This window comes from Nipponia nippon, unplaced genomic scaffold (genome assembly GCF_047370975.1).
Source record: "Nipponia nippon isolate SJK-2023a ecotype South Korea unplaced genomic scaffold, ASM4737097v1 scaffold_9, whole genome shotgun sequence".
Classification (NCBI taxonomy): domain Eukaryota; kingdom Metazoa; phylum Chordata; class Aves; order Pelecaniformes; family Threskiornithidae; genus Nipponia; species Nipponia nippon.
In genome coordinates, this window is record NW_028262413.1 from 3,818,768 (window position 1) to 4,054,788 (window position 236,021).

Genomic DNA, 236,021 nt, shown 5'->3' on the forward strand with positions numbered 1-236,021 from the left:
ATCCTAGTGGCATATGATAGCAAGCATAGATTGCTCCCAAAAATTGCAGAAAATTGTTGAGCCTTGAGTTACTTCCTTCCAGTACAGTAGGAAAGACAGCTGTATTTGTCAGACGTTGAGAAATCAATACATATCAAAGTTCAAAAAGTTCTAAAGTAAAATGAGTTCCTGAGTAGAGTTTGGGCATACTTCCCTTATGTGTGTGTTTTCCTCAATTCTGAAAAAAAAAAAAAAAAAGATGGATTTCAGCACACTTCTTGTTACCACTAATATTTTTTTAGTGATTTTTATGTATAACAAAATGAGATTTAAAAAAAACCAAAACCACCAAACATTTTGTCATCTCTAAACCTAATATAAACAGGCTGGATTAGTTGCTCACGCTTGTGCATCCCCTTATAAATATCTGTTACATCATTTCACTGGGGTCTCTCTTTCTTTTTTTTGAGACTTAATAGCCAGAGGAAATGAAAGCAGGGAGTGGAAGCCATAAAGCAAAGAACTGATTTAAATGCAGCTGTCCTCCAAAGCCTTTTGATTTGTGTCAGGAAGGGAGCAATGCCATATGCAGTAGAGAGGGGCTGGGTTCCTCTCTTTGGTCAGCACTGTGGCCTTTTTCACAGCCTTACTGGAGGCAGCACTGTGGAATTGCCCATCGCTGGTGACTCGGTGGGCTAAGCTACGGAGTGCTCACCTTGCTGCTTTTTCACTGCTGCTGTGCTGTAAGTAGATGATTAATACCCTGAAGATCAAAATCGTTTTTCCAGCTAGCCCTAAAAATAGTAACATACAGTTAAAAACTTAATGGTTTTCGAAGTGAAACGTAAAAATGTCAAGGTAATTCTTACACTAAATTGGTTTTTTTTATTCTTGTGGTTTCCTAAGTCATCCTTTATTAGAGTGATGATACTTTAAATGTATTCATTAATTATTACAACATGAAAGATTATAACCTTTAATTTGAGGAGTTCTTACCTACCGGCAAAGAAACTAAGTGGTAGTCTAATACTCTCTATCGTTGAGTTGTGTTACACTAAAATCAGGATGCCAGTGGGCTAAGCAAAGATGAAATATTATATGGAGCCCTCCTGCAGCCTCGGCTGTTGCTTTGTTTTTCTTGTTTTCTTAGGTGAGCTCAAGTAGCCATTAAAAGTCTTGTTTGCTCCCAAGCTGTTTCTCTTCAGAGATTCAGCAGCCGATGCAGAGGGCAGAATTAGTCTGTTTGAAAAGTCTACAGCTTGTATCTCTGAACTGCAGAAGACATCCTGAAGGAATGTTCTGCTCTCGTTCTGTCCATAGCACTCATGTTTAAAGCTTTGTAGAATTAGTGTAGAATAAGTAATCGATGCTTCTGATTTATGAAGCCACAGGGCATCTCAGAACTGCATGAAGTAGTCTTAACTTGATTGCTAGATCGTATCCTAGGGTGCCGATTGTTTTGGATCTGAGTCTCACTTAAGGCAAAACAGAGGTGTTTACTGTCTTCCCAATTTCCAAACTGTGCCCTGTCAAACCGTGCGTTTGCATGTACTGAAATGAATCTTCTGTACAAGAGCAAAATGCGTAAGCAAACTTAGGAAGGTGTTTTTTCGTGGCTGCTATTGGAACAGTAACAAGTCTGGATTAACACACGCCATAGTCCCAAACAGGGACAGGAAAAGGACTGGAAAATCCTGATCGAGTACAGAATTTAATTTTTTCTATCTATTTCTCCACTGTGTTTCTGCGAAGGTTTCTGTAACCTGTCAGACATATGTTATCTCCCTGAAGATACCACAATGGGAAAACTCCAGTCTCCTTAATTAAAACAAAAGTGCAGCAAATTCTTGATATTTTACTGCTTTATGAATGAATTGCCATAAAACGAAACAAATTTTTTAAAGCAAAGGTTGCATAGGCTATTTTTTTTAATTAGGAAAATAGTAGGTAAAATGCTTATATAATCTTTTGTGCTCAGAAAGAACACAAACTGACTTGAAATGCATTAACTTGTGAATTTTGATCTTTTGGTTTCTTAGGTAAAAAGGAAATGGTTTTCAACAAGTACCAAATCAACATCGTGAGACACACAACCTCGGAAAAATAGGATGTGTATTTTGCAACAAGATCATTTGCTTGAAGTAAAATCTCTTACCTAGGACTGGCGGTGAGGTGGGGGGTGGTTCATTTTCTGTATTGTGTGTTCTGAAGGTAAGATTAATTTATACATGGAAGGAAAGCCCATGAATCCTATACGTAGGACTGTAGCAGCCTTTAGGCGCCAGGAAAATGATGCAAAATAGCTGCAGCCTTTCTGATGAAAGCCTTCTCCTGGGTTTTTTTAGAAGGAATAATAGCTGTTTGGAGACAAATACTATTAACCAGTCTTGCTGCTGTCTGTTCTGTTTCTGGTTTTATCCTAAAGGCTTTGCATATTTGCATTTGTGCCAAAGCAGAGGCCAGCAAACTGAAGAAAGGGGGAGAAACTCAGATTACTTCTGTGGTGAAGAGTAATGTTAATGTTTTGTCAGCTGATTCATCTAAGGTTTCTCGCAACATGGTTCTTTAAACTTCAGTTGAACTTACTTAGTTCATGATGTTGAAAAAGCAATGGAACCACAAGGGATGAAGAAAGGGGCTGCTTTTCTCGTCCACAGTCTGAAGGCAAAGAAAGCAGTAAAAGTGTGTGAGAGTCGTGGCGGAATTTTCTGTACCACTGCGTGTGGTGTGCTTGTCTGGGCTAACTGAAACCGATGTACTGTGTAGGTTTGGGATTCACATATTATTGTCTTTGTATGATCCTGGGGTGAAAACAACTCAAGTTTCACCGTGGCAATTAAATACAATTGCTACTGTAACAGTGCCAACATTAGTAATGCTAGGCTATTCTGAACTCTTGGTGGGAGGTCGTGGATTTAACAGTATTTCTTAAATAATCAATTTGTCTGCTCGTAAAGAAAAGCTTCTAATAAGGGTTGTAGCAAGTCTTTTTGGAAATGTGTCTTTACAGAGTCATGTTCCTACTTCAGCAGTTCCCTTGTCATGAATTAAATGCTTCACTGGATTCAGGTCCTTATCTACCCACCCTTTTTCTAATTTTTGGCATAGTTTGTGGCCATAGATTTTGGTTTAATAAGGTATATCATACAGAGTATGAAGAGATCTGTTTACACAAAATCATGGTCACTTGTATTGATGCTTATTGTATTCAATCTAGTTAAAGATGATCTCATTATGATAAATTAGAGGCATAAAGGTAAGACTATATCTTACATCTTAAGACAAATATCTTGGGCTGTTTATGCAGAATTTGGGAGAGCTAAGAATCAATAAAAGGGTGGGAGACTCTGTGTTTTCATAAATCTTCCCCAGTTTTGTCTGGCTTTCCTAAAAGCTGTAAACCAGTTCTCATTTCAGATCAACCAGACATGGGATACTGGTCCTTTTCTATCCCATAGTGTAGTGAGACAGTCTCAAAAAATACATTAAGCAGACAATGCTCAATCCTGGACCAAAGCTATCTTTTTTGGTATGTAGAAATGTCCAGGTTTAAAATCTGTTAAAATACAACCCAAGTTAGTTTTATGTCTTTGGAAAGTGAATGTTTCCAAATATTCTGGGAATTTGAGGACTTGCCTTGGAAATTCCTGAGATGTTACTATCTGAAGCACAGAATGAGTGTTCAAAATAGTTTTATGGCTTTTGGAGAGTTGTGGATTGGACTCTTGATAATTAAGATATTTGGTTTCGAAGACCAAGTAATGATTCAGACAATTCTGTGCACTACAGCTATTTTTATTGTGGTAATTTTGGCACGTAACAGTTTACTCTGAGTCCTGTGCTGGAATTTGGGAAGATGGGATAAATTATTGACGGAGACAGAAGCAAGTTCTATTGCCATCACAAAAGGGTATCATAAGGCCTTTTAAAGTGTGCTGTTACATATTCCACTGTAGTTTGCACAGATCTGATATTACCAATGTTATTTTTAAATAAAACACAATTTCAGCACAAGAACATCTGGTGTATGAGCATAGCTTCCTGTCAGCATATTGAAACTTAATTGTTTTTTATTCAATGTCACATCTGCTATGAAAGCACAGGGAATACGCTATTTCAGCTTGTTTGGTCCATCGGAGTACCATCCTTTTCTGCGCCTGTTCATCATACTCTAGTCTTCTTCCAAGGACCCTGAAATGAAACGGGTATGTGCTAGAGTCCATGGGTTGCACTTTTTCATCTACCTCATTTTTACGAGGCAACAGTGACACTGTTTTAGTGAGCTATCATTCTTTTAGATTGATCTGCTTTAATTCTAAATGTAATTGTAGCAGTGTCTGCTATCATATGCCAGATGACCACTTCAGCTGTACTCGGCTTTTTAAGAGGCTCTGGGCGGAGGGGCAGGTATTGGAATCAATGATCTTCAGTCTATTTGCCTTTCCTTTAATTTTCAGAAATAAAGCTCCTGTGAGTCTATAAATACTTGAAACCAAAATGATGTATGATGTTGACTTCTTATGAATATGGATGTTGCTAGAACCTCTCCTTCAGCTCCAGCTGCTAAGCGAGTCAGATTCTTCTCCTTTGTATATTAACATTTGACCTTGCAAAAGTGCTGTTACAAAAGAACATCCAGGATTCATTTCCTGGGACAATAGCAAGTTACTAAGCTTTAGCGGTGAAGGCATTTGGCTGCTCAACAAATTGAACTCAGTGTGCCCTAACTCAGATATGTTTGTATTTTTCAATTATCTTCTCAACTACTTATAATAAGGTGTCAATGTTTTTAATTGCCTGTCATCTCCCAAGAATCTCTCCCATAAACTTATGCCTCTCAGATGTCTGAGGGGAAGTGTTCCTGATAAACTTACTCTTAGGCTGGCCTAGACTTTGCATTTGCTAATGAGCAGGAACATCTGGTTGTTACTGTCAAAACCAGTGCTGAACATTACAAAAATGTCAAGACTCTATGATTTTGTTGTGATCTTCAGCAGGAAAAAAGGTCTTGGACATTTTTAAAACTTCTTTAGAGGTTTAAAAAGCCCTCTGGCGAAGAGCCAACTTCAGCTTCTAATTTTTTTTTGTCATTGCAAAAATTAATTTTTCCTTTATCCGGTGCTTTGTCTGTTTTCTAATGGTGTTCTCAGGAAAATTATTGGATGGAAGTATTCTTTATCTTCCTTGGGATTTAATCTGAACTTGTGTGATTTGATATTATTTTTATTAAAAACAACAAAATTCTGGAATAAAAAGGGCTGTTTGCATGTGTTGTGGACATATCTAGGCTGTCACACATCTCCTTTTCCACCCAAATACTTCATTTTTGTTTATCTTTGAATCCTTGGATGAGGCAGTGAGACTACATCAAAGGACACAATGCAGGTGTTTTACAGGTATTGGTGAGGAGATGAAATATTTGGTTGAATTTAAAGGGACAGGAGGTGATTCCTTAAGGAGAAATATTTATATAATGAACTTGCAAACTTCAGTGTTAAAGGAGGATTTTTTGAGGTGCCATGTACTCCCTGCTCAGTACGAGTTTAAAAATGCTAACACAAGGTCTGCTTTTCAACTCCTACGGTCGGATTTGGTGCTGAAGTTGGGAGATACCTCTGCTTGATCCTTCTCAGCTCACAAGATGAAGATCATCTTGGTGCTATTTCTGTTTTTCATTTGCATATGGGTTTTTACTAGACTCCAGCCCCACTAAGTGTCTGTTGTCATACTGCCAGCAAGGTCTACTGCTTTTCAAGAAGAATCTTACCATACTTGATTGTTTCTCCTAACGCTGTGAAGGTTAACTTTTGGGCTTGTGTTGACAGTATCCTCTGGTCTGACAGTTAGTACCTTGCATTTCTGAAACAGAAGAAAAAAACCTACCTTGTCCAGACAAACCAGGAGTTTTCAGTGTACTGCTTTTCTAAAATTGCTACTGTTTCAAATTTGGGAAAGAAAAATATTTTTGTAGAAGAAAGACTTATTCAAGGGTTGGTTTTCATTAAGTGTCAGCAGAGCAAAACAGTGCTTGGCTAAACAGGGATAATGGAAAGAAACATAAATGTTTCATATGATATGTACAGTCAGAACCTGCAGTCTTGTAAGATTAATACAGTATCTAGCTACATGGCAAAAACTTGAGGCTTCACCTACCCATGAATTCTAGCAGTAGTGCTCTTTGATGGGAATAGGCAAGCAATACCAAAACTACATCCTATCCACCATTTCATCATTACCGCTGCTTTACTTACACAAAAGTTCGGTATAAAAAGGGGCCTCTCCCATTAAAAGGCCTCCCTAATAATTTGTGAATATGTGTGCTGAAGCTACGATATGCAATGGGCTTCTAATTCACAACAACAACAAAAAAATCAAGTAGAGAGGCTTGTATCTTATTTGCAGTGTATCTTCTTGGCAGTAAAAAAAAAAAAAAGCTTCTCCCTTTCTGAAGCATATGTAACTCATAAAATCTGAAAATTGCTTTGAAGCATTGGCCTTGTACAGGCTATACTGTGTAATTGGCTTTTTCAAGAAACCTCTGCATCATATGCTTTAAGGTATGTACTAAGTGATTTAATAGGATATGTCATTTTTAATTACTGTGGAAGAGCATTCATAAGTCTAAAAATGCAAGTCATGTCCTCTTGGCATTACCGCTTCTAAAAGCATTTTTATGTAACCTGCAGGAACTAGCACAGTATTTTTCTATCCTCTAAGTACATGATAGTTTTACATTTTTGTGATCTGCAGGATGAGTTCAGTACACGATTCAAGGTAAATTAGTCTTAACTGAGCTCTCAGAAAAACTGCTGCCAGTTTCTGAGCTTAAATGGTCTAAAATTAGCTCATCCTGCTCTACAATACATCACTGTCTTAGGAGCGTTCTAGTTCTCTCCACCCTCTTAATATCATCTAATGCAGTATAATCTCTACTGACAGGAGGGGAAAAAGCCATGTCATTGTAATCGCCCCATCCATACCACAGCTGCGTCCGAGTCCAGTGGCCAACTGTAGCAAATAATTGGGGTTTGGGTTTTTTTTCCTGATCTTGAGTTCTCAGCAAATTATTAGAATTTAAAAATGACACAAGAGCTTCTTTACAGGAGAAGGTGATTTGCTTTGAAAAAGAGTCATGTGCAATTTAACCTGCAGTCTATTGTAATTGATGTTAGCTACCTTTGACAGTTGTTTCATGATTTTCTTTGCTGTGCCTGTGCTCCAGCCCTATGTGGTGGAAGAATGCTGACGCCTGACAAAGGAGACTCTGCTGTGCTGCTGTTCTCGTTGCAGCACCCAAGCGTTTGAACGGATTTATCCAGTTCTGGGTTGGTCAGTAATCCAGTCCGCACAATGCAGGTGGAAAATCCAGCAGAGTATTAGTGCTAGGAGCTGACAACAGGTTTGTGGATTTCATGGGAACTGCAAAACACTGAAAGATCTTGTTCCAGAAAGGAGCCTAACACAGGTGTGGTTGGGTAAAGCTCTGAAGTTTTGGATGAGTAGGAGATTTGTCAAAGAAATTAAATGCCTGGGAAAGGTCCCAACCAACAAAGCAAGCTCGTAGCGCTTATAGGAAAAGGCATGGCTTCCAACAAAGTTGGAACTGGCCATCTTCGACTAGATTTGATCTTTCATCATCCACAACACTTCTATCAATGTTTGAAAGTTTCCAATACTTTACTTAAAAATGTATAAAGTATATGCTGCCACCCATTTAAGTGTGTCAGCTGGGGCAAGCTTTTAGCATGAAGTGGAACTGTACGACTTCACTTGAAGATAACAAGGCCCATTCTTCACTAGAGGACTAGTTGAATGGAAGCTTGCTAGCATAGGTTTAGGTAATCCTTTTCCTTTAATGAAACTTCAGCATTACATTATAATTTTCCCTTGCTATTTTTTTTCCTTTATTCATCGCTAAGATTAAAGCATTCCCTCTGCACCCAGACCAGATTTGACAGCTCTGTCTGTGCCCTTGCTCCAGCCTACCATCAACCTTCTGTACAATTACCCCAGTGGAACAATTTGCTTTGGATACTGTGGGACATCAGACCCTATACAGCAAGGTAGCGGTTTTACTTTTGCCCTTTCACGCTGCACCTTGTTCAAAATACTGCTTGTTCCAACTTCTGCCCTTAGTTGCTGTGGTGTCCTGTGCAGCTGTCTCTTTTTCTTACTTTCTTGACAGAGGAAAAACTAGAAATATTGATTTCTAGCTGAAACTAGATTAGATGATGGTGTGGGTGTGTGCATATATGAATGTAGATAATAAGATATATCTATATTGGTGTCTTACAGTTTTCAGTGACTTCTGGTGGCAATGTCAATATTGGTCCTCTTCCTTCTATAGAAAAAAAAACAAACAAACAAACAAAAAACAAACAGAAAGAGACTTCTGAAGTTCATTTAGTGCATCATCTTCATTTAAAGCAGGCACAACTATCCTGAAAACCATCTTGCTTGATCTGTTGTTGGCCTTGAAAAGCCCCTGCTTCTGTTACTGATTTTATTTATGATGTATTGAGAGAAAGAGGTTAGAAAAATTTTCTAAGGAAAAAGAAGTGAGAAGTTTGAAGACATCCAAGAAGCACGTGGCAGAACAGGAGAAAGGATTGAAATTTCCAGGCTACTTGGTGATAACCTGTAAAGCACAGACTAAACATGCAAGAACCACTTAGTCTTACCTGGGACAGGTAAGTGTAAATATAAAGACAGAGTGCTTGAATAGGAAAGGAAGAGTTGCTGGTTCTACGCTGCTGCTGCTGCTGCTTGCTCGCTCGCTCTGTTACCTGAACCTGTTTATGGCAAATGAAGTGTTGTTGAGAGTCTCAAATTGACTGAATACTTCAGCATCCCTTTTTTATGAACCTCACATTACAGAAGTTATTCTGTAAAAGCTGTGACTTGACTATAAAGGAAGCCGTGCTGCTGTAGCCTCGCGTTTCTCTTCCTAATACTATTGAAAATACCCTGGCTCTTACGCGTTAATATAAGCTTTCACCTTGCTAATACTCCTTATTCTGCTGGACTAAATAAGAAGCTACAAATACTAAATTGTAACTTTGCTGAAGATGAGGCAAACTGAAAAGAAGAAAGTTTTGATAAAAGAATAGGAGTCAGAAAATTCATTTCCATTTTAATGGGATTTTAGTTGTGTTCCGAATATGCTTCAAGTTTAAATCCAATGCTTAGGAAGCTCATATTACAAATATAGTTGTATTTTCAATGGAAGCATATGTGTTTTGTCTCCTGAAGTACCCCGTCTGTCAGGTAGCACCCTGATAGCTGATTTGTGTATGCCAAGAGGACTGAGTGTGTAATTGTTTATTTACATAGATTGCTGTGAGATTTAAAGTGTCACTAAAAGTTCAGAGTCCCTCTGTATTGTAAAGAGTGTTTGTTTGAGGTTATGTGAAGATGCATTAAATGAAGAAAACCAAAACATCTGTGGGAATACTGCTAATCACAGAGAGCTGTATTTGCATGAACTGCAGTCACAGGCATCCAGTAGACTTACCTGGTGCAAATACTCAGGCAAACACCTATTAGTTTTATTTTCATTTTATTTCAACACTAAATTTATAATTTCTCCCACAATCAAGTCATAAGGAAGAAAACCAGATAGCTTGAGCTTCCCTTAAAAAAAAAAAAAAAAAAAAAAGCAATATTTATTTCTCTCCAGACCCTTTAAAATATTGTATCTCCTAAGTAACAAAGAAAATACTATTTTGGATAATGACTGAATTTTAAAACAGGTAGCATTTCCAGATAGACTATGTTTTACTGTCTAATAAAATATTTCCAATCTTGCTAAACTGTGGTTCCTGTATAATATAATAGTGACTCTTAGATACTTTAATTTGCTTTGCAGTGGAGTCAATTACCAAGGGCTATTCTAATGTGTTTCTAGGGAGTCACCAAGTGATACACAGCAACAATTCCATTATCTCATTTGTATCTCAGAGAGGAAAAATACAGAAAAGGACCACGTTTAAGATACAAAAGGTAGAACAAATTGTTACAGCACTCACAGTACGGACTACAGTTTCTGCTCTCTCTTTCTGTCGTAAGAAGTTCTCATCTCCCTTTTCAACAGAAAAGCTTACTACAGTACTGCTCTAATTCTGGCCAGGGAAGCATTACTTCCACTGGTGTGCTCAATGAGTTGCAAAATTTCAGTTAAAGCATCAGCACAACAGTTAATAGATGTCATTCATCCATAACGCCAAGGCTTACTTTGGATTAGCACTCCATCGATGTTTGTCTCTGGTGACTGGGTGCCTTGGACAGCTAGCGTGCAAACCTTTTGAAACACACAGGAAGACTGGGGATGGTGCAGTGACCTGCTCTTGTGCCTGCAACTATGCATGGTGCCTCCCCTTTGTTTACGGTATCAAACCTATAGATCAAGATCTGAAGCACTGAGCAATAGGCTGTCTTTCAAAGTTGAGTTTTCATTTCAAAAAGCTGTTATTCTGATCTTTTGGCAGGGCACGTTCAGGAGTGCCATGGAGCAGGTGGAGAAGAAGCTAATGTGTTATGGAGTATCTGGCGTATCCAACTGCATCTTTCATTCCTAAGGAACCAAAGGCACTCCACAGGTGGACAAACTTCTTTTAATTAACCATCGGAGGTAAAGAAACCTCCATCTCCTTCCCAGAGGCTAAGTTGCCAAAGCAAACCAGAGCAGGTTGGTCTGCTCTCTCTGGTTCTGATAGTTCTGTTCTCGTGGTTCTGATATGGATCTGTGGGTGGTAGAATCGGAGTCAAATCCCTTTTCCACTGATTCAGAGCAGAGATTGGAACCAGAAACTTGCAGAAAAAACCCTCATCACTGCATTTTACAGTAACATAGACTGTGGATTTCTCTAAGTCTTTCCAGGTAGAATTATTTCTATTTTCTACTTTGTTGTAGAATATGTTGTCTGGGAGAGTAAGACGGTTTTTAGGCCAGACATTAGTTACTGGGAAGCCTGACTCCATTCGTCTCTTATCTAGCTTGGTAACTTTAGTCTTTTCACTTGTATTTAAAAAGCTGAAAAAAAGACAAAATGCAAGTGTCTTGTCTCAAGTCACATACAGTACTGAAGCCTGCTTAGGTGGCTGTCCCAAATCCTTGCTGAATATGGAGTTCTCGACTAAGATTTTAATGAAAGATAGGCAGGAAAAGGTGAGTCATGAAGAGCTTTGATGGCCTATGTGTCTTTAGTGAATTTTAGTATGCTACTATTCTTCTGTGGTCAGGAAATTAAAATCGAATGTGAACCTAGGGAAAGTTAAGGAGGAGAGACATAATGCAGCTGCTCAAACAGAAGAAATCCAAGGTGAATACTGGTAGCTTTGCCTGAGGAGTGAAGCAGCAGAAAGTAAGTGAAAGCTGGATTAGAGCAGGATTTTAGAGGTTGCTTTGCTGTTCTAACTTCTTCAGTAAATTAAGAACAAAGTATTATTAAACTGTGGCTCTGTTATGATGCACAATTAGTGAGATCTGTGTTTAGTTCTCAGTAACTACTATATCTGCTAGATTTATTAATAAAAGGTCAGCCATGCAGATTCAGCCACGGACTGTTAAATCTGGCCAGTATTGCTTACAGTGCATTGGGCAGCAGTGAAAATCCTGCTAGACAAATTTCATGCTGTACTCTTATCCCAGCAGTTCCCACTGCAATTCATACTCTGCCCTCAGTAATAACTCAGCAGCACCAGAAGTCTCAGAGGGTATGTAAAGGTGTATTAGAGGGCAACGGAGTTTAGCTCTGCCGCTGAAAACCACTTAAGAGTTGTATTGATGGGATGTGAGAAATTAGAAAATACAAACTGGATTCTGTAAGAGCTGTAATGCTGTTTATAAGAAAAGGTTATTAAATCATCTGTTTTCACTAAAATGAGTGTGTAGAAGTGGATTGCAAGTACAGGGCAGATCTGTTTCGTCATTTGTCATTTCTTTTTAGTAGTGCTTTATTTTAAAATGTACTGCACAGGCTTCTGCCTGTGAGTTTCTTCTTCAGACACACCATTGATTTAAATATTTTCTCCCAGAAAATGGTGAGAGAACTATCTATGTAGCAAAAGGAAAAAACCAGAATCATTCTTCCTTCTTATACACGTGTACTCATATACGCGTGCACTCACACACTCAGAGGTGTAATAATCCCTATTTAGTTGCCAGGGCTAGTGGGAGCCTAGTGGTGGCCCCAGGCAGAGATTAAGGGGCAAGTGCATTGAATGACTCATTGTGTTATCTAACACAGCTTTGTGGGGTCTCTGTGGAGCCCTAAATAATTGTTATGTGACCCCTCCCCCTGTTGGAGCCAGTATTAAATCCAGAATCGATAAAGGAAGTTGCACCATAGCAGTTAATTTTGCAGCGCTGGGTAGCTATTGAAAACCAACAGTTTGTTATGATTCAGCAGGTGAACAGGCATTCACGCATTGCGTGTTGTTCTCACATGCTTGGCTGTGTGCATAGCTGAAGTTCACATAAGTTTACTGTGTCTTCTTGATGAGATGAATGTTGGGAAGATTATTACTCTGCTGACTTATACATGGCTCTGGATGAATGGGTGTGACCCTGTTGGGATTCTAAAGGTACTGGGAGTCACGTTGTGCAATCTGTGTGATCATTGCATGTTAAAAACTTTTTATAATATTAAAACCAACAACTCTGAACAGGACTATCTCTCCAGGCATCAGGAAATGTTTGCTTTCTTGTACTGAGTACTCCTGAGCTTTACTGTAGTAGCAATCTGAGATGTGAAGATGAAGATATGATTTATAGTTGCAATTACAGACACTCCGTTTCCCTGAAAAGTTTAGGGAGAGAGAAAATCACAGCATCATAGGAAGAGCATGGGTATGTAGGAAATGAAATGCCTGCCCAAAAGTTATACTGAAGTTTATGGCAGAGCATAAAATTAAAACACTGAGGTGGAACTAAGGACATTTTAACTTAAGTGAGATGCAAATTTTTCAACTAAATTAGCAGTCAGTAAGAGATATGGACTTATCAAAACTTAAGTGGTTCCTAGGAGTATACCAGCTGTGTTGAAATTTGTCAGGAAAAATCCTCAAGTCCAAGATGGATTTTTTTTATTATTTTGTCCTCAGACAGAAACTGGCCCAGTGGTCAAGATTCCATCTAGGATGTGTGAAATGCAAGTTTACATTTTTGCTTTTCCTCATTCCTACTGGGTGCTTGAATCTGAGTTTCCCTCATCCCAAATAGTTGGGAATTTTGGCCTTTCACTGTTTCCAGGCACTGGCCCCATCAGCTTTGCTTTTTAAAGGGACATACAAATATCTTTGGAGTCATCGGGTTAATAGGGTAAAATCCTCTCTTTTTCACAGATCTCTTTTGTTAACAACTCACACTCCTTTAGACACATAAATGAGAGAGCAGCCCATGCTGCTTGTACTAGGAGAAAAATACCTGTGCTTTGATGGCTAAAAATCATCTGTAATTAAGGCTAAATTTAGTCATGGCCTTAGCCTATTAGACTTATTTGTTCTTGCGAGAAGATTGCCTGTTAGATTTTTCTTTCCTCTCTCTGGTGTGCTGATCATGGCAACGTCGTTATATATTGTTATTAATGGTAATAATACATAATGATGCTTCACTCAAGGCATGGGAAGACAGCAGTGTGAAACCAGAAAAACACATCAGGCCAAAAAGTGTTCCAGGCATTCACCCAGCCCTCTATTGGTGTTCTGTGCTTTCTTGTGCATTGTGTTGGTTTTGTTTACCTGCTTGGTTTGTTTTTTAAGCACTGAGTGTGCCAGGACTTGCAGTTTGTCTGCTGAGTCCATTCCTACCCCAATACAGTACCCAGTACACTGGGTGGTGATTTTTATGGGGAAAAATACCTAACGTAATGATAGATCACTGAGCTCTCTCCTTTTGTGATTTATCTCGTATCTCTGGAAATATACAGAGACTGTGGCATTCTCTAATGACTAAAACACGAGACTAGCTTTTCCCTGAGAAGGCATTCAACTATTTCACTCAAAACCAACAACAAAATATATGCTTAGATTACATGGTTTCTGCAAAATGCAAAGTCTTAAGTTGTTAGGCAACCTTGTCTTCTAAAACTGACTGATTACCTAAAGGTTTCTTCTGAAGGTTTTGCTGAACATTTCCAGTTTACCAAATGATCAGCAGCCATGCTGCAAGGGTTCTAGGTTCATGACTGCATGTTTGGATGAAGTAAGCAATGGATGTCCCTGCTTAATATTTTCTAGGCAGATTCGAGGTCACTCTAATTGGAACCATGTAGTCATGTGAAGGCAGCCTGGAGCCGAAGCTGATACCTGTACCCCCTCAGCCCACCTTCTTCATTTGGATACAACACCACACTGACCATAGCTATCTGGCTGCTTCAGCTTGTCCACAAAAGGGCTGGTGACATGCAACGCTGCAACATACCTGGTATGAAGAAGAAGGAATTACACCTCTTAGCTGTCTGAAAATATTCAGAAATACTTTAATTGCAGCAGGAGTAAATGTACATCCAGGATTCTGAGAATACCACTTTAATAATGTTCCCATCCTCACAAAGGGCTTGAAAAGCTAAAGTTTTTTGGGCAGCTGCCAAATGCAGGTAATGAATGGTTGTTTAGCACTTCGGAAATGCACAAAGCAAAGCAAATGCTAAACACCAGTTACATTCTGCTGTGCAAGTCACAAGACTGCCTAGAGAACTGCCGGTGATAAATGTCCACAATTACGGTATATAAATACCAACAGGAATTGTTTAGGGTGGAACAAGGCAGGGCCACCTAGGAGTAATTAAATGGACTTAAGGAGAGGAGAAAACTTCCTTGAGAGAGAACTTTGGAAACTGGCACATTTCACCAGAGAAATCCTGACCATATAGGAAGAAATGCTTTCGCATAAGCCTGTGACAGGTTAAATTTACAAGTTCTAGCATGGAAAGTATACCAAATCATTCATGGAGCCACTGCATCCAAGGGCCAAATTTAATGCTTCTAATTGGAAATGCAGGCCACTTTTCAGTGATGTTTTGGCTTTTCGTAGTACTTTGTCTGAGTAAGTCACTTGAGCATCTACAAGAAGTTTAGTGATGCATGAGATGGGGAAAGGTTCAATACGTATGAAAAGGCCCAACTGCGATTCCAAGCCGGATTTTCTCCATGCACAACAGCATCAAAAGTTTGTTAACAAGCAAGGACATTACACTAATTTCTTTCATTTGTCCTCCTTATTGCTTTATTAGCAATTCCAGGATAATCTGTTGTTTCAAACTGATTTTACCATCGTTTTGCTGGATTAGTGATAGAACCATTACAATAAATCAGCTAGGGACATTGAAACACTTGAGGTTTGATCTCCATTTGCAGCTGGTGAGTGGATGTACAGTGTATGTACAGAAGCAGTACAGGCTGTAGAAAAAAATAGAGCAACATCTGAACAGAAGGCATCCCTTATCTTCATGAGTTCCCTTAATTAGCTTGGCATAGAATTAAGTTGCCTTCCCTGCGGAAAAAAGTTTCTGCTCATTTATTCTTTGTTTTCTGAATACTACTGAAGCCATACCATTTATATAAATGTGGTCTTTTTTTCCCAAAGAGCCTTGAAGTGTTTAAGCTTAATGTAGGATGAGAGACAGGTCAATGAGTTAGGAGATTATTCCTGGGGGGAGGGAAGAACTTTTTTCATCTGTGACAACACAAATTCTGTGAAGTATTTTGTAAGAAAGCAGAAAAGCTAGAGAAGGAGGTAAGTGACGATGAAAAAGAGAAGTGAATGAAGGGATCGCCATGAGAGCAGAAGGGGAGAAGCAAGGTGATATGTAAGGCCGCAGAAACAAGGTGCAGGAGCGAAATTTGAAATGGTAGAAAATGGAAAGCTGGAGACACAAACATATCTGCTCCTTGGCAGGACAGTAAATTGGACACTGGCAAGCTGGTATAAAAGAGGGGCTAAATCATCGTATGCAGGATTACAGTGGAGAAGTGACCAAAGCACGGGCTGCTGCCGAGGGTGTGTAACCACAGGACCTGCAGAGGAAGAAGACGGAACTTGTGTTCAAATGGTCGTCTTCATGTTAGCAATTCAGTTACTTGTCTCTTATGAAGTCACTTTAGAGCCACCTGTAAGTCCTTTGAATGTGATTGACAATTACTGTGACTATTTGCTTTTCCTTCTTGTGGATTGTGAAACTTTAATCAAAATTACTCTCGATATAATAAGTTTGCAAAAGCTGAATTCTTAATGGTTTTTTTCCCAACACTTCTACAATCTGATCAATCTTTAATAATGAGAGCCAGCTGAAAAAAAATACATTTTTCTATTCAGACAATGCAATTCCATCAAAAATGAATCATCTTAAGTGAATACATTGATTTAGATTAAATTTGATGGGAAAATATCAAAATGAATAATTTTACCTTATTTCCTTCTGACAATGTTGAAATATTTTATATTGGCATTTTATTCCTTTCATTTCAACTTCTATGATATTTACATTATTTTGATATTCCTATACTATTGCGTATAAGAGTTTCAGTGATTCCAACTCAGTATGTTTTTTATTTGCACTGAAAATAAATGTCAAAACGTTGGAATTTCCCGTGGGATGAGAATTCCACTTTCTGTTTACAATACAATGTGAAAAGAAATACAGTGCTCCAGAGTAATTCTGACCTTAGTACTTCTCAGCTCTGGAATGCCAGTCAATCTAATATATGGATCAGAACTGTGTAATAAGACTTCTGAATGATTTACGCCAATCATCTTTTCATTGTTTCCTCACCAATATTGGCAGTGGTAATTCCTTGTACGCTAATGCATTTTTTTCCATCCATCTAGATACAACTTATATGACATAAACTACAAAGGAGTCTCCTTGGAGCATGGTTTCCAGTTTTAAGAATTGTTCAGATATTTCATCTTTTTTGCTGAATTAGGTCCAATGCTGGTCAATGTATGATTTGAATAATTTCTAGTATTACCACTGATATTTGCAACGTTGATGAGTTTCAATCCATGCGGAGATAATGGCAACTTGTGCGCTTGCTCATAAAATACGATCTGAAAGCAATCAATGAGATGGTGAGACTTTCTTTAAAACAGCAGAATGACAGTTAAAAATATTAGTAGGTTTTTTTTTTTTATTAAGCACATAACCAGTCTTCATGTAAAGAAAGATGGCTTCAGCTTGTATCGAGGAAGTAATTAACACCTTAGCTGAAAGCTGACCTATTCAGATGGTGTTCCTGGGGGTAAAGGAGACTGAGTACATTCTAAGTTTGTTCATCAGAAATATGCCCATATAAAAATGTATTCATTTGATACTTTCCTGAAATAATATCAAGGTGTACAAACTCTTTCATCAGCTTGCCTGTTGGAGAGAAACTTATGCAAACCCTATGCAGAACCCTCTCTGAAACTTTATATCAGAGGTAAACGTCTCGATTAAAATGTTTAAATTTGGCTGTCTTAATTCAGGTCAGATTACCCTATCTTAAAGATGTAGCTTTTGGTCTCTTAATAAGCTACCTTCTCTCAAAACGCTGACAAGGAGGTCAGATCATAGCCTCAAATTGTCTTACACATCGTTAGTCCTGCTGGGTTCTCCTATCTACCTGTTCTCAGGCTTATAGGATATACTGGGAAACTAACAGTGCAGTAAACGTAAGCAGGCTTATAGAAAGGAGAGATGATAACCCGAGTGTCCATAATATGCTGTACCATGCTATCTAAAGGTAAAGCAACACACAGGATAAATAATTTTGTTATCAACAGAATCAGCTGGTGATCTGAAAAACAGGGGGTTTATATTTAGTTTCTCAAATATGGATTTAAGATGCGTTTGCTGATGCCTGCTGAGGGGCATGTGCCTGGTGGAGGTTTCCAGAGCACCTTGTGCATCCTACTCCACCAGAAATACTTCATGAAACCTGTTTGCAGAAACGCTGAGGGGCAAATGCTGATTAAAGCCTCTGAAGTTTTGTCAGAAACAATGCAAAAAATCAGCATAAGTTTTTTTTTTGCTGTTTCTGTCATCTAATACAGAGTCAAACCTAAAAATGTTAAATTTATCTGGTTTTCTCTAATCAGAGTGGTCTCACCCTATTTCTCTCTGCAGGGTAGCTGGCCTGCCTTCCAAGAAAGAATAATTATTGCTCTGGAAAAAAAAAAAAAAAGTTTCTGGCCTCTTCTGGGCACAGATTTTGTGTTCTACTTTATTTCAAATATTACAGCCTGGAAAGTTATTCCACTGACCAGGGACACCAGAGGAATTCCTTTGCTTTGAACAACTCCATCATCCTCTTTCTCTGCTTCTTCCCTGCTGAGTGTCTGCTGGGATGAGCTGGTTCATGGTCGCGGCTGGGTAAGAGTGGGTCCGCTCTGCCTTAGAGGGAGGCCATTAGAGGATGGCTGGTTTGTGAAAACCTGCTCCTGAAAAATGTATTTACTAGATTAAAAACACGTTACCTTGGATTTTGTGCTGACAGACTGATCTCATAGTAAAAACACTGCAGGAAAGCGGGTTAGTAAATATTTTGTGTTGCCAGCTTTTAATATCATCCTTAGTATTTTTTTTTTATTTTTCTAAGCGGAATATGGTAATATATGTCGCTGTGTTTCAGATGTAATACTTGAAAATATTTTCAAGAAATAAAAAAAAAGGTGCATCTCTCAAAATAACCTGCCTCTAAATTCAGGTCATACACTTTGTTTCACATGGAGCAAAATTTTGCAGCTAAAACAAGCACGTTTACTTCTCTCAGGTTGTTTGCCAAACTAAACCATCCATTACATGGCATGTCACTTGTATAGACAATCTGTGTTTGAGCTGGGGTTTCTAGATACCCCTTTGGGTTCTGCAAACAGAGACTTAACTGATCGTTTCAATGTTGTTTTCTTTGTTTAAACCCCATCCTCTGCTGGCAAGCTTCCCTCCTAATTGCAGCAAAGCGGTGCTGCCGATGTCATTGTAATGTGGCTGATAGTGGCAGCATTTTAAATGGCAAGCTCCGCACAAGGCGCAGAAGAAAAGCCCCTGCCCTCTGGAACCCGCTGTATAAACAGATAAATGTATGTCGAGTCTATAACTAGTGAGCCAGATCTTGCAGAGTAGTCATCTGTGGCTTGTACAGAAAGGATCTGTCTTGTAGGGCTGATTGAATAAAAGGCAAGGGGCAGGGGATGCACCTAACGAAGGCAAAGCCAGAGGCATACGAGGTGGACTGACAAGCATAAAGATGTGACCAGACAAAATGGCAGGAATTCTGAGGCAGAGCACATGGATAAAAATAATAAAAGATACCTAGTATACAGGCAGGGCAGAGACATAAAGGTCTGGATTTGTTGCCAAAGATGGGAGGAGAGGAGAAAAATTTGGGTATGATTGCTGTTGGGCAGGGAGCGAGGGGGGGTTTAATTACGCTCTTTGCAAAGAATTGCAACTGTGGGATGGGGTTTGCCGGGGAAGTTGTCAAAAACTAACACAGCCAAAGGACAGACAAACATTTTAGCCATGAAATCTTGAAGGAAAATTAGGTACTTTTAAAAAATATTGTGGTGGAGAAAAAGCAGAAGGAAGTGTGTGTTAACAACAGTGCGGATGTGCCAGAAGAACAAATCAGAAGTCCTGAGACTGCACTGAGATCGTGAGCCTCAATGACAGGATAAATGCTTTATTTTTCTCATGCAAGCTGCCAGAAATAATAATTACACTTAATTTATGGTTTTCATTTGAAGATGCATTCAATAGTTCTCAAAAGACACTCCTATGTCCAAAAGCACATTCCAAAAGCTCCTATCCCCTCCAGTGGGAGTAATTGTCCTCTTTTGTAACTTATAAAAACATGTTTGGTCTCCTCTCGTATCTGCCTTTGGTACACAAGTTTAGTGAATGCAGACATTACCGTGCTGTTTGTTTTCTGGCGAGGTGAGTTATGATCACAACATAGGGGACGAGCATCTTACATTGATAAGATTTTTCTGCAAGTCACCATGAGGTAACGGGAAGTGTCTGTTTTAATGATCTTCACTGTTGAAATTTTTATTGTGTTCAGCTGGGTTTTTTATAGCGTTTGATTAAAGTGCACAGGAAAGATGAATTTAAAAGACTTCAGGTTTGTTAGATCTGCTACAGCTTGCCAGTCACTCTGCCAAAATTTTCCACTGTGTACTTCTTATAGTTCTGCGTGGTCTAAATTTAATTGACTGAAGATGAGAAGCATTATTACGGATCTGTCATTGCAGCCGCTCTTCATATGTTTCACTAGCTGGAACGAGCAGTCGCTGGGTTTGTTTCTGACCTAATTCACAATGATGTAAAACAGCAGTGATTTCACAGAAGAGGAAACAGATTTAGCTGGTGAGAAAGCAGAACTGTGCTCATTGCTGCTCCAGTGGCACCCATTTACAGGTGAGTGGAAGAGTAAAGTCCGTTGTTAAAACACTAAATTTCAAGTATGTAGGAACAGAGGTACATTACAAAAGCTGTTCAGCTGATATAACAACATAATTCGTCTTCTTATTTCACTGACTCTATTAAGACACTACTGAAAAAAAGAAAATAGGCTGGGCTTTACAGCCTAGCCTCCTTATAATACCTAATTGTCTCCCCAGAAGCAAAGGTCTAAAGATCAAAAATTGTATTTAACATACCAAGTTACAAGAACTGGTAATGTTAATTTGGTGAATTGAAATATTTTAACTCCAGTAGTCTCATTTTAGTAAATTCATGTAAGTTAATTTATATGTTGATGTCTGGATTTGTCTGTGCATTGATTTATCAAGTATGTCTTGTTTATTAAATTCCCCTTACTGATAACAGACAATTACTACTTCAGGTAATTGATTTAAAACATGGTGTAGACCATTGTCAGCTGATACTGGGCCAAGAGTTATAGTACAAATTAATACAGGCCAGAAGTTTGCGTGCTTTATTGTTGCTCCACCAAATCAATATCTGAAGTAAGACCATGGCATCCACTAGGACTGTAACAGGAATTCATTTGAAATACAAATGTACAATACATTGCTGGCAGGACTGGTTTTTTTTATGTATAGGGTTTGTCTTAATAGCTGACTTGGAGAGAACAGAAGGCACTACGATCTCAGCAGGAGCATGCAGAGAAACGCTGAGACTGTCATCCTGCCTCTGTTAAAATGGATTGTAATGTGATAGATTGGGTCCCTCTCTGGTCTGGGGCAATCTCAAAACTTCCTGAGAGTCTTCTTGCAAAATGCAAATACGAGATTGAAATGAGGAGTCTTGTGTGCATAGCCATTAGCAGTCTTTCTAGGCCTGTAAGATAGGATGTAAGAGAATCATAAAATCACAGAACGCTTTGGGATGGCAGGGACCTTTCAAGGCCATCCAGTCCATCCCCCCTGCAGTTGGCAGGGACATCTTCAACCAGATCAGGTTGCTCAGAGCCCCGTCCAGCCTGGCCTTGAATGTTTCCGGGATGGGGCATCTACCGCCTCTCTGGGCAACCCCTTCCAGTGTTTCGCCACCCTCATTGTGAAAAATTTCTTCCTTATATTTAGTCTGAATCTACCCTCTTTTAGTTTAAAACCATCACCTCTTGTCCTGTTGCTATTGGCCCTGCTAAAAAGTCTGTCCCCATCTTTCTTATCAGCCCCCTTTAAGCATTGAAAGGCCGCAATAAGGTCTTCCCGCAGCCTTCTCTTCTCCAGGCTGAACAACCCCAGCTCTTTCAGCCTTTCCTCATAGCAGAGGCGTTCCAGCCCTCCGATCGTTTCTGTGGCCTCCTGTGGCCCCGAGGGACTGAGACACCTTAAAACCAAGCCCTTGTCAGAGCAGAAATGTCCAGCTTCCTATCAACACCAACAGTTAAGTGACTTGGGAGCCTTTAAAACAATTGCTTGGCCTGGAGACAGGGGCTGTAAGCATCTTTGCTCTCCTAGTTAAAGAAAACTCCATGAAGTCACTGGAGAAGGACGAGAACAAGCATGGTACTTGTTAACAAGCAAGTGAATAATTCTCCTCTGCCCTCCATTGAAAGTGGTGGGTGGTGATTTACTGCTGCTGAGGAAGACAGACAGTCATGGTATGACATGGTATGTTGCTTTTCCAAATCAGATTTTCAATATTATTGTATCAATATTATTAAATGAATCACTAAAAGGAAAGGGTCAAATTAAGGTTTGGAGTTTTCTTCCTTAATATACTTAGTTTCTTCCCTAGTTACTTCAGTAGCTTTTACCTGACTGAGGTCAGCAAAACGTTTAGCTGTATTTATAGAGTTGTTTCATCCAAAATCAGGAAATGTCTCTAACTTTCTCTCAGAATTTGGGCTTATTTTGCGTAGTGTGTGCATCATATCTTCCTACTGCATTGCTTCTCCTACTTAGAGTATTTCCATTTGACAGAGAAGATCCACATTAGAATTTGCAAATTAGGATTTTCAAATTTTAGTCCAAATTCTGAAGACAAAGACTCAGACTTGCCTTCTAACAGAATTTGTGTCTTAGGCATCTGGCCTCAGTGCTTGCAGAAGGACAAACCAATTCTTAAACATTTCTTGCAATAAAGATTTGCTGTTCGCTTTAGCTTTTTTGGCCTTTAAAAATGTGTTTTCTACCGTATTTTGTAGTAATGATTTGTTGTTTTTTTCACAAGAGTGCTTGCAGAAGGCAAAGTTTAGCTAATAAACATGCAAATGTGTTCACAGGAAGGTTTGTGCCAGAAATTTTAATGGGTTGCTGTTCTGCTCCTGGCTGAGTAAATCATGGTGATTGCTCTAACTTTCTTCTTCTTTTCAAATTTGGTTAACCGATAACGGAGCAGAAAAGAACTGGGTGAGAGGAAGGTCGCCAGCCCAACATCTACGACTGGAAACATTAAAAGTTCCTCTGACTTTTCCCCAAACAGAAATCTACCTAACGTGACTTTTGTTGTCTAATTTTAAATAGCCAATTGGAAGAAATTTGATTCATGAGTAATTAATAGGCTTTTAAAAAAAAATGTTGCTGTGGTAAAACAATATTTGGGATGGATTTTGTGTGGGAAAATTTTTTTCAGTTCTTTTGATTGCAAGAAATTAGTGAGCAAATTGTGTAATAGTGATGCTTTACTGAAATGTGCTTCTCCATTTCAGGCTTAGTTATCTTATATACTTCTCACTGCTCTCCGTAGTACCCTTCAGTCTCTTTCTGTTCCTTTGTCTCTTTCTCTCCCTCCCCTTGGTCTTTGAAAGAAATAATACCTGTGCCACAGAAGACTTCAAGCATACAGCGCTCTCGCTTCTAGAGTTTGAGTAACAAGGGAAAAAAATTCAGAGACATAGTTGTTTTACCCTCCTCCACTTACCTTCCACTGGCAACGTTCATATTGATTTAGAAGACTGAAGATGTGGATGGTGTACACCAGTGCTGACCCCAGCGTCACCTAACCTGTGCTCAGTCACGAGCGCACCCGCCCCTCTGCATTACGTGAGGTGCAGCATACTTCATCTGCGTAGGTGTTGTGTTAGGAGCCTATATTTGGCTCATGTCCTGGTGCAAAACCATCCCTCATTTGTCCTGCTCCTCAGGACCAAGATTGAGAGCTCAAATTTAGTTCTTATGCCTCTGTTATGCCAGAGACAGAAATAAAGCATATTTCAGAGCTAGTTCAGCTAGTCAGCTGGGAGAATACCACAGGTTACATCAGCTCATATCGTATCCTCTACTACAAACACAGACTTTCCATCCCTCAAAATAAAATGAGTCTTAGAATCTGTATTGCCAAACATGAGATTATCCTGCAAAGAACTGGCATATTAGGTCTGTATTCCCTAAAGTATTAAAGAAACTTGGGTCAAATTCAACAGGACAAATCTAAATGCTGTTGGGAAGATCTAATTAGATTTTTATGCTTTTGTAAAGCATCCTTTATTTCTGAAAAGGCACATGGCTGCTATTACATCTCTCAGCAATAGTGTTTACGGCAAAAAATGTTCAATTTGTGTGTGATATGGAAACTTAACGCAGAAATCAAATTTTTTAAGAGCTATTTAGACTGCACAGCAGGCCAAGCAGAAAGACATCATTGCTGTGACTGACCTACAGAGTACTTTTTGGTAAAGAAAAATTGGTGTGCTGATGCTTATTCCGTCAAAAGAAAAAGAACAAACGGAAAATAAGGCTGAAAACCCTTTTAGTAAATACGCAGATAAATGCCTCCCAGGCCTGCCTCAAGCGTCCACTTTTGCTACCTTGTGATGTGGTGGGACCGTCTGTAGATCCAACTTGCTAAGAGATTTTCATTTAAGTATTGGTTGCTGTGGTAACAGCATGAAGAGCAGATCAAATGGATGCCAGGACCAGACGGGTTTCTCTAAGAACTCCGCATAGGTGAACGATTGGTGGTGACCCAATTCCAAAAGGTTATCAACACAGATTTGCACTGCAGCTGACTTAACGTTGCCTCCTCCAGGGGTCTGGACCTTGTTTCTGGTCCCCAGGGTTTCTCATGAATTAGCAGCCCTGGGGTTTCGTCAGAAGCTCATGGACTTCCCACAAAGGAAATGCTGGGGGATTAACAGAAGTGATACAGTTTCATACTCACATGTTTATGCTGCCTTCTCATTGTCAAGGGCTGGGCTGAGCTGAGCCTTGGGCTCTGTCAAAATGTTGAGTAATTATCACATGATAATCACACACTGCAGTTTCTCCCAGGCTTAATCTGATTTCTGGGCCGTAGTTGCTTACAACCCACTTAAATTCCACCCATGTGTAGTTTAACCAATATAACTGATAAGATTCAATTTTCTGTGGTCAGAGCTGTGTTACGTACAGGGTTCATCAGCAAATATTTGATCTTTACTGAGGTCTTTTTGGTTGGTTCTTTTGCATTTAAAACTGACTTACTCGGTTCTTAGAAATAGTTGAGTTAAAATCATAATAATGATCTGGTGCTTACTGCTTAGTAAAATCCTGAGTTTCCCTTACTGTTTTGGAAGGTTTGGGTTTCTGTTTGGTTTTTGTTTTCCTGAGAAATATGTGAAGGGAGTGTGTGTGTCGTGGTCTAGACACAATTACGTGGGCTGGGCCAGTCAGCGTTCCAACTTTATCTGGAAAGGGGATGGAAGGCAACTCCTTAAACATTGCTTATTTCCCTTCCTCTCCTACCTCCAAAATACGTTCCAACATGTTGATTTGTTTAATCTTGATCCAATCTTGAGTACGTTGAGGGCTTTTAGAGAAATAATGCTATGTCAAAGATTTTGGGGTATCTGGGGCTACCCTTAAAACAAAGCCCTGCCTGTTCTGCGTAGTCGATGCGTGTCCCTTGCCCCCTGGCCTGCCAGCAGCATGTTGGCAGCTTCACAGCCGTGCTGTAGATAAGGTGTGGATCTTGCCTTAGAGGGGTTAAAGTCTACTTTCTTAAAAATACATTTTATGTTTTATAAGAATACATCGGAATTCCATTCACAGAATTGAGGAAAGTTCTCTTTTTCTGCTTTAAATTGCTGCATACTTAATACTTTGGGGTACTGTGTTAGGCAATTTATGCCTAGCTCTGCCTGCACGGGTATGCCGCGTAGGTGTTAAGTTGTCCTCTGGTCTTCAAGCCTATTGCTTCACGGCCTCACCAGAAGGTGTTCAGCCCATGCAAACGGCAGGTGATTTTGGACTCCTAACATTTCTTTTGTCCCTAGTCAGCAAGTACAGTTCTAAAAATGTCTCTGTCAGGAGTCTGGGACTAAGCCTCCACATCAATTAGATTCTGTCAGCTTTGCCAAACACTTAAAGCAATTAGATCTGAGAACACGCTGGCTAAATTTACATGGAGCACATTCTTTCTTCCTGCCCTTTGCCTGCATATATTAGATTGTGTTGCAGCTGGAGATGTACTACTAGCATAGCGTAGGCATCAGAGAACACATTGTGCCTCCAGCAAGTGCTCCGGGCTGTTTGGGGAGGGCAGCCTCCCAGTTTATCTGGTCACGCTCAGCAGATTTGTCTGCCCATGTCGCTGAAATGAACCACAGTTTGCTGGTCCTCACAAGAGATGGGCTGCGCTCATCCACAAAGGGAAGTTTCAGAAGTGATTAATTTCTGCATTTTTAGCTTTGTGCTTTGAACATAAAGATGAAGAGAAAATGCTTGGCAATAGATAGAAAGCCAGAGAGGAGCAGACCAAAAGAAACGGCAGAGCTCTGAAAAATTCCTGGAAGCAAACCGGGGAGACTGGGGGACTTATGGGACAAGGTCAGTGAGTGAGCTGGTAGAACAGTCCATTTACAGACTTCTGGCTTTGGACCTGATGTCGTGTGAATGCAGCAAGTCTGGGAGATGTTCCTACGCAGGACTTAAAGCATTACAATGTCCGCACCTTATGATGGAAATGGCAATAGTTCAGCTGAAGTTTAGTATTTCCAGAGAGTCGGAACTCAGCCTGTGATATTTGAGTTTTAGGCAGGCTGTCGGCTTTGGGCTGGCTCAAGATGCCTCATATTAGTGTTTGTCAGTAGGCTCAGCTGTCTGTGCGTGTACAGCCACGGTGTTTAAGTCCCCATGGTAAAATGCTGCCTCATCTTCAACCGAGACTGGCTTTGCTTTTCTAAGGTTAATTTAGTTGTTGCTTGCTGAAGTTGTTCGCTGCCTCACAAATGGAATAAAATTACCAGGTGATGGATTCTTCCTGTGGCAACGTGGCAAAAAATTATTCCCCGGAGAGGAATCCACACGCAGCGTCTGCATCACTTAAAGCTCCTCTCATGACCTGTTTTGGGGAGCTGACGGGTCTTAGGTCTCCTGAGCCTCATCTAGTCTGGGATGAGTTGTATTCACAGAAAATTACTAAATCAGCATTAAGATTGTTTCATAGATCATCTTGATTCCTTGATCTTCTAGTGCAAGCCGTTCAATAAAGCTCTGGGCTATTTAGGAGAATTTGCTGGCTGAGAGCCTTCTTGATAACACTCCTGCGCTTGTTTCCTGACTGCTTTTGAAGGTATCTTAGAAGCTTTTAAAAATGATCTTTATACCTTGCTGTGCAGTTAAAGCTCTAAGTTTCTCACTAGCATGTACAGATGTTTCTTGGATATTGGCAACAGCTAGAAAATGGGAATGTGCAAAAAAGCTTCCCATTATAACCTAGCGGATCTTCCCTTTTCTTCAGCTGTTTTTTATCTGTTTCCATCGTCTGCAAAATATACTGCACCATGCTGTCAGTCAGCAGCACTCGAGCAAAATCTATCCATTGTAGAAGATCAGGATAATCTGAATTTCAACAAGATTCAGGTCTGCTTTTTGACTCACTTAATGCTGACCTTTTCACGATGTTATAGAGCGCCTGTGAATTGGAATAAATGCCCGAATAAATAAATACGCAGAGTTTATTTTATGTAAAAGGCAAAGAAGCAAGGCTCGTCATTTAGATCCAAATCTGAGTTGGAAAAAAAATCCTTCTAATATCGATTTAAATGTTTTCTTGGGTTTGTCTTTTATTTCAAAAATATCTTTCTTTTTACTTTCCACCATTCTCTGAAGCGGTTGCTGTCAGTACACAACAGCACTGGGCTATTTACTGCGGAGAACCCAGGACAAATGACACTCTCTCACTTCTTTCACTGAAAAAAGAAAAGAGCAGCATCATTTGGAGGAAAAATGAAGCAGGGAAGGGTAAAGCAGGAATGGGGTGGGGTTCTTAGTCTAGGATCTTGATTTGGAGCTCTGCAGGCCTATTTATATGTAGTGAGGGAGGCTTTACCCTTAAGAGTGTCCCCTTTTACTATGTTCATAAAATATTACTCTTATATCTTTACCACATTCATCCATCTTTGAAAACCCATCTTAAAATACCAAAAGGGAGAAAAAGCTGATGTTGCTGGGGTTACTGACATTGACTCCTACCTGGAAGGTTTCTCAGGAAGAGAAGGTAACATATGAACAGCCACAATAAGGCAGACTAGAGGTCCATATAGCCTCTTACGGAGTCCAGTATGGAGGAAATTAAAAGGACAGGCAAAGCACAGCATGACAGTCTTCCAATATATTTTCATAGCATCCAGTGCACTGCAGTATTGCTGTTACTTGAGCTTTAACCTAGGACCTTGGATAGGTTTTTCTGTCTTGAGTTTGCTTAATTGCTTTTTGAACCTGTAAAAAATTTAGTTGGACTTCTACTGTTGTGAAATACAAGGAATTAAATTCCGAATGAGCTGCTGCATTCAGAAACATAAGAATCAGTTCAGAATAAAGAAGAACTGTTTCCAGCAGCTAAGCCTGCCACCATGTGCTAAAGATACTTAAGAACAATCCTTTCCTGCAGATGTCTGGAGTTGCGTAGTAGGCAGTGGAAAGAAAGAAGAAAGGAACCTTGTGTGAAAACCAGAGCCAGGGCGCAAGTTTTGCAAGAACAGCTATTCTTCTGGCCAAAGAGTGGAAGATTTCACACCCTGCTTGAGTAAAGAGAGTTGCTTCCGAAGCAGAGATTGCCGCCCACTGAAGAAACGTGAACCTTTCATATTACACACACGCAAAAAAACACATCTATCAGTTAGACCGTGCTTAGATGACTTTTGAATAGGAATTTTCTTAATGTGATGCAGTTTGGGTTTCTGAAGAGAATTTCCTTACAAATACTAGACACAGTAGCACTGACTTATGTTGTCCCTGTTCTCCTTCCAGCTTGCTCGCTGGTACTCTGCCCCTGTACATCCCACTCACTAAGCACAGAAAACTAAATTGGAAAAGTAAATGATGCTTTCATTGTGGAAGTTCTCTGTTTGTTTCTGTATTTGCCATCGGTCTTGTTCTTTTTAAAAGAATCCATATTTGAAGTTTTTCATTGAAACTTAAATTTTGATGAAGAAAATGAAGAGACATTTTCATGGAAGAAAATGCCTTTTGATTGATGACAGTTATGAGGTTTCACTTACTCATCACAGATCCTTTATACGGCCTCTAATCTTTTTTCTAAGGAATATGGGAGAAAATTCTTACGTGTATTTTTATAGTACCCGATACTAATAACTAAGATCTAGAAAAATAAAAGATTCAGAATACTTTCTCAGAATAATGCTGTGGATGAAAGCAGTATGCAAGATGAAATACGCATGTCTCCTAGAAAGTAGATGTCTTGTAAGCTTGAGTTTTACTTTTGCATTTTTAGTGTGAAATATTTTTTTTGTCTATTGTGATACAGAAAGGCATAGCACAACATATTCCTTAGACTGTTTAGTACAGCTGCTGGTCTCTCTTGTGTACCATTTATGTCTCACCTAACCATCATATTTGAATTTCAGTCACTGGTGGAAAAATACTTTTTCCAGTGAGACTTTCACGGCCGTGAACCATTTTTTACTGTGTGCACCATACAGGTGAGGATGTGTGAGCTGGAATCTCGTGCTTCTGAGCGCAGGTGGGAGTGGGTTTCAAAGGCATTTAGGATTTTTTATAAACATCCTTCTTACAGGAATGTTGGGTTTTAAACATCTTGAAATCCTGTATTGCCACGACACAGCCTGATTAGCACTCCATCAGAAACCCTCATCATCATGTTCCTAGACTCGGCTCACAGCAGCGAAGAGTAAAATCGACTCAGGGATTACCTTTTCTTTATCCGAAGGAATGATTGTGACAGACAATTTGGATAAGCACCGGGGCCAAAGCTTGCAGGTGACAGGGATTTGGAAACTCCTAAGCTTGAAATCTCCCTGCGTTCTTCCTTTGTCAACGTATGTTTGGAGACGCGGCCTGAGGAACAGGTTTGTATGAAACCATTTTGCATCGCTGTACAAAGGGCAGCAGTGTGTCATGCGTGTCTTCCTCCAGCCCTGCACCCACTAGGTCAGAAAGCAGAAATGCTCATGAATCATGTTTGCTTTGGCAACCTCCTACTCGGGTTCCTGGGTCTCTTTTGACACACGGGTGGGACGGCTGGGATCTACCAGAGCTTCACCATGCTTTTCTCTGCTCCTGCTGACATCTACCGGTAGAACAATCTCAGCTTGTGCATTTGCAGAAGGTAGCTTAGATATACATCAAGTTTAATATATATACCTAAATGCAAGGTAGAATTTATGAGTGTAAACGTTTCTGTATTTGTCTGGGTTATTCTGTGAGCAAAGGGAGGTAGATTTGCAGCAGGAAGGCAGGGTTCTTGACAATATTGAAATGAGAGCAGAATAAATCACTGCAGTGAGTTTTATAGGCAGCACTTCAGCTGAGCTATGAATAAGTGGAATTATACTATCGTTGCCCTGAAGGCTTTTTTGTGGTTTTGTTTAGTTTGCTTGCTCTGCTTTCCTTACACAAAGGATCTTTTGGTAGGAAGTGTCGCACCATCAGAGGTTACTGGAAGCCAGATTCGCTATGGGAATCTGAGATGGTACTTTTTGTTTATAATCAATGCTTTCTGGCTTTAGCATGTCACAGGCTGCTGGTTTAGGAAACAAGGGTAAGGCATGCTTTTCTTTCTGCTAATGGCTTATGTGTGCTTTTTTTTTTTTTTTTTTGTTTCTGACACTGAAAATTAATCCCCTGACAGAGAGACCTTCAGAATATCCCAGGCAAAGAACGAGAAGTTGTAAGCAGAGAAAGAGCCAAAAAGGCCCTTTTGGCAGCCAAAGAATTCTATTTGGATAAGCCACAGACTTCATTGAAAAATAAAAATAGGTATTTAAGGATGATATCGCTGTCATTATTAGTGATAATATGTTTACTTTGGTCTATGAATTCAGAGGCAAAATGCACTGTAATGATAATGGTTTAGCTCTGGGGGCTTGAATTCTCTTCAGGTGCCTGCAGCTGCTTTGGCTTTACCCAAGGTTAAGTCCTCTGCTTGTCCATCTCTCATCTTTCCCGTGTAAATTTGCGCAAGATACCGTATGTCCCAGTTAGTGTTTGTGAGATTTTTGAGGAAGGGAAAACATTTTCCTGCTGATATTAAAGTACTTGATTGAAGACCCAGCACGAACATTACCCAAATTCTCTGCGCCTTGCTCCTGTAAGATATTCATTGCCAGAGGAGGAAAATCAGAGCTGTATTCAAAATGCTTTCTAACTGCGATACCCCCTCTGCTCAAGAGCTGAACTCAGGCTTGCTCAGTTCTTCTGAACACATGCATCAATATGCACACAATTAAGCACAAGAGACCTCTTGTGTGATAAGTCCTTATCGATCCTCTTCTGAAGCTCTGGAAAAAGAACAGAAAAGGCTTCTGAGATAGAAAGCTCTTCAGTGGGGAAAAAAATAAGGTATTCTCCATCATTGTAAGGACTTGTGTTGGCAGGATATCCCCAGTGGTTTGTGCTTTTAATAAGTTCCTACAAGAGTCCTAAAGATGGTGGCTGAGATAGAGTACTGCTAAGCACAGCAGAAGGGGAGATAAGAAAGTTAAGCTCTCTGTATTCAGAGGTAAATTTGAAATAGGCGAGCGCATTGACGGCCTGCTGAGAACCGGAGCGAAGACAGACCTCTGGATGTCGTAAGGCACATTTAGTGCCATGAGCAAGAAATGATCCTGTGGGGGAAAAACAGGATCATACAAGAATCAGAGAGTCCCAGAAGAAAAATTAAAATTGCAAGAAAAAGGTTGGGTTTGGTATATTTTCCTATATTTGTACGTTTGGCTTTGCAACAAGCAGACATAAAAACTCAACACGGATTTGGATCTTTGAGGACATGTGAGATGTAAAGACCTCTTAGATTCTGGTTGGTCTCATTTATAATAAGTAATTTAGGTTTGATTCTATAAAAATATACTTCAGAGCTATATTCCTAGCTATTAAGCAGGATGTTGCTATGCTTACAATGTCAGTTCATTATACAATATATGCTTAAACTTGTCTTTTAATTATAGCTTAGAAGATTATATCCAGGAAGTTGACTGAACCGGGAAGTACTGGTCCCAGAAGGACACAAATGCCAAAACAAGTAAGAGTTTCCTCAGTGATGCAGGTACTTACTGTCGTAAGTGTAGGTGTTTTTCCATGGAAATGTTCTCCGGTTGCCACCGTTGCTCCTGTGTAAGAGGCGAAAAAGCCCCTGATGCACTTAGACTACAGCTGGACAATGAAAGAATGATATCGCTAAAGAAAGCTCATGAATGATGATAAAATAGAGAAACTCACCTTAAACTGCTTCTTTACTAGGATGTGTCTCTTGGAATGAAGCCACATTGGAAAGGACAAGGACTTTGAAAGTTTTGATGTTATGCCTCTTAAAAAGAGTAGTGTTTGCATAGGAATTTTTTTGATATCTCAAAAGCAAGTCCTACAGGTTTCCTGAAATTGCTCCGTGCCGACAGAGTACAGAAAAGAGGGGACTCCTGAAAAATACTCGTGATAAGCAGAAGTTCCTGTGATCCAGATGGACTTTTCCACCCTTGGATAGGTATTTTCCACAATTGTTATCTACTTGGTATAACTTACAGGGAATGACACATTTGTCGCTGTGCTGAGACTCTGACGACCCGTAGCAGGATAAATTATGCTGGACTCTCACACAATTGTTTCCTTGAAATATGTTTATTTTTCTGTGCATGCAGGCTAGGATCACAGGCTGGTTAAAGACATCAAGACTGTCTTGTGAGCACATTTGGCTATTCCTGCAGGCAAGGTCAGCTACTTCTGTCAAATTTACGTATAAAGTAGTAGGCTTAAGGATTCATTTCCTCAGTGCAATTTGTAAGAAAATTAATGAATTCTCTCTTGATAGATATTTTAAAGGTGAACGAGAAAACTTTCCTAATTAACTGCACTACAATGCCTGTTTACACTGATTGTCCTCAAATGTAGGAAGGCTGTAAACCTGGGAACACGGGCACTGCCCGGTGTTGTGTGATGGCAAAGTCTGAATGTTTGCCTGTGTATTGGTCCTTGTCCTCTTTCCCTGCCACAAATATTTACCTTGCTCTTCCTTCCTTTCATTTCTACGGGTAATTCCTTGCCATCTCCTTCCACTATCTGATAGTTTCCCTGTCGTCCCCTTGCCCATAATGAATAATCCAACAGCAGTGTTGCGGTGATAGAGCTCTTTCCCAAAGTAGCTCAATCCTGCGAGGATCAGCTACCCCACAGCAAGAAAATTTCAGCTTCCTCTCCACTAACACTTGTGACACTGACTGACCACAGCGTCACGTTACGCTACCTAGGAAACCAGCTTATAAAATAGATAAAATTGAATAGGGCCACAGATTTGTTACATTTAGTGAAAACAAACATTGTCCTGCCATACAGACGTCCACGGTGGGTGCAGAGGATGCTGCTGTTAATATGTCTTTAGCCACTTTTTTCTTCACCAACCAAGGAAGATGAGTATTTTGTAAAGTCGTAGCAACCGACACGCCGGAGCGAAGGGTACCAATTTTCCTGGAAGAGCAAGGCCTTGGGAGATGATTTTCCTGCAGTGCTGCTCAGCAGCCGGGAGGTGGGGCACAGGCTTTGCTGGTTTGGGGCGGTACGCGGATGCTTGCACAGGCTGGTGCTGAACGCTGATCTGCAGGTTTATTAGGTTCAGTGGAGATAACGAAGCAGCAGATTGCAGGTTAAAGTCGCGAAAGTAAAGTACTAGAAAATTAGAGGAGTTTTTAAGATCATACTCAAAACTGAAGCTGGTAGGCCGGGTCTCTTGGCACTGCTGGCAAAGGCTTGCACGCCCAGGTGGCAGAGGTAAAAAATAGGGGAAAACAGAAGAGCAGGGAATTGAACTGAAGCACATGTCCTGTAGCTGTATCTGCCACTGTCTCTGCAACTGTTTGGGGCAGTGATTAACTGGGAACCCCAGGCCGTACAGATTTCAGCTTAAAATATATGTATTTTCTATGTTCACAGCAAGGACCAGGCAAAATCCAATAGAAAACCTGGGTTTGAATATAAGGCGAAACTTACTCACATTTAAGTAAATTAAGATCAAAACCATGGAAGTCCTCTAACAGAGTTACTACAAGTTTATTCTGCTGTAATTGTGAGCAGTCATCTCTAGTCCCTGGACAAGCTGTGAGAGACCCAGTCTGAGCTTTGTCGCATACAGGACGCAGAGCGGTACTTGGCAGCTTGCCGGAGGTTTTAGTTCTAGGCTGATAAACACATAATTGTGACACAATAAAACTTAGAACAATACTGCTTTGGTACCCACGAAGAATTTTTTCTTTCCCCGAGCTGGTGCCTGGGCTTTGCTGCAGTCAGTGCACATCTCTGTTCAGGAGCTCATAGAAAAAGGGGCATTCAGATGTTTGGAAAATTCCATAACTGCCTAGAAATATCTACTCTGAGACAGCATTGCTATTAATTTATCAAGTATGCCACTAGGTTAGTGTATTTATCCACTCCAAATGAACTGAAATTGCTTATTTTGTAGTTTATAAAATTGCATCCTCTGGATATACTCCCCAAAATACCCTGCAGGTAAAGGTCTGTGCTAACACACGTGGTTAGTAGTGTGTCCTAAATAATAATGGACTTGGGCTCTTCCCCAGAGAAAGTAACTGTAGAGTCTTTCACTAACTACACGATGGCACCAGCTCCTAAATATTTGTGTCCAACGTGTTACATGCTGCATCTGAGCTGTTCTCCGCTACTGGGATGAAAGTTAATAACGAGGTTGCTACAATAGCCAAGGACTTTATCAGTCAGAGGCATCATGGAAAGCCTTCCCCTCTGCCCTCATCCCCCACACCCGAGAATATATAGATATATTGCACAACTCATCTTAACAGCTGCTGATAATTTACACAACACTTTTGCCTGTCAGAATTAGGCCCTATTAAAAATTACTCATGCCCTAGAAACGGTCATCTTCTTCTCCCCCCCCCCCATTTTTCAGGTGAAGAAGAGAATTAACATCCCATTTTCAGTGATCAGTACCCTGACGCTAGTCCTGACATTGCTGCTGGTGCTATAAAAGCAGGTCAGTCTCCCTCAGGTTTGAGAGCCTAGGCTTTGGGAAGAGTAAGTAAAAGCACTCCTCCAAGTCAGGTAAGGTCCTTCCTTCTCAGCTCACTTTTAATTATAATTGCTACCATCTTCCTTTCTTTGTGAGGGCTGCAAATCCAGTTGGGGATCCGGCGAGCTGATCTCTGACAATATCAGATGTTCTCAGAACTCTTAATCGAAGGCAGCCCATGAAAGCACCCCGGGGAGCGCTTTATTCTCTGTGTTTAAAAGGACATGAAAGTACAATAGTTCTCTTTATACGGGTACAAAGCAGCCAATTGATCTTGTCAGTTTAATAAATAATACAATTGCTTCCATCAGACACTGTTAATAGACTCCTGTCTGGACTAATGTTGTACAGAATTGTACAAGTACAGAAATGTTATCTACCTCCGTCTGCCCTGGATTAACCACCTCCCCCTTTATCACCTAGAGGCAAAGCTTCCAGCAGTAGTCCCCGAAGGGCATCAGGTCCCCTGATCTTCATCTCTTTCTTCATTTTAATGCGTGTTCTGGGAAGAGACGAGCTAATTTCCTGATGCATCTGTTGTCTGGCTGGTTCCTAGCATTTGTACAGATTCAAAGAAGCTTGAGAATGTAAAACAGGCAGCAGGTTTGGGGGGGAGGTGTTTCTTTTTTAATCATTCACTGTCTATGTTGTCTCAAGATGCAAAATTTGGATCATGCTTTTCAAACATTGCGAAGGTGCGGGGAAGCTCGGATGCAGCTTCTTGCCCGGGACATTATGAATAAAAGGACCAGACATCAGCAAAATTGATACAAGGCTTTGGTTCAAAAAGCTCACAGCTCAGGGCTTTGGGATGTTTCTGGTTTGGTGCCAGCATAACCAGATCATGCCCTATCGCGGATTCCCCACTCAGCATTTTAAGCGGGCTCTGAGTTTTTGCATTATCAGCATTGCTCTTTGCGTGATCGTTAGCTAGGATACAGACACACCAGTGTTCATTGAGAAAGTGCTGGTAACATCAACCAAGGAGAATTAAAAAAATGTCATTGTCTTGGTTTTGGTTTGTTTTCCCACCTGTTTTCTTTTCTCTGCCATGACACGAAGTGGTTCTGGGTTTTGCAGCTGACGTATGTGATAAACAGGCAGGAAGAGGCTGTAGTTGTCATTGGGAACAGGTTTCCAGGGTTTTCAGACCAGAACGTTATGCTTTGAAGACAGTTACTTTTACAGCAGTTATGGATTTCACATTTTTACATCTTTCTGCCTATATATCTACCTAAATATATGGTTATATATGTATGGGGGTTTTATATATATAAAAACATTAAAATATAGGTATGTTTTTAACATGTGTGTGTGTATATATGTACACACATACATATAAATCCAGTCTTTTCTGCCAGAGTCCCCACAGGTGGTTTCCCCAGATGAGGAGAGCAAGGACATGCCTCTCTGAGTGTTGCTGAGCTCTCAACTCGGCCTGTCAAAGGAGATATTGTGGTGAGTAAAAAGCTGACTGATCTCCTTCCTTGTGTTTGCAAGAAAAATACCTCTGATCTTAATGCTGGAATCAGTTATTCAATTGTTAATAACATTTTGTGTATATCTGTAATAACCTGAGTGAATACTGCAATGAGTAAAAAGAGCTGTTGTTGACAAGTTATTTAGATTCCCTATACCTTGGTTTTCCCTGTCGTAAAAGGTAGGTAGTAACAGTGCCAGAACTTAAAGGGGCATTAGGAGGATAAACGCATGATTTACATTGAACTGCTCAGATATTTCAGGTACTGGGACAGTATATGAAGCCAAGAGATTTATACCTAAGCAGAGAGAGATGCTGGTTGAGCAATGAGGTCCTACAGCTTCAGGAGAAGTCATCAGACCTGGAATTCTTTTGGATTAGTGGGGAAAGCAATTTCTGGGAATCGAATGCTTCATCCAAAAAGCCTTTTTCCCTGGATCCCTGCGTGATCAAGTCTGTGCTTGCACAGATATTGCTTTTGAATTGTTGTTGCATTGCTTGCAGAGAAAACATTCGCACTACTGCCCTCCTACTTAAAGATGAACTGGGATGCTTTTTATTTTAAATTCAAAACCTAATTGAAATCCAGATTCCTTGGCTAGTTTTAGATATAACTTCAGAAAGAAAAATCAGTCCTTTAAATAATAAAACGCTTGTGTTGAAAATCAGTTTTCTTTACTCCCACATCCATTTTGAATTGAGGCTACTGTGTTTGAAGGGTAAGACCCAATAATGCTTCTAAAGTCACAGTCAGTATTTGAAAGGCAGCTCTGTGCTCTTCTTTGAGTGCTATTGATGCTTTCAGCTGTGGCATGAAAGACCTAGAACTCTGATCCCTGGTTTTGGCAAGTCAAGTCATTCAATTCAATTTCAGAACCGTGCAGCTGTGAAGCTTTACAGTTTTGATGTTTAAAAAGGTAGGGATTATTTCTGTTCTCTGTGATTTGTGAGCAACCGCTGCTTCTGTTAGCAAACGCAGGAAGAAACCTGTCTGTCTGATGTGCATGGACTGTTACTGATACCTGCACAAACACCTGAGTAGATATTACACATCTGGCTAGCATCTCTGAGATCAAAGCGCTCTCTGATGCTCTGTTGCCCTTTGAACAGCATTTAATTGGCCATGAGACCACGTTTTAGGAGCTGGGACTGAGCTTTGCCTCCTCGGGTCACTGGGTGAACCCAGTTTAGGTCCGTAGGAAAGCGGTCGGTGTTCTCAGCCTCCTTTCTAGTGGAGAGAGGACTGCGTCGTTATTCCTGTTGCTCTGGTTCTCTTACGTCCAGAGAGTCGTGGTGAAGGTGTGAGTTTGCAGTCCCTGCTCTTTCTTATGGGGGGTTTCTGCAGGTTGATTGAAGCATGTTAGGATGGACTGTTCGGTGGGGATACCCTGCGCGTCCTCTGCAGAGAAGATTTCAGGCAGGTCTGGCCAGCCTTGATCTTACACGGCTTGTGCCAAACTCTTCAAACACCTGATTCCCTGGGGAGCAGAGAATGGTTTACAAGTGATGGGTGCTAGCCTGGGCATGAAGCTGGGATTCAGGGCGAACGGACAAAGCTAGCCTTGGCTAGTTCCTCACCCACCTCCTCCTGTGGCGGGAGGGGGAAACTATCTAGCAGCCTTTTGCCATCCAACCTTCTGCTGGTCCTGCTGTGGAAGCCCCAGTTGCACTGATAACGAGGCAGGGACTAGTCACCGACACTGCTTCTGCTGGCACTGGTGCCAACTGGACCAGGGCTGGCTCCAGTCCAGACCCTAATAGCCTCCTGAGCTTAGTGCTGAGCCCAGGCTAAGAGATGAGCCCTGAGCTTGGTGTTCAGTGCCTCACTAATGCAGAGGACTCACCTCCCATCCAGCTTGGACGATGGGCACGGCTGGTGCGTGGCTGCCAGTCCACCCCAACAGCTAACTGCAATGCCCTTCATTTCCAGCACTGTAAAACCAGCCTGGTTGATGAGCTCGCGTTTGGGGACTTCTCCCTAGGGGATTTCGGTGCGCATTCCTTTATTTTCATTAGAAATGTAGACCATTTGGTTTAATTGTCTGCCAAAACATGTGGAGAATTGGAGAGCTAGTATGTGAACGCAGGCTCTGTTTTGCAGTCAAAGCAGGCTCTGCCGGACACTGTTCCCCCTCTACTAAGTAATACAGCATTACAAGCATGAATGTGTTGGGTTGCTGTGCAGGACACATCTTGCTGCAAAGACAGCAAAGCCAAACTGCTGTTCGCTGTACCAAGGGAGAAATACAGTGCCGACTTTGCTCGTGGGATAGGGTAGAGCATTGGCCCTGGTTGTTTCCACCCTCTAGCAGAGGAAAAGGATCTGGCATTGTAGAGAGGGGCATACCAGGTATTCTGTGCAGGAAAAACAGCGTATCTGCCTGCTAACCACACGTGATGGGCTGCCTGCTGCTAACCAAAGCACTGCGTTGTGCGTTGTTACTGAGTAGCTCTCTGTGATGCATGACAAGGATGCTGAGGGTATTTATCAACTATATGGTGCAAAAAGCTGCTTAGGTACTTCATAGATAGATCTGAGATCCAAGTCTCTTCCGTGATGATTTCACAGCCTGGAGAGATGTTGGCTGGATGTGTGGCAGGGAGGCAGGGGCCGTCAAAGCAACCTGCACTGGCAGTGGATGTCAGGACACCGACAGCACTTTGCATGGGACGGGCGTGGAGAAGAGGAGGAGGAGGGAGGTGGGACATGGGCAGATGTGCACAATGGAAGGGAGAAAGCAAAGTCATCCCGCAGGATGTCACTTCTGAGCAGAGGACTCTGCTAAGGCTCACTTTGGCGCTATGCCGCACACCCGCTGTTTGCAGCCAAGTCTAAAGGCACCGAGGCTATCAGTGCCTTGCAAGATTAAACTCTTTGATTCCAATCTCTTTAGCTAGAAAGCATGTTGTTTTATCTAATGCTTGTCTCTGTCTGTTTTAGGCTGTGGCACCTGCTGAGAGAAGGTATGCATAATGAAATGATTAAATCATGCGTTTTCAAATAATCAAAGTCATGCTGTTTCAGCTATGCAGAAATCCTATTCCTCTTATGAGACATCTAGCCAGATTCAGAATTTCTTTTGGATTTTGTATTTCTTAGAAGGACTCTGAATTAAAAAAGAGAATCTGGTTAAGGCCAGTTCTGCTCTCCTGTATGCCCAGGGCCAGATATGATCACATTCATATTCTTCTTGTGTCGCTGCAGACAGAAAATAACTTTGCAGTCTGATTTTATGCTCTAAAGAAAATCATTCACACTGTGACAGCACTTCAAAATATTTCAATCCTTATTCTGTATATGCTGCTGGCTATGACTGCAGTGCAGAAAAAAAATGTTTCACTGAATCAGTAGTTATGGGAAGGGGTAAAGTTTCCAAATCACTCCTTTCCATCTTGATTTTGTAAGTAATCCCTCGTCCCTGCTGTACCTCTGGTTTGAGATGTCTCCCCTCTAACACTGCACTGCTTCAAGCTTTGGCATCCCTGACACACTGAATTCCTCAACACTGCTTAAATATTGTGCGTGGTAAGGTCAAATGGTGCTCCGTAGGCTGCTACATAGAGAACCACCTCCTGACTGGGGGAAACCTCCCTAGGGAAATGGAAGCAGGTAGTGAAGTAAGTGAATCAGAAAGACCTTTATGGTCAGAGTCCAGAGACTCCTACCCATCCGCCAAGGTAAGGTCTCGTCTTAAAAGGATGCTGTCAAGGCTGATTGACCTAAAATGAAACCTTGTGCTCTTTTTTTGAGCAATGGGCATGTATATGTTCCCATGTTCTGCTGTTTGGGGTCACTTGTAGGAGCATGTGAGAAACCAGCTGAAAATAAACAAGAACTTTTTTATCAAGGAGGACTCTGACCACCCAAGGTCATGGAAGTGGCAGTGAACTGATGGAGGTTAGTACGCTTATTTTAATGAAGGGACTGTATTTACAGGGGAGGTGGCACAGCAAATACAAGGGAGCTGCACCATAAGACATTCTTATAGGTTAATTTTTGCAGATCATAATACAGCCTCAGGGAGAAGAGCAGCGAACAAGTCCCTCCCTCCCTCATAGTGTCACATTTAGGAAATTGAGTAACAACTGCAGTCTATCTAAGAAGGCAGAGAAATTTAACTGAATAGCAAAATATCAGATCTATATTTCAAACAGAGGAATTATCTTTTTGGGCCAAGCAGGAGAGTTTAATTTTGACAAAAGGAGTTATAAGAACTCATCTGCTTTACCATAATGGAAACTGTCACCACCAGTCTCATTTTTATTACAGAAGCGTTGCTCCACGAGTCTTCAGATCCGCATGTGCAGTTCTCCATCTCAAAACCGAAGCTTCTCAGACCAAATGACACTTGCAGTTTCAGAGAGCCACAGTTCTGTACTGCAGCGAAAGAGCTAGAGACCGTACGGCTGCACCGCTCGGATGCCACCCTTGCTCTGCAGATCAGGTGTTGAAGACAATGTGGCGATAAGACAGAAGGCGTTACTCCAGCAGAAAGCGTTAATCAGGGACGCTGAAAACGGTAAACCTGAGTAGCTATAAGCAGACAGCAGATGGAGATGGAAGAAAAGGAAATAATCAAATTCTGCATTAAGACAGAGACAGCTTAGATGACTGCTTTGATTTGCATTCATCTTATAAAATGAATTTGCCAGTTTTACTCTAGATATGGATTTCCTCAGATGACAAAGTTAAAAAAAAATAGGCAAGAAAAAACAAACAAACAAAAAAACCAGCTTAGCAGCCGTGCAGAACAAACCCAGCATTCAAAAAGCAGAGAGCAATTTCTTCTCTCCAGATGAACAAAGCTGGATGGTTATGCTGGTTGCCTTCAGCTTTAAAAGGATGCTGCAGAGCAGAGCTTGATGCTATTCGCTTTTGCTCTGCCTGGTGTGGCTCTTTGGGACAGGACATGATGCTGCCAGGGAAAACCTCACCTTGACAGAAGTCTTTGACAGCTATTCACAGACCTCTCATGTGGAGCTTAAACCTTTTCCCAACTAGGAGTTAATGTCACCAGTGCCCACATTTGACCTTTTCCTTGCAGAGTTCTGCCTCATTCGCTTGGCTGCTTTACCTCCTGCTTGAACCTAAAACTTTAATCAGCAGCCAAGAGGGAGAGAACTGTGTGGGGTTTAGAGTCTTCAGCGCAATCTATTTGAAAAATGTCTGTTACTAAAAGGTGTAAAGCCTTTAGCAGTCAAGAGTAGAACAACCTTGTGTAAATAACAAATTATACCAGTCCATATTGATTTTCCTTGTCTGAGCAATTCCCAGATCAAAGGTGCTCTTTCGACAAGTCAAAAGGTGATATTTCTAACTGCAGTCACTCCAAACTCTGAAGAGCTAAACCCCAAGTTTTTCTTTCTCTGCTCCATCATTGCTGTAAATAAAAGCATTACATTGAAGATACACCTTACCATTTTGTTGCTGAGCCATAAAACTTACTTTTTAAATAAGGAAAAAGCTTCCCAGCTCCATAAACGGGGCATGGCTACGAAGAGCAATTGCACATTAAAGACACAGTTGTGTGTAGCGTTTATCCCCCCAAGCATCCCAAGTGCTCTGATGTCTCGTGCCCCCTGCTCCCACTCTCTGACCTACAGACTCAACTTCCAGGGGACGGGAGTGCATGAAGTCTGTACTCTTCTCACCAAGTTCATTCTGCTTGAATCAGACAGTAGCAGACTTGTGCATACAACGTTGACAAGAAACACAGAGCACAACGGAGCAAGAGATGAAAACACCCAAGCCCTTGGGATCAGATGAGCCCACTGTCAAATTGGTACCTCCGTTCTTTACGTTGGGCGTTTAGATTTAATTCCCCCTCCTCCTCGTCGAGGTCAGCCGAGGAGATCCTGCTTCTGCCAAGCCATCGGTGCTGTTGCTCATTTGAGATCCGCTGGCAAAGCTGACAGCAGTGATGCCTCCAGCTCTGCACAGAGGTGCAGGTTGAGAGGAGACCTGGAGCGGGCCCCACAACAAACCTGCAGCAACATTGCCTCAAGTAACATTGCGCAGCCAAGATGATGGATTTTAGGAAGTGAATGAATTTAACATTTATTCATGAGTGCACTCTGGGAGGATTCTTAACGTCTTTTTCACTAACAACAACAACAAAATTGGCATTTCAAAATACAGAAAAGATATCAAATACCAAAGGGATATCCTATCGAGGGAGAGGAAATCAAGTTGATTTGACTCCAGAAATCAAAATTGAATACTTTGAATATTTCTCTCTGTACAACTGATATAATCTTTTTTTTATTTTTCAAAACAAAAGCTACACTTTGATTTTCTTTTCTTCTTTTTTTTAATTTTAAAATAATAATTCAATATCTTGGTCATGAAGGTGAAGTGAATGGTACTGACTTTCCTCCTTGGACTTTCCTGAGGGAAACAACTTATCAACAAAGAGGTGATGGCGACCAGACCTGGACTGACAAAACCCTAATAAGGTACAACAGGTTGCCTTAAACTATGTCAGAGCCCAGCGCGCTTTTTTATCTGACCTTAACCTCAAGTCCCTGTACCGAAGGGGTGGCACAGAGCTCTATGATTCCTGGGATGCCATCAACGGCAGGGTTATTGATCAACCTCAAATGTCCAGGCCCCAGAGTAGAATCATCCTGAAACCCTTCAATGGGAAGGAAATTAATTTTGAGCAATTCCTCTGTAAGAAGTACTGCTTAACAGCACTGTGTTCTTTTCTTGTGTGTGGCACAAGCCCTTCTGTGCCCCCAGGGTTCCTTCCAGTCTTCTCTTCCAGATCTCCCAGCCTTTCTGCACCTGCATCTCTCCTTTGAGCTCCTTCCTTCCCAGCAGGAACCGGGAAGCTTGCATCCATTTTTTCCTGATTCTTGTCAGTAGGAGAGATGTCCTAGTCACCAGGTTAGAGCTGAATACCAGACAGCCTACGTCGGCAGGAAACAGGGCGCTGCGCAGTTATTTCCCCTGTCTCCGTTAAGCGCGTTGTGCCCTTCGTATTCAAAGAGAGCACTTGATCTTTCTTAGTCAATTTATCGCTCTCATTCTTTTCTCTTATAGCCTCCCACAGCAAGGTCCCAAAAGTTATCTAATAAACATGGATGTTATGACATCCTCCCACAATAACTCTAAATATCATACAGGAAACATCACCTAATAAACGATATAATTACTGCAAAGATGAAAACCAGCACTCCTGAAAACACGCACTGAGTCGCTCTTCATCTTGTCATACAAATTATTTCCATTTTTTTCTTGGGTGCTTTGTTTTGGCTTGCTTTGTTTTTCAAGCTCTTCTTTTGCCTCATCGCTTGTGACCATGTGCAAGAAATGTATATCTCCAGGCACAGAAATAGAAAGCGCAGTCGTTGGGAGCTGCCGCGGGAACGCAGGTCCACCCAGTTAATTTTTTCCCATTGTACTGGGTGGAGTGGCTCCGCAGACACACTCGTATATACACCCTTTCTTTTTTGGTACTGTTAATTATTTTAAGCCACTCTTCAGGTTGGTAGCATGGCTTATTACTGTGGAAAATTGGCAGTTTCTCTCCTTCTGTGGTGACTAGTAAGTTATGAAAAGCTTTTTAGCTTGATTTATTCCGACTTCTGCCATGTCTTGCTGATTTATCTATTATGCTCTAAAATAAGGCCAATTAAACCCAGCAGTTAAACCAGACAGACAGAAGGGCATGCATTTCCCTACCCAAGAGGTATTTCTGAAACAAAAAGACACGCTTTAAGCCATAAACGGTATCTTTTTCTTTGAACTAAGGACAGCACCGTACAATTATCGTTGACTCTGTTGTCACAGGCACATCGCATTATCACTCCGCTTTGCTCTGTTATTACACTCAGTCAAAGCAGTGAAACACAAAGGAGAACGCTGCTCTGTCAAGTGCTCCAAGGATGGGATTGCTGAATGCTGTATTTTAATAATCTGCCTTGTTCGCATGAGCCGAGCCAGCCACCGCCAAAGTGGAGAGCAGTTGTTGGCCAACCAAAACACAGCTGTTGTAGCTCATTTTGAAGGCTACCAGCCTTTCTGCTGCCCCTTTTCAGAGATTAAGCTTAATCTTCTGTAGGCGAGGCTTATGTCACCTTATTCAAGAACAGTTTCACTGACAGCCTTGGAGTTTTTTTCCTCTTTGCCTCATCCTTTGTGGTTTTGGCAGGGAAACAGCTTTAACAGCAACGTACCCAGGCAAAGAGCAAAACTGTGTAAGACCTGTGTGGTTCTGCCACCCAGCCGGCAGCCAGGCCACAGCCGTGCAAGTGGCCAGGGAATTCACCAGCTTTTGGAGAAAAAGGCAAGCTGGTATTTTGATATGCTGTCAAAACCAGGTAAACCTGACTATCTTCTGTGATTTGAGCCAATGGGCACATGCACAAAACAGAAGCTGTGTTTTAATCTGGGTTTTATTTCCATTTTTTTCTTAGCTTTCTCTGAAATGCAATGAAATTAAAGTGGGGGAGAGGAGGCAGTTGTCTAATCCATATGGATCAAAATTTCATAAAATACTAAGTGAGTTGCAGCAAAACGAAGCAGCTGAGTCTCACCAGCCTGCCTGCCTCTTTCCCTGGCCTCATCTGCCTTGTGCGAAAGCCAAATCAGAGTTATATGTAACCCCGCTCCACTGCCAAGAAACTCATCGCCTTGGTTTATCCAGAAGGGCTTCTGTACCAAAGATAGCCTCTGGCGTGTGGGTTACGTTTCAGGTCTGCTTTTAGAAGAGAGCTGTTCCAAGAGGAGCTGAATGCTTGTCTTCAGGTCTGTGATTATTGTAAAAGCCTGGATTTGAGCTTTTTTTACTGCCTGCGTGCCACAGTGCTTTGCTAATGACCACTGGTTGCTGCCTCAGTTGAATAAGTTTCCCAGATTAACCAGGAAAAAGAGAAACCCTCCACCCTTGGTTCTTTTTCATTTTATAATTATCTGCTCTTTCTCTGGAGTTGCTCTTTTATCCGTATGTTTTGCTCTTGCCTGGATGTGCCCAGTGCCTTGCAATTAAAACGAAGCGGCTCTACATAGTTCACAATCTCCGATCACATGCTGCAAACCCTTGCTCGCTAGAGCAATCCCACCGGAGCGAATAAGGCTGTTTCACATCAGGTCTGCTCGCTGGGTGAAGCTTAGTATGTTCTGACCTTAAGTTACATGTTTTAAAACATCAGCAAAATGTTCTCTGACTCACTGTTAATAGTATAATTGCTAATGGGATGAATCTCTAAAAAATAGATCCAAAGATGTTTATATAGCAATCAGAAAACTTTCATTCCCAAAGGGAAGGAACAGTTGTACTTTCAACATCACTTGTGTTTTGGCCTGGAGGTGTCCTACGTGCTGTGCCAAAAAGTAATAATTAAAGGGACATGGTTGACATAAAACTAGATTTATTGAAATTCCTTACCTGTGCTACTTGGCAATGCAGTAGGGTGTTTAGAGTGAAGAGTTTTCTAAAATAAGTTTGTTTTGCACCACTTAGGCTCCTTGTTCTTTCTGCAGTGCTCAGTTTTAAGTATAAAATCTGTTTTTTTCTGGTTTCACTTCTAGTTTGTGTCTGATCACTCAATGTTTCTGTGCTGTATGTGTTCTGAATTTAAAAGACATCTGCTTCACTTCAGCTGTATCCCCCACTGTCAGTCTTTGCTTCCTCCTGTTATATGCATGCTAAAATATTGCTGGCATGAATATGCAAGGAATATGCATGAATATGCAAAGCCAGCACCACAGATAATTGCTGATCCTTTTAAAGTGTCCAGACCTCTCATGAGGTCTTTGATGCAGAGGCTGTTAAGCAAGACAGACTAAGATTTGACTGCTCTCTTTGCAAGCAACAAGAGCAAGCATCTGCAATTACTTTATGAAAATAACCACTGGTGAGAACTACAAATCAATACACGCAATGTGTTTGGTATATTTTATTTTAATGAAGCCCTGCTTCACACAGCACGTGGAATTTCTCAGCTGCCTTGTTAGATCCCTGGCATCAAGGCAGGGTGACAAAGGAGTGAGCCGCCCTCTCCGCAGCTGGCATCACGTGGCAGATGCTGCAAGTGACCTTGCAAATTTTGCTGATTTATTTTTTGGTTTTTCCCCCTTAATGCATGGTGTTGCACGTAATACACTGGATATCACAACTCACTTGGTAGCCAAGTGTTTGCAAGTAAAATTGCAAGAGATCTGCATTTAAATTAAAGGAAAAAAAGAAGTATAAAAATGCATAATGTTGAGTGCACCGGCAGGCATGACCTTCTTGCCAGTGTCAGACTGGGCCAGACAGGGGCCGAGCTGGGTGAGCACGCAGGTTGTGCCGAGCAGACATGCCCCGTCCAGATGTTGGCATCCTTCCATGCTGAGAGCGCCTGGGATGGAGAGGGGGGAGTTGACTCCCACCCTTGCGTTTGTGTGCGGAGGGCTCCAACCTGCAGCGCAGCCCAGCGGCTCCTGGCCTGGAGCCAGCTTGCATCTGGCCAGCTAAAAACTGAGCCGGAGGAATTTATATCCATCTGCACCCATGGCCCGTTACTGCTCAGGGTGCAGTTTGAGGTTAAAGCTAAAACAATCCTTTTTCTAGGAACAATGCCCTGGGCAAGGCCTGTCTGATCCAGAAGATTTGATGTTCTCAAGTAAAAAAACCAACCTTCTTCAAAGCCATGCCTTTCCCCCACTTAGAGGGGTTATAACAAAAGGGTCTTGTGATCTTGCAATAGCCTGCTCTGTCAGTGAACTCCTTGTAACAAGTCCAGAGAGGGCGGGAAACAGCCAAAAAGCAAAATGCCAGCAGAAAGCGTAAGGTCAGCTTGAGTAACGGATATACTTGCGAAAACGATGTCCTGCTCATAAGGATTGCTCAACCTGAAATGGAGGATCTGCACACCAAACTGGCCTCTGCCAGGGAGCCATCCCTTTCTCTGCCACGGCAGCAGGGAGGAGACGACCAAAACAAGGACAGTGCACACTTCCAAAGATTCAAAAGAGCATTGTGAAATAAATACTAGAAATATTTAGGTTGTGTAAATGTTCAGTTGGGTCAAGAGCCAATGGAAAGCGCTCTGCAAAAGCCAGGCCAGTCCACCCGACGTGGCTGGCAGTCAGCAAGCTTTGTAATCAGCAGATTAATGACCTCCAGAGAAACGTCCCCCCCCACTGACAATTTACTTCTGGCTGATTTCAGCCATACATCCTCCGATGCAGTTCCTCTCAGCTTGGTGGGATCGACCGGCCGGCGTGCGTTACGCAGGACATTTAGGGGAACTCGTTCCAGCCACAGCACTGACGAGCGGGCGGCTGGGAGAGGCACTGCTGGGGGGATAAACTCTCCTTCTCCCACGGGGTGGGTGCTTTGCCGTAGCTGTCTTACGCCTCTTTGGATGTTTGTTTGGGTTTTTTTTTAAATCCCTTTCAGCCTTGGTTTGTAATTCTTCTAACTAGTTTGCTGCTGTTTTGTTTTTTTCTTCCAGGACTCAGTAATTGCTTGGCTTCTTTCCAGTCGATGCTCCCCATGCACAAAGAGGGAAGTGTGCTCTTCTGTATCAGGGCTTTTATAGATATTCCTTCCCTTAAATGAAATGAAGAGAGGGTTTGTCTGCACTGTGTTTTGGAGAGGCGGCAGCGGGGAGCCTACAATGCCCATGAGGTTCAAGGGTGAATTTAGTCAAAACTACAGGCACGCGCAGGGGATGTTTTCAGGAGTATGTGGCACCTTTATGGAGCTGAGCAGACAGCTGCTGGGGCCTCGGTGTCCCTCCAGATGCACACAGGCGCTCGGCGGGAGAGGCTCCCGCTGTTCGTGGGCAGCTGGGGGGATCGGCGAGCACACTCTGCTCTTGGCTGCTCTTCAAAGAGCAGCATAACCTCGCCACAGATAGAGATTGACTTTGTACTAGAAATGGCATTATTCCCTATGTCAGTCAGCAACGTCCTGAGCAGGTTTGGATGTAAATACCCTAATATAATAGCCTGAGCTTGATCTGCACCGGACCTGGTCTCCTGCTGCAGTGGGTATCCTTGGGAAAGCATGGCTTTTGGGGTTAGATCATCCCCAGCGTGCAGAGAAAGCTTGGTGCAACTCTACAAAGTGCTCCTGCTGTCGTGGTGAAGGTGTGCTCCCCAGGAAGAGTGCCTCATTTTCCTGAAACTCAGCCAGTTCAGCAACATTTCTTTGCTAATGTCCAAATGCATATCCAAGCAGGCTGGCCTGTGTGCTACGATAGAGAACAAAACCACTGTGAGAGCTCGTTTGGACTGAATTGTACATGCAAGCAAGGGAGAACCTGCTAAAATGATAAAAACCCAGGCTATGTACCCATGCTGATGTTTTGCTGCACTGATAATATAATATTCCCTGGGACAAGCTGAAGCAGAGTGACAGGTTTACCCCTTACTGTGGAAGTGAACTTAAAGTGAACTTGCACTCTGAGATGTGTAAGTAAAAGAACTTGAACGGAACAAAAAAATTTGGATTAGTAGTTAAAGGTATCTTGCAGGAGATAAGTTGGCAGGGGTCTAGCTGATTTAACGTTAACACCCAGAAAGCATAAGAGGCTGTAAGTTAACCATGAGAGATCATTAACTTCCATCTCCTTTCACCTATGGAAAATTATTTTCCTCCCATTCTTCTGTTTTCTGGCCCCTTTGAATAATCGAACGTAACTCAGCTTTTCAATTCAGTGAAACCTTTTAATCCTGCCTGTGTATGAAACACTTCATACCATAGTGTGGCACTTCACAGTAAATTAAATTAACTCTTCTGTATACTCCTGAACTGTGAGAGACCCTCAATAAATAAAATAAATCTGCAAATAAAGAGAATTTAGTAGAAGGCTGAATGTTTTCCATTCACCTCAGAGACATGGAGATCAGCGTTACCCTCACATGCCTGTGTAGGTACCTGTGTAGGTTCAGCCAGATGCCTGACATCTCTGCAACTCTCTTTCTCTTCTTTTCCTTCAGAGCAAAACCTGCTGTCTTCTGAAAACATCCTGGAGACAGCGACGGCAGCTTGCCTGGCTGCTCCAGGCAGTCCCACGTCCCTTCCCATCCACGCACCGTGCTGCAGGAGGACTCCTCACCCTTTCCAGGCAATTTTGCAGGTCAGTAAAACAGCCAGAAAAACCCTCCAGGGCCATGATACTCACATGGGATGGGTGTTCAGTACAAGCCAAGAGCAGGCTGCTTTGGATGGCAGCGTGCGAGCTTGCAGCACAGGGGTCTCCCCGTGGGTTTCATTTTGGAGGGATCCTCTGTCACAACACGGAGTACTTTTTGGAGCGTGTGTTTGAAACCATTTGTCTTCCTGCAACATGTGGCTGCTGCTGCCCTAACGGGATGCAGGACGGGCGGGGATCACCTGCCAACACCAACACCCTCAAAAAAGTGCTATCTGCTCATCCTCAGAGACTGACCTTCAGCACTGAGCACGTGGCTCTGCTGCACCACTAGCCTTCCAGGGAGGTGGGAGAAGAAGACTGGTTTGATAATAAACCTGGATGGCCCACAGAGAAGGTTCTCTAGATGGGGATTAGGAGGGAGCACAGATTAACTTTTTGGAGGAAACTGCTAGGAATCAAGTAAACTCAATCCTCTGTTTTGCTCTGCCACTGACTCATTCCTCCACCACAGGCAAGTCACTTCACCTTGATACAAGGATTAGTGAGAACAAGCCTCCAGGAGAAAAGCCTGTCTTATGCCTTTCTAGTAATGGCTCTGTTTACCTTCTACTTTGGCCATGTTCAGTTGTTGTGGAGTTATGGCTTTCATGTTTGGAAGAGGATAGTGTGGATCAGAAGCCCATGTTACAAGAGCTAAATGTGCAACAGAGGGTTTAAAATGGTAGTGAATGTGTAATTGGTTAAAGAGTCAGTCAAATGGAAAGGAGCCTGTGGCTACTGGTAGGGCACAGAGCTCCATGTTCTCACCTCATCAGCACACAGAAGCGTTTATGGGGCTCCTACAAAACTTTCAAGAGTCATTGTATGCTTGGCTGTGTACTTTTTGCCATAGAGAGCCATAAATGTGTTGTGTTCCCCATGGCATTAACTTGTCTGGCAACATGGCCTCTTCTGAATCAATATTTTTATAGTGGCATCACTAAAACCCTTTTGGAGCTTGCCATGAAGCGTTGAGTACCCCCTTTCCAAAGCAGAAGGGGGGGGGGGGGGAAAGTGCTGACACCCCTGGGCCAGTGGGCTTTCCCCCTGCCTGTGCTGGCTTTGGGAAGGTCTGAATGTGCGAGCAGAGCTCTGCATTCACAGCTGCTTCCCTTTTGGTTTTACCCAGGACTCGTGCAATATGGGAAACAGAGCTTGTCAGTGAGCGTGGCTTTGGGGGCCCGCTGTTACTTTGATGAGATGCTTGGGGGGACTCTCTTCTGCACATCTTTTTGATGTGCTTGAATACAAGTCTGATCCCAAAGGGTATCGCCCTGCAAACATCCATCCCAGTGAGTCTTCAGGGTTCTTCGTGTTTGAAGTTACTTGGATAATTCACCTATCTTGCTTAGGTAATAGCTATAATATTCCCCTAGAATCTGTTGAAGAATTTAAATTCAAAACCCAGAACACTGTCATTATACTAATCTCTTTTTACGCAACTGCCAATCCAACCTGGAGGCTGGTGCACCTACTTTGCACTCCTCCTGCACACCACTGCTCTCCATCATCTCCTTCTCTAACCTCAGTCCCCTACACAACTCTGTCTAAGTTCTTATACAAACTATACCCATGCCTTCACCCTCCAGGTTCTAACGCAGAGAAGCCACAGCACCTGTCTACTGACCCAGCGGCGTCCCCTGATGTTTCCACTCCTGGCATCTGTGTTAGAATGGGTGATAAAAATGCTCCTCATTTCACCTCTGTTAGGCTTTTCAAAAAGGCTTGGAAAATAAGATGCTGTCTATCTGAGGAGGGTCTCAAAATTCATAGGCTGTTAACTGCGTGGATTGGAAACCACCTGGAGGGCTTTTTTTTTGATCTGTGAAAATTTAAATTCAGCAACCAGTGTTTCCTCTGCAAGAGAGGGTGAAATTACCACCTCTCGACTCCAAGGAAAAAGCTGCTTTCCCTGACTTCCTTGCAGTGCTTTAGGTGTTAGTGATTAACAGTATCAGCCTTCACTTCTGCCTTCGTCGTCCCAATACTAGATTTTGTGCATATGGTAAGTGAGGCAGGTACACCACCTATTGTTAAAATAGACCAGCACTTCCAGCAACAGTAATGCATTTCAGCCACTTATAGTTTTGCCAAATTGCAACTATTTGGGTTAAAACTTCCTAAACAGAGTGTGTCTCCTTCATGCTGATTAATTTGCTTTAAATTTCAGCAAAAATATTTCAGCTGTTCTTTGACCAAGATTAAGGAGATGTATTATTGAATGTTGTTCTTACTACTTACTGTGTTATGGTGGAGGTTTTTCTCCCTTTTGTAAAAGAAATTCTACCACCCACATGTGTTGGACTCGAAGCTTGTCATGTCTTGGATATGCTTTCTGGTGTCAGGCAGGGCTCTCCTGAGAGCCTGTAGGAAACAAATGGTAAAATCACAGCCCGTTTCATTGCCTCCTATTACAGTCCGTCTTCTGGATAACTTGCTTTCCCTGCTCCTGTCCTCTCTCCCACCATCCAAGCCGAGTAGCTCGCTGCTGTTCCCTCTCTCCCTCTCTTCACCAAACCCACATGGGGTCTCGTCTCCCCTGCCCCTCTGTGTGGCAGGGCTGAATCCTTGCAAATCTGTCCCTGGCCCCTGAACTGGGGGACCATGAGACGAGAGCATCTCACGTGGGCAGACGTACCTTTTTGCCCTCCCCGAAGGCAGCAAACGGGCTGATTTTAGTTGATTGGATGAGTCTGGACAATCACATTTTTAACATTTCCCAGTTGTTACAACCTCTCTGGAGTCAGCCACCAAAACTGGGAGATGACATTGCCTTTCCCACTTTCTCAGTATCTTCCCTGGCTGCCAGGTTCATTCTTGTCTCAGAGCACCGTTCAGGCACCTGCCTCTGCCCAGGTGTGTGTAGGGGTCCTGGGAACTGGGGTAATTCAGATGCTGGTTTGGTACCAAGTCCTGTACTGTCAGAAATGGCCCCTTCTGCACCTGGAGAGGGTTTGGACACTGATCTCGGGGGGAAAAGCTCGTGCTAAGTAGGTTTCTTCAGCTTGATGATTGGTTTTGCAGCCAATATTCTTGACGGTAGGTGGGTGGAAGGACTTTTTGGACAAGGAGAAAAACAGATCTTTGAAGCTAGTTAAGGAAAGATTTCCCCCACCACCACCACCCTCCCCCCATTTTGCACTTAATATGATTTAAAGTGGGCAAGAAAGGCTTGGTACAGGAGAGCAGAGGTATTCACATCTGTCACTGCAACTAAAGGGGGCTTTCTCCGTACGCAGCCCAGAAAGTCAAGTGCATTTGCTTTCGCTGCCGTTGGATCTTTCACCAAAGTACTGTTTTTAAAGCATTTGGTTCCCCAGCAGGATTTCCCGCTCTGGTTTCCATGAGATTAATTGTTTCAAAAGCTGGAGTGGATGGAAAGTTTTGTTGGCTAAATCCATATAGAAATAGCACTACTTCTCTGTGCAGGAAAAGCTGATACTTTTAGCACTGCCATGTGTTTCTGTACAGTCTAATATTTCACTCAGCTGTTACATATTCCTGCTTTATTCAGCCATTATTTAACACATTAAGGCAGCACATGAAGTGGTTTCATGTTGCTATTGATTGATACCTTTTCCTTTATAGTCTTCTCATAGTAATTTTTTAAGATTCACTGTCACATTCCCAAATGTCAACATGCAGTTGCAGATCAGACTTCTTTGAACCCAGGATAGGTGTTGGAGACGCTGCGTTCAAAACGAGGAGATTTTGCTTTGTGTCATTCATTGCCATTCCTAACCTTGGGCACAAAGGGTGGGATTTAAGATTAAGTTTCTCGCTGCTGTGCACTTGTCCTGACTGATTGCAGAATACATTTCAGAGACTTCAGCTGAGAATGGTTTTCTTTTCTTGGCTTCTGCACAGTCCAATTAAGATTTCGTTGGAAAATGTTAACTAGTAAAGTATATCCCTTCTTCAGCTAAAGCTGTAGCAACCACATAGCTATAAATTCCTGTGTAGTCCAACAGTGGCTCACGAGATCCATGGAGTCATGCCCACTTTGTCAAGCTTTGGAAATCTTGAGAGGAGGTCCTGGAAAGCCAGCATTAGCCTTGACTGCATGCTTGGCTGGTTTAACACCATGAATCTCTGTTGGGCTCTGCAGAAATAGTTTGGTTGGCTACAAACCAACTATCAGATGAAATATAGCTAAGAGAGCAGAATAGGAGAGGACAGTAAAGCCATATATACTGCACTGCAGTGTGGATGAGAATTAACTGTCAGAATAACACAGCTTTATTGCATTTTTTCCCCAATTCCTAATCTTTTCCTTGCACGGAGCCAGAGTTTATATTCCGGGCCAGCCATATTTCTAGATAATGTATAATCATGGTTCCCTCTCATTGATTATCTTACTGCTCAGTTACAGCTGCTTTGCTGGGCAGCACGAAGCTTTTCCACATGGCCCGTGGGCATCATTAAAACGCAACGTGACCTTGGTGCTTTCAGCCCAGAGGGATTTGATCCCCCTTCAGCGCAGGGCTGATGCACAGCAGCAGCCACTGGATCTCACCAGCTTCGTGGTGCAAAGGGGAGCTCTGAACGGGGGGCCTCAGCCTCCACACACCACGCGAGCTTGGATGAGGGCCATGTTGCAGTACCGGACTGATTTATATTTCATTCAGAGCATGTCCTTCTCTACCACCCCTCGAATTTGAACAGCACTTTTTTATTTCCTCACTAGTTATTAGGTATTCCCAGTCTTGCTTTGATAAAACCAGGAGGCCGGGGGTGGCTTTACTCCCCTGTCTCATGTTTGGGAGAACCCTCTGAAGGACTGCAGTACTGAATTGTTGGGCAGGGGCATTTCAGGGCATAAGGCACAGAGAGGCTGACTGAAGCACTTTGTTCAAGCTCCTCCACTCCGTTAGCTGCAGGATGCCAAATGGAAGTAAAACAGAGCAAGCTTCAGTGCAGTCCTCATTGCTTCAGGTTTTAAACACTGCAACATACGCCTGAGCTATCTTGTGCTGTGTTCGGCTGGTGTTTTCTGAACATGCCCCCACTGAAAGAGATGATAATCATGTTTTGTTTAAATTCATTTCTGAAGTTTGAAAACCAATTTCTTTTTATGACTGCCCAGTTCACTGAATTGAACCCCTGCACAGTAGCATATTCAGTTTCTGCTGTAACCTGCTACTGCTACTTTTAGCTGTAGCTTTAACCGCAGAAATAACAGCCAAAAATACCCCTACTATTTGCTCCATTTTTTTTCTAATTTTTTTTTCAATGACACTGGCTGCACTGTTAGTTGGAAAGAAGGTTTGGGGAAGGCATATGACTGTGCTTTCTTTCTCAGCCGAGAGAGGCATTTGAATTCTCTCTGGCTTTGCTGAAATCACAGTATTGCTGAGAACATCTGTAGAAAAGAATTAGCTTTTTCTCTCCCCCCTCACGGAAAGCAAACTTCAGAGAAGGTCAGGCTCATGGGTCTTTCTGTGGATTATTTTAGCTACACTGAAAAGGGTAGAGCCTGTCTTATTGCAACCCGCTGGAAATACAGCAACTGCTTAAAAAGTACAGGAGCTAGCTGCCATCAATATATAGATTTGGTAGCAGTCAGACTGTTCTTTAACATTTTCAGCAGTGCTAACGTTACAAGCCAAGAGCTCTGAGAGAAGTCTGGCCTGCCCGGAGCAGCGCAGAGCACCAGTAACAGCCAGCCAGACTGTCGGCGCTTAAACGGGAGGTCCCCTTGTAGGTCATACTGGCACCTCCTCCAGGGTCGCCTGTGGCAGGGTGGACAGGCATATTCTCACTGGGCTGCACTGACTCCATGATCTTAAAAGGTCTCTTCCAACCTAAATGATTCTCTGATTCTAAAAGCATTTGGAAACTAAGACTGGGGCTCACAGGCTTATGTTTCTGGGAGCACATGATGCAGAAACTCATGAATCATCATGCCATCGTTAATATCTGCAAGAAGAGGCTAAGGCATTACTTGCAAACCTTTGATCTAAGTTGTTTGGGCTGCAGTCTGCAGGGCTACTTGGGCTGTTTCTCCTGAGTTAATTGTGGTAGTAATAATTGCTCCAGCTGCAAATCCAATGTCCCGTCCCCTTCTGTCTACGATGGACTGTGCAAACACTGGACCAAAGTCCTTGTTTGAAAGATTTCTTTATACAAGAGAGGACCCAGCCGGCTGGGCTTTCTCTGCGGTGGCTCAGAGACTTGGAATGTGCTTTCTCCACTCCATACTAAGCTGATTTGGTAACTTTCCAAGACTAAACTTCTTGCAAAAGACACCTCTGGATAGAGTTTCTGGAGGAGGCAGACACCATACCTCCTAGATATGCCTCCTAGACGTTCTGGGTAGGTGGCTGTCTGATTTTAGTGGTGCTGGGTTTTACTAATGCAGACATAATTCAATTAGGGCACCCAGAGGATTGGAGAAAAGCCTTTATTATTTTTAGTCTAAATAAAAATAGTATCTCAGGCTTCCTAGAGCAGTGAAAACACAGAGAGTCATGGACGATTGCTGGACGAAGAATATTTATATGCTTTTTCAGCCAGGGTTTCCATGAAATAGAAGCTGTTTAGATTGGATTTGACCAGCCCTGTCATGTCTAGGCATATGCAATTAGTTCTCTATGCTTAAAATTGCAGTAACAAACCTGGGCTTGACTTTGTGGCAGTACATGCAGGGTACAGCATCACAAATGGCATTTAGATGATGATGATTATTTTAATTGTATCCCTTCAGTAAAAAAGAAACTCTGTTTTAGTTGTAAGGGAAAGTTTCAGCAGTACTAAAGGGATTTAGGAACCTAAAGACTCATCTAAACGTGATCAGCGAGGGCAGTACCTAAGTCACACGGGTTTCTTTGAAAACATTGCTCCATTCATTGCCTTCTTTGATTCTCCTCTTCCTCCAGGGCCAGGCTGCTTCGTTGTGGGGAGTCTCAGCAACGTCAGTATTTCTGGATGGTCTGGTTATGCTGTCAGGATTTGGGGTGCTGCAGGGAGAAGGGACAGACCTGCCCAAGCTTCCCTGATGCGAGAGGGACAAGAACATACGGGACCTCTGTCCTTGCCTGTAACACAAGGTTTTAAGGAAAAAGGGAACTTTCTCAGCATGCTCATTCTGTGGTTGAGGAGACTTTTATAGCACTGCTCTAACCACTGATGGCAATTCTTGTTGTTATTTACAGGCTGGGTTTTTTTCCCCTTCCCTTTGTATTTGGAGCCACTTTAGATGGATGTGTGCACAATAGCAGCAAAGTGAACGCTGCAGGGAAGAGAGCACTCTCCAGCACGCAATGCCCCACCAGGCTGAGGAGCTGCTTCATTTGGCCATGAGCACTTCTCACCACAGTACCCCACCTCACTCCGCTCTCAGGGACAAATTTGCCTTTGCTGAGACCTAGGGAGCTGGAGAATGAAACACCCCAGATCACAGCCTCGTGCTCATTGCTGCTATGCTAAGAAAGGGGACTTTCCAGGTGAGGTACTTCAACTAGGGTCTCTCTGTCGTGCTATATCTTGGCTGCTGGCCGGTTGGATATAGAAGATCACAAGACCAGATCATTTGGTCCTGGGGTTCTGGTCACGAACAAATCAACGCAAATAGATCAAAGTGCAGGAAACGGGACTTTTCACAGAAATTTCTGAGCAGTCTTTGCTACCTGCTCTGCTCCTAAGATACCAGGCTTGTCTGTGCTGTTGAGTCACACGCTTCCAAGCAAATAAAGCCCAGCTTAGAAGAATCTGTTTTATGCTTTTTGTGAAGGTATAAAAGCATGCTGTTAACAAATTTCTTTCTATCAAATGTACACATAGACTTCCTGGATGTGGTCCCTCGGCTGGGATAAAAATTAATACAGTCTCTGAGCAAATGCTTACAGCAGCCAAAGATCTGGCCTTTTCATTACAGGCTCCAAACTAACAATTCTGGGCTTGCAAATACATCAGCAAAGGCGCCGTGCCTGTGCGGGCAAACATTCCCTCCCTCTTAGTTATCACCAGCTTCAGCCAAATGGTTTAAAGAGCATAGTGCTCAAATTGCCCTGAAATATGGAGAGATCTCCTGATGGCATCTCCAAGGCCCTGTTTCCCCATTTTGGGAATCTTTTGAATGCAAACAGTGCCTGGGCTCCAAGGAGAGAATTTCTTGTTCTGACGTGCTGGAACCATGGTAGCAAGGTCAGCACATGGTGCAGGTCTTGTGCCCATCTCACCTGCTGCTGCTGGGGAGGTCCAATAGGACCTGAATGCAGATAGAGGCTTAACAGATCAAGGACTGCAAGCACTGGCCTCCCAAATACCCTAGCAAGGTCACGACAAATTACTGCGAGGTTTGGTGTTACCCAGTAATGCACACTCCCTGCTGTGTTCCCCCCAGTTATAGATGGTAGGAAACCAAGACGCAGGCTCATTTCTCCTGTTCTAGAAGAGCTTCAGGGAAGCAGGTAATAAAACTCAACTCACTGGGTCTTGATGCTTTGCGAAGTATTTGAGAGTTCGCCACTACACCAAATAAACCTCTTCCCTTCCTTAGCCTTTGCTGCCTCACCCAAGGGATTTCTGTCTGGGAAAAGGCTTTCCAGGGGACCAAGGCAGGAACCCCCACAGGAGAGCAGGGCTGTCACAAGCCTCTCCCATCCTCCACGCCAAATGCAAACTGTTCTCCTGATAGCATGCCTGCAAAATAGGTGTCTCTGCGTCCATGTGCATGAAAACAGCTCTTCTCACCACCCCACGGAGTACAGAGTGCGTACAGTGAGTGCTTGTTTCGTGAAGGGATTTCGAAACAAACTTTGGACAGAGGTGAGTCACTTCTCCTGGTGCACAGCTGCAAGGCATCGCGATGTTACACTGATGAGTGCAGCGAAAGGGAGCTCAGTGCTGTGCTCATGCAGCTTTTACTGTTTTTAGAAGATGGTCATCAGTGTAACAAAAGCTGGCAGCTCCTCCACTGCCTGTTACTTGGCTTCAGTACCGCGGGTATCTTGTTTGCAATGCTACGATACTCGAAACAAAGAGATTTGTGTGCATGCTCTGCTTTCCTAGAAGCTAACAGCAGCTCCCAGAGGCAGGCTGCCTGGCTGTTGTTTACATGGATGCTCTCCAGGGCCAGTGCCACCCAACTAGCCACTCAAAACACGCTGGCACGCATGTGGCATTCCTACTCACCAGTCTGAGCCCAGCCATTTCCACCAGGGGAAGCACCACATCCCCGGAGAAGATGTCCCAGTCCTGGCGTGGATCTGGCCGTCAGGAGAAGAGCCTGTTTTCTTTGGGGAAGACTGGCCGTGACTTGTTTTCAATCCCAAGCCCAGGCAGTAGGGCAGTGCTCGTAATCCCCCAGGGATTAATTAAATATTAATTAATTAAATATTGCTGTGCCACACTGTGAGGTGATGCAGCAAGTGAGGTGATGCAGCAAGATGTAGGCTGCAGTCAGGCTTTTCTGTCTGTTCAAAAAATTACAGGCTTGGGCCCTTGAGAGCCCATCCTGCCCTGAGGCATTCGGGTATATAACTATAAGAGTATTTGCATTTCTTTTTCCCCTGTTATTTGTTGGGATTTGCATCACAAGATAAGAATGAGACAGAGGATATTTTTACTAAATAATAGTGAATATTCATTGGCCACTAATCCTAAGAAACCTCTAAGAGAAGGTAATTTGGGTCCTATGAAAAGTCTGGCGATGTACCTGCTCTGAGTTAGATATCTGTGAGCCAGGTAAAACCCTATGGGCGCTGCCTCAGGAGTTTCTACCCTTCCCTTCAGAGCCCTCATGATGTTGCAGATACAGTTCTTCCTTGGGGGGGGCAACATCTTAAGGAATGAGAGGGAGAAATTCCCACCTCCAGAGGGAAACTTGAAACACGTTTTTCTTGCAAGACCTATTTGTGCTTGAAATGCTGACTCCTCTTTCCCAGCCACCATAACCCGACTCTAAAGAGCACCGAGTATACGAGTCCCTGCTCTGTGCAAAGCCTTGCTCACAGGAGATCTCTGTGACACCACAGAACAATTACTTCTCTCCATCTCCTCCCTCTGAATTGTGTTTCCTTGCAATGCAGGAGAAGCTCTGTATTGAGTCGTCAAGGCTGTGCACTGACATATGATGGGCAGGACCGTAGCGGTAGCTTGCTGCGGGGCTTTACAGCGTTCCTTTGAGCAGAAAGGTCATTAGCTGGCTCCCACCTCAGCCGTGCAGCCACATTACGGCATCCCCTTCTCTTTGTATAACCCTGCATGTAGCTGTTACAGGGACGGCAGGCAGAGCTGACCAGTTGTGGCCGGTGCTTTGGGCAGCAGGGAGAGAGGCTGCACACACATTTCTGTGAATGTGCAAGAAACAGCAGAGCACGAAGCAAACGCCGGCCGCAGGAGTCTCGTGCTCCTAGCGGGAGGCTTGACAGGTTTGCTGCTCTTGCTGTCAGAAGTAACTGCCGTTCCTAACGCTGCGCTAAGAGCAAGGGCAATTGGCTTTCCAGTGTGTCTGTAAATCACATCCCTTCCTCATGCGAGCCCCTAAATCAGACATCAGCAGAGAACAAGCTCCCAGCTGGCAACAGTATATAAACTAATGAAATATAAATGGCTGGTACAAAAGGCAAACATGGTCCCTAGTTGCCACCGCTGAATAAAATGGTTAATGGGAGTTTCCATCATACCAACATCATTTCCAGTAGATGCAAGCACTGCAGGCAGAGAGTAGTCCTCAAAGCCTGTAATTTGGTTTGCTCCCATCACCACTGGTGCTTTTAAAAGAAAACAGCTGCTGCTTTTTTTTTCCTTTTTTTTTTTTTTAATTGTGGCAGCAAGAAAGTTAAATGAATGATTTCTTGAAATCTATTTTGACAGAGGCCAGCATTTCATGGTGAGAAGCGAGAGCCCAGTTGTTAGTTTCTTGGTCTCTAGGGACATTTCCCAGGAGATAATCGCAAAAGGATCTCTGGGAAGTGATTAGTATTCTGTTTGGGAACAGAAAGGTTGGCAAGCTATGGAATTAGCCAGGTTACAATATTAGCTACTCAGGACCAGATGCTATTTGCACTATCCTAACCCTTAGTGCTTTTTTTCTGACAAGGCATATGAACCTGCTTACCTTTAGGTGACGTACGCTGTCACACCCACCAAATCAGTGGGATTCCCCAGGGTGTGGAGTGTCTTTGGGATCGGCTGCGTACTCCCTGCCCTGTCCCCCTGAGACCAAGGAGATTTCTCAAGGCATCAGTGCTATTTTGTATGGACAAGTGGCAAAATCTGGCCAGAGATGTAAAAGATCCACCAAGCGTCTTGTTTTATTATATGTACTTTTAATTCTCCCGTTACCTCTTCAGGGGTATTTAATGTAAATTCTACCTTTTATCCAACCTGTTTCTCTTATATACTGAGCCTGCAAACATTTACTCCAGCACTTAATGGTGAAAAGTCCACCCCAGCGTGATTCTCTGCTGCTTTGAACTACAGCTGTTGTAAATCCATGCAAAGTGGGCATAAACACTAGTGTTTTGATGAAATAATATTTGAAAACCCACATTCTGCCGGTGAAAAGGACTACAGGAGATGGTGGAAAATCCATGCGCCGCTTGAGAAAGCAAGTATTCCAGCTTGGTGATATTAGCAGAGTTGACCTTTCCTGGCTAATACAAAAATGTGACGGAACCAGGTGCCCTGCTTGGCTTTCAGGGCAAAATGTATTGGGTCCCAGTTATGACAAGGATGGCTCAGATAAGGTGGTAGGAAAACCTTTCGAGGGTTTGTAGAGCTGGAAGGGATTGCTTGGCAAGATCAAGGGCGTCCAGCTCTCGGAAACCTTCAGAACAAGCTGCACCTACATCTGCTCAAGTAGGGGATGAGCTGGGGCTTTGCAAGGTCCCTCCCAGCTGAGACATTACAGTGATGCCATCAAATTTCAAACAAAGCATTGAGTATCAGGACACACTGGGGCTCGCAGACATCCTGGAGGCAGGGTGATGTCTAACGCAGTGCTCAGAAAACAGAGAGGAGATTACCCACAGTCATTTCTGTAAGTAGCTCCCCAGATGTTGGCTTCTGAAGAAAGCCTGTGCTGCACCAGTGTAATTCCCTACATACCTGCCCAAGCCTTTGCTAGCTTGGTGAAAACTGGGGGCCCTGGCAGCAAACACAGCGTGCGGTGGTGCCTGGCCACCAGCAGATGGAGGTATCACCAGCATGTGGCACTCAGGCTCCAGAATTAAATAACTGGTGCAAAAGCAAAATACCCCCTAGAAAGGCTCCTTTTCACAGTAGCTGGAAAACCAGGACTTGGGGAGGAGTTCAACAGATTCCTCAGTTTCCAGTTGAAACTAGCTGATGTTTAATTTCCATTCAACATGGCCATCAGACCAAAGCTTGGGGTTAATCTCACTTGGTGGCACCAAGGTCCTGGGAAACGGCAAGGCGTTTGTGAGAAACATGCTGAGAAGACAGTAACGAGCACTGCTAATGAGCAGGGAGGGAATCATGCATGGACTGCGCCACAGGCACAGCATCTCTCTGCAGGCAAAAAGCACTCCCTCTTCACCTACAAGTCAGAGGCAGTTCCAGGCCTCAGCAGTAACAAATAATTTTCCTCCGCGCCGTGTTATTAGTACCTTTTGACCATTATTCTTGGTTATCAGTATTGCCTTTACTGTCATAAATGGCTCCAGGCGTGGTCTGAACCCCACAGTGTGAGGCACTGTGCAGACAGGGAGCAGGGTGGCCCTTCCACGGGGAGTTCACAGCCTGGCAGGGAAGGAGCCATTGCCAGTCGCTAGCAAATACTCATTTCTCAATTCTTCGAATTAACCTGGCGAAGCGGCAGATTAAGAGAGGCAGGCTCAGCGCTTGCCCACGGAAAACTGCCGCACTCATTCCATATGTGCTGCTGAGTAGTTGTATTTTCACCTGTGCTTCATGCCTCAGTTATCCTCCAGTCACCAGTGGGGCTTGGGGAGGGAGAGAGGAGGCTTCTCCAATGCAGACTGAATCCGATGATTCCCTTAGAAATAGGCTTGGGATAATAATTTGGGAGTCTGAGAGTTTGAGTTTAATGCTCAGCCCTTCTACACTTCTGGGGTGACCTCTCTTCTCAGGTAAGCACCAGCCACCTCTGGCTGCCTTACGGGCTGGGGTTGCTCTTTCTTTTCTGTATGGTGGGGCTGCAGGGGAAGGGGGACGGTACGGGACATCCCGGTGTGGGACCGGGAAGGTTTCTCAGACACACAGAAACAGGCAACAGCAAAGCCCTGACCTCCCAGCAGCTGGTGTCATTGCCACCCAACAGCTCTTGCCATAATGTACCTCTTCCCCCATGAAAATGCATTTGTCCTTCTAAAAAGGGTGTTCTAGCATTGGCGCCGATCATATTTGCATCTGAGTCCAAGTGGGTTTCCTATAAAATCTTCATGTTGTGCTTCCCCTTACCTCATCTAGCCCCGCAGATCTGAACAGCACATCCACCTGGGACTGCTGGGAGACCAGCCTTGCATAGCTGATGTGATCACAGATGGCCCCGGCCTTGCCCTCCGGGTATGAAAGGCAGACAGCAGTCAGCAGGACTCAACAGGTCAGTGTCTGAGTTTCAACTGGGATGTTTTATTGCATTTTCTTTTAAAGGAATGCCCAACTATGGGTGAAGGTTGGTCATTTGGCACTGTTTTTATTTCTTCTGCTGAACCCAGGGAAGTTGGGCTAAAGGGATGATTGTTTTCCTTAGCTCCTCCGAGAGCCTTGGTCCAGATTTTCCTGTGTTTCAGTACTGGGAGATGCAAATAGTGAAAAACTCACCTACTGTCTGAGTGCACCTTCCAGCTCCTGAAAAGCTGCTGGAAGGGGGCTCCCAGTGGACAGGCTGGGTATGCCTTCAGCCTCTGAACCTCACTCCGTTCCCTTGAGAGGTTCAAGGGCAGCAGCGCCAGACGTCCCTTTTGCTGTAGTGGGCACCGAGAGAACCGCCCTGCTCTCCTCTAATGCTGACAAAACCCCTGTGTCGTTATTCCCCTCTGAGGTTGTCGAAAGCCTCTTCAGAAACAAAAACAAAGGGAGGCCTCACTTTGTAGTGCATCCCCATTACAAGGGTAGTGCCTGTAAGCAGATATCAAAATGTGTTCACACACACCAGTCCCCTCTCCCCACCTGGACTCCACCAGTCCGTTTGTCCCTGGCGTCTCTCAGCCCATCTTTGCATCTAAAGGCAGATCCCACCTCTTCGCGCACTCGCCAAGGGGGCCGAAATTGCTGCACCGCTTGCAGCAAAGCGCAGCCTGCAGCTGCAGGGCCATTCCCAGCCAGCAGCCCTCATCTGGCCCCAGCACTGCCTGCTTCGCTCCCGGTGGCAGGGGTTACAGGTCACACTCCCTCCCTGCACACATCCGACAGGCGCAGGGCTCGGGAGCTGGGGTTATCTTCCCAGCCGGTTACTGCAGACACTGGTGTGTCCTTGCAGGGAGGTGTAATGATATTAGGGTCTCAGCTCTGGTCCTGTTTCTACTGCCCCTCTCTAGACCATCCAACGGGGACTTTAAAGAGCTGTGTGATTCCACGGTGACAGCTCAGCTTGGCCTGCAAGGCGCTGCTCGGGTTCTTGTTTCATTCCAGCTTCCTTCACTGCAATGAATTCCTTCTCCTCGTTTACTGTGCCCTAAATGGGGGCAAAATGAAGCCCCACATGTGCGCACACCCAGGCTTTCTTTGCCATTCTCAGTGGCTCCTCCTCGAGCTGTCCTCTTTTTCTTAAAGCCAAGTATTTTGGGGATGAAGAGAGAAGCAGTGATTGACTGTTGTCAGTGGGAATCCAGCTCTCAGCCTGACTTTCTAATTTGGCAAGTGGCCTTTGAGTAGATCTCGAGTGTTTTACAGAGGTGGGTCAACAGCATTACCGCTATTTCAAAACTGGGGCAACAGAAGCTCAGAGCTTGTTTTGCCTGCAGTTACAGAGCCCGGAGGTTAGAGGACATGGTAAAAGAGATTTGCGCTCTTGCTTTCCAATAATGTGCAGAGATTTGTAGAAAATTACGTCCTCCTTCTATATAATTTTATTGCTCCAGTTAAAATTAGTCAGAAGCGTTACTGCTTTCAGTTAAAGTCTGCAGGGCCACGGGGTTAGCCAAAAAAAAAAAAAAAAAAAAAAAAAGGAAGAGGAGGTGTATTTTAAGGCCACGAAACTTTGCGATGCTTAGGAAGTACTGAACGTGCTGAGAAGTCATCAGGAAACTCCCCAGCCCTGCCAGCACATCAGTAACTCTCTCTTCCCCTGCGAGGGCTTCCAAAGCCATCCCGGGAGCTCGGCCGGGAAGCGCGGACTCCCGAGCGCCGGCGGGGAGCGGGCACAGCGCCGGGCGAGCAGACCCCGCCGCGGCGTCCCGCTCCGGCTCGGCGGGGCTGGATGGGGCGAGCGGCGCGGCGGCCGCCGGGCTCCCAGCGCCGGCGCTGCGGGGCTCCCGGGGGGCCGGGTTCCCCTTCCCGCGGCTGAGCCGCTCCGCTCGCACTTCCTGCCGGCGGGCGGCGGGGCCAGGCGAGGCGGCCCCGGCCCCGGCCCCGGCCCCGGCCCCGGCCCCGGCCGCGGCGGCGGAGCGGAGCGGGGCGGAGCGGAGCGGAGCGGGGCCGGCGGGGGCTCGGCGGGCCCTGGCCGCGGGGCGCTGCGCTGCGCTGCGCCGCCGAGCCGCGGCGGAGGATGCGGCGGAGCCGGGCGCCGCGGTTGGCGCTGGCCGCCTGCCTGGGCTCGTTCCTGCTGGTCGTCTTCTACTTCCAGAGCAGCCTCAACCCAGGTGGGTCCGACCGCCGCGTCCCCGGCTCCGCGCCCCCTCGGCGGGACGCCCGGCCGGTCCGTGGGACGGATGGCGGGGGCAGGGTGCCGGGCACGGCGCTCAGCCCCTTGGCTGGCTCCTGAAATCCCTCGGGGGTCGGTGAGAGCCGCTCTGGTCCACGGCGGAGTTTAAGTTGGGGTCAGGCGGTGAACTCGCCTGGAGGTTGCACATTTCTCGGCCGGGACCATTGAACTTCGCTGTTGTGTTTGCGTGCGGTGTGGGACCGGCTGGCCATCGCCGCGCTGGCTTCTGCCGTGCCATCCGTGTCTCGTTTTTAAAGAGAGCTGCTTCTGGGTGACCGTCCCGTTCCTGTCCCTGCCTTCAGCGAAGGCAGGGCATGAGATTGTGGACAACTTCGTGCAGTGCCCCTGAGGCTGTGCCGGGGTCCGGACGGAGAGCGGGGCCGCTCTGCTCCACCAGCGCCTGTTTCGCACCCACGGTCACTACAGGTCCTGGGGAGTCTGGCTGAATTGCTCAAGGAACTTCTTTAGTGTGTGCTCTTAGGAATGTTTTCCACATTGGGAAACGATTCAGTAATACCAGAACTAAAATATAAACAGTTTTGCACTGGAGGGGTTATTTATTTCCCTGCCTGCTTTCTGCTCTTTTGGGGAAATTAGCTCCTCTTCCCTAAGAGACGTTGTTGGGTCATTCCTGTAGTTTTACCAATGTACTAATGTTTCCTGACTACAGCAGCAATCCATCAATGGGGCCTTTAAAGTTACATCTTAAAATTCGGCAGACTGATTTGACTGAAATGTTAGTGGAATTTTATCAGTGTGGACTAAATGAAATGCAATTTTCCTTTTATAGGGGCCGCTCCATCACTTTAATGTGTTTTTTCCTAAAAATAAAAAAAGGCTTAACTTGTTGGCTGAATAAGATTGAAGAGGAGTTAGGTTTCGGCAAGCATTTGTTATTTCTAGAGCAGCATGGGAAGTTTGTCAAATGAATTCTGTAATCCCAGAAGACCACAATCAGTATAGTATTCCTTAGTAACTTTTTTTTTAAAGAAACGATACATGCATCTTATTTTAGTATTGGGACTGTTCAGTAAAAAGTGCAGCGCTGAATTGGCTCCGATCTCCAGGGCTCCTAACAGGCAGGCGTTTGCATTTTACATTGGATTCGCCTTCTCCTGTTTGACTGGAAAATGTGGCTCTCTTCAGGACTCTGGTTTTCAAAAGGAGACTTCTGTGTGTCCGAGTCAGCAGAACTTTCTGTGCTTACTTGACTTTAATCCCTTGGGTGACCTCAACAGGGTTTCGCGCAGAGTTCCCGTCAGGTCAGAGCAAACCAGGTGACGGTAGCGGGGATGGCCTCTCACAAGGAGTCTGGGGGATTTCAGGGTCTGGAGCGCTCCCTCGAGAGGGCTGAGGCTCTGGGAAATGCAACACCCTTAACAGGCTGCAGATCTGCTGCCTTGATAGGGGCAAGAGTGATTTTTTGAAAGGTCCTGGAGATGGTGATGGGTCTGGGGTGGGGATCCTGACCTGGTGGGAACCAGTGGTGTTTCTCACTCAGTGGAAGCCCAGTTGCGAGGGTGGTGAAGACCCTCTGCAGATTTGCCCCTTAAGGGTCACCGAAGAGGTGAATTAAAGTGATATTCATCTTCTCTAAAATCTGGTTCTTTTCTAGCCACATAATTGTCTCCCTGGGTCCAGCCTTCATTTTTGTGCCATTTCTTTCCCTTATTACTTTTCAGTTTACAGTTTTTCCTTTCCTCTTCAGTTCTGTGAAAACTCACACTAGCGGAGGAAAGGTCATTACCGTATACAGAAAAGAAGCAAGCTAAAAATTGCTTCTTTTTTTTTTTTTTTTATCCCAAAGGAAAGCAAACAGAGGCCACTTACTTGAATGTTAGAAGTTACTAGTTACAATAACAGGTAAACAATTTGCAGACAAAAATGTCACCTTTAAAGTGATGGTTACCTTGAGGTTATTTGGAGTTCTAGTTGTCTGGTGTCATTTGGTTTCTATATAATAATGAAGAAAAATGCTAGAAAAAGCAGCAGTGCTGTGAGTTTCCCCTGGGAGCGGTCAGATCCTTTTCCCCATCGCTAGCAGGATTCAGCAGGTCGCCTCTCCTGGGCCACCCACGGTCCGTTACGTGTAATGTGCTGAATTGCTAACAGCGCACAGAGATCGAACCGTCCTGTGAGCAGGGCGAGGAATACAGCATGGGAAGAAAGATGATTTAACCAGAAGCCTTTAAGTTTGAGAGTGCTAAGGGCTCTCTCGTCTCGGGGAGCAGGAATTAACTCCTCCGTTTGCATTTCCCACTTTTAACTCCATCGGGCAGTTGTGCACCAGCGCGGTTTGCGCTGAACTCCGTGGCTGTGCTGAAATAAGGCTTTCTTGTTCTGCCCTAGGAACACCCACGCACCAGCGCGCGCTGAAATAACTCTGCTCCTCAGCGCCGCTGAGTTGGTTATTTTGGTGCTGGGCTGGATTTGCACTGAAGTCAGTGGCAGAATCCCCCGTTGTACCTTCTGGAGGCAGAAATGGGCTTGGGGGTGTTTGCCAGCCTCACTGGTGCTCAGCAGAGGTGAGCCACGTCTCCGTGCTCCCCAGGGAGAGCATCCACATGCGGGCTTGTGTGCTTGAGTGTGCGCTGACTTCGTATGCCCGGTTGTTATATGTTGGCTTTCCTCGCCTCTGGCTGTACCAGCGAGCGGTCACGGGGGGCTGCAGTCCTTGTTCTCCCCTGGCCGCGGGGTGCAGCTGCACCCATGGACTGTCCCCTGCTCACTTCAGGTCAGCGATGACCTGTCTGTCCTGTTGGCCTTCAGTTGTCTCTCTCCAGGCTCACAGGCACGTGGCCGGGGCAGAATATCTGCATCGCAGAAGGTACCGAGGTGGTGCCGAGCCAGCTGTCAGGTGGAGTTTACAAAGACTGCCATAGTGGGTGGGTGCGGGGTTTGGCTGGAGCAGTCATCTTTCAGCATCTCCAGGCCCTCCTGCATCTGGCCTGGTGACGTGGGCAGGTAAGCTCAGCTCCTGGGCAAACCTCACGTCATCTCAGCTTGGTGCCGGGAGTGACGTGGTCCATCAGGGGCACTTGGCTGTACCGTTGTCAACCCACAGCCATCCAGGAGATCCCTCCCAGCCTCAGCATGATTGTCATCCGTCTTCTGCATTGATCTTCCTCTGCTTTCTCCTCCAGGGATGGCGCGTCTTTAGTGGTGGCTATGCTGACTTCTGCACACCATACATTTTCTGCATAGAGAAGGTGGGAATAAGCAGTGGGGCTCTCGGGCCGTTGTTTCATCTAACTCCAGTTGTAGCATGTCTAGACTGGCACAGCAGTAAATGCTGGAGGCTGCTGAGCCTTCTCTACATCAAAGCTTTGGTCACTGCTGTTCTCAGGGGAACCGCACTGGTTTTAGCAACAGTGGGGGAGCTGGGGATGACCATGCTAGTGCAGATGTGGGGTAGAGGGAAGGGAGGACATCTGATGGAGGCAGAGGGAGGTCAGTGGCGGGCGGTAAGGCCCTGTGGTCATCTGCGCCTGCAGTTTCTGCAGACCTTAATTAAAAGTGTTGTGGGGCCACCCCAATGGTAGGTCTTTTGGGGAAACTGTGAGTAGGGAAAATGTCCTGACATCCAGAGAGCTGGCAGTTTTCAGGCTGCTAGTGAGGGGCCAAAGAGCTGTGTGCATGAACTTGCAGTCTCCTAAGCAGTTAATAAGCAGCTCCTCCATCCCGAAAGAACATATTTCCTAATAAGAGTCAACTGGGTGCCATACGAAGCATTTTACATAACCTTCCCCCTCTCGAGGCTTCTCTGACCAGTGTTATTTGAGAAAACATCCCCTTGTGATCTCAGAAGTGTTTGGAGGAAGAGGCACCTTTGGGAGCCTGAGGCAAGGAGGGAGGGTGAGATCGTTTAGTCTGATCCCGAGAGACCCTTGCATAAGAGCCGGGCTGTTCTGTTCTTGCCCCATCCTTTCTGCGTCCGGTCCAGTGACTTGTGCATGCTGGAGGTGACTGGGGGGGACAAAGGCAGACCTTGCACCACGGCAGCCAGCGGGACGGGGAGCGCTCCAATTCCTGTTGTTTCTAGTTAGTTCCAGCACTGAATCACCTTCTCCAATCGGAAAAAAGGAAGAAACCTCCATCTCAAAATGCTGCTTTATTTCTGCTCCGGTGCTGTCCAACTGCAGCATCCAGCTGTTGCTTCTTACGTCTTTTTAGCAGCACTTGCTTAACACTGATTTCTGCCCTCCCCATGGTCTTCCACAACCTGCTGTCAGCATGAGTTGTTGGATTTCCACGGGGCTTTGCGGGTTAGACATACTCAGCCTTCAATCTGACTCTGTCACAATGAGAGATACCAGAACCAGGATCGTAGTAGCACCAAGGCTGTGATACCCCTCCAGAAAGGTCTGCGAGCAGGGAAGCAGCAAGGTCCCTCTCTCCACCCTTATCTGCTCCTGCATCAACCTCTGGGCGCTGACAGAGCAAAACCTCCTCCAGCTACTCCTGGAGTGGAGGTACCACTTCACCAGCCCGAGAGAGGAGGACTGGGGTGTTAGAGGAGGATGAGCAGCAATGGCAGAAGCCACACGACCGGTGCGTAGTACATATCACAGGCAGACACTCTGCCTCATCATTCTGATATGGTTAGCAGCCCTCTGATGTGCCAAGGTGGATATGGAAAATACTCATTGCCACCACTCTCTGCCAGCTTTGGGATGGTTTCTGTTGCCCAGCCCAGCATCTCTCAGCGCTAGCAGGTCCTGGAGAAGCTCTGGCTAGTGATCTTTGCAAATCTGGCCTTTCAAGTTTTCTGAGCTGTGCATCCAAAATCAGTGGTTGCTCTGGTGAACTGTCAGTCAGCTCCGACCTTGTGCCTAAAGATTTGTCCCTTCAGGGGGGACAAATTATGATAGAGATTATAGAGTGATAGGGATTATAGAGATTATAAGTGATTTGACAGAGGTCCCACAGAGCACTAGTCCCTGAACCTACAAATGCACCTCGACCTCACCTGAATGGAGCGACTTACACACTTAGATATTAGCAGACCTTTATAAACCAGGGATATTTTTTTCAGAACAGGAAAGAGCCTATTTTAGACCTCAGTTCCTCCCCATTGTTTAAAGGTATTTTCAGGCTGAAATTCAGGCGCTGCCTGGGGACGTGAGCGTGGCTCGGCCAGCGAAGGCTTTCTGGGACTGGGTCACGTTTGCAGCTGGCTGACACACGTCCTCGGCCTCCCAGATAACGAGGGCGACGCTGCCTTTGCCCTGGCTAACGCTGCAAGCACGGGCAGCGATGTGAAATCTAAGACGCCCTCTGAGATGGTGTTGGTTTTTCCGTTTTGTTTTCATTTGTTTGCTTTTGTCGTGGGGCAGTTTTCCCCGGCTCAGATTCCCGGTCACGGCGCTGTGACGCCCAGGATGCAGCCGCTGCCCTTCAGGGAGCCAGTGCTCAAAGGACAGTGACGTTTGTCAGCAGAGGCATTGGGCAACACGGCCTGGAAAACCCTCGGATTTGCCATGTTTGAAGAAGACATGAAATGCTGTAGCCGTGACCTGTCGTGGTAGAAAAATCTGCCCGGTCCAATGCTGAGAGCAGGGCAGTAATGAAGCCCATCTGCTCCCGAGGGCCAGGCTTTTCATGAGGAATGCTTTCTCTAGTCCTTCTTGGCTTTCTACCGTTTCCTGAGAATCTCTGATACTTGCAAGAGGCTTGGGAGGGGGAAGGAGAGGGCTTAGCATACCGGGAGTTAACTCTGTCCCTGCAGGAGAGATTCACGTCTGGGTGGCTCTGCCAGGTGGATCCAGCCTTCGCCGGCCCCGCATCCCTCTGGCATCCCAGCCCGGCCATTTCTCTCCGGCAGAACGTTGCACCTGCGCTTTCTGCTTTGTCCCTACTCCCCAAACCCCAACGCTCCTATTTAGCCTGCAAAAAGGACTCCACAAAAAACATCTTCTGGGAGCAGAAGGACCTTTGCTTGTGTTGGTGCAGGAAGGACTTTCTGGTGATCGTCAGTCAGGTCTGAGGCTGGGAGACGAGCGCTCAGGCAGTGGCCAGGGCACTCCTGGGGGTGCTGGGATTTATTACGTGCTGGATTTTCTTTCTTGGTCCTTGCTTCCTGCAAGCATTGAATGGAGGGCATGACAAACCCTCCATCTTAATCCCAGTGCAAACACAGCTGTCTTTCCCAGGACTCGCTAGCAGAAGCCAAGAAACTACAAAGGCATTAGGTGCTTAACTCCCATTACTCCCCCTCGGAGCTGAGTACCCAAAGAAGAGCTTAACTCCCCAAATACCTCTGTGGGGCCAAGGGGGGATGTTTCACAGTGAGGCTTTGAGACACAGCTGGGCAAATGCCCAAAACTTTCCTTGTTAAAAGGCAGTTAAAGACTATTAGTGGTCTGAGAGGGAGGGTACATCTCACCGAATAGCTCCGGTGGCCTGGAAGGCCTGGCGTGAACATCGCCATGCCTAGGTCCTGCCTTCGCTGCACGGCTTGCACTGATGCTGAGAACTACCCGAAGAGCTGGGGGTATTTTTTTCCACTAGTAAAATCACCCATGAGTGGACGGAAGGCCTGGCATCAGTGGAGAGTTGAACCCTGTATTCCCAGCTTCTGCTGTCCAGTTCAGACCAGTCTGCTCTCTCCCGTACATGTATGGAGCTTGCACTGCTGTAAACCGGGACACCCCATCTCTTTCTCCTCTCTGGATCTGCAGCTTTGGGACAGGCCTATATTCAACTACAAACCCTCTGTGATTTCTCCACTGTTTTACATGGATCTTTTAATTTTTCCCTTCTACAAACCCAGCTGCCTCCTTGTCAGTAAGACCCTTCCAGCAGGGCTGGATGGTGGGAGGTATCGCTAAATGCCCCCTACGCACACTGCTGCTCTAGGCGGATGCCCCCTTCCCTGATGCTTATTTCTAGGTGCTGGGATCCTTGCTCTGTTGCTGGCTGTCGAGGTTTATTCTGACCAGCCCAGTTTTTGCTCTGCTGCAGGTTTGCACCCCGTGTAATTCCAGTAAATTATCCAGTAAAAGCAGTTATAGAGCTCTGATAAACAGAGATCAACCCCCAAAGTCTCCTCTGCAGCCTGGACTCACTCTATTCTCCATTTCCACTGGGGAGCCAAATTCTCAGTCCAAGTCAAAGCCCTACATGGGCAAAGGTGGGAAGAAAGAGTTGCTCTGTATCCCCGGGAGCTGGGTGGCCACTGCTCAGCTGAACTCCTCTTTCTGCATGTCCTTCACAGGAGATCACCCAATATGGGAGGTAGCACCAGGACATGTGGTTTGATTTTGTTTCTCTCATAGTTTTAATGAGTCGAGGAGCAAAGCCGACGCTTCGTTTATTGTGTTGGAAGGAGAGCGTGATGCTCTGAGGGAGCACGCAGCGTGCGCGAGAACAGGAAAGGGAAGGGGAGCCAAAGGCCACGGTGCGCGAAATGGCTCTGTGCAGCTCGGGTCCTGTGCAGAAGTGATGCCCAACGTTCCCCAGTGCCAACTGCACCGCCAGCCTGGTGCTGTCAGGGGACGCGGTGTGCTGGCTGGTCAGCAAACGGGGGCTGCAGCGGCGCCAGCCAGGCGCTGGGATGTCTGCAGGCTTTGCAGGAGGCAGCACGGTTGGTTTCAGCAGCCACCAGTGCCTGTTCCCCTCTGCATGGAGCCATGCAAGCCAAGGAGACCTCGTAGCCAGATGGACCTGCAGCAGCTAATATCCTCGACTGCCACCCCACCATTTAACAGCCCCCAAATTTCTGTTACCCTCTTGCTGTGCTGAATCTGACAGAGTACGGTATTGCCCTGAAGTGTGCTTTCCAGGGATGTCACTGGACCTACAGTCTGAGCCCTGCAGACAGGACAGCGATTGCAAAAAGCAAACACACTGTGTGCCCCGTGCACACACGCTCCCCTGCAGTCGGCAAACACATCTCAGCGTCCGCCCCAGGCATCGCTGTGACTCGCCCTCGGCAGCTGCCTAAAAACTGGCCTTTTAGTATGAAAAATTTGTGCTCGGCTGTGCGAGAGCTCTGCGTGGGATCTGGACCCCAGCCATGCCGTCAGAGATCCTTCTTGAAGCTGGTGCTGTCCTGCTGACCCACCCAGCCTGGCAGGACCCATGGATGTGGGGACAACTTTATGCTGGCTTGCTGGTGGACAGGTCAGCGTGAGGGAAGCTAAGCTCTCCCCCAACATTTCTTTTGAATGCTATTTAGCAGGTTTCATTTTTCCCAGGCCCTTTGTGGCCGCCCTTATTGGGGTAGCTGGGGTTAATATGCTTTCTGAAGATCCCTGCCTTGTAACCCTTTCCAGCTCCCACCTTTTGACAGCTCGGAGGCAAAGATCTGCAGAAGCCTGAATTTTGTTTCTAGATAGACCAGATCATCCTTGGAGAAGGAATTCAAAATCTGTTCCATTTCCACAAATGCATTCCCTTTAGCTTGCTGGGATGGCACTGAGCAGGTTTAGCTTTAGGGCATGGAGGTGTCCAGCCTTGAGCCAGCCAGTGGGGAACTCCTGCAGCCTGGCAGAGGAACAGGCTGGCTGGCCTGGCTGCTCCTGTTTTCCCCACAGTGCCCCTGAACTCTTAATACTTGGATGAGCTTTGATTAGATAAAACAGTTATAAATTTATGGGCAGGCAGACTGATGGGAATTTGGCTGGGAAGAGCTGGGAGTCGGTCTTTCTGGGAGAAGAAAGCAGCCTTTTGTCCCCGCTGGTTAGTACTGCACAGCTCTGTCGCCCTTGGGGTCGGCAGCTGCATCTGCAGCCGAGGTGGCTCATCACCATCTACCCATGCAGGAACACCTGGCCACAACCCACATCCTTTGGCAGCTCTATGCTGAGATGAAAATCACCATCTGGTATTAAAAATGGTCGAGGACCTGGTTTTGAGGGTGTGAGTGCATGTGGATGCAGTGTCTGCCTACTTTTGCTCTCCCAGTTGTGTACACCGCCCTGTGCAGTCTCCGGTCATTCCCTGCGCAGCGGCAAGAGCTCCCTGCACCTGCAGCTGTGCTCTTCGAGCACCAGCCGTTCCCAGCCCCGGGGACAGCCCAGCCTGGCTCCTTCAAGCCTGTTTGCTTCCCTCTATGTTAGCATGCTTTCCCTCCACCTTATCAGTGATCCTCCCTGATGCACTAGAGCAACGAAAGACAAAGGCATTCAGTGTTCCCGGCGGTGCTGCTCTGCCTGGTCGCCGTCACCGAACCCTCGTGGTGGTGTGTCACATTGCTAAGCTGTTTCTGCAGCTGGGAGATGCTGCAAACCGCACCGCCCCAGATCTGAGTCTGGTGGTGTGCTCGGATCAGTCTGTTACGTGGCTGTGTTAACAAACTGTGGCTGAGCACCGGTGCTGAGACCTGCTGGCCTGAAGAAGCACCCGATGCTGGTCAGACCCAGCTTTTTCATAATGGGACTTAATTTTCATAGGCTCCCCCAGAGCATTATCCAGCTGGACGTGAAGCTGCTTTTTACCCAGAAAGTCTCTTCTGAAGGTGTCACTGTCTCTGCCATCGTTCAAATGGCAGATCAGGTCCCTGTCCTCGGCAGGCGCTGCCAGCTCTGCCCATGGCGCGTGTGCATGGAGGAGATGTGCCGGTAAACATTTTGGACCTGCGCAGCAGTGCCCAGGGCATGTCGTGACCCATGTCCCTTCCCATCCCATGTCACCTCTGTGGTATGGAGGGTCGCTGAGGCCACGAGTCCTGGCCTCTTGTCACAACAGTGCTCACAGCTTGTTCTTCTCTTTGTAAGTGCCACTTGATTAATAGCCCTCCATCTCCTGGCTGCTCTCCCAGCCCTGCTGGGGAGGGAGCAGCGGCAGCAGGTTTGAGCCGTCCCTCGGAGCGGTCTCCCCAGGAACACTGCTCTCCCTGTGGATTTGCAGCCTCACCCCTAACCTGAAACCTGATCCAAGGCTGCTCTCTGGCCAGATGTCGCTCGCTGACCTTGCAGGAAGATGGGTAATGTTGACATGAGGTTCAAAGGTGATGTTTGTTCGGAGCCGCCGGGTGTGGGTGTCTGTGGGCCTGGCTCCCCTGTTCCACAGGGCTTTCTTCAAGGCAGGGACCTGGGAAATTAGCACAAACTAATTGGAGGTCAGAAACTCCTCCGCAATTCCCCATCCCCATTCTTACTGTGGTGCCCTGCAAGCGTGCGGCTCTGCCCCCTCCCCTGGCTGCGGGGAGCGTCTCTGCACACTCATGTGCATCTCTGCACGGTCGTGTGCGTCTCTGCACGGTCGTGTTTCTCCACGGCAGGAGAAGGCGGTGAGTTCAGTCCCGCACACATCTGCAGAGCCGGGCCGTTCCTTTTGGCAAGGGTGCAGGGGTAGCATATTCACAGCTGGGTCTTTTCCAAGCTTACTCCTGGCAGTATCGGAGAGATTGATTTCCCTTTAGCTTCATAGGGTCAGCAGACACAGGCACGCTGAGACTGAAACAAGGCTGACTTGACACTGGTGGAGTTTTGCTTCAGTTGCCCATGGACGGCTGCTGCTGGGTGGGTGTAGATGCAAGACTTGGGGTTCCCGTCTTCCTGAGGTCTCTGTTAGACCTTGTTTGTGTCCTGTAAAGAGGGAAGAGATGCCTTCAGAGCACCTGCTGCTAACAGCCATTCTCAGGGCTTGACCAGCAGCAGGGAGATAAATCCAACAACCACTCAGACAAGTTGCTACCCGTGATGCTGGATCTGTTGCGTCTCAGTGTTGCAATGACACTGGAGATGTATGTATCCTCTGTTAAATATGCTGGCTGGGGAGACGGGGCTCTTTGGTGGCCTCAGGCAATGCCCACTACTGAATGCAGCAGACGTAGGCACAAGGAGCTACGTGATGAGAAGTTATGGGCTGGAGATGGTTCTCCCTCGCCTCCAGCAGGCTGTAATTAGCTCCTGTCCTCCTCTGTGAGCTCATGCATCTCTTCAGCGCATTGTAAAGCCTCTTGCTCTGTATCTTGCGGCAGTGAGTCTCACAGGTTAACAACCTGCTGTCACGTAGAAAGGCAGGACACAGCCCCGCAGCTGCCCCCAAAAGCAGAGGGGCAAGAGCCGTGAAACGGAGCTGGGGAGTGGCTGTGTGCAAGGTGGTGCCTTGGGAAGGGTTTGCTGAGTCTGCATTTTTTCCCAGATCTGCTTGTTTGGGCTTTCATCAATTCCAGATGCATGGAGCTGACAAGATTGCTTGAAACGTATTCAGCAGACAAGTTGTTGAGCCATACGATGTTAGAGAGAGACTTCATTTTTTCTTGTATGTGTGTAGGTAGTCTATGTACAGAGGGCACAGACGGCATCTGCCTGAACCAGACCTGACTGCAGGCAGGTTTTGAGCAAGTCCAGCCTGATCCCCTGGCACGCCGGCCTGCCATGGCCTCAGCAGCTGAGCAGAAGGCAGCAGGCTGGTGCAGATGGGCTCTTGGCTTGGTAGATCCATGCAGCCGCCTGAGCCCAGGAGCTTTCTGCAGCTGGGGCTTGCCGGAGCCTGCCGCGGCGACGGGAGCTGCAGGGGTACGGGCACCACCGGAGCGGGCGGGTGTGCAGGGGAGAGGTGGGTCTCTGGTGTACCCTTGCCAGTTGAAAATCAGCCCCTGTGCATCCCGGCAGGGATCTGTGCCTTGGCACTGCCAGCACAAGCCCTTCTGCTGCAATTCCTGTCGAGCAGCAGACTGGAAAGGAGGAGTTTATTGACAAGGAATGGAAATGCTGGCAGTTCAGGCTTGCATTATATATGCAAGCAGCCAGCCGGGGCCAGGAGAGCAACAGGCATAATGGGGAAGAGAAATTGCTCTTGGAAAGCTTCTAGCTTGGCTTGTAGGAGGAATTAACCATTTGAAAACAGAAGGTTGTGTGGTGCTCATGCACAGATATTTTAATTGCTCACAGAGGCCATATTCCTGCTGGATACTGTTAATTTTCTGTTTCCTATAAAGATCTCAATCCCATTCCTTGTGACCGCAGAGAGCTAAGCACGTCGCCCCAGTGAAATACATCCCATCACCTCAAATGCCTGGGATGCTTCTATTAAACCTTCTTGACATCTGCCCCAGGCTGATAGCAGGTGACCAGAGCCTCCTGCCACCGAGGGCACACGTGGGTTTAGGAGGAACCGCTGAACGGGACAGAGCGGCCAGCCCAGCTGCCGTTGGCTCTGGTCCTGCTCTGATCCCCAGAGACGATGCTGTGACATTTGGCAGGTTGCTTGAAGCAGCTGGATTCTTTCTTTCCCTCTCTGCATGATTTATTGTGAGCTAATCCTATAGCTGTCACCCTTTTCCATCACTTGGTTAGAGTTTCCCTGGCTGATCCTTGCCTCAAGTTGACTAAATTGGAATAACAAAGCCTTCCTTGAAAAGCAGAGCCCGAGCTGTCCCCCTCTCTGGGGAGAAGGGAGGCACACAGCTGTGCCAGCCCCTGTGCCTGGGTATGGGTGGTGATACTGTGATGGTCCAGGAGGTGCCATCGGTGAGGAAACATTACCTTCAGAAACACAAAGGCAAAGTAAGCTGTGCGAGAAAGCAGGAGTCGAGAGGAAAGAGCTTTCATGAGGCCTTATAGAAATCAAGCAGCTTCTGTAATTAATTTTAGTATCTTCTTCCTAATGGCAGTGACAATGACTTCTTCCTAACGTCCCAGGATCTTGAGCATCAAGAGTAATGCTCAAGTGGTTTTAAAGCATGTCCAGCAGCCAGATCTCTGAATCGCAGTCGCTTCTGGAACCAGTGACTGCCAGGCCCTGCGCTGGCTTGGGTACGGCCAGCACTCCCTAAACAGGAGTCATCTGGCTGAAGCCTGGACAGGCCAGGGATTTCAGGTTTCAGGAGTCTTTTCCAGGCGGTTGTTAAAGGCTGAGCAGTCTCCTGTTGGGGGGGAAAGAAAAAAAAAGGGAAAAAAATAAAATTAGAAAGATAATTCTTCTCCTGCCCAGTGTGTGTGACATGCAGTAGAAATCTGCAGTAGTGCAGCATGTTCAGACCCAATCTCACGTCAGGAGTTTAATGTTCTTTTTGTAGCAGCTTAAAAAAAAAATACATACATCTGACGACACCCCCTCAAATCTCCTAGCTGCCTTTGTGGCTGCTGTCTGAGCAGTTGTGTACGGCATATGGAAGACGGAGTTGGCTGCAAATGCACTAATGCTAAATCGTCTCTCGGCTCCAGCGTTAACTGCAGAGTGCTGAGCTTGCACTGCGAATACGAAGCTCTGTGGGCTGGGTTTGTCATCCAGGCACGAGAAGCAAAGCGCACACACGAGGCTATTGTCTCTTTTGCCACGCAAGTGCTCCAGCAGCCTGCTGGGAAGCGCCCCTCCGAAGGGCGCTGGCGGGGGCTGCCCGCAGGGTCACGCCAGCCTCGCCGCGGCTGGGAGCGCTGGCACGCCTTGGCGGGTGAAAAGTCAGCTCCGGCTCCTGTTAAATCTGTAAAAGGATTAACAGAAATGGACAGTGGAGATTGCATTGTCAGCAGTGCTTGCCATGTTTCTTTGGAGCGCTTTCAGCACAGACCCCTCTTTTTTAGTGGTTTGGAGAAGAAAACCCAAATAGCTCTGAATATTGGAGCGCTGTCCCGCTCCCATCCCACGCCCCATGTGAATGGGGCACGCAGGCTGTGGTTGATCTCGCCCGGCATCTTGTCTCCAGCCACAGTCTGTGCCAAAGGGACAGCAGACCCCGAGGAGGGAGAATGAAGCAGCTGCCCATTGGAGAGGTATTTTCTGGATTTTCAGTGTAGGATGGGGATGGTGATGTGAAACAGGTCTTATTGTCACATTTCTATGCCAGCCCTGTGTGTCACCTGTCAGAAAGCCCTGTTCAGGTGTGATTCTTGGTGAGGATCTTGGTCGGGACATGTTTGAGCTAGAAGAGAAGATACTAAAAAGTCGGTGACAAGGGGGACCGTCAGCAGGAGACTGCAGTTGGGCAGGGGGTCGGGTCAGCCGCCAGGCTGCTGCCTCTGTCTCGCCAGCCCTTCAGGAGGCGTCTGCTGTTGTTCTTGGCACGGTGGCATTGCCTGCCCTACAAAGGTTGCCACAGCATTTGGGAGGCTGGGCTGAGGCATTTTCCTATGAAAGTCAATGTGTCTGTGTTGAGCTGGATCCAGATGGAGAAACCCGAAGTCTGGTGGCTGTTAGTGCTGGTGGCACTTTGCGCTGGAGGCCGAAAGAATGCCCCGGATCTGCTGTCTGCAATTTTATTGCATCCAGCATCAGTCATCAAGCATGGAAATGTTTATGGGTAGGTGACAGTCATGAACAAGGGGCATTGCAACCCCGCACCGAGGAAGCAGGGAGCATCGATCTGCCTTTCACCAGCAGGCTGGAAACCGCGAGTGCATTTAATACGCTTAGGGCTGTCCTTATGCCTGTCTGCCCTTATGTTTCTGAGTGAGGGCCCCGTGCTGGGAGTAATTTGCACTTTGTGGATGGTGTAATTGCCCCAATATCAGACAGACGGGTGATGCAGCTCTGCTGCCGATCCGTCCCCCGATGCCACACGCCAGAGGCACTCCCGTCCCGTGAGCCCCAGGCACGGGGTCCCAGCCAGCGGACGCTGGCGTGCAGACATCAGGGATGTCACGCACAGGTGGAGGCAGGTGTGCTTGGATTTTTGGTCCCGCTTCAGTTCCCTGAGGCCGTGCGTTTCCACCCCCAGACGTTCACCACAACCACTGCTGCTGGCAGGCTCGTCCGTTCCCTGTCTGGCTGGAACGAGAGCAGGACGTGTACTCAGCCCTCTGCATGGCTCTTCCCATCCATCACTTTCCATAGAGAACAGCTTAGGACCTTCGTCCACACCCTGAATTAACATTTCCTGAAGGCATCACACTCCCTTGTCCCTCTCTTGCCCATGGACCACTGCCTTCCAGCCAGCAGGGCAGATCCCAAGAAGAGTGAATGATTTTTCCTGGTAAAGGCGGTGCCATCTGTCGAATTATCCCGTTTAAAACAGTGACTCGTTGTCCCCTCTCAGAGTGTGTTTCTTGGCTAGAGGGAGACTGTTACTAGTGCCAGGGAGCCTGGCTGTCGTTACCATCCAGTTGTGCCACACAGCCCTGCGACTCTGGAGAAGCTGCAAGGTGGTGATTGCTGCAAAGAAGGGTATTATTTTTAGGGCGGACCCCTCCCTTCATCTCCTTCCCAGAGGAATTCATCTTGGGCATTGAGGAGAGCCCATGCGCACCTTGTAACAGTGCGTTCAGGGGATCCCCAATACCTTCAGAGCTCTCTGTGTGTAGGGACTCTGTGGTTTGAGGATGGAAATGCTGCAGAAGGGTTTGTCCCAGGGGAGCCTGTGCATTTGGTGGAAGGAGGCTGGAAAATGCTCCTTTCCCTCTTGTCTAGGAGGTTTGTACACCTGGGCCTCCTCAGAATGGGAATTGTCACCTCAGAGGTCACCGCCTGTGGTACCTCTTCTGAGGAACGTGGCTGGGAAAGAGGTACTGGGGGTGCCGCATCAGCAGAGATGTGGGCTGAAAACGGGTGCTGGGGATGGGGTGCCCCATCACCCTTCAAGAGCCATCCGTGGCTGCTTGGAGTCAGCCGTAAGTAGCTTCCCAGAGAGCCAAAAGAGTCATTTGGGGAAAAGGGGGGCATTCCCAGGGGAGGAGGGTCTGTGTGATAGGGGGTGGTAGGATGCCTCCATCAGCTTCATGGGGATGGGACATGTTTTAGCCAGGTATTGGAGAAGAGGAAGAGGGTGGACCATTGTGCAGCCTTCATCCCTCCTCTGCACCCCTCCCTCATCTTGCCCTGAAATCATGGTGGCTGTAACATCACTTCTAGGTGACCCTGGTGCCTGTGGTGCTGCAAAACCACCTTCTCCCATATGCAAATGTGTGCGGGTTCATCTGTCCAGGCTGATGGGAGAGAAGATTCGTCTTTCACTGCTGCAGGTCGTGGTGCCTGTTGTACATGGGCTGTTCTCTCTGTAAACCTCCTCATGGGCACGTCCTGTCTTGCCCTGCTCAGGTTTGCCTCCGAGCTGCTTTTATTTGTGGTTTTTCCCTTAGCTTTGTGGGTAACCTCCTCCCAACGCATCTCTGTTTAGCCTTCTCCAGTTCCTAAGTGCTGGGAGCTGAGGGGAGCGGGGTGGGTAAATTATTTGTTTTGGCTGTTTGAAAAGGCCTGGGAGGGATGGTAGAACACGTATAGCAGTGGGAAAAAAGCCTGAGCTAAGCTTTCATGCATCCCCATGCTGCTGGGACTTGGTTCTGTCTGAGCCAGCCAAGTTCAGGTCACTCGGTTGGTTTAACTTCTGCTGAATGAAACAGCTTTAAGTCAGGACCATGTGAACTGCCGACTGGAGCGTTCTCCCTTCCCGTGGGGAGCAGTCCCGGCAGGCTGGGCTGCTGGTACTGGGGTGTCTCTGGGCACGATCCCGTACTTGGCTGATTCAGCAGGACCTCTAAATAAGGGTGTGTTGCACCACATCATGAACCAGAACTTCAAATGATCTGTTGCTCAACCCCAAAGCGGACAGGTATGTGTTTTCCAGCCTACCACATTGTCAGGTGCTGTTGAGCCTTACACAAACTCATAGCAGCAGTCTTGTAACGGTAAGAGAAATTAAATACCCTTTGTTAAGCCCACTGATGGACAAGCAGATGAGCTTCAGACTCATGTGTGTGTTTTACTCCCCATCCCTGCGAGAACAGACATATTTGGGTTGTCCGTGCTCCTGGGGGGGTGTGACACCAGTGACAGCTGCCAGGCTGCTGCGATGCTCCTTGTGAGAGATGGCGCCTGGCTGGAGATGGGGCTTTGCTGTGGGGGATAACCGGGCTGACAACATCCAGGTGGTGGCTGTGCTTGAAATTAGAGTTGTGTGTCCCAAAACCAAGCTACCTAGAGGCAGTTTCTGAGCCTGAGAGTTAGGATGCAGTGCTGGTGAGAGAAGACACTTATCCAATGTTTTCAGAGGGATGGTTGAGCTTCCAGGTCCCATGCCAGTGCCTGAGGGTTGTGGCTCAGCTGGTGACATGGAGGGATGCCATTAAATCGCGTGGTGGTTTTGCAGGGGACAGGGACGTGCCTGCCTGCTGACCTGCTCAAGGAAGCAGGATCACAACGGTGACTCTAATCCTGCCCTTCTGATATGCTACATTAGCCTGGCTGGGTTATCTGGGAAGGACTTGCTCCAGGACCCTTGCAGGGGTACAACCAGCTACAGACCTTGGGCTCCCCTTGGCAGTCCTGTTCCTAATGCTCCCGTTGCCTGTCCCTCCAGGGAGAGGTGTACGGGATTGGGGCATTCGTTGGGTCCCGGTGCGGACATGTGGGCACCCTGTGCGGTTCTTCCAGCCTTCCCTCATGAGTCAGCTCAGTGGTATCCTGCCGCTGGGCTCTGCTATAATGTCTGAAAATGCTCTGGAGCAAGTGAGTGGAAGGTCCTGCTGCTCCCCAGGATGCTCCAGGTTGTTGCTCTGCTGCAGGCAACGGGAGAGGAGCTGGCAGGGGCAGGTCTGATGGAAAACGGAGGATTATTCCCTTTTCCTAACAAGCAAGCTGAGACAGACGTCTCCGACAGACTGTACAACGCCTCTGCCTCAGCAGAGAGAAATGCAGAGCCAGCCAGCCTTTACCGAGGCTTGGCCCGCAGAGCAGAGGGCAGGCTGTCAGGAATAGGCTGTGTTATGTATTACCGGCTTGTTCTTCAGCAGGGGGAATAGCAGAGGTGGATGGCGGTGGGTCTGCCTGTGACCACACTGCACGGGGCTGTGTTAGGTGGCAACTGGTTGCCCATGTCCACATAACCTCCTGCACAGGAGTCCCTCGCTGCTCACCTGCTGATGGGAATGAATGGTCACCTGTGTCCGTTCCTCTGCAAGAGGACATTGTCACAAGGCAGAACAGACAGAACAAGCCATAACTGGGGAGAAAAACACCATGCAAAGAGAAGCAAAGATGGGAAGGGCCACAGGGGCATTTCCCAAACTATGGAGGATGTGGGTCTGGAACAAGAGATGTACATTTGTATTGTAAATATTAGAGCTGCAGAGTTTTGCAAGTTGATGCCAGCTCCCCTCCATCATCGCTCCTCCTGCTCACCACTCACCGGCACAGCCCCAGGATAAACAAAAAAGGTCAAATACAGGGTTTGCTCCAAAGGGATCTGTTGTCCGCCATGTGGAAGCTGTGTGGGGTGGGCTCAGCTGGAGCTATCGCAGGTCGGAATCTGAGCTCTCCCCTTGGCTGTAATGGAGAACAGTGCTGTGCATGGGAGGGTCCTGGGAAAAGATCAGAAAACATCTCTTCTGGTTGTTCTCTATAGGGCTGGTTGCTTTTTGCCATTGCTTGTGCCCATCTGAATATTGCTGTTCACCTTGAAATGCTCCGTCTCCCCAAAATGCTTAGTCCCATATGTGCTCTGCCGCCAAGTGTACCTGCCCGAATGGGGCAGGGATGCTGCCCGCTCCCTCTGAGCGTGCCCGAGCGGCACAATCTCCTACCGCCCGAGTGTAAACAAAGCGCAGAGATACCCATCAGCTGTCTAGGGGACAAACCTCAGCTCTGGACATATAGGAGAAAACTTGGCCTGCTACCTGGTGAGAGAGCTCCTTCCAAATGTGCTCAGCCCCGGTGGCTCCCGCAGGCCCTCGGCGGAGGTCCGGAGGCTGCCAGGGAAGCCTGAAATGCCTCGGGCATCCCCGGTTCTCTCGCCGACCCCCTGCATGCCCAGAAAGGCAGTGGCTGGGGCTGCGCTGCAGAACAAGCACTTGCTTGAGATCTTTGTACACAGGCGGCGTGTTATTGTTTTACTTTTGGGGGCAGAACGACGCCTGTCATGTCCTGCAGATCCGGGGATCGATGTTCCTCGCTGTGACGGATGCTCTTGGCTCTCCCCCAGCGGGAGGTACAGCACCCGCGTTTGCACTGCCGCTCTCCTGTGCAGCCTCAGCCAGGTCTCTGGCATATGCCATCCACCCCAGACTGCCCACACTATGGCCTCAAGTCCTGTAACCCGCATCCAAAGTACTTGGGATGCTCCGTTTTCCCTTGTGAGCCGTGGGAATGTGCATTTTCGCAGTGGTGCCGCAAGGTGAGAGGCAGGGTCCCACCTAACCAGTTGGAGGTAGGTGCCGGTGTGACACAGCAGCGTGACAGGGGACAAGGGCTGCTGACTCTTTACTGTCTTTAAGTGTAAATGAAGCAGGAGCTGCGGGCGGAGCGTCCGTGCTAGCGGACCCATCTCGCTGCGCTCTCGCGTTGTGGTCGCCCCCTCATCATGCGGCCTGGCCGCAGCCGCATCGCCCGTTCCCTCCCCGCATCACCATTGCACGGGAGGGATCTTCAGCCTTGGCAGAGAAGATGCTCGAGCAGACTTGAGTTTTTCGGGGCAATTCATCGAGCCACTGAGCTGGTTCTGGGAGCCAACACCTGGATGAAGCCCAGCCGGTTACACCTCCTGCTTCTCGTTTCACTTGCAGCTCCCCAGCAGAAGTGGTTGTGTCTGAATTCACAAAGCTGAAAGATGCATTTAAGCAAATCAAGCTTGTCGCTCTGTTAGATTTCTTTTCCTTTCTTCTCTAGCGTTTTAATTCTGCCTCTGTTGTTGACATCCCCGGCTTTTCAGATGCAGTAAAAATGAGCAGTCACAAGAATCTAAGTAGATTAGATTTGCCTCTTTGCTGAAGCCAAAACTTTGCATTCCCAAATCAAAACCTTCCTGTAAGAATTAAAATAGGAATGGGTTTTGGTTTTAATTCCCAGAGGTGCTCCCTTAGCTCTGAAGATGCGTAAGGATGCGAATGCCAAAATTGCCACACTTTTTCACAGCTGGATGCAGCAAACGGTCACTAATTTGGTCCTCTTCTCCGTCAAACAGAGGTCACTACCTTCAGCAATGTTAAGTCGCTGGGTCTGGAGTTCGGTGGGGGATTTTGGTGTTTGGGATCTCACATCACCCTTGTTTTGAAAAGTATCTTTAAAAAAAAAAAAAAAAGACAACAAAGCAACAATCAACCCTTGTGCTTAGGTGGAAATAAAGCAAATGTGCTCTCCACCAGTACAAGCCCAAGCATAAAAACCAGAACTTCCTAGACTTAAACTGTGCTTCCTTGAGACCAGCGCTGCTCAGCCCGATAGCTCGGCTCCTTCCAGGCAGGGCAGCTCTTCATGCAGACCACGGGCCACTGCCCAGGGCTTCGACTGCTGCTTCCACGTCTGATTTCTTGGCCTCCGTGCCCTGGACCATCCTCACACAGTCAAAGTGTCCAGCCACCAACCAGGCACTGTGTCCCAGGCTTTGCTATCAAAGCGGGAGGGAAAACTGAGCTCAGGCTGCAGGAGTTGGCTGGATCTATCACTGCTGCTGTCAAGCTCTATTTTCTTTTTTTGTTTCTCTCTCGTTTTTTTTTTTCCCCCTCTTGGATGTTAAAATCGAAAATTGGACAGATTCAGCAGCCGGTGGCTGCAGCTAGGATTTGGCTTTGAATAACACAGTCTTGATATCCTTTCTTAAATTAGATGGCAAGATCCTTCTCTGCATCTCTTGGGTGCAGTTATTTTAATAGCGAGGAGCCTGTCTTCACGAAGCGGGGCTGTGTTTCTGCCGTCAGGGACGAGTGAGCCATCGCTGCTACGACTGAAGCACTCGCTCATTGCCCATGACAGATGCCGGGGAAGAGTGACAAACACCAAAGTCCGGAAAAGCTCATTGCTGTGCCCACAGAGAGATCCAGGTCCTCATTTCTGGCTCTTCTAGTGACTGACTTCAGCAAGTGCTGATCCCTTTACACTGTAGAGCTCTGGGTGTTTTTTCCCCTTTCAGTATAAAAAGTGGTATTATTCTTTTTTCCCACCGTAAACTCTTCTTTATCCTGTAAATACAGTTCAGCTGCGCAGCTGTGCACGTGCCACGTGTGCCAGGCAGTCAGTTCATGTCACCGATGCCAGTTCCTATGTTCAAATCCAGAATCCAGCACAAATGTGATAGATTCACACACTCCCCTCCGCCAAGTTGAGAGCTTTTTTTTTGGTCTGAGAGAGAGCATCTCTCAGCTGTCCCCAAGCAGGGCTGCCCTGAGAGCTGCCTCTGCCTACAGTACAAACCGGGACCTATCCCACTCACCCGCTGGGAGTCCCAGGCTGTCATTAACACTCAGACTGATCATTTTGGGTGGCCAGGCGCCACAATTATTCTTTCTCTTTTTTTAGGTCTTGCACAGACACAACAGGAAGCGAAGCTGGGGCTGTGCGACAGCAGCGGGGAGACAGCGGTGGGGTCCGGATTAGCTCCGGGGGGCCTCTGGGGTGCAAGCACGCACGTGCAAGCACGCGTGCTCTCTTCGGTTCCCTTAGCTGGAGACCACTGAATCTCCAGGTTGTAACCCTCTCCAGTGTTTCATATTGGAGACCATGAGTGGAGCTTTTGGCTCCTTGTGGCCCCAGGGTCCAGCCTGGAAAATGCCTGAAAGCTCCATCCTCCGACCCAAAAGGAGCTGGGATTCCTCCTGCTGCATCTCAGCCGGACTCCCACTGTTCTGGGGTTTCCACACCTCTTCCTATTTGGCACCTGAGCAAGTGGGCATGAAGATGTCCTGCATATGCAACACCCCCAGTCGCTCTCTGCTGGCCCGTTCCCAGGGGACGGTCACATCCCGGCTCGTACACACAGCCAACCCTTGCAGCCTCCCATGGGGCAGCAAGTCCTGGGAACACCCGGTCGCCTCGCAGCCCCTCTCAGCAGCTCTGGATCTGCCTTGGTCCCAGGAGAGCAGAGCTGTCAGTGCTGCAGGTGAGCATCGCCAATGCTATGGATAACAGTATTCATGCTTTTTTTGCTGCTGTGGCAAATACTTCACCTGATATGGTTCAGGACTTCATTTACCTTTTTTATGACTGTCACACTGGCAGCTGATAGCCCAGAACTAATGTATCTGGGACCTCCTGCCACTGCCAGCAGCGAAGTAGCAGAAACTGCTGAATTCCAACACCACAAAATGGAATTCTGTTGCATTTCCACTCCCCGGGTCCAGGACGACGCTTTAGTTTCCCTGTTTGGTGTTTCAGTCTCTCCCTGCCATGGCAGCCTTTCTCAACGCTTTGACCACCATCACTATCTTTCTATTTTTATGTCAATTCATTCCTGAAGTATTGATCCCAAAGCCAGTCTTAGTGATACTTTACTAGAAATCGTCCTTCTGCCCGGTATTTTCCATTTAAATGCCACCTGCTTTCCTGTTGCTTGTGCCGCTTTCAGTTCACCTTTTAAACTTCATCTTCTCTGTGTGAAGTACTTGTTTCCTGTGGTATGTCATATCTCATACGTTATGTATATCAGGGTGAAGATCTACCACATATATTTGATCTACAGAAACGGCTTATTTCATTGACGGCTCAGGTTGCAGGGGTATAAGCTGCGCTTAGTAAATGCCGTGTTGATTTTATTCCCCTGTCCAGTTGCACCCACATCTTTCAATTGTTTTCTTTCCTTCAGACTATTTTCTAAAGCCTTGGTAATGCTGATGTCAGCCTAGCAGGCTTGTTGCCGCCTGAATCCTGTCTCCTGGCCAAACTCTTCAATTCAGGCGCTGGATTTGCTGTTGTGGTTGCAGAGAACCTCCCTCCGTAATTAAGAGTCTCTGCAGCCAAACCAGCAAATTCTTTCACTGGTGCTTCCAGAAGTCTGGGATGGGCATGATCCACTCTTTCCCTCACCTCACACATGTCTGGCTGTCTTTGCAATCAGCTAGTGCACCTAAATATTCACAGCTTTAAAATCTATTCCCTTTTCCAAAGAGAGCTGGCAAGTCATTGAAACCCCGGCTCCTGCTGCGGTATTGATGTCACATCGCTGCAAGAAAACAGCTTTGGTTTTGATGGGACAGCACTAAAATCTGGGCTGTAGGGGGAAAGGAGGGAGGGAGCACGTTGCCTTTTTAAGCTCCGAAGGAAAGACTGAAAGCACTTGTAGCACAGGAGACTCCAAAACGTGCCCGAGCTCCCTTTCGGGCTCACCTCATTCAGTGATTTCTGCTCAACGTTACTGCCTTAGCATGGGGTTTTCAGTCTCTTGCTCTGCATCGCTCCTATTCCCTTGCTTCATCCTTTGAAGATGCAAAGGACAAATGTGATATCTCCTGCTGCCCGTCTCCATGAAAAACATTTTGGATTTGGATCACAGATGTACACTGTCTTGATACTTGTTATCCAAATGGTGATCCAGCAGTTGCCAAGAGTTGATCTTTTCTCCTCTTTAGAAACTCGATATACCTTAGCTAAGTGACATCCCTGCTTTCGGATGTAATTGTGGCGATGCTAAATTTCCAAGGATTACCACCGCATGTGGTGGAATCTGGGAACCTCAGTGAGAAGCTATAAGGTCAGGAGGAAAGCCAGGATGCAAAGATCTTGGCAGCTCCCCCATGATGGAAGATCCAGCTGTACTCAGAGCCATGGTGCGAAAATGCAGCACGAACCATTAATATACTCTGATGATACTCCCTCCTCAACACTCTCATATATTTCAGTATTCCTTGGCCTTCCCAAGCTTCTTGGAGTCCCAGGAGCATCCCAGGGATGGGTAAGCCAACGGTACGGGGATGGGGTGATTGACTTGCTCTCAGCATGAACGAGTGGAAGAAAGGGGATGTGTCAATGCTGTTGCCCATCTGCCCCCTTCCTCCCTCCTCCTCCTCTCAGTCCAGGCTGTATCCCAGATCTGATGAAAGAAACAGGCACAGATCAAGCACCGAGCCTTTCCCCGGCTCCCCCTCCATGTTTGGGTTCCTCTCCAGCTGTGCAGTTCAGCCAGCTGTGGAGCCCCTTGAGCTCAGCCTTCCTAAGGTGGGCCATTGCCTGCTTGGAGTAGGCGGTGAAGGCGAGAGTGGAATGGGGACAGCAGTTAGGGGACAGGATGGGGAGAGACCCCAGGATGGGAGCACGCTGTGGGATTGCGTGATGAGGTGGTTGGGATGGAGCAGCCAGGGAAGAGGGGGTTTGTGTTCAAATTAGGGCTGAGCTGCGTTCACGGAGTTGCACGATGAGGACCTGGGGTCGAGCTGGGAGAGGAGTGCAGCAGCAGGGCTGTTGCAGGTGCTGGGGCTGCGGGATGGTGAACAAGGGATGGCCACAGCTTGGGGTCACGGGGCAGAGCTGTGTTAGGTGGCAAAGCCTGGTCTTAGGGGGGCTGGACTCTGTTAAATCACCATCTACAGCCTCCCACTGCAGCCCTGGCTTCCCTACCACTGTGACAGCCAGTGTTGCTCTGCCGGGCAATCCCAGATGTTTTGGGGATGCTTTGGGGCACAGGCAGCCCAGACTCGTCTCCATTTGAGCGCGCACTGCTAGCCACAGGCATTTGCAGCCACTCTGACCCAGTCCTGCAGAGGATGGACACTTTGGTCCCACGGGGCACACGGATCGGCTGCTGCCCTCTGCATGCACCGGTGCCGGCACGGTGCTGTGTTGAGCCGCATGCGGTTGCAGCTGCTGCATCTCCCCCTCTGCAGCAGGGTTTAACACAGTCTTCAAAAGTCGTCCTCACGGCCCAGCCAGGAGCCCAGTTGCTTTTCTCCGTGGGCCGCCGCGTGTAGCGCGAGCAGACGGTTTCGGGGGGGGGGGGGGAGACTTCCTGCGGTTGGAGCCGGGTAAAAACCTGCCATGGGGCCAGACGCTTGCTCTGAAGGCTTTGGCGAGCGCCTTGGGCAGGGGATGGTGTCATCGCTTTGGAGAGCGAAAGCTGTCAAGATGCAGTGAGTGTGGAGCGCTGGCGTCTTCCCCCTGCCAGCTCAGCGCTCCCAGGCTCCTCCAGCCGCACGGGAGCAGCCTGGCAGCATTTTTTTCCTTATTTTTTTTTTTCTCTTCCCCTTTTTTTCTGGAACCCTGTACAGCATGAGCACAGCGGCGATCCCAGGGGGTTTGCTGCTATCCGGAGAAGATGCCTTGTTCTCTGCCAGATCTTGTGCTGGGGAAAGGCTGGAGGAAATCCAGTTTGCAACGTTTCTGCTGGGGCTGTTGGCAAGAGTCAGGCGAGGTGCAGCAGTCCCCGGCCAGGCTTGTTCCCCTGCCTCAGCAGCACCGAGAGGCGCAGACCAGAGCGGTCAGAGCACGAATCTGACCTGCCCAGCCTCTGCTCGCTTCCTGCTTTACTGCAGATTTGCTTTTTCTTCACCCTGAAGAGCCTCCTGCCGAGCCAGCCCGCTCCCAGGCCATGACCTGACCCTGCAGCCTTTCCGCGGGACGGTGGTTCCACGCACCCCTGCACAGCGCCGGCACAAGCAATTTGCATTTCTAGCAGCTTCAGGTCAGCCTGAAGCACCCGGGGTTTGCTTCTGTCCCTCGTAAGAAAGGTTCTGGTTGATACACGTGTTAATCTCAAAAACAAACACCTACACATTGCTTTTACTAAATATAGGGCAAGTGTCTGCTACGGTGCAGGGCACTTGCAGACAGCCCACAGCGGGGTCACGCTCTTAAATTGAACAGGAGTTTATCAGTCTCGGCCAGGGAAGGGACTCGAGTTTAGTGCTCTCTGCTTGCAGATTCGAGCTGCAGTGAGTCGAGTTTTCAAGGTCGATCTCATTCCCTGTCATTTGCAGAGGGCTGAGCCTGGAAATGTGAAACGGAGCTCCTCTGGGACGAGCATCTCAGCCCAGCGCTGTGCACGTTGGATCTTCCGCTTATCTCTCGTTAGCACAGATGCCGTTTCACCCTCCTGTGGGGTAACTGATACCGGGGATTGAGGAAGAAACTGTACCTTCTCGTTAGTCACATCTCGGTCAGTCCGGTGCTGCAGGAAGCGGCATTTCCCATGAACGCGCAAGCGTGCGTGCGCTGCTGCTGAACTCTTGTGAGGTCAGGCAGTCATTTCCCCCTAATTACAGCTCGAGGAATGAATCATGTTTCGCTTAGACCCTGGTGACTTTGTGCTTTGGAGTAGTTTTCATTTAAGCAAAATACAAGCATGTGAAAATGAAGATGGGGTTTGGATTTTTTCCTTCTGGTTATTTTGGTTAAAAAGATGCCACCTGGGGCTCGTATAACAAATTTGGCTTTGTTTGGTGATGGTCAGTGAACAAAAAGATCCAGAGCCCCAAATTGTCGTGCAAAAAGCCTCTGTGTTAGAAACCTTCATGTTGCCAGAAATGGTTCGTGAGAGATGCTTTTCCCTCCACCATGTCCGTCTGTCCGAGATTTTAGAAAGTCCCTGTAGGAGCAGGAACGTGGAGGACTGGGAGAACCTCCCAGGCCACGATCTCCCGAACAATGGGTCCTATCATCCCCTTCAGATAAGACATCATCTTCCATTTTAAAACTCACAGTGTGATTTCTTCTGTGGAAGCCAACTCCAGGGTTGCACAACCCCCATGGTTAGAAACCTTCTTCTCATATGAAAACTGTCGTAGCATCCTCTGCCAGCGGCGAGGGTCGGATCCAAGTAGCAGAGGGTGGGTGAGAGGTGGGACAGCTGCCTCCAGGTGTTACTGCAAGGGGGAGCTGGTGCCCCTGCCGTGGCTGGCTCCGTGCATTAGGTTTGGGATGTCCAGGCCACGTGGTCCTGCCCACGCTGTGCTGGGAACAGGTCCCTGGGGCTGAGGGATGGCAGCTGAAGCGGGTGCTTCGTAGCCTGGAAGGTGGTTGCATCTCTACATAATTTATGAGCATGAGAACTTGAGCATCTGTCACCAACTGGGTGTCTGGCACTGCATTCGTGGCTGCCCAGATCCAGCCTTGGGTTTGGTTCTGCTGCAAATAGACCTCCGAAATCAAACCAGCCGATCTGCAGGCAGGGAAGGAGCGAGGACTGCTTGGGTGGCTGTCTTCAGCTTCAAACACTCGAGGCGATGTTGCTGGTTTAGAAGGGAAGAAAAAAAAAATAAATAGCAAATAAGAACTTAAAACGACTTAGCAGTCAGACGAAGCACCTGACCAATTTGTCTGTTAATGACCGTGTCTCTGAGCCTGGAAATGCAAACTCTGGGCCCGTGGGGGCTCAGCACAGAGCTGCCGGTGTTGGATCTGCCCCTTATCTCTGCCCAGCACAGATGCCGTCTCGCCCTCACTGGGCCGTGGCGATGCTGCTTGGGGTCCTGCCGCCTCCTGGGTCGTTCCCTCGCCAGCGCAGCCTGCACACGGTGGCATTTCCCAAACGCACGTGGATCAAACTGTTCCCAATTGCTGTTGAAATTGTAACAAGCCGTTCTCTTTATTTATGGTCTTTTATTTGTTCAGAGGTTAAGTCTGGATCTTTTGAACGCTAACTGCAGGTTTTGTTAAAAAATAAGAGGGAGGGACAAGCGTTGCTTGAGCATCTTCTCCCAGAGCCAAACGAATTTGTCTTTTCTCGGGGGACGTTGCCTCATCCTAACTTGGGCATCTCCATAGAGGGTGAGGGAAGCAGCCCCTCCAACCCCTCTGATTTTTCTCGCTCCTTTTCCAGCTGCAGAAGACGGGGTTATGAGATCCACCTGGCAGGGGAAGGCCGGTCGCAGCCCACTCCAGGCCCTGTACAAGAGTGACCAGGTAAGGGGACAGGGAGAAGGAGATTGGGGGGTGAAGAGGGAGTGGGGCGATGAGGGTGGACCCCTTCTTCCACCCCTCTGGTGTGCAGGGCACTGCGCTGTCTCCAACCACCCCCAAGGTCCCCGCACCTGAAACTCTGGCTGTCTCCTAAAGAAAAGACCACACCACTTTGGGGAGTAATTGTTGATAAAAAAACTGCTTATGGCCCTTGCTGGTACTTGGGCAAATGGTTTCATTACCGGTGGGCTGAGCCATAGCTGGGCAAACACAGGAGATTTGACTACCTGAGGATTTCAAAGCCAACTCTGGGCCATCATAGCAGGGCAAGAGCATCATTGCTGCGCTTTCTGAGCTAATAATTGATAGATGCTTCTATGTTGGGTGCTATATATGTACACACACACATATGTATATGCATATATATATATATATATACACACACACACGTATATAAAGCTGGACCCAGACATGAGTGGTTTATAACCCTGGGACATCTCAGTTCTCTCCATCACCCTGCTGAGACGGGGGCAGGCAGGCACAGTCTGGGCAGGGAAGCGTCCCCCTCCCGGTGGCCTTAGTGGGTCCCTGTCTATGCAAGGGCCTGCTGCAGGACAAGCCATGGTCGCTGCTTGAGGCAGGGAGCACTCGCCCTCGCCAGCCCCTGGTGTGTGCAGCTCAACCGGCATCGGTGACCTGGCATCGGTCACCCTCATGCAGCCAGACTTGTCTTTGCAGAGGGATCCTCGCCCACAACTTCCCTGCAGGAAATCCTGCAGGAAAGCACCCTCCAGCTGGTGCAACGGGCCGGGCCGTGGCCACATGCCCCAGCCACCAAACGTACCCTGCGTCTCCCCATGTCCACAGGGCAGTCATCTTCTGCAGCCCCCAAGAAGCAGAGGGCAACGCTGCCTGCAGCTGGCTGCCATCCCCGCTGCCTCCCTGCTGCCCATCGGCACTGCCCGCTGCGGCCGGAGCCGGATCTCCTTTCCATACCTGATGCTTTTACATCTGTAAGCAGCCGAATTACATTTGCTCTGGGAAAAATGGCAGATGTGAACTTCCTTGGCCACGATGCCGGCAAACCCTAACGCTGCTGGAATGTCATGGTGTTATTTCCTTAAAAGTGATACTTAATTTCTCTGGCTTTTAAAGAGAAGGAAATGAAGGGAGCAATTTTGCTCTGGAATAACTGCAAGACATGCACTTATTCCAGTGGGCGGCTGCCGAAAAGTAGTCACATTTATTTGTTGCCATGCCTGCAGACAGTGTGTGTCTGTCTGTCTCTCTGATCCAAGTTTTGAATTATGCAAGTGCAGGGAAAAACACCTGAAAAAAAAAACCACATTATTAAAATGCCTCTTTTTTTTTTTTTTTTTTTAAACACTTGCAAAAAGGGTTTCCAATTTTAAAAGTTGATGAGGAGCCTCCAAACAAAAGAAATTTCTGCTGAAAGGTTTGACTGTGTCGCAAGGAGGTATACCGGGAGAATGCCTCTTCAGCTATGATTATCACCTCCCTAGGCGCTACATCCTCTCCATATCCAAGTAGCCAGCAATGTCAAAGTCATCTCTTGGTGGCAGGTAGAGCCTGTTGACCTGCATTTCCTCCATCTGAGCATTTTCCCTTATCATCTCCCTCTTGGAAGGAGCAGGGATGGGATGCTTTCTCCTGCCCCTGTCTCAGGTTACTGTCCACGCAGGTTCCTAAGGTGACCTGGAAAAGGTTATTTCTTTTGTGGAATTGAGATCCAAAAGTGTGGTGAGTGTGGTTCATCCCTTGCAGGAGGAGCTTTTTGCCCAGATATTAGTGCCCCTCTGAAGGTGATGGGTCTGCTGGATCATCCACGGGATGGACAGTTTGTCTAGGGATCCCAGCTCCTGGCAGGAGAAAGCCCCATCTCCACAACGCCGCCTCTCCCAGCCTCTGGTGCTTCCCAAAAACCCTTATGGACCCGCAGGGACAGGTGGGGGTGCACCCAAAGCTTGGCAAAGGGTGTCCTTTGGCGTGCATAAGTGATGACAGCTGTCAGCGGCAAGGATGTAGGGACCAAGGAGGTGGCCTGCCCTTGCCCTTCATCTTGAGGTTGCCACCTCTCTGCAGGCTGGCAGAGACGTTTGCTGTGGTGCCCTGTGACGCCGGCAGGACTGCCTTCGCAGTCCCAAAGTGGAAGCCACCGTCGTCTTGCGACATGGGCGTCGTTGCATTGCGTTACAGCAACAGCTCTGCGGGGTTGGAGCTGCCCTGGGTTAGCAAACAGGCCATGAAGCCGTTAGCCATTGTGGCCCAGACGAGGCTGTTGGAGGTTCCCAGCAATGATCTCGGGGCTGAACACGAAACCTCCCAACCCTCGTGAGCAAAACGGGGAGGGAGTGGGCAGGCGGAGGAGGGGACCTTCCCCTTCTGAGTTCTGGAAATGGTTTCCTTCCCCAGATGTTTTAATGACATTTTGGGATTTCCATGACAGTAAAGGTCACGTCCCCAAATCTGGAGGAGGGGGTTCAGCTGGGGCAGGGGTCGGGGGGCTCGAGGCTCCTGGGAAGCTAATGCAGCGGCTGCCAGGCCTTGACGCAAGGATCAAAAAGGATAAAGAAAACGGACCTCCCTGTGGACAGAGGAGACTGTGACCAGAGCTGAGGCATCAGATTGGCCTGTGTCGAAAAAGTCCCTCAGGAGAAGAAACCCAAAGCCCTTGGAACAGGCCACCCCACCACCTCCAGCGGCGCCTTGCTCCTCTCCATCATGCCCTGCCACCCCACCTCTCCTCTAGCTCCCCATCTGCTCCCCAGGGTTCGACCATCAGCGTTAAAGACCATTTTCCTTCACCCATCTCCCTTTGCCCTTCCTTGGCAGCACACCCGCGCCATTTCCATCATACGTGCCCACACTCGCGTGCCACGTTTCTGCCTCTTGGCTGTGGCGTTCGCAGCAAGCCCCTGGATGTTGGTGTCAGCGCGACGCAGCGATGCCCCATCGCAGCCAGGAGGTCTGCAGGGCCCTGCGCCAGCAAAGGGGCTGCGCTCTTTGCCCCTGGAGGGGTTGGGCCGTGTTTTCCCCCCCAGACTGATGTAAGGGAGAGCTTTAGCCTGGGGGGGGTGTGTGTGGGTGCCATAACAAATGTTCGGTTGTTAACCCTCTCTACACCGCCTGTTCTTCCCTCACCCCCTTTGATTTGACTTCTCATCTGGCTCCTCATTGCATTTTGTTCTGTGTTTTGCTCCCAGCAGGTCCAAGGATTAAATGCACCAAATCGTGTTCAAAGTGAACGCTGTCCCCCAAAATCCCACATGGATGACTGCCAAACCCAGGAAAGGGGAGGGAGTGGGGACAGTTGTGGGCCAAGTGTTGTGTGTAGGCCATGATCAGCTTGGGCAAGCTGGTGACCACCTCTTTCTTATTTTTTGTCCCCAGTTTGAGCAGTCGTCACTGCAGGTCATTCACCAGCAGAGACGGGAGCTGTTGAGCAACATCTGCAACCGTTACACCCGCAAGCGGCGTCTCCTGCGGCCGGATGACTTGCGGCACTTGGTGGTGGATGACACACACGGGCTGCTCTACTGCTATGTGCCCAAAGTGGCCTGCACTAACTGGAAGCGGGTGATGATGGTCCTGACAGGGCAAGGCAAGTACCGGGACCCACTGGAAATCCCCGCCAACGAGGCCCACGTCTCATCCAACCTGCGCACCCTCTCCGAGTACAGCATCCCCGAGATCAACCACCGCCTGCGCAGCTACCTCAAGTTCATCTTCGTGCGGGAGCCCTTTGAGCGCCTGGTCTCGGCGTACCGCAACAAGTTCACCCGCAGCTACAACACGGCCTTCCACAAGCGCTATGGGACCAAGATCATCCGGCGACACCGGCAGGAGCCCAGCGACAAGGCCCTGGAGCGCGGGGATGACGTGCGCTTTGAGGAGTTCGTCTACTACCTGCTGGATCCACGGACGCAGCGGGAGGAGCCCTTCAACGAGCACTGGGAGCGGGTGCACTCGCTCTGCCACCCCTGCATCGTCCACTACGATGTGGTGGGCAAGTACGAGACCTTGGCCGAAGATGCCAACTACATCCTGCAGCTGGTTGGGGCTGACACGAGCATCAAGTTCCCATCTTCATCCAAGACCACCAGGACGACAGACGACATGACGGCCCAGTTCTTCCAGGACATTAGCCCTTTCTACCAAAGGAGACTCTTTAATTTATATAAAATGGACTACTTGCTCTTCAATTACTCCATCCCCTCGTACCTCCGCATCCGATGAGGCAGGGGCTGGGGGGAGAGGTGAGGGAGAGCTGGGTAACTCTCATCTTGCCGCAATTCCTCTCCTCCCACCCTGTGCTCATCTCTCAGTTGACTTCTCCCCCGTGCCCTCTCTGTTACGGTCTACTGCACATCCTGATGCCTCGTTCATGCATGGTCTGGAGGGAGGATACCTCTCAAAACACTGGGGCTGGAGCTCTTCCTTCCCTTTCCCTCCCACCCTTCAACATCTACAGGGGACGGTGGTGGGCCTGGACGCTGCTGGGTAGGAGGGCTTGCCTTGGCTGGGGACTTCACTGAGAGACTCCTCTGTAGATCCAAGTCCTGGGAAGGCTCCTTTTTCGGGCAGGATCCCTTCAGGTCTTTCTCCTCCTTACTGGGCTGTTGGAGGCGGCCATGGCATCTCGGGGGGCAGAGTGGAGCGTGTCAGAGACCTGCATAGAACCAGAAATAAAGCAATAATTTAATGTAGGTTTTTCCTTTCATTAAAAATTGCTCCCACCTTTTCTTTTTGCCTTGTTCTCTGTCCTCCGCTGCCTCCCCCCGCCGTCCCGCATTGCTGGGGAAGGCCGTGGTGTGTTACGGTGACCACGTATTTCTCCCTGACAAAGCCTGGAGGGCTTTTTTCGTTCCTCTCCTTCCACGTGCTCTCGGTTGGGATGCAAAATACTCCAAAGGGAGACAGAGGAGCAGGTTTGCGGCAGGTACGGGCTGATAGAGACACAGCGCTTTCTCCTGAATAGCAGAGCGCTCCATGCCTGTGTGTGTGCGTGGCTCTGGATTTCTGGTCAAATCCAATAAATCCAGGCCTTATACCTGCTGTTTTTTAACAGCAGGTGATAACTGTTTTGCAAAGCCATATGTATAGCACAGGTGCAGGTGTCTGCTCCGATGAAATCACAGCGTCGGCGGTGTCCTGCCCATCGCCCCGCTGGGCTGGCAGGACCCAGCTGCCAGCGCCGGCTTCTCGTCCCCTGCCGCCACGTGCTGCTCCCGTGCGCAGCCGGTCCCTCCCGCATGGGGTGGCCGGCGTTGCGCTGGGGGCGGAGAAGGGTGCTGGGGCAGGTTTGAGTTATAAAGTGCTTCAGGGAGCACCGCGCTGGGGTGTGGGAGATCGCTGTGGTAGTGAAAAGGGGATGCTGGACTGAGAGGACCAGAGAAGAGGAGTGTGCGTGTGTCTGTGTGCACGCGCGCGTGTGTGTGTGTATGCATGTGTGTGTGTGTATGAGAGAAAATTGAGACTAAAAATGGGGACAGAGACACCTAGAGGAAAATTCCCCTTTGGCTGGCTGGCTTTGGACAATTCATTCCTTGAAGAAGAAATAAGGAGGAGGGGACGAAACACAAAAGAAAATTACAAACCCAGTCCAAGGATTTTAAATTAAAACCAGTCCAAGGAGCTGTATTTCTTTAAAACCGTATTTCACTCTTTCCCCTTTTCTGTTCAGCTTTGGCTTGGCGGCTGCCTTTGTAAATAAACACGCCGGTAATAGATGCTGTAGAGCGTGTCTGCTGGCTCGGCTGCGAACACTTGACTTATTAGTGCAATACAATGGGAGGTTTTATAAAACCCCAGTGCTCTCAGGCTCTTTTAAAAAATAATGTTTTCATCTAACAACTTTCGGCTGTTCTAGCTTAACCTTTTTCCCCTCTGCCTCTGATGGGCACCTATCTGCTGACACTCCCTCCTTGGTTGCTCTATTTGGAGATGGGGTTTAGCAAAGCAATGAAAAAGAAAAGGAAATAAAATCGCTGGTGATCCTGGCAGCCTGACTGATCCTCCCAATCTGGACTGGAGATCTCGCGGAAACGGCCTTTCTCGTGCTTCTTAGTATCTCCCCGTCCAGCTGAAACTCAAAGCACAAAACCAGATTATGTGATGCAACACATTTCATCTGCAGCACTCGGGCTTGGAGCGCATTCCTCCTGCTTTCTCAGGAGTCTCGAGTTCCCCGCTTAGCACTGCCTCTGCTCGGAAAAATCATTTTTCAAGTCACCACGGGCTCTCTTCGTTGCTTTTGGTCATGAATCATAATTTGGGGTCAGATTCAGAGTCACAAAGGGATGGATTTTTGGATTAATTTATTTTTTTTTCTTTTCCTAAATACTGTTCCCTGCAGGTAGCTCTTAAAAGCTGATGGCACAGTGGGTGGCAAGGACGGATACACAGCCCCTCTCCCCGTGGTGCTGTCTGTGGGTGCTTAGGCGATGGCTGCCTCGCTGGGAGCCCCTTTGGGCTCCCTTTGGTGTGAAAGCGAGGGAACAGCATGCTCCGGGCTTTGTCTTTCAGCCAGCTGGTTTCTAACCTTTCCTGCAACGGTGGCGATTTGGAGATGGTCCCGGTTGCGATGGCTGGTTGATCGGCAGCCTGTCCCCCGGCATCCCCATCAGATCCGACCCATTGCCCCAAACAACCGCAAAGCCCGCTGAGTATGGAGTGAACGCAGCCCTCCAGCCTCAGCCATGGTCTGCTAAGGGCAATATCCCGCTGAGATTTGGTCTGTAGCAAGGTGTCTTTTGGGTCACGTAGGACCTTTGGAAATCACAGAATCATGAAATCGTTTAGGTTGGAAAAGACCTTTAAGATCATCAAGTCCAACCGTTAACCCAGCACTGCTAAGGCCACCACTAACCCATGTCCCTAAGCACCACATCTACCCTTCTTTTAAATACCTCCAGGGATGGGGACTCAACCACTGCCCTGGGCAGCCTGTGCCAGGCCCTGACAGCCCTTTCGGGGAAGAAGTTTTTCCTAATATCCAAGCTAAACCTGCCCTGGCGCAGCTTGAGGCCATTCCCTCTCGTCCCATCGCTTGTTACTGGGGAGAAGAGACCGACCCCCCCCCTTGCTCCAGCCTCCTTTCAGGCAGTTGCAGAGAGCGATGAGGGCTCCCCTCAGCCTCCTCTTCTCCAGGCTGAGCCCCCCCAGCTCCCCCAGCCGCTCCTCCCCAGCCTTGTGCTCCAGCCCCTGCCCCAGCCTCGCTGCCCTGCTCTGGCCACGCTCCAGCCCCTCCATGGCCGCCTTGGGGTGAGGGGCCCAACGCTGGACATACACCAAAATACTCACTTCTGGGCTTTTTCTAAAAAAACCAACCAACAGCCACCATCCAACCCGTTTAGGTCATACCCTTGGCTTTCCCCCTGCCTAAATACCACTTTCCGAAGCAAAACCTGCCCATGCAAACAGAAAATGGCCACTTTGTATTTCTGAGGCAACCACCTTCAGCCCCGGGCTGGAGCTTTCCGGGCTTGGGGAGGCTTCGTCCGTGCCAAAGCCGAGCGGCGGCAGCCGGGACCGGGGCCGGGGCCGGGGGCGGCGGGGCCGGGGGCGGCGGGGCCGGGGCATGGGGCGGCGGGGCCGCCCCCGGCGCTGGGCAGCCCCGTCCCTCCCGGCAGGCACCGACATAGGCTGCAGCACTGGAGCTAAACGGAGTTAGGAGGACACCGTGTGACTGGTGATCCCTACTACAGGCGTTTTAATTTCCTAGGGCTCCTAGTTGGCTTTGTTTCTTTTTTTTTTCAGCTGTTTCCCTGCATCCCTTTTTCTTGCCAGAGAAGAAAATATCACGGTAATCTAGGCCACCTCTAAAATGTAATTAGGTTTGGTTTTCTCCTCTACTTGGGACTGGGAATGGGGTAGCACCTGATGTGCGACAAAGGCTTGAAAAGCAAGGAGATTCCCGGGGACTCCCCCCAGGAGGGAGCAGGGCATCGTCCCCTCGGCCCTGCCCGAGCACCGCGCTGTGAGCAGGGAGTGATTCCAGGAGGAAGATGATGGTCTGGTGATGAAGGGCATGCATGCACTGCCGGGATCCCAAACAGGACCAGAACAGAGCCCTACTTCTTAGTGGCAACGGGGCTTTGGTGCAGCTGCCCTGTGGGGCCACCTACCATGTACTGCGCTGCCAAGGTTTGATGACGAGCAGAGGTGAAGACTCCTCCTGGGCCAACGAGGTGAAGACAGGACCAACCATCCCACCAGGAATGAGCACAGCTCCTGTCACCTGGAGAAAGAGCAAAGGGATAGCCCCAAGGGCAGCAGGGGCATTTCTACCTGTGCATGGGCTTCTTTTGGTGCCCTTAAATACAAGTCTTACACTGCCAAAACCCACTCCAACCTGGTGTTTCTGCAGGGGAATAAACCTTCCCCACAGGTGCCCAGGGTAAGCGTGGCCATCACCCACCACGGCCCCGCACTGAGCTCCCGCACCCGGGGCGTGCTGGGAGCAGCTGGGCTGGGGGACAAGGAGGGGACGTCCCGTGGCCAAGCTGGAGGTGCTGGTGGCTGCCAAAGCAGCCAGGTGAGAGCACTGGGGTGTCCCCCCGCAGTAGGTGCACGACCCTGCCCTGAGTGGCACCCGAGCGAGTGTGGCTGCAGTCAGACGCCCACCCCATCACCAAGCAGCTCGTCCGCTGGGGTGCGTGGGGCCGGGCACCGTGCCGTGCTGGCCCGGCAGCGCCGTTTTCTGCCCGGGCTGGAGTCCTCGGTGCCACTTCAGCAGCGATGGGTTGGGGCAGGAGGACCAGGGTGGCCGAGGCAGAGCCACCGCAGCCAGCGCTGCCAAGGTCACCCCAGCTCGGCAACGGGAGCCCAAAGACAAACGGAAAAATCCAAGTCAGACGTGATGATTGCACGCGGCTCAGCCTCAGGCAAGGAACAACCTTGCAAACCCTCGTTAAACCCTCCCCTCCTCATCCCCCATCAAGTGCCTGTGAAAAATAAATAAAGAAACAAAACATGGCTGTTGCCACATGAAGTAGCGTTCAGACTTCCGAGTCGCAGAGCGTCCGTGTCACGCAGGCGACGCGGGGCGAGCACACGGCGGGCGCGCTCAGCGAGGGGCTCGGGGGCGAGCGCCCACCCTGCCAGGTTGGCCCTGGGGCTGGGTGTGAGGCTGGGGAGCTGCCGGGGAGCTGTCAGAGCACCAGGGATGCAAAACCCAGTAAGAACAGCCTCGCTTTGATATCTCCATGTGTGCACACATATACAACGTAAATAACGATGACATTATAATGTATAATAGAATTATTGCAAATAATTGAAATATTTATAGGTGATAATATATGCATTATATGTAATATGTATATAAAGTATGTATTACAAGAATAAACAGCTTTTAAGATTATAATTACATATTATATGTTGAGTGATTATATTTGTATATGATTGTAATACTGAATAGCCATTTGGTTTATGTACATCTACATCTGCGCGTGTGTACAACATCATACATACGCTATGAACACGCACATACCCCCAGCCTAACAGAGGGAGCACCTTCCCTTCCCGCCCCGGTGAGCTTCGCCACAGCCCAGCGAGGCTTAGCAGCTACCGGCGAGCCAGCCCCTTCCTCCGAGCGCCGCCGCCAGCTCCGCTTGCTCCAGCCTTCGGGCACGTTGCCTGCGCTGTGGGTATTTCATGCTGCGGAGCCGCTGGCCCCATCCCTGGTGGCCCACGTGAAGCTGTTGGGTTTCTCCTTCCAGTGGAACAAAACTGAGCTTCAGTGATAGGGAGGTTTCCTTCCAGAGCTCGCTGTGCACCACAGATTGGGTTGTTTACCAGCTGGAGGATTAAATAGACTTTCATTGAAGGTAAAAAAAATATGTAAGTGTTTTCAAGTATGTCTTGGAAGCAGTGTCTCGCTTGAAGGCGGCTTTTCAGACTTGCTTGTGTTTGCCGGCTGGCACTCCGCTTGTCCCTGGTAAGGATGCTGCATCTTACACAACGTAGGGTTTCTGGAAAAATACTGTATTAGGGTGGAGGCAGTGAATGGAAGCTGGGGGCGGGGGGGAAAATAAACGCTTTGATTATCCCTGAAAACAAACCCCTGCTCCCATCTCTCTCTCTCTCCAGCTGGTGACAGCCCCTTCTTTGCTTGCAAGGAGAAACCCTTCTGCGCCCAGGAGTGAGGAACCCCCTGACCGACCCTCCTCCCCGATGCGGCTGGGATCTCCCCGAGGTCCCGGCAGCCGCCCCGGCACCCCAACGCGCCAGCCTTGCGGTGGTGCAGGCGGGCACCCACCCCCTCCCAAACTCGTGCCCTTCCTCAGCCCCCATCCCACAACGCTGCCGGGAACCTGAGATTTAGTTTATTGGCGGACAACTCGTGGCTGATCTCAGGAGCGAGCCTAAACTGCACTGCTAATACAGCGTGAAGCAAAAACAAGGGAGATAAAAAAAAGAAATTTTACATTTTTTCACTGCCTCCTACTACAGCCCAGATCAGCTGGCTGATGGCTGCGCAGGGCTTGGAGGATTCAGCACAAAGCAATTTTTTTAATTTCTGCTTTATTCAAAACCAGCCAGCCTCATTCTTCTGCCAACACTCCACATTTGCCTTTATTCCCCCGAGAGATTAAAACAAGGTAAGCCTTCGACTGGCACCTCGTAGCATTTGATGGGTTTCTCAGCCCAGGGCAAGCGCTGAGCCCAAACGGGCAGGTCGGCAGCCAAGAAAGGAGCTTTCTTCTCCCACCTCTTCCTTTGTAAGGACGTTGCTTATTTGGGAGCTGTGAGGCCTAAATACAAATACAAGTCCCTGTCAGCTCAAAGGGAGGTGCTGGTGACCGTGGCGGGGTGGCTACAACCCAGCGCGAAGCTGGGCACAGGAATGACACAGACACAGCAGCAGAGGAGCCGGGCCCACCACGGGCAGTGACTTTCCTGCTGGGTTAGATTAAAGACAGAAATCACTATGAAATGGCCACACCCTGTCTGAGCTCTGCTACCACACAGGTTTGCTCTGAAACCATGTGGATTTTGTGAAGGACAAGGGAGGAAAGCAACCCCCTCCCCAAATCTCCTCCCCAGCAAGTAGCTCCAATACAACACCACAGGGAGCATAAAACCAGGCAGGGCCTGCTGCGCTGCACTGAAAGCTCTTAAAAGCTGAGGATCCTGCAGACATTTAAACACCAAATCTCTGCTTTTAAGGGGAGGGAAGGGGGACGATGGCTGGACAACCCCATGGCTTCGCTCGGGGCCACCGAGGCAGCCGGTGGCAGGGGGAGGGAGCAGCGCTGCCCGCCCAGCGCTGCCCGCTCACTGGAAGGGCTGGGGGTGCTCTCTTGGAGGAGCAGGTTCGGATGGAGATATGGGAATGCTGATCCGAGCCATGCTCCAGGGTTACACATAACCTTTGTTAGCAAAGGCCCTTTCTCATTTGCACGAGGACAGAAAGAAAAGGAGGAAAGAATAAACAGGCTGAACAGCCAAATAACTACCCTTTCGCTGCCCTTAAAAAAGGGGAAAAAAATCCCCTTTTATTGAAACCATTTCCTTTGGTTATATCATTTCTCTTGAGGCTGGAAGCAATTTTCAGTCTTAAGCACGTTCCCTGCACTAAGTGCGCGGGCACGAGGCTGCTGCTTGGCTGCCCACCGAGGGGTACCCACGTCTCGCCGTGCCCTTCGCACCGTCCCCCCGCCAGCTCACAGTCCCAACGCCTCCTGCAAGGGAGGAACCCCCAAGCCCAGCGTGGGCAAGGTGCAGCACAGGTCACCCCGACCCAGCTGGGTCCCACAAGTAGGACACAGATGGCATCCATTACGTGTTCCCATCCCTGTCCTCTGTTAACAGTGATGACCAGAACAAGCCGAGCTCTGCCCAGAAATCCCCCGATGAAGGATCGCACCAGTGCCAGGGCTTTGTTGCAATCGCTTGGCAGAGGAGCAGCCATGTGTTGGGCACTGGGAATTGATGCTGGAGGAGGGTGACTGGGGTCCCCCGTAGTCTGCACCAGCCACGGGCTCCAGTCTGGGGCTTCTGGGGGATTGGAGGGACCGGGGGGCAAATCTGTGCTGTTAAAAGAGAGTTTCACATGTCTGGGACCCTGCAGAGGGCTGGGGCGTCCTTAGCAGCTTGGCCTTAGGACCAGCCTTGCCTTAGGACCAGCCTTACCTGATTCACGCCAGCAGCAAAAGCATCAAGGTCCAGAGAGGACCTCTCCAAGGCAGTGGGGACATGCAGCAAGGAGGAGAAAAGACAGTGTTGAGGCAGAAGTTATTTGCCAGGGCCGCTCAAGCCAGTGCCAAATTAGAGCTAATAAAGGTTTACAAAATAAAACGCTAAGCTCAAGTTATTAAAATATATACATAGGCATCTCCTAATGCAGCCCCCTCAAACTGGGACCAGCAATCAGACGCTTGCTTTGCTTTCCCCGCAAGCCCCCTCCGCTGCTGCTGCTGCTGCAGTTATCACCCGCGGGTGCTCGGGGCCGACGGCGGCGCAGCCGAGCAGAGCTGACAGCACACAGGCTGCAGCCAGAGATAAAGCAGCGAGGCCCAAGACGGGGGGAGCGTGTGCCTCGAATGCTGACATCTCCCCCACCATGAAGCTGGTGTGTGCATAGTCTCCAGCTGAGCCAGCGTGGGGTAATTTCTCCTTCATAACAAAAAAAGGGAGAGGAGGCTTGAAAAGGGAAGAAGCGACAGCTTTTTTTTTTTCAGGGAGTGCTTTTCCCCATGCCTGGCAGCCCAGAGCTGAACAGCTTTTGCTGTTAGGGACCTTCAGCCACGTGTTGATCCTGTGCGGGGACCTCAGCTTCGCAGCAGCTGTGGGAGATGGGAGCAGCACCAGGAGCAAAGAAACACGCAAGGTCAGCAGGCACCCAACACAGCTCAAATGTGTGTGCTGAAGAGCCGGCAGGTCCGTGAACAAGGCATCTGTGTGCCAGCAGGCTGGGGGTCTTCACCTCCCCCTTTCCCTCCTCTAACACATACAAAGGCAGATTATTATTAAAGATGAGGCCTAGCGGCATTTTTCAAAGGTTTGATGAACATCCTCAACTCCTGACTCTTGGGCTTCTTGTTATCCGGAGGACCCTACCACTTCTTCCATTTCAGTGAGAAGTGGCTGCTTTCAGCCCCACAAGCCTCCCTGACGCGTTCCTGGTAGCCCAACATAGCCACCCTGGAGCGAGGACCTAAGGAATCATTTGCCAAATCCTCGTGCCAAACCCTCACCCAGCCCAACACGGTCCTTATGCACACAGGCAGATTCTAGACTCGTCGCAGAGCAATTCTTAATGAGTGGATGGTGACTGTGGGAGAGGGAATGGGCTTTAATTCTAAGCCAAAACATTGGGGCTGCAAAAGGCTGCTCTTGGTTAGGAAACACCGATTTTCCTGAAGCCCTACTAAAATTGTGTTGTCTGACCCTGAATGGATGAGAAAGAAGCGAGCAAGAAGTTCTACCCGACAAGTCTGAACTAGAAACAGGCAGAGCCATGGGCAAGAAAAAAACACCCCCAAATCCACAGCATTACCTTTTTTAACCACTTTATTTGTGTGTGTGTTTCTATAAACATTTTAACTACTGGACATTTCATAAACTGTAAAAACAAACCTTCCTACCCCCAAAATGCCATCAATCCAGCTTGTCAGTCAGACAACAGTGACGCTGCCAGGGCAGGTAGGTGGTATCCCTAGATAACCTCCCACTGGGCATGAGCCAGCGAGGAGCTCACTGCGTCAGATCCTGAGTGTCTGAGCGATGGAGAGGAGCTAAGTTTAAAGACGTGGTTGCTCTCCTCCTCCAGGGATGCGACGGGAGAGAAAAGGGGGGGCAAATAAAGAATTTCCCTTGATGGAAAGTCAGAGTCCGACGGAGAGGTTGCAACATCCACCTGCAGGATCGCAGGATCGGATGCAGTGACCTGGGCAGGCTTTGGAGCGGCCTGGCGGGCTGTGGAGGTGCTAGGGACCGAAACCTATCAAAATGCTCATTCATTACAAATGGCCCAAATGCTCCTTAACGCCTTGTTTGCCGGGGGTAGGTGTGAGCAGCGGGCACTGCTTAAAACCAGCTTGCTTACTTACGAGGGCGCAAGTCTGTGGGTGCTGATTCCTCGAGGCGGGCGGGCCCAGCTGTAAGGCACGATGGGGAGGAGAGATGGGGCGTCGGGGGCGGCAGGGGAGGCCCAATCCAGCCGGGTGACCCAGTGCTCATCGCCAAGTACCCCGTTGTCCCAGAGGAAAGCACCGTGTCGAACGAGTGATGCGGAGCAGCGCATGGTCTCTCAGTTCCCCAGGTTCATGTCTGCGCCGTGGACAAGCCAAACCAGGCGGAAACAGACGGCCAGGAATCCAGTGCCGAGGAGATCCCCCAGGGCAGTGAGGTAGGGGATGGAGAAATTATCCGGATCCAGTGCCTTCCTCCACATCAGGCGCACGATTAGGTCAGCCACGTAGAGCAGGATTCCCACCTGAGGAGAGGCAAGACAGGCCCTGCTGTGAGGCAGCAAGGAGGTAATGCACAGCCTCCCTCAGTTCACAGCCAGAATGATGTGGCCACAGCCAAGGTACCAGAGCTACCAGGGATCGCCGAGAGTTAACACCCTCCCCAGGGAACCACTGCTTCTCTGCAGGATGGAGCTGTGCTGGGATGGGCGTAACTGGCTCATGCCCTTAGGCACTGCATTGCCTGGCATTACCCATGGTGCCACAGCCCCGTGCTGCCAGCCACAGGCGTGGGGACCACGCTTGAACTGCTCCCCAGCATCGCGTGGCCCAAAACGGGAGCCTGGCCACACCAAAAGCATCTCCCAAAGCTATGGTTCCCACTTCCCACACCATGAATGGGAGTGCTCCCATTCACTCCACCAGGAACAGGGCTGCTGCCAATATGCAGGCAGCCCCAAAGGATAAGTTTGTAGCCAGATTTTTTCTCTTCATCCTTCTTTTTGCCATTAGAAATTCAGATCGCGTCTACTTTGTTTTTCCTAAAAGTCTCAGTGGACAACTGGAGTTTGAGGCAGTTTTTACTTCAAAGTTATCCCAAGCAGCACTGACATGTTAAAAAAAGAAAATAATTTCTTTTTTTTCATCTCAACAGTTTTAAAATCTTTGTTGTGATTTCTTTTAATTCCTATTTCATTCCCGATTCCGATAAACAGATGGAGGAGAAAAATACTTCGGTTAAAGATTAAAGACTGTCTAGTTAATTGAATTAAGAAGGGAGAGAGAGTTTGCACCCCACATCTGTGGTCCCTCCATGGGAGACCGCAGCACAACAGGAACCAAAGCCAGAGACGGCATTTCTAAAGCTGAAAACTGCGAGCTGGGTGGGGGCAGAGGGAGGAGGAGAGATGGGGGAAGCAAATTAAATAACAGAATTACAGAAACTAAAGCCGGATGGAAACTCAAGAGTTTTATATAGACTGTTCCTTTGCCTCAATACAGGACCAAATATGCCCACATCTTTCCTGATGGTCGTTTGTTTAACCTATGCTAAACAACCCTCAAAGATGGAGATGCCACAGTCTAAGCAGTCCCGTGGCTTTTTTTTTCTGCTCTTGTTTTTCCCAAGGTCTAACATAAATCTGCCTTTTTCCATTTGAAATCCATGATTTCATGTTTCATCCCTAGTGACCACAAAGAAAATGTTATTCTGTCCCTCCCTACAGAAACTTGGTAGTTTAAAGGCTGTTAACCAGATTTTTCTCAAGCCTCTCTTCTTTGCACTAGCTAACCCCAGTCCATTGAAGCGTTCCTCTGAGGTCGTGTTTTCTAGGCCTCTGATCCTTCTCTTTGGGCTTCCTCCAGCTGACCCAAACTTCCCCCTCTCTTTCTTTCTGTCTGTCTTTATAAAGTATAATGGAGGGGAAGAAAGAACCAGGCTGAGCGTATTCTCCTCCGCTGGCCTCCATGGGAATCTTTCAGGGTCAGTGGCGTTGCTGGGATTCTGCTCTTTACACTGCCATTTATTCTGCGTATTTTCACGCTCGGCTCTAGTTGAGGAGTTACCTCGATGCTTAAAGAGAAGAATAAATATTTTCCTTTACAACTATGGCTGTGCTGCTAGGCTTAGGGTTGTGCAAAGGTCGAGAAAAACTGATTGTTTACACACGCAAGGAATTCACCCACAGACACGAGGCTGCTTGTAAGGCAAAGCGAGAAGTCAGCTACCTCACCCTGCAAATTAATAAATCACTGATTTAAAAGGGCAAGTGAAGTCAGAGCCTCTGTGAATTTAAGCAACAGCCGCATGCACTTCTGAGTGAGACGACAAAGTTTACAGGGCAGGCAAAACAGCAAAAGGGATCAGGCAGAACACGTTGGATGAACTGCCCATTGCCTACCCAGGACTTTTACTTTTGAAGATGAACTTCTCAGGCCTGGGTTTTCCCTTTGCTTTTGACCCATATGGCCCTGCCCAGAGGGATCCCTAGGTCTTCACCATGATATGTGAAACTGGTTTCCAAAACGAGTGGGGAAACCTGCTGGCTGGGATTCACAGCCTCTCACTTGCCCCTTACTGGGATGACCAGTGGCAGTCTAGAAATACTTGGGGCTTAGAGGCTCAAGGAGTGAACATGGTAAAACAAGGTACCACCGACAGCAAGAGGTACCTCCTTGCTAAGTGTGTGTGTCTGCACATTTACTGCAGCTCAGCAGACAAGGATAACCTGTTCCTCATCTCATGTCTGATCCCTCACTCAGCCTTAAGGGCAGTCGTGCTCATGTGGGAAACCAGACCCTGGCAATTTGGGTGAAGTATTACTGGACCCACAGAAAATACATGACGCTTGGTAGGAAGCACACATGAAATGATTGGAAATGCGGGCCGCTGTTGGAAGTTTTACCGTGCCTCCTGTTTAGCCTGGAGACTACTTTGTTTTCATGGTATTTGAGAGGTTCCTTTTGGATGAGAGTTTGAGGTTTACCTGCAGCAAAGCAGCAGTCAGATAGAACATCACAAAGGTGAGGGACAGAGACGTGTGGCCTCCCTGCAGCAGGTGGATGGTGTAGAGGAACACGAGGTGCCCTGGGATAACCAGGAGGAACAGGACTCGGGCTGACTTGGAATTCACCTCTGCAGAGGACAGAGACAGAAACAGCGATGACAGTGGCTGCAGACGGTGGAGGGAGGCCAGGACGCAGCTGCGTATTTTAATGCATAGACTTGGGGCTGTCCCCCCCCACCGACCACACTGCTAACGCCTTTTCTAGATCATGCAGCAATCTGGAGCATCTGCAGTATCAGCCCAGAAGCTCTGTCTAGCACTGAAACTATGTGCCAAAGACGTGCTCCATGCTGATCCACTCCACTTCTTCCAAACACTCCTTTCAGCTGCTCTCTGCCTCCCACTGCTTCTGCTCTGCCTTGCTGCAACCCACTTTCCCAGTTTTTAGTTTGTTTTAGCAGTAATTCCCAACCTAGCAGGGAAAATCAAGAGGAACCTGCAATCTAAAAAGACAACAGACCCAAATCCAGTTGTGCTGATACTTAGGTTTATCCATTGCTGAAGATGGAGGAATTGCTGATTTTCAGCAAGGTTATGCTCTATTCACCCCTCTGTCTGCAGGTGATAGCTCTAGACTGGCCATGGTTAAAATGACTTTCTATTAGATCAAATCTGAGATTCTTTTTCAATTACTTTCTTTAGTGCTCCCTGAAGGCCAGTTTCTTTGCATGCCAGTGAGCAAGTATATCACAAGCTTTTTTTCAAGCTGCCCACTGCAAAGACACTTCCTCTCCGATCTGAGTATCTTCCCTGTAAGGGGGAAAGGGAGTTCTGCCTTTGAAACCCACCTAGTCCTTTGCCAACCAGGCTTGATAAAGGAGCTATCTGTGATGACAGGCCTTGAGACATGGACACCTAGGGTTCAAGGTCTACCTGATGAGAAGAATGTGGTGCATGGGTTGGGCCAATTCTGCCTCATCTTGTATGGCAAAACTCCAGGCATGCTCCAGAAGTGCAGGAATGTGGAAATACGGCTGGCCTGGATGGCGACCAGATTCCCTCCAACACCTATGAGGACAAAACACAGGAAACCTGTAAACCACCTTCACTGCAGCAGCAAACATCAGTCTAAAACCTAGCCCAAGGTGAGTCCACCTGCCTTCACTTACAAGCTCACTGAGAGCAGCAGTGAGAGAAAGGGAAAACCTGATCCCACATGCCATGGTGATGCTGCGCTATTCACTTGGCAGGAACAGCTCTTAAAAATCAGGAAGGCTCCAGTGATCGCCTCCTTCTGACTGCTTTACTGGAAACATTTCCCCTTGCTTCTCAGCACCGGCTGTAAATGCCACGTGGCCTCTGAAGATGATGTAATTGCACCTGGGTTGACACAGTCTGTGAGCAACCCAAATATGTTAGGTAATTAAAAGGCAATTAATTCCTTCCAGACTGATTAATTCTAGCAAATATGAAAAAGCAACTACGTTTTCCAGCAGAAAATAGAGGGATGATGATCTACGGAGCAAACCTCCACTGCCCTGAGTATTTGCAGGGTCGAAATGCCACAGACAAGATCATGGTGAGCCAGATCTTAAGGCTTCTCATGTTTTCCCTTCCTTGAAGAAGGAAATGCTCCATCATTAAACGTGAGATGTGCCAGAGCAGAATCAAAGTGAAAATACTAAGACGAGCTCAACGTAGCTCAAGATGGGAGCTTTCTGAATTGTGCACTGCCATGCTTTGCAGGACTCCCCTGCACATGCAAAGCGAAGAGCTACCTGTGCAAAGGCAGGGAGCGCTGCATAACCCTGCCACCAGCTCTGCCAAACAGGTTGCCCGCCCCCACAGAGCAACGTCTGGGTCAATCATTGTTCAACTAAATTGCTGTTGATGTACTTTCCTAGTCAGGCTCTTTGGCTAACCATGCTGGAAAGAGTTTGTCAGCCAGGTGTCTGTCCTTACGCAGATTCAGTAAGGTGACAGCTGGGTGACACCCTCTGACACTGCAAGAGGACACCAGGCTTTGAGGGTGGCACCAGGCCAAGCCTGCCTTAGGAACATGCGTTTCCCCCGGCAAGGGCCTGGCCTGCAAGAACACTACAGTAGCAGAAGAATAACCCAATGGATCCTCAGTGATGCCAGGATCCCCAGCAGTTTGTATTGGTATGTGTGTGTATAAAAGTACTGTGAGGCTTCAAACAAGTATAAATATACACACAAAAGATGTTGAGATATAGATAGATATATATATATTAAAAATCCCTATATATAATCCATATATATAATCTGGTTTATATACATACGCACACATATATAATCCTAATATATTCATCTTTATCAACAATCTGTATAGGGGATGATTGCACAGCTCAAATTGCTGAGTGGAGAGAGACAGGGAAAATGGATTTATTGTGACATCCTTAGTAGGTTTGATGTTACGAAAGTAAAGGTGTCAACGTAGCTCTCAGAGACAACTACCAGATGTTAACCCTTCCCACAGCTCTGCCAGTATTTTTCAGCCCTGCCTGCTATTTTGCTCCAGAGATGCTTCAAGATAAGAGCAGCAGGGGTGTAATGGGGACCAGTAACTTCACTTCCACTCATGATGAGAGCAGGGAATTGGACACAGACCTCTGTGTAGGGACAACAGTGGATACCATAATCCTTGGGGAGGAGGGGGAGGAACAAATAAAAGCATGCGTATAACCCCCCTGCCCAACTTACCATTAATCACAGGCGTGAAAACTGCCATGCCTTCAAAGTTTGGGTCAGTTACAGTTTTGTCCAAGATGAGTCCACCAATGCTGTTAAAAAAGGATAGGCAATGAGGGTGGATCAATCTCTCTTCCCAGGGCAATTCCTACACTGTGAAAACAGCACACTGAGAGGAGTTACTGCTTCTTCCCCATTGCTAGGGCTGGACGATTCCCCATTTACTCCTTTTACAGCTCAGTTTTCACCAATAGATAGCCTTACAGGTTTTGTTAATGGCGTAATGAGATCAGGAAGACCTCCTTGCCCACCCTTGAGCAAAAGTGACAGTAGCCAGGGAACCTTTATTATCCACCCCAAAAGTTTTGCTACACTTCTATACTGGTCTTAGTGGTGGTTTTAAATTCTCTCCCAGAACTCAGCTGGGTCTGAAAGATGTAGCACCGGAGCAATGAACTACCTGGCTCTACATTCACCAGTCGTCTTCTGTCTTTACAGCTGGATAAAAACGAGGTTGAAGTCTGACTATTTGTGATGGTCATCATCTCCCTTTTTGGTTTCCTGGATTGCACCTACATGGTGCATGGATGTGCAAGTGAGACTTAAAATGGTGACTTGCTTTTTCCAGTCATTTGGGGGCTCCTTATCTGCTCACAGCCTACTGGAGGGCCACCAATGGCTGAGAAGCACTGGACAAATACCCTTCTGCTGTCCCTTCCAGTTTCACTTTTGATGGCTTTCTAAATGAGCATGGGGTCTCCCTGCAGCATGCGTACGCGTGTGGGCTCAGGAGCAGTTCCTCGGTTTACCTGCTGATGCTCATGGCAACAATGACCGGCTGCCATCCAGATTTCAGGACTTCGGCAAGGGAAGGACTTTGCTTGGCGATAGCAACCCAGAGAGGGATCATGACGATGAAGACAACACAGATCAGAGGAGAAAGGTATTTCATATCTGGCAAGGAAAAGAAATCTTGAATTAAATGTCCATGGCTTCACAGGTTGCCAAAATCATTCTGCGCAAAGTCTGGAAGAAAGGCAGCAGGGCTCTTGCTCAGACTGTTATGTTAGCAGAAATATCACATGAACCAAGATATTCCCCACACAGTCACCTCAGTCCACCACAGAAATCCATAATTAATCCCTGAAACTCACTGCTAGAAGATGTTATTTGAAAATCAGCAGGCTTCAAAGCAAGTTATATTTGAAGATGAGCAAGTCTCCAATTCCATCTCCAACTAAGCAAGACAAAAAGTTACAAAATTTCTGGCTTCAGGGTACAAATCAAACAGCAGGGCAGGAGGGAAACTCCTGTGTGCAAGCTGTATCACACTTACAACAGGCACCTCACGCCTTCACCTAAAACAATAGGTAATAGGTACTTTTGGTGGCAAGCTAGAAGAATTGCTGAGCAGCTGGTCTGCTCTATAGGAACAAATGCTCTGTTGCATGTATAAGCCAGTTAAAATCCATGGCTTCTTTTGTCCTAGCTTACATGCGTTTCCATTAGGTGCTTTTTCCATTCAGTAGGGGCGTAACCTTGAAGTGACCTTTAGAAGCAAAGGAATTAAAAAATAAGTGCATGTGCAGCACTAAAAGAAAATAAACATGACTCAGAAGCATGAGAAACACCTTCAAGCAATGGGGATGATGCCAATCCTTTTGATATAAAAATCTTCTTCAACAAAGTTTTCCATCTGGTCTCTGTGTTGGGGCCAAAGCCAGCGGGTTGCAACGCAGACTTTGCAGGTAATCTGGTTGATGAAGCAGGCTCAAAGTGTGCGTTTTTCAAAATGACGTTGCCAGGGCCTCGAGCTACCTGGATGAGATCGCACCGATGTGATGATGAGATCTTCCCTGAATCAAGGGTTCTTACACAGAGGTGCACTCTTTACATGGGGCTTTAGTCTGCACTGAAATGCAGCCACTTCTAGGGTGTAAATAGCTGGTGTTTTGTCCGTCCACTTTACCAACTGGAGTCATTTAGGGCAGATGGGTTGTAAGACAGACTTAGCTGCTGTACTGGATCTCCCCACACACACCCCTTGTTGTTTCGGGCAATTAATTCCTTCTTAAATAATGCAGACACAGAGCACTGGAGTCTGTCAAACCTTATCAAAGCCCACAGAAAGACTGCTGGTAGGATGAATGGACTTCAGTCTCCACATTCCAGTTCTGCCACATTCTCTCACATAGCCCATACGCAAACTGCAACCCTTTGGCACAGTTTGTACCTCCATTATGCAGGACTGGGAAGGATCAGGGTTGATTTTTAAAAAACTGAAAATCTTCACTGGCAAAAGGGTATTCCACAGGAGGAGACGGTGCTGCATCAGATGGCACATAGTACTCCAAACTTTACAGACTCACCGGTATTTTTGAAGCACCCGTTCTGGTACGACCCAGAAGTTGTCACAGCATGATATGCCCCTTGCTACACACTGGGGAAGGAAATGGATTTATTCAGCCACCATCAACAGTGCCTTCCTCCTCCCTGCTTCACTTTATGCTCCCAATGACTAGGTGTCTGTGTGCTGAGTATTTTCCCTCTCTGGTCACATCCACAGAGGTTATCATGTTGTTCTGCCATGTGTTCCCTGGGAGATATTATCAGAGGCATAGCGATTGAAAGACAAACCGGCTTTACAGAAGCAGGTGTGATGGCGTCATGGAAAAAGCCTATTAAAAAAATGCACCTCTGAAGCTCAAGGAGAACTGGACGGAAGCAATTCGTGGGCCTCTCCCTGCAACGTGTGCTCCTTTACTCCCTCACTTGCTGGCATATGGAACGAGTTATGCAAACTGAGAACAGCTGCCTCACTGCTTCTGCTCACAGTCTGAAGCAACAGTTTGGGTTTCAAATGGTATTGAGTTTGCTGGATCTTTTTATTTTCCTGTTTCTATGCTAGGTTAGGCTCCCGGTAAATAGCCTAGCACTCTACAAGCAACAGTCAGGCATATATCACCAAGTTGCAACATGTTTTGAGCTTTTCAGTGTCAAGAGGTGCCCGAGTCTTTGCCAACCAGCAGCACAGCTAACCCCACAACCACAACTCCTACTCGGAGTCCTGTGAGCATAAAACAATGCAGCACTGCCTCCCTCCCTCCAAGATGATAATATCCTGTTCATCCATGACTCTCCACATGAGGAGACACAAGAATATTTCACAAATGCCAAAACCCCGAAATAGCTTTGTGAGGAAGGACCTGCTATTACCGATGCACAGAAAGTAGTTATGCTTGGCTAGCGACAGATGCAGGAACAGAGTCAGTGTCACATATGTCAACCTTTTGTTCCAAAGCTATGCAATACACGTTGATCATTTCTTTGCCAAATCCCAGTTGTGTTTCTTGGGCTCCGCCTTCCAGTTTGCTACTAAACAAGAGCCTGGAAAAAGCCTCTTTGGTCATTTTTCTACCCCAGTGGCATCACAGCCTCCATTCTGAAACATCCCAGAAATGTGTAAGTGCCCTGCAATAATTTCACAAGGATTCATCCCTCCCTTGCTGAGCTGCAAATCCCTGCTAAACACTGTACCTATGTATTTGAAGAGTGTACTGCTGATTCCTGCCAGCAGGGAAAGGGTTATCAAGTCTCCGAGGCTTGCTGCTATGGGTGTGGCAACATTGTCTGGATTGATCCCAACTTTCCTTGCTCCGATGATCACGCCAATCATCACCAGACCTAGAGAAGACACAGAGCAGGCATCAGAGAACACATCCTGCTGCGTTTCACCCCAGAGCTGCTGTTCTGGTTCCCAGAGAGACGTGGGGTCTGGGAAAAGCAAGAAGCAGATTGCCCGTAGCGGCACCATGCAGCTGGAGACTGGACATCCCCAGGAATTTGTCCTCTTGCTTTCACCCACCTGAAGGGCATGACTCTGCCCTTATGAACTGCACCAAAGGCCCAGAGGCACACAAGCAAATTCCAGGGATCAAAGGAGATACCAGCAGGCAGCCCAAATGTAGAAGCTCCCCTCCTGAGCAGCCTAATCTTTGCTGCCTTGAAGCAGGACCAGGCATGAAGCACGCTCATAAATAAGCACACAGCAGGCATGCAGCAGCCTCCTGGTGCCATCCCCTGCTCTGGATTCCACAGCACAAAGATATTTTCCATATTAGACCAAAATTTCTCTGAGTTTGAACCACCAAGGAGCAACAAGTTTCCTTACAGCAGCCTGAATTAGCCTTTTGGCCCAGCCATCAGACTGACCTCTCATGTCCCAGAGTCTTTGGGGCTGCTTTCATTTGCACTGGGTCGATGTTGATGCTATGAGATGCTCCAGAGTCAAGGGGTTATGGAGGCGACCCACGTCACCTCTCTTCCCCTGTCCTCTGAGCTGCACCTGGAAAATTCAGCTGCTTTTGAGCAGTGCTGGAGAGGAGGGAAGTTTTGCTTGTGCAGGTAAGTTAATGAGCACAAACTCCAAGCTCTGATGAATCCCTCGGCCATCAGATCTCTCGCAGACCTGTGGAAGAGCCACCTGGAATAAACCCTGCGTGGCCAGCCTTCACTGCTGTGTGACTAGCAAGGGCAGCCTTGAGCCAAGACACATGACATCTCCTCAAAGTCCTTCTGTGGCTGACAGGAGGCACCAACGGAAGCCTGAGAAATGGTGGTTCCCTCCAGCTCACAACCTCTGTTCGCACAGGCCCCCCAAAGCTGAGCGTGCACAGCAGTGTTGGCTCTCCCCTGAGAAACGCCACGTGTGCACCTTCCCTGGTACAACATCCCTTCTACAGAAACACATCCTCACGCAACATGGCGTTCTCCACAGACGCCCTCCCAGACATCCACGCTCCCCTTCCCACAGCACAGTTCATGCTGTTTCCCTCCCTGGTCATAAAAATAGCAGCTTCCCATTGTGCACACCCACACACAGGCTGTCTGTGACCAGGGAAGAAACTAACGCTAGCTGAAAGCCTATGTTGGTACAGCAGCAAAGCCTCTCTCTATCACACCAAGCAGGGAGATTGAAGGGAAGAGTTTAATGAAAGCTGGGCTGCTGTTTTTCTCTTTTAACAACTGCCTCATCCCATGTTTTTCATCAAAGGCATCTACAGTCACCCTTTGACTCCAGCTTCAGGATATGCACTTGGTCTAACTTGTCCCTTTCATTTAGAAAACTTGCTGTATCCAACTCTGCCAGCTCCCTCTATTCAGGGTATCATGCTGCCCTCGTATGGCAGACCTACAAACTGATTATCTTCAGGCGACACAGAGCAGCTCCTACCCGTCCACCCCGTCACGCTTCCCTTGCAAGGGGAATAGCCAGGGGAGCAGACTGCCTGGCTCAGAGCTCACAGCAGGCAAGCCACAGGGCTGGCCACAATCCTCCGCAGGGTGCTGGGTGACCCGAGTCCATCTCGAGCATGGTCTGGGGTTGGCTGCTAACAGACTCTCAATATCCTGCTTTGTGCATGGCATTAGTTCACTCTCTCCTAGGAAAAGACCAGTGTAGATGTCTAACATGTCACCCAAGACACATGGAGAAAGTCTGTGCATGTGTGTGTACACCCATGCATAGTGTGTGGCATCTTTCACGTGTCAGAAGTGGGACATTTTGATTGCTGCTGTGGATGCCGAGAGCCCAGTGAACAACAGACCCTGGGAGAAGAGAAGCAAAGGCAGGATGCAGAGGGGGTGAAAGCAGCAGACATAGGACTAACGCTTCCTGCATCCCTCCCCATGCCAGACCAAGGGGATATCAGCTGGGCCTCCCTGGCAGAAGGGACAATTTTTTTCCACACCTGAGTGCTGCATGTTGGATCTGAGGAACCAAAGCAACTCACCAAGAGAAAGTGCAGCTATGAAGGCCGTGGTCACGCTGCTGGCACACAGCACTGCGGCCTGGCTCAGCTCCACAGAGCCCTTGGAGATGGCTCCGAGGATCACAGCAGCAACAGCAGCCAGAAGTCCCACCACGGTGGCCTGGACCTGGGGGCCAAAAAACAGCTGGTAAGCAATCGTCCGCATCTGCTCCCAGGCAGTCCTGGCTCCATGCAACTGTAGAATTTCCACACAGCTCAGCCTTGCAGAGATGCTGATTGCTTATGTATTTAAGCAGCATCCCTGTAAGGCTCCACTACATTCAAAAAAAATCCAAAGTTTGGAGAAAAACTCTAGGGGTCTGCAAAGGGCAGATAACATTTCAGCAGAGGACACCGAGTCCATCAGCACTGGAATAGCCCTGGTCAACACAAAAATGGGCTCCCCATCAACAGAGCACTCCTAGCAAGCTGAAAGCTGTGGAAGGAGATAAGGGAAAGCACACAGGCACATGTTGCAAGCCCTGTGGCCTTGCCATGCGCAACCTCTAGGCTGGCTGCTGGATTTTAACAAGCAGAAAGAGCTACAAGAGTCACATTTCTCCCATCTCTTCCCTCCTGCCCAAGGCTGATTCCCGAACACTGCCAGTAAATGACAGGCTTTATCTAGGGGCTGTTGTGAAACAGGGATTGTGCCGCAGCTCCCCCTGCAAAAGGAGTTTTTTTTTCATTATTTCAGTTTGTCCACAAAGGCAATGAATATGTAGATGTGTTTTGCAGCTGAACTATGAGCTCTGGGGCTGCACAGAGCTTTACTGGAGGTCAAGTCCTGGGCTCTGCTTGGCTCTGTTGAGAATACCTGCCCCAAATCAACAGTTCGGGATTCAGCACTGCTGGGAACAGATACTGTTGGGCTGCGGCACAGCAAGAGAAAAGGGCCTTTTTCCTCTACCAGCTGAAGTAACTCACCTGGATAAGGGCTAAATTGCAGGTGGCCATTTTCCATTGCTTCTGGGCATCATCCATCTGTCCGGTGTTAGCCTAGGAGCCAAGAGAGACACCCTGAAAACCTGTTCCTGTGGCACAGGTGGCTGCTGAAGGCAGTTTCACCTGGTCCCTGCGGGAAAGAGGCTGTGAAGGCCAGAGAGGCGCGAGCGCAGGTCGGCATCTCCCAGCCTTCCCTGCACTTCCTTCTTGACACATTTCCATCATGCTCCAGCCCAGTGTCCCGGGGTATCAGAGGATCACATGGAGGTGCGGAGGCATTGCAGGGCACCCAGCTGAAGGTGGAGAGGGCACATCCACCACATCCCACACAGACCAAAAGCTGAATAAATTAAACCATTATTCCTCTTTCATTCCCCCTAAATTGCTCTGTTAAGCTCCAATTTCTCCCGAGACATGCAATCCAAACAGCCCAAAGTAAACAAAACTGCTTAGGGAGATAGAATCCAGAGTAGCAAAAGCTACTGCAGGACCCAAGAAGCCTCGGTCTGCTCCCCCCAAGGCAGGATTCCTGGGAAGCCCTGGGTCTCTCAAGGATCAGTACGCAGAGAAAGGCAGTCGACTATTGAAGCTGACAGCTGTGGAGCCCTGGCTTTGTCTCCTTCATGTGTCACAGGGCCCCAAATACCAGCAACTGGCCACCCAGGGATTAATTCACCTTCAAAGCACAGATAGAAATTCTCTGTTCCAGTTACAAAATGAGGGCAAACACATTATTTTAACACTCACACACCACTAGTTTCTATTTAGCAGAAAAGGGCATTTCTCATACACACAGTGTGGTTATATAAAAGCAGAATCTCCCGATGTCTCCTGCTAATCCCCCCTCCCCACACACACACCACCACCACCTTGTTAACACTCACAGCAGTAGAGAGCCTGGACGCCAGCGTCATCTCAAGATTACCCTTCAGGCCAACCAAGGCAGGAACCAGGATAAAAACTTCCGTAATTGTCCGAAACACATCCCAGTGCTGGAAGAAAACAAAGGCAACGACCTCAGTTTGTGATGCTGACCTGTCCGATGCTGTTGCTTCAAGGGGGAGCGGGTTCCCACCTCGCGACCTGCTCTACAGGTGTCTGCTATGCACATGGGGGCAGATGCTGCCCTGAGCTGGTTGCATTTTGGGGGTGAAGAAAGCAATTTTTAGTTTGTAATATTCTTTCTGATCTCATGCACAGCAAAGCACTATCCTAACAGGGAAGGAACTTTGTTCCTGAGGGCGGCAGAAGATTTTGGAAAGCCACAAATTAAAATGTGCCTTTAGCATTAGCCAAGAACAACATGAAAAATAATTAGGGTTCACAAGCCAAATGAAATACAGCATGCTCTCCATCCTTTGTACCGACATGAGATACAGGAACGCCTATTGCTATCCAGACTCATAAGAATAAACACAAAGATCTGGAAACGATCTAACAACAAAAAGTTGCATCTGTCTTTTTTTACCAAACTTCTAACTAAGCATCTAAGACTGGTGTTGGGAGGGAAGGAGATATTTGTATCTCTTCTCCACAGGCAGTTCTTAAATCTTCTTGTTACCAAGCATGCTCCCAGCACAGCTGGAAAAAGGATTTTGGATTAAGATATCCCATAAGCCCAAACTGCTGGGCCAATATCTTGATTATCATTGCTCCTCTGAAGTTGAACTGTACAAAGCTGTTGAATCAGCTGCAACACTAGGAAGGATCTGAAACCTTAAGAAACTTTGTTGATTAACACGTCTTCTCTAATTTATCTACCATACAGTGCCTTGCAACATAATTCATTCACCCTCTGTGCATTCAAGGATGTTGGTAAAGTCCCACTGTAGCCAGAAGGGTTCACATCAGGATGAAATCACAGAACAAAGCAGCTCACCGTGAAGTAAAACCAGCTAGCCCAACATCTAAGAGCAGAATACAAGAGAAAAAGAGCAGCTGCAACAAGTCAGAGGTCCATCTCACCTAACCTTATCTCCACCAGTAGTCAAATTCAGGTGTATAGAGAAAGAATCTAGAAGTATGACAAATAGATGGGATAATTCTCCTGTGTATTTTCCAGCCTACAGCTATCTGCCACGGGGTACTGAGCTGGTGGGGTTTTTCTGCACACTTACCAGCGTTCAAAGGATTTCTCTTTCAGGTACTCATCCAATCTCCCCCCTCCAACCCATGTGCCATCCTGTGGCAAAAATATCCATAGTTTAGCTACACGTCCTGTGAAGGATCAACTTGTCATGGGAAGGATCAACTCCTTCATTAATTCTAACTTGTCACAGGCTAGTATCATATGGCGGTCCCGAATTCTGGCGCTAGAGGACAAAACGAACAACAGATCCCTGCCCACCTTCTCCACATCCCTTGGGATTCTCTAAACCTGAAAATCCAGGAGGCTGGACAGCCTCCGTAAGTGTTGACACCTTGAGCTCTCAGCCTGTTGGGAAATATATACAGGGTGTAACAGCTCAGTGTTTTGCTCTGGCTGTGCCGTGGGAAGCTGCGGGAAGTCGGTGGTGGGGCTGTCTGCTGGGAAGACCTCACAGCTTCCTTCTGAGTCAGGGTAATGAAAGTGGGGCTGAGCCAGCCTGGAGCACGTGGTGCAAGACACCCTGCGGAGGCGCAGCTAACAGGCAAAACATTATTAGCAATATAAAAAGGCACATTTTCTGGAAGTGGTGACCTGAAACAGGCAGGTTTCAAAATGTTAAAGGTAAGTTACTGTTGAGTAAGTAACAGACAACATCAGAATAATCACCTTATTTGACACACTACAATTTTGTTTGAATTTGTTAACATGGAACTTAAATACCTGAGAAAAGCTAGGGGCGGACATCTCTTTTAAAGATTCAAATCCCCCTCTCTCCTCTCTAATTAAGAATAAAGATCCAAACACATCTTTGACACCTTCAAAAGAAAGAGGAGAAAAAACAGACTTCATAGTCACAATGTAAAAAACCCCAACCATTTAAAATACACAGGCGTGCAGACATTCATATTTAAGACCTTGCATATTTTGCACATAAAAAGACATATAAATAAAAGGCAACAGAAAAACTCAACTGTTTGTATTTTCTGTGCATGTCACTTTTGGGAAATATGACTGTTATATCCAGGTAAGCTCCAGTCCTTGTGTTCACGATGAATTTTGCAGGTCTCAAGCCATCATAACAGAAGTTTCAGCATATGAGGTATGATTTTTTGGGACTCTGCCTTACATACAATTACAGCGAAAGGCTTTGAACAATTAATAATCACACAACTGTACTAATAAAAAAAGCTGACTTAATTGCCTCCATTTGAGTCTCATTAGTGACTCACCAAGAGCCTAAGGACAGATTCATAATGATTTATACCACAGTAGCCAGGACTCCATTGTGTTAGAGACTGCAGAAATACAGAATAAACGGACGATCCTTGTGCCGTCGCCTTGCAGGACTGTCAGCTCGGGGAGCAGGAGAATGTGGCAGGGTAGAGCTGTGCAGGCAAGGAGCTGCCTGAATGAAGACAGCTGGATTAAGTCTAGGAAGCGTCTCTGTCCTTCGAGATGAAAACTGGCCTAGAAGGAACAGAAGCATTCCCTGCAGCACTGCAAACCCACACAGGGACACTGAGCCAGAAAGAGACTCTTTCCCACTTCACGTCCCCATAACGGAGTTACAGCCCTAAAGCTCAGCTTGGAAGAAACCTGGTTACCCCACGATCCTCTGCAGCTGGTCCCCATGCCAGCTGGATCTGCTCACGGGGTCCCATAGAGGAAGAAAGGCTACGATGTACTGAGACAGTCTCCCCAGCTGCAGTCTAGCCCCCGCTGTCGCTCCTTACACTGTCCTCGCAGTCCCAACCATGTCCCACTACCTCTCCAGGGCATCCATCCTCCCATGGCAGCAGCTAAGAAACCTCGGAGGTTTTCCATTACCCTGAACAAGTCAACAGAAAGATCAAAAGATCCTGGACTACAAAACACAAGCCAATTCAAAATCCTTTTCAATGCTAATCATCTCATGGGCTTTTATCAACAACGGACAGGGGTATCTTATGCCTGTGACTTTTATTTGGACTGTGTCCCACTGCAGCGGTGTGGAACGGGAGAATGAGGGAAGCTTTCCTCCTGAATTCTCTGGTTTGAAATCTGATTGTCCAGTTTCAATCTGATTCTTCCCCTTACTGTAAAAGAGTGGGCCAAACACTGGCAGGGCCCTGCAAGGTCTCCAGCAGTGCCAGCCCGCCCCGAATCTGGATCGACCAGCTGGCCAAGGATCACTGGAGCAGAGGTGGAAACGTCCAGCAAGAAAAGGCCCTGCACAGAGACGGCATCATCTCCACAACCAAGAAGAGAAAATGGCAAATAGTTATTTCTTTGGGCATCCCTTTATTACAGTGTGAGACACCCAGGTTTGAGCCTTGGCGTCAACTGGGCTAGACAGATCTCTCTTGTCGATTTTTTTTTTTTTTTTAACAGTAACACGAACAGTCCTTGGTTTCATCCCAGGACAGATCAGAAACTGCTAAAATCCTGAAAAGTTTGATAGGACACAAACAAGCAATTTCCACTTTGTTCTCCTCTTTACACCACCATCAGCCCTGCAAACGAGCGAGCCAGCTGGACTCCCAGCACAGAACCACATTCTTTCAAGATATTTTGTATGTAACAAAACAAGGGCAGCACCATTAACCTCACACGTATGCTCTAGGATACCATCCTTGAGCTTGCCCATATATCCCCCTGTCAAAGGCAGACATGGAGTTTCCTAAGAATGTTTTGCAGTGACTGCAAGTAGGGCAAAGCATTCCTCAGCCAGACCATCCCCTGAAAAACGGGCAAATCACAGACTCCTGGACTAGAAAAACCTGTAGTTTCAGTAGTGGGAGCCCTCATGATTACCAATATGAGTCTTACGGTATCTGACCTCAAGCAAACAAACTTAGTCTCAGGTTTTAGCTGGACAGGACAGTGAGTTTCTAGCTCTCACACTTGCAGGAAGAAAAGCTGAAAATAAGCAGCTCAAAAACAAAAAGGCACAGAAGAATAATCCCAGCCTTTAAAGGCTAAGATCTCTGGATTTCCCCAGCTACTCGTTTTGTTTTTAAATACGAGGTTGCTGATACCATGGCAGCTTACCTCACTGACATCTCTCCTATGCCAGTTGTGACTCCTGATGCACTAGCTCCCTCCTCTGGGAGCTGAACCCACTGACTGATGGCTGCTTCTTCAACATAGTTGAGAACACCTTCACCAAAAAGTACGTTTCTTATTGTGCTTCATGCATGACCCCATTTCTAAGAGCCTAGTAAACAAATACACAAAGTAGACTGCACTCTGGTATTTAAAGGACACGTGCAGCATAGGTATACATGGCTTGTGTTTTCCATCAGTTTGGATACAGTTATATTTTTGAAAAGAGCCCAATTCTTAGCAAGTGCGTTCAATTTCTTTTAGACAAAGACCTGTTCACCTGCCAAGGGTATGGAGTGGGTATGTACTATGTCTTTATCCTTCCCCGAGATAACTGCTAAATATTAACATAACATCTTGGGTCGTTTGAGAACTCCTGTAATGCTGCAAGACAGGTCTGTGCCTAAGCACAGCACAAGGTGGAGACGACAAACGCAGCATAGCAACAGCGTGTGCCACTCCAGTTAACCCTTCTTTGATATTCCTCCTATTCCCTGTAATTCAACTTCTCTGCCTTCTTTGTTTCTTCCAACGCAAGAAAAAACAGCAAGGTATTGTCTTTCCAAACACTCAAGTATCCATATTTAGCTCCTGCTGTGGTACTAATGCCAGAGAATCCAATGTACTCCAGTGAGCTCAGAGTGCAGGATATATCCTTGGGAAACTCTGCCAGCCTTTTGATTTGTAAATCCACTAGCAGGAGATGCCCAAACTAGATTGAATTTTCTATTTCTGTTTTGCCACTGGTACAAAGGAAAGACAGATGAGAGAGATTCTGGTTGTGGGCACAACGGTGTAAATCCAGCAGCACTCCTTGGAAGTCAATGGAAGTTATTCCAAATTTACACCCACTTCAGAATCTGGCCAAGAAGCACTCAGTCTGTAGGCAACGCTAATCTTTTTGTGCTGGCGTGCCTCTCATCACAGTATCTAAATGCCTTCTAGACCAAAGATTACATTAGGTTGTTTGCAAAGAACTGAAAGCATAAACTTGCCTCTAAGTAAGACAGGTAGTTAATAACAACCCTGACCTAGATCTCCTTATCAGCAATTTTTGAAGGAAAGAAATAACATCATGCAATAGGGGAATATGCCGCAGTCTGATCCCAGTTGCTTCATAGCAGTCAACACCGAAGTGTTTAGCTAGATACAGTAAAGGGAGCACCGTCTAATGCACCGAGGGCAGTGTCAGGCAGCCGGTCCGAAAGCCACTATCCCAGTTTACAAGGAGCCCATGTACTGATCTAAAGAAGATGGATAGTGTCTCTCAAGTACAGGAAAAGCCTACAGCCATCCCGCTGACTGGCTGCTAGGACCACACACGTTAAAAACAAAACCGCACAAATACTCAAGGTCAGTGAATTAGCCCACCCTCTCACTACAAAGTTGCCTAACAACGTGTACCTACTTGAACAACATCCATCAAGAGGCCAGCAGCTACCATGCCCAAGCCAGCCAGAAGGAACGGCACGAAAACCTGGGAGGCAATGGAGAATGAAGTCTCTGGGAGAAATCCACTGGCTGACCTGGTCAACTTGCAGGTGAAACCTCTCAGCTTCTTGCCATGGAAGCACAGTTCCAATTGTAACTGGGTGACCACCATGGTCAAACACCATTACCCCATGCTCAGCAGGGCAAACAGAGGGAGATCAGGACATCACACAGATCCTCCTGGTAGCAATCTTTGAAGTCAAAAGAAATGTTTTTCCTCAAACTACAGCAATGATGCCAAATTGCTTTAGCTTCTTCTCCTCCTAGGAGCACGTCCAGAGGGTTGCAGCAAAGGTATCCTCCAAAATTGATTCAGATGGCTTGAGCCCAGGTGGCAGCAAACTTGACGGACACTATTTCTCCAATTTATATCCAGGGGGGAATTAAAAAAGAGAAAAGAAGATTGTGGAGATGTCTGTGGACTAATAGAAATGAGCCCACACCCCATTCAGCTCCCACCACCTCGGTAAAAACCAGTAAGACCTGCTCAGGCTACAGCACTGAAAGAGTGACAGGTCACGCAAGAATCCCTCAGCATGCTCAAACGCACTAGTGTCCTTTCTCCTCAGGTTACATTTCTTGTCAGACTGCGGCTCGCCTTTGATACGATGGTTTAATATGTAAGCCTGCTGTGAACCGGCCCCAGTTCCTTCACTCCCACCGTAAGCAACGTTGAACTTTTCTCACTGTCCCAAGGCCGAGGAGGTGGGGAGTTAACAACCAGGATCCCTTCTGCTCTCCTTCAAGGTGAAGAAAAGTCAAGGAAAACACGAGACCACATTTCTCACGGCTGACGATATTATGCAGGTCTCATCCCCAGGCAAGTGGCACAGCTAAGCCAGCTGGTGAGAGAAGATCTGCCCTTCTAGACCCCAGCCCCTCTTGTCCCCTCCATGGTCTCCGCGGGATGTAACGATCGGTCTAAGCCAGCTATACCTCTGAATGACTGGCTTCCAGAGGAGGGGGAAACCCAGAGAACCAGCCAATAAGCTTCAAAAGCGAACACCCTTATCTGCTGTCATCACTTCAACTTTCTGCTAGTTTGCAAAGGCCAAGATAAGAGTCATAACCAGAGCTTATTTAAGGTAGCTCCGTAATCTCACTACACCGCAGGCAAGGGAGAGAAAGGGTGAACGTTTCCGTGGCATGCTGCGAGCTGCTCTGCCTTCCCGTCCTGAAGTGAAACACACTGCTTCTGCATGCTCCCAGGAAGGTACTGTCTTTTACAGAGGAGGTCTCACCCCAGAGTCTCCGTGGTCAAAGAGCTGACACAGGTCAAGAACCAGAGCTGCGTCATGGCCACATACGGTCAAAGAATTTGTATCCTGCTCTGTAAAGACTTCAGCTCAAAGTCACGCATGCGGGGAAGGGATCAGGGTATTCTGTTGGAACTCCTTTCTAACAATTAATTTGGGCAAACTAATTGGATCAGAGGGTCAAAAAGCTTTAGAAGCACAATTTAGGATGGAAGGGTATAGGACTGGTTTAGTACGTTGGCAACTGAGCTTTTTCACTATTCAACCGCAGGTTCAAATCCAGCCGTGCCCGAGCGAAGGCAAACGAGTGAAAGCAAGTATTCAGTGGAAGGCATGAAAGACAGAGGTTTCTCAGTCCAGTTCAAATTCAATGTTTAAACTGCATTGCCTTACTAACGTTTCTTGTACTAATCAACCCCTTCCCTGACGCTCTCTGCAGAGAGACGTAACGATTCGCGGCTTGTAGACTCCATCCTTGCGACAGGGTCCCCAGCTTGGAGCTAAATGCATTGGCAGGGTTGGACAGAATAAGACATGCTTTTGCCTTGCAGATAAATAGGGAACTGAGGAAGCTCGCAGCCATTTGGACGATGTGTTTCTTTTGGTCTGAATTCACACAAACCAAAGCACGAAGCTTAACGGGCTGAGATGCAGAGATCTCTTTGCAAGCATGGCAAAGTAGAAAACAAGCCCTAGCTACAGATGGGAGACTCTATCCTTTGCTGTTTTCTAGGTTGGTATTTTGGTACAGCCCCCGAAGCCTTCTCCAGTTCCAGCTGGCTTGGCGTGTACGCGTGTCTCTTCCACCTAACAATGGTCCGGTTAGCTAAAAGCGAACAAGGGAGTACATTTCAGCTAATCTAACTGGGGAAAAAAGCCCACAATAGCTGGAAGAGGGAGGTTAATAAAAATCCTGGAATAACCACACATGACCCAACCTCTTTATACCAGCCAGGAACTAACAGTTCTGGTTAGAAACCCACAGAGGCTTCAAGGAAATAAAGAACAATTTCTGGACAACTACCACAGGTTTTCAAAGGTCTGATAATGTGCGTACCTAGTCCCATATGCCGCTGTATCGGCCAACTGGATTGCTGACAGGCAGAAACATCAATGTAAAGGAAATATTAATGAGCCTGAATGACTCAAACGCCATTAAAAACCACAGCAGCAACACATGCTGTACTAAAGCGTCAGCCTGGCTGGGTTTATGAGTTTATCACGCTTCGGCTCTCTCTGTTTCTAAGAAAGCACCATAAAAACCCTTCAACCGATGAATCAGTATGCAGAAAAGGTAATTGGTTCAGGTGACCTGCATGTGTACACTGGGCTGTTTTATTACGCATTTAAGGAGCCTCTGATAAAGGTCTGCACCGTATTTGTGAGCAAAGAGATGAATCATATTTTCCTGGCAAAGAGATACCATATTTGTCCCCAAAGAGATGCATCAGGTTTGAGAAGAAAGACAACACTGCTGCACAGTGGGGGAAAAAGATTATAACTAGTTGAGGAAAAAAAAAAAAAACAACACCTCATGGCTGCACCACTCATCGTGGCAAAACCCGGGGAAGTACACTGCTGCCCTTCTCTGCACGCAAATCCGCTGTATCCCTGTGCGTGCAAACTAGCCAGCAGGTAGGATTGCCCTGGAGGAGCCAAAGCAGAAACAGCCTCTTCAGTGAGCCCTGACTCTAGGGCCTCCATCCACTGCCACAGTACAAAAAAAGAACAGAAAAATGACAAGTGCCAAAGAACACTGTTTCAGATGTACCTTATCATCCCTGCAAAGAAGGGACAGGGACACCAGTGAGTGCTCTTGCAACATGGGAGCGCTAACAACAGACAGCATTATTCTGACACCTTAGACTCGTAGGAGAACGATGCTTTTCAGGGACCGTACGTCCCAGTTGTTGGAGTACTATCACTCCTGACTCTGCTAGCTCTCTGTCAGATCAGGCTGTCTATTTTTGTTTCTTACCTTGCCCCTCTCTTCCCCACTTTAGGAAAGGGCAGAGAAGAGAGCTTATGTGGAGAGACTGAGAGCAAGCAGATGGAGAGTGCCCGCGGCCCAAAGCCTCGCAGCATCTCCTGTTGCCCCACAGAACCAGCACCAGCAGCAGGGGCAGAGGCCAGGAGTGTCTTAGAAAGGAAGGGCAGCTCCTAACAGCAGCGAGTCCCACTGCGATGAGATGCGCTCAAGTAGTCCATGATCATGCATGACAAAGTCACTGTGATGATCGCCAAAGGCCTGCTTTTCCTATGAGATGTTGCATAGGCTGCTTTCCCAGGCTCTAAGCACTAACGCGAAAGCTCTTTGTGAGCTCTTTATTTGCATAAAACAGAAACCAGACTTTTGTGGTTTCAGAAGAGTATGAGGTTTGCTTCACGTTCTGTTTATATTAGTGGCCCAGTTCTTCCTAGAAAAAGAAATACTCTAAGGGAAGAACACTGAAAGAAAAACATTCCTCCAACATCATAAACCCATCTGCAACCTATTTCACGCGTTAATATCCCACAATAGGAGGTCACGTGCATTTAATGTCAGAGATCCACAGGACTGGGCAGGCCTGAAGAGTCTGAAAAATAAAAATGAAAGTGCCTGCTCAAGACTCTCACAATGACGTCTAAGGAGACAAAAAGTAGTTTGCCACTGGTGTCTTCTGATCTGACTAGACATTCTGCTGGGTACTGAGTACAGGCTAAGGTCAGTTAAGGATACCATATCACTCTTAAGCCTTTATAGCTCTTCTAGCTTAAGGAGATCAGCCCAGGGCTAACAGCAAAAGAACACAACTTCAGATTTGTGAAAGTTGTCAATGCAAGCACAGTAGTTTCAGTGTCACTGTATCAGATAGGTCGGGGCAGTCTGACCCAACAGCTAGCTAGTCAAATAACAGGGGTTAACAAAAAGGCACGCAGCAGCGAGGGTCACCTAGAGCGCATAGGCATAGCAATTCATAATCTGGAAATTAACTGTAGCCTTCAGCTGTCTAAAATTAGGTGCTCACCACTACCTTAAAGCTCCATATTGCTGCACCATAGGAGGAAAGGTCTGGTCCTGACTGTCACAGAATCAGAAATCACCCTGGAAGAAGACTCAAGGATTTGAGTCATCTGCTACAAGGCCTCAGAAAAGGATGTGGTGCGCAGGCTGGGCCGGGCTGGTTGTATGAAGCGTTAACAGTGCTGGGCTGGCTGGCTCCTTGTGCAACGAAGCAGGGGATGCAGGACTTTCCAGAGCTACATCCAGGAGCGATACAGCTGTATCTACTGCAGGAAAGCACTATGCCACCACGGCCCTTGGGATGCAGCTCAGCCACCCACTCCCCAGGACCAAGGTGAGATCTTTGCACAGGACTGCACCTTCCTACATAAATGCCTCAGGTCCTTCACGTGCTCTTTAGTACCACAGTCTTCTATCTCTAGAGATGAAAAAGGGCCAGAAAAACACCACGTGCTGTCTCCTGAGAGCTGCACAGAAGTACATAATAGCTGACTTTGAAGGACACATTGGCACGTGAAACTGCTGCAAATCCTCCTTTACTTTGCCATCCCCAGAGCAAATCCCCTGCCTCTGAAGAAAAGTCCCCCGCCTATCCCGTGCCAGGTACATCAGATCAGTTTCTTTCCCTTACCTGAACATAATCCAAAACCATGCCTGCCAAGACCATGCCAAGCCCAGCTAGGAGGTATGGCAGGAGCACTTGCAGGCAAATTGCGACGGCTGACTCCTCCCGCGACTTTGCCATGGCCGCTTTCTCCTCAGCCAACAGCTTCTGCTGTGCATGCAGAGAGACATCCTCTGCCTCCTGGCTGCCAAGTCGGCTCTCTCTGTGTTTACCCTTGCTCTTTGCTTTGTGCCTGGATCGTTCTCCATTCCTAGTCCTGCCCTCTTTCCTCCTCTGCCGAACTTCCTCACCTTTCATGGTGGCTTTCTTGAATCACACAGGTTTTCTGAAAAACGAAGTCAGAAACAATGAGATAACAAAAAGAGGCATCAGATAGGTCAGAAACAGGAAACTCTTTGGTATTTTGTCCCCTCCACTAACCTGAAGGCAAACTACCACCTACTCCCAAAACCCTAGATGCTCTGCTGACCCAAATACCAGTACTAAGTCTGCCTTCAACTTTGTATAGTAGTAAATCAACCTCCCTTTCTGTAACTGCATCTCCTCCTAGGCCTGCGTTCACGCTGGAGAGCTTGCTGTGCATCCTGGCTCTCACCCTGAGAATGCCTAGAAGGATGCAGCAGGTCCTGTGCACAGCCTGAAGTCTGGACCCACCGGCTCTCACACTGGGAGCCACGAGAACTGAGGAGCCCAGCAGAATCCAACCCTTTTTAGGGTCTGACCCCTAGCCATGAAATGGGAACAGCTGACGTCCTAGCATCCTGCAGTCCAGCAAAGGACTAGCATACCCAGCGTAGCACAGGTACACACAATGCGTAGTACCTAGCACTGTACAGCTAGCTGTCCACTACTCCTCAATAACAAGATAATTCTTTGATCTTCTTTTTTAATCTGGATACTTTTTTTTTCCTTTTGCACCTTAGTTGACACACATGCACTACACGACTGATCTATCTACAGAAAAGCTGCCACAACCCCGCAGCATCTTATAAGAAAAAATAAACATGCAAAATTGTTACCAGTCACCCTTTCCCTACCATCACGTCTCATTTCTTGATGTAACTGCCATTCATCCTGCCTGCCCCATTGCTGGCCCAGGAAGCGCCCCAAATCTTTCCCCATCACCTCCTGCCAGCGCTCATCCAGGTTAACTGCTGGCAGATGTTCTCTGATGCTCTCATTTTCAGGATGGGCCCCTAACGCCCTAAGCCCACCCCAGGCAGGATGAATCCTCTTCTCACCCAACATCTGGGGAGCAGAGGAAACTGCTAGGAGGCCTCAATCACGGCTGGGGCGGGGGGAGGGATGGACAAAACAAAGTCCCCCCTCTGCGGGAGGAGGAAACCCGGCCCCGCTCCCCCCCCTCCCCCCCCGCCCCCCAGCGCTTACCGGCTCCTTGCCCTGCCCGGGGCTCTGCCCTGCGCGGGGCTCTGCCCACAGGGCCGCGGGGGCGGCCGGGGCGATGCGAACGCGGGAGGCGCCCGCCACATCTGGGGCGCGGCGGCGCGGCTGGGAGCCCGCCCTGCGCGGCGGCCGCGGGTTCGAGCCCGGCCCCCGGCCGCGCCGCGGCGGAGGCGGCGCGGCGCCGTGAGTGGCAGCCGCCGGGCCGGCCCCGGCGCCGTGCATGCACCGGGGCGCACACCGGGGCAGGCGGGCAGCTGCTGCCAGCCCCGCCACGCTATCGTTATTATTATTATGCCTCTTTCTGTACCCCCGCTGCCAGAGGGGACAGCTCGGGGAGGGGGGTGGGGGGGGTGCGTGCTCCCAGCAAGGGCGGCTCCTGCTCGGGAAAGAGCCCCCGGGAAGGGAGCGCTGGGGGTCCCCGGGGTGCCAGCAGCACCTCCCGCTGCCCCGCCGGGCCGTGCCCAAGCCCCCGGGCCTGCGGCCGCCCCGAGAGCCGGGCGGGTGTTACAGGAAAGGGCGATAACTTTCAGCAGGAGGCTGCAATTAAGAGCTGCAGAATGCTCTTTCCTCTATGTTTTGGGTTTGTTTTTTTCTTATTTTGGCATTTGCAAGAGCTCCTGTTGCAAGCTTCCTGTGCAAAAGCCCGCCTCCACCACAATCACAGCAAAGCTCCTCTTGATTTGATTCTTCCCCCCGCCCATATTGAATCAGCATGTTAGAAATGGGATTACAGCATCCATCACATTTGAGCACATAAATCTCATGAAGCACTGAAGTAACCGTACTCATGCAAGCCTCCTGAATCATGCAGCTCAAATTTCCAGAACAATTGAGGATATTAAATCATACCTCAGTACCAGAGCAATCTTACGGCCTGCTGCAGCCTCGCAGATACCATGCTAGGCTAAAAGGGCTCTTACTGATAAAACGGTGTCTCTGGGCCCGCGAGCTCTGGCTCAAAGCGGGGCGCAGCAAAGGGAGCTGAAGGTTTTTGTAAGCGACAGTAACGAAACCCTGCAGCTGCCGCGCGCTGAGGGTGCGCGTTGACTGGTGAATGTCACTGCTGTAAGGGCGAGGCTTAAATTTCAGCTCACTTGGTGTAATTTTATGTCTTCGCTTTGCAACTGATGCTTCCCTGAGAGTAGCCAGAAGGCCGTTTTTCCTCTGAGAAATAAGAGGGGAAGGGATGCAGATTAAAAAAATAGCAACCTGGCCAAGACATTTTTAGACCTGTTAAATGTATTCTGCTATCACTTTACCACTGAGCTTCAAAGAAAAATATCTACAGAGCAAGCGGAAAGTCTCCCGGGGAATGTGATTGACAAGGGCATTTTGGTAGTGGTTGCAGCTCAGGAATGTCACCGTCCTACAAGGGATCTCCCACCTGGGTCCAACCACAGGAGCTCCCAGCACCCTGCCAGCCCTCGTTCTGCATGCAGAGTAACCGTTGGGCTCGCGGACCGCGTCCTCACGTACCACTCTGAAACCCCTGGTGTACCACCAGTGGGTACGTAGCATCTGAGAAGGCTGGCTTCCAGCAGCGGCACAAAGCCGCACGTTCTCAGAAGCGCAGCAGCAGCGTTTAGATAGATCCTGGCTTTGACGTAAGGGAACGGTGGCTGGACCTTGATTGCAAACAGAGCTCCTGTGACTCTGTAGATAGGATAGTTCAGCTGCTCGCTGCAGTCGGGGAAGTGCTTGTTGGCACGAAGCTGAGCAACTTCACGCTAAATTGTTTTATCCCCCCACTGAGCCAGAATTCACGTGTGCTGCTTTTCTCTGCTCTCCCACAGATGTGCAGGTAGGACCAGCGGATACAAGGGCATTTGAGGACTCGTTGCACTCATTCCTGTTTCTCTCCACAGTGCTTTTCAAGACTGTTTCCTCCAGCAGAAAAATAAATTTGTTATTCCCTTCCTCTCCTCCATGTTGCTTTGCTCCTGGACTTTCTTTCCAACAACTATTCCTTCAGCCAAGCAGAGGGGAATTTTACAGCTTTTTCCAGTATTCTGTCCAGAGATAGGACTTTTTTTTCTTCCCACAGTTTCCTGTTATAAAATAGCATCTCTTTGGTGACTAGGGACTACTGGAGATATCTCTCAAATATAAAGCTTGATTTATGACTTCAGTTAGCCCCGGTGACAGACTTTGTTTGACTGCTGGGCCATGCAAGCTCCCATGCCCCCATTGGGGCGGTATTAAGGCTGCTGGGGACTGCTCCAGGGCTCACTGGGCTGCGGTCCCATCATGGGACACGTCTCTGGGCACCCAACTGCTGCAGTACAGGTACGCATAAAGAAATATGCAATCTCTAACCTTTCGCCTTCACGAGACAGTGTTAGCTAGTGTGGCTTAGAAGTGTTATTTGGAGGTCTGTGTGTAGGCAGAAACAGGCAGTGCAAAACTGATACATGAGGAATACTTACTGCCTTATAAATCTGGGGTTTTAGAGACAGAAAATATAGCAGGAACTTCCTGGAGTTGGGCAAGGGGGAGAAGGAGTCATCTCTCCCTTCTCCTTTGCTTTTTCCTTTATGCATTATTTGAAGGAAAGCGAGTTTCATTGTCTGTTAGCCTTGGGACCAAATAACGTCCAGGTAGTTGAGTGAATTTTGTTCTAGTCTCCACCTCCTTCTCTTTCTGTATCAAAGTCCTTGAAAGGCAGATGTTTTGTGTGCACCAGCGGTACTCAGAGAAATTAAAAGTGCCATCTCCTACCTTCTTTCTCACATCACCTTCCCTTGCCACAGGCACCCACCACTCAGTTACCGTTGCCCTTGGGGAAGTTATTAAGCCAGGTTACAATCACAGACTTTCACTCAGGTTTCATATATGGAAATAACCCAGCACAGGAGAGCAAAAGCAGCATGAAGATCTGTTTTTTGTAGTGGGACACATCTTACTTGACTTGCAGCACAACAGGCCTTTGTCAAAATACTCTGTAGAGGAATAAAGCCAGCCTAAATGACCATGCTTCCCCAGCACTCTTAGGGGCTGATGAGAACTATTTGCACAGGTTTTCCCACACACTGGACTCCCAAGGACAAGATACTTCTATTGCATGAGGACTTCCCACTCCCCATCTGCCATTAGATGGCAGCAACTGAATGCAGAATGAGGGCAGGCAGCTCTGCAAGTCCTACTTATCCCGTGGCTTGTGCAGGGATTTCAAGCTTTTCACTTCTAGGTCAATGGTTCAAATCTGGCCCAGGTCAGGAGGGGCCAGAGATCTTTATAATCCGACAGCTGCTCAGCGCCCTGTGCGAGAGCAGTTTGCGGGTTTCCGTTTCTGATCTTGTGGACGAGTGCCCATCTCATCAGTGGCACTAATTGGCATCCCCGCTTGACGCACCGACAAAGAGGCGGAAGATGCTCCAAAAAGACTGAGTTCTCCTCCCTGCTCTCCAGATGATTCGACAAAGGGGAGCACTCATCTCTCTGCACAAGCCTGCCCTCGGTAATGAAGCCAGAAGAATGTGTTGGCCCCGTTCCTCCTGTAAGCGAATAGCTGCCCAAAATGATCTCATTCCGGACAGGAGGGTGACAGTTGGGGTCTTTCAGCAGATAAAATTAATTTGTTATTAATTTGGGATATGATATTCAGATAGACTAGTGATGGTGCAATGAAATCCCATCAAACATGTTGTAACACACATGTTATTTACAGCCTCTGTAACTGCAGGGACAAACTCCATCCAGAACTGCCTTACAAGGTGACCTAATTTGGAAAAGAAAACAGATACAGAATTTTCTCACATTAGAAGATACCTCACTGTGACTTCTTCCCTTACAAATTTAAAGCCCTATGAGGGACTGGAGCAACTGATACTCTCCAGAGAAACCCATGAGATAAGAAATGAGCCTAGCAAGCATGTGATTGTGATATAGTTCAAGCCTGCGTGTGCATCGCTCAGCTTGTTCCGTTAAGATTCGAGGAGCGTGTCACTACGTAAATCCCTTTGGGCAGCTGGGCACCCCTCCAACGCGCAGATTTCCCTTGCTGCTAATGAATCAGCCTCTTTTGCTAACTTACCTCCAAAGCTCATTTACTTGGAAACCAAGGGAGCTTAGGGAACAGGGTTCTCTCCGTGCATAACAATGACCTATTTTAGATACTTCTCCTCACACGGTCATGGAGAAGGGGCAGCAAGACAGAGTGCTTCTATCCAAGAGGCATTTCCTGGAACCCATCCTAAACAATGCCGGGCCATTTCCATTTTGAGACCTGACATTTCATGGTGCCAATGCTGCCACACAACAGAAAATGCCAGCGTGAGCCAGGGATGGGATCCAGCCGCCTCATTCCAAGGACGCGCAGCCAGGCCCTCTGCATACGTGGTTATTACAAACAGCCCCCTTCTCATGGAAACCAATAACACAGAACGGGAACGCTTCACAGCACTCCCAGAGCAGGATGGCAAATGAGACCAAGGGCATGCTTTCCACCTCCAGGCATGTCTACATCGCTGGGCTTTCTCAGGTATCATAAGCAATATAGTAAGGGAAGCACAGGCATGCATTAAGGAATCTGTCCTTCCCCACCAAGCTCTGTGCTGCTAGACTGCTACCTGCACTGAATTAGTGGTGTAGCTCTATACGACTCCACAGGGAAGACGCATCTGGTACCCCAACAGGGAATGCTTGCAACCAGGAAAGGTTTCGTGTGCCATCTCATCTCTGAGACACGGGCTTACTGCCTGAGCCCAGGAAGAAGCCAAACACTTCGTGGTTTTCCCGAGGCACACCGAGAGGAACAAACACATTATAATACTTTAATTTTGTATTATATTTAACCCAAACCTCACCAGCCTGAGTAAAAGGCTCAGATCCCAGACTGGAACCCTGCGGTTTCAGCCCATTTGTCATTGATACCGTGCAAGGCCAGAAAGGACCATTGTCCCGTGTGACTCAAATGGCACAGTATGTCTTTCGATTAACTCCTGGTTGAACTGCAGCATTTCTGTTAGAAAAGTACCTGACCTACAAAAAAACAGCCAGCGATGGAGGAGAATCACAAGCCACAAGGGTTAAGAACGCATCCAGTATGCACTTCTTCATGAGGCTGAATTTGACCAGTTTCAGCTTCTAGCCCCCGAACGTAGTTGCATCTTTCTGACTACGTAAGCTCATTTCCAAACTGCCCTTTCCCTTCTTGTGGTTCTCCTCAAGTCCCTCACCTTTAGGGAAGCAGATCAGCTTCCATTCGCTCACGTGGCTCTCCTTGAAACTCACCCCAATTAACTAACATCTTTGCAAGTACTGAACGGGGCCCAAAATTGGGCGGTAGTGCTGAATCCAGAGAGAACTGAACTTAGCTGCACCAGCAGACGACTTTTTCTGTCAATCCACTGACCATTTTAGCCCTTCTAGATCTCTAAACACGGGCACATTGGCCCGTGGTTTTCACAACTGAAATGCTGGGTGGCTGCATGTACAACTGGAAACCGTCAGTGTATTACAGTGTCACTGTCAGCCAGGCGATAGATTACTGCCTGTAAGCTGTCAACCCAATTGGATACTGGGTTAATTTGAAGGGACCTGTTGTTCTTAAATAAATGCTCACTGCTGCTAATTACCCAGTTATTTTCATTCGTGAGTCACCACTAAGCTCTTCCGTTATTTCTGCACTTTATCAGCTCCCTTTAATGGTGACACATAGCACAGCCTTTTTCCCGTTCTCCTGGAAAATCCCTGTTCTTTGCCGTCTGTGCAGGGTCTGTTTCTTGCCATCACCAACAGCTAAGGCTACTGAGTAAGAAGGAGAGAAAAAAAAAAATAATCAGAGTTTCCCTGGCTACCAAGAAGTAGCTACTCAGCCTGCTTCATCTCCCAAATTTACTAATAGCAAGACCAGATATGCTCCGTTCAGATAATGTAATTTTTAGTATTAAAAAGGGAATCACCTTCCTGACCCCTGAAAATTCAATAGGATATCATGACGAATGATTATTCTTAGTCATCTCAGTATGCTTAATTTAGCATAACTGCACCTATGCCAAGAAACAAGATGGCTGTATTTATGCTAAGCACTGAAATTAGTTCCCTGTAGTGCACATCAGAACATGAGGTAAAAGCTGGCAGTGCTCAGCATTTCTCTGGTTCCCAGTTTGTAGTGACCACTTCAAGAAAACTTGCAGAATCATTCAAGAATACGTTACACTTGAAGTGTCTTGATACAGGACACAGCCTTATGACTGGTAACTCCCATCTCTGTTTTTTTAGGTGCTTTGAATATGATGGAGATGGCAGTAGGAAACCTTTCTGCTGGGATGAAGCAGCTCCAAAAGCAGGTAACAGGAGCGTCATTTCTGTCATTCAGTTCTGCCTGGGAATGATAGCTTAAAGTAAAGCAGCGATCCTTTTACTGCATGTTTTTTGTAGCTGTTAAAATAAATCATCTTTCAAAAACACTCAGTTTTGCAGAATGTTGGGCACCATCGAGTATATTCAGAGCCATATCATTGCCCCCAAGGAAGCGAAACAAAGCTCTCATCCAGCATCCTTTCCCCACAGATAAATGCCTCTTACTTAAGAGGAATTAAATCTAGATAGTTATTCCTTAGGGCACAGCTGTGCTGAAGTAATTTTATTAAGTGACTTACAAATGATCATTTTGAAATGTCTTTCTGGTTTGTTAGGATATTTCCTCAGGCAACTGCCTCATTCTTCCCTTTTGCCGATCTGTATTATGAATCTTTGCATTTGATTTCTTAGCTGTTGGCTGCCGCAAATAGCAACAAACATTCCTGTTTGAACTCTTTCCAGAAAAGCTTAATCTTTCTGGAGAAAGTATCTGGGAAGTCCAAGCAATATTGTTTAGCAAAACAAGGTATGCAGTCAAAGTGATTTGGGCAGGTCTAAACAGCAGTGGAAATTAGCCAAGGGAAGAAGAAACCCCTTCACTCCCAAGTTACCAATTAGAGTTGTATCCAGAGCAGTAATGCCTAGGAGTCCTTAGAAGCTAAGGGTTGCTTGGTGGCATCTGGAATGAGCTGTTGGTCTCAGTCCAGCTCCAGGTGTCCCAGAGATCACCATGAGAAATGGCCTCAAGCTCGGCCCAAGCCTACGAGTCTTAACAGAAAACACAGGGCTTAAAGAGGACTATGAAGACTGAGCACAGACACATTCGTTACCAAAAAGAGGCTTTTAAGAAGAATAGTTATAGCCATAGACTTTCAGAGGCACCTTTTCAAAGTCATTGTCTAACACAGCAGGTGCAGTTTGTGTACCCTGTCTCAAGACTTGCCAAATGCGTATGCAGACTGCACATAGGTATTATGCAAATGCATTTTAATCCCCAAGCATCCCAACGCAAAACTCCCATGAGACAGCATTTAGACCTTTTGGAAACCATGGGAGGCACCAAGCTCAACCCAACTCCATGGATTTTGAGGTTGACTTAATAGCATGCTTTGTACTTCTGAGGCAGAGACGATCAGACAAAAACTCAAGCAGAAGCCTTCTTGGAGGGGAACGTAGCTATAGCCTCCCTAACCAGAGGGGGTCTCCTGCTGTGGCTAGTGTGAGGGTCACTTCTCCCCAGTACGCCCCTGTGCTAGGAGGCATGTCCTCCTTGCTAGTGTCCTGCAAGAACGCTGCAATGAGGGAAATGGAGCAAGGAGGATCTTGCCATTTGCCTATGCCTGTATTACTGGTGCCACAAGCCACTGTCCAGTTTCCACCCTTATGCATGTGGCCTTTCTCCTCTCTACTCCATGTCTGAACAAGATTGGGGCACACACCAGTAAATCTCTGACAACACCCTCAAATATTATCCTCTTTACTCAGCCAACCCTTGGTCACCTGGGGGAGCAACATATTACCATTGCTGTAGAACAGATATACAAAATTGTTATAGATTACCTTTTAAGAGCAGAATCTGTTTGCAGGTTGTGTAGCAGGGAAGATGTGTTAGTAGCATGAGAATAATAAAGACATATCTTCTCCCTCCGTAATGCCTTCTCTCCAAGGATCCTCAAGCAATTTACGGGCTTCCTCAAGCAGATTATTTGTTAAGTGGTATTCTGAAAAGAAGATAAATGTTACATAAATGTCCTGATTCTGCTGTTATTAGGCCCAAAAAGGCAGGTTATGGATCCAGACTCAGTCTCCTTCAAACTGCAGGACAGTGCAAATACCGAGTTTTTATTTCTCCCCATCCATTACCACGCACCCACAAGCTCCTTCCCTGGGTTGCGCAGCCAGCTGCAGGCCTGCGCACCTGCAAACTCTTGCTCACAGTATCATTTATTTGTGCAAGCCCAAACCTGACAAACTCTCCTCACCGAAAACCACCAGTGACAACTTTTTCAGCACTTTCAGTTCTATTTCAGTCATGACTTTTATCTTTTTTCTCCCACACACCACGCAAAGCACCAAGTTCCCTCTAGTTTCTTTTCCGCACCAGTGTATTCTCCTCCACAGGCAGGAGGAGGGGACAAACACTGAAGTCCTGGGCAGAGCTCATCCTTAGCCTCTGCAGCCCCGCTCAGAGCATCTCACCTACAGGGAGAGAGAAATAAGGGGGAAAACTTGTGTCCCTGCTCTGCAGCTCAGCTGCAGCTTGTCAGCCTTTTCATGTGTTAAGTAGGTTTGCAGCTGCCTGTTACAGCTCTGCAACAGAGGCTCATCAGGTTCATTTGGGGCCATGCCAGGCTCTCCGGGGGGCGGGGGGGGGGAAGGTATTTATTTATAACTGGCTTGTGAGATGGAAAACTGGTTGCTATATTTAATAGAAAGTGCTCCCAGAAGATTAACCCTGGCTGTATTGGGCTTGGGGACTCGTTGGGTTCTTTTTTGAGTATGAGCTACTACACTTGCCATATTTCTAGGTCTAATCCTCCATAGATCTAGGGTCTGACAGCACAATTATTTACTGTTTAGAGAAGGGCTAACTTAGTCTCAACCCCTCAGAAGATCCAGACTTAGAATTGTACAGTCTGGAGGAAAGGAAGACAGGAACTTCCAAGGTTTTGCTAAGTCTTATTAATTTTGAAAATGAAAATTAACGTTTGAGTACACTGTTGATGCTGTGTGCTGCAGCCATAGGTACCACATGAACCCCTGTCCTATGATACTGTAGCAAGACCACTTCTGCCTTTTGAGGCCAAAGTCAAGGGCATGTTCCCATCTAAACAGCAAGGTTAGAAACATTGCATCAGATTTTTTGGGGGATGCACACTTCAAAGTAGGTATGTCCAAGTATTTCCCATGGCTGGAAAGTCAGCAGATGCATCCAGCCAGGGGATGCTGTAGCTGCAACGCCCATGTGTGGACCACAGCTGGATGCAGGCAGACACCTGCTCACAGCTGCTTCTGGAGCTGCCCTGCCAATGCAATGCAGCCTCTCTGGAATCAGTCTTCTGCCACCATAACACAAAGGCACAAAACACGAGAGGAGGGCTGTCAAACATGGGTGCAGATTGAAGGAATAAAGCTTGTTGTGCAGCTGATGTCCCAGCTCCAGCCTGGGTAAATTACATTCTTCAAATTTGCATTACCATTGCTTCTTTAAAAGTATGCAGTGCCTGATCTCTCTACCCTGTTGTGAACTGCTGTGCCAGGCTGTGGAAAAGCGCTGCTGTAACATTCAGTCCCCAGGCACGGGTACATTCCAGGAGCGGGGGACACTCTTTCTGTGTATTTCTTTCTACCCGGACCAGCTGAGCTTGTTTTGAACCTGACTTTCTATTTGTGAAAGACTTTGGGGATACTTGGCTAAAAAATACACACAGATCTCCCTTTACAACTTGGGTTCCGTTCCCCTTGTGGTACATTTAAGGAAACTGAGACACAAGGAGTTCCAGCTTAGGCAAAGCTGCAGACATATCAGCTGAAGACTCCAAGCAGAAAAAAATATCTTCCTTGCTTAAACTCTGTAACCCCTAGACTGTATCACCTTCCATTATTCCCTGATCTCTTTTTGTCTGGTCCCTTCTTCCTAATAACGAGGGACACCTTTCCAGGCTCAGACTCTAACTTGGAGTGTTCATATACGCCGCCATGCAAGATCTCATCCTGACATGGTGAGCCCAGATACTTCATCAAACTAGCTTAGAAATCTGATTACATGCAAGTATACATATGTAACATTACAACATCAGACACAAATATAATTTTAGGAAATCTTGGTTTTTCATTTGCAGCCTGGACAAGGGAAAAGACAGCGTTCTTGCTTGCACACCACCACTCATTTTGTGCATGGAAACGCTCGGTTCCCGAATGCAAGAAGTGCATGTGTCAGTTTTGCAAGTGCAGGTCAAGAGCCTGCCCGTGGGTGTACAGCCCACGTGCTGCCTCTAGCTCTCATACCAAGACGCTGAGAGTAGCCATCACATGCCTTGGCTTTTCAGGAATCCGTACCCTCGGTATTACCCAAACCTCTCTGTGCCTCTGGCCATAAGCAGAACTATTGCTTCCCTCTATCAGCAGTGAGCAGTTTGTATTAGATTCAAAGCCCTTCTGATTCAGAAACAACGAGAAGTCATAGCACATGATATACGCTAAATAGCTATTTAAACTGTTTACCAAAAGCTTTGATATGACCCTGAAGGATATTGGCACTGCTGCGCGCTTCAGAGGCAGCATGGTCCAGCTGTTGAAAAAGCACGCTTGGAGGAGGCAAGGCAAAGCTTACGTGTATATGAGCTGCTACTCTGACCAGCGTTTTAGTCTCCAGTGTCTCAGCCTTCTCATTTATGCCACCACGATAATTACAGTTAACAAATGAGCATGGTCTGTGGTAAAGCTTTCTTAAACACTTGGGTGAAAAAAGCTGCAGACGCATGAGAGATTGCATTTATGGATTTTTATTCCATTAGTAGCTAGCTTCTGCCACAAATAGGACCCAAAACAGCTTTGATATCTGAAGGCGAGATCTATTTATGTATCTGTGTGCTAAGCGAAAAAAAGAGTCCTTGAAACGATGGACAAGCAGGTTTCTCTGTTTGGAGATCCTAGCTAATAACGAGAACCAACCTGCTGCGCACCGTGTGTTTAATACTCCCCTGGGCCACAAGAGAGAGACGCTCCGGTGAATGGAGCCTGCCCTGTGCTGCCTGGAAGCTCTGAGCTGGCAGCAAAGTGGTTCAGCGTAATGAGAACCATAACAGGTATGTGGGCCCTGAGCTTGCCATATTTGTGACCGTCTGCTCGGAGCCCGCGGCAGCAAGGTTAGTAGTACATTACATCTTGTGATCTGCTCTGTAATAATAAGCCTGAAGGGACGGCGACTTTAAGACCGGGGGGAAATGTTTTGCAGCGCGCAGTCTGGGATGAAGGCAATTTAATGAGATTTTGAAGAATTTGCACCCTCCCAGAAAATTCTGGCTGTGAACGAGCATTAAAACAACTTCTTTCCCATCTATAACACCAGGGGACTATCACTCTAACTGAACGAATACCAGGTCACAAGGCTAAAAAAAGTACCAGAGAGTCTTGTACAGGTGCAAAAAAGATCTTGCTGAAGTTCTCCTTACTCTTCAAATCACTACATAATCAACTATGTTTCATTAACTTGAGCTGGGAGAGCCCTTCAAAAGACCTTTACATTTTTTTCAGGCAAACTAGCTTAAAAAAAAAGGTAAATGCTTCAACCTTACTTCCACAAACAGAGCACCTCCTAAAACATCTCTTTAATTCTGCAGACAGTCACTATCTTGCCGCTGCCAAAACCCAGCTATGCCTGCACATGTACTGTAAGCCTCCCTTCTCTCTTGCCCACTTAAACCAGAAATTCCCGAAGGATGTTTATTTTGCTGCCCATTAATACACTAGTTTAATTATCTACGTTGAAATGCTAACAAGCATCCAGAAAAGCCTGGGCAATTGGGCTTCAGCTTAGGAAGAGCTTTCAAACTACAGAGATAATGAAGCATTTGGCCAGCATGACTCCCATAATGGAGATCTTTAAAGGCATAAGCATCTACACACAGGTACCTACAGCAGAGGATGGATGAAATGGCTTTCAGAGTTCCCTTCCCACTCCTCAATTTGCTAACTAGCTATGATAAATGTCGACTAGTTACTTCCTTGAAGGAACAAACTATCAACACTTGGAGATGCACCCTTGGGTATTTTATAAACTGCAGTTAACTGCATTTCTCATCCTCAGACACTCAATTGAGTTGCTGTGGTTTACTGAGATACTGCGCATCAGCTGAGCTACATAAATCTTTGCCTTTCACAGACAAGAGGGAAAATGTGAGCTGTGAGCACTGTTAACCCCATGTAACTTGACTAATGTCTAAAGCCCCTGACTGCATATGTCAAAATTGAAAGAGGCTGGATCAAACCCATTAAACATTAGGAAGGTAAGAGAGTCAGGGGGCAATTCATCCAACCCAGCTTAAACGCTTCCCTTCAGATGGGACCCAGTTAAAGTGCTTATCTTTCTCCGACAACAGAAGGAACCTGCCTTAAACACTGAATTTTAAAGGGCAGTAATCAGACAACATGAATCTTAGAAAAAAAATCTTCAGAACTAAACAAAGCCTAGCATCACTGCCCACCTCTCTGCTCGCACATGAGGAAGGCTTTCAGCGCAGACCACAGCGCCCGCCACGGCCAGGTGGCTTCTGGGTTCGGCAGAAGAGGCCAAGAAGGACCAAGTTGGATTTCTTCTCACCTGATTAACAGCTATTTTGGCATAACTGCTTATCTCAGCACTGCAGCTATGCAGGGAGGTTTGCATTTCACAGCAACACTGGGAGAGCTGCTCAAGGGAAATCTGGCCAGCATTTGCCCACATTAAAACCTTAATCCTGAAAGTTCGCACGATAAGTGGCTCGGCTCACTGTGTCTATTGCACGCGCCAATGGGTTTTGTGCAAGGAGACAGTGAAATCTGAGTGTTAAGCATTCGTTTCCCCACGGTCACAATGTGAAATCCAAAGATCCTTGTAGAGCAAGGAAAAAGTAAAGCACACAATGAGATACAGTGATACAGCTTGGTAGAGTTTGCCAGAGAAAATATAGATCACTTATTCTTCCTCGTCCCCTAGCTGTTTTGCTTGCCAGTATCTGCCCAACATTCTGCGCTCTCCCAGGCAGGAGAAAGTTCTCTGTCTGCCGGCAGTCCATCCTCTCCAGAAGTAGTACAGACACTTAACACACTCATTTTTCAGGGTATTACTTCTCCTTTACCTATGCCCACGGAAACTAATTCTTAAGCTCAAACTTCATCAGAGGTTAAAAACATTGGAAATGGTGTACAAAGTTGGAAAGGGGCGGATTAATACGGTTCAGTGCTGCAGAGAGCAAGCGGGATGTCAGAGCCCGGAGCTGCGGTGCCAGCGAGCACGGCCACACCGCAGCGGGATGTGGTCCTCGGCAGCCAGAGCACAAAGCGCCTCTGGGCAGCAGCTGCTCTGCAGCTGGTGCAGGGCTGGCTCTCGGCTCCCGACATCCCAAGCACGCAGCCGCTGAGCCTGTGTTTTGGCAGCGTGTGTGGCTGACAGGCACGCTAAGTTTGGCCACAGTACAGGTGCAAAAGAAAGAGAGGTGGTTGCAAGAAGCACGTTGGTTTTCACCTCCAACCTCTGTGTATCGACACAAAGAACAAAAGCATCACCTTAATACAAGGCTCTTCTTCAGACAAGAAACCTGCCTTGTCCCGAGGCAGGACAATGCTGTTGGAGAAGGCTGACTGCGCCAGCAAGAGAAGAGACTGGTTCTGGCTGAGGTCCTCAAAGCAACACGGCCCCATAAAGGACTCCCACCCCCATCTGATCTCATGCATTCCCCAAAAGAGTGAAAGTCCGCTGGTCTGAGGGACATTTTTGGCTACAGGGACAAACGTCCTTCAGAAAATAAAATTCACTACAAGTTTCCAGAAATGCTGAGCTAACATGCTAAACCGCTTGTAGTGAGAACATCCAGTAAAGGGGATGTGTATACAGAAGATGAGGCAGGAGATTGTACAGTTTTCCCCATTGCCTGAGAACAAGATGCAGGCTAAGGCAGTCTGAAGACAACATTTTTAATTAGCTGCTTCTACTTAAGTCCTTATGGAAGGGTACAAAATGAGGAACACTTTCTCCTCCTGTCCAAGCTTAAGTAAGGAGGTAAGATCAAGTTGCAAATACAATCCTATCTTGAACCTCACAAGTCTGCACTCCTGGCTCCAACTCTAGCCACTGGCAAAAGTCCCACCGATTCCAGTGAGGCCAGACACTGACCCCAAGATGGTCACACCTGGGGTTTTATTCATTCCATGATAAAGATTTGCTAAACTTGGAACCCGATCATGGATCATCTTCCAAACACCACCCATGTTTGGGGTGGCTGGAGCCGGAGTTTCAGTGCTGGCCCTTCTCCATGGAACTGAAAGCCAGAATTATGATGACGACAATAAATATTCAGCACTTCATCTTCAAAGGGCTGGGTAGATGGTTCAGTCAGCGGCTAGCTAATCAATGGCACAGTATGAACCATGCCATCAATTATTCATGCAATATCTTTGCAAGCTACATATGAAGATAGTCAATGGGGTTATAGGTATATTTATTTTGCCATAAAGACTCCATTATTGCTAGATCCCCAAACCACAATAGTGGTATTAATAACAACTTTTTTAAAAGGGGTGGTGGTGTGACCCAGAGGCAAGCTGAAGGGGAGGTGTGAACGGATACTCCTAAAGAGATCACTTCTTACTTTGCATGTGGCTTTCTGAGCAACTCCCATGTCTCTTTTTTCCCCTCCTGCTAAGGGATTTGGCTGGAAACATCCTCATCAGCTGCACTGCGTTCTTGGCTGTTTGAGATATTTGCTTGGTGACCAGAAAGTGGCGTAGAGGGGTAACTGAATGTGAACCCTTTAAAGGTCAGGCACGCTCCCAGTAAATGAGCTATCAGAAAGCCACGCTTCTGAGCGGCCTGAGAGAGGAACGAGCACTTTGCAAAGCAACGAGGCTGTGAACAGAGGCACTGTGGGAGCCCGTGCTTTGGTTCTTTTAAGTCTGAAGCTTCTTGTCCAGAGAATCAAACAAGGTGCATAGAGAAATACGGAACGAGTGTCTCAGAGTACAAGAGATGCCTCTAGAGGATGCTTGCTCTCCTTCTTGGCTCAGGCAGGGGAAGTTTGCCCAACAGACACCACTACTCATTAAGGAGCTGATCTTGCTATGTGCTGGAGGGCTTTGGCTTTGACACTTATCAGTGACTTGAGGACATCCAGTATTTTGCAGGAACAGATCCCCCGGCAGGGTCAGGCTCTGAAACATTTGATGTCCAGTCCTCCCTTTGCTTTTACACACATCACACATCTGTTTGAAAAAGGATCAAGCTCACTGCAGGGCAAAACACCCTCAAGGCCTTTTTCTGCTCAGTGCAGAGAGCTATGCTTTGCATTTACTCGCCAGTGCACCCCTGCGGATCACCTACTAGACTGTGGGCTGGACTGGAGCAATCTCAAAGTGCCCCTTGCACTGTCTGCAGCTCAAGGCCAACAGGAGGCTATTCCACTTATATCGGAGCCTGGTTTAGATGACTTGAAATAGCCTCCTGAATCTCAGTAAAAGCCAGCTTAATCCATCTCCTTTCCTTCCTTTTAACAGGCAGTTTGCATTGATTTCTTGAGCTATAGTCAATTAATAGCCATCTCCTCTCTGAAACTCTGCTGTTGTTTTCTGCTTTGAACTTCTCCTCCTGAAAGGGCGTGCAGTGTAAAACGATCATGTTATAGTTGAGCCCTGAGCACTTTGGCTGCGGGCAGCGAGATGTCATGGCTTCATGGCAATTACTCTAATCAGAGAGACTTCCCATCACTCGTGGCAATTTAAATTAAGACCTTTCTTCTAAAAGATATCCTCATAGCTCCCATACAAATAGAGGACTTGCTCCAGGAATTTTTGGATGTGATTCTCTGGCCTATGTTATGCAGGTCAGAGGATTTGGTCATAATGGTCCCTTCTGGCCTTAACATCTAATAATCTATGAATCATTTCATTTAGTCCTGTGATCTGGTCTCCATTATGTCACTAGCTCTTTTCAAAACAAAGCAAGGGGCCCATCTTCTCTTGCAGAATGGAAGGAACAGAAAATCAAGGCAAGACGACCATGAAATAGTGGCGAGGCAGTCACAAGCCTGTTATCAAGTACACCTCATTATCCAAAGACAACTGGTGATTTTTCTCCAGCACTGGATAAAGTGAATTTACTCAGCTCAAGTGTCGGTTTGTAGTTAATGTGGCTTCCTGAATAGCTGTGACCTTGCAGCAACGTTGGGTTGATCTGTCTAAACGACAGACTGGGAGGAAGCCTGCTGTATACATTGAGGCCTGCAGCTGTGGTTTATAATAAGGCATGTCAAATGTATCATAATTAACTCTCTGTGGACACAGTCATGAGTTCTGTTGACAAATCACAAGGAATGGGAGCTCACAGGCTCAGACTCGCTGGATACTGAAGCTCTACGAGGCTCCTTACACCTGAATTTGTAAAGTATATCATGGATGTATGCATATATATTGAGTCTCTTAGTGTCGCATCAGTCAGTAATATTCTCCCTGGCAGTCTATCAGGTTTTTACCCTTCTAACATGGTAATTTAAGAAGGCAAAGTCATTCCTTGGGCGTGATTAATCTGGTCATTGCCCCACAATGCAAAGCACGTCTTCCCTCACATTTCCTCATGGACATGAAAATCTGGATTTGAAGCTGGAGTCGCACACAGGTGTTCCTGTCTAACACCTTCCTTTTGGGATCTCATCTCAACCAGCAAATATTAAGAAACGAAGCTTCAAAATACTACTGTAAGGTAGGTCATAATGATCTAGAACTTAAAGAGAAGCAAAGAAACTCCCTTTGGACACCTTCTTATTTGCTGGGGCTTTCACACACCAAGTTATTCAGGACCCCGCAGTAAAAACACAGAGCAGAGGTAGTTCTGGGCATGTTCATGGGCTGCCCACATTCCTGGACATCCCTCCTCCTCCAGCGGTTCTGTGCCTTGCAAAGGGGTTAGGTGTGCCAGTGTCGGACAGAGATAAGTGCAATCTCTCTTTGCCCATCCTTGTGCCACAGGGCAGGCAGTATTAGTTCTGGCACTGCACTCTGCTGATGCACCTCCACGACACCTGGACCAGAACCAGCTTGTGTCTGGCCAGCTTGGAGATCGGGAAGCAGAGCTTAGCTCTGCCTGTTCCCATCTGCACAAATATGCCCGGGAAAAATAAGAGAGGAGACCAAGGATTACAACAGAGACCTTGTGATGTGCACATCTTCTCACGCAAAACGCTTTAGCTCTCTGCTGAGTGGAGTGCCTATCTTTCCCTCCCTGAACTAGGGAGCAGAAACATAGTATAGAATCATAGAATAGATTCATAGAATCGTTTAGGTTGGAAAAGACCTTTCATCAAGTCCAACCGTTAACCCAGCACTGCCAATTCCACCACTAAACCACGTCCCTAAGCACCACATCTACCCAGCTTTTAAATACTTCCAGGGATGGGGACTCCACCACTGCCCTGGGCAGCCTGTGCCAGGGCCTGACAGCCCTTTCGGGGAAGAAGTTTTTCCTAATATCCAACCTAAACCTGCCCTGGCGCAGCTTGAGGCCATTCCCTCTCGTCCTATCGCTTGTTACTGGGGAGAAGAGACCGACCCCCCCCAGCTCCAGCCTCCTTTCAGGCAGTTGCAGAGAGCGATGAGGGCTCCCCTCAGCCTCCTCTTCTCCAGGCTGAGCACCCCACACCCCCAGATCTCTCATCAGACTTGTGGTCCAGACCCTTCCCCAGCCTCACTGCCCTTCTTTGGACACACAAAGTTATATCATATGCTATCAAACAAGTGTCACATTTCAGCATACCACCACCCTTAAAGCTTCTCAGCTACACGTAAAGTCATGCTGACCATCCCCACACCAGGAGAACCTGGCTGAGGAGTTCATTAAATCCTGGGAGCCTTCTAGAGGTCTCCTAAACAGTTTCAAGTGTCCTGAAACATGAGAAACTGAACCAAAATCCTAAATACTGACTGTTCAGGTTGTCACAACTCCAGCCCAGCTCTAGGAAAGTCATGCTTTGCCTGCTCTACAGAGATATTTCAGAGATGCTCCTCTGGAGGCTCAGGCACTAAGAAGCATGAAATAAAGACACTTACAAGTGGTAACTCAATTCCATCTTCATCGGTAACAGGGAGTTTATGGCTAATAGTATTTTACCTAACTGTAATTACATATTAAGAATAGTAATGAATGAAGCTAAGAAACATGAGAGGCTTCTTTTGCAAAATTATCCAAATTATTCAGTCCTTTTGGTTTCCTAAATAGTCAATCCGCAACCTCATGAAAAAGGCTTGTAATACAAGGGTTTTCTGCATTTTACTGCTCCTGCAGATAGCCCAAGAAAGGCAGCATGCTTTCCCCAGAAGTTCAGGGGTGCATTTGAAGCCCAATTTATCTTTCTGCAACTGATCCAGCTGTCTGGGCCAATAGTTGGGATAACCTGTCATATCAGAGGGTAAGAAACCTGAAGTCTGACCATAAAGCTGACTGACAAAAAGGAAATTTCTTGTTCTCCTCACATCATCAATGTAAGCTGAGGTTTAAACAGGGTGTGCATTTTAAGCTTATATTAAACTTGATTAGCATCAAAATGAACAGCAGTCAACCCAACATATTTCTTGGGGTAAACCGTCTGGCCAGATAACGAGCACTATATACAACTCATTTAAAGCATATTAAATTTGCAGAGCATTAAGTTAGTGCTGATTAACGTTCATCATGAGCATCTCTCAGTATAGCGGTCCTCCTGCTATCCCCAGAGAGCTTCGTATACCACTGAGAACAACCAACCTGTTTACTTCCTAACCTATTCACCACCTCCTCTCGAAGGCTCTGCTGGCAGGATGTCACCTCTCCACCCACGACTGCTGGGTGTGGGAACACAATGCCGATATACCCCTTTTCTGCAGAGATTCAGAGGCCTGACACCAGCGAACAGGACTGTGGGTTCCACCAAGTGTCACAGGGCAATTCAGGAATCTCTGCTCTGCAGAGACAGCAATAAGCCCTTGGCAACTCTCCCACCACTGCTTTCCTAATAGCAAAACATAGCATTAATCAGAACGTAGCTTATTTTTCATGACCCGCATTGTGACCTAAAGCACGGTCTCACCCACACTCTCCAGGAATAGCTAGAAAATGACCCCATTAGTTAAAGCACAGGCTGGATTATAGGGTGGTAAGAAAGGAATTGGGTGGGTTGGTCACAAGTTCCCAAACTCCAAACTAGTTTGAACGGTAGCACCAGGGAAGTGGAGCGAAAGACACCTTTCTGCGTCCTGTAAGAGCTGCAACTTGACAACTCTCATTCGTGCCACTGAAGGAAACGGAAAGCCCCTGTGCACTCACACAAGTTTCTTCTTGTTGACACGGTTTTCACATACCACAAGCTGCCCTGCTCACTTCAGGGGCGGGTTTACATCATTCCCCCCAGACTCGCTTCAGCCTGTATCAGACATACTCCCTCTCTCCATCCTTGTTTCACACCCACTCCTCCATTCCCCTTCACGACACCTCTCTGCCACCCTTTTTTGCAGCACCATCTGTTCAGGATGGACTTATCTGTTTTTCCTCAAACCAAATTCTTCCTGAGAAGCAAGCACACAATTTTAGCGAGTCTAAAATCCAAGCTAATGATAAAAGGAAATATATCTTCCTTTCTGACTGCCCCCGGTGCAGAGTTCCCACCTAGCAGACATTGTCAATGCACTGCCAGAGGATGGTTTCATCGGCTGGATATGCATTTCACTCTACAAGCCAGTTCTTCCCCAGGTGTCTTTCACATGGGGCCTTCCACACCAAATGCCAACCTGCCGCCTTTGTGCAAGATCGTGGTGGCGGTTCAGAAAGAATAAGCTTGGAAGCAGCAGGTTAGAAGGAAAAAAAGCAGGGAGAGCTTTGAGATTGGAGGGGACTCATTTGAATCCCTGCCATCGAACTCCAAATGCTTCCAGTGATGAGGGGGAAAAAGAAAAAAAGATAAATATTCTGCATGCCAGATCTACAACCAGTGCAAGTCAGCCCAGCTGCGCTGCCATCTGGCCGGCTTGACCCACAGACACTTGCCCTTTCCATGGGGAAAGTCCTATAAAGCACAGACCCACAAACACACAGGACACCTATCCCAAATGCAGAGCAAAAAAGATCCCAGCTGCATAAACCCAATATTCGGCTCCAGCGCTGCAGTGTAAATTTGCACCGGCTTTAAACTTGCATTAGCAAGTATATATAATACAAAGTAAAATCTCAAGAAAGGGAATTTCAGTAAAATTCAAGCTGAGTTACAGCCAGCTTCTCAATTCCCTCAGCGCCCTTTACTTGGGCAGCTTTCCAATTAGTGTCAATGAAAGTTTTGCCTGAGTAGCAACCGAGTAAAAATAGCCTCAGAATATCAGGATTCGACCCAGAGCCTTTAATATACAGAAATAGTCAGACCCACGCACAAACACGCACAGAGAGGGCAAACCTCAGGAGTGATAATGAGCTTTGATTTTTCATCAGCCACAAAATCGTCAACTATGCTCCCAGTACGTTCCACAATAGAGCAATATTTATATTTGATCTCGGCAATGGTTTCACACCGCATGTTACATAAGCCAGTCATTCCCCATACAGTAATGGAAACAGACGGCACTTGCCACAGTTTATTTTTTGCAACAGGCATTCTTTGGCAGATACTCATGGGAAACAATATGGCAGGGGAATGGCATTAGACTTCCCCTGTGCAAACACCAGGAAGGCTGTGAACAAGCAGTACAGGACTTTCGCTCTTTTTTTGGAACTGTTGCAAAAGCTAATGGCTCATCTTGCCCCCTCTGCATACCTAGAAGGTCTCACGCGTTATGAGAGCAGATTCTGGCCTCGGTGCCCAGGTAACAGTGGCCTCTGCAGTGAGCTCCCCTCCTTTTCCAAAGCAGGAAGCCACCAAAGCTTTTGCTCTGCTCCTTCTACCTCTGTGAGTGGGATTCAAATAATCCTCAGGGCAAAATCACCCTTCCCACAAGTGCCATTATTTCCCTGGGATCTCTACCAGAAAAGCCCCGTCCTATAGAGAATGAGCCCAAAGATGGGTAGACTCCTTCACCAAGCCCTAGACCTTGAAATAAATTACTAGGCAGCGTAAAATGAGAGTTCAATGTTATTAAAGAGGACTGACAAGTTGATATCGACAGCAGCATTAACTATACAAAAGAGCTACTCTAACATATTGCTGCACAGCCTGTGGGAGTCTATCCACCAGCGTACTCAGGCTACATAAACACAAGACTCTCAAAGAAAAGTTGGATCTGGAGTGGAAATGCCACTACGAACTTGGCTTTAGCCCTGGTTTTTGACCCATTACAGATGTGGAATCATCCAGCAGCTTTGCTTGGGCTCTGTTTTTTTTTTTTTTTTTTCTCCTCAATCTGTGCTTCAGGTGGAGCCGGGTTGTTTCGTGCTGTTAGACAACCTTAGAGGAAACAGCAAGAACTTGGAGTTGGTAGTATTGTTCTTTGAGCCTTTTGGAAACCGGCTGAAAAACCACACTAAAGTAGGATCACTCAAAGCCTGAACTAAAAACCTCTTGTCAGATCTGAGCAAGCCACCCTGTGCACCAGGTACTGAACATCCTGAATCCCACTGGCAGCACCGAGGAGCCGGCAGCATTTAGCGTTTGACAGGCTGGGCCCTACGCTTGCGATGACACAGAACAACATCTCTGCCTGTGTCTCACCCCATGCTTACAGAGTGCCGAGAGCCTTGCGGAGGGCTTGGCATCCAGAGGACACCGTGCTCCACAATTTGCAAGTCCTGCCCAACAGTGCCCGGGCAGACTGCTAACATCTGATTCTGCAACAACAGGGTCAGTGGAAAAACTGTGATGGAAGAACCTGGAATACACCCCTCGGTGAGCTAGCAAGAGCTGGAAGCAGCCTTTGCAGGTTTTATTGGCAGGGATCAGAAGATAGCAAAGGGCTTTACATTTGCCTCTTCTCTGTAACCCATGGTAAGCTGTTTTTCTTGGTGCACAATCACTTACAAACTCTGAAGGAACGTAACGGCTGGAGTTTTAGCATGTCTTTTGCTTCCAGCAAACATACGCGATTATTTTTTGCATCCTTGCTGGAAAGAACAGAGCAGACTGTACTCCAGGACTTCGTCACCTTAGGACATATGATCAACATTCGCGTGTGTCACACACAGGCTTACGCCAGCCTGTTAGCAGAGCAGGAATAGTAAAGGCAGTGAGAGGCGAGCTGCATTTCCACAGCCCTCCAGCTGTCAAGAGGAGCAGAGACTGACAGAAATAAGCTGCATGGAGGAGACTGGCCAAACCAGAAATAATCCATCATGTGCCACAGTTCCCAGATTCCTCAGGATCTCTTCCGAGGAATCTGATGTCAGGCGTGGAGCATGTCAGTACGACTTGCACTTTGGTGATTTTCCATCTGTAGCTGCTGTTTCTGATATTACACGCAGGGTTACCACTGACACGTACCACTTTATGAACAGCTGGAGGAGCAGTGGCCAACCCTCCTTTGCATACTGAAAGTTCTGCGCAGCCAAAAGCCGCAAGAGACACCACAGCGTTCTGCAAGCCTGGGAATATGTCGCAGAGGCAAGGATCGCAGCTCCACTGGGGTCTCAGGGCTCTAGTGTGTGCTGGCACCAGGCTGTGCATGCCGCGATAGCGGGCTTCGCCCCCCTCCTGGTTTGCTTCTAGACAGATCCGAAGTCGCGGAGAAGCCTCCAGAGCCCCACAGGCCCCCGCTGCTGGTTATGTGACATAGTCAGTGCATGAGGAGTTGTACTTCGGAGGCAGCTGGGGCTCCAGAGCCACATAACCACCTTGAGAAATATCAAGACATTAATGAGGGGAGACAAGAAAGCAGCCAGAGAGAGGCAGATTTGTAGTTTCTTAGTCCAAGTGCAACATCTGGGCCGTTTTTGAGGGGAGAGTAGCTCAGAGCTTTCAGTATCTGGTTTGACCAGCAAAATAGCCCTCGGAGAAAGCACTAGCACAAGAGGACAAGGATGCTACACAAACCTCCTCCCCATTTTGCCTGCTACAACTGTCCAGAGAGTCACACAAGATGGGGCACCCGCTATTGCTACCTTCCTCCCTCCATCACATCAGCATTGCATTTAGCCCTCAATGTAGCCAGCTACTTGTACAACTCCCAGCTTTGCAGAAATGCCCAACTACTTCTCAAAGAGTTTACCACTACCTTAAGGATGTCCAAAGGATAGGGATGTCCATCGCACTAATCATGTTCAATGGCACGGACGGACCCAGCTCCTCCTCTCCACCTATCTCTGCCACCAGCTCCCTGCACGGGAGCACATTCTTAAGATCTTAAGATCCCTTTCTTAAAAGTTTTTGGAAGCAACAAAAGCCCAAACCCCACATCGGTTCCTCCATCAGTAAACAGTAGAGACAACACTTCTGCCCCAAACCTGGCCATCAAATGTTTGATGTTGGCAGATGCCAAATTCCCAAAAATCCTCCATGGCACCAGACTCTGCTGCCAGCCAGTCCTGGCCAGACGTAGAAAGGGAGAAGGAACCCAGAGCACATCCCTGCCCTGGAGACCCTAGTCAACAAAACAATTCCCCAGAAACTGAAGTCTGGATCACCCTCGGTGCACACACACACATTTCACCGTCAGTCTTCCACTCACTCTTCATCGCCTTTTCTATCTATTTACAACCACGTTAGACATTTAAACTAGTTATGAGGAGAAAAGGATCCACAAAGGAGACAGTTAAAAATTAACTAAATCGGTACAGTTAAGATTATTTTGGGAAGCAGAATGCCCTCAGGAAATAATAGTATTAACGGCTAGCCTCTCACTTCGGTTTGCCATATGGTGGGAGCTGTAGGGCCATCAGCATTAGAAGGGGTGGAAAGATGCAACTCTCATGTTCAGAAGTAAAATACTCAAGGTCAGCTGAGTAGCCACTGAACAAGAAATTAAAAGGTACCCAAGAAATACCAAGCAACTGAAGAAAACACGGTCACATTTCTCGGCCACGTGTCCCAGCTGAGCTTCCTGTTCCCTTCTCTCACTTAATCCCAGCCTTTCCCAAGGGATCAAAGAGCGCTTCAAAGGAGACTGCTCACCAGAGTGCCCAGAAGCTGCACGGCCCTCCTGTTCCAAATCCAGCACCTCCTGAGCTATTGCCTTTCATACCATGAAAAGGGTCTTACGGGCATATTTTAGGTGCTAAGCAATCCTTTGCAGCATTCACAGCAACAAGTTCACTGCTTCTCCAGTTCTCGCCTTTATCCAGGGAGCTTTGTTGGGTTTTTTTAATTTTATTTTAAAAACCCTTTTCTCTGATTTCAGATGCTTTTCCTTGCCTTGCCCACTCTTTCACTGATGTCTGATGTTCTTCTACAAAGTCATGCTGCCCTCCTCTGTTGCTCCTTTGCTTTTCCAAGTCAAGTTACCCTCCTTTCCCCCCGCCCCCCCCAAGCCTTATATGCTTCTTTTCTCTCTCATTCAGTTGTTGCAATTGAGTTCCTCTAGCCAACTGGATTCACTAGACGGATTCCTGCACAGGGCTCTCCCTCAAATCTCAGCCCTCTCCCTGCCCAAGTGCGCTCCCTGTTCGCACAAAAAGATTTAGGTCATCTGACTGCAAGCGTACACAACAAATGCCACAGCAACAGATGTTACAGCAACACAGAACTGCGGGCTGTTCAGTGATCCAGTTCACCACGACCCGGTTTTGAGTCGCTATCTGTATCACTGGTGTTCTGAAAGGTAGGGTCTTGGTTTAAAAAAAGAAAAAACCCACACGTATACAAAGCTCCGTGCATAGTTATATGGCTGAAGTGCTCATATAGCCAAAGAAAAGAGCAAAAAAAGGCATTTGTGCAGAATAATATGCAGTTGCAACTGCCAGCATGGATTTCAAGCCATAATGCTAACATACGCTACGTGAGGATTAGGTGGAGGGTTCGGCACACATTGCAATATAACAACAAAAACACACTTACTCTAGATTGGGGTGGCCACGCTGTGGTAATGGGGATCATTACTGGTTTGTAGAGCTTGGTTTCACCACTGCCAACTACTCGCTGCAATCATTGCTGCCGAATGAAAAACGCTTGTCGAAGCTTGAACTAGACCAGTACAAATTGGTGTGAACTAACCATGGGTGCCACACTGCTCAGTCAGCAGAACCGGGTTTCTGCAAGGTGAAACATTATCCCGTGTTACAGAGAGCTCTCCCATCAGGGCCTCATCTGCTAGTAAGAATGAAGGTGACAGTAGGACCAGGGCTACTGCAGGACCACCGTGAGAGAGGTTATTCGGCTTTTTTTCCAATATAATTCTCACACTTGGAAGCATAGGAACTGCAGTTTTCACCGGGCCCCATAGGGGAAGAAAGCTGCAACTCTCTCCCTGCCTCCTTCCCTGCTCCCTAGCTCTGCCATGTGATGCAAGAGCTGGACAGTTCAGCCCTCCACATCTTCAGCTGCTCATTGCCTCACGTACCACAAGCCAGCAGAGATGGTCACAGAAACATAACCTTTTAGTAAAAGTAAACAATAACAAGCTATTCTATCTAGAGGCGGTTTTGGAAACAATCCCTTCACTTCTTAATTAGGAAACTCAACACCCTCTGAAGTCAACAGCACAACCTATTGCCACTAATTCCCAGCTCTGGCAACAGAGCTGAGGTTCATATTTCTAATCAAGTCCACCACCACCGTTTGGTTTTTGAGTGACTCACTTGGACCCAGCAGGGAACCCCAGAGGAGAATCCAGGCATGGAGATCCCATAGCATCAGCATCCTTTTTTTAAAGGAACTTCATTTAACTTGCTCCCACCCAAACCTTTCCCCCTTTAAATAAAACTTTTCAGCAGTTTAATTCCAGCTCCAACTCCTTTCTCCGTCTCTTACAGGGCCCTCTTGAAAGTCTTGGGCTCGCCAACATTAGGGATTAAACTGTACATGGCTGTCCTAGCACAGAACAGAGAGAACATCATGTAATTTCCATTTTTCTCCCGGTTGTGCTCTTTCAAAGCCCCACACTACTTATGGTTTCCACGCCACATATTCTTCTGTCCGTTGCCATGGTGCAGCCACTGGTTTGTCATTAATATTGTGGGTAACTTCAGATCCTTGACCTCAGGGCTTTCAGAGCTTTTCATGGTGTATTTTCCTCTTGATTGAATTGCTCTGCATTCCCAAGCACAGCTAAAACAAAAATAAAACACTGCTGCTTTTGAATGGGGAAAATTCATTTCACAAAGACAGGCTAGCAAAGGCTGGAAACCCATTGAAGAACAGCAGATTAAAAGGAAAACAACCATTCTCTGCAGACGTAGAGACTGTGGCGTGGATTTAAATTTACCTACAGCATCTGAGTCAAGCTCTGGTCCCCAGGGTCCATGCATGAACTCAATATCTGGCCCAGTTCTGACTTTAATAATATGCCGCCCCACTGCCAGAGGGCCTCAAATCATTCTATAAATTCTCATCCATAAAGTTTCACAACAGTTTTGAGAAGTGCAGAGTTACTTGTTCCCAGACTGCAGATGGGAAGGCTGAGGTACAGAAACGGTAAGCTAAGTGATGGATGTAGCTCATGGCTTCCCATGGACTTGTCCTACCTTGATTTGTATTCTTGCCTTCGGGGGCCACAGGGGTATTTGTCCATCTAGGGATGCCTTACTCCCACAGCAGGCCTGTGCAAACACTTTTGTGCCTACGATTTTTGCCCGGTGGGATTATTACCTAGACAGCAACTGGTAAGTCAAGTGCTATCTGTCATTCTCTATATTCAGACCTTGAATGTACTGAGAGCAGAATTTCATCTTAAGTATTTTTTAATGCTAGTGACAATCCTCACTTCAGAAAGCAGTCCATTTCTAACACCTATTAGAAATTAGTAAGTTCACATACACTAGACTGAGCCTGTGGTATCCCTGCCTAACAGAAGTATGATTTTTTTCAGTCTGAAGAAAATAGTTATTACCATGGAAAACGTGATGATTGTCATATCAACAGCCAACTGCCAAAACTAAACCACCCTTCAAGTTAACAGATTTTAAAACATGCATGCATGTAAAGATGCTGCTTTCATACGAGCTCTTTCTGCGAGATGAGTTCCCAGAAACACAGATTTGCATTAAAAAGCCCTAAGCCATCGCATTTCTGAAGATCCAACCCTCCCGCCCAGCCTGGTAGTAGCTTATTTGGTGAGGGGCCCTTCAGCGAACAGCAGCACTAGCATTTTCCTTTTTTCTTTAAGGTATTATTTGTTTAAAGGGAAAAATGCATCTATTACCTATTTGGGGAAGATGCTTCAGAAGCTGCAAACAAAACGCCTGAATCTACATGCGATGCAATACTGCACGCATCAGGCAGACAATTTCACGCACTTAAAAATGCCTAACAGCAGGCCTGAGGATGACAATAACCACTTGATTATATCAGAATCAATACAAACACCTGCCTGGAAAAATAAAGAGCAGCAAATGGACAGTAAGATGCAAAGCCTGAGGGCTTTTCTGCAAATGCTGGGAGAGCAAAGAAAAAGCAAAGGAGAGAAGGAAAAGTAGCGGAAAGGTACACCCATCCTCCTCCGATCTGGGGCCTGGTTGAGCTCATGGTGCCACTGAAGCAATTTTAGGACTGCTCTCACTTCAAGTCTGTCTCCCCTAGTCCCCTTACAGGGCAAGAAAGCCCTATCCTGAGGGCAGAGCACAGCCGTATCACACAGTGTTTAGGGACAAAACCCTCTCCCTGCCACGGACACGGCCCTCTTGCCAGAGGCTGGGAGTAAAGCCAATCCCACAACTTCTTCCCAGCAGAATAAGGACTCCCTTTACGATTTGCTCAGTCAAGAGGACACTCCAGCTGGCTTCGCTCCCTCGAGAGGCCTTCGCTCCTGTGTATCTGCCTCGCCAGGCCAGCTATATCAGAGCCGCCCTTTTACTATGGCAGTGAGGGCGAGTTTGCTGTAAGATCCCCCCAGGCAGCCCATTTGAAAGCCTTTCATTGGGAAGGCCGGTCACATTCCACTTGAGACAAAAACGCTGCCTGACAAACAGCCTTGTTCCTCAGATCCCTGGCTGGAATAAGGAGGGGAGAAAAAAAAAAGAAAGAAAAAAAAAAAAGGGGCCTGTGAAATCCCATAGCTCCTCAGGGAAAAGTGTCTCTGTGTGTGTCAATGTGCCTCATGACTTGCAGAAGGGCTGTACCTGACATTTATTCTTATAAAAGCCATTAAAAAAAACTTTTATAAAAAAAAAAAAAAATCTTATGTTGAGGACTTATAGAAGCACAGTACAAATAAGGGGAAATGCCAGATATCCCTTCCTGGGTTAAATCCTGTGAGATGCTGAACATTGCCACCTCCTTATGAATATGGCAGTTAAAACCCCAAGATCGTAATTTAGTTTTCCTCATATTATCAGCACCACACTCGCATTCAAGATGCTCTCTTCGGATCCAAGTACCAGCCTACTGCTTCCCAATATCAGAGGTGGGGTTTTTTTAATGCATTTATAAACAAAATAATGCTGCAAGTGGGATCTCTCTATATTGCAAAAAGCCACATCTGTCCCAAGCAGTGAATCATGCAGGATTAGCCTAATAGGCTATGCTGTAAATCAGACTCAAAGCATCTGTACTATGCTTAGGAAGAGCAAAATACAGGATACCTACAGAAACCAAGCTGCCTGGCCTTTTCCAGGCCCAAATCCATCCATCCCAGAGCAGAATCAGTGCTATCATGAAGGATGCGGGGGCTTTCCCTCTCCAGTGCTAGGGCTGTATCGGTGTCCAGAACAGGGGCCTGATGTGACTCGAGTCCAACAGAGAACACACCTGAACCCAAACCTTCATTTACTGTGCTGACATACCTCAGCAGCCTTTTCAACACACTGACCCGATTTTAAGAGATGAATGCAACTGATAGCATTGCATGGAAAAGTCATTGCAGATGCCTGTTAACGCCCTCAAGGAGCTGCTCTTCTATCCAAGGTTACATGTGTGACTCTTAAACATAAGCAAACGAGAACTTAACACATTTGATTTCCACATGGTATACATTTTTGCTACCATCTCTGCTCCAGAGTGGTCAGGATTCAGCGTGGTCATAGAACTGCACCTCCTTGTCACAGAGGAAAGAGATTAATGAGCCTCAGAACAGAATTTTTCACTTGGAAGCATTTCATTAGGCAAGCTTTCTCCCACATGGAGAACATGATGCTGGAATAGAAATAGCTTAACCCATTTCATAAATTGGCATGAATCAAGGTAAACAGCAGGCGTTGAACAGATTCCAGTCGCGGTGTTGCATGCTTCGCTTACTGGATGATGACATAATTTCATCACTGTTGATTAACTAATTTTGTTAGCATCTACAGTAGTCATCTATCAGTGCCTTGAGGTCTCCAATTATTTCTCTACCAAAGTTATGACCTACTTATACATCAGCCAATTACCCAACAGTGACAACAAAAATGACACCTGGCAGTTAAACTGCAATGGTGAAAGTCAGGAAAGAAGAGTTTTGTCCCAGCTCTGTTACTCACTTGCTGTTTGTGGCCAATTCACTTAGGCCACAGTTTCCTCATATCCACCAATTTGGGGAGTCCTGTTTCAGACAATCAAGATCTCCATCTGACATCAAGAGAAAATACAGATACTCAACAAATCAATCCCTCAGTGCCTCCGAGTGAGCCCTCAAATGTAGCAGAGAGTCGTAGAATTCAACTCTGTAACGATTCTTTACCTGTTTAATCCAATATAACAAGCTTCATGGGCCTGCTGATTCCTGCCTGATGTTCCCCCAAAAAGATGCCTGAAACACTTGCAGAGCAGATCCCTCTCTCCTGACCCAGCACCCCATGCATCAAGTGCACTGCAACAGCCACCCACCTGTGTTTCTTATGTGGAGCCAAGCGGAGAGGTCATAGCTTTGCATGGCTTGGGGCTGGGGTGCTTAACGGCCCTAAGGCCAGAGGAGCCCCAAAAAACCAAACCCAGATGCATCCGTATGGTGAAGAATCCCACAACGTGCTGCCTCATGCAATGGCAGGGGGGAAAAAAGAGCTCTGCAAAACAGGGACAACTGGTCTGCATGTCTACTTCACACAGACTCTGGCAGATGTAATGAATACAAACAGATCTTAGTTCCTTTATGGGAAAGAGCTGCACAGCTCTCCACTCTTATGCTGTTCCCTAACGTAGCACAGCAAGACGCAGTGTTTTTACAGGTTGTTTTTAATCCTGTAGCCTGGTTAAAAGGCTACACTGTTCCACCAAAAACCGCACGTGCTCTGGACAGCAAAGTTAAAAGCAGAACTTGGTACTGAAGCTAGACCAAGGTGAATCCTTTATACAGTGGCACCTACCCATGGTATAACGTTCAAGCATGAAAAACGAAACCAGCTGAGTTTTGCACAAAGCTTTTGTGTGTGTCTGTGTCTGGTGTGCTCTGTGGATCTTTTGTCACAGCTCAAAGTGCTGTCCCCAGAGAGGGACAATTTTTTCCCCTTCCCTCAACTGTGTTTTATGGTTTTATTCTGATTTTACAACACAATCTGTGACAGCTGGTCACACGGTGTGTCTGGGTTGAATAAAGCCCAGGGACCCTTTGCCAAGCCTCTATGCAATGTGCTGAGCTTAATGAAATGTGTCAGCTTCACTGTGAATCGTGCATTCATGGAACTGAATGAATCCGAGTTTTAAGGAAAACTTAAGGGATACATAACTGCACATAGCAAACCGGGGGGGTGGAGAGCGGAGAGGAATCCCAGAGAAACACTCAGCAGCTCTACTGATAGCAAAATAGATCCTGATAGCTGGAATTTAATCAACCTGTTTGCGTAACGATTTAAAACTATCAGCCACTGCTGAGGCCTCAGGGGAGAACACGTATGGTTCAACGGCTGAGTTAAAATGCTAGGTCCCAGCGGTCTAGGTTATAGTGCAGCTCTGCCACACACCCCCAGCACAATCCCAAGCAAGTCACATCATTTTGGGGCCTCTCTCTCCCATTTATATAACGGGAACAAAAGTGCTTCCTTCTGGCTCCGTTTGCTTCTCCTATCTATTGAGGTTATCAGCCCAGGAGGACACTGGCCACTCCTGAACACACAACAGCGCCTAGCTGGTACCTGGAGCTCTTTTCACATTTGGGAGGGGATAGCCATCTGTGAGAGTCCTGTACCTGGTGAACATAACATTGCAAGGTACACAAAGCAAAGTGCATAATGTTAACTGGACTGACCTTACTTTTTCCTCCCCCCAATGCTGCAGAACGAAGAGGACCCTGATGAACATGAAAAATGCTAATTTTACCAGACAAAGACGTCTTCAAAAGGTTTAAGATTTTCCTGCATCACATCAATCTGTGAAAGTCATGGTCCCATTGCACTTCTTTTCCTTGTAGTTTCTCGCTAGAAGTCAGCTATCCGTAAACAAATTAACGGCTTGATTCACCATTGGAAACAAAAGGAAGCATGAGTGCTCAGCATCCTTGAAAATCACACAGCGTATGCTCTGGGAATTCTTCTGACATAAGATATTCACAGGGGGAATGGGTAAATTGTTACCCTAACTGCTGTAAGGGAGTTGCTCTGTTTTCCTTTTCCTCAGTGTTTGCAGCTACCTGCCAGCTGAACTGCCCCGAATCCAGACCTAGCTGTGTCGTACACCAGCACTCTGCCACAAAGCGGGGAAAGGGGTAACAAGGCACCTGATCTCCATGGCTGGGCCCCGCTGCAGTTTGCTGTCAAAGTCAGTCTGACATTTCTGGATCAGACAAGAAGCCATCTGACCTTGTCACGCGAGTTTAACCAGGAAAACAGCAAACACAACACTCGCACAAACATTGTAAAATAGGAGTACAGATGCCAAAACGTGGATGTCCTGTGGGGCAGAGTTAAAAGTCAAAGACAGAACTCCCAAATGTGCCAACACTGCTTTCAAAGTTTTCTACCTCTCACCAGCAGCTTTTACCTCGGAAGTGCTTTACTAAGGAATTAAGCCTTAAAATTTCCTTTTAGATAAGAAGAGGCTATTATTTTGTTTTACATTAAGGGAAATACAAGGTTAAATGACTCCCACAAACCTTACACCTGTGTCAGGATCAGAAATAAAACCCAGCTATCTTTGCTCCACTCCTTGGCTTTAGCCCAAGACCATATTTTTCCACCTCCTAACACAAGCCCTGCTCAAGAGGGGAATCTTCCCCTGCAGCCAAGAGCCCCCAGCTGGAAACACAGCTCTGAACTTTGCCAACCTGTCACATGCGGTAACAAAGGGGAAAAAAAGAAAAGCCACAGCCATTTGAGAAGCACACTTTCAAATGTGACCCAGTGCCCGCCACCCTGTCTCCAGCCACCTTCTTTTTGCACCTGAACCAACCGCACCATCTTCCTTGTCCCTGAACTCTCCTTCTCCTTCTTCCACATCTGTTGCCTGCAAATCTTCCTGTCACCACCTCCTTTTTTAAATGCCAAGGCCTGGACTGCATCCCCGTTCCTTTAGGCCACGATCACTTCTGGTCATGGAGAACAGCAAACTCCCCTTGTCTCACGGACCCTCCCCAGTTGCCCATGACACCGACCCTACCAGGTGCAGCATGTAATTTCCCACCTTCTCGTCCCATGCAGAAGGGCGAGACGAGGGCTAGCCCCATCCCAATTAGAGCAGACACATAGCCTTGTAGATCCAACTGCATCAGGAACGTGGGATCCCACATGTCGTGGGATGGAGTCTAATGCAGTGCTAGTGGGACCCAGGCCAGCACCCACAGGCCCCCAATTTTACCAGTAAGTCTTTGATCCAAGACAAGCCTTGCCTGCAATATCTTATCTACACCCCATTGTTTCTGGGATCCAGTTCAAAATAATCCTTTTGGATTTTCTACTCCGCTCTCTCTCTGTTCCCCGTTCCTCTCTGTCATGACGCAAATGCACTGCTGGTGCAAGACCCTTCCATTGTCCAGAAAGCCACAGGGTCTTCCTCTCGTCTTCTGCTAATGAGTTTCTGAATATTCAAATATGTTCCATGTATTTTTAACCAAAGCTTTACATAATTACCAGTATCTATTCTCTGCCATCCTGTACATCATTCTGGAAATGGTTTGGGGGCAAGATTTATCACAGGCTATTTCAGTGTGCTCTTCGTTGAGCCTAATGAAAGCAGGGTTTACCCAAGAGGAGGGATTCATTTAAGTGTCCTGTATCTCAGCTATAGCAATACTTTTAATCCATACGTTTGTAGACAAGCCAACCTGTTCAATTCTAATGACCTGTGCAAGAAATACATTTTTCAAACAAATTCTCAGCAGGATACTTTTCTTCAGCACCTCTGGCTAGAAGGGGCTAAGTGAGGTGATGAAGTTCTGAATCTTGCATCTTGCTCTGGAAGTGCCCTTAATGATGGTTGGGTTGTGAGTTTGTAGAAATGTTTTTAATTATTAAGGGGGAAAAAAATGAAGTCAAAGCTGAGCCAGCTGCCAGAGCTTCCAGAGGACTGACTACATTCAGAAATCTTGTAATTGTTTTATGTTCATTATGAGAATACTACAAAAAAAGGGCAATCAGATCTTGGCCAACAAATTAAATGCTTATTCAAAGATTAATTCACATCATCTGTACTCCATTAGATGTTCTCTTCTGCCAGGGAATATAATGCAATATTTTCAGGGGGAATAGTTGCTGCTATTGCCAAGAGCTTGCAATTTACTGGCTCTTGCAGCATTGACATGGGAGTCACTGGGCTATGGGCACAGCTAGAGCAGATAGCGTAGCAATATTCAGTATGAAACATATGGAGCAAATCTGCTTCATCCTGGTGTTAAAAGGTACTGATTATGACTCTGAGATGCAGCCAAGTGACAAGGGGGAAGCAAACCCATAAACCAATAAAAGTTCATCCTTCGTTGTATCATGAAGGGAACAATTTGTTGCTGCTGGGTTTGGGTTTTTTCCCCCCAACTATAAATATACCGAGATTTCATTTGAAAATCAGAAGATATGGCTGAGGAAAGTGTGATTTAATTTCAGTGCATCTAACCTGAAACATAACAACAGGGCAACCTTTCCAAGAATAAATGCATAGTACTGGTAAAGGCAGATCCCCAGAATAAAAAACTAGCTTCCCTAATCAATTTGCGATTCCTTCCAGAATACACAGTGCCAGAATGCAGTTCTACTATCCTGCCTATTTTTACATTTGCTAAACACGAAGATTTTACCTTCTGTTTCCCAACACCAAAGGCCAGCACTGGAGTGCCTACCTTGGGGACCTTATGGGTAGATGTTAGATGGGTGCACGTAAAAGAGTGAGAGTCATGAAAGCCACCGTGCTCAGTGCAGAATTACCTATGTTAGCTCATAGGAAATCATAACTACTTAATTTCTGCCCCTTGGGGAGCTGTTAATACCGATTTAAATAACTACAAGGACAACTGCACAATGCAAAGGTGTTTACATCTTTTAGTGGATTTAGCTCCCGATCCCTTTTCTGTGCAAACACTTCTAGAGACACCATAGCAATAAATATCCCAAAATAGTCGTTAATTATCCAAGACCAAATTTTTTTTGTTGTTGTTTTTTGTTTTTCATCCAGGGTTCCTCACATAGTAAGCACAAAGAACTCAGGGAGGTAATTCCTTTGCGTGTAAAAACTGGTGGCATCTAAATGACAAAGCACTGCAAAAACAAACACGGAGCACATCTGGGAAAATGGGCAGATAATTCCAGCTGCGAAACTGATCTTGAGAATTCCACTGATGAGATGTAGGCTGACTGATACACTGCACCCCACATTTAGGTAGACATGTCTTGCTAGTGGAACATATGGTCCTTTCCAGATGTTCTACTGTATCTGTGTTGTTGAAATTTATAGATGAATTTACAGATGTCACGGAATTCGTCCGCAGTTATATTCTTTTCGTTCTGCAGTATTTACAGTAAACAAATCACCATGAAATCTCGGTGCCACGCTGCCACCTAACGTACCCCCATCGGTTGCTTTGTCTGAGGCCCAAACCAGAAACAAACGCCGTCCTTCTAGTGACTTCCCTGGGGACTGGAAATGACCCTGCCTGTGTTTGGCTCCCTGTGGGAGCCAGGTGCTACGAAGTGGCCGTTTTAAATGGTTGAAGGGCAGAACCAAGTAACAGAAAGTTGTTTTTTTTCCAGTAGAAGCTATACAAGATCTGGGCTACCTAGCCAGGCTTTTAAGATACAGAAGTAAATATGCAGTTTGTTCCCAAACCAATTTTGCGTTAATTGTTACTTTCTGCTAGATGGAGAATTAATCTCTACTCTCCACTACAATGCACATTGCCTGTTTCTCCCACTAGCCTCTCAGAAGTAAAGGGGTGAAATGCAACTGCTCTGTTTAATGAGCTACTATTATTCTTATTCTTATTACGATGCCCAATAAAAATTAAGTTTTTATTTTCCTGAGCTCTTTCCTTCAGGAAATGTCAGCCAAACATAACCCAGCAAAAGCGAATACCATGTTTGCCTTGGCTTCTGGGACGCACCATGTTCCCAGAACAAGGGCAGAACAAAATACTGGGGTCTAAGCACACCGCCTGGCTTGAAAACTGGGCACTGTCTAAAGCTAGTTTGCAGATATTGGAAGCCAAACCTGTATTCTGGGCTTTGCCAAGTCTGGCACTTTCCCTTCTCCTTCCCAAGCCCCTGGTAGCCACATCAATGTATGTATTTGAGAAAAGTTTGAGCGCATCCAAGGTGTTACGCAAATAGCCTCTCATGTTCTGCTGCAATATACGTATGGAAATAACCTCTTGTAAAGGCTTTGCAGACGTCAACATTTTCGGATTAATTACCAAGCAAAAGCCAACAATTTTCCTGCCTTACTGTACATTAATACAACCAATTAGCACTGTCTAGTTGTCAAGCAGCGTCAAAAATAGGGTGTCATGCCAGGTTTGTGAAAAACAATTTGGACACCATGCTTTCTGGTTTTGGCCCAACAAGAGGACACCCTTATTTCTTCAAATGTGCCCCTGATGGAATAGGCTCGTATTATAAATCACTCCAACTTAAATTGAGTGGTTTTACTTTCTGCATTAAAAATTCCAGAACGTGACTCATCCTCTTGTCACTATGTTTTGACATGACTACAACTCCTTCACAATCAAGGGAGTCACACCAAACTGGGGTGCTAAAACAGGCTTTTAGGCAACACTGTTTTTACTAAGTCCACACTCTAAGCAACTTCTGCTTTCACCAAGATGACAAGACTGAACTACAGAATCATTCCATTCCATGACGTTTATTTTGAAACTCTCATAATACCAGTGTGGATTTCCTGAGCTTGTACTAAACCCAGCCACAAACCCAAGCAAACCACAACCAGGGCACGAATGCTAGCATGCCTCCTACCCCAAGACCTTCTGCTGTGAACGCAACCTGAAAATGAGAATGAGTTTGAGAACAGTGTCCCCAAACAGCTTTCTCAAGGGACAAGAAAACTTCATGACTTGATCTTCAGAAAAATAAACTGGGCTTGGTTTTCAGTCATATCTATTGTTAAAACAACCCATTCCTACAAATGCAGGTGCTGTTAAAATAAGGGTACACTCGCTAAGCCCAAAATTTTCAGGATATTCAAACATAACCTGCTAAACCCTCTGTTTATCCCTATCTTACTCAGGATAGCAAAGTAGATATGAATGTGATAGCAAAATGGATGCGATTGCGTATCCTGCCTTTTCCAAGGGACTCGGTGGTTTCTTGCCCCCATCAGTCGCTCTCTGTGGCCCATCATAGAGTCCCTCCTCCAAGATGCTGCCTGAAGACCATTTCATTAATTTACGTTGTCTTCACAGATGCTGAAAGCCACATGAACTTGTGTGCTTCAAAAAATCCAAACCAGATCAGGGTTTAAGGGTCTTACTTGGTTCTTTCTGAGCATATGTCCCAACATCTCTGTACATTACAGCACTAGACCGGAACATTTTTGGCATAATTACTCCTTCCTAACAGGAGAAATCTCCAGTGTTGTGATATCAGAGTACTTTTACCATATACCACTTTTAAATGCAGATATGTTTTCATTGGCACAATACTGATCTGAAACATGCAGGGCCTTTGGAAGGAAAATCTAGGGGGAGAGAAAAAGAGAGGGGAAAACAACTTCACTCCTCTAACAGGTTACCTTATAAGCAACCAGCTTTCTGTAGCTGCCCAGGATCCTGGCAGACTGGGAGCTATTCTAGGGGAGAGAAGCAGATGCTGAGACCTGCATGCAGAACACAGTCCGTCACATGGCAATGCTGTTTGGCATTCACACTCCACTGCTCTACCACTCAGACACTAACGTTGGACTTTATCAGCATGTTTTTGTTCCTACACATGCGACCATCAGCAGAGAGCTTCGGCAACAGCTGAAGCGCCGAACAAGAAAAAACTAATGATGGGCTCTGTAGTTTCCTCTTAAACAGCTTTGACAGGACTTGTGGAACAGGCAAGAAAGCCCTGAAAGTTTCAAGATGAAAGCAGAAATACAAGCGTAACTGTCAAACTTCATTTGAGTTAACACCTCTAACACTGTGACCAGAAATACTTTTCCAGAGAAATGCAAGCATATAACTGAAAGACATTGCTCCTGGACTGCAACCCCAGCTCCGCCACCGACTTGCTCAGTGGTTTCATTGGGGTATTTAACCCCCGGTTACACCCCCTTCCCCCCCCGCAAATGAACAAAAGGATGATGACCTTCCCGGGTGAGGCTAAGGTAAGTGGATATGTTCTGCCATACGTTTCCAAGGCAAGCACTGTACTTGCGTAAAACGTTCAATATGCTACCCATATGTTCATTCCTGCCTCCATTTTGCTAGTGCTGGCAACTCTGCTATTTATTTCGAATAAGAAGCTTCATGTTCCTTTTTCCACGGATCCACAAACTATACTACACCTCACGGGAAGCTGCTTCTAATAAACATCTGTAAGTGTACCGCATTTTTTATTTAAACCCTTACTTAAAACTAACGCTGCCACGAAATCACCCTAAAACATGACAATGATGAGGCAAGCTCATAAGCTGAACCTGCGCGTATTATGCCAAAACTGGCTACGTCTGCACTGCAACAGAAACATGAAAGGGAGATGTCTGATCTAACGCCGCTCCACGTTGGCATGAGCCGGTGCGTTCCCGTGTTCCTATATGTTCCCGTGTTCCTGTACACAACAATCCGGAGAAAGTAGCCTGGGTCCAAGTAAGCTGTGAGCAGGTTTGAAACAAAACAGCGGAAAAGTTTTCCATGCAACACAAACTGTGGAGCTTGTGACCACATAATACAAGTTCAAAATGGGATTAAACACGTTCACAGCGTCACAGCCTATTAAATCTCCAGCTCAGGATATGGCTAACCTGCCGGTCGGTGTTGTACCAGGGGACAGACCACTCCACACACGCCCTGCTCCCTGATCTCTTCCAGCCTTTGTTACCAGTCGCTGACAGAGAGGGCGTCAGGCTAGATAAACCTTTGCTCTCACCCAGTAGCATATCCCTTACGTTTTTAGGTAAACTAGTAAGACCTGCCTTTCAACAAGAGCGTATTACCTCTGGCACAATATCATGCTATATTGCTTCTAGCACTGTGGCAGCCTTCGTGGAGCTCAGTACCCCTGCACACTGTCTTGTTATGTTCCTGTGTTTCTTGCTGATATACTTTATTTAGCATGCACATTATAGGGAGTGGGACACTTGTTTGGTCCTATGTTTACTGAATGGCCAATATGACTATGTATAAATATTAGGCACAGGAGATACTAAGGTAAGCTCCCAGAAAGCCCCTGTGGAGGGAACACATGCAGGCCCGACCTCCAGCCCCCTCGATCCATCACACAGGGTTAGCTGATACGATAAACACCGTAAATAGAAACGACTTGTTCTGAGCAATAGGTGTTAAACCAATAAACAGCCAAAACTTTGGAGAAAAACTACTATTTTTCCTCATTTATCAAACAAGACTCTGTATCTTTTTTTTTTTTTTTCCCCCTCCTCATTTTTAAACAAGTTCAGTTTGTGAAGATTGAAGAAAAACAAGACGTCCTTTCAAATCCCTTCTCTGGATCAAACCTCATTAGGTTTTGATGTCAATGGTGCATAGAAGGCTGACCGCTGCCAGCAGAAGTATTTGGCAGCCGGGCTGTTACATAATACAATCCTGTCTTTCACAGAAGAGAGATCTCTGTGCTACTAAATGTGCTAAAATTTAACCCCCTGCTTTGCTCCATCCAGCCAAAACAACTCTCTACATTTTCCATAGTACTAAAGGATGGTTAGAAAAAAAAAAAAAAAGTCAAGCTTCTGCTTGAAAAATAAAATACCCAGAAATACTAAAAACACATATAGGTGTTTATTTAAGGAAGTACACATTTCCCTTTCCCCACCTCTGACCGAAATCTGCTCTGAGAAGGGAGATGTCTGTCCCTACAAGCAAGAGAAGTATTTTAAAAAACTTGCATGTCTATTAGAAAAAAAATACACTAATGAAAAGAAGTGTGTTACTCTCAAACCGTGTCACTGCTTCATGGAAATGTTTGGATTCAGAACTCTGGAAACATAAAATGTTTTCCAAGGCTGTTTACAGTAAGCTTGAGTTTTCAGCTCCCCTGAGTAGGAAGAAAACATCTAACTTCAACTTTTTTTTCCAGAATAGCTCTTTAGCTGTGCCTGTGTATCCTGCGATGCTAAAAAAAACAGTATCAGCTTTGAGTGGTGTAAATCAGGGGCACTTTTGGTCCCATTCATAGATTCTGCCAACAAACTGACATGGCAATTTACAGTGCCAGATGCCGACAGGTGATATTCCCACTGAACCCAAGTTTTAAAAAACAAATTTTCTTCTCTGAGCCCCAGTATAAAACAGACCATCTAATTTCACCCAGCCATCCCTGGACCAGACCCAGTATCTTGTGTTCAGCTAATGAATAGCCTCCAGCAACGCCGATATTAGCAAATCTGGGAAAGAGAAATCCCAGTTATGGGACTGACTGAAACTGGAAGAAAGGCCTTCAGGATTTGCCCTGTAGGGAATCAAATGGCAAGCAGGAGGCACAGCTCTACCCAGTCAGTTTGTAGTCACCAGTGAAAATCACCCAGAGAGCTTCTCTCAGAGAGCTGGAGAAATACTTTGGGGATACGAATCCATACTCAAGCATAGAGTTAAGGGGAACTGTGGGAGAGAGCAGAGGGAAGGGGTGTGCACTCGACCCATGCTGCAGTACCGAGCACGGTGTGACCAGCCATCTCTCCGGCTAGCGTCAGGCAGACAAAATCCTTCACAAAAAAGCCCTGGTGTCAGCTGCTGCTGAAAGAAGAGGTTAAAGGCTTTTCTTTACACAGTGTGGACACAGGTAGCCACAGACATCTGACACGTAGCACATACCAGAATTGACTGCATCCCCTGTCCTGGGCCCTTACAATAGCGAAGACTGATCCTGAGGGAGGGAAGATATTCACTGAGGCAGCTAAGGAAACCGCTTTCCTTTTGGCCCTCTGATAGGAAAGTCAACAGAGGACCGTGATTTATACCGTCTGTATTATCCGCTGAAGGAGCCTCTCCATCCACTGAGAGCAGAAGGCAAGAGCGACCAGGGAGACCCAAGCCCTAGGCCTTGAGCTCACCTCTGAGCACACGCCAGCCCGAATGCCCTGGCCCGGCAAACAGGGCAAGCAAAGCACCATCTCCCAGCGGTCAGTGCCCAAGCTGGCCTGTGTCACTAGAGCATTCCCATTTAGAGATGGCGTTACCGTAGCGTCCAGCAAATTCTCCTCAGCACAACCTGAAGATCATCTCTTGGTGCTCCTCCGAACCCTGATTGAGCTCTTTATGTTTTCAATTGGGCTGCATGTTTCATGGGTGGCCATTTTATTGTATGCAGGGAGGAAGGCAAGAGGAGAGAAAGTAGGTGGGAAGTTATTTAGCTTTAGGAAAACTTAGTTTACTTAGGAATTTATCTTTTGTTTCCCTGAATCAGGAATCAATTAGCCCATACTGCTCTCTTTGTTTAGATGTTGTGTATTATGCTTTGCTAGGCAGATAGTGGCCTAGAGCAAGTACAACATAAACAAACACTTGTTAATGGAGACTTGGAGCACGATGGAAAACCTGGGGATACAAACCAGCTAAAAAGAGACAGACCGGTCCCGAGCTGGTGAATGGGTATTACACACACATCCCAAAACCTCGATACTCCCCATTCACGTACGATGATCCCCACTACCGAGGTCCCAAACGACAGATCCTACTCGGAGCACGTTCCCGTGGCCTCGTGCTGCAAAGGCTGCCAACACAGCCTCCTCCGACAGGAGGGTTTGGGGAGAGGGCGTCCCTCTCGGCTCCGGGAACTGAGCAGCCCCAGTGAGCCCCAACCCTGGCCCTTTCTCCCGCCTGCCCAATCCCTCGGAGGGATGATACAGCAAAAACCTGGCTCCCACCAACTGTTGTTACAGCCAGAGAGCTCAGAGGTTTCTCTTGGCTCACTGGCTGACTTGTGTAACCAGGGTGAGGTGGTGTGGGGAGCACGAAGGATGAGAGACCGGATCTGCAGTGCTAGGGGGAATGGAGGGGAGCTTAGCTGCATTTTACTGGGTGTGAAAAACAAATTAACAGCCTGGAGTCACTACGGCTGTGCACGGACAAGGGCTGGGTTATGCAGAAACAGTGACTATACTGAGAGAGCCAGGGATCGCCTCTGTGGGCAAGGACACAAGGAAACCTTGAACCAACAACCCTTGTGCAGGTTCCCTTCCTCTTCCTACTTCACTCAAAAGCAGCACGGTTCTCCCTCATCTTCAACATTTTCTGCTGGTTTAAAGTCCAACTCCTTGTACAGGTACCCATTGGGGTATTATGGGTATTTTGAATAACCATCATTTCAATGCCATCTGCATGTGATTTCCTTAAAATCACAGGCAGGAATCAAATTGCTTTTATTTTTTCAGCACATCGGCATTTGAGTACATTGATAGAGATAGGCAGCACTTACTCAGACAAAGGACACCGGCCTCTCATGATGCATCCATCTTCTAGAAACCATACTGCCCGCCAGAATTTGACACATTTCTGCTGAAACCAAAATCTGTGTCTTTTTATTATTATAACATCAGTTCATGCTCACTCTTTGTAATGACAGGTACTGAACTGTAACTTTATGATAGTCCCTGGATGCAAATAATCCAGCAGAAGCATAATTGCATGTTATTCATGCTTGGATATTATTAAACTTCCATTATCCAACAAAGTAAGTCTTTATGACTACACATCTAAAAGGGGAACTGTTTCAACCCCACACAATATTTTCTGATGCAAACACTACAGTCTACATGCATTGCTCAAGCTTAAAGCAAGTTTCAACCCCACGCAATATTTTCTTATGCAAACACTACAGTCTACATGCATCACTCAAGGTTAAAGCGTGTGGAAGAGTATTCAAAAGCCTTTGGTGCCTAAATCACTTAAAATCACTGGATGAAGTATTTTAAATCTCACTGAAATCTCTCTCAAAACCCCTTTGTTTCCTCCTAACATCACATTATACACTGTTTTAGCCTACAGACATGTTAGGCCTGAACTTTAAGCCATGCCAAGTAAAACTCTGATCTACTTATGAACATCTATGAACACACAAGAGGGTTTTTCGCATGTAAAGCATTGTTTGCTGGCTGACCTTGTCAACATCTAAAACCTTTGGGCCACCAACTTAGTCCTCACTTAGCCATAAAACAGAAAATACGGCTTTGGACTGCATTTAAAAATCACATAACACCTTTGGTACTCACACTGCAATTTGGCTTCCTTGCCCTTGCCTGCAATCACACGAGAGGTTAAACTCAAGACATTCATTTAAACCTTCTGACTTCCCTACGATGAAGGGATGCTGAACAATTCAACCTACAGACGTGTTAGCTGAGCGCGAAGGTACTGTATAAGCAATCATGTTGTTACTACTGGTTGGTACATATTTGTGTTCCAGGTAAATAAGTAGATAGCAATGACTAGACAAAAGCAATTTTTAAACTACTCTCCCATTATACCATCCAAATACTTCAGAAGCACTTTAATTAACTACTGATTCATTCATTGCATCCTTGAATTTGGACTCCTTTTCTAGACATGTCCCCTTATAATTATTACATGTGTTGCTATTCTTTGCAGATAGCATGTTCAACTGCATACACATCAAATAAGGATAAATTCGTATCCCAGAAGGTCTACCTAGAGAGACAGCCTTTGGCTCTAGCAGCTCCCTCAGAAATAAGAAACCAGGCTTTCGGCTGGTCCACAGGCACCATGATTTACAGGCTACTAGTTACCGGCACCTCAGGGCAAGGAAAGCCTTGCAAAATCATTCTCCTCCTGTTTTTTCTCAAATGAAACTATCTGATTTAATCTTAGTTTTGGGGGGGGGGGGGGGGGGGGGAAAAATCACACCAAAATGAAGCTTAGCATTCAGGGCTTCAGGCAGATGTGAACTGCACAGCAGCAGACATTTCTACATATATCTTAGGTGAAAAGACGGGTAAAAGATTCAGTTTGACGAACGTATCAGGAATCAAAGCAAGATCCTTAGAGCTTTAGTCATTCGTCACTATAACTCAAGCTGGGCATCCAGTTTCTTTGAGCTGAGCCTGTATCAGTCAGTCTCGGGGCGCTCTACGCCGCACGCTCAGCAGATGAGACATGCTGCCCCATGCCCTGCACTGCGGGCTGACGCGCTGCCACGTCTCGCCCCCTCTGCCCACATAGAGAATGCCCTGCTCCACCCTCAGAGAGAAAAAGATGTCTCATTAATTCATGAGTGCTATAAATAAACTCAAAATTAAATAAAAAGTTTACCAGGTTGGGACATTTTGTGCTACAATACCACCCAACTGACTTTTTTTTAAAGCTTCATTTGGCAAAGCAGCCCATTTCCCAACATGGACCAGGCACCCTGGGTTATTCAGAGAAGATGTAAACAAGCCAAGTTTTTCAGATTTGCAAATTAGCTACTGCACACGTACATGTAACATTTGCAGAACAATTTCCCAACACGTACGTTTGTACTGAGTCTTAATGTCCCTGTGGTGCAGAGTGATTTATATCTGAGGCGTGTGTGACAGATTCATGTTACCCGTCCAAAGAGGCTGTGGTATACACCATGCATCAATTCTCAGGCTTGTTTTCTTTTCATTTTCTCTATTAAAAAATTAAAGAAAATGAATCAGGGAATTAAGAAGTGCAATTTGCCAGCCTCCCACATTTTTCACAGTGGTTTAAATAAATCAAATCAAGATTATAAAGGGCCAAGACCAAGAATAACTATTGCATTGAAGAACACTGTTCTGAATCTGGAGTGACTAACAGAATAGCCTTGTGTCTTGACTTCTCTTTGAATGCAAGCTATACAGGAGCAGGGTTCAAGAAATGAGCACAAATAGAGAACTGTCTTTCTGAAAATGTATTAAGCACCAACTTTTTTATATAACATTGGATATTTACAGCTTTGGAAAGACACCACTGTGAGCCACACTGTCTCTGGCCCTTACACGGGACAAGCATGGCTAGAAAAAAGGAAGACACGAGGAGATGGCACCATTATGCATCTCGTTCAACGTCCAAAGATGATCGCAATCCCTCTGCAAACTTCTGCTCGGGAACGTTAACGCCAGGGCTCTGCCTACATGGCACGTTCAGAATCAACTCACACGCACGTACATCCAAGCGTTGCATGTTCTCACCAAGGGGAGGCCAGATTTAAACACTCCTGAGTTTTGGGAAGGTCTGGATGAAAAACCACATGGCCCAGGTCCACTTTTCACTGCAGCGAAGTGCCCAGTCCTGATCTCATTGAAAACAATGGCAAAACTCCTGGAGAACAATCCTGCTCGTAACCAGCCAACTGTCTATGATTTTTCTCACTACATAAGCTCTTATTTTCACTATTATACCTGACTAGACTTTCCAGGCTGTGGGTTTTTTCCCACCCTGATCTCACTTGAATGATGTCAGACAGGGGGGTAGGGAGACAAATACAGAAACGCGGTAAATGCCAAAGCTGGAACCAGCACATCCAAGAAATAAATATAATAAGCAGATACAGTGCCAAGGCTGGATACAGCAGCCGAGGAAAAAGGGAAATGTAAAACTTTCTTGGCAAGAGCACATGGATTCATCCAGCTGAAAGAGGCACATTCCAACCCACAGCATTGTAAGCAATAATCTATGTCTCCCTCGAGAAAATACAGATGTTTGTAATTTTTTTGATTTTTTTTTTTAACTGCTCATATGAAATAACCTTGTTGTCTTGAAAAATTCCTCCAGGATTTGGTATTGCAAATGTTACTTCTGTACAAACTGTAAACTGCTGACTCAAACCAAACACACAAAATTACATACAGGACAGTTTTGAAATGCATTCTAATAATAAAAATGTACTTGAAGATTGACTGAGGCTAATGAATTAAAAATGCATTGAGGCTAGATAAGATGCAATTAATAATAATAATAATAAAGAAATTGCAATCAGATCTTTTCTTGTCTGCAACAGTGTCCTCCTCTGCATCATCTATTTCAGAATTTTCTTTGCAGAAATTATACTCGTGAAAACTGAAAAGTATCCTAATCTTCTTACTTCAATTGAGCTGATACTGCAGTAACCTCATTGTCTTTTAATCAGATGTTGCTGATTTACAGGAGTGTAAGTGGTTGAACAGTACAGTCATCACATTCTTAGAGAGGCTTACTGAATTTGGCACCAAGTCCTTTGCTGGCAACTCCTATGACCTGGGCCAGAGAAATATTTTAACTGAAAAGGCCTGATTCTTCTCTGCTTTCCACTGTTCATTGTTATTTACATCTGCGTATGGCAACTGTCAGCTGCAGCCCTTCTGATTTTCACGTCTGCCTGGGGATGTCAACAGCTGTATGCTCTTCAGCACACAGGTGAAAAAAGTTCAACGTGCAAACACCTTTGAGTACACAAGTTTTCATTTTTCATAATTATTCTTTCTCTACATTAACCAGAAGTCTGTTTTGATTGTTCTTTTTTTTTTTTCCCCCAGCTTACAAGTGCCATAGCTTCAGTCAGCCTCCTGGCTGAAAGTCAGCCTTTGGTTTTTTGTCTAGCTCTAGGGAAGATGATGAATTGGAGAATTTAAAATACCTCTTCACGAAACGGCCCAAGAGCACAAGAGTCACCACTCAATCTGTCAAGCTCAGAATTGAACCCCAAAGGCAGTCGCTGGAGAGAAGTGTCAAATCTGCAACTGCTGTAAATCCTCCTGGCTTTGTTGAGCACTGACAATTTACATTAGCAGAGAATCCAGCCCAAAACTTGAAAAATGTCCAGGATGGACCTAAACGTGCTTATTTGTGCAGTTAGAACACTTAGAGAAGGGTGAACCTTTGATTCCCTGGAGATGATAGACACCTTCTACAGATCCGATCATGAACATCAAGAATAACAACATGTCGGCTCCTGTATGGACATCAGTACCCAACACCGAGAGCAGACACTCCTGCTGAGAGTGTGTGCATCCTCTTCCACAAGCATCGCCAGTGACGACAAACAGATTCTAGTCCTTTCTCTGAATGAGCTCTAAATGGGATGTGGCAGGGAATTCCCCAGGCAGCTTATAGGTGCTTTGTGTAACACTCACTTTTATGTATTCCATACTCTTTTACTTGCAGCCAGTATCTCCTTAGCCATAGCAAGACAGACCAGGAGGATGCAGGCGAGCAGAGAAGTGGTTTTCTACAATGCCCTTCATTATCTTGCTACCTCAATCAGATATTGTGTTTCACCTTTTCTACCTGAACGCTTCTCCGACAAGTGCTCAGTGACCTCCTTGGCTAACAATTCTGTTGTCTAATTGATCACAGAGTTAAAATACTTTTCAAAATGTCTCATTTAAATCTATCTGTGCTTAATTTCACAATGTGATGTCTCTGCATACATCACTTATGTCTCCCTGAGATGTCTTCTCCTCCTGGCTTTAGGTTTTTTTTGACTTGCAGTTGTTCATATCCTGGTCTCCCTCCTAAGCCTTGTAGGAAATTAAAATTGGCCATTTAAGATGCACTATAAAACCAGGGCCACTCCTTCCTGCTAAGAGGACACATAGTTTATTGTTTCCCAAGCTCTGCCGTGTCAGCAGCTCCAACAAGCAATTATAAAAATGAAGCCGCCAAGGTTGGTAAAAGTCACTTTCTTATTAGCATCTAATTATCTACCAGCAGATCTGGGTCCAGCCTTCAGTGCCATTGCACACATCTGATATTGGCTGTAGCAAGTGGAAAATTTATGATTTCATTTTTAAGGAGTCTTGTGAATAGAAATGGAGAAAGAGTTGGAAAACACATGCAAAGCAAAAAAAAAAACCTGATGCAAGCTTTTTGTATTGCCAGAACCCATCCCCTTCAATTCATTTCTCTCCCCAGATCATCCATTATGTCTAACGGGCTCACTTTTCATACAAGCTACACGTGTCCCACTGGTGTAAGCCCCCTGAACTGAGAGTGCTTTTGAGTGTGGAGCTGTATCACATCTTTCCTTCGTCTGTAAAAGTGGAATCAGTGAGGAAGCGATCAGACTGTTTTCCTAACGGTATGTCCCAAAATACAACTCCGACCTGACACAACAGAGATATCTTATCTCTGAAGAAGACAGACCAGTTCAGCACAGGGGGACGTGGCTCCTCACGCCACAGGTAACTGACCTGTGCGATTCCCTGCCAAAGCATGTTCTGAACGCAGAAAGTTTACACAGGCCCGGTGGAAGTAATTTACTTGGGAAAAGAGCCATTGAGGGTTACTAATTAGACTATCCACAGAAGGCTCATGAGACCTTCTCGGTGAAAACAGCTGAATGTTGAAAGACTACCTTGGGAAGAATATCATGCATGTTTGCCCTGTTCCTGATCTTCCCCAAGTATGCACTTGGACACCATTAGAGATGGAGTATTGGGCTGGAGGGACCCTTGGCATGTCCTCAGCACAGCCGTTTTTATGTTTTTAAAATTACAATATACTTAAGGAGAGACTAGATGCAGTGGCCACATTTCAGGTGTACATCATCCTCCGCTTTGGCCCAACACTGATCTATAGCCTAAGCCTCACATCTGGAAAGCAAACACCATTCTTGACAATTTGGTTCCAGAAGTGAGGCAGATAACAGGACCAGCAGTATACAATTTTTAAGCTCCAAACCTTCAAAAGAGTGTGTTTCCAGGCAGCTACATTAGATACCATCCACACAACGATACTAACTTTGAGCTGCACCTCAGGGCCTGAACCAACTCTGGCTTCCACCTTCCTGAAGTCAAACTCTCCACGGAGTCGCAAAGCAATGTTCTTACCTCCCCTCCTCCCCATTCCGCTCCTCTGCAGTTTCTCACTCAGGCTCTTCTGGCCTCCTCATATTTATAAGCCCTAAGATGCTCTGTTTTACTGGAGCAGATCTTCAGGGCAAGGCAAGAAAACTAAGGAAGAGAAAATGAACAGACATTTCTGAAACCAGTCACTTTTACCCGTGAAATATGCAGATATCAGCTTTTCTAGCCAAAGCAGCAAACGCCTATCTCTTCCTCCTCTAACATGTTCATGTCCTTTTGTTAATCCACAGACCCACTTCATGCCTCCTGCTACGAGCACATGGTTAATGAGAGAGGCAAGCTTTCACTGTCATTAAACCATCTTCAGTCTTAAACTCAACCAGGATTAGCTGCAGAGGCCCTGCTTGCCTGAAACCCCAGCCCACAGACGCATCTCTCCCTTCGAGGAAAGTCCTTGCTCTGAAGGCAGACACTTTTCCCTTGGGAACCATCACAGCGGCAAGCACAGCGCCTGAAAGAGGATGGAGCACAAGAAAAAAGACTTGCTTTTATTTTCCACACTCCCATGGCAACCCTCTCCACACCTGTAGACCTTGGAAAGGTCAAAGTTATCCTAGGACTCGTCTCTCTATACCCACAAGGGTTTAAAATAAGAACCTACTCCCCCCACCAGTTTTCTGTGAAGACCCTAGCCTGCCTGAGGATCAAGCTCTGGGGGAGGCCGAGGTAGTTCTGGTCCGTCAGCCTCAGCCGACAGATCCTGCCCGCAGGAAAATCTTTTTAACTTGCTTCTCCTCCTTCCTGCCAGCCCACGCTCGCCTGTGAACAAAGTTCACTTGATAACCTTGTCTGAGATGGCCTTTTCTCTGTTTCATTTCCCATTCCACCAAGAGAGTGTGATGGGGTGGGTGTTCGGAGCTTGTCTTCTGTAGACCCTCTCACACACTTTCCCCTGCACAAGGGATCCACTCCGTGCCTCAGCACTCAAGTGCCGAGGCACCATACAGAAAACTGCAAACACACTGGTTTGTACCAAGAACCTGCATGAGAATAGGCCCGCGAGGTCCTTCGTGGTTCCAGTCTCCTCCCAGCCTGGTAGAGCAGTGGTTTTCAAACAGGACAAATGAGACTACCAGGGTATCACCACATAAGGGGACAACTCCAAATTCAACATGGAAACAGAGCAGCAGTTTCATTTCCCTCGGACATGCTTACTCACCCGGAGCTGGGAAACCCTGTCTCAGCAACCAGAACGACAGAACGAGGGCACTTCTGCGCTAGCAGGTTGAGGAGCTTTGTTGGTAGCCTGCATCAGATGTACTTTCTTCTGGTTTTCCTTTGCCGAGGGGTATCAGAAAGCCAGTTCTTCAAACGGGGAAAGAAGGAAAGCTTCACAGAGGCTGTCAGAGCACCCTGCCCATCTACATATACGCTCTCATCTTCCTCAAGGCCCTTTATCTGTCACTTCAGTCCAGCAGCACCTTATGCTGTTAATGGCTCTGTCGTTTTAGATAGTTCACTGGGAAAAAAGGGACTAACCCAAAGTCCTTTGAAGTTGATTCAAAGTCTTGTAAAGTAAGAACTTGTAAGAACCAAGTCCTTAGCCCACCTTCCATCAGTACTCACTGAGTGATGCCACACTGGCGGACCACTGTGGGGGTCTCTCCACCTCCTTCATGGATATAACACTTTCAGATCATAACTCAAGCATAAAAAGTAAGTATTAAAAAATTCAACTATTAAAGTAGATAGCGAACCACCACGGTAATAGCTAAATTAAAGTATGTTGCTTCAAAGGTCAATGTGGAGTACTTAAAACTATGTTTGAATAACTTAGATAAACTCACATAAAATGATGGTTTCTCAGTGTACTGAGAACTCAGACATTTAACAATCAGGGTTGTTCTCTGTTACAAGTAACTAGCATCTGTTCGGACAGTTTGGTTCCCCCCCATCACCACTGGATTCAAGACATACAGTTTAGATCCAGATCCAAACAATCCCCAAATTCAGGCAGCTTGGATCTAAGATTTGAGTTCAATTCAATCCCTTCTTTTTTATTCCCTTATATTTTGATCTATCTTTAAGCATTACCAGGGCCAGAATAACTATTTCCAGGATCCAATTCAAAAGGGAGCCCTCAAGCTGCTAAGAAAGGGGTTTGCCGTTAAATTACCTCCTCATCTTCCAATTTTGCTGCCGAATGAAATCTGGGCAGCTGTTAGCAGTTTCTTCAGAGTCCTGATTTGTGGAGTTACAAACTGAACAACATGTAGCTTGTACACGACTGCTATATCTGAATGCTTGTCAGACATGGTTCTTATTCAAGACTGGTTAGCTATCAAAAACTAGAGGGAGATTTTCCTTCCTCAGCATGAGGAAACTTGTTTTTCTTTTCTGAATTTGTTGCGTCAAAAAGCCTGGCCAGCAATTGCAAAAACTTAACTCTCTAAGGATGGTGAAAATTATCTACTTATTACTTCGTAATTATCTGAAAGTTTTGGATGAAAATGGCTAGAGTCCACTATCCACATTTCATCCTGGCTGACAAAGCTGGCAGATGATCCAGCACCAAGAACAGAAGAGTAGGAAACAATTTGGAAACATGCTAAATCTGGAAGACAATCCTTTGAAACTGCAAAGGAGCCTCTGATTAAGTGGTCACTCCGAGTACTCGTGACTGATTCAGGTTAGAAGAAACCGGACAAAAAGACACCTCATTTGGGACTTCTGCTTTGAGCTGAACTGCATCCAGGGAATTGTCCTTATCCTGAGGGTGCCTTAGCAAGGTTGGATCTCTGAGGGCAAAGTGGAATAGGAGAGCCAAATATACAAAAGTTCCACTTTTCAGAGAGGAACGGGGGATTTAATTTTACTGTTTTAAATTGCCTCCAGTTTATATCCTTGCACCTCTGGATTAAGATCTCACAACCGCTGGCCATCACGCCTACGCAGGGGTTCACATTAGTCACGTCCCATAGCGATCTACTGTGGGTAAAGGAAAAAGGTGCGGAAGGTAGGTCTCTTGGAGCTGAACTTAGATATTGTTTCAAGACCTTGATTCTACAGAGCCCTTGAACATATCCTGGAGTTCAGAGAGGAGGGACAAGGTCTCCTCTTCCTCTCCACTCTTCCTGTCTATGCCACAGCTCAGAGCAAAAAGGAAACTGGGTCAGGCCAGGTATGAGGGAGGGGAACCCTGGGGGGCCACAGCTCATTCCCGAGCCCCTGCCCGCTGATTAGCACATCACTCTTTGCTATGTGATGTGGTAGCAGCTATGTGGTTTTTCAGTCTCCCTCCAGCTCCCAGTGCAGCTGCTGCTACCACCAGTCAGGCAGCTTGTCCCAGCAAGCTACATGGATGCCCACCGCAGCCCGAGACGACCACTGAGAACAAGCCCACAACCTGCCTCGGGGACTCTTTCTTCCTTGTTCAGCAGACACGTTTCTCAAGTGGTTTTGTTCTGTTGTTCCCCTTTAATCTAACGTTTCCCACATATTGGCACTCTCGAACAAAGCCATCTCTTTCAACGCTCTCCATCCAGGCTCGCTGCCTCTGCAGGGCCCGCAGGAAGCGTGGGACTCAAAGCGTATTTTGCAGTGATCTTTACTGGGCTCTGAATGGGTTCTACCTCTGCTCTCCGCTTCCTCTCTTCCAGGTGACAGGGACAGCATCTCGTAACGCAGCCCTTCGGTATGCCAGCAAGGAGCATTGTAACTAATAATCCTGAATCTCCAGCCCAGTTACAGAGACTGGGGTGGGATGCACAAATTAGAAATTAGACATTCACGCATACGCACTTGCACACACCATACCATCTCATTTAAAGAAATATTCACACTTCTTTGAAAGAAACTTAAGCATCTTGTTAAATGAATGCAAATTGTTATGAATAAAGTTATGTTGTGAGTTGTAAATTATGAATAAACAGAAATTTAGACTCTTAAAAGTCTCAACTGGAAATAAAACTGAAGCTCTGTCCCTAGCTTCCTTTCCTACCTCAGACTACTACAGTAATAACCAAAGCAGGGTTAAACATGCCATTTTTTCTATAGGATTAACAGATTTTTTTGTTACTTTTTTTTAATAAGAACATAAATAAAAAATCCCTTGTTTCAGAATGTAATTGGCTGGTGTCTCCCCATGACAAAGTAAAAACACATTCATGACATGACATTCATTTATCTTCAAACCATTTGCTTACAGTCAGTGCCACGGAATATGGATCTCATTGAGCAGGGTGGAAAACAACCCAAGTATCTTTTGGAAAGGATCACTCTATTACAGTTACGGGTTTTCAGAATGGACTGAAATCTGATGATTTCCGAGCAAAACGACACCAAAGCAATTCCCTCCAGGGAATCGGCTTTTGTTTAGGGACATTCCAGGAAAAAAGTCTGAACAGATATATTCCGTTGGCTTTTTTGCAGACTTGGTTCTGAATGCCATTAATTAGCTGAAGGGGCCTCAAAAGAGAGCCTATTCCACACAAAAGCAGCAGCACACCAGAAGACAGGCAGCTCAGTCCACCATGATGAAACTCCTGATGCTCAAGTTGTTCCTACCCAGTACCATTTTGCACCTTCCCTATCCACCAAACTTCACTGCCGTACAGCACAACAGATTTTCCCTGAACAAAGTCAAAGCTCGTTTCTTGCTCTATTTTTCCTTCCTACTCAACCACACTGCGTCAGCCACCTCATTATCACCTTTGGTAACCATATCATCTTTATTCTACGCTCAACACTTGCTTCTCAGAGGTTGTCTTCAAGAGAAACCCAACAGTGCCTCAGACCTATTTTAGACCCCTCAAAGTGACCCTCCTAGACAACACGCCAAACTTCCCACACCTCACTACTAGAAAGGGCCCTGGGGGCTGCTACGTCCACCATTCTTGAACACATGAGCGCTAGGGACCCATAGGCGTGGGAGCCATAAGGCCTCTGGCCCTTGGACACACAGGAAGACTAAGTTGTCTCAAAACCAGACTCTCCCCCTCGACAGAAGCATTTATCCTTTCTCCCAATGGCACAGAGTGCTTAGATCAAGAAGTGAACACAGTAAAACCCTTAACACTCAGGTTTTACTCTTTTGTCTCTCACAATCTCCCCTTTGCACACGTGACCACCACCTCCAGCCTGCCTGGCTTGCGCTCCGAGGGTGCATGAGCAGATGTTTTTCTGGTGTTTTTGTGAGAGGGTGTATCAGTCTGTCAGCCTCACCGACAGCTGGACTCACTGCACTACCCCCTTCCTTTTCTAGGCTAGGTTATAAAACAGTTTAGTGCTTCATTTCTTGCTTTCGATTTAGGCAAACGAATTTCACCAGGACTAAAACTAAGAAGTTTCTTCTTCCCAGCTATTTAACCCAGTTACTGTACACAAGCAATGATGCTGCTTATCTCATCTGCTGTTTTACATGTCCGTCCTGATTTCCTTTGAACTCTGTAAGTACACAGCAATCGGTTACAAACTCGTAGATGCATACTACCTATTCACAGGGGACGCTCCCACAACAACAAAAAAAAAAAAAAAAAATCAATAAAGGAATACCTGTACTGTTTGTTACAAATCAAATCACAGTATCCTTCCAAAATACTATTATCTGACTTCAGAACGTGTTAGCGAGCTGACCCTAATTCAGCATTAGCTAACTTACAGACTGCATCTGCTCCAGAAGATCAGGAGCAAGCTTGCAAGCGCCAGCGTATACCAGATTCATGCTTTCCACAGGCCATGTTTCGTTTCACATGGTGGCGGTTTCTCTTTGACTGGGCAGTACAATGAGCTCTCTGTACAGCCAATACGTTCTGTTTTTCTGGAGATAGCTATGTCTCCAATAATTTGGAGGAGAAAAAAAAAAAAAGAAACGACAACAGCTGAAATCCAGATGACTTGAGTACTTTGCTAACAAAGAAAGATTGTTGGAGGCTAAATGAGACTGATCCTTCCTAGAAAGAGCTATGAACAAGTAAGTACTGCATGGTTAAATGCTAGATTAGGATTCAAATGAGGATTTCTGCATAGATCATAAATCAAACTTTGCAGCGGAAAGGGTCTGTAGAAGAGCAGAGCAGATGTGGAACTTCTGCCTAAGTGTTCTGTTGTGCCCCTCTTAACATAAGGGGCTTCTGGTTTAAGGGCTAGCGTAAAATCTGGAGCTATCCTTAAGATCATGCCAGCTTTATGAAAGGCCGTGAACAGGAAGATGGGAGGATAACATTTTAGATTTTCCCCTTTCTATTTGACACAGCCACTTCTTCGTCAGAGCCTGCAGCCTCAATCTCCACTTGGCTCTGGGCAGTCCAGATGAGTGCCGCCAATGCACGTTTCCCTGAATTTCCTCCCTCCAACACTGCTATCAGCCCTGAATGCAGAGTTGCCTGAGAGGGGTGCACGTCTGACCTGGAACAGATTCAAACCCACGCATGAGGTCTCGTACGGGAGAGGCACATGCCTAGCGTAACGGGGCGCCGTAGCCTGAGGCTGCAACCAGGGAGTGTGCAGTAGGCCTCCCTCACAAGTACATTTCTTGGCAGTCTGGGCATAACAATCAAAGTTAAGAGAGCTAATTAGGCATCCTCTTTCCCCTAGGTAAGAGGAACTTTCAGCTGCAGGACTGAGAGCTCCCAGTGGGCAGATAACTATGGCATTTCTTGGAGATCAGTACCTAAAGAAAAATGAAGGCCCAATATAAATACATATATATATATATATGGGGGGCGTGGGGTGGGTGGGTTTAAAAACAAGGTTTAATCACACAAACATAGCACCACAGTCTGAACCTTAGACTTCAGTCTCCCAAATCACAGGCCTCTGATTCAAAACGAAAGGGAAACGTCCCTTAGCTCTACAGTCCCAAGCTCTCCTCATTAGGCTTCCAGACTCGAGAGGGCATGTTTGACCCACGTCCTTCAGCAGCCCTCCTTTCCAGCCGCCAGTGAACAGTGCTGGGACCAGGCACTTGAGAAGTCCCTGTGGGCACTGCCTTCGGATACGCACCTGCTGCACTGGACATGGAAAACATGAGCTTTCTGCTACGTTCACCAATAAATAGGTGGGAGGTTTTTTCCCCCTCCAAGAAACAAAACAATGCTATGCTGAGGTGGCAAAGTTGCTTGTGTGAGTTGAACTTGCGCATACACAAAAGAAATTGGTTTACTATCACGTGGTCCCATGAGCCCTTTTCTCAGGAGGCCTGTGTGTGGGGAATGGCTGGAACTCAGCCCCTTTTGGGCACTCGACATTTTGGGAACTTTCCCCACCAAGAGCTTCCTTCCCCAGGGAGCCACTCCTGCACCCCAGAAGTAAGCCCGTGTCCTTTCTCCCTAGACCACATCAGTTAACAGGAAAGTTTAAGCATTTGTCCTCAGCTGATGTCCTTTTCATAGGACCCCTTCATTCCCTGACAATTGAAATCTATCTGCTAAGAAGCCAGAGCCCCTGCTGAAAGACAGGGTTTATTAGCACTGGCTCAGTCCTGTTATAACATGGCAATGCATCATCAAGCCAGCTCAGGATGTGGGCACAGCTCACTCCCCTTCCAGCCAAAGATCTTCTGGATGAAGCGTCCAAATTGCTCTATAAAAATTATAGCTCCTCTGGTCTTTGTTTGGGGCTGTAACTGCCAGTCCGGTTCCAGCACCTTCAACTGACCACAAAGCAAGGAACACGCCATTAGTGGCCATCCACAAGAAATTTGGCTCAAATAACTTCCCTAGCGACAAGCAAGACTTTTGGGGGCAAAGGCTGGCATAGACTCCAGCACAGCAAGGTGCTATTCAGCTGCCTTCACAAGGGCACCCTCCTGTATCATCTGTACGCCTTGGCCTTGGTCCAGCTCGCAACGTGCTCCTGCCTCTCTGCCCAACACCAATCCTGCCCCAGAATACAACCACCTTGTACCCTGAATGAAGCAGAGATCTTAGGAGATGTAAAGAAAGAAAACTGAACAATGAAAGACTGTTTTATATACTTATCCAGAAAGTAGCCAAATTAACCTTTCCAATCCTAAGGAGTACATGCCCTTGCTTGAAACACTAATTTGTCCCATATGTCAGTCAGAAACAGTAAACACAGATGTAAAAATAGGTAAAAAGTCACGTGCTTTAAGACAAGACTTTGAAAATCCATCAGTAGAGCCACTACAGCATGAGTTTGATAGGGCTTCAATGTTTTTGTTTGTTTTTTTTTTCCCAAATAGCCACATACATAGCTGCAACATTTCTGCGGAGACAAATACATCTTTATTTTAGTTACTGGAGTCCTCTCAAAAACGCTCCTATAAATCCTCCGGGAGCGAGGAGGAGTCACAATGGAAAGACTGATGGATCTGCAACACTACAGCGGCTCACACGGTTCAATTGCCATAACTGTTCCTTTGTGGCCGCAGCGTTAGCTGTGTGTCACCGAGCCTTAAATACACATTTTGAACTGTCATATCCAATATAGTGGACCCTGGTGGATAGTTAAAGACAAAGGAGAAAAATAGAGCAGCATGGAAATAGGATGTGAAAAGACTCACTTTTTAAACAAGAGAATAGGAGCTGTTGTTGAACATGGTGCCTGATGCCTAGTATATTCTGCTGGCCTTGAAGAGATAAAGGATTTAGTAACACAGCCTTTATGGGTTTACTTAGTTGTACACTCTGAATGAAGAGCTGACAGTATTTGGAGGCTCTCTTCACTCCTTTTTTTGTGTTCTCAAGACCAGAATATTCTCCAGCAGTGCAATTTCCAGCTGACCTATCCTGAGGCCAAATAGAAACAATAGAGAGAGATTAATGGCCTAGGAAACTTTGAAGAGAACAATAGCACAATCTTGGGATGAACTAGAACACATGAAACGTAATAATCTTAGGGAAAAAAAAAGCAGTTCTGCAAACAGAAACCTTTTCCACGGCTTATTTAGCAATGAGCATAAAAGGAAAACGTGCCTGACTGTTTTGATTTAAAATTTGCTGGCTATAAACAATGATTTTGAAATAACATGACTCAATTATTATTTTTCTTAAAATGTGACACAAGGTCTAAAAGCCAAGTTCTCCTCTGGGTGAGGCCGATACCAGTGTGATCAAGAGCAGAATATGTGTTGATTGCATTTGGCGCCTGGTGATGCTCACACGAGACACAGGGGCAAGGGACTGTATGAAGAACTCTATGAATGAATGGGTTTGATCTGCAAACAGCAACGGGTCGTTCCAAGAGGAAACGTGCTTTTATTATCAGTACAGAATGACTCCACGGTAAATAAATCATTTGTATTGCAACTGAAATATTACTCCATTATACATCAAGGATGCATGCAACCTCTCCATTTTTTTTTTTTTTTTTTTTCATTCTGATGTTTTTTCCTGCTTGTTAGGTATCTCTCTAAGGATCTATGAACTAGCAGTTAGAGGCAAAAAAGGCAAAACAAAAATATCTTAAGAAGTATTCATATTGCACAGAAATCCATCCGAGTCACAATAAAACAAGTCTTATGGAACACAAAAGCTCTTTAAATAATCAGCTTAAGTTGTCTTTCAGTCTCTGTCCTCCGTTGCATAACCCAAAATTCAGCCTTACAAAGCATCTGTGAAGAAAGGTAACCTTTGCAGAAGGCAACCAAATCTAAGCCCAGGCTACCCAAGAAAGCAAACATTTTCAAGAGTCCGGCAAGCGCTTCCATAACCTCTAGAACAAGTCATGCACAGCTTTCTATAGCACTGAATCCTGATGGTGGATCACTTGATGTCACTTAAAAATTGTTTATGACGCATAGCTTCTCTGGTATCTCTCATAATATCTCCCCATGTGACTTCTCTGACACCTTTTCAGAGGTGCCACAGACTTTTCCTTTCTCTTTTCTCGTAGCTGCTTGCTTTTCTCTGAAGTAGAGAGACAACAAATTGTCCAGCATAGCTGAAATCAACCAAAAGGTCCTAGCAGGAGGATGAAGCCTGACACAAAGACAAGTGCCTAAGTCATACTGCTTCAGAAACCTGGGTTAAAAACACTATATGGGAGGTTGCACGCAAGGTTTTTCAGCATGAATGATTATACTTATCCTAGATGTGCAACAAGGAGAGAAAGATCCTAAAGTATTTTTAAGTTAAAATTCTAAATACTCCTGGAAAGCTCCGAAGTCAGAACAGCTTTTGAGGTTTTGTTGCTTGTACGTGCACTTCCCATTCAAAGCATTAATGAAAACAGAGACGTGGGTAAGAGGAAGAGATCCCCAGCAGAGACAAAAATCTGGGCCAGATACTGATATCCAGCTGGGGGGGCCTCCTGAAAGCCACTGAAATCCAGCGCACTCCTTTTGTCTGGAGCAGAGAGATCATCCCCCTCGATGTTCTACTTGCCTCTTCCAAGTCCGCCAGACCGCGTCAACTTCATCGAGATGAAGCACGAGCCAGTTTACCATTAACTAAGTGCTGGAAAGATCCCAGCGTTATCCTTCCACTGCACCTGTAGTGTTTGCTTAATAGGGTTCAAAGCTTTTATGCATTTTTCTACTGGCCTTGTACCGATGCCAAGAGACTCGAACTGTCGCTCAGTAATGCCTTAAAGGAGTCAGGGGGTTAGGCAGACAAGTTACCTTTAAGAACTCATGAAGAACAATGAACTCCCAAATACAACTTCATTCATTTCTACAATGCTGTCCTGGAGAGCCCCTTGTAGCCAACATATGAAAGGTGACTAACAGATGAAATAAAAGGAGCAGAAGCATTATCTTCATTTATTTCCAGGAGAAATCAGATGTTCTGGTATCATCAGTGACATATCTGCTTTGCCCAGCAGAGCAGGATTTAGGAAATTTAGAGGATTTCAGAAGTGTCCCAATTGCATCTGCTATTATGTTGATGACCTACTTCCTATTACCAAGCAAGGATGCAATGTGGGTCAAAACAAAGAGGAAGTCGCTATGCGTCACAAGTAGGGGATGTAGTTCTAGTGTTTTCACTTTTTCTCATCCAGATTAACTCTCGTGGCTGTGTCTCCTTCGTGTGTAACAAAAAGGAGATGATGGTTCCCTTCACCCACCCCCAAGCATTTCCACGTGCACAATCAGCCACTATATGCAAAAAATGAAAAACAAGCGGGGAAGAATTAATCCAGCTTGTCAGAGGCATATAAACAAAATTAGCATGGACAGCTACAGAACATCTTGAATGCTTAAACATTCTTCTTCTGTTGGTATGTACTGTATATAATAGACTACTGTTGATGGAAGTGATCTGTCCTCTGAAGAATGAGCAAGTAGAACTAGAGTCAGAAGCAAAGGAAATAGCAGAAATGTTAGACATTTATCTTGCATCTGTCTGCACTACCGAAAGGAGAGATTGTTAACCTACATTAGACGTCAGCTGCACAGCAAGGCTGGAAGGACATGGACTGGGAAAGAATCTACTCACCAGCTGAAACCAATGTTCCAGGCTACAGTATTTCCAGTTTACAAATACTTGGATAAATTGCACAGCACGGGTGAGCAGACACAGCCCTCCCTCTACTTTGAGAAACATTTAGGGTAACGCAATAAAAAGGAACACTTTTAAGGGACGGCCAATACTCCCACCATAGTACAACCCTTAAGGTTCACAGATTTCATGCATTCACTTCTGATGAGGCTTGAAAGGCAGGGAAGCTGGTTTCATTCTTCTGTGTTACTTTAGAACAGGTTCTTCATTAAAATGTCCCTGCAACTATCTCGTCATGAGAAAAACGTAATGAAGGCCGTTCCACAGCATATTGCAATTTAACTTTACAATCAACCCAGACTAAGGAGCAGGAGAAACACAGCTCCCAAGAAGGATAAGAGAACACGGGTAGTAACACAGCTGTTGTTTCTTCCTTCTTTCTTCATTTCTCATTTGCACCTTGCTTGTTTGAATAAGTCACAGCGATGAAGAATCCTCGTGGAATGGTTTTATGCTTTTCATACATCCCACTGTTCTCACAGAAGAACTGGGGCAGAGAAAGAAAACAACACCTGGGTTCCTTCAGCTCCCCAATCCCTGCCAAATCAGCATGCTCACTTCATTAGCCTAGTACACATCAAAAAAGGAACACCGTTCACCAGTACTGCCTCTGAGCAGCAGCAACCACAGAGGGGGCTGCGACCCCTGACAATCCAGCCCTGGGCACCGGCTGTCCATTTAGGGTCTGGCACCAGCAGCAGCAAGTAAAAAAAAGCTGAATAACAGCAGAGAAGATAGACAGCGATCACTCTGCAGTAAGGCAGATACAGGCACGGCCAGATCCAGTATATTCCCAACAATACCCCAGAGAGCTGCTTAAGCAGGAGTTAGCACTGACATTTCTTTGCAGCTTTTGGCTTTGGTGAGGGTGGAGTTGTGACCAGCAGATGGGTGCTTCTCCAGTGCATGCCACGATGGAAGGGAGAAGCTGGAAGGGAAAGTGATGAAGGTGGGAACAGGAATCCTTTTGCTTTGTGTGGGAAGGTGAGCTTGACATTTACACTTTAGGGGAATTTAACTAGTTGGATGCAGAGCCAAGAGGCCACACTGGGTGGAGTGCTAAGTATACAAACTCAACCTGTAGACAAGTGCCTTGCCTGATCTGGGGACTACTCTCTGAGCTGCAGAATGTTCCCAGCCCCATCTTGAGCTCCATGCAGAAGGGCCTCTACTCAACCAGCAAATGCTGGGCTTGAGCAGACACGAAGCTTCAGCAGCAATACAGTTCTTAAATGAGAACGCTTGCTTTCAAACAGCACAATGTGGTTACCTCAACATACTTGGCATGAGAAGGAACTGGAGTTGAAGGCATTTGGTGGTTTTGGAGAAACACATAAGGCCTTATTTCACCAAATACCTTTCTTTTTCTTTTTTTCATAGCAAACTTTTTTCTTTTTGGAGATGTTATGACTGGAATGTACAGATTCCACGAGTTTGTTTTCCTCTCTTTTCTACTCCCTTGGACTTTCTCCCTCAGCTGCTTTCTCCATCAGAGGACTTTGCAGAAAAACTTTCTGCGTGTGCCTCATTTTCTATGTGAGTAAATGTATCTTCTGGCATCCTGTTTAGCAGAGACGCACGCTCCCTCCAACACCCATACTTATGCACGTTAAAACAATTAAACCTATTTCTCTTGCAACCTTTTCTTGTTAGTGCATCAAGCAGCAAGGGAGTGCAACATGCTTGGATCAGAGATCAGCTCATCCATGCTGGAACTGGATCTCCTGTGCATGCATGAAAAAATAATGAAGCTTAATTAAGTTCAATGAAGATAGGACACTTGGCCAGAGCCAGAGGTTCTGCCCCTTCCATTCTATTCTAGCACAGAAAGCAGAAATAAAGGAACACTAATAAGTAAATGGAACATCCTGGCTGCTTTGGTACGTGCGTTCCCTCCTCGTTTGCTTTATAGTGCTTTGGCTTGCTATTCTCCGTCATGTGAGCAGTACCGAAGAAAGCCAGATCCTTTTTACTGGGAAACTGATGATGTATGTACCCGAGTGTTGATCCAACTGTCTTCGTGGCCCAAGAGTAACATGTTTATCTTTTTTTGTCCCCTCAAGCTTCTTATTAGGATGGGTCTATACAAAGCCCTAGCATTTATAAATGCCTTCACTCAAGCTTCCCTTTCTGAGGCTGCCATGCAGTTTGAACACAATCCCAGGCCAACTGTTTCCACATCCAAGCATCCCACCCTATTCTTACATTTATACCACTTGCCCTGCTTATTGTAAGTTTCTCCTGGCTGATTTCCCAGAATATCCTTTGCCTCTGGCAAGATAATTGCACGAGTCTAAAATACCATTGCCACAGACCTTAGCTACAGTATATGCTGTTCTCAATGTACCCAGGGGGTTGGAAGGCTGTGGGAGAGAAGTGCTAGTTCCTGAAGAGTTAATTCTCTTTCGCATCCCAGAAATCACATGGTTTAGAACAGTCACTCCAAGTTTAGGATTTTTTAAATATGGGGGAAAAAGTTCAGTTTTCATCTACCAAGCGAGAAATAGTGAGCGGGGGTAAAGGGGGCTGGTCTTTTGTCAGCAAGAAGGAAAAAAAAAAAAGGGACTTCTAAGCAAAGTAGATATTTTCACACCTTTGTTTTTTTCTAGTTCAATACCTAGTCTTCTGCTGAAGAGAAGGGCAAATGGAAAATTTTAAGCTGCTGTCTTAAAGCATTTGATCCACTTACACTACACTTTTCTTAACTATGCCCTTAATATACTAACAGAGAATTAATGTTACCAGCCAAATGCCAGTCAATGACACAGCAGAGACTAAAACCTCAAGTCAGTGACCTTTCACAGGCGCCATGAAAAAGTTCAGTCGTCTTTCCAAAATTAGAGGGTGGAGATGCTGATAGACAACAGAGGCACGCTGGCAGACAACATTTGAGAGCTGGAAGTTTCAGCCTTTCACGGAGGTAATGCATTACCATCAGCCATTCGCCTCTCTGCAAGGTGGGACGCATCTCATTTCCCAGGCCTGCTCCAGCCCTTCTCCTGCCACTCAACATCTGCCCACTGCCATCTTTAACACAGTCGCCATGGTAAGTGGTCACTGAATTACACTCTCTACCACTTCTTTATGGGCAATTGCAAAGCATCCTTCACATAGCAGAAATTTTCACATTAAAAAGACTTTTTCTTCCAATTTGTGTGCACTTCTGCAGTTTGGTTCAGGCCACATCGTCACATCTTGGTGACACCAAATGTTAGCACAGAGAATAAGTAGTATATTTTTTTTTACCTTTACTGTTCAGGGCAGACTATTCTACTGTCTTCACTTGCACTGGTTTTGTTTCGCATGCATGGTGGGGAAGAAAATGAAGGCTGGGTGTCTCAGTCAGCAAGGATCCCTGGCACTCAGGGAAACTTGAGGGTAGTCCCACAAGGGTTGTTTGTGTGACCTTGGGATAGGAAGCCAGACGTAGGCGTAACTGCAAGGACAACAGGCAAGGCGTGGTAAAACCTTCACAGTCCAAGCATTTCTTTTCCCTATGTCACAGCCCTAGGAATCCACCGTGGTGGCTGCTGAGGGAGGGCATAAGGCACCTAGAGCAGCAGGCATGGATAGCAGATAATGGGAGAGTAGCTTCTTGCAGAAGTTAGTGCCCTTGGCCTCAGGTCTCCTACTCCTGTCTCAACTCCACGTATTCCTCATATCTTTCTCATTGCAAGAACAATCTGACCGCGTTTGGGCACTGGTTTCCAACTCCACCCATGCCCTAGGGAACACTGTGCCAGGTCTGCCCACAACCTCAGGGATACTTAGGTATTTAGCCTTCCTTAAATTTAAGGTGAGCTGGATCCTTTGAAAAACGTGGGCCTGAATATCTCAGATCCTTGTTTGCACCTTGGACCTTTGGATGTACAAGCTCTTCTGACACCCTCCCAATTTCACAAGCTCCTCAACCTACCATCCTAAACACCTTTCTAGACCAGTATTACATGCTTGTGTCTCCCTACCTTCAGCCCTGTAAGGCATTCTCAAACGCTGACCTTCCTCCTACCAGGCTACAATATGGAAGCGCACCTTCCACAGAAGGAAGGCTGTTGATTTTGAGCTCCTGGTGATCACAGTTTGGGCTGGTGTCACTACACCAGTACTGGATCACTAACTGCTCTCTACATCCCTCATCATCTCAGAAAACAGACTCCAAGTTAATTCTCACTTGCGCATAGATGCGCATTCTAGTATTTAAAGGAAAGCACTTCACTTTAACAGCAGCATAATTGCACTGGAAAAAAAAAAAAAAAAGTGCTTTGCTTCAGCAGAAATCCCCACTTAGAAATAAAGAAAGAGGAACTTATTATTCAAACAAAAGATTAAACAAAGAACAGTGATTGCCACACTGCTCAGCAGCAAAGACACTGATCAAATGTGATTGAACTCCATCCAGGAGGATATTGATTATGAACGCTTGCTATTCACTTTGATGAAATTAAAGAGGCTGGATTCTACTCTTAATTACACCACAAGTTTCAGTGAAATCACTTTGAATTTGTACTGCTGTCACAGGACAGCACACACCCCAAGTCTGTAATCCTTCCCCTCCCCAGCTTAGTTCCTCTCACAAACTTCATGGCTGAATCTCCACTGCTGAGTTTTAACAAGTACCGAATGAAAAAGGTGATTCTTCAAATACACCTTAAGGAAAATGTTAAAAAAAGTGATAAAGTCAGTCAGAAGCACAAGTTTTGTGGTGTGTCAGAAAAGCAAATTTTATTTGGAGCTTGGGAAAGGAAAATATAAAACAATTCCATCAGTTGGTAGAAACCCAAAGAACAGTTTTATGTTAGTACCCAAATTCAGAATTGCAAATTACACTAAAGAGTCCAGCACTGCTGGCTGGGCTGAACAAAGCACAAACGGAGGGAAAAAATGGAGTTAAAAAAACCAACTTGCACAGAAAACCCAACAACCCTTATTCTTATTTTACTCATCCGCATGAGCAATACAGCTGAGGAGAGTATTTCAACAATCTGTGTAATTTTATCTTTCCTGTGTTCTTCTTTGGATACTATGTGTCACCCCTGTTTGCACAATAGCCAAGTGCCTGATCCTGCTTTCTTTGCCAGCCATACAGATCGTAAATCAGAGAGCGCAGCCCATAAATTATGGGCCACTGAATACTGCATCAAGCTAAAACACCCAGGCAAAGACTCCACTTGGTAGGAGCTGCAGGACTCTATGGGGGCTGGGGGCAGCTGGGGTATCCCCCAAATACACGGGGATAGGCACAAGCACCGTCGCCCTCAGCAGTGAACACCCCCTGGTAGGGTGCCTCGGCCAAGCTGTCTGCAGGGCAGCGGGGGTGCGACCCAGCCTGCTCCTTCTCCTTGGCCCATTTCAAGCCCACATCTATTTCCATGCTATGTACGTGAACGGGACAATGTGACTTTTTCACCGTGTCCCTGTAATCCAGTTTGTAAGTATCCCGAGTGAGGGGAAAAGGAATCCATAAAGCATTCAGACTTCTATGGCTAATAACTTCTGCTTTCAGTGACATGAAGGTTACTGTCAATTTTCCTCTAAGCCCATACTTATGGGAAGGCAACCAGTTAGCAAACAGCCCGGTTCTGCTCAGCGAGGCACTCCAGAAACATCCGTCTGAAGCTGTAACGCAGCCTTGAATGTACCACAGCTGCTTGTAACATCCAGCCAGCCAGGCTTTTATATGAACACTCCTCAGTCCAGGCAAAAATGAGCCAAATCAATTTAAATACGAGATCTTTACAACCCCTTCCCTTTCCATCCATCCCCTCTGCAATGAATGATGGAGCACCTGCACAGACGTCGTCGCACAACTAAAAAGAACCATGCAACATGCAGATATGTATATGCAAAAACATATGCAAGGATCATCAGGAATGGGCTCAGCATCCAGCCCGCACCCCTTCTCACAGCTCTTTGCAGCAATACATCTCTGGATGTGGGTGGGGAACATGCTTGTGCTTTGGGGAAGAGCAAGCTTGGAGTGACTCAGTGTTGGTTTTGGCTCTCTGTTTTTAGAGACATGGGGAGGAGAGGCTGAAAACATCCCCAGTGAGCTGAGAAAGTTTTCGTTGTAGGTCTTTCTCAGAGTCTGATCTCTATTGTCCTGAGCAGTGTGGAAACACATGGAAGAAGGTCTCTTAGAGAAGGTCCTAGATGATACTGGATGGTAGGGGAACAAGAATGATAAAAAGCTGGAGGCATGGGCACAAAACCATGTGGCAGTACCACCTTCTCCACAGAAATCTTTATCAAGCAATGGGCTATACCACTCTCGTGCGTGTTCGGTGCCATTCATGCACGCACACCCTTCTACTTGTGCACCCATACAATTATCCCAAGAGAGTGAGGTAACTATCTCAGCACATCATGGTAATAACTATTCCTATTATTCCACCTTGCTCCTCTCCAGATCCTGACTTAAGTAACACAGGGAAATTTTACAGACCGAAGATGTGAGTGCCGAGCAGTGCCCAGAAAACGCAGACACCCCCACCACGCTGCTGGGAATAGAGCCCACATGCCCCAAATTTTCTAATGCCCTGCTCAAACTGCTCTGAGCCATACGGAAGAAAGTTAAAAGCAACACGCTATAAGGTAAAACATGCCAAATTCCCAGCTGGTGGAGCTCCACTGAAACCTGGGGAGTTATGCAACAGCAGAACAGGCCCAAAATTGAATATAAATATTATTTCCATAAATGAAGGCAAGGTTTTGTTCCCAGTAATCTTCAGTGGTATCCACAAGCCAGAAAAATCTGCATTTGCATGCAATTCCTTTCCCCCCACCCCTCAAGTTCAGAAGAGTTTGGATCTACAGGCTTGGTTCAATTGTAAACTCAGATTAGGAAAGGGCTAACGTTATCTCACAGGCTGCCAACAGAGGTAATACTGAAATGTATATATTGTCCGCAGAAGGTTAATCTCCATTGGTAAGGGAATTGGGCTGAGGCAAAGGAATGACTCTACTAGGAAAAGAAGTTCTGCTGCAGCTGTCATACAGAGTTTTTTATATATATATATGAGCAGGCTTGCAGTGAATCGGTACTTTATTTTGAGTTTGAAACGGTTGGGACTTTGAAGATTTTTTTTTTTTTTTTTTTTTTTAGGTTTATTATTTCTTTTCAGAGGCTGAATCAAGCTCCGCTCTGCACCCATCTGTCAGTTACGCAAGGGACTCATTTGGAGTTATGACAGTTTTCATTACTGGAAACACAGACCTTCCCTCTGCCGAGGCAGGCTTCAAAACAAGAAGCTGGCTGCCTCGGGACACAGAGACACGCACACTTCATCCAGATTTCAGAACCAACATTCGGAGGCTTGAAGCCCAGCTCCTGCTGGACACTCAAGAGCAAGAAAAAGCCCCAGGAACCTCTTCTAATGTAATGGCATAGCTAAAAAGGCAGGCACAATAGCAACTTTTGACCCTATCTGGACCATCCTCAAAATGTAATCAGCTGTGGAAAAAAAGCCCAGCACAGTCTCACTGATGGCCGATGCAGCTGCGATCCTCTGGCCTCTGTGGTAGCTCCAGGAAGCACCATACTACCTAAAGGGCTCTGAGCACCCTCAGCATCCAGCAACCTAGCTCACCTGGGCACTGTTTTGTCCAACAGACATCTCCTGCAAAGCACTGTTTCTCACCAGCAAAGCCTTCAGTGCTTTTAGTAAGCACACCGCCTCCATCACCCATTTCAGCCTCTCTTGTAACCACTCTCATAGGGTGCAGGCCTACCGGAGGCTTGTTATACGTTAAATCCCATTGAAGTTTTCCTGATGTCACATGGTGGGAACTGCATGGGTGAAGGTCACCACCACGGCCAAGACACAGGGAGAGGCCTTATTCACTCGAGTGCTGTCCAGCTAAGGTGCCAAGAAGTCATACCCTGTATGCACTGGACACATGGAAAGGGAGTCAGATGCTGACCAATGTGTTTGGTGGACTAGCCCATAGCACTGCAAGACATGATGTCCAGCTTAGCAGAGCCCAGCTCTGTGCCTATGTCCCACCTAAACTTTGGCGGGAGTTTTGGAAGTCAGAAGGAAAAGAAAAACTTTTTTTCCTCCAAAACCCCAGCAAGTTGCGTACAATGAACACGGACATCTGTCACAAGCTGCTGGAGGATTACACATTTGGATTTTCCTCACCTTACATACAGACACAGCATCTACAACACATGAAGTCACTGAACCAAGGCTATTCCTTTCCCCAAGAGCAAGTTAGTTAAACTGAGCTGAAGATGTTGTTATGGTGGATTAAGTAAAAATTGTGTTTTAGCCACAGTCTGCTGATTATATCCTCCTGAAGCTGAGCTGGGGCAAAACAAAGTCTATAGATTACAGTGAGAGAACTACAGTTCCTAGAGCACAGGTAAGACCTTTCTAACTCTAGAAATTAAAACACAGTATGCTAAAATATCACTACTCTTTATTTTCTTATCTCCCTATAAGTAGTATCATGTACCATCATATTTTCATGCCTATACTCTGCAGTACAAAAACCCATTTTGCTTTAAAAGAGACTGTTTCTCCAGGTACTAGACACCCACATCTCAAGATAACCCCCTTGAAATAAGGGACAGAGGGAAGGATGGACCAGAAGAACTTGACTCCTGGAACAGATCAGTGTGGGCTGCAGGATCAGAACAAAGGCAGCTAACAGAAGGGAGTTAAAAAATGGAGGGAAACTCCTCCCTGTATGGGGTAAACTCCCAACACCTGCCTGCATCCACCTTGCAAGTTACACCAGTTACAAGGTTTTGCTTTAAACTGATCTATGGGTTATACCAAAACAAATGTAGAGTGCATACAGTTACTCTGTAACTAGTTGCCTCTAGTACAGTGCAAACGCTCCAGGATGCACACAAAAGAGGCTTTTTTTTTTTTCCCTCCTTACCTTACTTTTCTTAAATTTTGGTTTATCTGCTTGCTGGTGAGCAAGAACACTAAGTAGCAGCAATAGTACAGTGCCTCCCTGCAACAGTATTCTGAAAATGACACTTGTAAACAGTTCCATCAAGTAGAGAACAACAGTGCAATTTGGCAGAAAGAATCTTAGAAGCCAAGTTACACAGAGAAATTATGGTTAAAATTACATTAATCAAAACCAGTTAGGAAAAGATGAGAGGAAGACTCTGGCAGAACATGTCTGGGATGTTACCAATTAAACTTGTTTTTCTTCCTAAAAGGCAATAGCATTCTTTTTAATTAGCCTCTGTCGTTGTAATTCTAACAATAACCCACAGTGCAATTACTATTTGAGCTACTTGAAAACTTAAAGCATGCACCCATTTTCTTTAGAAGACTCCTCTGTGGACAACCAGTGGGGCTGGGTAGAGAGGAATAAACAGTTTATTTTTTCATTTCTGAAGCTAAGTTATATTACAAGATTTATTCAAATGCTGAGAAGCCATTCTGGGAATACTGAAAAACGACCTATAACAAATCAACTAGCGAGGAGTCAGAAATAAGCAGAAAGATGTTTCTTTCCAGATTTAGCTTTAATGTTCTCTGTGGAGCAACACGTTGGCATTTACGAACCACCACAGAGCTCTGCACATACTATTGCAGTACATGAGCTCACACCAGGCGCACGCTGGCATTTCTCCTATTCCTGCCGATGCCACTGGCACTGAAGAAGTTAATGCCTGTGGGCTGCAATGCTAACCCCAGCTTGGCTAATCCTCTGGCATTACTTTGCAACATAAATGCTCGGCTGAAATGAGATTAGAAAACTTAATGGCATTAATGAAAGCCTGACCTATAAAAACTCCTTAAAGCACAGAAACACTGCATTTTTCAGGTTCTCTGTGCTAAAATGCACAGATTCTCCAGTTTGCCCCACTGCTGCAAGTTCAGAACTAGAAGTACAGTACTGCAGACCCTCCAACCTCACCAGAAAAATCTGTGATTCTAACAAAGAAGGTTCATTAATAAGTTACGTTTTGCCTCACTGAATTTGTACTAGATGGCACTCTTCATAGTTCTTTTCCTTCCTCCACCACCAAGGACACGTCTCTTCATTTGTACTCGCTGTGGTGTGAATTATGGAAAGTAGTTAGGGAGGACAGGAAAGGCAATAGTTCGATAAAAGTTGCACCATGTGTCATGGGAAAATCTTAGTTCAAAGACAGCTGATAAGACCTGCTCTAGGAACACATATTAAAACAATTACATACTAAACTTGTAAAATACACCTGGTCTTGTTGATAACCCCTTTTATATCCTGATTGTGACCTATACTCGATGCTGAAATATCTTAGGGGGGAAAAAAATCTGCAATATTTTCAAGTTCTTTCTTTTGTATGGAAATGAGTTATTGCTAAAAAAGGTTACAGAACTCTTCATATCTTCACTAGAAAACGGAATGCAGAGCCAGAAGACGTATCTGCTTCCCGGCTTTTTCACTGCTCTTCCTGCAGCAACCCATGCAAATGGATAGTTTCCCCTTAGCCAGTGTTATTCTCTGAAACCCATTAAAGATCTAAAGAAGGCTTTTACAGTCAGCTCTATATTATGAATGTTCACGGTGGTGGCCTTTTCCCCAAATACATGAATTAGCCAATTCCCATCTGGCCACTTTGAACTTCCTTCTATTGTTACAGAAGGACGAGACACGAAGCAAGATCATGAGTCAGGAGATCTGAAATGGCGGAGATTGGTTCTGCCTACGCAAAATACATCCCCTCCCTCCAACTGCTGAGATACTCCCCCCAACACACAGTATAAGATAAAAGTAAAACAAGCACTACGGGATATAACGAAGCACGTGGGAGGATTGAGAGAAGGATTCAACGGTTATACAGATAATGAGAAAACATTCACAGTGACACAAAGTCGGATATGAGATATCTACCTTCAGGCTCCAGGATGCCAGCCAAACATTAACCGCTAGGAATTCAGAGGAAAATGTCTCTAAGTAATGATACCATATAATTATTTAACAGGATTTTACACCTTGACCTGAAGCATCTGGTAAAGTATTGCTCTGGATGGAGTACCTGGCTTGATGGACTGATATTCAAAACAGTGGAAATACTTGTATTTTGCCCTACAAAGGAGTAGCACGCAACTCGTAACAAAGGCTATACCAAGCATGCTTTACAGCTTCGCGTATTCTAGTCACATGCAGTTTCCATTAGATGCTAACAGGTATTTTAAAAGCGTCTCAGCTCTTTTACAGAATATAGTCTTAAAATAGCCTAGCATAAGACTTGTGGTATGCTGGCAAACACTACATGTTGGCAGCCAGTCTAAGACCACTGCTGGCAAAAACAGGACACCTGTTGTCAGTATTCTATCAAACACGATCATTTTAACATTGGGAAAGTTTGGAACAGCTCCATGAAAACCTGTCTGATGTCAAACTAGCATCCCAGCCAACCAGCAAGTCAACTAAATTTTCAAAGCAACATCAGTCGGCTAATGAACAGACATGAAAAATTGAGATAGGCTTATGGGTGAAACATAGTGCATGTCAACTTGAAATATTTACTTGCAAAAAAGGCATATGCTAAAAATAATATTTTAAGGACACCCAAATGTTGCAAACAGGTATTTCTAGCGAAAGGGAATGACTAGAAATGCCTGGTGAAGCAGTCAGAAGAACATTTTAAAAAAAAAAAAAAAAGCCACGTCAGAGATTGAAGTCACAGCCCCAAAGCTCCTGTTACTAATCTGGGAACTGATGAACAAACAAGAGGAATGGAATAGCCAGGATTCCACCAGCTAGGCTGGTTCTGCCCTTTTGTGGCTCTCCTAGAGCGCCTTTTTTGTATTTTCTTTTTGGAAACAAGTGCCGTGACTGTTTGTCTGTACAAGTCAGCATGATGGTAGCTTGAGAACTGCTTCAAACTAAAGCCAAAGAAAATGAATCCGTGAGATGCTCTGGAGAACAGACACATTTGGCAGAAGTATCTTGCATCAGCTACTGCAGCAAGAGGGCATTTAGAAGAACATAGCTCAGCCAGAGCAGAAATACCCTGGGCACCACACTTTCCATTCCAAGGAATCCCAGAGACAGCACTGTTTATTTATACAGCTACCCAGTTAGAGATAGCGCGAGGCCAGCATCCAGAGAACTTGCCTTTTCCAGTACGTGTATTGCTGCAAATTTGCCTAAGGCAGTACTTCCAGAAAGAGCCTGAGAGAGGAAAACATCTGTGAGTCAACACTAGTGATTGCAAAAACGCATCACCATTAATGTCATTGTGATCAACCATGTAGGTAGCACTGCCCGAGACCTCCAACATTCTTTCTAACACCAGTTAGGCTATGAGTTTGATCAACGTAATTCTGGTTCTTACAGGAGCTACGCTCATCAAACCCAAGGCTCAGCTAAGACTGAGGACAGATCGAAGTACTCTTGAGAATTAGACCTGTAATATAAGGAATTTCTCTCATAATGAGAACAGTAAATTTTTGAGAATGCATGGAAAGGGGAGCAGCAGAAAGATAAAGCTACCCTATTCATGTTCCCAAAAAAGTGAGAGCCTTGATAGCATGCCCTTGGTACAGTACCTAGTACCTGATGGGAACAATTGTGTTATGTAGTAGAAGCAGCTCCGATTCCTCCAGGCACTGGATGTCACAGGTTTTACTGCCATCAGCCTGAACTGGTACCCTGTGGATACCCACTCAGCTCCCAGATGCAGACTCAGCTAGATAGGTGTAACCTGGAATGACTTCACTCATCTCCACATTTATGTTGGCACAGCCAAAGCTAAAATCAGTGCCTTTGGAAAGGGCTCAAGAGGAAATACTGAGCAGAAGGGTAAGGCAGATCCATAACACAACAGAAACAGACAGGCATCCAGCACAACATAAAAACAAAAGGAAATAACTTTCCCATACATTTCTTTTGTCTCATTTGTTATTAATTCACCTTAAGACTCCAACAGAGATCAAGGTCTCATTTCACCAAGCACTGTATAAACACGCAAGGTGAAATCTAGGCTCCAGAATCAAAGTGCAGTTTTGTTACTCATATCAGTAGAGGCAGGATTTCTTCCAGAGCAATAGGCCATCCTTGCCCTAAGGTATTTTTATCTAAATAAACAAGACCACTAAAGGAGGGAACAGAAAGAGAGGAGCAGACAGAGATGAAGTTCAAAATCTGTAGAGCAGATCAGCAGCAAAGGTAAAGAGAACCAGAACTCCAAACATTGCTTCACGTGCTGCAGTCCGTCACGATACAGCAGCAAATTCTGCTAAGCTACATGATACCGGCTACAGATAACACAGGGGAAAAAAACCTCCCCACTCTTAAGCTGGTACTTAATATCCAAGAAAAATGGCAGAAACAATGTACTCAACCCACGAATAAAGTTACCTCAACCCATCTAAGCTGGTAAAAATGGTACTAAAGGATGGAGGACACTGGCACAGAGCTGGCAAGTTCCCTCACTGGCTGGAGTCCGATGGTCTCTGTGTAATGCAGGGAGCAGCTACAAGACAAACCTTACCAGTGTCAAACTCTGCCGTTGAAGAGCTGCCTGTAAAGGTCAGATAAGCCTCTATGGCTACATTCGTCTTGACTTCTCTACATACACAAAGTCCACATACTACCAAAAACATCTAGGGTCTCGACATAGAAATCACCAGTGAATAACATTGAGTTAGTATGGCAAGCAAAGCAACAAATCCATAATCTCTGGGGTCAACTCCAGCTCCAGTGCACATTTCCTGAACTACTTCAGACTTCAGTTTATTTGCTGTAACTGCAAGCAAGTTTAATAACAGAATAAATCCAGAGAAGAGAGGCCAGAGATCAGAGCACAGTCCTTAATATAAAATCTCACTCAACCTGCCCCTAGAATGATTTTCCTCCCCAGCAGCACTGAGCCACTATGGGTAGGCAGCATTTGGACGCACAGCCTGCGGCAAAAGGCCCCAAGGGACGTTCAGACAGCTGTCACTTCTTGGGTACCACACAGAAGTCTAGAGCTCAGGTCCTCCGCAGCTCAAGACAATTTGTACAAACTGTGGTAAATGCCTGCACAAAAAAAAAATATAACACCTTTTTCTTACAGGTACAGCGATAGCATTGTCACCAGTAAATCAGTGACACTTGCCATAACCCTGCAAGCCAGAACCTCCCAAGTAACCCTCCTGACGAGGGTGTGCAGTATTTTATCATTTTTTTATGGTTTGTTTTGACAATGAAGGTCCTGATCTGGTGATACTCTGCGATATGCAGCTGCCTGGCTGACTTCTGATCCTGCATGGTCTCAGTGCAAGTTCCTGTTCAAGTGCCTGGCTGTTGTCACAGCAGAGCAGCGGCTTCTCAGAAAAGTGATCCAACGGTGTCAGCTACTCGGGCAGAAGAGTGGGAAAGGTCCTAAACATACCTGGCATGTCATTCAGATAGAGAGAAGTCTCTTCCTTGTGTTATTATACAACTAAACTGTGTCCTCAGCAGTGGGCATGCACTGAAAAACAGCTGCGATGAAAGCCATGAACTTTCCCCACCCCAGTCTGGGACTAAGGTCTGATGTGGGAGATGGCTCTAGTTCTCACCCATTCACCCTACCCCGCCCCTCCAGGTTGCGGGAATTAGTACGCCACAATGGTCGGAGCTGCCTGCAGCACTACCTCATCATGAGGAAAATACCATTTCCTACGAAATGAATCAGGTCATTGCAGCTGGGTGCCTCTGTTAAACTCATAAGCAAAAACACTGGCAGGATCATAACACTGCTGTGATGGGGGAAGAGCTCTCTGCTTGTATGCCCACTTCATAATGAACTGGTGGTAAGAGAACCTGGACCCTGCAGAAATATTTTAAGCCGAGGTCAATGAAACACTTGTACAGTCCCAGCTACTGGTGCTAAAACACACAAAAATAATCACATGCAGACACACACAACAAATCTAAACCAATTAGAGAACAGAGTTACATCTTGTTTGTTAGTTTGGTTTTAATTAAGTTCAGCACCATGTCTTTGTGAGACATTACTTTTGTTGGAGGCCTCCACTGTTTTATAATTAACACCCTTTAACTATTCCATGCCCAGTCAGCAGTAACTTTAAGACAAGGAGATGCGACCCTAGCCTGAGGTTCATTTGGGGACCTTTTTACATTAAAACTCCATCCCCTAGTTTTGTTGTAAGGAATTGTGTCTTTCCACATGAATTTCCCCCTCCACGACCTCCCTCTAAGAGGTTTTGTAGTGTCCACAGGAATTCAGCTAGAAAGCAGTTCCCTGCCTTCTGTCTTCAGTTTGATACCAGCTTGCAGATGAAGGGGCCCTTTCCGACTTGAACGGCTGAGGAAAAGTAACAACTGCTCCACCCGAATTGTTCCGGGTTTATTCCAGGGTAACTGCAATCACAGCTTGTTACCAGTCCTGTAGGTTATGTAAATAGTCAAAGCAAATAACAGGTCTGCAGCAAACAAGCAGGCAATGTAGCTGTCCTCTGACACAACAGATGAAGCCTGAGCACATCTGAACGAGGATGTCCACAAGAGGGACATGGAGTCACAACTAACATGAAAGAAACACAAACTGTCTTTGTCCTGATACTCTAAAGTCAATGTAAAATGTGTGCTCAATTCCAGCATATTCCAAATACAATGCCAGGTATCTACACTATGCCTATGAATGCTTGCAATTTTGCCGTCATCCCCAGTAGTATCTGTAGCAGGCACCCTCACTGCAGCCAAGTCTCACCTGCCTCTGTAAGATTGGGTCAGGACTCTCCAACCCAGTATGTTGCAAGAGGGACTGAAACATGCCAGTTCTGGCCAAATATCAAGGAGAAAGATGAATGTGTGGGCCTGCAGTACAGGGTCTGCTACACCTGAGTGTCTGTAGACCCTACACTGCCTCCCCACTGCGTGGAACACCCTGGAGATTTGGGTGACTATGAAGACACAAAGAAGAGAGCTGGGTGAGAAATAAGTTTGCCAAATTGGATCCAAAGATCACACAGCTCCTTATCAGAAATCAGAATCCCTCACATTCAACAGCATCTCCTGGCTTCTGGCAAAACAGGGAGCCAAGCCTGCCCCTCAGCTACTTGAGCTGAGCAGCCTAACAGATGTCTTAAACTGATTAAGCCACCAGGACTGCAGCGGCATTATTTCAGATGGCATCATTCTGGCATATATAACCTACCGATGGGACAGGACGCGCGCTCTCTGCCTGGTGCCCACGTCTCTTAGTGCCAAGACAGTGATTTTTCTCAGGCAACAGGAACTCAGACTCTCAGCCCTGAAGCCCCTCCATTTGGTCCTCGGACTGCTTGGAGAGATGAAAAGCCCTGCAGATGTATCTCATTTTCTAAGTTTTCTTACAGCTGATCCCTCCATCAAAGCCAATTGTAGTGCTTGCCAACTAGAAAAAACACCATATGGAAATGAATAGATGACAATAAGGAAACTGAAGCTTCTAGGGAAAAAAAAACCCAAACAAACAAAAAACTCAAAAAAAAAAAACAAACCAAAAAACCAAACTCATGAGATTATTGATTAACAGTGGGATGTAAGTGGAAAGAGGTTGGGGACACTACTCCTACACCACTTAAATGCCAACATAACTCAATTAGCACTGCTCCCTTTGAGCAAAGATTTAGCTTTGCACATACCAGATTTATCATTAGGCATTTGTCACGTAACAGTGACCTTTTCCGTGAATAAGTTCATTTAACCAGTAACATCATGCCTCTTGTTTGTAGCTTCCTTTTTTGGACACAACTGGCTGTTGACATTATCCCTTCAATTTCCATGTTTTCCAACTTTTTAAAAGGCCTTAAATACTAGAAGACTGTGCATAATCTTATACTTGGGGTACGGAAGGAGAGAAAGGTTTCAGTGACATCCCATGTTGCACACTTTTTTTGGATGTATTAAGAACAGATCTCTTGAACAATTTCTCAGACATTACGTTCACGTCCTTCACACACCCAAGGCCAAACTATGGTCCAGGTTACCGCAGTTGCTTTGGATTTAGACAAGTCTGCCAATGTGCTCAGAGTTGTTGTGATCCAGATCAAGATTCATTTCAGGATACGTTACTTTACTCAAGTATGTAGTCCTCCTGTTTTAAGTATTTCCAGTGAAGCGTATGCTCCATTTCAGGAGAGCAGTTACAATGGGACAACAACATATCTATAACACCAAATGGCACCACTGAAGATGACCTCCCTAATGCCATGATACACTCACTCTGCATGAGGGTGTTTGTTAAAAGGGCCAGTCAACAAATCTTAGCATTTCCCATAAACTAGAGAACAGATGCCGAAAGGAGTACGTACAATGATCTGTGACATTTATTTATAGCTTCATCTTCTCGCAATCTTCACATAGGCCTGGAGTGCAGAGAACTCCTAAAAACGTTGCCACCCACTTGGTTTCCAACCAAAAAATTATTAAAGCAGCCACTCTGCTCTGCATTTCCCTTCCCCTCCCAGTTTTCCAGTCAGCTTTGTCTGCACAAGGCAGAGTCCGATGAGTAGGCATCCCACCCTGAACTCCTAACCTTTTCCTTGAGCCTAATCCGCTGCCCCATTCTGTCAGAGCTGGCCATGCTGCCACCCTCCTTGTCATTTGGACCTCAGCCCAGCTCCAGAGTAGCTGAGTCTTCCTTCTTACATGTCCATCACTGCATCCTAATGTCCTTTTCTTCCATAGTTCTGAAGTACACTCTTGCCCTTTGCCCATCACAAAGGAGTGCGCTAGGCAAGCTCAACTATCTCAACTTCTTTCCTGCTATTCTACATCAGCTAAATCTGTTATTCTACTGTGGGATTAACACCATTTTTTTCAACCTGCTCTGCTTGCATCCCCTCCTCTCCACCTTGACTGAATCCCTTCATCGGCATCCCAGCTTCTAGTCTATACCTCTAGAGTCTTCAACTGTGTCCTTCAACACTCATATCCTCCTGTCTAAGATTATGGGGTACAGAAAAAGGAAACAAGTTTAGATCATGCCTATAGTGCGTGCAATGTTTTCTCCCTCCCAGTGAAGCTTTCTAGTAGTCTTGGGCTGTAAGCTCTTTGGGAAAGAGGTAGATACCTCTGTGTTTGCTGTGGTTGATAACAGCTGACTTTTGTCAGCCTCTTTGGCTGATGCAGCAGTACAACATCATTACTATCCTTTCTATGAAAGCGATGTTTCACCAGGGTCATCTCTCTAACATCCTAGATTTACCCTTGAAGAACACAACCTCTTTTAGCTGAGTAACTTTAATCTTGAGTAAGGAATTCAAAGACACTCAATACATCTCACAGGAGGTAACATGACTTCTTTCTTTTTTGCTTTTTTAATCCTGCATTAACACATATTATCACTGACTTGACAAGAGTTGTTCTTGATTAATTTACTACTATAAATGAAGCTAAAGTATAATGTATAAAAAAATATAAGGCCTGATTTGCTTCTCCCATGGGGTAGTTCTTTAACAATGATGACCACTGGCACGGGAACCTTCCACAGTCGTACTATTAACTCATTTACTTTTTGGAACAGGCTGGTCACACCTATGCAGACTGGTGCCAAGCAGTAACTCCTGAACCATGCTGAGGAATTGTTTGGGAGAGTGCTAGATGACCAACAGCATGCCAGGGACAACGCCAATAAGATAAAGGTACAGATGATTGAGATCCCATCTCTGAGAACATTTCTAACATGCTTTAGCATAGACATAGGCTTAAGGACTCAACTGATTTTCTCTTGCTACCACTGCGTATGTACTCATGCAAAATAACAGAGATAATATCCCCGCTGGACTAACAGCTTAGCCACTGCTTTCATGAACAGTATGGGGGTGTGTGTACACAAACATACACATATAACATTATAGATTCTCTACCTTACGAAGTCATAAGTGCTACAGACTCATTCATTGCATTTGATAAGTTTATGTATAAATATTGTACTTTAAAGACAAAATTGTTCACAAGCAAAGTCCTAAGAGCTGTACATGGCTAGGAAGATTAAAGCTATTAAATATACAGAAGCATACATTGCCCAGTGATGTGTTAATCCGCGGTCTATAATAAGGCAGCTACTGACAGTGTTCAGGAAGAGCTTTCACAGCTTAGATGGGACTCGTCTGACACGGACACACTGCTGTTGGAGCCAGCTTTTTGCACTTCCGTGCAAAAGGTGGTATCTATACGAATGTAGAATACATAGAAAGCCTTAGAACACCTCACCTGTGACATCAGGTAACCAGTGACTGAAAATATATATTGTATATTTTAAAGTATTCTCAAACTATGTATTTAGGACAGCACTCTAGCAAATCCTTGCACTTAAAACTTATCCCCCCTTCCCGTCCCCAAACTATTAATACCAACAGTCAAATGCTGAAGGACAAAAGAACACCGTTTGGCTTCAGTCAGACTGGTGAAAATCTGGAGCAACTCAGCTGAGGCCAGCATAACTGAGATCAGAATTTGGCGCAGACTCAACAAACTAAGCCAAATTCATTACCACACTCTTTCCCTACATGTCTGCATATTAAAGAGCACGTTTTTGGAGGTTTTTTTCTTCTTAAGTGCACATTTCAGCCAGTCTAGAAGTACATTCTGTAATTGTGACAAAAATGCCAACTGACGTAAAGAAGCTCCACAGATTCAATAATATTTTGCTTGGAAATGGGTGTAGAAGTGCATGCGTTTTCTAATCCAGTGTGCCTTGGCTCTGAGCTGTAGGAAACACCTTTCTGAGAAGCAAGAAAAAGGAAACTTTTCTCCCACATAGAAAGCTTCAAAGATCTCAGCAATGACAATTATTTTTATCAGCTCAGACATTGTCTTTAGTGCCTAGATGAAGACAATTTAATCAAGATAAACAAATCAAAAGCAACCAAAGAAGAGCCCAGAAGATTTTGGGTACACTCTCACTCCAGTGTAAAAGCCTTTCTTCCTGCCATCCTTTACTGTTATCAATTAAATACTTTCTAGGTCCCAGCCCATTGAGTGTCAAAGCACTGAATGAAATAACGTAGTTATCTGTCTGATTCCTTGGTCTTCTTTCAAGAGAAAAAGTTGTAAAACTTGCCAAGTTCTGCCCCCACATAAATAAGTTCTTTGCTAGTCAGCCCTGGTCCATATTCATGGACGTGGACCGTAAAAAAACTGGGCACAGCTCTGAATCTGAATGAAGCAAGGGGAAGGGGTCATACTCACACAGCTATGAGTAAACCAGGTGGAGTGCAAAAAGCAACGGTGGAAGGGGAAGGATGTCTTCATCCCTTAGCATCACCCATCCCTGTGCACTGTGTCACAATCAGACTTTGACTACACTTTCAAGCACTAAGACAGGGCTATACCAGACAGTTATTTTGGAATCAAACAGCAATTAAAATCAGAATCCAGCTCCCACATCCAGCATACAGTTTTCTCAGTACCAACAGAATCATTCAATTTGTCTCTCCAAGAATGAGAGAGGTCATTTATTTCATTTTCTCTTGTGGTGCAGCAAATTCTGGAGGGGGTGATTGGTACCTACAGGAATGGCAGCTGAGGAAGCATTCTGGGGAACCTTCAGAAGAATTGGATTTATGGTCAGTTTGTCTTTTTTACTCTATTCCTTCAGTTTTTCCCATTACCTCAAGGACTCACCCTCCTTATGCGTACACTCTCAGGATCCACACTCCCAGGACACTCATATGCCTCCTCTATGCATGCTCTGTCCATGAAATAGCTGTAGACTGCTCCCCTGCTCCTCTCCACCTTCTCCAATGCATCTCTACATATCTCCCTTCCCATCATCAGCTCCCAGTCTGGCTGGAGTGGGAAAGAGGAGGCATCCAGGTCTGCCTAAGGGAACTGTATCTATGCCACAGTACCACAGAGCACGGGTAGAGACTGCCACCTTCAAGGTGTGGAGGAAATGGGTGGCAGAGGCACCAACCCATCTGCCATTCTTCAACCCCAGCAGCTGTGAGGCAGGAGGAGATGGACCATTTGCAGCAGCATGCTGTAATTTTTCCTTTGGCTGAGGCAAAGAAGGGATCTGCTGCTCAGTGCAGCTCCTGAACCATCTATTGCTAAAGCCAGCAGTCAGCCCTATCGTCATGCTTGAGACCATTAGCCCAGTTCACGTTCATACCGAGGTGCATTTACACAGCTGTGGCCTCAGTCAGCACTAGAGACTTTTACATTCACTTTAAGACTGGTCCTCACTGCCAGATGTTCTCAAAGTGGCTGTGGAGTAAATTGAGTCTGGGCTTAATAAAGCCTATTTATGCTGTCTCATTTAGGAAAGCTCATGTTTATGGGAATTTATTAGGCACTTAACTGCATGAAAGAGGAAAATATTTGCTTGTAATTTCAATTGCTCCGTATGGCTCTCTGACTCAGTGGCCTCTGAAAGCACACAAATATTTTCCAATAAACAAAGAACTGGTTCAAACTCCTGCCCATTGAGACAGAGAGACTGAACGCAAACAGATTTGATTCATAAGCGCTTTTCCCCCTCCCAAAAAACGGAAAGGATCCAACTTTTTCTTTTATTGTAATGTGACAAAAGTCTTCAGTTTGGAAGGGCAGGGCAGCGACTCCTTCAGTCCTCAAGGAGCAAGTGATAGTGAACTTAACTAGACAGTGAAACACAGCATTATGCTTGCTGCTATAATCTCAAAAGTACAACAGCACATGGTCATCATTTTGACTCTTCCTACTAACCAGCTTCAGTGAAGATTGAAACGGAGATTTCTTGCATGCAAGCATCTTCCAGACTGAATCCAGGTGCAGAACTATTAGCAAGTCATTTTCCTTTGTAGGTCAAATTTATATACATGTGCACCCACATGAATAGCGACCCAAACAACAACTGAAAATCATAAAACCAAGCAATAACTAAATAACGGAGTCACTGTGTCAGATTAGTGACTAGGCTGAATAGGCAAAAATCAATGAGTCAAAGAGACTCTGCCCGTTTGCATCAAGAACAATGTGTTTCATTATCCCTAAGGCTCCTTGTTTCTTTGTCAACAGTGACTATGGCACTTCACTCAACAATTGCTACTGGCTTTCACTCTTCAAGTTGTCCAAAAGCTTTTTAGCATGTTGTCAGCTGGGCTAATTTCACCTATTTATTATGCAAATAATTTTCCAATTGTTCTTGCTTTGTAGCTAGTTCTCTACATCTCCCTTCTGACTACAGAACAGCCAAAGCACAAGCCAAAATGTCAAACTATTTCTAGGCTGGCATACAGAATTTTAAATGTTTTCTCATCAAACAGAACGCTTGAACTTGAACTGGTATTTGTAGGTATTCATGTTGGTCTATCTTCTCCTCCACTCCCTATATTTTTGTATGTTTTCCTCTCAATATACCTTGAAATTTTCATTTAAGGCCACTGAAACTAGTCCAAGAAGAGACTCAGACTCCATCCATTCTTCCAAGTGAATGACTCTCTAACAACTGGGGGGTAGGAGGGGGGCATGGGGATGAGGTGCATGTTGTCTGTTTTGGTTTTTTAACTAATCATTCATTTACTTTGGGAAGTGTTTCAGACTTACAGATCACTGCCAATATAAGAATCATATACCAATATGCAAATTGAGATGAAAGTATGAAGTATTAAGTTTTATTCAGAGATTATTCATTGTATTATATCTAGGGGATCACAATATATGCAGAACTCCTCCGGAAATTGATCCACAAGTGACTTGACTTCAGGCAGGCACAGGAAAAAAAAAAAAATTTGAAAGGAAAAGCCCTCAGAACTCCCTCACTTTTGATAGCCACAGTCAACCACCTCATTGTTTCTCAGCATTTATTTTGCACCTTAGTAGGCCATATTTCCCCAAGTGCACAGTTTCTATACGTGAAACATTCACAGTGATTGATAGGATAAGCTTATGATAAGAATCATATCAGTGGGTTTAAGCATAAAAATCAGATTTAGAAAAATTAATAACTTGATACTCTGGGAATGAGGGAACTACAAAACAAAACAACTACTAGCATTACAGCTTACAGAATATTTAGCAAGCCATATATTAACACTGGCACTGGTGCCTGCTGAACAGACTCTGATGTCCCCTAGGAATGGATTTCTGTATCTGTTTGCTCTTAATACGATGGGGCATCTGTCCAAAACTGTGTACTAAAAAGAGTGTGCACATTTTTGCATCTCTAAGAACTGTGAAAAATCTTCTATATATCAAAAGTTTCATTCCTAAACTATTTTAATCAATTGGTTCCATTTCTATTTTTCTGGTTCATTTCTGGTTTATTTTTAACAAAGGAATTTGATATTTCATGACAACCTTGTTCATCACATAATTGAGGCAAGATGCCTCTTTCTTCTCTCAACTGTTTTCAATGAGAAGCAGGGTCTCTAAATCAACTTTTGTGTGAAAGAGTTGCTCATTAAAAAGTACCTTTTTTTTTTTTCCTTTAAAAAGGAAGCTTCTGGATCCAAGGCAATAAAATATCCATTTTTCATTTTTTGATGGAAGACAGCATTTCCTCCCCCCGCAATGGAAAAATTTCAAAACTCATTGCAGCAATAATATCTTAACTCTGGATGGAGAGAGATCTTATTTCTCTGGAAATACTTTTCTCAGGGGATAAGATGTTTAGACCAAAATGAGAAATTATAGTTAGAAAGAAAACAATGAAGTTCTGCAACACACAACTTCCCACTTACTTCCATTTAAAACAAAGAAGGCAAGTTTCTTTTGTATAGTGGCATTTTCCATTGAGAAATACTGCTTAAGGAAACAAAATTAGCTTCCCACCAAGTGACATACATCTAACGTTTTCAATACAGAAAACACGAGAGGCTCAAATATGACCTGCTTGATGAGTGATACAATTATCCCTGCTCAGAGCTTCTTTATGCCCAAGTTCTTCCCATAACTGCTGATTTGTCAAGCAGCATAATTACTGGGAAAGTAGAATGGCATTAAGAGACCACAGGGACACACACCTGTGTACGCCACGAGTAGTACCTCTTTCCCCTCCTGAACTGCTCCCATCAAAAGAACACTATCTTGTGTTCACATCCATTTCTCACAGGTAAACCATTATCAGTAATATCTAAACCTCTTCTTAGGTTGCCATATCATTCTTAAGCCAGTCCCTGAGCTTTACGATTTATAAGTCTTACATTTATTACACATCAGCATATTAAGATTTTTCGCATCGTCCTTGGCATTATGTCAAGACTAAGCATCGCACACAACCGTGAGAGAAGACTGATATATGGAGCATAAGGTTGGCGCAACCCAAGCGTTTCACATATTGCCTTTTGATTTTAGAGGGCCGTCACGATGAGGAAGACTCGTTCAGTTATTTATCATTTCTCCCCTTTCAGAGATTACAACAAACTGGGATCTTTACCATGGTCTATGAATCATATAAAGCTATGCTACATTCTGGAAAGTCCTTGATCTCGTATCGGTGCAGATCAAACACTTGAATCCTACTGTCAAGGAAGGGAAAAAGTCTGCCTTCACAGCATTGCAAATCTCATGATTTCATCTTGGAGCTTGTGATCAGCATTCAGTCTTGTGATTACTAAAAAGTTCCAGCTTCCACTTTAAAAAGTCAGTGTCTAGTTTCACTGTCCATAGAGAATGGCATAATCCTATGGCACCCTTAAATCCCAAATGGTTCAAAGACTAAGCCACAGGATGCAACGTTTAACTCTTTGTGGGGAAAAAGACTTCTTTTCACTCTACTTTCGGGTTAAAATCCTTTATTATTGCTTTTCCCCTGCTTTGTGGAAAATATATCTCCTCCCAAAAACTGATGTTAGAAAACACATTTTGAAATATGAAAAGCACTTCCGGATTCCAAAAGCTGATTTAGATTTTTTTTTTTCCTTACAGTTACTCCATGGTTTTTCATTACTCAGTGTTCTGACAGTCACAGCCAGCAGTATTTAAGAGGGACTTAAAACAATATTTTAAAATTTTAACTACTGCTCTCCCATCTACAAGATAAAAGATCAATGCATTTTCAATTTTGCAACAGTCACCATGTAACTCAGTGCCACAAAACTTAGCATTTATAAGGAAGTCTTAATCTAAGATCTCATAGTACCTAGAAACTGTAACTTTTAGAAAATAAGTTGTTCCTTCATGAAAAAGAACAGCCTGCAGATTAAAAAAGACAGACTGATGTGTCAAGTGGCATTTATTTATTTCCTTCCCTTTTCTGATGCTTTAAACTCAAGCCTTCGTTACAAACTATATTCAGAGTTATTGGGATGGACTTACTCTTAATGAAGCAAATCCATCACTATGGATTTTACTGACCAGGAATGACAGAAGCGGCCTTGAACAGCACAATGATTGGGCTTCCTCTGCTTTGAGATCACATAGGCTTGGAAAAATCTCTTTTCATTTATACCCATGGTTTTGAAGAACCAATATTCTCCTAGACAATAAAAAATCTTTTTGATTCTTTGCACAATTCACCCTTATATTTACCCTAATACAATTCTCTCTACAACCCTTCAGCAAAAGGGATGAGAGCCTTACACTTACCGTAAGCTTCAAACAGTGACAATTTGGAAAATAAGTGGCAGAAAGGATAAAATTAATTCTTCTTTCCCTTTAAAAATAACCCAGACTGACAGAATTAAGAGAATTCCCTCCAGCTGCTTCCAGTCTAAAGTCCATCTTGTAGAGTTCAGTAATTCAGATTCAGTTTAGTACCAAAAGTGATACATGGGAACGCTAAGAACAATGAACTTATTTTTAACTGTATTGTACTAATGGAAAAAAAAAACAAACAATTTCTGAACAGGTCCAGATAAAGCTAGAATTCCAGGCTTGATAAAAATACATATACAAAGCAAATGAGACATTAGACATTGGCAACAAGTAGTCTGGTCTCCAAACTAACTCAGGGGATGACTCAGTCAAATGTTGTACAAAACTGTCAGATTTATACTGCACAGATCAGATGAAAAGCTTTATGCTTACAATAATTTATATGCATCTATGCCATGACATTTTTTGTAAAGTGCTTTTGCAAGCCTCCCCCATGCAGAAATTCCTCTTCTACCTTTAAAGCAATAAAAAGCAGATCATGACCAGAAAGCAGAGTACTCCAACAGCTGAAAACACAGAGGGGAAGTAAAAATGGGATTACGCAAATTACAATCTAGCCAGGGGTCTGGGATTAGAAACAGGGAGAGTGCTCCAAATCTCCAACTCCGTATCTGCTGATCTCATCACTGCAATTCCTCCCACCTCCCTTAAGATCTTGCCCTAAAAAAAAAAAAAAACAACGAGGTCATAGCCAAAATGCATGCTTATTTCAAAACTCTCAATGCAGCCTTCACATAAACAGTTCCTGTGGAGACTACTGGAAATTCCGCTGTTACAACCAGGAAGAAAACACGAGTATTGGACTCTCCAATATCACATCCAGCAGCTTTCAAGGTCCTCAAAATGTTTTCCCCGACTTCTCCTCAGGACAGAACCATCTTTCTTTCCACATCCTGTAATGAGTAAGCAGTCAGTGAACAGGCATTTTGAGGTAGCCAAAATAATGAATTCCAAGTCCTTGAGAACAAGCCCACTTGTTTCAGAGACAAGGAAGCTCCAAGGTAACTAACTCTGCTTTAGCAGCGATGCTAGAAGTGGTGAGAAGGCCCCTTAAGCATGAAGAAAGAGGAGAAAGGGGGGTTCAGAAGAGTATCACTGTCACTTTAAAAGTAGTCCCATGCCATCTCTCAAGAAATGCAGCTGTGGTGAAAGGTGAGAGGGGTGAACAGCTTTACTGCTCCAAACAATAAGGTCCTTTTTTTTTTTTGTCTTTGTCATGGCCTAGTGTGAAAGGAATGCAGCTGCCTGACATCCTAATGGTTTTGTTTGGTTTCGCACCAGATAATTCTCCTTTTAAGCTCCACTACCTCCTTTGTGTTAGATGTACTGTCCAGGGTAACATACAAGGCTCGCAGGAGTGAAACTCAACCAGCTTTTTCTTTATAGCTATTCTGAGCTGCAGTGGAACAGCAGAGAGCACTCTAGCCCTACAGGCTACACTAAGTGTCCCCAAATCACCCACCATCAAAGTCTTCCTTCTGCCATCTGCAAGCCTTCCCCCAAGTTCAGTGTTGTTGCACCTCCACCTTCCTTGAAGTAGAGGTTTCAACCATCTGCAGTGGAATTAACAGGAGAGAAGAGATTCCCATTTCACACAATCATCTCCAAAGCTCTGGTCTGCCAGAAGCACTGATCTTGTTCCCAGGGAGGGGACAGGCAAGTTGAATCTCCTGAAGAGATGGTGACAGTCAAAGAATTCCCACCTTGAAAGCCTGAGCAGTTGAACCTAGCAGCCATGGCAAGACCCAACACCTCCCTGCATCAGCCCTGGTTGTAACGTGAGGCCTGTGGAGGTGCTTTTGTATTTAGTCACGGAATAAATCCCTAATAAGCAGCTGAACGGTTGCCCTTTCAGCATAGTTCTGATTCAGCTTCAGTTCCAGGTAAAATTGTCCTGTTTAGTTCTGGTAAAACAATTATGCTATGGGTAAGAAGCAGGTTAAAAAGGCATCTGCTTATGGGTTCCATGATTTCCAGCCAGTTTACTGGTAAATAGAACATGGGCCCCCTCTCAGGAACCAGCAGTCCTTCCCAAAGAACCTCAGGTTTCAGTCAAACTGTTATTCAAAGCACGTAACAGGGTTTTGGTTTAGTTCAGTTTTGGGTTCATATTATCAGAAACTTCAAAACGAGAAGTCAGACTCAACCTGTGGTTCCACAGACATTTCCACCACACCTTCCCTCCACCGCAGCTGTCCCCTCCACTTCCCCGGGATCTGCTGCCATACCTATGGCCCATCAAGAAGAATCAGGTGAGGGGGATCCTAGCAGCCATGGACACTAGACACATCAGCATCACCATGACTTCCTCACACCTTCCAAGCTGCTGAGCAACATGAAGCAGTCTAAACAGGACAGCCAGAGCAGGCAACCTGTATCCAGGAGAAAACAGCTCTGTAGGACACCACACCCTAAACCAGGCAGTATTTTGAGGGCATAATTTATGAGCTGAGGAGGACATGCACTACACAGCTAACTTTTAATTTTTTTTTTTTTTTTCCTAAATACAACTGCTCTGCCTATCCCTGGTATTGTGGGTCCTGCTGTTTACCCAGGCCAGGTACAAGGAAGACCTGTGTCCTGAAGCCTCTGGGTACAGCATAGTACAGGAATTACCCAGTGGCCAGGAAGGCTGCCTGAGCACACTAGTGCTCTGGCTGCTTGGAAGAGGAGATCTGAGCAGGAACATCAAGCCCCTGGCTGTTCGAGCCCTACCTACAGGATGTTCTTTCTGCTTTTCTCCACAAGTCTTTTTTTGTGGAACGGCTGCGTTTGGAGCAGCATCCTCAGCATGCCTCATGTCAGAAAACTACTGACGTCACTGTGTTTCTGCCACTCCAGTATTTTTTATTCCCCTTCACCAAACTCTGTACCCAGAAATCATTCCAACACCTCCCTCCAAGCTAGAGCCAGGGGTACCATCTGCCAGCATGAGCAGGCACGTGGCAGTCAGTGCTGCAGCGGCTCTCCCTTGTCCTTTAAAGCATGTTCTCCGGGTTCCGGAGTTTACCACTCTTGAGGCTCTGCATAAGACTTTCACAGTTTTGGGGGGTTTTTGTTGTTTGTGGGTTTTTCTGGTTTTTTGTTGTTGTTGTTTTTTTGGTTTTTTGGGTTTTTTTTGTAAAAAGGAGGGAGGAGAAAAAAAAAAAAATCTTGCTCAGATTGCAATTTTACTGCTCCAAAAGTTACAGACAGTTTGCCTGTCAATACTAAAGCAATCAAGGTCTGCCTTTCTAAACCTCTTACTTAGCATTAATTTCCTCTTGATCTAGCTTTTATCAGACCAAGACAGAAATAAAGAGTTTAACTTCCAAGTTTAAAGGGGCAAGAAGTATTTCTTACCACCCTATGCTTGCCTCTCCCTATTTTTGCCCTTTTTTGTTTAGCCCTGTAGTTGCATCTTATCCCGGCCTGCACCATCCTTCCTTTCTCTGCCCCCATTCCCTTTTACAGGTACTCCTGCGTAAATCAGATTTCTCCTGAATAGCTTCTGTTAATCTGACAGCTCAGCAGGGACTAACCCTATCACCTCCTGCCTAAAGATAAATATCTGCCATGGCATAAAAACTGAACAGAGAAGGAGCTATCTTTGTAGCATTGAGGGGGTGGGGACACAGGGGAAGAGAAAAAGCACCTCAAACCATATCTTTACCACCAAAACAATAGCTCTGTGATACGCACAAGAAGTCAATCACATCTACCTATCCCCTGGACAACATCTGAACTGCTGAATGTGGTGTGCAATTTCTACTAAAAGCCAGTGTGGATCTTCACCATTTAACTCTTTTGACTTTTTTCTCTTATTGACCATTATTACTCCATTTTACACTCTCAACAAGGCATCCAACCAGCTATCATTGCCTGAACAGTGATAATCTTGAAAGGTTACAACCCTCATGTTAAGGGGCAATAACCCAGCAGAGAAAATTCAACCTCTTCTGCCCTACACGTACGTCCACTTCCAAGTCTAGCAGAAAAGGCTCATACTCTCATTTCTTCCTCACCCCCCACTCTCAATACACTTTCCAGGAGGTCAGTTTACTGGGGGTAGAAGCAGGAGATGAGAAGACAGGGTTCGTGGGTATTTCAGGGTGGGGGCTTACCCTATTAACCCCAGCTGGCGCATGCCCCATATCACATCAGAGGTGCCACACAGCTCACACTTACTCTCAGTCTCTTAAAGTTGTCAGCCTGAGGGTATCAAGAGAAAACAGAAGGAAGCCCATATTTATTACGTTCAAGTGCTCACACCTTAAGGCACATCCAAGCCTGACACATGATTTGGGAATGACAGGAGCAGATGCTGTAAAATACATTTAAAGAACAACACGTAATTGTGATAGCTCATAACACCTTCCCTTCTACCGGCTGCATTTGCTGTAAATCCTCCTGCATTTCCATTCCCCGGCAGGTAACAGGAAACCTTACCTTCCAGTGGAGTATCTGTGCCATTAGCTAGCCTCCACCAACTAAGCAACAGGGAGCTAGCCACCTCGAATGACCACGATGCCTGGAATAAGCATCCATCGAGAAAGCTGGGAGGTGATTACTGAGGATGTGTTTGCAGAAACACACACTGACTCCAGTCTCAAATGACAGAGCAGGAAGAGAAGCCAACCGCTTAGGTCCACTGGAAGCACCTGGCTAGTCACTGGGTACCCAATGTTTCTGGGCTTGCACCATGACTTCAGTCTTTTCCTTCACACTCTGTTCTCACACCCAAACCCGCACTGATACTGAGAATCAGGGTGGCCTGGCCTAGAGAGACATAGGAGAAGCAAAACAGCAATAAACAGTGACATCCACAAACAGTGGTGGGCCTGCTGGTTTACAAGCAAATGCTGAAAACAATCAAGACGTGCCATCGCACACAGATGAGGTGTCACTGGTGGCAGCTGAGCAGAGGTTTAGAGACTGAGGGACATCTAGTCCCCACCACAGCAGCCTCCAGTGGGCCCTGCCAACCCACAGACGCAGCTTGAGGCCAGTTCTCAAAACATGCATTTGCAAATGTTAGACACTGGGGGAGACAGTGCCAGCTTCAAGTTTGGTTTGAGAACCAAGGAATCTGGCTTCAGTCTCACCCTTTTAAGGTCACATCCTAGAGGGACTAATTGGTATCTCCCATCACTAGAAAAGATGGTCAGAGTCTTGGTTTCCTCTTGGCTGGTTGCAATTCCAAGGGAGATCACTGTGAAATCATATCATGTAGAAAAATAGAGCCTCTGAACTGGGCATCAGAGGTAACAACACTGGCTACAGGGGAAATGCACACTGATACATCTTCTCAGGAGCAAGCTGGTGATTTTGCGGACAGCTGTACATGACCATTTGAAGGAGACTGCAGTCTTGTCTTGGGTTTAAATTCCCTCCCATCCCACTATTTCTCCAAGAAACCACAAAATACAACCTAATGCAGCAGCCTCCCAGAGAAATCAGGTGATTTCTGCCTATGGATTCCCGTCTTTGCTACAGAAAAGGCTACATTCAGCCCACTGCAGCATAACACAGCACTGGGAATGTGCTGCTTGGAAAAAAAAAAATTAAAAAATCATGTCCAGTCTTAAAGAGGAAGATCTAAGACAATCTCCTAGACTCAAGCACTTAGACTCTGGAAAACTTCATTCTTGGATCCTAGCTTTACAGCCTGGTCCTAGGTACGCATCTAGTTTAACCAAGTCCGTCTTACCCCTTGGGAAATGCTAACTATCCCCAGGAGTTAACTGCCAGGGATCTTTTTTTCTACATATACATCCTTCATTTTCCATTGCTCAATTTATTTTTAACTAACTCCTCCAAGTTATAGCCTTGATCTTGGCTGCTCCTTGAGCAATCCTTTTCCTCTGTCTGGATGCTAATGCCTTTCAGAGAGTCTGTAAATGGCTATTAAACATTTCACCATCTCCCTGATCAGATTAAGGCAAGATTGTAACCTTGTCTGTTCAGTATCTGCTAAGAAAAAAGCAGGGTAGAAGGCATCAAGGCTCTATGGAGAAATGGAGGAACATGTTTAGCTGAAGGGGTCAAGACAGGGGAATGGAGAGTAATGAACGCAGCAAGAAGACCAGATTTGCGTTAAGGCAGCACTACTTCTTGCGAGCAATTTTACCTCACCAATTTCAACTAGAAGAAGCTAGGAAGGTAAATTTGTTGAGTTTATTAAACTACAGGCCACGAATCAAAGGAAAAATCAGGAAGAGGAGCAGCAAACAAATGTCCCAGTGCACAAGCTATTACCACAAACAATTCTAGAGAATTTTGCGTCCCTGAAGTGCTTTGCACACAGTAGCTCAGCAGGGCAAGCCCTCCTTCTCAGTGGCTACAAAGGCTCTGCACACTGCAAGAATCCGACCGGCAGTCACCAATAAGGCAGGCGCATGAACGCAGCAGCCTTTATGACCCAGTTCAGCACTTTTTTTCCCCTCCCTTGCACTGCACGAGGCAAGGTAACCTCAGGAAGTTGCATATGCAACAGAAAATCATCTGCTTCCTCCGTTAATATGTTCTCGCATCAATATCTATAGTCTACAGTTTCCCCTGCCTCTTCTGTCCGCAATGCATTTATCTCACTTTGGTTATCAAGAAATTCAAAGGAGTACTGAAGCAAGCCTCACGACAACTGCAAATAGATCAAAATTACCGAGCAGGAACCAGGAGCTAAACAATTTGACCTTAAGAGTATTCATTTCAGAGGACGGAGACAACTCTGTTTGAGGCAGACCCCCAATGCAACAGGTTAAGCAAACACGGGGTGTGATTTCTCAGCTGTTGGTTATATGTCAGTGTTTGAATTAGTTTGCCTGACAAAAGCCACTTATATACAATAGTGATCAAGCAAGGTCACAATGACATCTGGCCCTCTCAGAGTGGCTCGTTGCTACTCTAACCCCTTTGCTTACTGCACTATGCACAACAGCTTTGGTCTCAGCCACTTTGATAATCAGCTGAGCTATTCTGAGCCAGAGAGCTTCACATGGAAGCAGAATCTGGCCTCAGGCTTTTAAAATACACCTGCAGCTGACTGAATGCAAGACTCGGGCAATGAGCACTGTTAGAGCCTAGTTTGATCAAGGGAAGCTGGAACATGCAGAGACACATGAGGCAAACCGAGATGCAACCACACATTTCAGCAGAAATCTAGCAGGGTTACAATTGTGTAACTGTTGTCACAAGTTAACTAACACATGGCAAAACAACGTAACAAAAGCCTTCCTGTTTCACCCCCTAGTGCAAACATTTCTTCAGAGTTCGAGAAGGACCCCAAACCTCTCTGCAGTGAAGAGGCACTTCGGCATCCCCTTCTGCAGGGCTGAGCCTCCACCAGACGGAACGGGGGACACTGGGTTCTGAGCCAGGACACCCTGCAGTCAGGGGGACGTCAGGGCGGTTGGTACCTCGCCCAAGGCACGCGTACCTGAGCGGAACAGGACTAGTTGTGCAACTTCATTCTGCTGCTGGCAATTGCAGCATTAAAAACTTAAGAGCGGAGCTTTATGCATATGAACAAACATTTTATTTACTTCTAACCCCACCTGTACTACACTTTCTCCTATCAAACCTTATGACCTTTTGGTTGCTTACAAACATCTCAGCTCACTAAGTCTAAAGATTTAAAGTTTTGGCCTTTGCATCATATGCAGAGACACCACTTTACTGTCTTAATACAGAGGTGCTTTTTCAGCATGTTTTCCCACATCTGCCTGGCTCAGATGTGGCAGAACACCTCTCACATGAGACACTCTGGGAACAGTCAACAGGAGAATTATCCAGAAAATCCACATGGGAAAGGCAGCTGTTTATATGGGAGAAGAGCTGCTGCTAATCACAGCTATTACAGCACTGAAAGCTACGGGTACAAGTCTGTGTTTAATGGAACAGTATGTTATGGTACAAAACATCCTACAATAAGATACCAAGGCCTGATCTGACCCAATTCCCAGAAGCTGTACTTTATTAACAAGTGTTATTAACTTCAGTGCAATTACTCACACAGGCAAGGGTATCCACACGCAAGTCCTGATTCAGTAACCTCTATAGTATGACTAAAGTTCTGGTATGCGGGTAGTCAGCATTATGTAGGATGACTCAGGTCACTCTAAATATAAGATACTCACTTTGTCTTATAGCTTTAGAGGTTTTAAAACCATACGTAAAGTGCTCTCATCATGTGCTGCTTTGTATCTTACTGGTCAATCAGGTATTGCTAAACAAGAGTGTTAAGTAATCTATTGTATAGTACACAGTACTCCATAGTACTACACGGTACATAGAAGTCGACTAATTCCAGCAGCAGTTTACTATGTCATTCCTGGTACAGGCAAATTACTGCGTCCAGTACACTTGACATTCTAAGGGCTGTGAAGAATGCATTGCATAATCAATGACAGATGCTACAAAGTAAGTTACTTTGATTTCGAAACGGTCAGAGAAGCTTCTGATGTTTAGCACTCAAATGGCCACTACAGAAACATCCCTCTATCATTTCACTTCTTTCTCGCTGTCACTGGGCAGTGACAGATCTGATAGGACTGAGATACAGCGACGTGTAAAAGGAGGAGAGGGGAGATGCATGCAAGTCTGAACGGGGTCACAGCCAGTTAGTGGAGTTGTGTTAATTTGTACCAGCAAAGATTTGGTCTTGTAATTGTGCACACAGAGTATTCCTCAGAATATAACTCTCCCCAGACTAAGACTTTAGTTCTGGTGTTAAAGCCTTCTTGCCTTCAAGGAGGTCACAGTTTCAACCTTAAGAAGCAGTGAAGGAGACAGGGAAAAGATGCACGGGCCATAATTCTTCCTATTTCAAGCTGCTTTTTTTTGGTCTTTGAAAGTGTCTCCTATCTCATTCCCCCTTGGCTGATTATTTGTGCTGAGGCAGAAGAGATAAATCGGCGTTCCTGTGCTTCAGACACGGCAAAGCTTTACTGTTGTGGCTATTTTATGGCTATTAGAGTCTGAAACATCATCCTGTACCCAAAGCCAGTGAGTGCAACAGCTTAAGGAAGAGCCCAGAAGAATTCACTATGGAAGCAGATCACCTGAAAGAGAATTACACCTCCTGATGCATGCTGAAGTTCTGCATAAACTTGTCTGCTTGCCCTACCTCTAAGGGAAATCCTTTGCTCTGAGCAGAGTGCCAGCACCATGAGGAATCCCACCCCTCATCTGGCCACGGAGCTGTTATCCCTTAGCTGACTCAGATTCAGCAAGGAGACCTATGCAGCATGGTATACACCGCCCTTGCCCCCAGCCTGCTCTTCCTTTGCAGCACAGCAGGAAGTTCTTTAGCTAAGTGCGGCTAGCAGAGCCCCCCCCCCCCGCCTAAGTGCCCACCAGTTGTGCTAAGTAGGAAGTAGGTAGCACATACACATCTCCCTTGGGAGACAGCAAGGATACAAGCCCATCCAGGAGAGACTTTTATCTATCAGTTGGTGTTTGTCACCTTTAAGAAGGGACCAGTCTGCGTTGAATCCACTCCCAGATTCAAGTCTCATAACTCCCTGGCTAACAATCTCTCCCTTCCAGCAGGCCACAACACAGAATAATATGCTATAAAAAAAAAATGCTGGGTCTTCAAACAGAAGGCTGGAGTCATTGGTGCTGCCAAACCCGGAGGTGCTTTCATCAATTTCCTTGATTCTACTACAAGAACTTGCTTTATTACCTCTTTATATGGAAGAAAACACCCTAAATTTTCAGAATGAAGTGAAGTACCACCACTCCAGGTGCCACTAAGTTCTGCAAACCCTTTCATAAACTGCCTTTGCTGCCGAGGATAGTCTTGCCCTTCACGCCTGATGCCTTTTTCCCCCCAGATGGGCTTTCTTAGCCTGGTTCATTTCAATAATCAGATTTACACTGAGGCCCTACAAACTGTGACATTGCCAAAACCCAGCAAGAGAGAGCTACAGGAGAGGAGCAGGCATTACTTGGACTAGCTTTGCCAACCAAAACCACATTCCTACAACACCTCTCAGGTGAGCTGAACACCTATAGTCTGTTGAGCTCCTTGCAGAAATCCCAGCTCCCACCCAAGGCAATACAGTTCTTGCAAACCCAGGTTAAATTACCTTCAAGTTGTACATGGTCGTTTTTCTTCTGAAGTACAAAACCCATGCAATATATTCCCCTCCCATCTCTATGTGAAATTTGCTCCTATACTAAACCCAGCTCAAAATCTTCCATCATTCAAAACAGGCCTAGACTTCCAAGCAATGCAAAGACTTCAGTAGCAAGTAGCAATACAAAGGGTTGCACCTAATGAATTAGAAGCCAACTCAGTTAACTCTTCTCTGTAGACACACTAGAAATACCATAGATAAAAGCCAAGGAGACAGACAGTTTTGGGAAGGTCTTGCTGGACTTTGCTACGATTAACAGGGAATTTCCTCATTTTATTTAGCGAAAAAAAAGCAGCAAGAGACAAGCTATTTGATTATGTGCATAAGGTGACTGGGAAGAATGGGTGCATTGGAAGGTAGACCATGCTGGGAGGTACTTCACCTGTAGATCTGTACACAGGAATGCAGATGAGACATGCGCTAGCTGCAATGGTGTAGGCTGCAGCACGTAGATAACAGTCTGTGCTATCCCCTTACTGATCTATGATCAGCTTTTTTGGACTACCTTGTCATGCTGGTGTTGGTGTCTTGCGCTATACATAGCCCAAGTAAATTAATATAGGTATCTGATGAGTCCTTCTCCCAGTGCCATATCCAGGAGGAATCAGAAAATTTCATCTCCAGTGGTACAAGGGGGACAGACCAAGGGCAACTCCTACCAGTTCTCTCCTTACCTTTAAAGAAATCATTACCCTTACTTGTCCCAGCCACCTAAGCACATGCCATTTACCTGCAATAGCCCTACGTATTAGAGACATGCACATAAAGGGAAGGGTACAGCATGCATGCAGGTTAAGGCCTACAAGGAAAGCAGGATTAAAAAAAAAAAACCCAAACACCGCACACCAATCACCACCCAGGCCATGCTTTTGTGAAGATCTTTGTTATTTGAAAGTAGCTGCCAAACGTTTTGAACAAACAGTTTTTAGCTTGAAGAGATCACAGACTGTTTGCTGCCCTTTATTTGTGGGTGGATGGCATTATTTCTTCTCCACAGCTGAATGACAACGGTTTTTGAAAAATTAATTACAAAATGGAGGCATTGCAAATACTTGTCTGAGCACAAATTGCTTTGTTTGCCTGAGAGGGAAGGTGTTCATATGAAGAACAATCACTCCTGTACAGGCATCCTCAGAGACAACGCACATTCACAAATGCAGTTGAGTTCCCACAGCAGCTCACGAGTGAGCGTGAGCACAAGCAGCTCGCTGGCCACCACTGAGGTTAATTGAGCACTTTCTCAGTGCTCATCTCCACCCAGAATCTGGCATTCTCAGGCCTGCAGTAAGTGATCCACCACCAGCCATCTGTCTCACTGTCGTCCCCATTAAATTAAGCATGTTTTATTTCTTACCATTTACCTCGCCTTTATGCGTCACTGGAAAACAGAAGTGTACTGTTTGGGAAAATTACTCCTCTACATAATTTGAAGACTTGTGGTTGGACATAACACATTATAAGGAAAGCAGATCCAAAGGTCAGTGCTCCTACAAGTACTCCCTTCCATCACCCCAGGAGTTGTAATTTGGCAATGCAGGCTGGGATTTTATGTTGGCATCTTTCACAGTCCTGCATAGGGTCCCCAGACCCCTTCCCGCAACAGCTCCCCAGCTGTGGAGACACACGCCACATGCTTTTATTGCCAAGATCTTGCACAATTTACTTGCAAGTCTTTATGGCAGACTCTGCTGCCTGTTCTGGGCTCCGGCTGGAGAGGAAGGGAAAGTGAATGCTCCCATTTTAGCTTCAGATTATTTTAAACACATGATGACAGATGCTCTGCAGTGGGAAGGGCCTCTGGCTGCTTCTGCAGCACGAGTGCACGCAGGCACGCATGCACGTAACTGCAGGAGATGGGGAGAAGAGCTCAGCACATCTTCTTGCCCAGCCAGGTGACCCTGCTGCATCCTGAACAGCAGTGACACAACGTGGGCTCTGAACTAGGTGTCTCCTGTCTCCAGGCCACCGGTTTCTGCCATAAACACTGTATGTTAAAAACCCCACAGGAAACAATTTAACATGAAAGTAACTGAAAGCTCCCTCCCTTCTTGGTATTTGTCTACTTGTCCTCAGTGCTAATCCCTGGGATTGCTGCAGCATAACGACACTTTCTGCCAGGCTCCAAGGAGGAGCAATGCATACTTCTGGTGCAGGGAACTGCACTGTCTCTCTTCTGTGAGCTGCTATAGCTTAATCTGAACTGGATCTAAATCCCCAAATTTGGGGAAAGAAATATTTGCATTGCAGTCACACCCCCTTCCCAGAGTGGCCTGGGCTAGCTTTGTCACCTTTTTGACTGCCAGAGAGTGCTGAACTTTGCAATGCAAGTCTGTCTGCAAGTCTCCACAGCATCAATGCCCTCCATAGGCACTTACTTCCTCTAAAATCCAAGACAACATAATTTGTCCAGTATTACTGGAAGCAAGCAGCAAACAAATCCAGTCAGACACCACAGAGCTATATCATATTCTATCAAACAAATGCCACACTTCAGCATGCCACTGCATTAAAGAGGATTTCCCACAGCTTGAGGATACTGTCAGTTTAAGTCTATAATCATTCTCTACCTGTTAGTCAGCACAGAGTACAGTTAGTCTCAAGAAACCTTGCTCGACACAGGACAAGGTCGAAGATCAGAGCAGGAACACAAATTGCTGGAAACCAGCATTTCTGAAAAAGGCTTGGACACTGCTACACCAGGATGCTCCTGCTGAAAAGGTACCCACTGGCAACAAGCACTGATGAGAAGATGTGGGGTATGGTCCGATCTCTACCACACGCTCCTAACTCAGGAACTGTGGTGACTGTTCCCCATTGCCTACAGAGACAGCCAGGCACATCCAGATGTTATTTCACCAAAGGTCTTGGGTCCCGGCTGAATCACCCTGCAGGTACACACTTAGCCCTCACCAATGAGTCAAGGAAGACCTGATGAGTAACAGATACCCGATTCCTCTAGCTAGTGGTGATGATTGGCATCCCTGCAACAGTAGTAACACAGACTTCAGTCACTTGGAAATCATGAAGTCAAAGGGAAGAATGAGAATGCACAAAAATAAAGGAAAACATTCATTTTTAAATTTCCTGGATTTTTTGCGGTATGGGCCTCACTGTGATTTATGACTCCATATGCAATAGCTTAAAAAAAAAAAAAACCCACACCACAACAAAGAGCACAAAAAACAGGGCACTATCAGCATCACCCTATACACTTCCCAATCTACAAAACTGTACTGAAAGCCAGTCTTCCATTTCAGAGCTTCATGCCAGATCCCTAAGCTTTTCTTCAGCCATTTTTGCAGGTCCAGGAACATTTTGAGGTGTAGACCCTGAGCACACAGTCTCTCTACAACCATGACATCCATCTGTCACCTACACAAGACAGCCACATACGTATTTTTCAAAACTTCTCACGCTGCAGAATGACACTGGCTCCATGCCTTCATAAATTTACTTCAGACAGGACTTGGAAGGCCCCTTCATTAGCCATCAGCCATCCAAGGTGTCCTCAAGAGACCCACTATTTTGCTGACGTTGAAGATCTGCGCCCATAAATCCCCTACACACCAAGAGATACTTGGACAAGACCCCGTAAGACAGAGACGATTACCTTGTCAATTAGAAACCGATCCCACCCACTATGAAAAACAGCTATCACAACCTAAAACATTTGTGTTTTCCTTCCTTGCAAAAGGACTCCCAAGCAGATACAGCAAAGTGAATGCATTTCAAGAACAAATTCAAAGCACATACACATCAGAGGGTTAAAAGTGAAAAGCGCACACTCTCTGGGACATTCTGCTCCTGTTCTCTCAGGCCCCAATTCCACAAACACACATGCCTGTACTTAGTTTTAGTACAGAAACCAGCTGGTTTCTGTAGCACACTCATGGAAACAAGGGTAAGGACACTCCCATCTGCAGAATCAGGGCCCAAGGCCGTGGTGTCTCACTGGAGCGCATCTCCCTCCACAGGATGGAAGTCAGCAGAATAAGGTCACGCGATTGGAGTAGAAACTGCAGGACAAAACCCCGTTGGTAAAGGGCAATGCCATAGTGGATGGATCTGCAAGACCAGTTTAATTTGATTCTCCACTTCAGGGGAAACAAATGCAGTCTAAAGAGCTTTCCATTTCTACCTGGGGCACTTAAACAAGCGTTGGTATAAAACAGTACATAGTACAGCAAAAAAGCCAAAGGGTTAAGCCCCTAATCACACAAATGGGAATCAGGGAAGAACAAGCATTTAGAGGGAGAACACAAGCCTAGAGCATTCCTAATCTCACCTGAGGTACTGGAGCAGCAACTTTAAGCAAGTGCTGTGGCCACCTTCTCACCATGGTCAGGCTGGAATCTATTCAGCTGCATCTTGCCTCCCAGAGGCAGCCTTGCAAAAAGACTGTTTCTACAATCAGGGAGGCATCTGCTCAGCAATTAATAGCACAGCATTCGTTTAGCAATATCGCCTTCCTTCACCCCACTCAGCCTGAGCTAAGCTTTGATCACCCCACAGTCTATTCATTCTTAAAACTCATCAGGGTGCAAACAAGTATTCAGAGAGGATCAAGGATCTATGCTTTCCTTTAAATGAATCATTACAACGGGGACTCACCATGTTAAAGTGAGCCTCAGTAAAAAGATACTTTTGTGACAGGTACCTTCCAAGAACATGAACAAAACAGTTGACTGCAACGTACTAACCTACACAGGCTTTTGAAAAGCATCAGTCTCACCTCAAATGCCTGGCCCTGCAATATGTCAAGTGTTGTTAGTAGACTGGTTTGGGGAGTCAGTTGAACTGCTATTGTCTGATTGCTCCCTTCCCAGACAGCATGACTTACACGGCAGGATTTTTTGCGGCTTCATCACAACTTAGAAGTTCCATATCACAAACTATTATCTATGCAACGTTTTAGACAGTTTCACAATTCGAGTTGTATTGCTGGTCTTCCAGAAACCTGGCATAACATGTTGACAGATGGTCTATTTGGCATTTAAAGAGCCTTGCTTTTTCACATTGGTCAGATTTAGGAATTTGGCCTGCCCCAGGTAGCAGCTTATTTTACTAGCTTTCCATATTGATAGAGAGATCAAGGATCTCAGTCATGAGCAGTCCTGCTGAGCAGGAGCTGTACAAATGCAGAACAAAAAGACATCTCATGCTTTTTACTCCACTTTGAAATAGATTTTTTAGACATCTGACAAGAAGATCTTTCTCCCTCACAACAAGCACATGGAGCAGCATAGAGACGGCCTGCAGAAATTAAGACCTTCCATGAAACTCCCCAGAGGAAGGATTGAATAGATCAGTAAGCAGGCCTAGATCCGAAACAGGCATTGGGACACTTCTAAAAAGGGATGGCTCATTGTGTTTTCTCCTGCCATCACTTAAAATCACCCACACAAATACATACAGACACAGAGCAAACACAGATTTCACTTATCATATTCTCACTACTGACTGCTTAATTTTTTTAATGCATCCATTTTTTGCTCATAAAACCAAGCACACACACAAAAAAAAAAAAAATCTGTGAGTTTCAATCTTCCCTTTTGAGTGATGATTTTACTGGTACTATTTCCACACACACACTCCTGACAACTCTGTAGTTCCTCACAATTCCCAAAAAAGCTCAGAAAATGCTGACTAATCCTGTTTTTGAGGACAAGTGATCATGCAGACAGCAGTGAGACATAACCTGGTCAAAGTACAAAATTGCAAGGCCAGGAAAACAGAACTCATGTACATGCCCTTGCATGCTATTTCTTACTCACTGTCACACACACACTATTTTTGCATCGGCTATTGCTGTGGACCTCAGATCTAAAGAGCTGCAGAGGCCATTAGATGCCTAATCACCCATGATTAATCCAAATGGAGCTTTCCCATTCACAGGAACACTCCCTGCTTCCGAACAAGAACAGCAGAGTGTTCTCAATTGTGTCTCAACATGCTCTATAAAGTGTGATGAAAGAAGACAAGGAATTTATCCTGGAGAAGGACAACAGGCTACTGGTGTTTTAATAAACTTGCACATTTAGTTCTTCATGAGCACACCCTCCTATTACCTGTGGCGAGCCAAAACTGCTAATCAACACACGCCTCCGAGATAGTCCCTTTAGAGCTCTCAGAGCCCACATTAACATGCCAAACACGCCAACATTTAACTTCTCTTTGTCCCTCTCCCAGTCCCATCTGCTATTTCCTTAAAGTGAGACCCCAGTTTCAACAACATGCACCAGTCACACAGAGAATGATACATTCTGGCAGGTTTGTAGCTACATCTGCTGTTCCTTGCGTAAGCCCTTCATATTTTAGAAACGGTAAGTCATGTCCTTGGAAGCCCATTCTCACCTGTGCACTCCAGCAGACAAAAGCTAAGTCGGTTTCTCTGCATTAGGCTCTAGCTTCGGCATACGTGTAGGTAGAACTATTTCCCAAAGAGAGTCTTTCTTACTCAAGGAAGAAGGTGAATGCAAAGTCAGGATTTTTCAAAACCATGTATTATTCCAGACAATTCACTTCTACAGCACCCAAAATTGTGCACTGGAAAGGTATCTTATAGATGAGAGTGAACACCTAGGGGCAGGGGAGAGGGAGCGGGGGGGGGCGGGGGGGGGGGGGGCGCCAGAGCCAGGGACAACACAGAACAAAAAAAACCAAACGAAGTCACACCCAGAATCCTTAGATGACGCTCCAAGCTCTTTCAATGATTTCATGTGTGGTCTTGGTCACTCCCTGCCTCAGTTTCCCCAGTTATACAATCATGAGTTTAATTCTTATTTAGTAACACTGACAGAATGTGGTTTTGGGGGCCTGTTTTCTTGTTTTAATCTGACACACTGACTGTGATTTACTGCTTGGTTTCATGCAAAAGCTGTGACTTTTTTTTTTTTTTTTTTTTTTTTTTTTAAAAAACAACCCCAGGAGCTCCAACCTTGGCTTGGGACATCCACTTCCCCCTGAAAATGCCCAGAAATTCTCACCTCACCCTGAAATTTCATATGGAAGAACCACACCAGCTGCATCTGCCAAGTTCTGCTTCTACGACCACAAACTCAAAGTGAAATGTAAAGAGAGGCATAAACCCAATGTGGAGAAACAAAAGCAGCTCCAGGACTGTGCCTAGGCCTTAGGAAACACATGTATACTGTAACTAGGCCTTTCTCTTTCCATCAGTTATATTAGCCGACCTCTCAATGCTTCAGTTCCAGCCAGACAACAGCACAGATGTACCCCCCTACCTAAAATGTGTTGTTGCAACAACAAAAAGAAGTACTCCAAGTTTGCAGGCAAGTGGAGACAAACAGAAAACTAAGATGGATAAAACAAGTGTAGTCAAAAGAAAGCAACCAAACATCACAGAAATACACGCCAGGAGCGCCAAATATAGATGGCCCAATCCAGTTCTCCAAACACACCTAGAGGGTAAAGCAAGCATATGCTCCCACACACATGCTGTGACCAGTTTTTGCACCAGCAAGCCAACACTATGCAAATAAATAAAGCCAAAAGGCATGCAGAGCCTTACCTCCTGCCCTGGGTGCTTCCTCACCAGGCCCTGCAGGCTCCACCTGGACAGGGGTCTCCTCTGGTGCCTTTTGGGATGAGGAGAAAATGCCAGTGCTTCACTTCTCCCACCTCCAGAGCAGCCAGACTTCTTGTTCCTACAGTAATTAGAATTTAACACAGCTGCTCGTAACACACAGGCCTGCAAACCGAGCCCACACAGCACCTCTGACCAGAGGACATACAAAACTCCAGCTACCCTCAAGCCCCACCAGCCAAAATGGCTTCCCTGGTCACATGGGGCGCTTGCAGCCAATCACAGTCCCTGCCCGGCAGCCTCCCTGCCTGGCGGCATCCGTCAGGGAGCCCGCCGCTGCGGGAGGGAAAATGGGAAACAGAGAGAAAATAGCCACCTTCCTCCCAGTGTTTCACCCAGGGCTGTTAATTAACTCCCCACTGAGAGAAGCACGCTGGTCCCTTCTCACTTTTTACAAGCAGGCTCTGGAGCCTGTGAAGACATGAGAGCTCTCCCCAGGTATGAGACTGGGATGGGCAGAAATTTGGAAACCCCTTTCTCCTCCTGGTAGACTGCAATGGGCCTCAGGATTTGTTTTCAAATTAGTAGGGCATTTCAGAAATTACAGGGCTTGTACTTCTGCAGTACACAAGAAGCCACGGGCTACTGTAAAATGGCCACCAACTGAGGCATAACACCAGGCTGAAAACCATGAGGTGATGCGAGGCCGGAGCTGAACAGTGTCAGGACTCCGGTTCAGGTTCTTCAGGGGTAAGAGCCCTTCTGAAGCCTGCACATAGCTAGCACAGGTTTTATAATATCACTGCGCATCCATGAGTCACTGGACATTTTTACATCCTGCAGGTGCCCTGGCCATGCTGGCAAACCTTCCTTTTTCTTCTCCCTTGTAGTCACATCCATCTTTTCTGTGAGTATGAAGACAAAAGAAACCTTTTTCAAAAAGGGAGGTTAACCTGTCTTCTCAAACAAACCAAAGAAAATGTGTGATTAGAGC

The 236,021-nt window shown here is 46.1% G+C and overlaps 2 protein-coding genes across 8 annotated transcripts; one reads left to right on the forward strand and one right to left on the reverse strand.

Moving 5' to 3' along the window:
* Positions 1 to 48,471: 48,471 nt before the first annotated feature.
* CHST13 (carbohydrate sulfotransferase 13) lies at positions 48,472 to 97,449 on the forward strand. 3 transcript variants are annotated; one of them, XM_087743825.1, is made up of 5 exons: positions 48,472 to 48,751; positions 49,280 to 49,419; positions 62,875 to 63,007; positions 92,607 to 92,689; positions 96,098 to 97,449. In XM_087743825.1, the coding sequence occupies exons 4-5, from the start codon at positions 92,624 to 92,626 to the stop codon at positions 96,941 to 96,943; spliced, it is 912 nt and encodes a 303-aa protein (XP_087599951.1). In that variant the 5' UTR covers positions 48,472 to 48,751; positions 49,280 to 49,419; positions 62,875 to 63,007; positions 92,607 to 92,623; the 3' UTR covers positions 96,944 to 97,449. The 3 variants fall into 3 exon arrangements, with proteins under 3 accessions (XP_087599951.1, XP_087599950.1, XP_087599952.1); XM_087743824.1 differs by lacking the exons at positions 48,472 to 48,751; positions 49,280 to 49,419; positions 62,875 to 63,007 and adding an exon at positions 65,062 to 65,207; XM_087743826.1 differs by lacking the exons at positions 48,472 to 48,751; positions 49,280 to 49,419; positions 62,875 to 63,007 and adding an exon at positions 89,862 to 90,944.
* A 4,519-nt stretch (positions 97,450 to 101,968) lies between these two features.
* On the reverse strand, positions 101,969 to 235,209 carry SLC41A3 (solute carrier family 41 member 3). Of its 5 annotated transcripts, none has more exons than XR_015701316.1 (12): positions 125,677 to 126,927; positions 121,905 to 121,999; positions 119,980 to 120,087; positions 119,078 to 119,149; positions 118,133 to 118,277; positions 115,878 to 116,024; positions 113,150 to 113,294; positions 112,353 to 112,432; positions 110,562 to 110,696; positions 109,608 to 109,756; positions 106,762 to 107,147; positions 101,969 to 102,678 (listed from the first exon to the last, which is right to left on the reverse strand). XR_015701316.1 is itself a non-coding variant. In XM_087743823.1 (12 exons), the coding sequence occupies exons 3-12, from the start codon at positions 130,939 to 130,941 to the stop codon at positions 106,962 to 106,964; spliced, it is 1,458 nt and encodes a 485-aa protein (XP_087599949.1). In that variant the 5' UTR covers positions 130,942 to 130,969; positions 139,912 to 140,072; positions 235,013 to 235,209; the 3' UTR covers positions 106,205 to 106,961. The 5 variants fall into 5 exon arrangements, 4 of the variants coding, with proteins under 4 accessions (XP_087599949.1, XP_087599948.1, XP_087599947.1 ...); XM_087743823.1 differs by lacking the exons at positions 101,969 to 102,678; positions 121,905 to 121,999; positions 125,677 to 126,927 and adding exons at positions 130,651 to 130,969; positions 139,912 to 140,072; positions 235,013 to 235,209 and having other exon boundaries at positions 106,205 to 107,147; XM_087743822.1 differs by lacking the exons at positions 101,969 to 102,678; positions 121,905 to 121,999; positions 125,677 to 126,927 and adding exons at positions 130,651 to 130,969; positions 132,034 to 132,188 and having other exon boundaries at positions 106,205 to 107,147.
* Between the last annotated feature and the right edge of the window lie 812 nt (positions 235,210 to 236,021).

Bases quoted from the DNA above. Each gene is read 5' to 3' on its own strand.
- CHST13 (XM_087743824.1), top strand. From the start codon at position 65,114: ATGCGGCGGAGCCGGGCGCCGCGGTTGGCGCTGGCCGCCTGCCTGGGC. The intron at 65,208-92,606 runs GTGGGTCCGACC...CTCCTTTTCCAG, and splicing joins CCAGAGCAGCCTCAACCCAG to CTGCAGAAGACGGGGTTATG. The intron at 92,690-96,097 runs GTAAGGGGACAG...TTTTGTCCCCAG, and splicing joins CCCTGTACAAGAGTGACCAG to TTTGAGCAGTCGTCACTGCA.
- SLC41A3 (XM_087743821.1), bottom strand. From the start codon at position 125,884: ATGGTGTTTGACCATGGTGGTCACCCAGTTACAATTGGAACTGTGCTT. The intron at 120,088-121,904 runs GTATTTAAGTTC...GTTTTCTTCCAG, and splicing joins CCGCCCCTAGCTTTTCTCAG to CACTGGGATGTGTTTCGGAC. The intron at 109,757-110,561 runs GTAGACCTTGAA...TGTCCTCTGCAG, and splicing joins CACCACATTCTTCTCATCAG to AGGTGAATTCCAAGTCAGCC.